The 288,358-nt window shown below is 39.6% G+C and overlaps 16 protein-coding genes and 1 pseudogene across 21 annotated transcripts; 10 read left to right on the top strand and 7 right to left on the bottom strand.

The window, feature by feature from the left end:
• The first annotated feature begins 1,335 nt into the window (after positions 1-1,335).
• On the top strand, positions 1,336-15,458 carry LOC308702721 (tripartite motif-containing protein 16-like). Its single transcript, XM_081385791.1, has 6 exons — positions 1,336-2,010; positions 5,126-5,221; positions 5,317-5,550; positions 12,754-12,913; positions 13,338-13,385; positions 13,614-15,458. Exons 1-6 carry the CDS (start codon positions 1,438-1,440, stop codon positions 14,132-14,134), a joined length of 1,632 nt encoding a protein of 543 aa, XP_081241917.1. The 5' UTR covers positions 1,336-1,437; the 3' UTR covers positions 14,135-15,458.
• Positions 15,459-54,059: 38,601 nt separating this feature from the next.
• LOC308702705 (tripartite motif-containing protein 16-like protein) lies at positions 54,060-66,473 on the top strand. The gene is made up of 6 exons (XM_081385767.1): positions 54,060-55,017; positions 57,196-57,291; positions 57,387-57,620; positions 59,681-59,840; positions 64,593-64,640; positions 64,888-66,473. Exons 1-6 carry the CDS (start codon positions 54,445-54,447, stop codon positions 65,406-65,408), a joined length of 1,632 nt encoding a protein of 543 aa, XP_081241893.1. The 5' UTR covers positions 54,060-54,444; the 3' UTR covers positions 65,409-66,473.
• Positions 66,474-68,476: 2,003 nt separating this feature from the next.
• On the top strand, positions 68,477-78,279 carry mcrip1 (MAPK regulated corepressor interacting protein 1). Its single transcript, XM_081376960.1, has 5 exons — positions 68,477-68,595; positions 69,025-69,107; positions 70,998-71,113; positions 71,870-71,974; positions 77,492-78,279. The coding sequence occupies exons 2-5, from the start codon at positions 69,100-69,102 to the stop codon at positions 77,554-77,556; spliced, it is 294 nt and encodes a 97-aa protein (XP_081233086.1). The 5' UTR covers positions 68,477-68,595; positions 69,025-69,099; the 3' UTR covers positions 77,557-78,279.
• A 2,413-nt stretch (positions 78,280-80,692) lies between these two features.
• alyref (Aly/REF export factor) lies at positions 80,693-85,014 on the top strand. The gene is made up of 6 exons (XM_081369976.1): positions 80,693-81,139; positions 82,941-83,102; positions 83,183-83,330; positions 83,952-84,018; positions 84,108-84,309; positions 84,707-85,014. The coding sequence occupies exons 1-6, from the start codon at positions 80,894-80,896 to the stop codon at positions 84,719-84,721; spliced, it is 840 nt and encodes a 279-aa protein (XP_081226102.1). The 5' UTR covers positions 80,693-80,893; the 3' UTR covers positions 84,722-85,014.
• A 1,003-nt stretch (positions 85,015-86,017) lies between these two features.
• On the top strand, positions 86,018-116,224 carry arhgdia (Rho GDP dissociation inhibitor (GDI) alpha). 2 transcript variants are annotated; one of them, XM_081368648.1, is made up of 6 exons: positions 86,018-86,485; positions 107,412-107,607; positions 111,861-111,944; positions 112,799-112,875; positions 113,251-113,314; positions 114,445-116,224. In XM_081368648.1, exons 2-6 carry the CDS (start codon positions 107,421-107,423, stop codon positions 114,642-114,644), a joined length of 612 nt encoding a protein of 203 aa, XP_081224774.1. In that variant the 5' UTR covers positions 86,018-86,485; positions 107,412-107,420; the 3' UTR covers positions 114,645-116,224. The 2 variants fall into 2 exon arrangements, with proteins under 2 accessions (XP_081224774.1, XP_081224775.1); XM_081368649.1 differs by lacking the exon at positions 86,018-86,485 and adding an exon at positions 101,330-101,544.
• Positions 116,225-117,606: 1,382 nt separating this feature from the next.
• Positions 117,607-137,786, bottom strand: cdr2l (cerebellar degeneration-related protein 2-like). The gene is made up of 6 exons (XM_081350970.1): positions 137,515-137,786; positions 137,165-137,283; positions 125,938-126,050; positions 123,765-123,913; positions 121,218-121,382; positions 117,607-119,464 (listed from the first exon to the last, which is right to left on the bottom strand). The coding sequence occupies exons 2-6, from the start codon at positions 137,241-137,243 to the stop codon at positions 118,555-118,557; spliced, it is 1,416 nt and encodes a 471-aa protein (XP_081207096.1). The 5' UTR covers positions 137,244-137,283; positions 137,515-137,786; the 3' UTR covers positions 117,607-118,554.
• A 750-nt stretch (positions 137,787-138,536) lies between these two features.
• Positions 138,537-172,210, bottom strand: recql5 (RecQ helicase-like 5). 2 transcript variants are annotated; one of them, XM_081350654.1, is made up of 19 exons: positions 172,030-172,210; positions 171,771-171,892; positions 170,070-170,585; positions 166,827-166,923; positions 166,423-166,534; positions 165,128-165,290; positions 164,957-165,039; positions 149,072-149,290; positions 148,872-148,965; positions 147,028-147,064; positions 146,848-146,906; positions 145,711-145,784; positions 145,439-145,532; positions 145,222-145,350; positions 143,583-144,097; positions 141,276-141,318; positions 140,226-140,447; positions 140,069-140,141; positions 138,537-139,986 (listed from the first exon to the last, which is right to left on the bottom strand). In XM_081350654.1, the coding sequence occupies exons 1-19, from the start codon at positions 172,121-172,123 to the stop codon at positions 139,886-139,888; spliced, it is 2,847 nt and encodes a 948-aa protein (XP_081206780.1). In that variant the 5' UTR covers positions 172,124-172,210; the 3' UTR covers positions 138,537-139,885. The 2 variants fall into 2 exon arrangements, with proteins under 2 accessions (XP_081206780.1, XP_081206779.1); XM_081350653.1 differs by having other exon boundaries at positions 138,795-139,986; positions 140,226-140,465.
• Positions 153,327-165,133, top strand: smim5 (small integral membrane protein 5). Its single transcript, XM_081350848.1, has 3 exons — positions 153,327-153,594; positions 161,730-161,853; positions 163,325-165,133. Exons 2-3 carry the CDS (start codon positions 161,736-161,738, stop codon positions 163,414-163,416), a joined length of 210 nt encoding a protein of 69 aa, XP_081206974.1. The 5' UTR covers positions 153,327-153,594; positions 161,730-161,735; the 3' UTR covers positions 163,417-165,133.
• A 4,735-nt stretch (positions 172,211-176,945) lies between the features above and the next one.
• LOC308681534 (zona pellucida sperm-binding protein 4-like) lies at positions 176,946-179,694 on the top strand. Its single transcript, XM_081350525.1, has 8 exons — positions 176,946-177,665; positions 177,745-177,932; positions 178,006-178,103; positions 178,172-178,329; positions 178,408-178,600; positions 178,691-178,838; positions 178,923-178,995; positions 179,080-179,694. The coding sequence occupies exons 1-8, from the start codon at positions 177,014-177,016 to the stop codon at positions 179,154-179,156; spliced, it is 1,587 nt and encodes a 528-aa protein (XP_081206651.1). The 5' UTR covers positions 176,946-177,013; the 3' UTR covers positions 179,157-179,694.
• Positions 179,695-187,128: 7,434 nt separating this feature from the next.
• On the top strand, positions 187,129-189,844 carry LOC308699785 (zona pellucida sperm-binding protein 4-like). The gene is made up of 8 exons (XM_081380800.1): positions 187,129-188,117; positions 188,197-188,384; positions 188,458-188,555; positions 188,624-188,781; positions 188,860-189,052; positions 189,143-189,290; positions 189,375-189,447; positions 189,532-189,844. Exons 1-8 carry the CDS (start codon positions 187,226-187,228, stop codon positions 189,606-189,608), a joined length of 1,827 nt encoding a protein of 608 aa, XP_081236926.1. The 5' UTR covers positions 187,129-187,225; the 3' UTR covers positions 189,609-189,844.
• Positions 189,845-199,817: 9,973 nt separating this feature from the next.
• On the top strand, positions 199,818-202,688 carry LOC308699784 (zona pellucida sperm-binding protein 4-like). The gene is made up of 8 exons (XM_081380799.1): positions 199,818-200,689; positions 200,769-200,956; positions 201,030-201,127; positions 201,196-201,353; positions 201,432-201,624; positions 201,689-201,836; positions 201,919-201,991; positions 202,074-202,688. Exons 1-8 carry the CDS (start codon positions 199,870-199,872, stop codon positions 202,148-202,150), a joined length of 1,755 nt encoding a protein of 584 aa, XP_081236925.1. The 5' UTR covers positions 199,818-199,869; the 3' UTR covers positions 202,151-202,688.
• A 4,564-nt stretch (positions 202,689-207,252) lies between these two features.
• Positions 207,253-210,144, top strand: LOC308681470 (zona pellucida sperm-binding protein 4-like). The gene is made up of 8 exons (XM_081350404.1): positions 207,253-208,067; positions 208,147-208,334; positions 208,408-208,505; positions 208,574-208,731; positions 208,810-209,002; positions 209,093-209,240; positions 209,323-209,395; positions 209,481-210,144. Exons 1-8 carry the CDS (start codon positions 207,380-207,382, stop codon positions 209,555-209,557), a joined length of 1,623 nt encoding a protein of 540 aa, XP_081206530.1. The 5' UTR covers positions 207,253-207,379; the 3' UTR covers positions 209,558-210,144.
• A 5,203-nt stretch (positions 210,145-215,347) lies between these two features.
• LOC308702863 (butyrophilin subfamily 1 member A1) lies at positions 215,348-232,422 on the bottom strand. Its single transcript, XM_081385997.1, has 10 exons — positions 232,264-232,422; positions 230,394-230,496; positions 225,838-225,936; positions 222,296-222,397; positions 222,080-222,196; positions 220,568-220,705; positions 220,418-220,469; positions 219,276-219,302; positions 219,131-219,157; positions 215,348-217,750 (listed from the first exon to the last, which is right to left on the bottom strand). The coding sequence occupies exons 2-10, from the start codon at positions 230,454-230,456 to the stop codon at positions 217,191-217,193; spliced, it is 1,185 nt and encodes a 394-aa protein (XP_081242123.1). The 5' UTR covers positions 230,457-230,496; positions 232,264-232,422; the 3' UTR covers positions 215,348-217,190.
• A 9,344-nt stretch (positions 232,423-241,766) lies between these two features.
• On the bottom strand, positions 241,767-248,180 carry LOC308702691 (tripartite motif-containing protein 16-like). Of its 2 annotated transcripts, none has more exons than XM_081385747.1 (6): positions 247,211-248,180; positions 245,946-246,041; positions 245,617-245,850; positions 244,414-244,573; positions 243,926-243,973; positions 241,767-243,678 (listed from the first exon to the last, which is right to left on the bottom strand). In XM_081385747.1, exons 1-6 carry the CDS (start codon positions 247,781-247,783, stop codon positions 243,158-243,160), a joined length of 1,632 nt encoding a protein of 543 aa, XP_081241873.1. In that variant the 5' UTR covers positions 247,784-248,180; the 3' UTR covers positions 241,767-243,157. The 2 variants fall into 2 exon arrangements, with proteins under 2 accessions (XP_081241873.1, XP_081241874.1); XM_081385748.1 differs by having other exon boundaries at positions 245,617-245,838; positions 247,211-247,851.
• A 7,400-nt stretch (positions 248,181-255,580) lies between these two features.
• On the bottom strand, positions 255,581-264,648 carry LOC308702847 (outer dynein arm-docking complex subunit 4). Its single transcript, XM_081385974.1, has 12 exons — positions 264,426-264,648; positions 262,398-262,529; positions 261,150-261,303; positions 260,983-261,038; positions 260,688-260,835; positions 260,365-260,589; positions 258,515-258,643; positions 258,340-258,418; positions 257,260-257,346; positions 256,954-257,150; positions 256,680-256,780; positions 255,581-255,700 (listed from the first exon to the last, which is right to left on the bottom strand). The coding sequence occupies exons 1-12, from the start codon at positions 264,543-264,545 to the stop codon at positions 255,665-255,667; spliced, it is 1,464 nt and encodes a 487-aa protein (XP_081242100.1). The 5' UTR covers positions 264,546-264,648; the 3' UTR covers positions 255,581-255,664.
• Positions 264,649-271,666: 7,018 nt separating this feature from the next.
• On the bottom strand, positions 271,667-277,255 carry LOC308702775 (tripartite motif-containing protein 16-like protein; annotated as a pseudogene). Its single transcript has 6 exons — positions 276,652-277,255; positions 275,355-275,450; positions 275,026-275,259; positions 273,948-274,107; positions 273,439-273,486; positions 271,667-273,192 (listed from the first exon to the last, which is right to left on the bottom strand). The product of its transcript is annotated as a tripartite motif-containing protein 16-like protein (transcript).
• A 397-nt stretch (positions 277,256-277,652) lies between these two features.
• On the bottom strand, positions 277,653-287,992 carry LOC308702889 (5-hydroxytryptamine receptor 3C-like). Of its 2 annotated transcripts, none has more exons than XM_081386045.1 (5): positions 287,683-287,992; positions 287,408-287,568; positions 279,902-280,112; positions 279,653-279,784; positions 277,653-278,515 (listed from the first exon to the last, which is right to left on the bottom strand). In XM_081386045.1, exons 1-5 carry the CDS (start codon positions 287,795-287,797, stop codon positions 278,274-278,276), a joined length of 861 nt encoding a protein of 286 aa, XP_081242171.1. In that variant the 5' UTR covers positions 287,798-287,992; the 3' UTR covers positions 277,653-278,273. The 2 variants fall into 2 exon arrangements, with proteins under 2 accessions (XP_081242171.1, XP_081242170.1); XM_081386044.1 differs by having other exon boundaries at positions 278,134-278,515; positions 287,693-287,925.
• Positions 287,993-288,358: the final 366 nt, after the last annotated feature.

Below are 288,358 nucleotides of genomic sequence, written 5' to 3'. Positions count from 1 at the left end.
ATTGCTGGCTGGCGCGTAAACTTGCTCGTCTTGAGGCCTGGCTTCGTCGGTAGTCCCCCGCACATGCGCAAAGAGCTGTCCTCCACTCAATCTCAACACGCCAAAGACTTGTACCCCACTCAATTTAAAATGGCAAGTTCATTCAAGCACCTGGAATTTGTGATTCATTGAAGTAACTTATGAACCTAAATTGGAAGATTGAAAACTCAAACAATTGAGTTGAAATTTCATAACACATCATTTTATGTCTGAGTTAATGACATATATAAGTTATCATAACTTTTTGATCAGATCATTTTTTACAGTGCTGTGGTTTTGGGCCATGATCTGCCAGTGCTCTGGGACTTGTTGCAGCCGGTTCCCTCATGTTATATGGTCGTCACACGAGCTAAAGCAAGCAAAGGGGAAGAAGGGGAACAGATGCTTAGAGCCGTACCTTTCTTTGACAATGAAGTAGAAACTCCGCTCCCAAATAAACAAGACATAAATCGCCACTCGTAATGTAGCGAGGGCAGGGAGGGACATGCAATTCAAACTGAATTGAGAAATAAAAAAAAAAATATATGATTGAGAAAATCAAACAATAAATAGACAGTGACAATTTCACACAGAGCTCTTGCTGAAGGCACAGAAGCTGACATTGTTTGGTTCAGGTGTGCTTTATATCTTCCTGGTCATGACGTCTCCTGCCTATGACATTCTGTCACACCATTGGACTGTGATCGCACACGTGCTTCAAGTCACAATCCAGCAGAGCTGTTCCCACAGAATCATTCTCCACGCAGAGCTTGTTCCCTTGAAAGAGAATGTTGCTTTTTAATGAAACTAACCAAAGAAAGCATGAAGCTAGAATAAAATTTGAATTTATGTTTCTGCTCAAATGAATACATTAATACATGATGTTAGCTACTAACTGCATGATCTATATTATAACTGTATATTCTGACATATGGACATTACTTTGGCACAGTAGAATCATTAATTTTCTATAAAGGTGTTTTGAAATGATATGCATTGTGAAAAGCACTATACAAATAAATGTATGTTTTAAAAAAAGGTAATTAAAAATGCTGTAGTCTAAAGGCGAATACACTACATGACTTTTGTCCAGATATTTGCCCCAATCTCCAGTTTGGAGAAGATTAACTAGAGTTTAGAATTCTGAGTTTGTCATTCATAAATAAAACTTTGCTCGGTTATTCATGAACTCGTAACTCGTAATTTAATTCAACTCCATTTGAAGAGCACATAAACACAGCAGTAAAGTGACTCTGCTTCACCAGGAATGAGGAAGCTGCTTTACAGACACTCCTGTTTTACACACGTCACTCAAACACAGAAGCAGGAAACTATTTCAACTCCTCAGTTCAGAGAAACAGAAACTGAAGTATTGTTGAGCTGTTGTGTGTTTGTGTCTCTCTGTATTCATGCAGTAAAATGGCAGAAGCCAGATTTTCTCAGGATGAGTTCACGTGTCCAGTGTGTCTGGATCTCCTAAAGGAACCAGTGGCCATTCCCTGTGGACACAGTTACTGTAAGATCTGTATTACAGACTGCTGGGATCAGGAGGATGAGAAGAGAGTCTACAGCTGCCCTCAGTGCAGACAGACCTTCAGTCCAAGACCTGCTTTAGCTAAAAACACCATTCTGGCTGAACTGGTGGAGAAACTGAAGAAGACTAAACTTCCTGCCAACTGTTACACTGGATCTGGAGACGTGGAGTGTGACGTCTGTACTGGAAGAAAATACAAAGCCGTCAAGTCCTGTCTGGTGTGTCAGGAATCTTACTGTCAAACTCATTTTGACCGTCATGAGGAATTTCACTCTCGTAAACCACACAAAGTGATTGATGCCACTGGACGACTGCAGGACATGATCTGCCGTAAACATGATAAAGAGCTAGAAATGTTCTGTATCACTGATCAACAGTGCATCTGTGTGTGGTGTAAGGAGAGTGAACATAAAAACCACAAAACTGTATCAACTGCAGCACAGAGGACAGAGACACAGGTATGAACTGAGAGGGATTGATCACACAGAAAGGAAAGTGTCTTTATTTACTCACTCATTTACTCATGTTGTTCCAACCCGGTTTGACTGAGTTTCTTCTGTGGAATATAAAAGATGACATTTTGAAGAATGTCTCGTCTATTTTAGTTCATACATTGAAAGTCAGTGAGAAAGTCATTGTAAGTCAATGGAGTAAAAAAGTTTCAAGCTCCAAAAAGGAGAAAAAGCATAAAAGTAATCTAAACAACTAGTGGTTAAAGAAAGGAGTACGCTTAAGTGTATTAACATGCACTTGTAGTGTACTTCAAATTAAAAGTGCATTTTAAAAAAAACTTTGTATTTTATATATGCAGATAATATAATATTAATGAAATGAAAGGCCACTTAAGTGCACTTAAAGAGAGTCAACTTTCATGACTGTTTCATAAGTACACTTTATAAAGTACACTTTTTTATAATGTAAAATGAAAAGTTTTACTTTGAAGTACATTTTAATCATATTTAATATTTCAATTTAACTCAAAATAATTATGAAATTACATTATATACTTCTTACTTAAGTGGGTCAAAAAGTCAGTCTTAAGTTCAGCTAATTGCTTTATATGTACATTTAAACTATAATACATTTTCATTTAATAGCATTTAAAGTAACAACATGTAACTTTTCAACCTTCATAATATATTTCCAAGACCCTTGTGATAGTACATCGACTTACAATAGGTTGAATGAGACGTCTGCCAGAGCCTGACGGGGTCTGTATCGCTTTTACTGGCACTATGTAACTTCGGGGTGCGGGTAGTAACCAGCGCTCAAAAAGAACTACAAAATTCGACTGCTTTACGGCATACGTCACTTCGCCCACCAGTTCCTCAAATGTGGCCAACCAGCGCGTTTGTTTACGTACGTCTGTTTTCGTCATGGCTGAAGCAGCAGCGAAACGTAAGAAGTCCAAGGTTTTGTCGGAGTAGAGTCGGAAGAGGAAAAGGGAGAGTGATAAACTGAAAGACAGGACGAGGATCAATATTGGTCGAGCGTTTGCTCGCTGGCGTTAGCTTATGGAGGAGGAGTGTTACCAGACCGATGCTGACTTGGCCGTCATGCTGTTGAACTAGTAAGTAACTGTAAATTGCTTGCATACTATCTTTAGTTTTTCTAATCTGTTGTCTGCCTGGCTACGTTACGGAAACTATCTGGTCCTCCATTTATCTTCATGAATCAGCTAGAAGATGAGCGAATTATCAATCTGGTAGCTAGTAAACACTAACATGGTAGTTTTAGATGGTTAGGATGCTATCGCTATCATCCTCGTTCAGATTTGAGCATTGCAATCGACATGCAAATCGCAAATGTTTGAGTTAAAATGTTTAGTCTACTAAACATGTATAAATTATGAAAGGGGGAAGATTAATAATATTATCATTGCCCATATGAAAAAAACCTGCATGCTTCATATACAGTAACCGTAAATCATTTTACGACAGCGGTAATCGACAATTCCGCTTCCAACCTGTAGGACGACCGCAGAGGAAAAGTTCCATGTTGTTGCTTTAACATGCAATTACGTGTCTGAAAACATTACGTTCAGTTCACACTTATTTCACAATTACAGACCCTTTCCAAAAAATTTGAATATCATGGAAAAGTTTATTTATTTCCATAATTCCATTAAAAACGTTAAACTTCCATAGATTATAGATTCAGGGCCCACAACTTAAACGATTTCAAGTATTTAGTTGTTTATTTGTACATAATTTGGGCTTCCAGCTCATACAACCCATGAAAACAGGATTTCAAAAAAATTGAATATTACATGAAATCACACAGTAATTACACAGTGATACCATGGTCATTGAACCAGGTTTGGGTTCTTTTGGCAGTGTGGGCAGGTGCAAATCCTGCAGGAAAATGAAGGAAGCATGAAGTGCTCTGGAAATGTCCTGGTAGACGGCTGCGTTGACTCTGGATTTAATAAAGCACAGTGGACCAAAGTCCTCTTTTTTGATGAGAGCAAATTTTGCATCTCATTTGGAAACCAAGGTCCCAGAGTCTGGAGGAAGAATGGAGAGGCACACAATCCAAGATGCTTGAAGTCCAGTGTGAAGTTTCCACAGTCTGTGTTGGTTTGGGGAGCCATGTCATCGGCTGGTGTTGGTCCACTGTGCTCTCCACTCAACGCAGCCGTCTACCAGGACATTTCCAGAGCACTTCATGCTTCCTTTAGCAGACAAGCTTTATGGAGATGCTGACTTCATTTTCCAGCAGGATTTGCACCTGCCCACACTGCCAAAAGAACCAAAACCTGGTTCAATGACCATGGTATCACTGTGTAATTACTGTGTGATTTCATGTAATATTCTAATTTTTTGAAATCCTGTTTTCATGTGTTTTATGAGCTGGAAGCCCAAATTATGTACAAATAAACAACCAAATACTTGAAATCTTGAAGTTGTGGGCCCTGAATCTATAATCTATGGAAGTTTAACGTTTTGAATGGAATTATGGAAATAAATAAACTTTTCCATGATATTCAAATTTTTTGGAAAGGGTCTGTATATTATTTTGAAGAATATAATTTCCAAAATATGTGCAGTCTTTAAAATATGCTACTTTTAAAAGAGCCAAACTTTTAATCACAAATCAAATCAAATCAAATCAAATCAAATCATTGATAAACTTATGTATGTGGAGCCCAAATCAAATATGATGACATCAAAAACATCAAACTTCACTGGTGTTTGTGTCATGACATCATGGTGTTTAGTCATGTGACTGTGACATGTTATTGACGTGTCACCATATTTTATTTGGCCTCTGTAAACCGCTGAGACATTCTTCTAAATATCTTCTGTTGTGTCTCACAATAGACAGAAAGTCATACAGGTTTGGAGTGACATGAGGGAGAGTAAATGATGATACTAATGATATAAAACTAGGTACTGATGAAATACTGCTGACATTCATTTCAGGAAACCATGAATCTGTGGTTTGAACCAGACAGTAAAAACTTACCATGCAAGATCTTTAACCACTTCACCAACTCTGGATTCATGTAACTTTAATGTTTGTTTGACAGTAGTTTTATGTGTCATTCCCTGTCATTGCTTTGTCCTCCAGAAACAGCTGAAGGAGACGCAGATGAAGATCCGTCAGAGAATCCAGCAGAGACAGAAAGATCTTCAGCATCTGAGAAAGGCTGTGAAGTCTCATAAGGTGAGTCTGGAGAAGAAGAGAAGTTTGAGACGTCTCAGTTTGGACTCTGTCAGTCGTGCTGAAGCCACTGTGTGATTGTGATGTGTGTGTAACAGCGCTCTGCACAGACAGCAGTGGAGGACAGTGAGAGGATCTTCACTGAGATCATCCGCTCCATTGAGAGAAGCCGCTCTGAGGTCACACAGCGGATCAGAGATCAGGAAAAGACTGCAGTGAGTCGAGCTGAAGGACGACTGGAGCGACTGGAGCAGGAGATCAATGATCTGAGGAGGAGAGACGCTGAGCTGGAGCAGCTTTCACACACACAAGATCACATCCAGTTCCTGCAGGTAACAGAGATCTAGAAGAACAGGATCATAGTGGACTTGAGCAAGATCCTGCTATGACAGAGAAACATTTACTGAGAGCAGAATGAGCCGTTGACAGGGATGTTGTCAGGAATTCAGTCAGATTCAGTCAAGTGTTGTGTTATCATATAATCATCAGTCAGACTCTCATCTGATCATCTTCTGTTTAAAGAGACACACTTACAAAGCCCTGGGAAATTCACCATTAAATATTAACAAATTTTTCCTTCTGGTTTCTTCTGTCTTGATGAAATCAGTGAACTTGATGGTATCAATATCCAGCCAACTAGATTTTTCATCCTCCTTTAATGAAATCTTTTATTTCTACTAAAATATTTTAGTCCCTACTCGACTTTCTACTCGTCCACACAGTCACTTGTGAAAAAGAAGTGTCATTAATTGAATGTGCTCTTGTAGTTAATTACTTCAAATCTTACAAATTTTTTTTTTTTAAACCCAACTTGCAGATAATATATTTGTTACGGAAGCAGACGGACAACAAGGTAAGTAGTGATGTAATGTTTATTTAAACAGCTGAGTGTCTGAGTGGCTCGGACACCACTCGAGATGAGATCTGGACAGACTGGAACAGACTGGAATCGTCGTAGAGAACTGGTAAGTAAACACAGGTAAGTTTAGTAGTGAAACTCGCAGAGAGAAGCACTATGAGTCCGCTTCGGATAAACGAGCCCGGACAATGAGAGGTGCGTGAGGTGTGCTTAAGAAGCAGTGGTGATTAATGGGGTGCAGGTGTGGCTTGTTAATACTCAGGTGACTGTGATTGCCGGGTGATTGTGGTGGATGAACCTGGCCAATCCGTGACACTACCCCCCTCCCCAGGGCCCGCTCCTGAGGGCCGAGATCTCCGACGCCGTGGTGGTCTTCCTCGTCCACGAGGTCCAGGATACTGAGGATGACTGGAATGGAACTCTTCCATGAGCGTGGGATCTAGGATGTCGACTCTTGGGATCCATGATCTCTCCTCTGGTCCGTATCCTTCCCAATCGACAAGATATTCCAACTGACCACCACGACGTCGGGACTGCAGGATTTCACGAACGGAGTAGATGGACCCTTCTTCCAGCATCAAGGGGGGAGGAGGTTCCTCTTCATGGCCAGGTTCTGTGGAGGGAACAAGAGGTTCTTGAAAGGGTTTGAGCAAGGAGACGTGAAATGTGGGATGAATTCTGTATTGTGGTGGTAACTGGAGTTTGTAAGTGATGGGATTGACCTGTTCCAAGATGGTGAAGGGGCCAACAAACCTGTGACTAAGTTTTTTGGAGGGCAGTCGCAGACGAATATCGCGAGTGGAGAGCCAAATCTTGTCTCCTGGAACGTAGACTGGACCCGGAATCCTCCTCCGATCAGCAACTGTCTTGGATCTGCGAACTGCCCTCTGCAGATGATGGTGAGCTTCGTCCCAGACTCTCTCGCTCTCCCGGAACCGGTAATCCACTGCGGGGACCTCAGATGGTTCACCATCCCAGGGAAATAGAGGAGGCTGGAATCCGAGAACACACTGGAATGGTGTGAGGCCTGTCGTGGGTTGCCGCAGTGAATTTTGGGCATACTCTGCCCATCCCAGAAACTGGTTCCAGGAGTTCTGGTGGCCGTTGCAGAAGGTCCTGAGGAACCGCCCCACTTCCTGGATCTTCCTCTCCGTCTGGCCGTTGGTCTGAGGGTGGTAGCCAGAAGAAAGGCTGACTGTCACACCTAGGAGCTTAAAAAAACGATTTCCATACTCGGGAAATGAACTGGGGTCCCCTGTCTGACACAATATCTTCTGGGATCCCATAATAGCGAAAGACATGATTGAAGAGGAGTTCGGCGGTTTCCAGGGCAGTGGGAAGACCTCTTAGTGGTAATAGTCTGCAGGACTTGGAGAATCGATCGACGATGACGAAGATGCAGGTGTTTCCATCCGATGATGGTAAATCGGTCATGAAGTCAACTCCTAGGTATGACCAGGGGCGGTTAGGAATTGGCAAGGGATGGAGCTTTCCTGCAGGAAGATGTCTGGGACTTTTGGACATGGCACACTCCTTACAGCCTTGGACATATCTCTTCACATCCCTTGCCATACCCGGCCACCAGAAGCGTTCGGATAGCAGCGAGAGAGTGTTGTTGGCCCCGGGATGTCCAGTGCCCAAAGAGGTGTGAGTTGTGTGGATGAGATCTACGCGTTGTGTCCTAGGGATGAACTGGCGATCAGGTGGACAGCCCGGTGGAGGACGAGGATTAGGAGTGGCGACGGCTGGAGGAGCAGACCATTCGATGGGACTGATGATGATATCTTCGGGTAGAATGTTGGTGGTTGTCTCGAAAGTCTCTGGAGTATCATGTAGTCTGGACAAAGCATCGGCACGGACATTCTTAGGACCAGGACGGTAGGTAATGGTGAAGTGGAATCTCGAGAAAAATAATGACCATCTGGCCTGACGGGGACAGAGACGTTTTGCATCACGGAGGTACTGGAGATTTTTATGGTCTGTGATGACTTGGAATGGGTGGATGGCGCCCTCCAGCCAATGTCGCCACTCCTCCAGGGCGAGCTTGATGGCCAGGAGTTCACGGTTGCCGATGTCGTAATTCCTCTCCGCTGGGCTGAGCTTCCGAGAGAAGTAGGCACATGGATGGAGTAATTTCGTTGTCCCATGAAGTTGAGAAAGGACGGCTCCAACACCGGAGGTTGAGGCATCCACCTCCACGACGAAAGGAAGCTCAGGATCAGGATGGGTCAGGAGAGGTGCTTGAGTGAAGGCAGACTTGAGGGATTGGAAGGCTGCGGCCGCTTCAGGAGTCCAGAGGAGACTTTTGGGTTTACCTTTGAGCAAGTTGGTGAGTGGAGTGGTGATGATGCTGTAGCCTCGTATGAATCGTCTGTAAAAGTTGGAAAAACCAAGGAATCTCTGGAGTTCTTTGATCATGGTGGGTTCTGGCCAGGTGGTTACAGCAGTGAACTTCCTCTCGTCCATGCGGACCCCCTGACGGTCAATGAGGTATCCTAGGAACTGGACTGATGGGAGATGAAAAGAACATTTCTCGGCCTTCAGGAAGAGATGATGAGCTCTGAGTGTATGAAGGACCTCCGCAACGTGGTGACGATGTTCGACTTCACTCCGGGAGTAGATGAGGATGTCATCTATATAGACGACCACGAAGCGATGCAGAAACTCCCGGAGGACCTCATGAATGAAGTTTTGAAACACGGAAGGGGCGTTGACCAGCCCATAGGGCATAACCAGATATTCATAGTGGCCAGTAGGGGTCACGAAAGCGGTCTTCCATTCATCCCCTTCTCATATTCTCACCAGGTTGTAGGCGCTGCGGAGGTCCAACTTCGTGAAGATGGTAGCTGCTCGGAGTTGTTCGAGGGCCGCAGGAACGAGAGGAAGGGGATACTTGAACTTGACAGTACCTTGGTTTAGGATCCAGTAATCAATACATGGCCGCAGCCCTCCATCTTTTTTGGCCACGAAGAAAAAGCTGGATGCTGCAGGGGATGTCGAATGCCGGATGTACCCTTGATCGAGAGCTTCCTGAATATACTCCTCCATGGCCTTGGTCTCTGGAAGTGACAACGGTAGATCTTACCTCTGGGCAAAGGAGCATCAGGAATCAGGTCTATGGCGCAGTCCCATGGCCGATGAGGTGGTAGCTGGGAAGCTCTCTTGGGGTAGAAGATGTCTTGGAAAGATGAGTAGATATCAGGAATCTTCGTGGACTGTTTCTCGAGTGGACTTTCGACTGATGTGACATAGACTGGAACAGGATTCAGAACAGGACGTGGAAGAAATGGAAAACATCTTGGTGAGCACACCTTGCCCCACTTCATCACTTACCCGGAGCCCCAAGAGATGATGGGATCATGCTTCACCAGCCTCGGTTGTCCCAGTATAATATCCGCATTGGCCCCCTCCAGAACCAGCAGCTGGATATCCTCTTTGTGTAGGGCTCCGACCTGAAGCGTAATGGGTTCACATTTCCGGTGAATACGTGGACGTGCAGTGATGAACTTGGATATGGGTTGAATCTGGTAAATTACTGACGAGGCTTTGGTACGGAGCTGGAGCTGGCGACAGAGGGTCCCCGAGATGAAATTTCCAGCTGACCTGGAGTCGATGAGGGCGTGAACTGAAACAGAGGATGCTTGGGTGGTTAACTGGACACAAGTAGTGAGTGGTTGCATTTTCTCTTCATCAATATGGAATACACTCACCGATGTTCGTATGGGACGAGTTGGGCAGTTAACCGAACATGCCCACTGGCTCCGCAATACAGGCAAAGACCCCGGGTCAGCCTCCTCTGTCGCTCAGCAGCGGTAAGTTTACCAGAGTCTATTATCATGGGTTCTGGTTCTGGAGGGCTGACGGTTTCAGATGGGCGGAGGAGTGCAGTAGAGTTGGAATGGGACTGATAAGATTGTATACGGTCAGAACACCTGATGGATTGTTGAATGAACTTTTCGAGCCCCATATTATCGTCCAAGGCGGCCAGCTGCAGACGGAGTTGAGGTGTGAGACCAAGCCGGTATGTGGTCAGTAAGGACCGCTCGTTCCATCCACTGGCTGCCGCTAGAGTGCGAAAGCGAAGGGCATATTCATGAGTAGACATCTTTCCTTGAGACAAATGATAGAGTTGCTCACCGGCTGATATCTTTCTGTCGGTTCGACCGAATACTTCTTTGAAGTGGGAAACAAAGGCTTGAATAGAACTAATGGCGGGACCAGCTTGCTTCCAAATCGTTTCGGCCCATTGGAGAGCTGGACCGGTGAGAAGAGATGTAATAAATGCAATTTTCGACTGGTCGGTTGGATATAATGTGGGCTGCATGGTGAATATGAGAGAACATTGAAGTAGAAATCCGTTGCACTCCTCCGCCCCGCCAGAGTAGGGCGCTGGTCGGGCCATGGGACTGGAAGATGCGGTGGTCGAAGAAGTGCTCGATGGTGATGGTGCTTGGTGGTGTGGAAGGCGTGATGGTAGGATAAATGTCAAAACCCTCTTCAATGAATCCACCAGCTCTTGAAAGGGATCTGGAACACTCATGCTGCCGCTGTCTTTTTTCGGTCCGGGCTTACTGTTACGGAAGCAGACGGACAACAAGGTAAGTAGTGATGTTATGTTTATTTAAACAGCTGAGTGTCAAGAAGATTCAACGTGCAGAATATAGGTGAGTATCAGAGTTCAGAAGTGCAGAGTTCTTGAGTGAAATTCGTGAATGAATGATCGTTGTATCTTTTGCAGGACCGGCAGGATGAGACTTCAGAGTGGATGTGATCTTCATATGAAGAGGATGACAGGTGACAGCACACACTCACGCACCACTTGATGGGACAGACAGGCTTACGGCTCGGACACGACTCGAGATGAGATCTGGACAGACTGGAACAGACTGGAATCGTCGTAGAGAACTGGTAAGTAAACACAGGTAAGTTTAGTAGTGAAACTCGCAGAGAGAAGCACTATGAGTCCGCTTCGGATAAACGAGCCCAGACAATGAGAGGTGCGTGAGGTGTGCTTAAGAAGCAGTGGTGATTAATGGGGTGCAGGTGTGGCTTGTTAATACTCAGGTGACTGTGATCGCTGGGTGATTGTGGTGGATGAACCTGGCCAATCCGTGACAACATTATTATTGAAATAAAAGTCCACTTAAAAAGAGACACTTTCATGATTATTGTCATGTCACAGTTTAGCAGTGTTAGATGGCAAGACAAAGAAGATAAATGCAAACAACTTTATTAACAAAGGATTAACCAACCAAGCACACAATGTTAACAAGAAACGTCAACAGGCTTACTATAGGAGCAAACAAAGATAAATGGATAAACACAGGTGAAGCAAAGAGGGAACTAATGAGTAAGGGCTAAGACGATACACAGATCTCCCGATTCGATATTATCACGATACTTGGGTGCGATTTTCAAATTCAAGCTTCGCGTTTTTACACTCAGTGGCACCGTGACGAATGCGAGGGGGAGATTACTCGAGACTGCCGGCAGATTTGAAATAATACGGCCACCGTAGGAGTTAAAACGTCCTCGGAATGGGAGGGGCTAGAAAGTAATATTCAGTTGGTAGTCATATACAATTTCACCGCAAGATGGGAGTAAAACCTACACAGTGTAGCTTTAACACTAGACCATGGGGAAAAGTTAAATCATACATTTATACAGACTGTACATGATGTATAAGATGAGTCATATTTACAAAAACAATTCATCACAATTGTCTGACTTATTTTAGAAGCATCATACTACATTCTCTTTAATAAATGATTCAATAACAAATAATTTTTTTAACAGTCACTTGGCTGGCGCCTTGTGGCGAAACAATGTAATCGATAAATGCGTTATTTTAAAGGGTAACTAAACCCCTAGTCAGAGCCTGACTCCACCCACTGGCAATATTTGAAAAATGCTGGAAAAGTGGGCAGAGCCCAGTGGAGAGGGGGCGTGCATCTGAGACGCAACTCTGTAGGCAAGGGCGTGGTTAGCTGGTGCCCTCTTACGTCACCGGCCACCACAACCTCCAATAGGAAAATTCAACTGCAGTAGCCACTGTTCAACCTGAAGAGGGCAGCACTCAAACTTTTTTACACCATATATTGTAGAATTAAAACACTTTAAACCCAAATGTCAAAAAAATTACTTGAATCAATGAACAGCATTAATAAAGCCCAGTCTTACAGATCATTAACAAAAAAAAAGTTGTTTTAGGGTTTAGTTACCCTTTAAGCGCCAAGTTTTTATCAAAAGCTGAGTTACTCTATCGCTATCGTAGACATCAGTGTTTATATTTGAACTTTTAAACTTTTATCCCAGTACTTCTGTCATAATTTTAACTATTGTATTACAGAAATAATGATACTATGTATGAGGAAAAGACTGCTGTTTCATGACAACTCGATCCGGTTCAGCTTCAGCGCCAACACAGATTTGAATGTTGCGATATGATTTAGTCAAAGGTTTAATAGACAGACGAAATGGAAGAAGATCGCGTGGGTGTTAAAGATGAATCGTACAGCTCTACTGTCCTCGCGAGGGCTTTTCAGTGCGTCTCACGACGCTTTCACGCGTCCACTTTTATTTCACTACTCAACACACAAAGATAACGATCAGATCTATAGTCCAGGTTATTGGCTGAAGTGTGGAGATGATGAGTTTTGATTTCTGTTTTCTGTAGAGTTTCCAGTCTCTCTCAGCACCTCCTGAATCTACAGACGAACCCGACGTTTCCTTCAGTTCTCTCTCCTCTTTTGATGGCGTGAGAGAATCTGTCCGTCAGCTGAGAGACAAACTGGAGGATTTCTGCAAAGAGGAGATCAAGAAGATCTCAGACGGAGGTAAAGTCCTGCGCCTCATTTATACAGACGTGTGGAGAAAGATCCCAAATCTGAACGTACAACCGTTTCTGAAATGTTCCTACGATTTATAAAACGTCAATTTTCACAAAATGTCCTTAAATGAAATCAATTCACAGTTCATCTTAAATTCAAATGCAATGTGAACAAGTGCATCAATTCAGAAATACGGACTCATCATCGTGGACAAGCGTTTATATACACATGACGGAGGATGAAATCCATGGAATTTAGGATCAATCCGATGTGTGTGTTTTATAAATGAAGCCCCTGGAGATTATTAATCTGCTCTCAGAAATTAAAACATAAAACTTCATATTAACTTCATATTAGAAATGTCTCAGAAATGAATTTATTTTATCTTGTCGTTTCTCTTCACACTGTTCATGTCTGTTTATTTCCACAGTCACTTTCACCAACATGAATCCCAAGACCAGGAACGACTTCCTACAATGTGAGTCACTAGAAAACAAGCAGAAAAACTCACTGAATGTGTTCATGTTCTTCCTGTAGAAGGAGAAATAAATCATGATAGAAGAGTTTTATAATTGATCATGTAAATGATGATTTGCACAGGATATTTGGTCAGCTGTACTGAGACACTGATGATACATTGTTCAGATACATTAAAAGATCAGACAGATTCATAATTCCTGTTTCTGATGTGTTTTCTCTCCATCAGATTCCCATCAGCTGACTCTGGATCTGAACACAGTGCATAAACGCCTCAGTCTGTCTGAGAGGAACAGAGTGATTACTTTCACTGACACACAACAGCCGTATCCTGATCATCCAGACAGATTTGATAATTATTATTATCAGGTGTTGTGTAGAGAGAGTGTGTGTGGACGCTGTTACTGGGAGATTGAGTGGACTGGGAGTCGTGTGTGTATATCAGTGTCATATAAGAGCATCAGCAGGAAGGGACGGGGTAATGAGTGTGTGTTTGGATATAATGATCAGTCCTGGAGTTTGTTCTGCTTTTCCTCCAGTTACAATTTCTGGCACAATAACAAATGCACTTCTCTCCCTGTAAAGTCCATCAGCAGAAGAATAGGAGTGTATGTGGATCACAGTGCAGGAACTCTGTCCTTCTACAGCGTCTCTGACACAATGAGCCTCATCCACACAGTCCAGACCACATTCACTCAGACGCTCTATCCTGGGTTTTGGGTTGGTTCTGGATCAGTGAAACTGTGTTGATGTTTCAGAACAGATTGTAGAGAGATTTTACCCATAATACTTTGAGCTGCACGATAAATCTGTAACAGAAACAGAATAAGTGTGTGTATCAAATCCTCATAGAGACAGTAAGAACAGTGTGTGTGTGTGTGTGTGTGTGTGTGTGTGTGTGTGTGAACTTTTCTCAAACCCTGTTTTGATTAAAATCTTATTATTATTTTTTTTTCATTTCATTTTTTTTTTTGTAGTGACACAAATTATTTGTATTATTACTATCAAAAAGTGGCCTATATTTCAGTTGAAACAATAAAACTGAAGGTTCATTACAATATGAACAGATTAAGGATAGTGTGGTTTTGAATAATTAAATAACATAAATGGTTGTGAACAATGTAAGGAGTGAAGATGTGGAAAATGACATTAGTAGTGGAGAAAATAGTGCTGGAAAACAATCACAGTTCAAAATGTGAGAAAAATTGTGATGCAGAAGATGAGGGATGAATAAGCACTTTCTGAGATTTCAGATATTGGGTCACAAGGGATGGAAATCATAAACTCTTTACAAGAAATAAATGACTTTCACAACGTTTGATAAAGTTGTTGATGAAATAATTCTTTCCAGCTGAAAAGGATGCTTGTGAAGAAAAGACCACAATATGGCGGCCGGTGCAGCAGCACGGCGTGCTGTGGGAGAGTTTACACAAGAGTTTTCTCGAATTAAACCGGAGATTTACCATACTGAAGACGGTATAGAGTCATAGTAAGTCGAGGATGAGCTGCTGAACTTTATTATGATCAAAATGCAAACACTAAGCCACAATGATATTGTGTCGATAGTAATGAGCAGTTTCAGCTCTGAGCGGATTGAGTCTTCAAAGGCAGTTTTGTCAGAGCTCCTTCCACACTACAAACGAAGGATCTCCCACAGGGGACAAAAGAAGGACATTAACAATGTCAAAATGTGCCTGCAAGCGCTTAATGAGTGCGGTGAAGAGATCCCAAGATTTGTATCGCACTTCCTGGATGAATTACCCCCCGTCTCATTTAAACACATCAATGTGTCTGTGCTCCTTGGGAAAATGCAGCAAATCAATGCTGACATTGACTACCTAAAAATAACTATGGGTAGGGTTGCCAACTTCAGAAAAGGGACAATCGTGGTTCTTTATAGGAAAATGAGGGACACTCAAAATATTTGTATTTTACTGTATCACACAGTGTACGTCATTTCAGTGTCTGCAGTTAAGTATGTGTTTAAAAGGTTATCAGACATAAACACATTTGTATTGCTTAACCTATTTATGTATTTAGGAGACAAAAACTACGATAAAACCTGTTGTAAAGCATATTTTGCAGCGATTTTTGTGTGAACATATCAGTGAACACCCCTGACCACTCGGTGAGTTTCACGTCTTTGTAAACGAAAGTTTAATGCGTAGGAAGGATTGTTCGAGTGCACCTATACACCCATTCTGGAGGTTTTGGGGAAAGCGAAAGAAACCTAAAATTCTCGGGACAGCAGCATCTGTCCAAATTTTAATCTTAACCGTTCTATTTCATCAGAAACAATCTGTAAACAGGGCTTTAAGTGTAAAATACCGAACTTGTCCTTTAATACAATGCCTATTTTTTTTTCAAGTAGTGCAATTCAACAGGCTTTTTGTTTCAAAAACATTTGACATTCTTTTACTTCCATATTCTCTCATCTACACACAGACGCAGCGGTTCTCATTTTTAGAAAATCATACATTATTACAAGGAAAAATATTCAAACTTGAGGGAAATCATTGTTGTGTCCAAAAAAATAGGCATAAATCTAGCTTACACATTTACCCAAATTTTTATACGCCTGTTTAACCGAAGCTGATTTGGGTGGGTTTCTCCATCCCCAATGTCACTTCTCTGTGTTTTACGAGAACGTTGGTCTCCTCGGCTGTGAACCGCTCCTGGTGTGCGCCTGGCAAATCCGCCATTATAATAGCAATCCGCCATGGCACAAGCACGCCCGCTCTTAAAGGGAATGTTTATACCTTAATAATAATCAGAATAATAATCAGAAATGTTTTTTGAGCATATGTGACCGATCACGGAAAAGTAGGGACACAAGTCGGTTCTGGGGCATTTTGAGTTATTCACAGATTCTGAAAGTGTAGTCTCCAAGCTTTCCAACGATATGTAACACATGGAAATCTGATAATATTTGGAGAAGTTGTGGCCATTTGACGGTAGGCACTCAAAAAAGCTCATAGGGAAGAAAACTGCCTCTAAAGATTGTGCAGTTTTCACCTCTCTCTCCTGCTAGGAGTGACAATAGGGCTCATTTACATCTCATTTAGATAAGCCATACCCCCATAAAGCTCCCCCCTGTAAAGCTGTTTAAAGCACAGGGGGGAGCAGAAAGGTCAGGAAAATGTGCCATCAAAGAAAAAAAAAAAAGTTTGCAAACAGGTAATATATAAATAAATGTCTCTTAGCATCTACCGATAAAACTGTATAGGCAACTTTTATGTACACTGAATAAAAAATAAGATAAACTCTAGACAATGTTCAAATCAAAAACAGGATGTGCTATGTGATATAGGCTATATATATATACAGTATATATACAGTATATATATATATATATATATATATATATATATATATATAAGCCAGACGGCAGAGGATTATGTTCGCAAATCAAACAATGATTTGTCTCAAAACAATGATTTAAAAAAGCTGTGACTGGATGATGACAGGTGTCGGTGATCATTCTCAAGTGTCGTGATCACTGCTGCTGTTGTATCAGTCAGTGGTTAGATCAGCGTAGTAGGCTAGTCAAAAAACGGGACATGGAAGGTCACGCACGGGACAAATAAATTAGTCCCAAAATACAGCTAATTCGGGAGAGTTGGCTACCCTAACTATGGGAACTCAGGTAGATGCCTGTGAAACATTGTGGGAGGTTTCTGTTAAACTTGACAGCCGGCTGACTGCTGTGGAGGGGCACTGTGGCCCGGATGCTACTCTTTTGCTGCCTTCCTCTCTGCTGTGGAGATACAACCGGGTCTTGTGCCCGGCGCAACAGGTCTTCCTTCGACTGTGATGGAGAAGCAGCTGGGCCCTGATCCTGCCTCCTGCACTCCTTCTAGGGTTAATGGATGGTTGACAGCAACGCACGGCGGGAATGACGGCAGTCAAACAGCCCAATCTGTAGATCCAGTCCTGGGACGAATGCAGACCCTCCCATGGAGCATGGTGGTAAAGGATGGGCGCCGACTGAAGCAGGTACGACTGAAGCAGGTACCTGAAAACCCTGCCCATCGAAGCCTTACACCTCGCACTGTAAAAACTCCAGTGAGGCATGTGAGAAAGAAAACTGGCATAATCGGGACTAGTAATATCATAATATACTGATATACTAGCTGTCGAAATAAAGATGGTAAAGATATTTGCTACAAAGTTTGATCTCAGTGTTGATGCCAATACTCTTGGTGAGTACTTAAAACCGAAGCTGGGTCGGGAAGTGACATGTAGAAAAATAGAGGCGACACAGAGTAGATTCAGCTCCTTCTGTATCTCCGCTGAATGTAATGATGTGGCGGAGTTGTACGATCTGCAGCTTTGGCCCGCTGGGTCTTTTGTCCGACGCTACTATTAGCCTCGTGGCCCTAGAGGAGCAGACAGAGGTCCGTCTGGTCCAGAGGATGCCCCCCGCTCTCGAGATGAGGGGCTGTTGCACGATAACGATGCTAGGGTGCCTGCTGCAGTTGTGGGCGAGGACGGGATGAAGGCCAGCCAATAGAGTCTGGCTGCAGACTTGCACTTGCACTCTCAGACCTGCATGCTCAGACACCAGCGCTTCCTCTGCCTGTGACGTCACTTGCAATCGACACAAATTAACCGGAAATATGTTTCCAGCAGTAAATATTATGTTATATTATTTATTTTTTCAGGAAATTAAAAAAAAAAACGGCATTTTTTTGAGTTATTAAACATTGTATTGTTTAAGTTGGTATTATACCTTATATTGCTATCATATACTGTTGTGTGCCAACATTTACACAACATTTCCAACATTTCGGAGATACTAGATTTATGACTTGGGAGCAGGGAGATACGAGGTTACGCTGTCATTGATAAGAATGTTACGGACACAGACTTTGCTGCTGTCAGCAGTGTTCATCAAAGTCTGCAGTTGCGTTGAGCCTTTTGACAAGAGAAAAGGCTTTAAGAGCTATTCAAATCTAATGATTGTGGTTACATACATCTTCCTAAACTCCATTTTAAACATTTAAGAGATATGAGTGATGCAATACCAAAATAGGCCTACTAGGCTGTCTATAATAGGCGGAAATTAGCCTAATCTAAAACTTACCTTCGTGGCTCACAGGCTTCCTTCTGCACCGAAGCATTACAGCTATCGATTTTTAACAAAACATGCCTATTCAAATGTGTTAGCTAACTATTTTCACTCGTTATTGTCTAAAAAAGATAGGCTTACTTGGCGCCAGTAACTTAGGCAGACCTTTTTTCTCCCATAAATTAAAACCTTGCTACTTGGGGTATTTTACATGCACAATGCCAACTTCGAGTCAGTAAAATAATAATAAAAACAATAATTTAATGCTGGTATCCAAAACATTTATTTCAAGTATTATATTAGATACCTTTTTAAAACTTCAATGCACACGTGTAATAAGTAGACATTTAAAATACATCAATAACTGATATCATAGTTTAACACAGATAAAACCAGAGTTAAGGCTTGCTTTACGTGTTGCTCGACGAGGATTTCTTAATCTTGAGGAGACAAAATGCCGTGGAGGCTCCCGCCGCGGAGTGAAGAAGAGGTGGAGTTACGAGGATTCTCAGACAGTTGAAGTGTCCAGTGGAGTTAAGAGATTTGCTCTCAAGCTATTTTCAACACTTTAGATTGGTTAATAATTTGTGAAAACAAAAGAACCACGTGGGGACTGACCAATAGCATCGATTTGTGAAAAAATATGAAATTGACAAACTTTGGACATACATAGGTTTCCGCCCAACAGCGATGATATATATTTATTTATATGTATATACTTACAGAAACAATTTTTTAACGATTGCAAGTGACGTCACTTGCAGAGGAAGCGCTGGTGTCTGAGTGTGCAAGTCTGAGAGTGCAAGTGCAGGTCTGCAGCCAGACCCTTCTCAGGCCAGCTGCTCCGCTGGGAGAGACAAAACATATTAAATGCGTGTTGTCTCATACAACACCTGCGGGTTGCGAGTAGGACATACTGCTACTGATAGATCAAAACGTCTGGTTGTGGACACAATGCTGGACGAGTGTGACATTCTGTGCCTGCAAGAAACCTGGCTGGCGAAACAAGATCTGGATAAGTTGAACACTATACACATGATTTTCCATGGGGCTGGAGAGTCCACTACCGATCTCAATACAAGGCTGGTTCGAATAGGATAGCTGGTGGTGTAGCTATACTGTGGAACATCAAATATGACTCAATGGTGAATGTGGTGTGTCTAAATGTTGACTGGGCCATAGGGCTAGAGTGTCATTTTAATGAAAAGAAATGTACTGTTTTAAATGTTTATACACCCTATGAATCATATGAGCATGAGGACGAATTTCTGAACAGGTTAGATTTTATTCAGTCATTCATAGAGGATAATAGCTCATCTTGTGTCTATGTTATGGGTATTTTAATGCTGAGATAGCAAATCGTTATTTACAGCACACCAGCAGCAGTTTTGTAATGAGTCTAAATTAATTCTATCAAGTATAGCTCTGTTGCCTGACACAAGTTTTACCTACGTTAGTGAAGCGTGGAACACAACATCTTCGTTAGACCATATTGTGACCACAGCTGATGCTCATGTCTCACTGGTAAATGTGGAGATTTGCTATGAACTTGCCACCTCTGATCACATACCTATTGCTGCTCTGTTAGATGTTGAGAATGTCCCCCTGCTGTCCAGAAATAATAATGCTGCTTCCTCAAGTAAACTGGTCAAAACTGAGTAAAGAGGTGGTGGCTGGATACTCATTGCGAACAGAAAGTCTTTTAGATACTGTAAAACCTAACAGTAATATGTACTAAATAGAATTGAGTTCACAGCACTCAAATATTACCGAAACTTGAATGACTGAAACAGAACTCAAACTGAATGAATTATAGAACATTTCTAGATCCCAGAATGATAATTGTATAAGTAAGTGATTAATTAAGTGATGATTGAGCATTAGTGATGAGCACCTGCTGTTAACAAGCAGAATCACTGAAGGAAAGAGAAACACAAGAACTACAACTAACTTCCAGCCACAGCAAAATCAACTGGAGATAAAAGAAGACATTAAATATCTCAAGATTTTGTCACGTAGCGACTAAAGAAACTCAGGGAGGACTCAATTGCAAAAGGAAAATAATGTTTATTTACAAAAGAGAAAACAAAACACAAAACAAAACCCACAAAGGGGAAAACATAACTAAATACAAAACAACAACTTCAAAAAGGAACATACCAAACGGGTCACGGGGGAACAGGAGAACATTACAAGACAACGAACCAGCACAAGACTACAAACACAAGGAGGCTAAATAGGGGAACAAACAAAGGAGGGTAACGAACACAACAGGTGGGGCAAATTAACCAATAACTGGATAACAAGATGGGAGGGGCTAAACGACAGACACGAGCACATGGCTCAAAACAATAAAACACCCATGTGCATGACAAGACAGGACAGGCATGGGACATAACCCCCTCCTTAAGGAGCGGCTACCAGACGCTCCACTAGGACGGGAGGGACGGACCAGGGCGGGACGGGAGGGACAGACCAGGGTGGGACGAGAGGGACAGACCAGGGTGGGACGAGAGGGACAGACCAGGGTGGGACGAGAGGAACAGACCAGAGTAGGACGGGAGGGACAGACCAGAGTAGGACGGGAGGGACAGACCAGGGCGGGACGGGAGGGACAGACCAGGGTGGGACGGGAGGGACAGACTGTCCATCGGGCGGCCAGGGAGGAACAGACCGTCCATCGGGCGGCCAGGGCGGAACAGACCGTCCATCGGGCGGCCAGGGTGGAGACTTTCCCTCGGGCGGCCAGGGCGGAGACTTTCCCTCGGGCGGCCAGGGCGGAGACTTTCCCTCGGGCGGCCAGGGCGGAGACCTTCCCTCGGGCGGCCAGGGCGGAGACTTTCCCTCGGGCGGCCAGGGCGGAGACTTTCCCTCGGGCGGCCAGGGCGGAGACCACCCCTCGGGCGGCCAGGGCGGAGACCACCCCTCGGGCGGCCAGGGCGGAGACCACCCCTCGGGCGGCCAGGGTTCAGGAACTGGAACTGGCACCACCGGCTCGGGCACTGGAACTGGCACCAACGGCTCGGGCACTGGAACTGGCACCAACGGCTCGGGCACTGGAACTGGCACCAACGGCTCGGGCACTGGAACTGGCCCTGGAACTGGCACCACCAACTCAGGCACTGGAACTGGCCCTGGAACTGGCACCACCGGCTCGGGCCCTGGAACTGGCACCACCGGCTCGGGCACTGGAACTGGCACCACCGGCTCGGGCACTGGAACCACCGGCTCGGGCACTGGAACTGGCACCAACGGCTCGGGCACTGGAACTGGCACCACCGGCTCGGGCACTGGAACTGGCACCACCGGCTCGGGCATTGGAACTGGCACCACCGGCTCGGGCACTGGAACCACCGGCTCGGGCACTGGAACTGGCACCACCGGCTCGGGCACTGGAACTGGCACCACCGGCTCGGGCACTGGAACCACCGGCTCGGGCACTGGAACTGGCACCACCGGCTCGGGCACTGGAACTGGCACCACCGGCTCCGGCTCAGGAACAGACACCGGCTCCGGCTCAGGAACAGACACCGGCTCCGGCTCAGGAACAGACACCGGCTCCGGCTCAGGAACAGACACCGGCTCCGGCTCAGGAACAGACACCGGCTCCGGCTCAGGAACAGACACCGGCTCCGGCTCAGGAACAGACACCGGCTCCGGCTCAGGAACAGACACTGGCTCCGGCTCAGGAACAGACACTGGCTCCGGCTCAGGAACAGACACTGGCTCCGGCTCAGGAACAGACACTGGCTCCGGCTCAGGAACAGACACTGGCTCCGGCTCAGGAACAGACACTGGCTCCGGCTCAGGAACAGACACTGGCTCCGGCTCAGGAACAGACACTGGCTCCGGCTCAGGAACAGACACTGGCTCCGGCTCAGGAACAGACACTGGCTCCGGCTCAGGAACAAACAACTGGCTCCGGCTCAGGAACAGACACTGGCTCCGGCTCAGGAACAGACACTGGCTCCGGCTCAGGAACAGACACTGGCTCCGGCTCAGGAACAAACAACTGGCTCCGGCTCAGGAACAGACACTGGCTCCGGCTCAGGAACAGACACTGGCTCCGGCTCAGGAACAGACACTGGCTCCGGCTCAGGAACAGACACTGGCTCCGGCTCAGGAACAGACACTGGCTCCGGCTCAGGAACAGACACTGGCTCCGGCTCAGGAACAGACACTGGCTCCGGCTCAGGAACAGACACTGGCTCCGGCTCAGGAACAGACACTGGCTCCGGCTCAGGAACAAACAACTGGCTCCGGCTCAGGAACAGACACTGGCTCCGGCTCAGGAACAGACACTGGCTCCGGCTCAGGAACAGACACTGGCTCCGGCTCAGGAACAGACACTGGCTCCGGCTCAGGAACAGACACTGGCTCCGGCTCAGGAACAGGCTCTGGCTGGGCAGACGTGACGTGAACAGGCTCTGGCTGGGCAGACGTGACGTGAACAGGCTCTGGCTGGGCAGACGTGACGTGAACAGGCTCTGGCTGGGCAGACTTGACCTTCCTCCTTCTCCGCCTACGATGGCAAGGCGGTAGCACCGAGCCCACCGCCTTAGGGGAAGTTCCACTCACCAGCTCAGGTGTGTTGGTAATCTTCTCAGGAGACCCAGACGTGACTGCTGTATCCCACTGACTCCGATGCTCAAGGTATCTGGAAAAACCCCAAAAGTCCAGGATTTCCAGACCCTTCATTTCCCACCCCGGCAATGGGTCATCAAGACAGGAATTAAAAATTTCTTTTAATGCTGCCTCATTGTATCCCATACCTCTTGATAGAGTCCAAAAAAATTGAGCTAGTCCACCCACCGACTGTCCCTGTTGGCGTAATGATGTTAGATTACTGAGTCGTCCCCTCCTCTCTTCATTGGTGGTAGGGGAACAGATTCGGAAACCCGTACTGCTGGATCTAAACATACTTCTTTTTGCTGAGTCCTCGAAATGGCTGGTTCGTTCTGTCACGTAGCGACTAAAGAAACTCAGGGAGGACTCAATTGCAAAAGGAAAATAATGTTTATTTACAAAAGAGAAAACAAAACACAAAACAAAACCCACAAAGGGGAAAACATAACTAAATACAAAACAACAACTTCAAAAAGGAACATACCAAACGGGTCACGGGGGAACAGGAGAACATTACAAGACAACGAACCAGCACAAGACTACAAACACAAGGAGGCTAAATAGGGGAACAAACAAAGGAGGGTAACGAACACAACAGGTGGGGCAAATTAACCAATAACTGGATAACAAGATGGGAGGGGCTAAACGACAGACACGAGCACATGGCTCAAAACAATAAAACACCCATGTGCATGACAAGACAGGACAGGCATGTGACAGATTTCAGCAGAGGAGGATTAAACAACTCCATGAACAGCATTACAAGCTTCACTTATTATTAACCACTTTGACTTTATTACTGCCATTCGTCTACAGAATTTCTTATGAGAATTAACAAAGGTTTAGAAGTTGATGAGTTTCATTTAAGGTCACCATGATGGAGATCAGCGTTTGCTTTAGTTGGGCTCTTGGCCCTTGACTTTTGCACTTAAGATTTTCTTTGGCTGCTATAATTGAGTGTTTATAAAACACATTTGTTTTGGCACATACGCCAAATGTAAATATGATATTAATATTTATATCTTAATATAATTTTTCTTAAAATAGCTTACTGATCTGGACTAAAATGTGGGGTATGTGCACTCTTTAACTTGTATCTCAAGGTGTGTTTTTGCTTTAGCTACTTAAGAAAATGAAAATCTCTCTCTCTCTAAACTTGAATAAAATATAAACACCCATTTCTTTTTACATTCTTTTTTTAACTGCATTCCAAACCAATAGCTTGTCTAGTAAATAAACGACTTACAGAGACATACATGGACATGTTTTTAATGTCATTTTCAATCTGCACAGTCCATCATCAGCGGCCAAAAGAAATCAAGGTGACGACACTTTTTCCAAAAGTGTTCCACCAACAAGTGCCAGTGCCGTTGTACTTTAAAGATCAGGAGCAAATTTATGCAATCCACACTCACCTGACATCAATTCTGGGCAGCACACACACACACACACACACACACACACACACACACATTCACAAGATCAAATTCACCATGGATGTCCTTTTTAATTTATTTAATGTTAAAAAAAAGTTTTTTATCAGTGAGCAGGAGCAACTGATAGGAGGATACAAAAACAGTTAAAGAAGAGTGGCAAGCCATAGGGGGTCTACGGGGGTCATCATCATAATTTAGAAATGGTGTTAATAAATAATTAGGGCCCGAGCACCGATGGTGTGAGGACCCTCTTGGAATTGCTCTGTTTATTAGGGCCCAAGCCCTGAAAGGGCGAAGGCCCTATTGTTTTCGTTAGGATTATTATTATTATTATTATTATTGTTCTTCAAGGGTTCGGGGGCTTTTGGGGCCTTTAACATGCTCGAAAACTCATGAAACTTTGCACACAGGTCAGAACCCGCGGCCATTAGGGCCGAGCTGAAGCTGGTACCCGGGCGTGGCAGGGGTGCTCAACAGCGCCACCTAGAATGCAATCTGAAATCTTGGACACATACAAGAACGTATTAGTTTGAAACTCAGTACACATATAGAGCTCATCAGGCTGAACAACTTCCGCACTCTATGTTATTAGCTCCGCCCAACAGGAAGTCAGCTATTATGGGTTGTTTGAAAAACGTACGCTCTGGAATTTGAAATACTCCTCCTAGAGAATTCATTCAATCCCCTCGAAACTCGGTGTGCATGAAGTCAAGACATTGAGGATGCTAAATTGCGGACGGATTTTTGATATCTCGAACGGTTTGGCCGTGGCGAGGAAACGAATTTATGGCAAGAAAAGAGAAACAGGAAATGTGTTATAACTTCTGCATACATTGACTGATCTTGATGAAACTTCAGCAGTGTGTTCGTGGTAAGAGGCCGGTCACATGGATGTGACTATTGTGAGTCAAAGTTATAGCGCCACCAACTGGCAGCAGGAAATGTGTTACTTTCAAAATGCTTTGAAATCACCCTCTTATTTTTAGCAGATTTGCTTCAAACTTTATGTGTATAATGTAAACACACGGCAGATGTAGACCTGTGAAAGGATTATTGATATCTTAGATACTGTTGCCGTGGCAACGCATCAAACTTTAATATTCTTTTCGGATGCGTTTGAGACTCTTAGCATGCTTGAAATTGGATGAAACTCGACAGACACATAACACTTATTAGCCAGTAGACATGTGAAAAGTTTCAGAAACGGGCGTGGCAGGGGGGCTCAACAGCGCCCCCTTGAACGGGGTCTGAAAACTTGGTCCATATATCAAACACGCTTGCATGAATTAATATGAAACTCGGTACACATATAGATGTCATCGGGCCGAACAACTTTCCCTCTGTCAAGTTTCACGCCAGCCCAACAGGAAGTCGGCTATTATGGGTTGTTTGGAAAACGCTTGCTGTGGAATGTGATGTACTCCTCCTAGAGAATTTATTCAATCACCTCCAAACTCAGTCAGCATGTAGTCAAGACTTTGAGGATGCTAAATTGCGGACGGATTTTTGATATCTCGAACGGTTTGGCCGTGGCGAGGAATCGAATTTATGGCGAGAAAAGAGAAACACGAAGTGGAATAACTTCTGCATACATTAACTGATCTTGATGAAACTTCAGCAGTGTGTTCGTGGTAAGAGGCTGATCAGATGGATGTAGCTATTGTGAGTCAAAGTTATAGCGCCACCAACTGGCAGCAGGAAGTGTGTCACTTTCAACATGCTTTTGACAAAAGTGGGGGGGGTTAGTTTCAACTACAGTAAAGAAAAAATTGTTTGTATATTGTTCTCATCAAGCCGGACAACTTTCTAATTTACATTCAATAGCTCTGGCCATCAGGAAGTCAGATATTTTGGTCTGAATGTGATTTTTTTTGCAAAATCAGCCTCTGAATTTTTAGCCACTCCTCTTAAACTATTTATTTTATTCGTACCAAACTTTTTCAACATGATGAAACTACATTAAATATGCTAAATTGTGAATGGATAATAAATATCTCAAACGGTTTTGCTATGGCGAGGGATTAAAGTAATGTCCAAAAAGGAAACACTAAAAATCTTCTAAAAATGTAATTATATACCATTTATTTCTATATAAAAGAATACAAATATCACAACTAAACCCATTTTATTCTGTTTTTGCAATTCAAGAAGAATGAAAAAGTTAAAACAGGCTATTTAGTGCTATTTGGTTCAACAAAAAAGCAAACATAGGGCTATACTGCCCTCTTGTGTCCAAAAGGACATCAAAATAGTATATAAAACTTTTTACCAGGTAGGCCAATATTGTATTTAAATATACATTTATTAGGTATGTGTCTGAGGATATTTTCCCACCGGTTAATCGACGTGTGACACGAGTGGGTGCTTTTAAATCGCTAATATAATTGTGAAAGAAAAATAATGATAATGTTGCACACACAAACCACACACATGTGGGAAAGAATAAACAACACTAAACCGCCATTAGGTGTCGCCAGGCATCCATCTTAATAAGCGAGTCATTGATTCATTCGTTCAAACGATTCGTTCGAATGAGTCGATCATGATTAAGACAGATGTTTATGGATTGATCATTCAATCTTTGAGTCAACCGATTCGTTAAAAATGCTGAATCGTTCAGTTATGAGAAAACACGTGATAAGTGATGGTTCTGCCGTGATCTTTGTTTAACTATTTTCGCTGCTGAAACAGAACAAAAACAGTCAACATTGCATCTAAAATGTAAGTGACTTAATTGTAACTGTTTATTTGTATGAAATCTAGGGGTGGGAGAAAAAAATTATTCTTAGATGCATCGCGATGCGGACGTGGACGATTCTGAATCGATTCACAAATGTCAAAAAATCGATTCTCTAAAAAAATATTTTTCTAATAACGTAATATTGACGGAAGGCAAAAGGCGGAACTCTAAGCGGACGTGCGTGCAGTCTGTGGCGCGCACATAACAGAGAAGTTTCTTCTGCTCACCAAGGCTGCATATATTTGATTAAAAATACAAACAAAAACAGTAATATTGTAAAATATTATTCCAATTTAAAACAGCTGCTTTCTATTTTAATATATTTTAAACTGTTATTTATTCCTGTGATCAAAGCTGAGTTTTCAGCATCATTACTCCAGTCGTCACTGTCACATGATCCTTCAGAAATTATTCTAATATGATGATTGATACTCAAGAAACATTCATTATTATTTTAAATGTCGAAAACAGTTGTGTACAGTCTTTGATGAATAGAAAGTTCAAAAGAACAGCATTTATCTGAAATCTAAAGCTTTTGTAACGTTAAACACTACCGCTCAAAAGTTTTGGGTTAGTAATAATTAAAATTTTATTTTTGGGGTAAATAAATAAAATAAATCAGTACTTTTATTTATGAAGGATGAGTTAAACTGATCAACAGTTACAGTAAAGACATTTATAATGTTAAAAATATATATATTTGAAATATATGCTGTTCTTTTGAACTAACATTCATCAAAGCATTTTGAAAAAAAAAAAATCTGTACACAACTGTTTTCAACATTGAAAATAATAATGAATATTTATTGAGCATCAATCATCATATTAGTATGATTTCTGAAGGATCATGTGACACTGAAGACTGGAGTAATGATGCTGAAAACTCAACTTTGATCACAGAAATGAATTACTATGTAAAATATTTAAAAATTGAAAACAGCTGTTTTAAATTGGAATAATATTTCACAATATTACTGTTTTTGTTTGTATTTTTAATCAATAAATGCAGCCTTGGTGAGCAGAAGAGACTTCTCCTAAAAACATTAAAAATCTTACTGACCCCAAACTTTTGAACAATAATATATATATATATATATATATATATATATATATATATATACACATATATGTATGTGTGTGTATGTATGTATATGTATATATATATATAAATATAGCTGCGAGCAGCGATGGAGGGCCCAAGCCGGCGGTGCCACCGGCTTGGGCCCGTAATCGCTGCTCGCAGCTATATTTATATTTATTAGGGCCCGAGCACCGATGGTGAGAGGACCCTATTGTTTTTGCTCCGTTTATTATTATTCTTCTTCTCCAAAGTGAATCGCTTTTTAGAGGGCCTAAACATGCTCGAAAACTCATGAAACTTTGCACACGCTTCAGAAGTGGTGAAAATTTACGTGTGATGTGGTTTTCAGAATTGTGGGGGGCAAATTCGGTAAATTATTGCCCCCACATTTTGCCCCGGCTCCTGGTTTCACGTACAGGTATGAAATTTGGTACATACATGTAATGACCCAATACCTACAGAAAAGTCTCTTGGAGCATAGCCCTAAACACAACAGGAAGTGAGCTATTTTGAACTTCCTCCTGGATTTTGGGCATTTTTCGTAATTTCCTGATGTTGTACTTTAACGAACTCCTCCTACAGATTTGATCTGATACTCTTCAAATTTGGTGAGTGTAATCTTAAGGCCTTTGTGACGTTAAATTGCGAAGATCTAGAGTTTTCGTCGAAGGGTGTGCCCTCGGCGGCCTGACAAACATCTATCTATAAATTACAGGAACGTCTGTCTGTCTGTCTGTCTGTGTGTGTGTGTGTCTGTTCCTCGCATATCTCTCGAACCGTTAGTCCGATTGATTTCAAACTCGACAGGTGTCTTGCCACGGGCACGAGTAAGTGCAGTGCCAAGTTTGACATTGTTTGAATGAGAAATGCAAAAGATATCGTTAAATATATCATTTTTAGAAGGTTGTGGTTTAAAAATAAACATTCTGACATTAGAGAGTTGTATCGGTCAAAGAAGCCCCAAGAAGGCTGTGGTTTAAAAATAAACATTCTGACATAAACACTCAGTCAGCTACACTGTTTACTTCTGAATATTATAGTTTGGTTCCCGAACGTGATAAATCCATCTATCTATAAATTACAGAAACGTCCGTCTGTCTGTCTGTGTGTTATTCGCATATCTCTCGAATGTGAGATAACCACTAAATGTGTGAAAACCACTATTTTCTGTTTCAAACTTTCACATAGCATCTTTAGGTTATAACAACATTGAAAATCAAAATCTGGATTTGAATTTTTTAAGATTTATTATAAAAACGGATTATTTTTTCCCAAAAATGCAATAAATTCATGACTTTTTTTTTTTTTTTTAAATGCTATTAATCCATTGAATCAATATAAAGTTATTTTTGATCATATTGCCATCGCAAGAAATATCTCCTGAACTTTTTTGACGGCGATCAGCTCACAAAAACTGATTTTGCACGGGCACTTTGCACTGCTCCCTGAATCGAGGTGCTTATTCATTTGTGGATGTAAACTGAATCTGTAAGTCAGCTATGCTGTTAGTGTTTACTTCTGAATATTATATTTCATTCTGGTGCGCTTAACGTTGTCGCTACTGTGTAATAGTAGCCTATGCTATTCACCAACTAAACATATCCTATTCAATGCGTTCACAGTCTCTTTCACGGGCATCATTTGTAGTTGCCTATTCACAAACTGTTTGCTCAAGCATAGCGTTTTCTCGGAGTTCACTGTGTGCTTTTTACCATGCACAAATAAAAATGTCACTGAACTTTTGCTGTGTAATTGTAACAATGAGCACACACCAAACCAACAATTACTAAAAACACACACAAAAACTGATTTTGCACGGGCATTTTTTGCACTAGTTCACCCAATTTCGGCCTTTTGGTGATATATGCATGATCAGATAAGTTCAATATTAATGTTGCTTGCAGTTCTGATGTTGCTAGGCAACCACAGACAGCCTGCAGTAACTCAGGCATACAATTTTCAATCTGCCACAAACTTCACATGTTTGATAAGAGTCCTGTCCTGAACACATGCCAATGCTCATTATGATTATAGCAATAGCACCACCTGCTGGTAGCAGGAAGTGTGGCAAATACAAAACGTGCTCGAAAAATCATGAAACTTTGCACACGCTTCAGAAGTGGTGACAATTTACGTGTGATGTGGTTTTAAAAATTGGGTGGGGCAAAATGGCTTACTTATTGCCCCTACATTTTGCCCCGGCTCGACGTTTCACGTACAGGTATGAAATTTGGTACACACATGTAAAGACCCAATACCTACAAAAAAGTCTCTTGGAGCATAGCCCTAAACACAACAGGAAGTCAGTTATTTTGAACTTCCTGTCAGATTTTGGGCAGTTTTTGCCATTTCCTGATGTTGTACTTTAACAAACTCCTACAGTTTTGATCTGATCCTCTTCAAATTTGGTGAGTGTAATCTTAAGGCCTTTCCTAAAGGTGCCGGGTGGCGGTGGCAGGGGTGCGAGGGCCCTTTTCATCGCTGCTTGCAGCTTTAATTAGGGCCCGAGCACCGATGGTGTGAGGACCCTCTTGGAATTGCTCTGTTTATTATTATTATTAGGGCCCGAGCACCGATGGTGTGAGGACCCTCTTGGAATTGCTCTGTTTATTATTATTATTATTATTATTATTATTCTTCTTCTCCGCATTGAATTGCATTTTTGAGGGCCTAAACATGCTCGAAAACTCACGAAACTTTGCACACGCGTCAAAACTGGTGAAAATTTACATCTGATATAGGTTTCAGAATTGGACGGGGCAAAACGGCTCGATAGCGCCACCTATAAAAGTTCAACGGAGTGCGCCTCCCGCAACGTTCCACGTACGTGCACGAAATTCGGTACATACATGTAATGACCTAATACCTACAAAAAAGTCTCTTGGAGCATAGCCCTAAACACAACAGGAAGTCAGCCATTTTGAACTTCCTCTCAGATTTTTGTGCAGTTTTTGCCATTTTCAGGCCTCGTACTTTAACGAACTCCTCCTACAGTTTTAATCTGATCATCTTCAAATTTGGTGAGTGTAATCTTAAGGCCTTTGCGACGTTAAATTGCGAAGATCTTGAGTTTTCGTCAAAGGGCGGGTCCTCGGCGGCCTGACAAATTTCGATGTTTCGCCATGAAACAGGAAGTTGCTGTAACTCAGGCATGGAATGTCCAATCTGCCCCAAACTTCACACTTTTGATAAGCGTTCTGTCCTGAACACATGACCATGCTCATATTCAGTTACAGTCATAGCGCCACCTGCTGGCAACAGGAAGTGACATGTTTAACACTGTTATGGACTCCTAATAACATATAAAAAAGTGCCAGCAAGTGCTAAACATGCTAACAACATACTAGAAGCATGCTAAAACATGCTAGCAAACACTTAGCTAAGTGCTAAAGCATGCTATTATTGCAATTAAATAGGAATTTGCTGTAACTCAGGCATGGAATGTCCAATCTGCCCCAAACTTCACACTTTTGATAAGCGTTCTGTCCTGAACACATCTACATGAGAACATTCAGTTATAGTAATAGCGCCACCTACTGGTAACAGGAAGTGTCATGTTTAACACGTTGATGCCATTCTAGCAACATGTTAAAAATGCCATTTACTTCTAAACATGCTAGAAACATGTTAAAACATGCTAGCAATACTTAGCTAAGTGCTAAAGCATGCTAATTCAATGAAACAGGATGTTGTTGTTACTCAAGAAGGCAATGTCCAATCTGCGACAAACTTCACACTTTTAATAAACGTTCTGTCCTGAACACATGACCATGCTCATATTCAGTTACAGTCATAGTGCCACCTGCTGGCAACAGGAAGTGACATGTTAAACACTGTTGTGGACATATAAAAACATATAAAAAAAGTGCCAGCAAGTGCTAAACATGCTAACAACATACTAGAAACATGCTAAAACATGCTAGCAAACACTTAGCTAAGTGCTAAAGCATGCTATTGCTGCAATTAAATAGGAATTTGCTGTAACACAGGCATGGAATGTCCAATCTGCCCCAAACTTCACACGTTTGATAAGAGTCATGGCCTGAACACATCTACATGAGAATATTCAGTTATAGTAATAGCGCCACCTGCTGTCAACAGGAAGTGACATGTTTAACACTGTTGTGGTCTCCTAATAACATATAAAAAAGAGCCAGCAAGTGCTAAACAGGTTAGCAACATACTAGAAACATGCTAGCAAATACTTAGCTAAGTGCTAAAGCATGCTATCACTGCAATTAAATAGGAATTTGCTGTAACCCAGGCATGGAATGTCCAATCTGCCCCAAACTTCACACGTTTGATAAGAATCATGGCCTGAACACATGTCTATGCTCAAATTCAGTTATAGTAATAGCGCCACCTACTGGCAACAGGAAGTGACATGTTTAACACGTTGATGCCGTTCTAGCAACATGTTAAAAATGCCATTGAGTTCTAAACATGCTAGAAACTTGTTAAAACATGCTAGCAATACTTAGCTAAGTGCTAAAGCATGCTAATTCAATGAAACAGGACTTTGTTGTTACTCAAGAAGGCAATGTACAATCTACCCCAAACTTCACACGTTTGATAAGAGTTATCTCTTGAACACATGACCATGCTCATATTTAGTTATAGTCATAGCGCCACCTGCTGGCAACAGGAAGTGACGTTTAACACTGTTCTTGACTCCTAATAACATATAAAAAAATGCCAGTAGGTGCTAAACATCCTACCAACATACTAGAGACATGCTAAAACATACTAGCAAACACTTAGCTAAGTGCTAAAGAATGATATTACTGCAATTAAATATGAATTTGCTGTAACTCAGGCATGGAATGTCCAATCTGCCCCAAACTTCACACTTTTGATAAGCGTTCTGTCCTGAACACATGACCATGCTTATATTCAGTTACAGTCATAGCGCCACCTGCTGGCAACAGGAAGTGACATGTTTAACACTGTTATGGACTCCTAATAACATATAAAAAAGTGCCAGCAAGTGTTAAACATGCTAACAACATACTAGAAACATGCTAAAACATGCTAGCAAACTCTTAGATAAGTGCTAAAGCATGCTATTATTGCAACTAAATAGGAATTTGCTGTAACTCAGGCATGGAATGTCCAATCTGCCCCAAACTTCACACGTTTGATAAGAGTCATGGCCTGAACACATCTACATGAAAATGTTCAGTTATAGTAATAGCGCCACCTACTGGCAACAGGAAGTGACATGTTTAACACGTTGATGCCGTTCTAGCAACATGTTAAAAATGCCATTGAGTTCTAAACATGCTAGAAACATGTTAAAACATGCTAACAATGCTTAGCTAAGTGCTAAAGAATGCTAATTCAATGAAACATGACTTTGTTGTTACTCAAGAAGGCAATGTCCAATTTGCACCAAACTTCACACGTTTGATAAGAGTTCTGTCCTGAACACACATCCATGCTCATATTCAGCTATAGTCATAACGCCACCTACTGGCAACAGAAACTGACATGGTTAACACAGTAATGCAGTACTAACCACATAATTATTGTGTACGAAGCATGCTAGAAACAGACTAAACATGCTAGCAACACTTAGCTGAGTCATGAAGCATGCTATTATCACCATTATACAAAACATTTTGTAACTGACTTTGACATACTCTTACTATACATACCTCCTTAAATGTACATTTCCCAACCATGCTCTGTCTTCCTAAAGCCCCCGAGTGTTGATGGCACGGGTGCGAGGGCCCTTTCATCGCTGCTTGCAGCTTTAATTATTAGGGCCCGAGCACCGATGGTGTGAGGACCCTCTTGGAATTGCTCTGTTTATTATTATTATTATTATTATTATTATTCTTCTTCTCCGCATTGAATTGCATTTTTGAGGGCCTAAACATGCTCGAAAACTCACGAAACTTTGCACACGCGTCAGAACTGGCGAAAATTTACATCTGACATAGGTTTCAGAATTGGACGGGGCAAAATGGCTCGATAGCGCCACCTATAAAAGTTCAACGGAGTGCGCCTCCCGCAACATTCCACGTACGTGCACGAAATTCGGTACATACATGTAATGACCTAATACCTACAAAAAAGTCTCTTGGAGCATAGCCCTAAACACAACAGGAAGTCAGCCATTTTGAACTTCCTCTCAGATTTTTGTGCAGTTTTTGCCATTTTCAGGCCTCGTACTTTAACGAACTCCTCCTACAGTTTTAATCTGATCATCTTCAAATTTGGTGAGTGTAATCTTAAGGCCTTTGCGACGTTAAATTGCGAAGATCTTGAGTTTTCGTCAAAGGGCGGGTCCTCGGCGGCCTTACAAATTTCGATGTTTCGCCATGAAACAGGAAGTTGCTGTAACTCAGGCATGGAATGTCCAATCTGCCCCAAACTTCACACGTTTGATAAGAGTTCTGCCCTGAACACATGGCCATGCTCATATTCAGTTATAGTCATAGCGCCACCTGCTGGCAACAGGAAGTGACATGTTTAACACTGTTATGGACTCCTAATAACATATAAAAAAGTGCCAGCAAGTGCTAAACATGCTAACAACATACTAGAAGCATGCTAAAACATGCTAGCAAACTCTTAGCTAAGTGCTAAAGCATGCATATTATTGCAATTAAATAGGAATTTGCTGTAACTCAGGAATGGAATATCCAATCTGCCCCAAACTTCACACTTTTGATAAGCGTTCTGTCCTGAACACATCTACATGAGAATATTCAGTTATAGTAATAGCGCCACCTACTGGCAACAGGAAGTGTCATGTTTAACACGTTGATGCCATTCTAGCAACATGTTAAAAATGCCATTGAGGTCTAAACATGCTAGAAACATGTTAAAACATGCTAGCTTATGTTAAAACATGCTAGCAATACTTAGCTAAGTGGTAAAGCATGCTAATTCAATGAAACAGGATGTTGTTGTTACTCAAGAAGGCAATGTCCAATCTGCGCCAAACTTCACACTTTTAATAAACGTTCTGTCCTGAACACATGACCATGCTCATATTCAGTTACAGTCATAGTGCCACCTGCTGGCAACAGGAAGTGACATGTTAAACACTGTTGTGGACATATAAAAACATATAAAAAAAGTGCCAGCAAGTGCTAAACATGCTAACAACATACTAGAAACATGCTAAAACATGCTAGCAAACTCTTAGCTAAGTGCTAAAGCAGGCTATTGCTGCAATTAAATAGGAATTTGCTGTTACACAGGCATGGAATGTCCAATCTGCCCCAAACTTCACACGTTTGATAAGAGTCATGGCCTGAACACATCTACATGAGAATATTCAGTTATAGTAATAGCGCCACCTGCTGTCAACAGGAAATGACATGTTTAACACTGTTGTGGTCTCCTAATAACATATAAAAAAGAGCCAGCAAGTGCTAAACAGGTTAGCAACATACTAGAAACATGCTAGCAAACACTTAGCTAAGTGCTAAAGCATGCTATTACTGCAATTAAATAGGAATTTGCTGTAACTCAGGCATGGAATGTCCAATCTGCCCCAAACTTCACACGTTTGATAAGAATCATGGCCTGAACACATGTCTATGCTCAAATTCAGTTATAGTTATAGCGCCACCTACTGGCAACAGGAAGTGACATGTTTAACACGTTGATGCCGTTCTAGCAACATGTTAAAAATGCCATTGAGTTCTAAACATGCTAGAAACATGTTAAAACATGCTAGCAATACTTAGCTAAGTGCTAAAGCATGCTAATTCAATGAAACAGGACTTTGTTGTTACTCAAGAAGGCAATGTACAATCTACCCCAAACTTCACACGTTTGATAAGAGTTATCTCTTGAACACATGTCCATGCTCAGATTTAGTTATAGTCATAGCGCCACCTGCTGGCAACAGGAAGTGACGTTTAACATTGTTCTTGACTCCTAATAACATATAAAAAAATGCCAGTAGGTGCTAAACATCCTACCAACATACTAGAGACATGCTAAAACATACTAGCAAACACTTAGCTAAGTGCTAAAGAATGATATTACTGTAATTAGGGCCCGAGCACCGATGGTGTGAGGACCCTCTTGGAATTGCTCTGTTTATTATTATTATTATTATTATTATTATTCTTCTCCGCATTGAATTGCATTTTTGAGGGCCTAAACATGCGCGAAAACTCACGAAACTTTGCACACGCGTCAGAACTGGCGAAAATTTACATCTGATATAGGTTTCAGAATTGGACGGGGCAAAACGGCTCGATAGCGCCACCTATAAAAGTTCAACGGAGTACGCCTCCCGCAACGTTCCACGTACGTGCACGAAATTCGGTACATACATGTAATGACCTAATGCCTACAAAAAAGTCTCTTGGAGCATAGCCCTAAACCCAACAGGAAGTCAGCCATTTTGAACTTCCTCCCAGATTTTTGTGCAGTTTTTGACATTTTCAGGCCTCATACTTTAACAAACTCCTCCTACAGTTTTAATCTGATCATCTTCAAATTTGGTGAGTGTAATCTTAAGGCCTTTGCGACGTTAAATTGCGAAGATCTTGAGTTTTCGTCGAAGGGCGGGTCCTCGGCGGCCTGACAAATTTTGATGTTTCGCCATGAAACAGGAAGTTGCTGTAACTCAGGCATGGAATGTCCAATCTGCCCCAAACTTCATACGTTTGATAAGAGTTCTGTCCTGAACACATGACCATGCTCATATTCAGTTATAGTCATAGCGCCACCTGCTGGCAACAGGAAGTGACATGTTTAACACTGTTATGGACTCCTAATAACATATAAAAAAGTGCCAGCAAGTGCTAAACATGCTAACAACATACTAGAAGCATGCTAAAACATGCTAGCAAACTCTTAGCTAAGTGCTAAAGCATGCTATTATTGCAATTAAATAGGAATTTGCTGTAACTCAGGCATGGAATGTCCAATCTGCCCCAAACTTCACACTTTTGATAAGCGTTCTGTCCTGAACATATCTACATGAGAATATTCAGTTATAGTAATAGCGCCACCTACTGGTAACAGGAAGTGTCATGTTTAACACGTTGATGCCATTCTAGCAACATGTTAAAAATGCCATTGACTTCTAAACATGCTAGAAACATGTTAAAACATACTAGCAATACTTAGCTAAGTGCTAAAGCATGCTAATTCAATGAAACAGGATGTTGTTGTTACTCAAGAAGGCAATGTCCAATCTGCGCCAAACTTCACACTTTTAATAAACGTTCTGTCCTGAACACATGACCATGCTCATATTCAGTTATAGTCATAGCGCCACCTGCTGGCAACAGGAAGTGACATGTTTAACACTGTTATGGACTCCTAATAACATATAAAAAAGTGCCAGCAAGTGCTAAACATGCTAACAACATACTAGAAGCATGCTAAAACATGCTAGCAAACTCTTAGCTAAGTGCTAAAGCATGCTATTATTGCAATTAAATAGGAATTTGCTGTAACTCAGGCATGGAATGTCCAATCTGCCCCAAACTTCACACTTTTGATAAGCGTTCTGTCCTGAACATATCTACATGAGAATATTCAGTTATAGTAATAGCGCCACCTACTGGTAACAGGAAGTGTCATGTTTAACACGTTGATGCCATTCTAGCAACATGTTAAAAATGCCATTGACTTCTAAACATGCTAGAAACATGTTAAAACATACTAGCAATACTTAGCTAAGTGCTAAAGCATGCTAATTCAATGAAACAGGACTTTGTTGTTACTCAAGAAGGCAATGTACAATCTACCCCAAACGTCACACGTTTGATAAGAGTTATCTCTTGAACACATGTCCATGCTCATATTTAGTTATAGTCATAGCGCCACCTGCTGGCAACAGGAAGTGACGTTTAACACTGTTCTTGACTCCTAATAACATATAAAAAAATGCCAGTAGGTGCTAAACATCCTACCAACATACTATAGACATGCTAAAACATACTAGCAAACACTTAGCTAAGTGCTAAAGAATGATATTACTGCAATTAAATATGAATTTGCTGTAACTCAGGCATGGAATGTCCAATCTGCCCCAAACTTCACACTTTTGATAAGCGTTCTGTCCTGAACACATGACCATGCTTATATTCAGTTACAGTCATAGCGCCACCTGCTGGCAACAGGAAGTGACATGTTTAACACTGTTATGGACTCCTAATAACATATAAAAAAGTGCCAGCAAGTGTTAAACATGCTAACAACATACTAGAAGCATGCTAAAACATGCTAGCAAACACTTAGCTAAGTGCTAAAGCATGCTATTATTGCAATTAAATAGGAATTTGCTGTAACTCAGGCATGGAATGTCCAATCTGCCCCAAACTTCACACTTTTGATAAGAGTCATGGCCTGAACACATCTACATGAGAATGTTCAATTATAGTAATAGCGCCACCAACTGGCAACAGGAAGTGACATGTTTAACACGTTGATGCCGTTCTAGCAACATGTTAAAAATGCCATTGAGTTCTAAACATGCTAGAAACATGTTAAAACATGCTAACAATGCTTAGCTAAGTGCTAAAGCATGCTAATTCAATGAAACATGACTTTGTTGTTACTCAAGAAGGCAATGTCCAATTTGCACCAAACTTCACACGTTTGATAAGAGTTCTGTCCTGAACACACATCCAAGCTCATATTCAGTTATAGTCATAACGCCACCTACTGGCAACAGAAACTGACATGGTTAACACAGTAATGCAGTACTAACCACATAATTATTGTGTACTAAGCATGCTAGAAACACACTAAACATGCTAGCAACACTTAGCTGAGTCATGAAGCATGCTATTATCACCATTATACAAAACATTTTGTAACTGACTTTGACATACTCTTACTATATATACCTCCTTAAATGTACATTTCCCAACCATGCTCTGTCTTCCTAAAGCCACCGAGTGTTGATGGCACGGGTGCGAGGGCCCTTTCATCGCTGCTTGCAGCTTTAATTATTATTCTTCTTCTTCTTCTTCTCCGCATTTAATTGCATTTTTGAGGGCCTAAACATGCTCGAAAACTCACGAAACTTTGCACACGCGTCAGAACTGGCGAAAATTTACATCTGATATAGGTTTCAGAATTGGACGGGGCAAAACGGCTCGATAGCGCCACCTATAAAAGTTCAACGGAGTGCGCCTCCCGCAACGTTCCACGTACGTGCACGAAATTCGGTACATACATGTAATGACCTAATACCTACAAAAAAGTCTCTTGGAGCATAGCCCTAAACACAACAGGAAGTCAGCCATTTTGAACTTCCTCTCAGATTTTTGTGCAGTTTTTGCCATTTTCAGGCCTCGTACTTTAACGAACTCCTCCTACAGTTTTAATCTGATCATCTTCAAATTTGGTGAGTGTAATCTTAAGGCCTTTGCGACGTTAAATTGCGAAGATCTTGAGTTTTCGTCAAAGGGCGGGTCCTCGGCGACCTGACAAATTTCGATGTTTCGCCATGAAACAGGAAGTTGCTGTAACTCAGGCATGGAATGTCCAATCTGCCCCAAACTTCACACTTTTGATAAGCGTTCTGTCCTGAACACATGACCATGCTCATATTCAGTTACAGTCATAGCGCCACCTGCTGGCAACAGGAAGTGACATGTTTAACACTGATATGGACTCCTAATAACATATAAAAAAGTGCCAGCAAGTGCTAAACATGCTAACAACATAATAGAAGCATGCTAAAACATGCTAGCAAACTCTTAGCTAAGTGCTAAAGCATGCTATTATTGCAATTAAATAGGAATTTGCTGTAACTCAGGCATGGAATGTCCAATCTGCCCCAAACTTCACACTTTTGATAAGCGTTCTGTCCTGAACACATTTACATGAGAAAATTCAGTTATAGTAATAGCGCCACCTACTGGTAACAGGAAGTGACATGTTTAACACTCTTGTGGTCTCCTAATAACATATAAAAAAGAGCCAGCAAGTGCTAAACAGGTTAGCAACATACTAGAAACATGTTAGCAAACACTTAGCTAAGTGCTAAAGCATGCTATTACTGCAATTAAATAGGAATTTGCTGTAACTCAGGCATGTAATGTCCAATCTGCCCCAAACTTCACACATTTGATAAGAATCATGGCCTGAACACATGTCTATGCTCAAATTCAGTTATAGTAATAGCGCCACCTACTGGCAACAGGAAGTGACATGTTTAACACTTTGATGCCGTTCTAGCAACATGTTAAAAATGCCATTGAGTTCTATACATGCTAGAAACATGTTAAAACATGCTAGCAGTACTTAGCTAAGTGCTAAACCATGCTAATTCAATGAAACAGGACTTTGTTGTTACTCAAGAAGGCAATGTACAATCTACCCCAAACTTCACACGTTTGATAAGAGTTATCTCTTGAACACATGTCCATGCTCATATTTAGTTATAGTCATAGCGCCACCTGCTGGCAACAGGAAGTGACGTTTAACACTGTTCTTGACTCCTAATAACATATAAAAAAATGCCAGTAGGTGCTAAACATCCTACCAACATACTAGAGACATGCTAAAACATACTAGCAAACACTTAGCTAAGTGCTAAAGAATGATATTACTGCAATTAAATATGAATTTGCTGTAACTCAGGCATGGAATGTCCAATCTGCCCCAAACTTCACACTTTTGATAAGCGTTCTGTCCTGAACACATGACCATGCTTATATTCAGTTACAGTCATAGCGCCACCTGCTGGCAACAGGAAGTGACGTTTAACACTGTTCTTGACTCCTAATAACATATAAAAAAATGCCAGTAGGTGCTAAACATCCTACCAACATACTAGAGACTTGCTAAAACATACTAGCAAACACTTAGCTAAGTGCTAAAGAATGATATTACTGCAATTAAATATGAATTTGCTGTAACTCAGGCAAGGAATGTCCAATCTGCCCCAAACTTCACACTTTTGATAAGCGTTCTGTCCTGAACACATGATCATGCTTACAGTCATAGCGCCACCTGCTGGCAGCAGGAAGTGACATGTTTAACACTGTTATGGACTCCTAATAACATATAAAAAAGTGCCAGCAAGTGCTAAACATGCTAACAACATACTAGAAACATGCTAAAACATGCTAGCAAACTCTTAGCTAAGTGCTAAAGCATGCTATTATTGCAATTAAATAGGAATTTGCTGTAATTCAGGCATGGAATGTCCAATCTGCCCCAAACTTCACACATTTGATAAGAATCATGGCCTGAACACATGTCTATGCTCAAATTCAGTTATAGTAATAGCGCCACCTACTGGCAAAAGGAAGTGACATGTTTAACACTTTGATGCCGTTCTAGCAACATGTTAAAAATGCCATTGAGTTCTAAACATGCTAGAAACATGTTAAAACATGCTAACAATGCTTAGCTAAGTGCTAAAGAATGTTAATTCAATGAAACATGACTTTGTTGTTACTCAAGAAGGCAATGTCCAATTTGCACCAAACTTCACACGTTTGATAAGAGTTCTGTCCTGAACACACATCCATGCTCATATTCAGTTATAGCCATAACGCCACCTACTGGCAACAGAAACTGACATGGTTAACACTGTAATGCAGTACTAACCACATAATTATTGTGTACTAAGCATGCTAGAAACAGACTAAACATGCTAGCAACACTTAGCTGAGTCATGAAGCATGCTATTATCACCATTATACAAAACATTTTGTAACTGACTTTGACATACTCTTACTATATATACCTCCTTGAATGTACATTTCCCAACCATGCTCTGTCTTCCTAAAGCCACCGAGTGTTGATGGCACGGGTGCGAGGGCCCTTTCATCGCTGCTTGCAGCTTTAATTAGGGCCCGAGCACCGATGGTGTGAGGACCCTCTTGGAATTGCTCTGTTTATTATTATTATTATTATTATTATTATTCTTCTTCTCCGCATTGAATTGCATTTTTGAGGGCCTAAACATGCTCGAAAACTCACGAAACTTTGCACACGCGTCAGAACTGGCGAAAATTTACATCTGATATAGGTTTCAGAATTGGACGGGGCAAAATGGCTCGATAGCGCCACCTATAAAAGTTCAACGGAGTGCGCCTCCCGCATCGTTCCACGTACGTGCACGAAATTCGGTACATATATGTAATTACCTAATACCTACAAAAAAGTCTCTTGGAGCGTAGCCCTAAACACAACAGGAAGTCAGCCATTTTGAACTTCCTCTCAGATTTTTGTGCAGTTTTTGCCATTTTCAGGCCTCGTACTTTAACGAACTCCTCCTACAGTTTTAATCTGATCATCTTCAAATTTGGTGAGTGTAAACTTCAGGCCTTTGCGACGTTAAATTGCGAAGATCTTGAGTTTTCGTCGAAGTGCGGGTCCTCGGCGGCCTGACAAATTTCGATGTTTCGCCATGAAACAGGAAGTTGCTGTAACTCAGGCATGGAATGTCCAATCTGCCCCAAACTTCACACTTTTGATAAGAGTTCTGTCCTGAACACATGACCATGCTCATATTCAGTTATAGTCATAGCGCCACCTGCTGGCAACAGGAAGTGACATGTTTAACACTGTTATGGACTCCTAATAACATATAAAAAGGTGCCAGCAAGTGCTAAACATGCTAACAACATACTAGAAGCATGCTAAAACATGCTAGCAAACTCTTAGCTAAGTGCTAAAGCATGCTATTATTGCAATTAAATAGGAATTTGCTGTAACTCAGGCATGGAATGTCCAATCTGCCCCAAACTTCACACTTTTGATAAGCGTTCTGTCCTGAACACATCTACATGAGAATATTCAGTTATAGTAATAGCGCCACCTACTGGTAACAGGAAGTGTCATGTTTAACACGTTGATGCCATTCTAGCAACATGTTAAAAATGCCATTGACTTCTAAACATGCTAGAAACATGTTAAAACATGTTAGCAATACTTAGCTAAGTGCTAAAGCATGCTAATTCAATGAAACAGGATGTTGTTGTTACTCAAGAAGGCAATGTCCAATCTGCACCAAACTTCACACGTTTGATAAGAATCATGGCCTGAACACATGTCTATGCTCAAATTTAGTTATAGTAATAGCGCCACCTACTGGCACCAGGAAGTGACATGTTTAACACGTTGATGCCGTTCTAGCAACATGTTAAAAATGCCATTGAGTTCTAAACATGCTAGAAACATGTTAAAACATGCTAGCAATACTTAGCTAAATGCTAAAGCATGCTAATTCAATGAAACAGGACTTTGTTGTTACTCAAAAAGGCAATGTACAATGTACCCCAAACTTCACACGTTTGATAAGAGTTATCTCTTGAACACATGTCCATGCTCATATTTAGTTATAGTCATAGCGCCACCTGCTGGCAACAGGAAGTGACGTTTAACACTGTTCTTGACTCCTAATAACATATAAAAAAATGCCAGTAGGTGCTAAACATCCTACCAACATACTAGAGACATGCTGAAACATACTAGCAAACACTTAGCTAAGTGCTAAAGAATGATATTACTGCAATTAAATATGAATTTGCTGTAACTCAGGCATGGAATGTCCAATCTGCCCCAAACTTCACACTTTTGATAAGCGTTCTGTCCTGAACACATGACCATGCTTATATTCAGTTACAGTCATAGCGCCACCTGCTGGCAACAGGAAGTGACATGTTTAACACTGTTATGGACTCCTAATAACATATAAAAAAGTGCCAGCAAGTGTTAAACATGCTAACAACATACTAGAAACATGCTAAAACATGCTAGCAAACACTTAGCTAAGTGCTAAAGAATGATATTACTGTAATTAAATATGAATTTGCTGTAACTCAGGCAAGGAATGTCCAATCTGCCCCAAACTTCACACTTTTGATAAGCGTTCTGTCCTGAACACATGATCATGCTTACAGTCATAGCGCCACCTGCTGGCAGCAGGAAGTGACATGTTTAACACTGTTATGGACTCCTAATAACATATAAAAAAGTGCCAGCAAGTGCTAAACATGCTAACAACATACTAGAAACATGCTAAAACATGCTAGCAAACTCTTAGCTAAGTGCTAAAGCATGCTATTATTGCAATTAAATAGGAATTTGCTGTAATTCAGGCATGGAATGTCCAATCTGCCCCAAACTTCACACATTTGATAAGAATCATGGCCTGAACACATGTCTATGCTCAAATTCAGTTATAGTAATAGCGCCACCTACTGGCAACAGGAAGTGACATGTTTAACACTTTTATGCCGTTCTAGCAACATGTTAAAAATGCCATTGAGTTCTAAACATGCTAGAAACATGTTAAAACATGCTAACAATGCTTAGCTAAGTGCTAAAGAATGTTAATTCAATGAAACATGACTTTGTTGTTACTCAAGAAGGCAATGTCCAATTTGCACCAAACTTCACACGTTTGATAAGAGTTCTGTCCTGAACACACATCCATGCTCATATTCAGTTATAGCCATAACGCCACCTACTGGCAACAGAAACTGACATGGTTAACACAGTAATGCAGTACTAACCACATAATTATTGTGTACTAAGCATGCTAGAAACAGACTAAACATGCTAGCAACACTTAGCTGAGTCATGAAGCATGCTATTATCACCATTATACAAAACATTTTGTAACTGACTTTGACATACTCTTACTATATATACCTCCTTAAATGTACATTTCCCAACCATGCTCTGTCTTCCTAAAGCCACCGAGTGTTGATGGCACGGGTGCGAGGGCCCTTTCATCGCTGCTTGCAGCTTTAATTATTATTATTATTCTTCTCCGCATTTAATTGCATTTTTGAGGGCCTAAACATGCTCGAAAACTCACGAAACTTTGCACACGCGTCAGAACTGGCGAAAATTTACATCTGATATAGGTTTCAGAATTGGGCGGGGCAAAATGGCTCGATAGCGCCACCTATAAAAGTTCAACGGAGTGCGCCTCCCGCTGTGTTCCACGTACGTGTACGAAATTCGGTACATATGTGTAAGGACCTAATACCTACAAAAAAGTCTCTTGGAGCGTAGCTCTAAACACAACAGGAAGTCAGCCATTTTCAACTTCCTCTCTGATTTTTGTGCACTTTTTGCCATTTTCAGGCCTCGTACTTTAACGAACTCCTCCTACAGTTTTAATCTGATCATCTTCAAATTTGGTGAGTGTAATCTTAAGGCCTTTGCGACGTTAAATTGCGAAGATCTTGAGTTTTCGTCGAAGGGCGGGCCCTCGGCGGCCTGACAAATTTTGATGTTTCGCCATGAAACAGGAAGTTGCTGTAACTCAGGCATGGAATGTCCAATCTGCCCCAAACTTCACACTTTTGATAAGCGTTCTGTCCTGAACACATGACCATGCTCATATTCAGTTACAGTCATAGCGCCATCTGCTGGCAACAGGAAGTGACATGTTTAACACTCTTGTGGACTCCTGATAACATATAAAAAAGTGCCAGCAAGTGCTAAACATGCTAACAACTTACTAGAAACATGCTAAAACATGCTAGCAAACACTTAGCTAAGTGCTAAAGCATGCTATTACTGCAATTAAATAGGAATTTGCTGTAACTCAGGCACGGAATGTCCAATCTGCCCCAAACTTCACACGTTTGATAAGAGTCATGGCCTGAACACATCTACATGAGAATATTCAGTTATAGTAATAGCGCCACCTACTGGTAACAGGAAGTGTCATGTTTAACACGTTGATGCCGTTCTAGCAACATGTTAAAAATGCCATTGACTTCTAAACATGCTAGAAACATGTTAAAACATGCTAGCAAAACTTAGCTAAGTGCTAAAGCATGCTAATTCAATGAAACAGGATGTTGTTGTCACTCAAGAAGGCAATGTCCAATCTGCGCCAAACTTCACACTTTTGATAAGCGTTCTGTCCTGAACACATGACCATGCTCATATTCAGTTACAGTCATAGCGCCACCTGCTGGCAACAGGAAGTGACATGTTAAACACTGTTGTGGACTCCTGATAACATATAAAAAAGTGCCAGCAAGTGCTAAACATGCTAACAACATACTAGAAACATGTTAGCAAACACTTAGCTAAGTGCTAAAGCATGCTATTGCTGCAAATAAATTGGAAGTTGCTGTAACTAAGGCATGGAATGTCCAATCTGCCCCAAACTTCACACTTTTGATAAGCGTTCTGTCCTGAACACATGACCATGCTCATATTCAGTTATAGTCATAGCGCCACCTGCTGGCAACAGGAAGTGACATGTTTAACACTCTTGTGGACTCCTGATAACATATAAAAAAGTGCCAGCAAGTGCTAAACATGCTAACAACATACTAGAAACATGCTAAAACATGCTAGCAAACACTTAGCTAAGTGCTAAAGCATGCTATTACTGCAATTAAATAGAAATTTGTTGTAACTCAGGCACAGAATGTCCAATCTGCCCCAGACTTCACACGTTTGATAAGAGTCATGGCCTGAACACATCTACATGAGAATATTCAGTTATAGTAATAGCGCCACCTACTGGTAACAGGAAGTGTAATGTTTAACACGTTGATGCCGTTCTAGCAACATGTTAAAAATGCCATTGACTTCTAAAAATGCTAGAAACATGTTAAAACATGCTAGCAATACTTAGCTAATTCAATGAAACAGGATGTTGTTGTTACTCAAGAAGGCAATGTCCAATCTGCGCCAAACTTCACACTTTTGATAAGCGTTCTGTCCTGAACACATGACCATGCTCATTCAGTTACAGTCATAGCACCGCCTGCTGGCAACAGGAAGTGACATGTTAAACACTGTTGTGGACTCCTGATAACATATAAAAAAGTGCCAGCAAGTGCTAAACATGCTAACAACATACTAGAAACATATTAGCAAACACTTAGCTAAGTGCTAAAGCATGCTATTGCTGCAATTAAATATGAATTTGCTGTAACACAGGCATGGAATGTCCAATCTGCCCCAAACTTAATATGTAACATGCAAGAAACATGCTAGCAACACATAGCTAAGTTCTAAAGCATGCTAGAAATGCTAAAGGAAGTTGTTGTAACTTAGGCATACAATGTCCAATCTACCCCAAACTTCACACGTTTGATAATAGTTATCTCCTGAACACAAGTCCATGCTCATATTCAGATATAGTCATAGCGCCGCCTGCTGGCAACAGGAAGTGACGTTTAACACTATTCTGGACTCCTAATAACATATAAAAAAGTGTCACCAACTGCTAAACATGTTAGCAACATACTAGAAACATGCAATCAAATACTTAGCTAAGTGTTAAAGCATCCTATTACTGCAATTAAATATGAATTTGCTGTAACTCAGGCATTCAATGTCCAGTCTACCCCAAAATTAATATGTAATATGCTAGAAACATCATAAAACATGCTAGAAATGCTAAAGGAAGTTGTTGTAACTCAAGCATACAATGTCCAATCTGCCCCAAACTCCACATGTTTGATAAAAGTCCTGCACTGAACACATCTACATAGCGATATTCAGATATAGACATAGCCCCACCTACTGGCAACAGAAACTGACATGGTTAACACAGTAATGCAGTACTAACCACATAACTATTGTGTACTAAGCATGCTAAAAACATACTAAACATGCTAGCAACTACTATATATACCTCCTTAAATGCACATTGTCCAACCATGCTCTGTCTTCCTAAAGCCACCGGGTGGCGGCGGCACGGGTGCGAGGGCCCTTTCATCGCTGCTTGCAGCTTTAATTATATATTATTTTCGTGAACAAAAATGGAGTTTAGAAAAGGGATAAATTGTGTTTGTTTTCATAAAATGCTATGTAGGACACTGTTTTAGCTGTATGGCGACCAATAGTGAATAGTACAGCAGATATTTAATCGAGGATCCATATGATTACACACTACTGTATGTTTAATGGGCTAAATATAGTTAATATCTAATTGTAACTTTATATAAATTCACAACAACATATTTCATTCAGTCTCCTGTATAACCTACAGTGAATATAACTATTCTACAGTAGGTCATATATCATTACTTATCATCTGATCCAACTATGTGTATTATTAATATTTTAATTCACAAAAACAAAGTCTTCTATAGGTTTAGTGAAGCCCAACTGAATATAGATATTTTAATCCGTAGTGCAGATCAACAATGTAACGTTTATATTTAAACAAAAAACACAAAATTGGTCAAAGTCTATGGACGTTTCGAGCGTCGATTTCATGATGTTTTTTCGCAGTATATACCCCTACTGGACGCATCAGGAACAACAGGGGCGTAAATCTGTCTGGGGTGTAAATCTACCTGGGCCGTATATCTACCAGCTCCAGGTCTGCAGCCTCCCTATAGCTGTATAGCTATACCTGTATGTTTTCTACAGTACATTACTGTTTTAATGGAAAATTATATGATCCTGTCAGAATTTGGCCTTTTTTTACAGCAAGGGTTAACAGTTTATGTGTATAAGAGGTGCTGAACGAGGAGGAAGAGGATGAAGACGAGAAAGAGTGGTGTGGAGAATGTGGTCAAGGCTGGATCTGGCTTTAGGGTTTTTCCCTTTGCCTGCAGAGATGACATTGTCTGTGATGTGGAGAGAGTCCTCTGGCCGAAGGAAAGCCAGTCCTGACAATTTGATTGGTCCAAATTGTCAGGACGGGCTTTCTACGATGATGGACAGATGATCAACAGTAACGTAATCATCCACGTCACCAAAGAGCGCTTGGGTTGAATTTGTTTACAACAAAGATGCCGCCATCGCGTCTGTTATAGAAGATATCGACAACGCATTAATTTTAAAAGAGGAACAGAGAACCGCGATCAAGGCATTTGTCGATCGGAAAGATGTTTTTGCCGTCCTTCCTACGTGATTCTGCAAAAGTTTAATTTATCAGCTGGCCCCGATGGTCGCTAAGAAGATGGGGCGCAATGAAAACCCTTTGGTCATTGTGGTTTCTCCACTGCTCTGATTGGTTGTATGTCTGTCCAGTTGAGTGCAGAGGCATTTTCCTTCCTGGTTCGGTTGAAACACGCCCCATAATCACAGCCCAATGGAGCAGTATCAGACTAGAAGCTGAGTATGACGACGTCAGGCTAACGAATTTGTACAATTTGTGTAAACCCCAGTGATGGGTAGGTTTAGGGGCGGGGTCAGGGGTAGGTCATTCGTAATAATTCATACGAATTGGGCAACTCGTAAAATATGTACGATTTAGCAAAAATCGTACAAATTCGTACGAGTTAGGTCGTATGAATTCGTAAGAATTAGCCACCTTGAAAAATACATACATTGTGATTTAAAAGACAAAATCATCCGTTTTGCCATTTCTTACATCGTGTCTACCCCGTGCGAGGCTGTCTACACTGGACAAAGCAAATGTGCAAATTATTTGTCCTCCGTGTAGTTGCGTGTAGTAGCCGCTACTTCAGAAGAAGAACGTACATCTGTTTACTGTCAATGAATCATCGTGTTGTGCCACGTCCAGTGTAGACACTATCACGAATTATGAATTTTCATGTAGCCATCAATAGTCAATAAGACAACAGACTGTCAGAAAACAGTAGCCTGGCAAGCCAGACCTACATCAAGATGTTAGGTCTGGCAACTCACCATAGACACGGCTCAATCCGAGGGGCGGGATAAACGGCTGTCTTTCAAATTCCCTCTGCACGCAATAGGACAGCGCTTCAACCAACCAGAGCGTTTTCCCAACAGTGGAGCTAACGATAGATTCAACTTTTGCCATATTTGGCCGGCAAAACTACGAACACATCTTCCTTTTTTTAAGAATGACTTACAATAAGTGCCGTTCTTTGCTCTTTTCTCAAAGAAAAACCTAACTCAAAGTCCCCCAGAGTCGCGGACAAAGCCGATTCGAAAGATGTTCTCCAGCAGCAGCAGCTCTTCTTTGTTTTCAAGTGGCAGGTAACCGTCGCAACTCTGTCGTCATATGTTAAGCCCGCCCCGCCTACTCTATAGACGACGTGATTGGCCTGACCCAATTTAGGTTTTTGCAGCTCGAAAGTCAATGGAGAGTTGCTAGACTGCCCTGGCTGCAAAATACATTTTGCTGCCGCTAGGGTGCGTCTAGATTTCTAGGCTAAGAAAACAGATGTCATGAGCAAAATGTGTTAACATTGCAAACATGTTAATTTTACATTATTTGAAACTGCTACGGCAGCAGGGAAGATAATAAGATAATAATTATGATCAAGCATTTGAGTGTAATCCTAAGTTTATCCTGATGGAAATATAAAGAAGCCTTAAACTCCAACAATCTTTTGGAAACAGGGTGTTTTAAACAAACAGTTCAATTTGAATGAAGCGCCCATAGATTACAGCTCCATTTCAAGGGTGCAAATATCTTCAAAATGAATCAGATTCAGTTACCGCCCATGAGTGTAAAGCCTAACGTGACTGGTTGTAGCGATAACGTGCTACGATTGGTCAGCTCAGTGTGGCTATTATCTGATTGGATTGAGTAAAGGGTAGGTGAAGTCCACTTATTTGTCACGATCTGCTCCGAGACGAGGGTTGAGATCCAAATGCAGCTTTATTGAATGGGGCAATCCAGAGGCGTAATCCAGTGTACAGGCAAGGGTCATACACAGACAGGCAGTCAAAACACAGAAACAAAGAAACAAACAAACAAACAAAACAGGCAGGGACCAGAGGCAATAGAGTAATCCAGGGACCAGAGGCAAGAGAGTAATCCAGGGAACAGGGCAAGATATCCAAAACCAAGAGACAAGAAAACCAGGAGAATGCTCAGAAATGCAGTGTAACACTTAAACAAGACTTCGCCGTGAGTGAATGAATGAACATGGTATAAATAGACTGAGACTAACAGGATGATGAGACACAGGTGAATGCAATCAGTGAATGAGGTACAGGTGAATGTGATCAGTGATAAGTGATGATGAGTCCGGGCAGTGAGTTATGGGAAATGTAGTTTGTGAGTGAGTGATAATAGTCTTATGTGGAGTGCCCTCTGCTGGCTCTCAAGGGCACTCCAGCTGGTGACCGTTACATAGCCCCCCCTTTAAGGAGCGGATTCCAGACGCTCCTAAAACTGTCCAGGAGGGAGGTGGACCGGAGGCGGACCCGGGGGCGGGATGGAGGGCCAGGCCCGTGCAGCGGAAGAGGACCTGAAGTCTCCGGCAGGGCAGAAGGCCAGGGCGGAGCAGGCTGTGCAGGCGACCAGGGTGGAGCAGGCTGTGCAGGCGACCAGGGCGGAGCAGGCTGTGCAGGCGACCAGGGCGGAGCAGGCTGTGCAGGCGGCAGGGCGGAGCAGGCGGAGCAGGCTGTGCAGGCGACCAGAACGGAGCAGGCTGTGCAGGCGACCAGGGCGGATCAGGCTGTGCAGGCGACCAGGGCGGAGCAGGCTGTGGCGGAGACGACCCTTCAGGCGGCCATGGCACAGGAACAGACACCGGCTCAGGAACAGGAACAGACACAGGGACAGGAACAGACACCGGCTCAAGGACAGGAACAGACACCGGCTCAGGGACAGGAACAGACACCGGCTCAGGGACTGGAACAGACAACGGCTCAGGGACAGACACCGGCTCAGGAACAGACAGCGTGACAGCGGCCATCTCTGTTGAGGGCTCAGGTTCAGGCGTGTCGGCGGCTATCTCTGCTGAGGGCTCAGTCGACGTGGCAGCAGCCATCTTGTCCGGAGACACTGGCTCGGCGGTGGCCATCTTGTCCGGAGACACTGGCTCGGCAGACGTGACTTGAACAGACACTGGATCGGTGGAGGCCATCTTGTCCGAAGACACAGGCGTGGAGTCGGCCATCTTGTCCGAAGACAAAGGCGTGGATTCGCCCATCTTGTCCGAAGACACAGGCGCAGAAAGAGGAAGAGGAACAGATTCAGGCTCAGGAACAGATTCAGTCTCGGCGGGACGAGACTCTTGATGGGCGGACGTGACGTGAAGCTCAGTCTCTGGATCGGCTGACGTGACGTGAAGCTCAGTCTCTGGATCGGCAGAAGTGACGTGAAGCTCAGTCTCTGGATCGGCAGAAGTGACGTGAAGCTCAGTCTCTGGATCAGGATCAGCGCGTTCTGAGCTTGACAGGACCAGCGTCAGCGAGGGCATTGAGCTGGGTAGGACCAGCGGCGAAGAGGACTCTGAGCTGGTTAGGACCAGCGATGAAGAGGGCTTTGAGCTGGACAGGACCAGCGATGAAGAGGGCTCTGAACTGGACGGAACCAGTGGCGAAGAGGGCTCTGAGCTGGGCAGGACCAGCGATGAAGAGGGCTTTGAGCTGGACAGGATCAGCGATGAAGAGGGCTCTGAGCTGGACGGAACCAGCGATGAAGACTCTAGCTTGGCGGGCATGTCGCTTGCTGTCTCAGGCGCGGCGGGCATGTCGCTTGCTGTCTCAGGCGCGGCGGGCATGACGCATACTGCCTTGGCTTCGGCAGATTTGGCGTGAAGTGCGGGCTCAGCTGAACTGGCGTGAAGTGCAGGCTCGGCAGGGCTGACGAGGAGAAGCTCGGGCTGAGGGGATACTGCGGGCTCACGGAGCTCCTCCTCTACCCCGCCCACAGTAAACGATGATCCGCTTAACAAAAGGGCCAGATCAATATAGCGCTCCAAACTCTCGTGAGGATCATGCAAGGGAATGAATGAACTGAGTGTTTCAGATAGCCCTCCCCGAAAAAAGATCTTAAGGCAATCTGTGTTCATTGAGGTGAGATGTGCCATTTCAATAAACTCCTCGACATACCTCTCAATCGGCCGACTCCCTTGACGGAGACGCAGGATTTGTACTGCTGTATCTGTTGGCATCGCTGCTGGATCTAGGTGGGGCGAAGTCTTCTGTCACGATCTGCTCCGAGACGAGGGTTGAGATCCAAATGCAGCTTTATTGTATGGGGCAATCCAGAGGCGTAATCCAGTGTACAGGCAAGGGTCATACACAAACAGGCAGTCAAAACAAAGAAACAAACAAACAAACAAACAAACAAAACAGGCAGGGACCAGAGGCAATAGAGTAATCCAGGGACCAGAGGCAAGAGAGTAATCCAGGGAACAGGGCAAGATATCCAAAACCAAGAGACAAGAAAACCAGGAGAATGCTCAGAACTGCAGTGTAACACTTAAACAAGACTTCGCCGTGAGTGAATGAATGAACATGGTATAAATAGACTGAGACTAACAGGATGATGAGACACAGGTGAATGCAATCAGTAAATGAGGTACAGGTGAATGTGATCAGTGATAAGTGATGATGAGTCCGGGCAGTGAGTTATGGGAAATGTAGTTTGTGAGTGATAATAGTCTTATGTGGAGTGCCCTCTGGTGGCTCTCAAGGGCACTCCAGCTGGTGACCGTTACATTATTTGTGGATTTGTCTGCATATGTATACTAGAACTGTTTCAAAATCCACAGATGCGTGCAGCGATTTACAAATGCACAGAAAGCGGTTCACAAATAAATGCCAGACAGAGTGTTTGTGACATAAAACACATTTTTAAATATATAAAAATTTTTATTTGCAAATCTCATTTTATTTGTGAGTTTTATAATTTTTTTGTGAAACTCTTTACATTTATTTCTGGATCTTAATGTATTTATTTGAGAATTAGATTTTTTTGGTGAATCTCTTTACATTTGTTTCTGAATCTCAATCTATTTATTTGGAATAATGCAACACTAACCCCATAGTCCATTGTAGAAGCTACATATGTACATTTTACTCCTCCAAACAATGCTAAAAATTAAACGTGCGTGTTATAGGCTATGACATGTTATAGCCAGTTACGACGCGCTTCTGCAACACGCATCACATGATCAGCTGAGAATCTCTTCATCAAGCCAGCCCGCAAACTACCGCAAATAAAACCGAAAGTAAAGATCAACACGGACGGAATTGAGTCAATTTACTGTATAACGCGGAATTTAACGGATTGAATGGTTCATGAGCTCGGATCTCGTAATTACGTTGTTTTTGACTCCACAAGAAGAGCACATAAACACAGCAGTAAAGTGACTCTCCTTCACCAGGAATGAGGAAGCTGCTTTACAGACACTCCTGTTTTACACACGTCACTCAAACACAGAACCAGGAAACTATTTCAACTCCTCAGTTCAGAGAAACAGAAACTGAAGTATTGTTGAGCTGCTGTGTGTTTGTATCTCTCTGTATTCATGCAGTAAAATGGCAGAAGCCAGAATTTCTCAGGATGAGTTCATGTGTCCAGTGTGTCTGGATCTCCTGAAGGATCCAGTGACTATCCACTGTGGACACAGTTACTGTAAGATCTGTATTACAGACTGCTGGGATCAGGAGGATGAGAAGAGAGTCTACAGCTGCCCTCAGTGCAGACAGACCTTCAGTCCAAGACCTGCTTTAGGCAAAAACACCATTCTGGCTGAACTGGTGGAGAAACTGAAGAAGACTAAACTTCCTGCTGACTGTTACGCTGGAGCTGGAGACGTGCAGTGTGACGTCTGTACTGGAAGAAAATACAAAGCCGTCAAGTCCTGTCTGGTGTGTCAGGAATCTTACTGTCAAACTCATTTAGACCGTCATGAGGAATATCACTCTCGTAAACCACACAAAGTGATTGATGCCACTGGACGACTGCAGGACATGATCTGCCGTAAACATGATAAAGAGCTAGAAATGTTCTGTGTCACTGATCAACAGTGCATCTGTGTGTGGTGTAAGGAGAGTGAACATAAAAACCACAACACTGTATCAACTGCAGCACAGAGGACAGAGACACAGGTATGAACTGAGAGGGATTGATCACACAGAAATGAAAGTGTCTTTATTTACTCACTCATTTACTCATGTTGTTCCAAACTGGTTTGACTGAGTTTCTTCTGTGGAATATAAAAGATGATATTTTGAAGAATGTCTCGTCTATTTTAGTTTATACACTGAAAGTCAATGAGAAAGTCAGTGTAAGTCAATGGAGTAAAAAAAGTTTCAAGCTACAAAAAGGAGAAAAAGCATAAAAGTAATCTAAACAACTAGTGGTTAAAGAAAGGAGTACGCTTAAGTGTATTGACATGCACTTGTAGTGTACTTCAAAATAAAAGTATACTTTAAAAAAAAAATTGTATTTTATATATGCAGATAATATAATATTAATGAAATGAAAGGCCACTTAAGTGCACTTAAAGAGAGTCAACTTTCATGACTGTTTCATAAGTACACTTTATAAAGTACACTTTTCTATAATGTAAAATGAAAAGGTTTACTTTGAAGTACATTTTAATAATATTTAATATTTCAATTTAACTCAAAATAATTATGAAATTACATTATATACTTAAATCTTACTTAAGTGGGTCAAAAAATCAGTCTTAAGTTCAGCTAATTGCTTTATATGTACATTTAAACTATAATACATTTTCATTTAATAGCATTTAACATGCAATTGCGTGTCTGAAAACATTACGTTCAGTTCACACTTATTTCACAATTACAGACCCTTTCCAAAAAATTAGAATATCATGGAAAAGTTTATTTATTTCCATAATTCCATTCAAAACGTTGAACTTCCATAGATTATAGATTCAGGGCCCACAACTTAAACGATTTCAAGTATTTTAGTTGTTTATTTGTACATAATTTGGGCTTCCAGCTCATAAAATCCACGAAAACAGGATTTGAACCAGGTTTTGGTTCTTTTGGCAGTGTGGGCAGGTGCAAATCCTGCTGGAAAATGAAGAAAGCATGAAGTGCTCTGAAAATGTCCTGGTAGATGGCTGCGTTGACTCTGGATTTAATAAAGCACAGTGGACCAAAGTCCTCTTTTTTGATGAGAGCAAAGTTTGCATCTCATTTGGAAACCAAGGTCCCAGAGTCTGGAGGAAGAATGGAGAGGCACACAATCCAAGATGCTTGAAGTCCAGTGTGAAGTTTCCACAGTCTGTGTTGGTTTGGGGAGCCATGTCATCGGCTGGTGTTGGTCCACTGTGCTGTCCACTCAACGCAGCCGTCTACCAGGACATTTCCAGAGCACTTCATGCTTCCTTCAGCAGACAAGCTTTATGGAGATGCTGACTTCATTTTCCAGCAGGATTTGCACCGGCCCACACTGCCAAAAGAACCCAAACCTGGTTCAATGACCATGGTATCACTGTGTAATTACTGTGTGATTTCATGTAATATTCTAATTTTTTGAAATCCTGTTTTCATGGGTTTTATGAGCTGGAAGCCCAAATTATGTACAAATAAACAACTAAATACTTGAAATCATTTAAGTTGTGGGCCCTGAATCTATAATCTATGGAAGTTTAACGTTTTGAATGGAATTATGGAAATAAATAAACTTTTCCATGATATTCTAATTTTTTGGAAAGGGTCTGTATATTATTTTTAAGAATATAATTTCCAAAATAAGTGCAGTCTTTAAAATATGCTACTTTTAAAAGAGCCAAACTTTTAATCACAAATCAAATCAAATCAAATCAAATCAAATCATTGATAAACTCATGTATGTGGAGCCCAAATCAAATATGATGACATCAAAAACATCAAACTTCACTGGTGTTTGTGTCATGACATCATGGTGTTTAGTCATGTGACTGTGACATGAAAGAACCAATGAGGTTTGATGTTACTGACGTGTCACCATATTTTATTTGGCCTCTGTAAACCGCTGAGACATTCTTCTAAATATCTTCTGTTGTGTCTCACAATAGACAGAAAGTCATACAGGTTTGGAGCAACATGAGGGAGAGTAAATGATGATACTAATGATATAAAACTAGGCACTGATGAAATACTGCTGACATTCATTTCAGTAAACCATGAATCTGTGGTTTGAACCAGACAGTAAAAACTGACCATGCAAGATCTTTAACCACTTCACCAACTCTGGATTCATGTAACTTTAATGTTTGTATGACAGTAGTTTTATGTGTCATTCCCTGTCATTGGTTTGTCCTCCAGAAACAGCTGAATGAGACGCAGATGAAGATCCGTCAGAGAATCCAGCAGAGACAGAAAGATCTTCAGCATCTGAGAGAGGCTGTGGAGTCTCATAAGGTGAGTCTGGAGAAGAAGAGAAGTTTGAGACGTCTCAGTTTGGACTCTGTCAGTCGTGCTGAAGCCACTGTGTGATTGTGATGTGTGTGTAACAGCGCTCTGCACAGACAGCAGTGGAGGACAGTGAGAGGATCTTCACTGAGATCATCCGCTCCATTGAGAGAAGCCGCTCTGAGGTCACACAGCGGATCAGAGATCAGGAAAAGACTACAGTGAGTCGAGCTGAAGGACGACTGGAGCGACTGGAGCAGGAGATCAATGATCTGAGGAGGAGAGACGCTGAGCTGGAGCAGCTTTCACACACACAAGATCACATCCAGTTCCTGCAGGTAACAGAGATCTAGAAGAACAGGGTCATAGTGGACTTGAGCAAGATCCTGCTATGACAGAGAAACATTTCATGAGAGCAGAATGAGCCGTTGACTGAGATGTTGTCAGGAATTCAGTCAGATTCAGTCAAGTGTTGTGTTATCATATAATCATCAGTCAGACTCTCATCTGATCATCTTCTGTTTAAAGAGACACACTGACAAAGCCCTGGGAAATTTACCATTAAATATGAACTCATTTTTCCTTCTGGTTTCTTCTGTCTTGATGAAATCAGTGAACTTGATGGTATCAATATCCAGCCAACTAGATTTTCTATCCTCATTTTAATGAAATCTTTTATTTCTACTAAAATAATTTCAGTAATTGGCACCAAAATTGTGTCAGGTGATCTTCAAAGTTGATAATATTGATTTTTATTTTCATAGCTGTTTACCTGTAACACATTGATAAATTTGTTCTCTAAGACTCCAGACAGGAAGTGAGGCTGTATATTAACAATGCTTATAAAAACCAAACAAAACCTGACCTTGGGATCCTTAAAGGGTTAGTTAACCCAAAAATAAAAATTCTGGCTCAATCTTAAGTTTATCAAGTGACGAGAATACTTTTTGTGCGCAAAAACAAACAAAAACAACGACTTTATTCCACTTTTCATTATCTTCTCTCTGGGCCTCGAGTCTTTTCACGTAGTGTAATAGCGCAGCGCGTCTGTGTTCCACGTCACCACGTAGGCTCACTATTGGGCGACGCTGGTCATGTGTGTGATACGTGGTGACGAGTATTCTCGTCGCTTTATAAACTTAAGATTGAGCCACTGGAGTCACTTGGACTATATTAACGATGTCTTTAATACATTTTCTGGGCCAGCAAGTTATAGTGTCCATAAGCCTGTGGAGGAGTGATCCTGCACTCAGATTTCATCAAAAATATCTTAATTTGTGTTCCGAAGATGAACGAAAGACTTACATGGTTGGAACAACATGAGGGTGAGCAATTTTACTGACAGAATTTTCATTTTTGGGGGAACTAACCCTTTAAGAGTCCTTGTGAAGTTTCAGTTTCACTAACCAGTCGAAAGTTACATAATGATCATCAATCTACTCGTAACCTTTGAACTGCTTTTCCTCAAATCTTATCAAAACGCAGATGTTTTATCAAATTTTTATAAAAAAAAAAGTTGAATAGATAATTATAAACACAAGTGAAGCAAAGAGGGAATTAATGAGTAACTATAATAACAAACAAGAGGGAAATGAGTGACCAAGGGGACAAATGAGAACAAAACAAGTGAAAATGAAACAAAAATTAACTAAACAGTGTCCATATAACATCTATATTTCTTAACACACTTTAAATAGACTTTTTAAAAATTGCAATTTGTAACAGTCAAATTAAAGTTTTAATTTGTACATTTGAAATCATTATGTTTTAATAATATTTTGTCATGCTTTAAAGAAGTGCAGTTATTTTGATTTTGACCAACATATTAAAGCACATGTAAAGTACTTGATTATAATTAAAACTCTAGTGTGTTATTCAATATTATATTTAAAATTGAACAAACAATTTTCAATAGAAATTACATTGAGTATATTTAAGTTTATCATAAATGTGTGTCAGTTCATTCAGCAGTAACTTTAACCATATTTCTGAAATTACATATACAGACACTTAAATCCTACTTAAGTTGGTCAAAAAGCTCTCTAAATATTAGATAATTGCATTTAATTTAAATTTAGACTATAAGACATTCATTTAATCAAATAAATATTTGAATTATAATTTAAAAAATAATTTTAAAATAATTAAATGTCTGAAAGCATTACATTCAATCTGCTCTTAACTATATATATTTTAAATGATATTATTAAGTGTCAAAGACTAGAGTTTGTAGCATTAAATGATGAATATGAGGAGAATGTGCTGATTGTGTGAAAGTGCTGGATTGAAGCGAGTCACTGAAGAGAAGTCAAGTCAACAAGAGCCGCTCAGATCTGATATAGTGCAGGTTATTGGCTGAAGTGTGGAGATGATGAGTTTTGATTTCTGTTTTCTGTAGAGTTTCCAGTCTCTCTCAGCACCTCCTGAATCTACAGACGAACCCGACGTTTCCTTCAGTTCTCTCTCCTCTTTTGATGGCATGAGAGAATCTGTCCGTCAGCTGAGAGACAAACTGGAGGATTTCTGCAAAGAGGAGATCAAGAAGATCTCAGACGGAGGTAAAGTCCTGCGCCTCGTTTATACAGACGTGTGGAGAAAGATCCAAAATCTGAACGTACAACCGTTTCTGAAATATTCTTACGATTTATAAAACGTCCATTTTCACAAAAATGTCCTAAAATGCATCCCAGTTTATAAATCATCTTAAATTCAAATGCAATGTGAACAAGTGCATCAAATCCACCTACAAATATCCCTTGATGATTCAGAAATACAGCAATCATCATCATGGACAAGGGTTTATATATGGGCCATTCTACAGAACTGGTGCAAAGTCAGAGTTTTTTCCCACAAATTTTGCATGTATGCAAATTGTATAATATCCAAGGTATGCTTTTCTAGTAATTGTGCTGTTAATTCTCATACTGTATTTTCAGAAAATGCTGGAATATTTTCCTTCTCCCCAAATGTGTCACTACCGAAACACAATATTAAATAATTTATTAAGAAGGCTTATAATGACCTATTAAGATTTAGTTTACATCTACCTTATAAATATATCTTTTTTAAAAATATTTTTACAGGTTAAATCAATAAAGATTATAATTTTAATAATATTTTAAGTGTAATTTATGAGATTTGTTGTATTTTGAACCCAATCTTTCTTTGTAGAAGGCATAAAGTTTATCGTACTGATTTCAAAGTTAAGGATTCATTAGTTTGAATATACATTGAACCAAACACTATCATAACATCTTAGTTGATAATTCAATATACTTTATTTTTGACAAAACATCCCATGTTACGTTAGTGACTGCACATTTTTGGTAGTGACAGTAATGTTTTGGTAGTGACTACGTTTGCCATGGCTGAATAAATAAATAACTATGATGCACATAAGCAGTCAGTACATATAGCAGACACACATCTGACAGTAAATATCTTATAAGAACACCTAGAGCTATTCTATACTTTGGGTCTTGAGGTGCAAGTGAGAAGAGAAGTTTGAGGAGAATTTGTGCGTCTCTGGGTATTTGAAACAACAAACATCTGAGATGATGACATCTTAGACAACGGAGGCTAATCTATAGCACGGTGATTTCAGTTTAAATTTGATTAATTGTGCAGCCTTTACTTATGTCTCAGATGTCATCATCTCAGATGTTTGTTGTTTCAAATACCCAACAGAGACTCACAAATAGGTCTCTGTTCAAGTTTTTAAAGCATTTTCTCTGATTTTCCAGCGTCAGCCAAGTGTTGATTTCGGAACTGTCACGTCCGTAACAATGTTTTTTCCTCATAAATTAAAAAATGAAAACTAAAATAAAATAAATAATTTATGTTCTATAGAGAGCCAACAGTCATCCCTTCGGTTGGTATTATTTCTTTTGGCTTGTGCATTTTAATTTGCAGAATTTCTACAAAGTATGTTGTCTCCCACAAACTCACGTCTTTTTTTGTCACGTCGTAACGCATGTGTATTTCCCTCATATTAAATATAAAACGCATGTGTAGACTGATATTGTTCTAATGTCTGGACTCCTTTATTAAGGGAGTATGGACATAAAAACAGACGTTTAAATATATTGGTATTAAATGCATTTTCTGAGAATTTATATTATATGTTTTGACTGCAAATGTCACGTCCATAACGCTGGAATTGCTCATTTATCCTGTATTTGGTGCATAAGCGTGTTGTGAAAAAGAAGAGTCTTTCTGACTTGTTTGGGAAGTCTGTGCTTCTTTACATCCTTCTGAGTGTTCGACCTTGGAGAACATTGGTCTGGTGTCAACTTCTGCCTCAACCTTTGATATCGCTTTCTATATTTGTCTTCTCTCCTCTGGATTTCTTTGATCTTCTGTTCTAACTTCTGACATTTTCTATAGTTACTGATTTTTGCTCGTTTTCTCCCTTTTCCCCCAGTGTGTATGTGCACTGGTGTCTGATCACCCTCACTGGAAGTGCTAGGTGGTGTGGCAGCCCTGCAAAATGTCTCCACCTCTTTTTGTCTTTTCACCATCATCCTGTGTCTTTTGTCTTTTCCTCCATGCTTTTCTGACATGTCTTTGCTCCCTGTCAGATAATTAACTGATACTCTTCAACTTTCCTTCTTTCTTTCCTTAAGTATTCCTCGTACTTCACTGGGTCTTCCCTCAACATTTGTTTGTATTCAGGGTTGCCAGATTGGGCGGTTTTGCAATCTATTTTGCAGGCAAAAATGGGATTGGGCGGGTGGATAAAAATTGGGCTGGTTTCGGATCAGTTCGGCGGGTTTTTGTTGCCGAAACACCGGCACTTCAGATCCTTTCTCCTGTGACCCAATGTTCAGCAGGCAGCAGTCTCTCTCACTCACTCACTCACACACACACACACACACACTACAACTCTGGCTGACGTGCCCCCTAACCTCACGACAGTCCTCCCACTACCTTAAAGTGACACATGCCAGCACCACCACGGGGTTTTCAAACTTAGCTAGCTGTCTGCGGTTTCATAACACTCTCTCTGGGTCAGCGGCAGTGCCAACACAGATTTGAATGTTGCGATATGATTTTGTCAAAGGTTTAATAGACGAAATGGATCGCGTGGGTGTTTGAATCGAGATCACAGTCTTTTAAAGATGAATGGTGCAGCTCTGTAACGACACATTTCACCCTCTATTGAAATGAAAGTGGCTAACTTCTGTCAACCTCATCTATAAGCAAGGGCAAAAATAAAACTATTTAATTTGAATTAATATCTGTAATATTCTGTATTTAAAAAATCGATTTTAAAATCATTTTTAAAAAAATCGCGATACCTATACATGTGAAGCGATTTTTTCTCCCAGCCCTAATATGCATGTTTCATGTTGCCATTTGAAAGTGGGTTATTTTTTATGTCCATATATCCACTCAATGTTTTTATGTTACTAAATGCTTTTGTTCCAAGCGACTTTTATTGACAATAAACAGACTCATCGATAGCTTAAGTTGATCGCATTATTTTCCGTAATAGTGGAATAGTCTGACTAAGGTCAGTATAGCTTTTGCGTTCATTTGATTGAATATTTTTTCTAAAATCGGATAGGCTAAGTCGAAAAATGGGTCATTTTAAAGCTTGTTAATGATTTCAATGTGTTTAAACGAGAAACAAGCCACAAAAAAATTTGGGCGTTTTTTTGTGCATTCTCGCAGTTTTTGACGAGGTTTTGGGCTGGAAAACCTTGCTGGCACCTGGCAACCCTGTTTGTATTCTCTCTGTCTCTCTGTTGTAGTTTTTCTATTTTTTTTTTAGGCATGTTGGTGTTTTATGTCATTCTCCCTGTCAAGTTAATCATAGAAATTAGCATTACTGACAACAACCTTACACCTAAGCTAGTATCATGGACTGCAACCTTAAGTTATTGTAACCTCATCACATTACAGAATTTTAACAGAATTTGCATGCTAAAACACTAAAACATTACTAAAACATACTACAGTAGTAATTATTTGCATAACTGTACTAAAATGTAGTTTATTCCTCCAAATAAAGGATTATGTGTTCCCTTTTGTCACTACCAAAACAATAATGTCACAACCGAAACTTCAAGACATGTTTCGGTTGTGACTGTTTTGGTAGTGACAATTTGAGATACTTTTGAGCCTAGCTCGAATATGCTAATCAGCACATGGTTAGCAATCACTGGTCAGAACAGTTGAACACATATAACAACTAAATTTTATGGAATAACATCCAAAAAAGTTTTCTCAATAGCAGAAAAAATTAGTTTGATAGTGATATTCCTTAAAGTTGCACACAGATTTTTAGACTTTAGAACACATTTACCTCAAAATGATGGGATCAATCTACTCACCATATAGCACATGAGAGAGAGGGACACAGGCATATTTCCTGATCAAAAATGTAGGGGTGTGGTGAAAATCAGTCTCAGCCAATGGACTACAACATTCACTGTTTTGGTAGTGACATGAAAATGCAGGACAAGTTTTTTTTTAGATAAAGTTTCATGATTTAAAAATAAAATATAATTTTTTTATTTATTTTTTTACTTTTTTTAAAACAAGAATAGAAATATTTGCAAAAATTTTTAAATTAAGTTGGAATTTAGGGGTTAGGGTTTGGGACAGCCACCTCCTAATTGAAAGTAGCCCATAAATGATGATTATATATATATAAAGCTTACTGATATCTTAAATATTATTGTGGGTTTCAATAGATAATTGAGGGATCTTAGTAAACATCTAAGATTTTAATAATTAAATGCTTTTCAAATGTGTTTTTTGGATGAGGGACAGCAGTTTGCATCAATTCTGTAGGATGGCCCATATATAAACATGATGATGACTGCTGTAACTTGAAGCTTGAAAGTTTAATTTAAAATTGTTTGTTTAATTGTAAATATATTATTGAATAACATTATAATATTATACATGATAATAATAATAAAGTACTTTACATGTGCTTTAGTATGTTAGTTAACACGTCAAAATAACTGCACTTCTTTGAAGCATGACAAAATATTATTAAAACATGATTAAAATTTACAAATTAAAACTTTTAATTCGACATTGTTACAAAGTGCACTTTTTAAACGTCTACTTAAAGTGTGTTAAGAAACATATACATGACGGAGGATAAAAGCATGGAATTTAGGATCAATCCGATGTGTGTTTTATAAATGAAGTGCCTGGATATTATTAATCTGCTCTCAGAAATGAGTCCATCATCTAATATTATAGAACATCATATTAGAAATGTCTCAGAAATGAATGTATTTTATCTTGTCATTTCTCTTCACACTGTTCATGTCTGTTTATTTCCACAGTCACATTCACCAACATGAATCCCAAGACCAGGAACGACTTCCTACAATGTGAGTCACTAGAAAACAAGCAGAAAAACTCACTGAATGTGTTCATGTTCTTCCTGTAGAAGGAGAAATAAATCATGATAGAAGAGTTTTATAATTGATCATGTAAATGATGATTTGCACAGGATATTTGGTCAGCTGTACTGAGACACTGATGATACACTGAACATTGATTCATGAAGAGTTCAGATACATTAAAAGATCAGACAGATTCATAATTCCTGATTCTGATGTGTTTTCTCTCCATCAGATTCCCATCAGCTGACTCTGGATCTGAACACAGTGTATAAACGCCTCAGTCTGTCTGAGAGGAACAGAGTGATTACTTACACTGACACAGAGCAGCCGTATCCTGATCATCCAGACAGATTTGATTATTGGTCTCAGGTGTTGTGTAGAGAGAGTGTGTGTGGACGTTGTTACTGGGAGATTGAGTGCAGTGGAGATTGTGTGTATATATCAGTGTCATATAAGAGCATCAGCAGGAAGGGATCGGATAATGAGTGTTTGTTTGGAGGTAATGATCGGTCCTGGAGTTTGGAGTACTCTTCCTCCAGTTACAGATTCAGACACAATAACATAGACACTGATCTCCCTGTAAAGCCCATCAGCAGAAGAATAGGAGTGTATGTGGATCACAGTGCAGGAACTCTGTCCTTCTACAGCGTCTCTGACACAATGAGCCTCATCCACACAGTCCAGACCACATTCACTCAGACGCTCTATCCTGGGTTTTGGGTTTATTCTGGATCATCAGTGAAACTGTGTTGATGTTTCAGAACAGATTGTAGAGAGTTTTTCCCCAGAATACTTTGAGCTGCACGATAAATCATAACAGCGAGATACAGAGACTCTTATTTTAATTTTCTTTAATATCTTAACTTCTGCAACAGAAATAACAGAATAAATGTGTGTATTAAATCCTTCATAGAGACAGTAAGAATGGTGTGTGTGTGTGTGTGTGTGTGTGTGTGTGTGTGTGTGTGTGTGTGTGTGTGTTTATCAAGCTATAATTTTATTGATGGAAATCATATTCATTTAGTTTTTATTGTAGTGACACATGATCATTTTAATATTACTATTAAAAGTATATTTCATTTGAAATTATGAAACACAAACAAAATGAAAAGATTAATGAATAATGAATAATGAAATAACAGAAATGGTTGTGAACAATGTAAGGAGTGAAGATGTGGAAAATGACATTAGTAGTGGAGAAAATAGTGCTGGAAAACAATCACAGTTCAAAATGTGAGGAAGATTGTGATGCAGAAGATGAGGGATGAAGAAGCACTTTCTGAGATTTCAGATATTGGGTCACAAGGGATGGAAATCATGAACTCTTTACAAGAAATAAATGACTTTCACAACGTTTGATAAAGTTGTTGATGAAATAATGCTTTCCAGCTGAAAAGGATGCTTATGAAATTAAGGAAAAGTAAAATATGAAAATAGTTACTCTGTGCTTTTTATTTTCTCTCTCGGTCTTCTTCTTCTTCACTGTGAGTGTGTGGAGAGTCTGATTATCATGAGAACATGATTAAACTTGTGTAAAATCAGGGCATTTTTGTGTAGAGTTTTGCAGAAATCATGAAGAAAATTGTAATGTGTGTGAAAACAGGAGAAATGTGTCTTTGTTTTAAGAACTGAATGAATGGTTTGGGAAATTGTGTCAACTGAATCATTTATAGAGTGTTAGCAAATGAGGAAACCTGTAATACGCACCCATACAACAGGACACAGTAATAAACATCAGTGGCCTAGGCTAAATTTATCAACATATATTTCACTAAAACACCCTAATAAATGCATTCAGTGCTTGGTGTTGAGTGATGCTGAATCAGAGCTTTCATTGTCTAAAGGCTCACTATACATAAACATATACATAAATGGTAACTGGACTGCATTTATATAGCGCTTTCACAGACCTATGGCCACCAAAGCACTTTACATAGCCTCACATTCACCCATTCACTCACTCATACACCGACGGCGGTGTCAGCCATGCAAGGCGCCATCCATCCATCTCGTCGGGAGCAGCTGGGGTTAGGAAATTTAAAAATAAATTTACTATAAACAGTTTTAACAGTTTGTGAGTGATAATTTAAAAAAAAAATCATTCACAATTCATATAGACAGAATCAAAACAAATTCTGCTAGGTAAGGGGTAGTTCATCCAAAAATATTTTTCTTACATGAATTTCACAAAAACTTTTTTTTGTATTTCACCTTCGCTTCAGAAGGCCTTTATTAATCAGCAGAGCCGTGTGGAGCACTTTTATGACGGAGAGATGCACTATTATGATGGAGAGATGCACTATTATGATGGAGAGATGCACTTTTATGATGGATAGATGCACTTTTATGATGGAGAGATGCACTTTTATGATGGAGAGATGCACTTTTATGATGGATAGATGCACTTTTATGATGGAGAGATGCACTTTTATGATGGAGAGATGCAGTTTTATGATTTAGAGTTGCACTTTTATGATGGAGAGATGCAGTTTTATGATGGAGAGATGCACTTTTATGATGGAGAGATGCACTTTTATGATGGAGAGATGCACTTTTATGATTTAGAGATGCACTTTTATGATGGATAGATGCACTTTTATGATGATAGATGCACTTTTATGATGGAGAGATGCACTTTTATGATGAGAGATGCACTTTTATGATGGAGAGATGCACTTTTATGATGGAGAGATGCACTTTTATGATGAGAGATGCACTTTTATGATGGAGAGATGCACTTTTATGATGGAGAGATGCACTTTTATGATGGAGAGATGTACTTTTATGATGGAGAGATGCACTTTTATGATGATAGATGCACTTTTATGATGGAGAGATGCAGTTTTATGATAGATAGATGCACTTTTATGATGGAGAGATGCAGTTTTATGATGGAGAGATGCACTTTTATGATGATAGATGCACTTTTATGATGGAGAGATGCACTTTTATGATGGAGTGATGCACTTTTATGATGAGAGATGCACTTTTATGATGGAGAGATGCACTTTTATGATGGAGAGATGCACTTTTATGATGGAGTGATGCACTTTTATGATGAGAGATGCACTTTTATGATGGATAAATGCACTTTTATGATGGAGAGATGCACTTTTATGATGGAGAGATGCACTTTTATGATTTAGAGTTGCACTTTTATGATGGAGAGATGAACTTTTATGATGGAGAGATGCACTTTTATGATGGATAGATGCAGTTTTATGATGGAGAGATGCAGTTTTATGATGGAGAGATGCACTTTTATGATGGAGAGATGCACTTTTATGATGGAGAGATGCACTTTTATGATGGAGAGATGCACTTTTATGATGAGAGATGCACTTTTATGATGGAGAGATGCACTTTTATGATGGAGAGATGCACTTTTATGATGAGAGATGCACTTTTATGATGGAGAGATGCACTTTTATGATGGATAGATGCACTTTTATGATGATAGATGCACTTTTATGATGGAGAGATGCAGTTTTATGATAGATAGATGCACTTTTATGATGGAGAGATGCAGTTTTATGATGGAGAGATGCACTTTTATGATGATAGATGCACTTTTATGATGGAGAGATGCACTTTTATGGACTTCAAAACAGAAAAAGCCATTCACTGCCATATTATATATTGTAAAGCTTGGAAAAACCAGGATCATTTTTTTATATATATAACTCCGATTGTATTCGTCTGAAATAAGAATGTCATGTACACCTAGGATGGCTTGAGGGTGAGTAAATCTTGAGGTAAGTTTCATTTTTGGGTGAACTATCCCTTTAACTAAAAAACACGTATTTTACCGCTGTTCGCGCATGCGCTTCTCGCTCGGCTTGTTCGGCTGACCCGGAAATAACTGGTTGGCATTAGCAACGTTTCGGCCGAGCCAGGCCAGAATACAGACATAGCAGAAGAAAGAGAAACAAACAGACAGGTTTGAAACTCTCAATTTGTGCGTTTTCCATTGTGTGAACATTAGTCTGAATGTTTGGCGATGCATTCGCTGTGTAAGTTATTCACTCAGATTGTGTGTGAAGTCCGCATCAGTTTAAAGATATGAAAACAATGCTAACACACACTAGCTGCCAGTGTCTCATAAACAATAACAAACACTGAGTCACTGAATTACCTTTTGATCGTACCAGAAATATAGTATCAACACAACTCATTCTTTTATATTGTATATTGTACATGTCACACATATATATATATAATTCATTGATGGTGCTGCTGCTCTGATCATATCAGTTAATAAACTCTGTGTGTCTTGATTTAGTGGATCTTTAACTCAAATGCAGTTTTGTGAACACTGATGTGTTTCGTCTGAATTACTTTAATCTGACTGAAGTGTCTTTCCCCTTAGAAAACACACTGACGAACAGGCAAACTTCCCTGTTAAGCCTCAAACTGAGATTGTGAGGCAAGAGACTATAACAGAATGACAAGGTAAAGTCATTAGTCCTTGCTCTGCTGATGAGACGCTTCACAACAAAGAGGGATGCATTTTAATATTAAGATATAATCACTGTTGACTTGACAGCAAACACAATTGGTAAACATTCATAGACTGTGATAGTATGTTTCCACAGGCATTTGTATTTTCATTTTTAATAATGTACATTTATAACAAAGTACTTTGTGTTTTATTATCTTGCCATTAAATTACACCACTGGTCCAAAGTTTGGGGTCAGTATGATTTTTTTAAAAATGTTTTTGTGAGCCTCGGTGAGCAGAAGAGACTTCTTTCAAAAACATTTTAAAAAATTATAATTATTCCAAACTTAAACGTGTAACATACAAAACAAACAAACAAACTAATGAACGCCGCTGCAAGTGTTTCTAATAAACGGCTCTGAGGTAATGATGGTAAACTGGACATTTCTCTTTCTGCTGTAATCAGTCCCTCTGTGTTTCTTTTCCTGTTTTGAAAAGTAGTGGAAACTTTGTCTTTTTTGCTATTGGAGCAAATGGGAACGCATTAATCATGTTATCTGTTGTCTCCCATTCACCTCTATGGACGTTTCTATCATGACTTCTGTGAACCCCATAAATGTGCAACTTAGGCTTCATATTCAAATGTCAAACTACTGTAAAAGCAGCTTCTGCTGAATTTAACTTTTCACAGTTTCAGGGAACAGGTTTCACTTTAACATCTTGACACGCTTTGCATTTTTTAGGGGCGCTTAACACGACAACGTTCTCAACTAAAAACTGAAAACTTTATATGCGTATTGGCCGTTCGTTCATTTACATTGTCATCGTTTTGACATTTGACAACATTGTCGTCTGTATGCAAAAAACCTTTCTGATTTTAGTGCATCGTTGTAATGTAAACGTACCCTAGACCTAGGGGGAAAAGTACTTTTTAATACTACACAAAATAAATGAGTGGAAGTGAAAAAACCCCACTTGTATATACACTACAGGCCAAAAGTTTGAAAACATTACTATTTTTAATGTTTTTGAAAGCAGTTTCTTCTGCTCATCAAGCCTGCATTTATTTTTACAATTTAAAATAATTGGTTTTCAATTTATTATACTTTAAATGATCATTTATTTCTGTGATGCAAAGCTGAATTTTCAGGATCATTACTCCAGTCTATCACATGATCCTTCAGAAATCTTTCTAATATGATGATTCATTATGAGTTTTGGAAACGGTTCTGCTGCTTAATATGTTTGATGAATAAAAGGTTAAAAAGAACTGCATTTATTCAAAATAAAAAATATTTTCTAAAAATATAAATCTTTACTATCACTTTTTATCAATTAACACATCCTTGCTGAATAAAAGTATTGATTTATTTCAAAAAAAGAAAGAAAAAGATGACTGACCCCAAATTACTGTATATTGTTGTTACAAAAGATTTCTATTTTTAAAACATTTGCTTCTTTTTTTTTTACTTTTTATTCATCAAAGTATCCTAAAAATTAGCACAGGTTATGAAAAAAAAAACATATTAAGCAGCAGAACTGTTTCCAACTTTGATAATGAATCATCATATTAGAAAGATTTCTGAAGGATCATGCTGAAGACTGGAGTAATAATCCTGAAAATTCAGCTTTGCATCGCAGAAATAAATGATCATTTAAAGTATAATAACTTGAAAACCAATTATTTTAAATTTTAATAATATATCACAATATTTGATCAAATAAATGCAGGCTTGATGAGCAGAAGAAACTTCTTTCAAAAACATTAAAAATAGTAATGTTTCCAAACTTTTGGCCTGTACTGTATGTGGCTAGATGCTAAAAGTACAGTTCCTCAGTTTCATAAATCATCTTGTCATAATTAAGCATCTTGTTCAATGTTTTTTGTGTGTGTTTTCCAGCTCCTCCACCCCTAGAATGCACACGTACAAGAGGACGTCCAGCCCTCGATCGCCAACGAATACAGGAGAGCTTTTCACACCAGCACATGAAGAAAATGTGCGCTTCATTCATGACAGTAAGACTGCTGACACATGACACACACACCTTCATAGCTGAGCACCATCTTCACCTTGAAAGCGTGTGATTCCCAGGCCTGAGAGCATCACTGAAACTACGAAATCTATCAAAAGCATGGGAATATGTCATATTTGTTGTAGTAAATGTCGTTCTTCGTCAAATTATCGTTCTTCGCCAAATATTAAAGATTAAGTGGACATGTGAATTAAATGTCGTTAAGCCAATATTAAACGAGGATTTGATCTGCTGTAATGTGTAATAACACCAGGCCGTTGGCGCCCTCTGCAGGCATTTGTTATAATACGTAATGATTGTTTATGTTATGTATATTATGTATTTTAACAGTGTTGTTCTATGAAATCATATGATTACTTGCTTACCTAATCGTCCGATTACTTGATTACCAAAATAATCGTTAGTGACAGCCCGTATAGCACTTTATACAATAGATTGCTTTAACACAAGCAGCTTTACACTTTTAAACATGAAAAACAGCGTCAGTGTCGCTTTCAATTAGAACTACAAGTTTCTATTGTATAGCAAAAAAATCTGTAACATATTTTTCTCTACAAAAAATAGAAAAAGTTTGGGAACCACTGATTTATTGATTAAACTTTACAAAATCATTTTTAAAAATCCTTTCCTGTAATCATGTGCAAGTTATGGAAATTCATTGGTCAAAAAGAGTAGGAGCTCTTGATTTCAAGACATAAATGTTGTTGTAATGCTTCTTTTTTGTGTGTTTTCTTTCCAGCATGGCTTTGTGTTTTGAGAGACATTAAATCCCCACAAAATAGTGAACGAAATGATCGTGGACCACAGGAGTATGTGGAGAAAAACCCAAATCCCAACCTACATTGTAAGTTTTTTCAGGAGCTTCCCCGATTTTTTCTAAAGAAAGACAAACATAAATATTGATGAAAGCCAAAATATTAAATATAATGGCTGTATATTTATTGAGTAATCCATTGTTTTGTCGAGGATGGTCAAAATGACGATTTGGAGCCAAATTACAAGAGGGTAAAAATGACTTTAGAAAGACGACAGCATCATTATTTTATTATTACATAGAGATTGTTTGGTCTGTTGGTAAAATCTGTTGACTTTAGCAATCTTTGTTTCATTTAATGCCAATGGAGACAGTTCAAAAAGGGGCAAAAGGCACGTCTTGTGTTTTTTGCCTCAAGTTTTCATTTTCATTTAATATAATTATAATGGCATAATAATGCAGGTACACCTTTTCAACGATCTATAAACTTTTATTTCTAAAGAATATTAAACATTGAAAACGGAAAACATTTTAAATATCCAAAAAAATGAAAAAAAAAACAACCAAAAACAATGAAAGCAATGGACTCTCAGTGTCTGTTAACAAAATAAATGTCTGTTAATAAATAAAATGGATGTAAACAAAATTGCACTTCAAAAAATATCCATTCATATCCATCCATATATACATTCCATAACAGGCAAAACTGACAGTTAGGACCTTTGTAAACAAATAAAAAAAAAGCCTCAACAAGCCATATCGCACAATTTTGCACTGTTACTCCTGTTACTTTGTCAAGTGATTGTGTACTGTCGGGAAGACGGAGACGCACTTTATTGCGTGTATGCTACGCAGTGAAAATACTTGGTTAGGATTAGGGGTGAGGAGTGCGTGCGTATTACACGCCATAAAGAGCGTATCATATGCACGCAAAAACTATTTTTGGCATATAAATGGCACGAGAAATAACATTCGTGGTATAGATATGCATTTTCATGTGATCGGGCTCGCTGTCGCAACTCACAACTAGCGTCTTCTCTCTCTCCCGGCAGTAGCCGCAAACAGTCCCGCCGGCGCTTTCCCATACAAAGACCATGTGACTGACAAGCGCCGCGGCGCCGCCTCCCCGCACAAAGTCAATGCAACTGACAAGAGGGTTCACTCCTCCTATAGAGACAGAGCGCATTTAGGCCACGCCCACACCCAGGGGGAAAACAAACCAACCGTCCCCATTGACTTTGCATTGCGAGAGGCTGCCTCCTTGTCATTTCTTGCTTCTAACAAGAGACAGAAAAATGCCTAAAAGCTGCTGTGTGACAAGGTGTAAAGCAAACAAGCTAAGGAACCCAGAAATAAGTTTTCATAAGCTGTCGACCCCAAAAAACGAGTGTTTAGGACATAAAAGTGGATACAGGCAGTTGAGACAGAGCGTCACGTGTCTCATTACTCTGAGAACTAACGTACACCCGCTGGTGGAGACCATAATCAGCAACACAGGATAGTTTATCTTACAGAAATATAATATATAAAACTGACATTTGGATATTTGACTCACCTGTCACCAAATGTTTAACTTACTGCACACGTAGTGTATTTTTAGTGCATACTGAGTGTCAGGATCCCACAATTTACCCATTTGTTCCAGCCTGTATCCACTTTTATGTCCTCAAACGCTCGTTTTTTGGGGTCGACAGCTTATGAAAACTTATTTCTGGGTTCCTTAGCTTGTTTGCTGTACACCTTGTCACACATCAGCTTTTAGGCATTTTTCTGTCTTTTGTTAGAAGCAAGAAATGACAAGGAGGCAGCCTCTCGCAATGCAAAGTCAATGGGGACGGTTGGTTTGTTTTCCCCCTGGGTGGGCGTGTTCTTCAGATTATGACGCGTTGCGCTCTGTCTCTATACGCTAAAGAACCGAGCGAGAGTGGTCATCCAGTCTCTTTGGTAGAGAGAGAGAGAGACGAGGAAAACAAACAAGCATGCAAATGGAATTATCGCGGCCGGAAAAATTATCGAGCTCATTTATTTTATCGTGCGATTAATCGACTTATCGACTATCGCGACAGGCCTAGTTTCAACTTTATTTGTTGTTCAGATATTCCTCTTTAAAAGAAAAAAGCGTCAGATCAAATATCAAAGTGACCCACATTTGGTTTTTGACCACTGAAAATGTGTATTATTGATCAATTTACTCATGGAGCCGCATTAACATCTCTGGGATTTTATCATATGGGGCCTTTAAAATGAAGATACCAAAAGGAACGTTTATTATGAATGAGAATATAAAAGGATATTAAGATATCTTTAATACTTCTTGAGTTACAGGCATGATTTTTGCTCTTTTTCAGGGTAGCCGCGGGGTCTTAAAAGTCTTAAAAAAGTCTTAAATGTCATGTTCCTAAATTAAGGCCTTAAAAAGTCTTAAATTCCGTTGTCCAAGTCTTAATTTTTTAAACGAAGGTCTTAAATTTCATAATACTAGCCTATTTATTCAAAGTCAACCAGACTGCAACGCAAGGTGAAATGGGCGAAAAAACAACAACGTAAAATTCAACAGGGTTTAGTGTAACGTCAGAGAACTTAATTTCTAGTATGCGCAAACAATAGTTTGGGTTTTCGCGCCGGCGGCAATGGATCAACATTCTAATCCAGGGATCACCAAACTAAGGCCCGCGGCCCGACTCAGGCCCGCCACCCCCCTTTGACTGGCCCCCCAGCCCCTCTGCCCCCCACTACTTGAACCGGCCCTATGAGGCAATCCCCAAAAGTCGTCATGGACGGTACGTCATGGTACGGGCGTCACAGTTTGGTGCATACATTTACACGGAGAATACACGGTATAAAAATAAATAAAACTTGCGTGCAATTTAATTAATGTAATGCGGAACTACTGTTAGATACACGGATTCTTAGGGACACCTAATCTGTAGCTCCGCCTTAGCTCTGAAGCTCTGAAGCAGGCTGCGGTGTAAAGATTGCAATGCTGGAATATGTTGAGAGAGAGGTGTGGGCGCGATCGAAAAGTCGTAAAGTGTTTACTTATATTTGTGTGTGTGTGTGTGTGTGTGTGTGTGTGTGTGTGTGTGTGGCACGGCCGCGATCGAACAGTGGAAACATAAACACTTTGCAGTTTGAATGATGTCCTGCATAAACTAAATGACGGAGTATGTTTTTAAGTTACTGTTAATTACATTTTTAAAGAAAACAAATATATTAATCTGAAATGTAGAAGATTAATTTTCAATTAATTCAGGTACAATTACTAAACATATCAAGGTATTTTTATTAATTGAATTAATGAACTAATTATATAAAACTATTGTCAGTGCACTACAAATAAACTGGTTCTATGCCTTTACTTAAATGTCTTAAGCCTTGTATTTTTTTTTTTTAAATAAGTTTTATTAATAATTTTTCTTTTGGTGGTCCAGCCTGAGACATGCACAAGCCTTCTGCATTTTTGTTTTGCTTTTCCCTTCACTGTACCCAACCGTGATGTCTGAACCGAGGTATGAACCGAACCGTGACTTCTGTGTACCGTTCCACCCCTAAAAGAGAGTGCAGAGTTTTCAAAGAACAGTGGACCAACGATTATTTGTGAAGAATAACTTTAAATAAAACAAAGCGTGAAGACTTGATTACAACTTTTGCAAACCACTAGTAAAGATAAACAAATATGTGCCAGGAATCAAGTGTTGATATAGTAGTGTGGATATAGTAGTGTTGATATAGTAGTGTGGATATAGTAGTGGGGATGGCTGTGCCAGGCTAGTAATCTCTACTACACAATGAGGCCTGCTGGTGGTCATTTTGGTCTGGGTCATACGATTCTATGTTATATAGCTGACCCGGCCCCGGCCCCCCATCACAGTCAGGAACGATAATGTGGCCCCCAGAGAAAAAAGTTTGGTGACCCCTGTTCTAATCCATCAGTTGAGAGGAGAGACATCATGGGGAAGTGTCGTTCGGTTCGGTGTACGCATTTTCAAACCGAACGGTTCGTTAATTATTTCAAATGTAGGCGCGTTGCACGTGGCAAGCGCGCTCATAATGGAAGAGACGCCGGCGCGACCACAACATTGTCCAACATCAGATGCAAACGCAATGTAAGCGGAACGAAACTGAGCTACTCATTATTGTGTGGTTGAAGGACAGTTTATCAGTTTGGACCAGTGCAGCGCGAGCCGATCTTGATCAAGCAACACTGTTACACAGCGGTAATAAGAGATCCAGTAAATACATCATTTGAATTCGCCACTGAAGTAATAACATCGCTGTGAGATCTAGTGAGAAACATTCACATTTCTCCGTTATTAACAGATCAAACAGCGCTGACGTGGAAGCCAAGAAGAAACATTGTGCCATGAATGAACTATTCAGTGTCCACAGATCAGCAACATTTACCATGGATTTACTGTAGTAAAACTAACTGCAACCACGGAAGTTTGGCAGGAATAGTGGCTATAATGCCTTCAAGTAACATTACATTGGTTTTATTTTGACATTATGAATACAATTGCTGCCCTCAAATGTTAATCTGAACTAAAAATAGACCTTTGTTTATAACTACTACAATATTAGGCTACATTTCATTTTTTCCAAGGAGCTGTTTTGTTTATGCTCCTATAGCTCCATCATTGGTCAAAGTAAAAAAAAAAAATATATATATATATATATATATATATATATATATATATATATATATATATATATATATATATATATATATATATATATATATATCATAGCCTACTTTATTATGTTAGTTTTAATAAAAAAAAAAAAAAAATTCTCTGGCATTTCTTTCTTTTTGCTGTATCGAAAACGTACCGGACCGTGACACAAGTGTATTGTGTATTGAACCGAACCGTGAATTTTGTGAACCGTTACACCCCTACTATCTATATCTCTCTTACCTATCTGTCTAGCCCTCTGAAGCAATGGTTGAAGCAATTTGAATGCTGAGAAACTTTACTATGATGATTTGAAAAGTTAGTTTATCTGTTTATTGTTATGAATGTTTGATATTTACCAAAAAAACATCACTTTGCCGTGTGTTGTTGAATGAGTTTTTTTTATAATAATGTATTTTTAATTAAAACATTTGTTAGTAATAGTCATTATTGGGATTTGATCTGGTGTTTTACGACTGCATAATGGGTGCGATGTAGGTCTTAATTTTCATTAAAGTGGTCTTAAAAAGGTCTTAAAAAAGTCTTAAATTTGGGGTGATCAAACCTGGGGAAACCCTGTTTTTTGAACAGTCTCCATTGGCATACAATAAAACAAAGATTGCTAAAGTCAACAGATTTTACTAATAGACCAACCAATCTCTGTGTGATAATAAAATAATGATGCTGTCATCTTTCTAAAGTCATTTTAACCCCCTGTAATTTGGCTCCAAAATTGTCATTTTGACCATCCTCGACAAAACAGTGGATTCCTCAGTAAATACACAGCCATTACATTTCATATTTTGGCTTTCTTCTTCATTTATGTATTTCTTTCGCCAGAAATGTTTTTTTTTCTTCCCATTTATGCAGACAAAGTTAATGGCTTGTTTTTAAATGGGTCAACTTCATTTCTTGTCTATCGTCTCTCTCTCAGCTTTTATCCCAGTGGACCTGAGTGACCTTAAGAAGAGGAACACACAAGACTCCAAGAAGTCTTAGACCATTCCCTCTCTTTCTGATCCAGCAGTTTTTTGTCCTCCCTTTTACATTCGGGACCTTTTTACTCTTTCAGTCTTCTGTCGGCCGACAAAGAGCCAGGAGCCGGGACATTGGGCCACCCTCCTCCAGAAAGCTTCTCTCTTCTCTGCCTCATGGACCCGTGTCTGGACTTACAGGCTGACGTCTATTTATGAGTCGCGGTTTGAGTGGCCATTCCCTGTTTTTCATGCTCATCCGGGCTCTCTGATCTTGCTTTTTTTTTTTTTTTTGCAGATGGGAAAATAACAGACTTGTTTCAGGATCTTTTTTCTTTCTCCATTGGTTTTGTCTAGATTCTTCTTCATTTGCATTTTTTTGATGGTGAGATGACGAACGGGAAAGACACGGAACAGTTAAACTGTTGGAGCGACTCTGCACGAACTTTCTCTAAATGGGATGCAGTCCTGGGATTTACTCCTTTTTTAAACCATCTTCATCTCCCGCAGAGGAGCGACTGACTGACTGACTGACTGTTGAGTTAGTAGATTCATAGATCGATCGATTAGAAGAGTTAGAAAGCTTTGTCAGATTGGACTGGTAAGTTTGGGTCGGCAAATATTTTTAGATGTATCGCCATTTTTAACTATATAATTCGATTCCTTCAAGAACTTTAAGTAGGCTTTTCCACATCTTTTCGTTCCCAGGCTTTAAAATAAAATGGAAATAAAAGTTACTTTTATGTTATCTCAGCCTCTCTGCATTGTGTTTATATCCTGGAGGTTTGTCTGTTGACTTTGAGGGTTTTTTTTGTGTGCTTTTCTGTAATGTAAAAGCATGAATGTTCAGCAGATATATGCGTTTGTAAATATCCAATCCTTCTTTTCTGGAATTGATTCGTAAATCCTCTCGCACACATCTTCTAAGAAAACACTCTTTAGGATTGCTTGTAAAAAATAATGGTTCATGTCTCTGACTAAAACATTTAAATTTCTTTAAGAAAAAAAGGATGAATCATTTTGAGATGAGTGAAATGAGGAAAAAATGAACTTTTATTGACAAATGTTTCAGTTGTCCTATCCATAAATCCAGCCATCTGCATTTGAGACTCATTTAGGGAGGATCTAGGTTTTATTAAGCCATAATGTTTGGTGGTTATATTATCTTTCTTTTTTTTGGAGGCTACTGTGAAAGTCAGAAAAGTTCAGGCAAGTGATGGTGATTCTGCAGATAATATGAACGTAAATCCTTCTCAAAAGCCCTGGTTAAACATATCACAAGTCCCTTATGTATGTTTTTCATATATACTATGCATTTTGTGGGGACACATTCCTTGTCAGTATTTGTTTATTAAAAAAACACTTGCGTTTTTAATATATGAAGTTAAATTAGTTTGTTATTTGGGTGTTTCAGACATGAATCATAAGGAGGATAAATCATTTCAGGGAAAATGAACAAAGGTTATTCAAACATCCCATTTTATGGCTTTTGTCCCCCCCCCCAAAAAAAAATCCAGCAAAATAAAAATATTGCAGAATCTACTAAATGTATGCCTTTAGAATGGGTCCTTGTCTAAATGTGATGCTGTGATTAAAAACATTAAGTGAATACTTTGAAAATAGAGCAAATATCAATGGTCGATTAAAATTGCATCTATATATAATATATTAATGTATATAGTGGTTATTCTCATTCATAAAAACTAATTTTAGTGAGGCTTACAATTAGTATATTTACTTTTATATATGAGAAGAGTTCATATTCAAGTGCCATCTGAAATTTTCTTCTAGAATGATCATTTTATCAAGCTTGTATATTTAAGTTCAGTAAATTTTCATTTCCATTTAAGTAAAATTACTGAACTGATTTCAGTAATTTTTACTGAAAAAAAATTATCAGTATAGAAGAACATTTCAGATGGTACTTAGAGGCTTTTGCATCCGAACTCTTCTCATACATATATGTATGCTTCTTCTATGTTTCATATATATATATATATATATATATATATATACTAGTTTGGAAAGGTCGAAAACCAATATGCCCAAATAGTCCAGTCATTTTAAGCCAAAATTGGGGTCAACCTAGGACAAATTGCAACAGAAGCAAACTCAACTGATTTTGTATCCTCAATATGTCCTGAGTAAGAAAAGAAAAAGTCCCGAAGAATCCCATTAGGGGAAAGTTTCAAAAAAGACCCAAATACACCCCATTCATACACCTATTCATTTTTTTCTCACAAACAGTGCATAATCTAATTACATATGTGCTAATTTGCATAAATACCACAACAGGTCTAAACATTGGTATAGCCAGGTGAAAATGTCTTGTTGAATCTTGTTGACACATAGTCTAACCGTAAAATACTGAATGTTAAGGTCTGAATGGAACCCATTTAGGCTACCCGTGAGCATTAATACATAGAGGCAGGAAGAAGTACTTTAGAAACCAGCCTTTATTAATTATTATTGCACTGTTGGACTGTTTCTGGGGGACGAGTCTGAGGGAAGAACAGGAGACAGGGGTAAGGGGAATGCAGAAGACAAAAGGTAGGTCAAATAAAAAGTGAATCCCCAGAAACAGTCCCAATTTTTTTTACCCTATTCACGTGATAAAAGAATGAATGGGGTATATTTGGGTCTTTTTCGAAACTTTCCCCTAATGGGATTCTTCGGGGCTTTTTTTTTTCCATACTCGGGAGGATACAAAATCAGTTGAGTTTGCTTCTGTTGCAATTTGTCCTACCTTTTTTCAAAAAATTACTGGACTAAAAAGTCAGTGTGAAAATCATAACTCTTCCACTAACTTATAATATTTTTGTAGAACTTAAAATCTACAACGTTTGAGTCTCGCGTTGCTATTAAATCACAATAAAAGATCAATGGTCTTGATTAAAATTGCATCTATGTATAACATCCATGTAAATATTGGTTATTCTCATTCATAAAAACTGTAATTTTGTTCGTGAGGTTTACTATTAGTATTTCGACGAGTTTGGAAAGCTCGAAAACCGAAAGTCAGTGAGACAATCAAAACCCTTACACTAACTTATAACATTTTTTAAAGAAAATCTACAGCATTGAGTCCATAGACTGTAAAAAATGAGTCTCGCGTTGCTTTTAAATCATAATAAATAAATAAACCGCTTTCCTTCGCGTGAGGAATTTAAACCGGAAGCGCTCGTCTTGCAGACGTCATCAGCGTTCCCACTATAAATGCGTCACCCGGCGCGAGCACGTCCGTGTTGTTTCTTTCCTCTCTTGTGAGCGAGCGGTAGCGCAGGGGCAGTGTAGTACACTTCAAACGTGCTGTTTTTTTGTTTTAGTTGATTTAAGTGTTTAGCATTAACAAAGGCCAGGCGATGGCAGACAAGATGGATATGTCCTTAGACGACATTATAAAGCAAAACCGGCAGCGCGGAGGCGGGCGCGGCGGGAGAGGAGGCCGCGGGGGCCGCGCAGGAACAGGCGCCCGAGGAGGAGGCGGCGCCGGCGGACGGCTCGGAAATACAGGCGGAGGCTTTGGAGGCCGCGGCGGGGGATCGGGCCCCATGAGGAGCCGCCAGAACCTGAGCCGCGGAAGAAGCAGACCTACGCCGTACAGCAGGGTAGGAGAAAGCGGAGAAAAATCACGGGCGCATCCACATGCCAGTGGATGAAGCCCCGTTTTTGTCTTTCTAGGCTGCCAGCAAACATGGCGGCGAGCTCGTGCCCCTGGAGCTTCTCTGGGAGTGTAGTTCGGGGAAGCTCGTTAGATGTATATTGTGCATAATGTGTTCTCTCCCTAAGTTCTCTTGCCCTTCGTGTGAGCCTCAAACCCCGTGGGTCGTGAAGAAGAAGCGTGTGTGTCTCTCCTCTTCATCCTCCCAGAGGCCGTCGACGCCATTTTGAGGACGGCGGATGCCTTTCATTGAGCCTAACCTTTCTTTGTGTTCGACAACATCAGTCTTCACGTGGTGAAACATCCTTCAGATGATTGAAGATTCTACCTTTTTTTTGTGCATTAAAGCCCAGCTTTAAGAAGGCCTTTCCTCCTCGGTGGAATTCGGCTTTGTTTGTTTTTTGGGAGGGGTTTCATGGTCCAGTATCATTTTAAAGCAGAAAGATAAGTTACATAGTGCTGGATCCGTACGGGATAAACGGACTTTGGCCATCTTTGTCCGGGAATTAAAGGAGGTTCACCTCTCCTAATTTATTAGTTTGAGCTTTTAGTGAGGGCTTTGTTTATTTAAGCACGCCAAAATGGCGTGGGCTCAAAATGGACGCTCCATCATGGACACTTTCGGTCGCCTCGTTTTCACCGTGTTTTGGACTTTACTGTGCCGCTCCTCACCGGAGACCAGTGGATCGTCCACATCCACCTCACGGAGGCCTGCTGGGATTCGCTTGGATGAACGGCAAGAGACTCTTGGGGATGCTGGTAGCTAGCTTGCTACCAAAGGGGTGGGAAGTTACTTAGGGCAATACTGGTGTTTGAAACAATAGGCTACCATGGGCTCATTTGTTGTTAACCTGCTCTTGTAAAACTGTTACTACATTTAAATTAACCCTCTGGTTTTACTTACTTTTGATGCTAAGCGGTCAACTATCAGCATAACTGTTTATATGAAATTACATTATGTGTGTTTTGAGTTGATGCTACACTATTCCTCTAAGTTATGCACAATTTATTTTCATCCCTTACAAAAAATAACCATGATTTTACCACAAATGGTTATTGGAATTCAACCATGATTATTAGTTGTTTGCTACACTAACCATAGTTTAAACATGGTATTTGTAATAAAACTGGCTGTATAGGTATACTACACTTACTATAATAAAACCATGGTTAACTTTAATGAGGGATATAAAATGCTACTATAAGTGGTTAAAAGTATAATGCTCTGTATTTCTTAGTTGCTTTATTTATTATTTAGGATTTGGATATCATTTTCAAAGAATATAGTCAGACCTTGTCAGACTACATTGTGGCTGATTTGCTGGTTTTACCCCCTCAATTTGTTAATAGTTTCCCATCATTTCCCATAATTTGATCACAAGCAATTTATTTTTGTCCTCCCCACATACCAAGGGTTTAATTTCTTAAACCATTTTTTGTTGTTTTTGGTCTAAAACAACCACAGAGCACCAGAGGGTTAAGCTTGCCTCCACTGAGATCGAGTGAATTGCACATCCATCCAGTAGAGTTAGAACATGATTTGAACTCTGTTTCCGGAGCTGGCATGGTTTACTTGTTTGTAGTGATGGGGTGGGCAGGGATTTCTGGAAATGGCAGTGAGCGCACTGGGTGTCCCTGGCCTTGTTGAAGCGGAGCCCCCTGCTTGCCCCAACACCCAGCCGAGTGGACTGTCAGTGACAGACTGGGGACCCGAAGTCAGCAGGTGCGTTCTCTCTCATCTGTTGCAGCCCAAGCAGCTCCCAGACAAGTGGCAGCATGACCTGTTCGACAACGGCTACAGTGCGAACGCTGGCGGAGGCGGCGGTGGAGGCGGAGGAGCGGGCGTGGAGACGGGAGGAAAACTCCTCGTGTCCAATCTTGACTTCGGCGTCTCTGATGCAGACATTCAGGTAGGTGTCGGTTTAGAAGTGTACGTCTTTGAGAAATTGCTATTTTTCGGCATCTTATGATTGGTTTGTTTTCGCTACAGGAGCTCTTCGCAGAATTCGGCACTCTAAAGAAAGCAGCGGTACACTACGATCGGTCGGGACGCAGCCTTGGCACTGCGGACGTTCACTTCGAGAGGAAAGCAGACGCCCTGAAAGCCATGAAGCAGTACAACGGTGTTCCCCTTGACGGTAAGTGTGCATCCTACAAGCTCCCATGGTACCTTTTTATACAGGCATTGATGTACTTGCTAAGTTATGTTCTTCGCTTTGGGTTTGAAATACCTCTGCTTATACTGTTAGCGAACACCCTGATGCCGTCCGCACTGCTGAGAGCGGCGTTCAAATGTATGTAAATGTGCGCAAATGTGCGCACTTTCCTCTCAATAACAAAATAAACATGCAGCAAAAGTGACAGTGGTGAGAAAACGGCAGTTTAAAGGGATAGTTGACCCAAAAATGATCCCATAATTCACTCGCCCTCAAGCCATCCTATGTGTATGACTTTATTCTCTCAGCCAAACAGAGGTATATTTAATAAATGTCCTGGCTATTCCAAGCTTTATAACGGGATTGAATGGTTCCTTAGATTTTGAAGCCCCAAAAAACTTTGCAAACCCTAATCACTTGGTAACTGTAAACCAACTTCGTTTTGGCCTGATTTTGCTCATTGGCGTCACATAAGTTTGTTCGATTTCGCTTTTAAGTGTATCGGAGCCTTTAGAAGGGATTTCTTATCCAATAATCTTGAGTCATGGGAAAGATTGTTTGTGAGTTTGGCAGCAGTTTTCAGTTGTGTATACTCTCTTTTAGGTCGCCCAATGAACATTCAGCTTGTTACATCACAGATTGATGCACAGAGGCGGACTCCGATGCAGGGGTAAGCATAAAAAAAAAATGGGTTTTGTCTTTTGCCTTGTATTTTCTAATGTTTCCCCATGACTGAATTTTTTATTTCCTTCCCAACAGTCTCAATCGTGGAGGAGGTGGCGGCATGAACAGAAACCGAATCGGAAGCTTTGGCACACAGAAAGGTCGTGGGGGACGTGGAGGTGGTGGTGGAGGCGGTGGAGGATCCAGAGGTCGTGGTCGAGGCGGTCGTGGCGGCAGCAGCAAACAGCAGCTCTCCGCGGAAGAGCTCGACGCCCAGCTAGATGCCTACAATGCCAGGGTGTGTTGATGCATTCAGAGAGGCTTTTAAAATCGGTTCCCACAGGTCCTTGAAAGTTTGTGCATTGTAAAAAAAAATTTATGGATTGGAAAGTGCTTGAATTTTGTTGTGCAAGAAGTTTTCTGAAAAAAAAAAAAAAAAAAATCACATTTCCTCCGGTCCGCTAATGTGTTATCTCGCCAACACTTGGTGGCATATGCATACTAGCTTACTTGATTTGCATTAGTTACGCGCGTGTTTCCCATGTGAGGTACTTTAAGTCCTTGAACTTGAGGGTATTGGGCTTGGAAAGTCCTTGAATTTGAAGTTAACCAAGGTTTGTGAACCCTGTAAACTGCTTTTTTTTTACGTCAAATCTGGTACTAATTTCCTTTTGCTTTCTTTGTTCTTCTAACAGATGGATACCAGCTAAATACCAACACATTAAGCTACGTTCCCTGCTGTTCCAACATGGGAAGAGTGGTCATCGTTGTAATAGCTTTGAACATGCCGGATGTTTTACACGTCTTCAGAAGTGATTTAAATTTGTGTAACAGACTTTCTCCTTTTAAAATGCTTGTTTTTTACCTACTTTGTTTTATTTCGTTTCAATTTTTTTTTTCTGAGAAAACCTGGTTGGACTGTAGGATTTTAAGGGATGTTCTTATCTTTAACCATCCTTGTGTAGATCATTGAAATAAAAACCTGCAGTATTTAGTAACCACATGATGGCTCTGCTTTTCTCCTCATGCACATTTTGCACTTAACATCTCAATAGAGAATTGCAAACACTAGTCAGTCATACGTTTATTCAGCATTTGAGGTGTACAAATGAATTGACAAAGCACACTACTCCTGCCTTCCACTAGATGTCTACATTTGTCTTTTGCCTTTATGATTGAATGTAACATGCTTTTGTGAGTTAAATGAGTTATATTGGGTATTGTAACCCCTTTAAAAGCTGCAATGTTTTGGTCTAAGTGTCAGTTGCTACACAAAATTAATGGCAAGAAGCTTTAAGAACATTTGTCTTACAAATGTGGTGAATATCATGTTATTGTACGTTTTGCAGTTACTTCTGTTTTTAAAGTCACATGCCCCTTTCCTGAAACTCAGCCATTTATGAAATGTAAGAAGGCACATTAATGAATAATACAGGTTTCTGATTGGCTAGCTAGGAGTTATGTATGAAATGCTACTAACAAATCATCTAATACAGTATGAAATGTGTATAATCTAATTAAATTATAGCTTGTTTTGGTCGTTTTATGGAGAGCTAATCAGGCAGATAAGAGACCATTAACTGCCGCTTTTTATTGAACAAATGTCATCGCATGTATACAAATTTATCAAACTGATTCGAGAACAGAAACACTGGTGGTTTACAGGTTTATCGAGATCGCCGATCGCGAATTTTCGATACTGCTGTGACGTAACGCCTCGTTAACTGAGATCACGTGACTGGCAGTTTGATTCGCGCTCCGGATCACAGGTTCAAAACAATGATTCGATCGCGCCACTAAGCAGATCAGTAATGTTTACGTTAGTATAATAGCGATGTATGACACGACACACATTTAAATGCACAAACTACAAAGTGACACCTTAGAAATCGAGAAAAAAAGTCTGCTATTGTATCATTCTCAGACATCCCAAGTCTCCCGGAAGTTCCGGGAGTCTCCCGCATATTGATAGCGGCTCCCTGATGCCCGCAAATCAGTTAAAATCTCCCGGAAGAAAGAGCGCGCAAGCGTAGCGCGCGCACGGCAGAGAGAGGGAGCGAGAGACCTTGCGTGTGTGCGCTAGTGTGCGTGTGTGCCTCGGGATTTTATCTCTACTTTCGAACCGAATTAATCAGAACCCCCCCCCCCCCCCCGTTGGAGATTTCTCGAACCGAACTAATCAGAACCGAATCCCCCCCCCCGTTGGAGATTTCTTGACTCCCGGAAATGACTTTGTGCAGGTTGGGATGTCTGCATTCTCCACGAATTAATTGAATTCCCACCACTTTGTCTCGTTTGAGCTCGACAAGAGGGAGGCGGGTGTTGTTGCGCATGCGCAGAAAGCGTCAGGCGCGTGACGATATTCCCGGAAGTGAGTCGCTCTGGCTGGCATCGCCGCCGCTCCCTCATCGCGCCATTGAGAAGTCAGGGAAGCTTTCTCTAACCTATAAACTCGCAGTACCCGCAGGTCCACGGTAAGTTTCCACAACAGAAACACCGCGAACATCTCATATAACACTCTCAGAGAGGGACACGACAGCGTTTTCGCTTGCGTTGACATTTTTTCCCGGTAGTTTTGCATCTTTCGTAGCTCGGTAGCAACGGCAGGTTGACACAAGACAGCAAGTTGAAACATGCATTTCCTTCCTGCTCCACAAACTGCTCGTACAGCCCTTTATAAAGATGGTCAAGGTGAAATTAAGCATGCATTTAATGCCACGGATCAGACTGGAGGGTTTCGTGTTCTCCAGTTTCGTTTTGATAACCCAGTTTTGTCGGAATTGGTCATCAGGCGTTGTCCGAAGCCTGTAGCGGAACATCAAAGTTAACGAGCATTTCCAAGCTCGAGATTTTGCCTTTTTCATGTAAAATAAGAGTAATCTAGAGATTAAACTCTGGGATTGGGTTTCCTAAGCGAGTCTGACAGCATGTTTTCTGATATTGTGCTCGGGAAAGTTGCAGTTTTTAATCTAGACATGTCCATCCATACAATGACCGGCGAGATGATGTAAAGTCGTGTTGTGACATTAGATATTGACAGAGAATAAAGGGCCAAGAAGTCGAAGGGAATTTTTTCAGAACTTCTGTTGCTGAGATAAACATTCACACAATTTTCTGTTTTATTGTATGAATTCGTGATTTTGTCAATGATGTTAGGAGTCTGATTGAAAGCATATTGAACTTTTTTTATATATAAAACTTCCTGCCGTTGGAAATAATGGTCTATTATAGTAGCATTAGCTTGCTAGCATGAGGAGGAACTTCCTGGATCTCAGCTGCAACTTGATATATATAAATAAATAGCTAATACGCCGTATCTATATAATTTTCCTTGGGCATAATCTGCAACTAAATTAATAGTGGTAGAAAAACGTGTATGATTTTCTTTTTTTGTTTTTCCTGTGTAAATCCCGATTTATTGAATCGCGCCTGGCAGCGGGTGTTAAACCGACCTGAATCTGACGCTAAGCGCGTGCGCTTAACGGAGAGCGAGCTGGAGATTAACGCAATCTTTGCCTGAGCACAGATTAAATGTTAAAGGAATCATTTGTACACACAACCCTGTCTTATGTTTCCAAAGAGACTCCTGACTTCATTAACAAAAGAAACCCAATGCTAAAACCCCCTGAATATATAATCAAAGCTAATTTCCTTCCTGTCTAGTTTGAGCGGCGCGATGCGTTTTCTAGTTCCTTCTTTTTTTTTCTGACGCGAATTTACGATTCTTACTATGGTGAAGAATTGGCGTATCATGAATATTAAGTACGCAAGGTGACGTCCGCCGCTGATTGGCAGAGGCAGCCGACGAATGAGCGAGTTCTACTGTAACGGAAGGCGTGGATTTTAAATATTAATGAGGTCACGTGACGCGCGTTTCAAGGAAACGTCGGCAGGATTAAATTAATATTCATGAGCCCAGCCTTCGCTGTAGTATCCGTAATTTTGGCAGGGCGGTGTCTGCAGGCCGCCTCAGTGTTTAAACTTTGTCCTTAAGTGTGTTGAGCAGCCATTTGGATTATTATACAGTGTTTGTCTCAAAGGTTACATTCGTACATCTGTGGATTTTGTTCACATACAATCTTTAAAAACGAAAGGACTGTTTAAAAGCGTTGAACATTGATAGTAATGCACATATTGCCTGAATAATGATGTATTTTGTCTATACTGAAATGCAGTTTACATTTAGTTTAAGGTTAAATTACAGACTGAAGAGATGTTTAATGTGTGCACCTGTCTACCAGCATTTTTATTGTCATAAAAATAGATTGGGAGTGAAATATTGACGTTAAACGAGGGGGTTTTCAGTGTCCTATATACGTGACCACAGTTTCAGCTCTGTCAGGGGAAATGAAAGAAAGTAGGTTGCAAATCAATTTATTATGTTTAACAGATTCACAACTTCTGTGCGTTTACCTTCTTTATGGTTTATTCCCCCCCCCCCCCCCCCCAAAGACAAGTGCATATACAGGAATATGTAAAGTAACAAACACACTTGATCTCTTAGTGTGTTTTGTAAATGTCATTGTCTGATTTTGTATAGTTCGGCTGATTTAATGAATAATAGATCTGCGTTTCCTTTATGAAGTCTTTCAGGCTGACAGAGCAGCAGCGAGCGACTGACATCAGAGAGATGTGTGAAGCCACATAAAGGTCTGGCCTGATGGGCCGTCTCTGATATGACCACCTCCCGTGGCTCTTCTGCCGTGGTTTACTGACCCCCGTAAAGCTGCTACAGCTGGGCAATAAAAAAGTTATAGCTTGATTTATTTATTTTTTCAGTGTTGTAGATACAGGGGTTGGAAAATGAAATGGAAACACCTGGTTTAGACCACAATCATTTATTATTATGGTGTTGGGCTTCCTTTCGTGGCCAATTCAGGATCCGTTTGTCTTGGGAATGACAGATACTTGTCCTTCAGTGGGATTTTGAGCCGTTACTCTTCCAGAACAGCGGCCAGGTCACCGTGTGTATGGTTGTGTGTGTGTATATATATATGAGGGAAATGTTTTCTGACTCGCTCTTCCGAAAATATTTTCCTCAAAATGTGCATTTCTAAGAGACAAACCATGTACCGGTAATATTAGATACACATCATCAAAGCCAGGCAACACACGCCTGTTTCAAACAATAATCACGCTGGCACATGAAGAAATTGATTTTTCCAGTAAGATTAATCTGTTTATTTAGTTTAAGTGTTTGTCATGTTCTGGCAATAAAGAAGAGTTAAAAAAAAAAAAAAAAAAATAACGGTCTGGTTTCTACAACTTTCACTTAGGAACACAAATCTGCCTTTAAATTTTAAAGAAATAAAGATTTGATGTTATTGTGATAATTATTGATATTGAATGATATTAAAAAAATATTATCATGATAATTTTTGGCCATATCACCACTATTATCAATAATAATTGAAGTTGGGCCACAAAAAATCACCCACTTTGGGTTTTCTCCACATCGTATATCACACGGATGAAGGAGAGACCGTGAAGGTGGACTCATCAGAGAACAATATGTTTCATATTGCCCAAAATTTGCACTGTTGACTCAAATGAAAGTTTGACATTGGCACGAGTGACCCAGAGGTTTGGCTATAGCAGTCTGACCATGAATATTGAGAGTCGAGGTGCGCAGTGAGTTGGGGAGCTGTGGTTTTATGTTTTTTGGAGACAATCCGGGTTAGTATCCAGACATCCCTTTCAGACCGCTTCCTCTTGTGTCGACAGTTGCTACTGTTGGATGTGATTCGTCCATGTGACGGTATGCTGACATTATTACCCTGGATAACATAACTCTCGATAAACCACAAAGACCTGCTGTCCTCTGGTCACAGATGATCACCAACCTGAACTCTGATATATCTCCCATTATGTTGTGTGGATTGCAGTATTTTATGACCCGCTGTGCTGTTGCTCTGCTAATTCCACCTTCACACTATCCTCTTACTGATGGAATGTAGAATCAGTCCAGATTGGCCGCACACATAAAGGCATGAATCCTCCAACACTATACTGGCCAGTGTTTCTGCTTCATTGTCCAACCCCTGAACGTAGGCCTAAAATATTAGAGCTGCACGTTTCTTGGTAAATTAGGAAAAACATTTTTTGTGTGTTTCAAATAGAGATCATGATTCTGATCAGACAACTAAACAAAATGGCATTTACTAGAGGTTCTGACAAATGATAATTGCTGCAGTGAATTTAAAATGTTTAATTTGAATGAATTATTTAAAAAAAAAAAATAGGATTGAAAGAATGATTCAATGACTCTCTCATGAAGACTTAATTTGTTTAATCACTGGATGAATCAGCGTTTCTGAATGAATCTCTTGAATTAATGATTCAGTCACGTTTTTAACAGTCACTTGTCGCCACCTACTGGTGTAACAATGTCATTCATATAATCGTTATTTGAAGTTACTTTTAAAAGTTAATTTGTTCTGTTTCGATCGTTGCCGTTAACTTTAGTGTTTATCCGAGCTATACGTTTATTTCGCAGTACTTATGTGATATGAATTATTGTACAGTATTTTAATAACAATACCCTGTGTCAGCGCCAACACACATCTGAATGTTCGCTGTGATCGTACTTGAAGGTTTAATAGACAGAGCCGAATCGGTGTCATTTACGAATAAGATCGTGTGGGTCTTTGAATTAAGAGAGCAGTTTTTGTGATTAATCGTGCAGCTCTGCTTAATATAGTTCTATACATTTGTTCTGAAACGGATTAAAAGGGTGTTTTTTATTTCTTTAATCTCAACCAAACAGCCATGTAGCCAATTAGATTTAATTATTTATTTAATGTTGGTCCTAAAAAAGTTGTTCACTTAAGTAACTCAAATAAAAATATTTAGTCATAGCACTGCACATGCTCATTCATTTACATACACGGCACATTAATTTATATGAATTAATATAACAATTCACAATACTAAACTGCAATATTTTTTCGTATGTAAAAAGTTGAAACAGACATTTCCAAAAATTAATGTGTGAAATGCAAGCTTGATTTCACAGAATATCAGAGTAAAATTCATAATGCAAACGGATGTGTTGCACTTTTAGCTTTGCTGTAAGAAGGGCTTGTATAGTGGGCAATAGCGTAAATGCTCTGACAGTCAGTTTACAGTTTGAAGAAAATCTTGAAAAGCAAGTTAGTTCCAGTTGGACAAAAACGTTAGGCATGTGGAAATGAGAATTGTTTATATATATATATATATATATATATATATATACGTATATTAAATAAACTGTTCATACCAGCTTGTCCATGTGATTTGTCATTCAGTCTGCAGTTGCAAAACAAAGACAAACACATTTAGGCTATATTTAATGTTGCGCTGCCAGAGAACATGAAACTACATTACCGGTGTGTGTGAAATGTGCTATACAATTAAACTTGACGTCCCTCACCAAGTCTAACAAGCACAAACAGTGTTAAATAGAGTTTGATGTGAAAGCAAAAAGGTACCTTGCCCTGCAGTGTTTTTCTACGTTTTACTACAGTAAAGGATGTGAATATAGTAGACCTATTTAAAAGTGAAAGAAAGGAAGAAATGTTTATAATCATTCGTCTGTAAAAAAAAAAAAGAGACATGAGTGAAGATTTGAGAAAATAAACTAGAGATTCCATGTCCAGTGGAACAACTCATGGAGTATTGTTAAATTTGTGGATAATCGTGTGACCCGATTGCAAAACAAAATACAAAGCCAACAAATGGATTTATTTATGGGCTCATGTAGCTTACCTCTCTATTTCAGCACAAATCCAAATGTTTCCATGGCTGCAACTTGCAATGTATCATTTATTAGCACTCGTGTCATAATATTCGTGTAAAACAGCATTTATCTACAAAAAAAAATAATAATAATGTTTTGGCACAGCTCTATTCATATAGTTTTTCCCTGTGGTATTAATAATTGTGGAATTTCACTGATATCAAAAATGTTGGTATCATAATAAACTACACAGTGCCGGGAGAACCAGTGAGAAAGCGGTTGAATTCGCCGCAGTATTAATAACATCGTTGCGAGATCAAGTGGGAAGCGTTCAAATTCAGCGCATAATTAACAAGTTATAGTATAATATAACAAGTTAAGAAGGCTTTTTCACCAACAAATCACCATGGATTTTATGTATTTTAAGTTTAAGGACTTTCAACTGCTTCACACTTTTTCCAGCTCTTCAAAGCTCTAAATATTATCCAATTTAAATGTTATTTTTTATGTGATGATCAAAACTAATTTTTACATTTTAGTGTCGTTAATAAATTAATTTAATCTGCACCTCAACTCAAGCTCAGTGCTTTACTGTCAAATGTGCATTTCTAAGAAATAAACGTAATATTAGTTACTGTGCTTATTATTAATGCAAAATAGTAGTAATTATCCCCCCACCCCCAGTTCTACCAAATCAGGTGCTGGTGCCACCTTATCTCAACACGTTAGCATCTGAGGAAACTCCATGTACAATACAATTATAAAAAAAAGTTCTGTTTGTTTCTTTGTTTTAATCCCCCCCCCCCCCCCCCCCCTGTGTTCAATTATTGTATTCATTAAAACTCACCAAAATGTCATATTTAAACTTTTTTTTTTTCCTTGAAACTAAAATGTCTTCATGCCTTAAAATAGCTTGAATGTAACTCTACACCTTTTCCTCATTAATTATACGAGGTTCTATGAATATGCAAATTAGCCCCGCCTCCGCTCACTCACACCAGCTCAGAGACACACTGGTTGACGATCACACGTTGATCTGATTGGTTAGTTTGTGACGTCAGAAACACCAGCGATTTCAAACCGTGTTTTTGAGACTGTCTTTGTTTCACTGCAGTTTTAAGGAGAAAATACTCAGCAATGGTGTCGACTTATGAATTTACACATGGTTTGTCTTAAAGTACATTAAAAACACCACATAGACATATAAACAATATTAAAAACTTGATTTTCTCCACAGGGGGACTTTATAGATAATGAATACTAACCTAAATTATTTGGAAGAGGCTCAGGATATTGAAGAAACTTGGCTTAGTTCATGTGTTGTGGCAGTTATTGTAGTTCTGAACATTGAACAGGGTTTCCACCACTACAGTGTGACCTAGCATGTTTATGACAAGAGCCAAAGCTGGGAGGGGCTTCTTGAAGTGTGATCTATTCCTGTCTCTATCCTCGTGTCTCTTTCTGTCTCCAAGGACCTCGGTTGCTTCTCAAGCTTTTTGCAGTATTAGGTCAATGACAATCGCACTGCTCTCCCCTGACATGTCTGACCTTCAACTTAACAAAAACACTTGGGGATCCCTAGGGATCGCTCCATGTTTGTTTTCAGTTGAGCCAATCCCGAACTAAAAATCAGCATTACCAACAGCACGGCTGACTCTCCTCTGATGCAGGCAGTGTTATTGATCGTGAGGTACGAGGCTCATGGCTGTTGCCAGGGAAATCTCTTCACAAGTTGGCCAAACCTAAATCACCCCCTCCCTTAGTGGTGCTGATGAACCTGCAACACACCATTGACCTGCTTTCACTCATGTTCTACTCTGCTCGACGCTCTACACTTCTCACTGCATCCTTTTAATAGGTCTCGTTTTAGTTTTATAAAACGGATTGTTCCGGTCCTTGATTCTGATTGGTTGAGCTATGTTCGAAGCCGTTGTAAATCACTCAACAAACACACGTGACCGCATTACATTAGTATTACTCCGCAACTGCCGTTTGTGATTGTTTGTTGCTGCATGTGTTGCTTAGCAACCTCTGTGGAACTACATTGCTTGGCGGAGGAATAAATGTGTTATAACGTTATATTATTTGTTGCTGGTGTTTATTTATTTATTTTTTTTTACTTTCTTTTTATTATAAGGATCTTTCACATTTCACAGTTTACATTGGAGGCAAAAAAAAAAAAAAAAGTGAATTATACTTATATTATTAGTTATGCACTTTTCCAAATGAGACATTTGGTTCGAAAACAAAAGATTATAATTGCCTCACATATATATATTGACCTTTTTGTGATTACATGTAAACCAAAACGTAAACAAACAAACAAACAAAAAAAAACCTATATACAAAAGGTGCAAGTGGATAAGGTTTTGTTTCATTTACACAAAACTACAAACAGACTACCTAACAGAACTACAGTTTATTTCAATCCTCTCTCTCCTGTTGACCACACCCTTCCCAACCCTGTGTCGTCTGCCCTCGCTGCTCAGACCTCAGACAAGATCCAGTCTTATTGCACTTATATATGCAATCCACTTAGACCATAAACCTATAAATTTCTCCTTTTCTAATCTCAAGGTCATAGTGAGTCTCTCCATTATATATATTTGGTTTATAATGTTGTACCATTCATCAGAACCTGGTAGGTCTGGTTGAAGCCATTTTCTTGTCACTGCCTTCCTGGCTGACAGTAAAAGAATCCTAAGCAGGTACTTATCTGCAGCCAAAGTCAGATTTGGGGTTTCCATACCTAGGTACATATGTAAGAAATCAAAAGGAATATTAATTTGAAAAATATTCTCCAAGCATCTATGTACCTCTTGCCAAAAGGGTACAGCCTTTGGGCAGGCCCAGAATATATGATAATGATTAGCGTCATTGACGCCACACAGTCTCCAGCATCCTGTTCCTATGTTTTGGTGAGATTTCTGGGCGGGGGTAATAAAAAATCTCATTTTTTTCCATCCAAATTCTCTCCAAGTTAACGAACAAGTTGTCTTCCACTGTATTTTACACATTACTTCCCAGTCATTCTCATCTATTGCTGTGCCAATTTCCTTTTCCCATTTCCTTTTGACGTATTGCGTGTTTATTGGTTTGCTTGCTTGGAGACCTTGGTACAGCCTTGATATGATTTTTGTAATGGTATTCACATTATAAGCTACTGGTGTTTATTTTATGAATAAAATAAATATTAAAATGAATATTTTTATGGAGTAACCGGTTTATAAAAGCAATAAGCACCTCAAAGCCGTGTTTTACAGTGGATTTAGAACAGCTAAAGGGGTTTTAGGCACTCCGCTTCGTGTCGTTGCTAACAACGCCCCTTAGATGTCCTAAATCAAGGGGCTTATTGCTTAAAAACATTTTTATTTCCAGTGCACGCTTATCAAATTGTCAGCATATGAAACCTTTGCTTTAAAGTCAGCATGAATTAGGCTAGAAGTTGTGATTGAAACGGCTTCTCAAAGGAGAAAAAACATGTAGGGAGAGACTTGATTTTGTCTATTGGGAATTGATTAGATCGTTGGTTTGTTGTTAATTGCACGTAGGCCTGTCACGATAACAAATTTTGCTGGACGATAAATTGTCCAAGAAATTATCGCGATAAACGATAATATTGTCGTACTGAGACCATTTTCATTTAATATAATTATAATGGCATAATAATGCAGGTACACCTTTTCAACGATCTATAAACTTTTATTTCTAAAGAATATTAAACATTGAAAACGGAAAACATTTTAAATATCCAAAAAAATGAACAAAACAACCAAAAACAATGAAAGCAATGGACTCTTAGTGTCTGTTAACAAAATAAATGTCTGTTAATAAAAAAAAATGAAACAAAATTGCACTTCAAAAAATATTAAATATTAGGCTTTAGACATTATTAAATAGTGATACATTCCATAACAGGCAAAACTGACAGTTAGGACCTTTGTAAACAAATAAAAAAAGCCTCAACAAGCCATATCACCCAAATTTTGCACTGTTACTCCTGTTACTTTGTCAAGTGATTGTGTACTGTCGGGAAGACAGAGACGCACTTTATTGCGTGCATGCTACGCACTGAAAATACTTGGTTAGGATTAGGGGTGAGGAGTGCGTGCGTATTACACGCCATAAAGAGTGTATCATATGCACGCAAAAACTATTTTTGGCATATAAATGGCACGAGAAATAACATTTGTGGTATAGATATGCATTTTCATGTGATTGGGCTCGCTGTCGCAACTCACAACTAGCGTCTTCTCTCTCTCCCGGCAGTAGCCGCAAACAGTCCCGCGGCCGCCGGCGCTTTCCCATACAAAGACCATGTGACTGACAAGCGCCGCCTTCCCACACAAAGACCATGCAACTGACAACAAGAGGGTTCACTCCTCCTATACGCTAAAGAACCGAGCGAGAGTGGTCATCCAGTCTCTTTGGTAGAGAGAGAGAGACGAGGAAAACAAACAAGCATGCAAATGGAATTATCGCGGCCGGAAAAATTATCGAGCTCATTTTTTTTATCGTGCGATTAATCGACTTATCGACTATCGCGACAGGCCTAATTGTACGTTGCATGTTGAGTCGCTGGAGGGGTAGGGGTTGAAACTTATCTGGCTACAATCAATAACTTTATTGTCCCACCCCTTATTGTCCCCAAATAAAGCCGTAACAGAACCATTGTGCATCTCTGAGCAACTCATAGGTAATTATGTCTTGAATGAATCAGCATTTCTTTTTTTCTTTTTTTTTTTTTTCACAAATAAATGATTCAATGAATCCATTTATAAAGATAGTCACTTGCTTCGTGTGAATTAACTAATTTGAAACGAATTATTTAGCCATTTGAATGAATCAGTTGATTGAATGATTCAATGATCCGCTCATTAAAACAGTGTCAGATTGGCACCAACTACTGGCAGTTTTAGTTTCATATTTAAAGTATCATTTCATTAAAACAAACACATGTATATATTCTATATTTTTTAAAACATTAATCTCAGCATTATTAGCTAATTCGTTTGTAAGTATATACGCATTTAAATGCTGCTTCAAATGCAGGTTCTGTGACACATACAGTACACAAATAGTTTTTTGGATTTTGTTGATAAAAGGGCTGTCACTTTACGTTCGAAAATCGATTGCACAATCGATCAGACCAACTAACACAAGTTTCGAAAACGAAAATAGGGAATCGATTTTAACAGCGTTCTCTCGGAGCGCGTCCAGCTCGTCACGATGCGAACGCGCGTCACACAGCAACTGCAGGCTCAGACAAACACGCATGGCAGCAAATTATCCTTCTGCATAATGTGTCTCTTTTTACTACAAAAAATGTGAATTCTGACGGTATTCAGACAGTCTCATGCATACAGATACAGATTCGTTCGGGTTACGGTCTTTGTTTGACATTTCTAATCTTAAACACAATGTTTTTCATTGTTATGGCAGTCCACTCTGCTTATTGTTTTTCGAGAATGTTGCACACCTGTTTGTCATTGTGCACGAAACTTCACGCCAATAAATCATCAGAAATATTGCTTGCTTGTGTGCGTCCTAATGCCTGTTAGTTGTCAGTGGATTTGCCTATATTTGGCATTTAAAATGGAAACGTCTTTAGACGTGGAAAATCGATTTTACAATCGATTCAATGAATACTTGTGTAAAAAATCCAATAGAATTTTTTTCACAAAAGTGACAGTCCTAGTTGATACTAATTTAATTTGAATGGTAGCAGTCTGTCTTAATATTGAAATATAATATTATGCCAAAATTGATGTAATATTTGACTAAAATGATGCTTACATCTAATAAGGCTGGAAGAAAATTGCCCTTATTAAAGGTGAAATGCCATTGGAAATCAATTTAAGGTGACATCACCCTTTAATGAAAAGGTTAATGTCTGTCACTGCTGTGAACTAACCACAGCACAGAATATGAAGAATTTCAAAAGCTTTGGGAGTCTAAACCCGTCCAAGCACATTATCGTTATCGACAAATCCCATTATCGCACACTGCTACATTAAAACATTTAGCTAGACTTGTCCATTTGGATTTCACGGTGACTTTAAGTTGGAGATTGTTTAAGGGAAGCTACCTTAAAATTGCATCTCTTTTGAGGTCACTTATGTTTCAGTAAGAATGCTGCCTTTTTAGAAGGCTGCGTGTGTAGGAATAGAGAGCCAAGGCCAATAGGAAAATAATGGATTGTTTATAGAAGTATTCCCTGAGTTCCAGGGTGAGGCAGGGATATGAACAATGTTCCTCTTGTTTACATTGGAATTTTCCAGACTATCCTCAGAATGTGTCACTTTCGACATGTGTTAAGACCCCATGCGGTCTAAATTAAGAGTTCGGTTGGCTTTCAGTTCTTCCTAAAAGTGAATTATAAATATAATCTTTAGCAGATAGCCATATTTAAAATTAAACTGTCTTTCTCTTCTAGGATAGATATATTGATGACTCATGTTGCACATTTGGGCGTATCCGTATCCCATCAAATCTTCCCTTTAATGACATTGAACCCCCATCTAAAACCACGTGACTAGCAGTAACAAGTACAAGTAGCATATCATGGTTCAATGCTACTGGCTACTTAAAGATGTGCCCCACCCCAGCTTCCTCTTTCAATAGGAAATACATCAGCGTAGGGAAGCAAATTGCACTTGAGCCTTTTCAGTGGGTTTTTATTCACGAGCTGATCTGTTCTGTGCATCTTCAACTTATCCTGCTGTCATTTTATAATTAAATGTTGAATTTAGTGGTTTATTATATGAAGTTCAAATAGTTTCAACTTGCCCAGGAACATTGTCATTCACCCCACGCTGGGGCCTGTGGTGTTTTGGCCTGTGTTCAGAGTGTTTCTTTACTGACTCAGCCACTCTAATTAAGTTTAGCCTTCGTGGGTTGGGGCCAAGTACTTGTGGTGCTCTGTTACCCACAATTCCTCCGTTGTGCTGAGCTACACATGACTCGACGGTGGGGATAATTGTTGTTCCTGCACACTGTGGCTGTTTGGGCTCAATTCATCTTACTTTAAGACTGATGGTTGAAAACGTCTGTTTCCCTTTTACTTGACCCCACTTTGTTTTGTGCTTGTCCCTGTGGATTTGGATTTTCTTCCCATATTGCCTTGTCATCTGTCCATGTGGCACAGATTTCAGTTCACTCTTTTACTCTTAAATATTTCACAATGGCTATGTTTACATGCAACCAAATAATCCATTAGTAATTGGACTGACGGCTCAATCAGCCTTCATGTAAACACCTTAAGCGATTTGATTGAGCTCGATCCGAATGAAATTGAGGGGTATTTTTACTGCGTGATCAATATAAGCAGCACGGCACAACGGTTCATACTCATTGTCTCCAAATTATGACCAGAAATTGATAAATATTAAGTCTGCTGTTTAAAACAATTAAAAAAAACAATGTAGGAGAATGGTTATTAAGCGCAAACATCGGGAAACTGTGTATTCTTTTGCATGTCAAAAAATAAATTCCGATTTGAAGCTTGAGACCTATAACCCGATCACTTGTTTAGCTTTCATGTAAACACTACGTTCAGATTCATCAATCAGAATGAATTCAGTCCGATTAAAGGTGCTCTAAGCGATGTCACGCGTTTTTTAGGCCAAAACATTTTTTTTTTGTCACATACAGCAAACATCTCCTCACTATCCGCTAGCTGCCTGTCCCCTGAACACACTGTAAACAAACGCGGTCTCTCTAGACACCACAGGCTCCACAAACGGCAAGATAAACAAACTGGCCCAGCCTGGAACACGAAACATAACAAACTGTGTTCCAGCTAATAATGTACAAGAATGATTTGGGGGTGGAGTTGGGGGGTTAGTGCGCGTGCACATGAAGGGGGGTGTGGGGAGTGGAGGAGAGAGAGATGAAGAGGGAAGTTAGCTAGAGAAGAGATGTCCTAACAACAACTAACGTTAAAATTGTATATTCTTGAGAATTTTTATATGGCCAACACACGACCAAAAAGACGACGTTACAATAAACAAATGACAAAGTATAGGGAGAAGGAACGCGAAGTCCAGAATTTACATCGGAAAAGCGTTGAAAAGGTGGCGAGAACTACGCCGGCAGAAGGGCTTCCAATCCGGCATTCAGGTGGCTCTGTTTTTGCTGGACAGGTGCGTAAATCCAGTTTGCCTTTTCTAAATGGTTCATGACTGTTTGAGGAAGCACGGGAGGGGGAGGGGACGGGACGGGATGAGGAGGAGGGAGGGTCGAGCTACCCTCCGTTTTGTTTGACAATACTTCGAACGTCAACAAGAAGTGACGTCACCCAACATCGCTTAGAGCATCTTTAAAACAAAAGTTGTGCATGTAAACACAGCCATTGTTGCGGCGGCCACGGGATGCGTTACCGTTGTGTTGAGGTTTGGGGTTAAGTGGGACAGAAACTTATTTTTCTGTGCTGTGTTGTGGTCTGTCGTTTGCTGGAGAAATGTTTCAAATGAAGTGCCAGTCTTTTTTTTTTTTTGTCTTGAGCCCTGTCAACAGAGTGAAAAATAGTTAGGCTATGTCTGGAAAACGAAGCAGCATCTAGTGAGAGTCTCACTTTCCCTTTCCCAGCGGATTAGACCTACTGTTTAATTAACACGAGTGCTCTCCATAGCTACAGTCTCCTGGCTGTAAGATCGCCTTACGTAACAATATTATTATCCAGAGCTAGAGGCTTCTGTTTTAAGCATTACAATAGTTTACTTTGACAATTCACATGTAACAATGTTTATTTGGCTGTATGATCAACACTATTTCTTTTTTTTTTCTTTTCTTTTTTGCCATACTTGCTGAACGTCGCATGCCAGCCAAGCTACTGCACTTGAGAAGAATGGGAATGTTTTCAATGGGTGTTGAAGCCCTATTGTTCAACAGCCTCATTTTCTTCCCCATCAAACTATTTATATCATCTGTTTCGAGTAGCTATATCAATGCAGAATTTATAGCCTAGAGTCACTTCAACTTAGACTTCACACGTCTTTGCTGTACTCAGTTTAAACCTGAGGACAACGGAGTCTCTTGAGGAAACTGATTGGGTTTGTCAGGTAAATCCTCTTTACCTGGCACCGTTTGACATCCCACCGCTCTTACCGACACTTCCCCCCTTTAATTAGCACTAATCTTGACTTCATAATCTTGTTAAGTTTAATGGTTGCTCAGTAACGAGCCTAATCTTGGGCTTTGTAACCCTTAGACTAACATGTTAGTCCTGCTCAGGCTTCCCTAGTGATGACACTTCTGGATAATCCCTAATTAGAGTGAATTAGACTCAGCTGGACAGAATCGGATGGAAAAGTGGGTGATGCCAACGTCAAATTCAAGCCGTCTCCACTGTCAAGAGCTTGAACTGGCCTTGACGGCTCACTTTGCCTTGTTTTCATCGACCAGATGCTTTATAAAGTCACCTGCCGTTGTTTCCCTGGGTTATGTAGCCTACTTGCTGCCTATGTTTAGAAAAGAACTGCTACACCCTTGTTAAACGATTTCGCCGTCATGCTCAGCTGTGTGAAATTACCCAGCACTCCTTTCTGCATTTTATTAACGTTGAGGCGGCTGCCAAATGGCTAAGGGTGTTTGTTACTCTGGCAGCTAAAGTGATGTCATCTGGACATAAATGCTTACAGGCTGAACTCGACCTTGTTTTCATGTTTTGCTGATTCTTCTGAAGAAATGGATTGTATTTCGTCAGTCTTAATCAACTTTTGCCCACTCCAGAAAGGGACATGAGCTGCTTTTTATTACTCACGGGTGTTTTTCTGTTCTGCTTCCCTCAGCCTGTTTAGCTTCTCGACTAGGGAGGTCAGTGTTCATTAAAACACTGTTGTCATAATAATTTACTATCACTGAATCTACAAATTGTAAATGTTAATAGCATTTCATGTAATACCATGTCAACCAGACTAGAGTTCAACAGAAAAGAAATAATTCTAACAGAAAATGTACTCGAGTTAAAGATCCCACTACTCTCAAAAGTGCACATTTTTCCCCCAAAATACTCAAGCAAATGTACTTTGTTACTACCCACCTCTGCATGTAGATATTTCTGCCTCGTACGATGATCAGAATCCCCATCGGATCACAATTGAGCTGAATTTCGTTTTAAATGTCTTTAACCCTTAAAGACTGATACAGTCGCCTGTGGCTGAAATAACTACTGTGCTTAAATGTTTAATAACTTTTGAACCGCTAATCCAATCTGTATGCTTTAAAAAGTCTTGTAAAGAGGAGATTCACTTTGCCGCATTTGGACATTCAGAGGCTCCGTAGTGAACGTGATTGCGTCATCAAGTTTTGATCAGCATTGAACGTCAAAGAAACCCATGCGGTTTGTTCCTCTGACACCGTGTCCTAAACGGATGCAATGTGATAAGATTCCAGCGATTGCGATTCCAGTGACGCGACTGCGAGATGCGTCGAAATCAATCAAAACCCACAGCCAATCAGAACAGCGTGTGGGCGGAGTCTCGCGGCAAGTGCACAGCACCAGAGAGTAATCTTGATGGCACTCGCAAGAAAATGGATAAGTAGGCTACATAATCAAATTCACAAATATTACACCATTTAAACATTACTAAAAATACATAGGCTGAGTTTCTAAAACAATATTTGTCACACTTGTTTGTTCACAGTTTGAACGTTCTTGTTTCCATTTGTTTAATTTCAAGATCTAAGGTGCATTATACATTGTTGCTTTTATAGTTACAAAGCTGGAGCACTAAATGATATTCAAAGTCACATTACATGCTTTTCACATTAAATAAAGCACATAAACAGTACCTGAGATTATCATTGCCACACTTTGTGTTAGTTGTTCCTGTCGCTGTCATGGCTGGTTAGGACAAAAACTCTGATTAATACGGAAAAGATACCTTTTATCGCGTGTCGCGGCGTCGTGTCACGTGTAGTTAGAACACGGTGTGAGCCAAACAGGAATGATTGTTGATGCTTAGTCCCACCCCGCCCCTAGATTAGTTGAAACTACCATCTACTCAACCAACAAACATGGTCCGACAGTGGAAACACGGCTAATCGTGTCAACTGCATCTGGGCCAAATTTTGTGTTGACATCTCAAAGCAATCAAAAGTTATGGGATTTAGAACCACGGTAGCCTTTTATCAAGTCCAACAACCTCTCCAAACAAGTGATCTGAGTGTTTAACTGAACATAAGAACTACTTGTATGTGTAAAATCATAAAAGTCTTTATAATCATAAGTATGTGGATGAGTTATGATCTTCCAGCGCTCTTTCAGCTTTGTGCTCCTATTCTGTGGCGCATGGTAAATCAAGACCTGTCGATCTAAACAATCCATCCAATCCAAGCACGCTCCATCTGTAAAACAGTGTCCGATTGGTCTCTACTAGGGCTGGAACTAACCATTATTATTTCTATCGATTATTTTCCGATTATTCCACCACCAAAATGGCTATTATTCAGAACCGTTGAACCCCTACATCAAGGACTCGTTTATTTCCAGAAATCAAGAAAAGCAGTTTTTCTCTATGTCCTCTTCAGCATGGCCACTTTTAGAGCTTCATACACACCTTAACCAGATAATCAAGCTCTTCAGGATCACTAGAAATGTCAAGTCAGATCAGTTGAAGCCAAACTGCGATGAAGGTGGCCCTCCAGGAGCAGGAATGGACACGCCTGGTTTAGGGCCAATGGGAACATGACGACAACCCATTATGTGCCTCTCGCTTCTGATCCTAAACTTGAAAAGCTAGCCGCTGGACCGGCGTGCCAGAGCCTGCTGATGGAGAACGGCCTCTTTCCCTGTCAGGAGTGTGAAGAGGCCCAGAATGGAAAAAGCTGTGCAGTGTTATCTGAATTCCTGTCTGACCGTGGCCAAAACCATCCACTGCCAACACTGAGACTGTTTTCACAAGGCAAAAGATGACTTTGAAGATTCTCCTTGAATGTTACGCTCTTTTATTGATTATTGTGTGCAATTTTCTTGTTGATAGACCTTCCATTATTAATGATAAGGGATAGAGCAGAAAACAGTGTTGTTGGGTTTCGTGGCTCCAGCACATTAACCGCTAACCACACTACATTGTGAGCACCAGTAATGCAGCCCGTTTGTGAGTCTCCCGAAGTGTTACGCAAACAACATCTGTCTTCGATATGCAGGACCTACAGACTGTACTAGTACACCATATGCCGAGAGGATGTTTTTTCTCTGTTCCCTGGCTCTCCCGGTTCAAATCTCATGGCGTTTGTTCATATGTGGTCCTCATTACAACTATTTGTCAGATAAGCTGGCAGATCTTTGCTCTTTGTTTGAAACAAGTTGTCTGGTTTATAGAAATTGTTGTGCTGTTGGCGGCCAAGTGAATTTCTCTTCTTGACGACTTTAAGGCCCTTTAAGATAACGCATGCATGTAGCTGCGGCTCTCAGTATAAATTCAGCAAATTGTTCATTTCTATTTTAATCATTATTTAATGTTCATTGCTTTGAAAATAACAGGTTTTAAAATGTTTAGATATGCCCCAACAATATAAAATAGATTATTCATCAAAGAATCCTGAAAGTATAAAGTATACTGTACACAGTATACTGAAATATCTGAAACGGTTCAAATACTCCGTAATAATAATAATAGTATCGATTCACTGATACCAGATGCGCTTTCTATCTCTCTTCTCTCCGATGGCGAAGTGACTCCCGCCTCCTGTCACTCGCTAGTCTCTGTTCTCTCCGGTTGAATAGTGCTTGTCATTCCCACAGGTTTCGCGCTCACACTAAAAACGTTCGCGCCACTGATCTATTGTCGTAAAAAGCCGCCTCTCAAACCAAATTGAGGTTTTTTTGTTTTTTTTTTGTCTTATTGCGCTTAAACGGTCAAAATACATGCAAAATTATGCCAAAATGCCAGTCTTGCTGAGTATTCAGGTAAATACTGTCAGGTTTGAAACATAAATAGTCGAGAGAAAACGCATGTTGTGTAACAGTATATTGGATCCGTGCTTAAGCTCTTAAAGTGACAGCAGCCTAATAAACCTGCTGCTATCTGTCACGTTAATCAAATAAAAGACAGAGATAATCACTCGCTGCTCATAACTGAATAACATTTGTAACTTTAGCCTAATTGTAAACATTAATCAGTATTTAATTTTTACATTAAAGACTATCAGTGTTATTTTGCCATTGATTTGCCTACTTTAATTTCTGTAATTCTCTTCTTACCTGAATACCACCGTTAGACCCACCTGAAAAACTTAAAGCCATATTTAATTTGTCTCTTTATTCTATTCTATTGTATTTATTTATTCGTTTCCAGTTTGTTTGTTGTTATTTTATTACTGATCATTTGTCTTTTTTATGTAAATTTAGTTTATTCAATTTATGATTCAAATTTAAGATATGACCCAGATAAAGCCTCCCTGTTCTGTGTGTAAGCTATTGCAACCGAATTACCCAAATGGTCAAAACATTTAGATAATAATAAATGATCTGTATGGTCGTATACAGTATATGGCAGTTTCCCCTGTGGTATGGAAAATGGTATCGAATATCGATATTTTTTCAAGGTATTGTATCGAAATTCCAGTATCGTGACAGTGCTAGTTTCCCCAAAACTATTAAGCAGCACAACTGTTTTTAACATCGATAATAATCAGAAATGTTTGAGCAGCAAATCAGCATATTAGAATGATTTCTGAAGGATCATGTGACACTGAAGACTAGAGTAATGATGCTGAAAATAAATTATTTTAAATTGTAATTTTTCACAATATTACAGATTTTTCCTGAATTCATCAAATAAAACAAAATCCTTAGTTTTAATAACCTTTTTTATTAATATCATGAATGTCACGCATGCTTGAGTTTGTGTAGTTGACAAAACCGCACCGTTCACTCACACACAGATATGTAGAAAATGCAGACTACATATTTAAATAGCATTTTTTTGTTGTTGTTTTTTTTTTGCGGTTTAATATCCACAGACTCTAGTCCATATCACCATTTATTTTGGCGTTCAGTCCTACTTTTGATTTATTCATTAAAAATTATGCCAATGACGTTCCACCTTGTACAGTAAATTAAAAAAATTATGTCTGGATTCTGTGGTTCACGTATTCAGCATCACTGAAACGCCCCTACAAAATTTAACTTCTTAATAAAAAACCTGCTGTAAAACTAGAACTTGGCCTGGATTAGTCAGCAACTTGCCAAAATCACAAGCGCAAAAGATCACAGCGAATCGTGATTGCTCTTTTGCAGATGCGTCTTCCAAGTGTCAAAGCACGTTGAAAGCGCTTCAGTTCTGTTATGAGTGTGATTGTGTGTGTCTAGCACGCCAACACCATGTAAGGAAAGGCCACAGTGAAGCAGAGTGAGCTGCAGCTCTGCAGAACAGAAACTACAGAAGCTGCGGTAAAGGTGAAGCAGTCGTATCAGTCGGACTTTAGTGCGCCAGGAGGGAGAGAACACAAGCACTTTCTGCTCCAAGCCCACTGCATTGCAGCACGAGTGTTTCTCTGCATTCACTTCTTCATTTAGCGTACGTCTTTGAAAGGCCTCGCTGGGTGAAGACATAAGGACGAGACATTGACAGGGGGATGTAAACATCCAGACGGCGAGCGAATCAGATGCTAATTCAGGAACTGGTTGTCAGAGTAATTTGTCATGAGTAAAGATAACAATCTTTAGAGTCATTAGTTTGTGAATCGGTTTACGACTGTATGTTTGTTGTGCACGGACTGAAGTAGATTACAGTGTTTACAACTACAGCAGTCGACATTCGAAGTGAATCAAAAACGTTAATCGAAGTTGTCCCAAGACAAGACCGGGTATTGTTCAAAATTCATGTATAACTTTGATGAAAGGGTTTGATCCACTTCAAATGTTGACTACTGTACATAAACTAAGAATATTCAAGGATGGTAAGATAGATATATGTATATATATATATATATATATGGAATTAGTACTTTAATACAATATATTGATCAAAAGTGACAGTACAGGCTTTTAATGTTTCAAAAGATTTATATTTCAAATAAATGTTGTTCTTTTGAACTTTTTTTAATCAAAGAATCATGAAAATGGTAACGTTTCCACAAAGATATGATGCAGCACATCTATTTTTAACATCGTATAATATTCAGAAATGTTTCTTGAGCATCAAATCAGCATATCAGACTGATTTCTGAAGGGTCATGTGACACTGAAGACTGAACAATCAGCTTTAATCACAGGAATGAAGTACACTTTGAAATATTACAATAGAAAACTTCTAAATTGTAAAATGTTTTTACTGTATTTGACATGAAATAGATGCAGCCTTGGTGAGCATAAATGAACTTAAACTCTAGTATATATTACACTTGTATACATTTGAAATAAATTGGGAAATTTTATATATATATAATTTTTAATCGTGAATCAGCCTAAAAATAGGCAGCACACACAGCGCTGTGTAGTGTATTTGAGCCCCTACAGTAATTGGCTTTGACCACTAATGCAATAGTGCTGAATACAGACGCCCACATTAGGCCGCTTCCGTTGGTGAATTCATTTCAAATCCATTAATAGTATTAAAAATTAACACGCTGGAGGAACTGATCACATGACGTTATGTGGGTCAGATCTCCATTGCTGTGGATATTTGTGGCACGTTTGTTTCCTCTCCCCTAACCCTGTTGCCGTTTCCCTCCAGCTGTGCATCATGGCCGAGCAGGAGCCCACACCAGAGCAGCTGGCCGCTATCGCAGCGGAGAACGAACAGAGCGAGTCTGTCAACTACAAGCCACCGGCACAGAAGAGCCTTCAGGAGATCCAGGAACTCGACCAGCATGACGAAAGCCTCCGCAAGTACAAGGAGGCGCTGCTGGGCAACTGCAGTGTCGCTGCAGGTGTGTGTCGCTTTCTCGTACTCACTCTCTCTCTGCTCTGGCCTAGTTTGATGAAGGTTTCTGCGCAACACACACACACACATACACCTCAGATTGTAGTGTAGCAGTCCCTTTCTCAGAATACATCACATGGACCTGCTCCTCTTTCAACACGCTTTCATTTTTAGCTTATATGATTAGTATGTCTTGGCATGCACTACAGGCCTGTGTGTGTGTGTGTGTGTGGGGTTCTGATAAACCGTGTGTTATAGGGACAAAATGCCCCCACAAAGATGGCAATATCCTTGTAGGGACAATTTTTTTTGTGTGTGATTTGTTTTGAAAATGTAAAAATGCAGAAGGTTTTCTGTGATGGGTAGGTTTAGGAGATGTTCAAACTTATACAGTTTATACAGTATAAAAATCGTTACGCCTATGGGACAATCCCCATGAAATATGGAAACATGTAAAACGTGTCTCAGACTCATTGGCGCATCACATGATGCTCCTTTTTCCCCCCTTTTTGTTGTATTAATGCATTCAAAAATAATTAAGTTACATTAAGGGATGCACCGATATGAATATTTTCAGCAAATACCGACAATTCTTTATACTTAAAGCTGCAGTCCGTAACTTTTTTGGGTTAAAAATTTAAATATTTGAAAAAATTAATTAGAGCAAGTACATAACCAGCCAGTGTTCAGAACTCTCTGCTTGCCGTAGCTCGATTCAAAATGGAAAGCTTGTAATAATGTTTTTAACTCCAGTGGTACTGGTGGATTTCCTTGGGAAATTCAAGCATGTCTTTGTGTCATTACGTCACATCTGTCCACATAAAGAAGAGTCTCGGCTAGTGGGCGATGAGTGTGAGGATGTTGGAGGTGGAGATTTACAACCTTTTCTCACAGCACTTGAATATGATTAAACTTAGCAATTTGATGGCGGATCCAGAACAACTTGACATTCACCCGTTGTAAAACGAGAAATACTTCGCACTTCGGAGTGGCTAGAGAAAAAAAGAGACTGCAACCGGCCCATGCGAAAACAAGGATAAATATCAGAAGGGCATTAAATGTAGTCACGAAATAATGATGTTGTTAACATTAATAATTTGAGGACAAAGTATAATTTGCACGGTTTGTCGTGATATGATTAGCGATCGCTAGATTTAATCAGCGCGATTTACTGCAATGCTTTTTCCTCTTAGTTGGTCAGAACAAAAGTGGATGTTACTTGTTCAGATTACATTTTCCAGTGAAAATTCTTCTGTTGGTCATACTTCCAAAAAGTAGAATCGGTGATTGCGAATGACAGTCTCCACACCACCAGCGCGGCGACTGACAGCCGCACATTCTCCTCAAAACTTTGGATTCATCCGCGCTGTGCCATGCCGAGGCACAACCCACGTAAAGTTGATAATTCCGCGAATCAAAATTTTTATATAATTTCTGAGAACCTGATTTCAAAAATAAGTCTCACCATTAAAAGCATTAAAATAATGTTCTCATCATTATCTTATGTAGCTTATATGACAGACTAATGGAGAAGAACCCTTGCAGCCCCTCATGACTGAGTTTGGTCAATAAAAACTTTCTATTTCTTTCTAAAATATCTCCTCAAACTTAAATTATTCATAACATTTGTGTAAAAAAAAACAACAAGTTTTACTTTTAGAAGAGATTTTTATCTCACGACACTGAAGACTGGATTCAGCTTTGCATTTATAAAATATATTAAAATCATTGAACTTAAATATTCTTTAAATATATTGTTTTAAATGGTAACATTTCAGAATATCACTGTTTTTACAGTATTTCTGATAAATGCAGCCTTTGTGAGCATGAGACTTCAAGAACATTTAAAAAAATGAATACCGACCTCAGACTTTTGACAATGTCAGGGAAATGTTATTGCCTTTTCTTTGATGATTATACAACATGACATTTTTAGAGGCACTGAATTGAAACTTTTTCAAAATCATATATAACAAACACAATTACAGAACATACATTTCTAAGCGCAAGTGTTTTAAACTCAATTTTTGAAGGATTATTTCTCTCTCACGATTGCTGAAGCTCCAATCGCAATCCACTTCTGATATTGTGTTGCATTGTTACGTATTGAACCGTAGCTTGATAAATATTCAGCTTGTGATTTCTCCTCCAGATACGCGTGTTGTTCCAGGACCATCAGATAATGTTGATCCAGGAATGTGTCCTCCTCGGGTAAATGATGTTGTTCTGGGCTAGAGCTGTAGACTCCTGGTTAGCGTCTGCTGTCCTCTGCGTCGTCTCTCAAAAACGAGGTCACGTCTCGAGAGTTCCTGCTCCTTTTGCTTTCATCAGCAGTCCGCCATTACAATAACCCTGTGTGTTACGGTTCATCCCTTCACCTGAAGAGCTTCTTGAATCTCATTTCCTACTGTAGAGTGACTAAAGCACCACACAGACGTCAGAGATGATGATGATGATGATGATGGATGATGATCTCCAGCTGTGTGTTTGTGTAGTTCCTGCGTTTACACGGACGTCAGTTGTTGGGCTATTGGTCGTACTCTAAACAAAATTCTGAAGTTGCTTATAGAACAAGCGGCAGCAAATGGATTTGCAAAAGTTTGTTTTCCCCAAATACACCCGCTCCTCGTCTTCAGCCGGCCGGCTGAACACCCGCCCCGATCTCACGACATTAGCGGAGGTTAAGCTGCTCAAACAAACAAAAGAGTTTTCTGGAAGTTCTCATCCTCTGGAAGTCAAGCTGTCTCTAATCTGGAATAGGATTCGTTATTTTAACATTTGAAGTGAAGGTCATTGTTTACTCAAAATTAGACTTCATTCTTTTGAAGGTGATAAGAAAATGCTGTTTATGTAACATTTTACTTGGTGTTGTTAATCGTATGCATCACAAGTGAGAAACATTCCAGTGAGACTTCTAGTGAATTCTTGGTTTAGTGTTTGCTGGGTAGTTCGCTCTGTGTTTGTTTACTGTTCTGACCTCCAAGTCTCTGATATCAGGGCCCGAATTTGGTGCGAGTGTTGTGGGAAATTCCTGCAAACATTTATTCTCTAGCATGCAAGTTTAGCGAGTATATTAGGGTGTGTTCACACTTGGCAAGTGTGGACGCTGATAATCAAACCCTGGTGCCTCCAAACAAGTGGACCGTGATGCTGAAAAGATGGGTCTTGATCTGCTTCCAAATGAACTCTGGTGCGGTTCGAATGAAATATGAACACAACACGGACCACAGACATGTAAACAAGCCAAAAACAGGATGTGATGTCACAAGATGTGACCCTAAAAGGGCTGAATGCTCAAGCACACCTGTTTTTTTCTCATCATAGTAATCACGATTCAGTACAGGCGTCTTCACACAGCAGATCTTTATTTGTGTGTGCAAACGTGGAGCTGTTTTGATTCCTTTACACTTTTTATAAGCTCTTTTTGAGTCCTCAGCTGGTCAGAATACCATCGTATGTACGCACATACAACGAGCCCGTTTAACCCAGAACATAGCATTGTTTTAGATGTTCGGTAAAAATGTGCGTCGTAAAATCTGTCCAATCAGGTTGTGAGCGTATCCTTGTTCCTTGTGTTTTGTGTCTTTAGGTTCGGTGTTAAAAAGTGTGAACGCTAAGCGAACCAGGACCAAATGTATCATTTTCTCTTTTTTCTTTGGTCCGGTTGCACAACATTCATCTTAACTGTGTAAAATATTAATACAATGATCAGCGTGTATGAATAGAGCCACATTTAGAAGTCAAGACCATAATCAGAATGAGCGCTCGATTGCCAAAAATCGGTTTGGCCTGTTGGTTGAGGTTTGGAGATCAACACACACGTGAATCTGACTGCACTGTTTTACCAGTTTCCAGAAGTGAATTCAAAGTTTGAAATCAAGTCCTCTTGTGCTGTGTGAATGCTTTTGCGCAGTGAAAATGACCACATAGTAACATCTTGAACACAAAGTGTGCACTTAAATATTATTCGGCAACATAATTGCATCAGTGACATAAATAAAAAGGAACATAATGTGTAGCATCACATGCATTGGGGTATTTGCAAGATGCTCTTAAAATATGTTGTAAAAACACAAATACATTGAGCATTTAGGTACATTAATACATTTGTCTAAAATATTACCCCCCTCAAATAAAATAAAAAATCCTTTCCATAAAGAGTCAGCCATTTTATGAAATAAAATTCAGGCCCTGGATGTAATAAAGTAAATCTACGGCTTTTCTTATGTCATTTTCTTGTGTCTTTTGTTCACTTTGCAGATCCCACCGCTCCCAACGTTCAGGTGACACGGCTAACTCTTGTGTGTGAGACGGCTCCCGCCCCGCTGACCCTTGACCTGCAAGGTGAGTAGAGAACACTTGTTCTTAAAGGGATATTTCACCCAAAAAAAAAAATTGTCATCTCACCCTTCCAACCCCGTAAGACTTTCGTTCAACCTCAGCATTTTTGTCCATCCGTGGAAAGGCAATATAAAAAATCAAGCTTCAAAAGTTCATTAAGACATCGGAAAAGTAATCGATATGAATCGAGTCTTACATTTTAATCTTATTCATCAGTGCATATCAAATATGGCAAGCGGAAGCTCAAACGTGGATACAAACCTCATTGTTTGAGCTTTTATTTAGTAATGAACATTACAAATATGTTTTGAAAATAAGACTTAGCATGAGACCTGTAATTTTGACAGTTTATAGCTTGTTATATATTCAAATACCCTATTTATATAATCACAACTCAACAGTGTATATGTTGTGATGTAATAGTCTGAGCTCATTTCTCTTGGATATATTCATGCTGTTATTAGGGAGTGTTATTTAAGTTATGACTAAGCCAAACCAAACCTGTGGTGCGAGGTAATCTTACGGTCACATGACCCAGATAAAGCACAGCAGCCTAAGAGCTCAAATCTGACAGAGAGAGAGAGAGAGATAGAGAGAAATGAGTGTGTGTGTCCTGCAGCCATCTGCTGGAAACATGATTCAACTGCAGTCTGTCTTCACATTCAGCCTCATACCACACCTGACAACGCCAGCTCAACCTTTAAACTTTCTTTGGCATGTTTTTTATTATCCAGGTCATTATTAGTGGTCATCGGATACAGGTTTTTTTTAATGGCCAATGTCAATATAAAAACGCTTGGCTGGTATTTCGACAGGTTCACTGTAGTATCTTGAGCGTGTGTTTGTCCCTCTCTCAGGTGATCTGGAGTCCTACAAGAAGCAGTCGTTCGTGCTGAAGGAGGCAGTGGAGTACAGGATAAAGATCAGCTTCAAGGTTAGATGATCACAACAGGACTCATTTAAACAGTGACTGCTAGGGATGAATGCTATCACACAACTTCTAGCATGGTACAACAATCGCACGGCACATTAACTGTGTACAGTAGAAGTTACATTATGACTGAATTTCCAGTAAAATAACTAAAGTTTATATTTCATAACCATGTATTAGTGTCTGGATAATTCAGTAAATTACTGGGAATTATTCTATCATCAAGCTTGGACGCCCTGTACTTCCACATTACGTCATAAACACCGGCACATTGTGTACTGACTGCATATGCAAACATGCTGCACTGAACTTGTTCCTGTTTATCAGTCAAATAACGTGACTTCACTGGTCCACATTTGTATTCACATCTGTTTACAGGTAAACAAAGAGATCGTCTCCGGGTTGAAGTATGTACAGCAGACCTTTAGGAAAGGGGTGAAGAGTAAGTGCTCTTTAAAAACTACACAATTTTGCATTCATGTTCATGCATGTCACCCGCAAATCAAAAAATAAAATAAAAGACGGTTCTCCTAGTATTCTCTCGTTTTATTGATTTATTTTGGATTCTGCTAAAAAATGCAGTGCTACAAATACTACTATGATGTATAAATACTGTAATACTTCGTTTACATAATTGTATTTATTTTACTCGTGACTTTTTCATGAGTATTTGGCAACACAAAGCTAAACATTTTGTAATGGGCTTCATTTTCTTTCAAGCAACAGCATATTCTTAAAAATTGATGCACATATTTTTTTAAAGGGGTTTGTGCATTATATTGTTTTGGTCAGGTGATTAGGTATTAGGGACTGGTTGTAATCCTGTTATGTAAGTCCTGTGGCGTGTCTGGTGGGATTTTGCTTTATTTAACAATAAAAGCCTTCAGTTCCTTGAGGAACTGGATGTTGGAAATCTACCTCTTTCTCCAACAAAGCAACCCATGTATGCTTGATAGAGAGGCCATGCAAATAATTATGCACAAACAAACAGGAAGTAGGAATGGACAGTAAAACTAAATGGGGAAAGTAAAACAGCCAGAATGTGTCGGAAAGTCACTGTATTAATGAGTGAATCGTTCATTTAACCAATTAAGTCAAATGGCGGATTCATTCAGGAACATGATTGAATCATTGACTCATTCTTTTACAAGTTTGTTTGTGTTTGCATGGATTCGTTCAGTAATAAAACACCCCTGTGTGTTTCTTAGAGACTAGTGCCTTTTCTTGGAACTCCTATTTTCGTGTCTGAGAAAAAGTAATCTGAAACTGAGAATTCAGTCTAAAACGTAACCCAGTATTAACAACTTGTTTATTGAACTGTTGTAGAAAATCAATATCTCGTTTGCAATCGTGCTGATATTTGGGAAGAGCATCACTCTTGCTTTATCATGTTTTAAATGTTAAATACATAAACTCGTACAAGGGCATTTTTGCCTCCATATCTTGAATTTTGGGGTCATTCAATCAATGTTTTTTTTTTTTTGGTGAAAAATGTGATTGCTCTAACCTCCACTGACAATGAATTAGTATAGTTAGTTAATTTCAACCTCTTCACCTGTTTCTTGTGTTCAGTTGACAAGTCTGACTACATGGTGGGCAGTTATGGGCCCCGGCCGAATGAATACGAGTTCCTGACACCCTTGGAGGAGGCACCCAAAGGCATGCTGGCCCGGGGCACTTACAACATTAAATCCAAGTTCACTGACGACGACAAGCACGACCACCTGTCCTGGGAATGGAACCTCAACATCAAGAAGGACTGGAAAGATTGAGTTGTTTCCAAACCCCCATTTTCCTTCTTGCCATCCTCCTACCTAATTCCTCACTCCCTTTCTTCCCCTCCAACCTCCTCCAGTTCCCTCAATCATCGTCGTCATCATCACCACCACCATCAACATCATAGTCCTGGATTAACTGAATCAAAGGAAAAGGATTTTTCTCTCTCCGTCCACTTTCCCCATCTTCAATCCCTTCCTCCATGTTCCTATCCCTTTCCCTCCCAAATGAGTATTGAGGCTTTTCATGAAATATATATGTGAAAACAAACAAAAACGTGCACAATCCATATTTTGTGTTTTGGTTTGTTTGTATATAAAAGTAAAACCAAGAGGAAAAAAAAAAATTCAAAAAACCTCATGGATACTTTTGACATGGATGTTATTAGTAATCTTCACTGCCCCTTCGCCTTCCTCGTGTGTCCCGAACCCTTCCCGATTATCCCACGTCATTCCTTTTTCTGACATTCCTCGTTTTCTTTTTTTAACCATGATCTGCCTTTATGAGTGTAATGGGAGAAGGTGCCATTTGCTGATATTTTTCCACTGGCATTCCCTCATAACTCAAGTTTGCCTTTGCCCAGAGGGAACGTGTCCGATGCCTTTGAGATGAGCCTAGGGTTAGTGTAGCATGGGTAACTGTTAGCGATTGTAGCGGCGCAGGTCTTTACTCGGCTCTCGGTATGAATGTGTGCGTGTCCGAATATGGTTTTAGCTACGTAGGGTTCGTCATCCTGTCCACTAGGGGAGCCGTACTAAGAATCAGCCTTGCCCTGCTCTAACGGCGTAGGGTTTTTGTTTAACCATTTCATCGCCATGTGGCCTTAAAAATGATTCCTGTAGCAAGACATTGAGTAGCTGCCTTTTAGCATCTTAAGTTTAAATTCACTCAAGTCTTTCGTCCTTAAGAGGCCAAGGTGCTTTACCGACTCTTGCTCCCTCAAGGGACTGGCGGTCACATCTTCTGCCTCGTTTCAATTGGCTCAATTCAGGATGGACTAACCTTGAAGGCCAGTAGAAGATCGTGAACCTTGATGCTGAGCAAGCATTTTCCCCAATTCAGTTATCAAATCCGTTCCAAAGACGACTGGTGCTTCATTTACAGAATGTGCCCTTTTGCTTGTGGTTTACGTGAGTTGCGAGGTTCTAAGAAGTCTGATTTCACTAACAGATCTCAAGTATTGAACTATTCTACAGAAAAATTACCAACACCATAGATTGTGCCTCCAGTATTGACGACCACAAGCTGCTCTCGATGCGAAAACCTAAGGGAAAGAAAGTCAGGACTCTAAAGGAGGTGCATTTGTAGTGGGACAGATCTGGAGTGAACCTAAATCTCAACTCTCAGTTCCAGTCCAGGTGTAGTCTGACCTCAGTGTTCAAACGAGAGAGGATGTGCTCATGCATCACTTGTACTGTTTTATACACGCTTCTTTCGTTTGTTTGTTTTCTTTGGTGACATTGCCTGCAAAGTAGTGGCTTGTTGTGCTGGTCTAGAATGCTGCTTCTGTCTTCACCTGTTTGTACTTATCTGGAGATTACTGTTCACCTGTGTCAACATTAAAGTGTTCAGAACAGACCGTTTCTTTTGTCTTCCATTCACCGACATGAATTCTGTACCATTGTTTTTTGTTTTACTTCATCAGGGTGATGTCTAGATGGGAAGCCTCATTCTGACTATTTGAACTTAGTGCCACCAAGGTTAGGAGTTGTCTTGTAGTCTTGCATAGCCAGTCCTGACTATCGGCATAAAGTCTGGTCTACATTAGAGCTAGGTATACTTCATTTTATGAGTACTACTCCATCTGAGCACACCAGCCATTCAAAGTACACTCCATTGATAGTAGCTACATTTACATGGGACACCGTTTGTTGAATGAATCTGAACGTAGTTTACATGAACACTAAATAAAGTGATGGGGTTGATGTGCACGCTATGTTACGAGCTTCAAATCAGAATTGATCTTTTGACATGCGCACACTAGAAGAATATATAGAGTTTCCCGCTGTTCAAACACGCTAACCATCCTCCTACATCTTTTCTTTGTTTTAAACCGCAGACTTAGAGGGTTAGTTCACCCAAAAATGAACATTACCCCATGATTTACTCACCCTCAAGCCATCCTAGGTGTATATGACTTTCTTATATAATTAGGAGGGTATAATGACTTATATTAATAAATACCATTGCTCTTCCAAGCTTTGTAATGGTAGTGAATGGCAGTCCTGATTTTGAAGCCCATAAAAGCACATCCATCCATCATAAAAGTAATTTATACGGCTCCAGGGGCTTAATAAAGTCCTTCTGAAGCAAAGCAATGGGTTTCTGTAAGAAAAAATATCAATATTTAAAACTTTATATACCAAAATGACTAGCTTTCGGCAGGCAGCCTATGCAAGTTGACATTTTTGGGTGAATTATCCCTTTAATATTTATCTATTTCGGGTTCCAATTTGGAGATGATGAGCACATGAACCACTGTGCCGTGCTGCTTATATCAAGCAGTAAAAACGCCCCTTCTCACGTCCAAAACAAGGCGTCTGAGGATGAGAGTCTGAAACGAGGACTGGTGGGACATTGTCCTGCTCCACTTCACAGAAGATGAGTGGAAGGAGACTTAAAATGACATAACAGTCATTTGATGCTTTATTCAACAGCTTGTTCCACGCATCATACGATCAAGTGTTTGCATGTCCTCTCGATCGGATTAAAAAAGGTTTAAACTACCACTTACAATCTGAATGAAATTTGAATAGGTTTTGGCGAATTCATTCCAACTGACGTGGTTGCATGCAACTTTTTTATTCTGACTGCTACTAATCCCATTATAAGCGTACATGAAAATACAGTTACTGCACACGGATGGATGGTCAGAGCAGAATGCTGACCAGGGGAGTATACTTTAGGTTTTATTCTAAAGAGGAGACTGACTGACTGACTGACTAACAAGAAAGTGTCCACATTTCATTTTGATTTTACTTTATTTTGAGGGATGGAGTTATTCAAAATGGTTAATTAACACCAGAAATTAGCAAACATACAGAAAAATGGATGGAGACTTTGCGATCAGAATTTGTGTTCATCCAGAAGTACCAATTGTTGTAGACTCTGTATAGTCATGGTTATGGGTATCTCTAACTACTAAGCGCCTCAAAAAAAAACTGAATATCATCTAAATAACACTTGATGGAACTAACCTAAAACTTTTGTAAGTCCAGTGATTATTGCTTCCTCATTGTAGTAATCTAGTACCTTGTGGGCACCTTTAGTTCCTGGTGGACAGGGTTATCCAAACTCCCAGCCAGCAAGATTAGAACTTGATTTTCTGCAATTGTTGGCCAGTTTTGTGTGAAATGTGCGTCAGATGGTCAGTCTGTGGACTGAGACTGTTGCATGTAAGATTTTTCACAGAACAAGGGTTTCCTTCTAGACACAACCCTACAGCAGATTCATCCTGATCACTCAACTCACTCACTCACTCGTTCATCCATATGCTCAAGGTAATAAATGTATCAAACACCCTTCTAAAGCAAAGTGTGATTTAATATTGAACAAAAGTGGTTACACAACGCTGTGGTTATTCATAACATGTAATACATGCGAGAAAGGAAATAATCAGCAATGATCATCTTCAGGGTGAATATGGTTAACATTTTAACCAATGGTGAGTAATATGGTCTACACTAAAAGGCCAACCCGGCAAAAGCACATTAGCACATCCTGTTAACATAAAATCCACCATTTATCTCTTGATATGTGGCACCAAATGATTCAGGGATGGGTTGTACTAAACAGCCCTCTCTAAACATCTTTCTGACTGTAGTTTCGGAAAAAAGAAAAGTAAGACGTTACATGAACGACTGAGGAAACAGAATCAGTGGCACGAATATTAAGAGCGAAAATCGGCTATTTTCCACCTTTCCTCCCTTTGGTGGAGTGTGTGTCACTTTTCCTCCCTTTGGTGGAGTTAATGTCGCTCTTGGTCCTCTGCAAGCGGGAAAAGATCTCTTTGAAGAGGGCTTTGTACTCGGGAGTGTTTTGGCTCAGCCGCTTGTCCACAGCCTCCACTTGCCGGCTGATTCCCTCCAGGGCCTCAGGAGTCGAGGGCGTCTGTGGAGGAGTGGGCGGCCGCTGGGGTTCTGCGATCCGGCACTCCTTCATGGACGGGTCCCGGGACACGGGTCGGGAGGTCTGCACCTCAGCGTGGCATAGGCTCTCCTCGTGGCGCCGGCACTTCCCTAGCAGCTCCTCGTACTTCTCCAGGAGGGCGTGATACTGCTCATCCACCTCCCGTAGGATGGACATGCCCCTCTTCCGGACGCCGTTAGCATGAAGCGCGTAGCTGCCTTTGCGTCTCCCTGAGGCATCGAGCGCAGAGATGGCGTCTAGAGCCGTGTCGCTGCAACTCTTCCGGACGGGCGCCGCATCCCCGTTCTGAGTTCCAGCCATGACGGCATCATCCGGCGTGTCCGTCTCGGGGGCGCTGTTGAGCAGCGTTTGCTCCAGGCCCTCGTCTCCACTTAGCAGGCAGGCTCGGGACTTGCGGAGCTGCTGCATCTCCTGTAGCTCCGCCTCCAGTTCGTACACGCGCCGCTGGCAATTCTCCGCCCCCGTGAGACGCTGCTCCAAGCGCTCGAACTCCTGTAGCACCGCGCCACATTCCCGCTCGGCCGCCTCACGCCGACCGCGCTCGGCCGCCACGGCTGCGCGCAAAGACGACACCATCACGCGCAGATGCTCCTTCTCTTCGTCAGTGGGTTGACATTCCTCTAGGTCACCACTGCCCGGGTAGGACACCATGAAACTATCCTCGTACCTGCAAAAGAAACACCAAACCATAGGCACAGAGAACACACCGTGATGGATACGGAGAACAGAAAATTCAGGTTTTAGAGACGACAATAATGCTGATAACACATTTTTTAAAGTCACAATGTAATGGAAGCATCACATTTTCTTGCATATAGTGACGTATAGAGTTGTCAAAAAGTACAGACTTGGCAAGTCGACACTGAAATTTTTAAATTGTGACTCTTTGAGCGCTGTTGAGCGTAATATCCTAAACACCTCTGATTGGCCGTTGTGTTCACGAGCTCATCGGATTTGTCTGTGATTGGCTTCAATGATCAACGCAAGGGAGCGTTTGAAAGTGTTTTTAAAAAACGGGAGCGGGAGCGTTTGAAAGCACAAGCAGGCGTCCATCAAACGCTCCCGTGTGTATCTGTGTAAGCGCTCGGTGAAGTGCGTCATTGATGTGTATTTACAACATGTTTTTGAAGCGCTGATCATTGTAGCCAATCACAGACATATTCGATGAGCGCGTGAACACAATAGCCAATCAGAGGGGTTTACGATTCCGCTCAGCGCGTCACATTTTTAAAATTTCGGTACTTTTTGACAACTCTAGAAATGTACATCTGGGAGTATGGAGAAAAGTAGGGTATGATTGGCTGATGTTGAGATGTGGGCCTTGCCCTCAAAAGTGTCGAACTTGGAATGGCGTGGACGTGCTGCATCCTAAATCACATACTGTATAATAGGTACTAAATTTGGTTTAAAACTTGCTTCACGAACATGATTACGTACGATATAGTATGTAACAAAATTACGAACTATATAGTACAAATGTGTGTAGTATGAATGGATGTACAGCATCCATGTTATCACGAGACCTATGGCATCAGTTGCGTCGCTTCACTACCATTCACAAATCCTCTCCCCTGGCCTCATGGGAAAAGTGTCCATTGAATGCACACCTCAGAATCTAACCGAAAGTAGTAGGTCATCTGGGGACTTTTTGCCTACTGTTTTATGAATACTACGAATTTGGATATACTACTTGGCTCACGTACTGTATATATGATATGATAGTATGCAATTTTGGACACAGGGTAAATGATTGGAGAAGTCCTGCATCAAAAGTCTGCCATTTTTCACCAGAGGACTGAGTTATGATATTTTTATAAAAAAATTATGAGGTAAAATAAAAAAATAAAAAACATGCATGGATTTGTTTGCAATAAAAAAGTTATCAGTGTTCCCAAGGATTTCTAAAAGACATTTTATTGAGCCTGCACTCAGAAACCTCAATTTCTAGACATATTTTAGAGCCGAATTTAGAATTGGATATTTCCAATTCTCTAAAACTGTGAGAACCTTATTTAAAATATTTTACTTTAAATATAAAACTAAAGCAAGCCCCATATTATTCAAAAGATATGTCAATTGAATTGTGAAAATGGTTCCAAACTAAAATGGTTCAAAACCATTTGGTGGAGTTCGTTTCTACTTAAAGGGTATTTTGGATAAAGGTATTTTGGGTATGTTGTTAAAGAACAGTACGATCTATTGAACGCACTGTTCTTCTGTCCCGCACAGCCTCGTTTTCATTCCTGTCACAAAGTAAATATGGCGCTACCCTGACCAAGGTCTATTTCATTCTGTTCTTCTCTTTCTTGTAAATTACTGTTTGCCCACGGTGAGATATTGTTTTCTGTGTCATTTTCCCCCGTGGACACATTTTTAATGACATGACGTCTCCGCTGCAGATGTAATAAATCGGGACGTACCTGGGAGCGGTGCAGAGCTCTTTGAGGCAGGGAAAAGAGTGCACTGTCTTTCTCCTCTCTTTCTTTTCTCTGTGAACCCTGAGCTCTTCCAAAGTGCGCAGTTCCTCCACGCGAGCCGTCAGCGTGTCGACCTGCCCCTGAAGCATCTCCATGGTACTTGTCAATCTGTATGAATATGTGTGCATATGATCACTCCATGCATGAGACAGCCAGACAACATAAACCATATCAGAAATGTAATGTTCTCTGGTATTGTCCATTGGATTGTCAGATAATACAGAAATTTACCATCAACCTTTGAATAATGTAAATGCCCTAATACAATTTCAGTAAAGGGACACAAAAAAGGGGGGGAGACTAGCCTGGAGAGGTCACAATATCAATACAGTAATCCTGATTTGATGGAAAGCAAACAATGGTAAGTGGGAACTAGTCAGATAATGAATCTGAAGGTTTAACTCATGAATATTAATTTATTGAGGCTCATGCAATGCAATATCAGCATGACCAAATTAATATTTATGAGCTGAACCTTTGCCAGAGTAAAGGCCTGTTCACACCAAGGGTGATAGCTGTGAAAAATATAGTTTTAAAATTTGTTCGAAATGTAAAAGAATAGTGATGTATATATAGAATATGGTTACACTTTATTTTAAGGTGTCCATGTTACAGTGTAATTATGCATGTATACATATAATTATGCATGTAAGAACTGAGTAATAATAATGAACTACATGTACTTACTATAGAGATTGGGGTTTGGTTCAGGGTTAGTTGCATGTAATTATGCATAATTTATGGATATTACTACAGTAACTACATGTAACATGTAACAAGGACACTATAAAATAAAGTGTTACCTAGAATATATAGAATATGTAATAGTCCACAATTGTAATTACACATGATGATTCCCAGACAGTAACATAGTGTTGGCCCAGATCCGGCCCACATCTGGGACACGTTGATCCACATGTGGGCCAGATCTGAGCCGACACCATGTTGCTGTCTAGGTTGGAATCACTTTCACAACGATTTTTTCCAGCTGATGAACAATACAAACAATTACAGCCAATCAGAATCCATCCTGCTTTAAAGAGCTTGAGCAGTTAAAGCAGCAGATGATAAAACTGCGGCACGCGCTTATATTAAACAGGGCTGCGTTTCCCTAAAGATTGTAAGCCTAAGTTGATCGGTATCAATTGTTCTACGATCAACTTGCAATGCTTTAAAGGGTCATTTCACCCATTTGAACATTGTTTTTTATTTAAAGTGGGTCATATATGTAGTCGAAATGTAAAATAATTTTTGAATTTGGTGCCTTCGTGACCGAGAAAAGACAAAAAATAACTTCAGAACGCATTTGTATGAAAGACAACAACTCCCACAATGCACCACATTGCACAGCTCTGCAAGCCACTCCCACTAATCCAGAAAGCGCATATCTGCCTATAAGAGAAATCACTCTTCCGTCTACAAGGCTAGCTACCACCAGAGCTTGAAATTCATTTCACATTCACACAAAATGTCTAGTTAGTTGGCGAACTCATATAGTGCATTACTCCTCGTTTGTATTTCTTTCGAAAAGGTGAATTATTGCATGGTACCTGGATGTTCAGTCAGAACATATGCGGTGCGAAACTAGGATAGTTCACAACACAAACGTCCGTGTCCTCGTCTGATTCAGAGATTTCGTCCAGGAGAAATTGTCATCGTTGAAATTCTTTGCCGCAGACGGACTCTATCTCTGTGTTCGTAGCGGTTCGTAGCTGCATTGTGAGATCACCGGCGCCACCAGTCCGCCCTAACTCGAGCCAGTCCGGGCTCCTCGTCCGCGGCAGGCAGGTCTTCTGCCTCGGCTGCTCTTCGCTATAATGCGGCTTGTAAAGGTAGCCACAAACACCTGATTCAAGCATCAGACTTCCGAAATCCTCTTCTTCTATATCATATTGAGCACTCTCCTCCGCTATTGTCATAACTTTACATCTGTCTCCACAGCGCCTGTTAGCTTAGCTTCAAACAAGATGGAGGATATTGCTTTCAGTTTCAGAGAGTAAAGTCCCACCCACTGATCTGTAATAGGTCTGTAGCGTGAGCGCGCCCCACCCTGGGAAAGATGAGAAACTAGTGTCTGTAGTCTTAACAGAAATCCCCCCCTCTAACACTTCCTCCTACAATGACGCAAAATGACGATTTTTGCGTCATTGTAGGAGGAAGTGTAAGAGGTAAATAACAGATTTCTCCCGTCTCAGGGGAAAATGAGAGAGTGTTGCACGACCATTCAATAGAATGACTGGGTTTCTAACAATGCAAAGCTTAATGCAAATGGGTGAAGTGTCCCTTTAAGGAAACGCGGCCAAACATTGACGTGGACGCTAATATAGTTATCGTTCTTTGTGTGAACGGGCCTTTAGACTCATAATGTCAGGAATATATCAGTTTTAGAGAGTACTGGTACTGACATTTTCGTTACCGAAGTACCAGTACTTGTGTCATCCCCGGTGTGCAGTGCATTTCCCATGATGCTCTGATAAGGTATGGGCTCACCTGTCAATCTTCTGCTGAGATGCTTTGCTTTCCAGCACCAGTTTCTCATTGGTTATCTCCAGCTCTCGGGCCGTCACATCCAGCTGCTCGTACACTTTAGCGTGCTGCTCGTTCATCTCGCGTAACATCTCCATCTGCTTGGTCAAGTACTGACACGAAGACACACATGCAGAGGATATATCACATCACTGTAAACAGGGCTATTGGTGAATGTTTTCTACAGAGCGTGTCAGACTAGTTGTGTGATTGTTCTTATGATTTACAGTATGAGAGTATTGAGGCGTTTTAAAAACCTTTAGGGTTGACAAGTTTCATTAAACGAATCAGTTTCAGTGAATCGATTCAATATGCTGATATTATGTGAACCTAATTAAGAAACCGTTCATAAAAGTGCCAAAAATAACGTGTCTCCCAATGATGATGAAATATCACAGTATCTTGTTTTGTTTTTCTTCTTCATATGGTGGAGCCATTGTTCACAACTACAGTAAAAATGGGATTGTTCCCATTGGTGGATTCTCACATCAGTAAGAATGTGTTCAAGCTATTATAAAATGGCATATTCTTGTGGAAAGTTTGGTAATCTCTTGTGAAATGAGTTTTTGTGTTAAATATCGCTCTGAACCTTCCTTCACTAAGCTTAAGACCATAAACCCCTTACATTTCTCATTTTTTTCTGTGCTTGGATTCATACGGCTGCAGCCCAAGCGGTCTCAGCATTAGAGGTCTGAGATATCTAAATGCTGTGCGATCCACACAGAGTGAGGCCAGTATCCGAGTATATCCGAGCAACAGCAGCTCATTGTTCTCAGATATGCAACGGAGTCTTTGTTCGGTGGGTCTGGCACACGTACAGGCGACTCCCACCGCATGTGCTCTCATCTGCAAACACGCTTCATGCGCTCCGTTAGCATCGTGCTGATATCTAATTGGCTCATCGACGGGAAATCTGGAGAAAATTATTCTTCGCTGAGACATGCACCATTCAGATATGCAATGAGAATCCCTCTAAATTCAATTCATTTCCTCAACGTTTTTAATAATATGAATTCAATATGAAAAATGAACAACATTTGGAATGTGTCCACAAACTGTAGATGATACTAATAATCAAAGTTTGAAATGCCAACTGTCATTTTTTTGTTGTTTGATTGTTTAATGCATATACACAGCATTTCATTACATTCCATACATTAACTTAATATATTCTAACACTGCAAATTTGATGGAAAAAAATGTATTCAGCCAATTTTATTGATTTCATGACGTTTTTGGAAAACAAAATGACTACGTTTACATGTGCGATTATAGTGAGATTTAGGCTATACTGCGATTAAACTTTACCTCATGTAAACACAATACTTCTGTCAAATTAATGCGAGTAATAATCGCAGTAATATATGTGGTGTACGCCGATTATAATGGCAATAAACAAGCATGTAAACTCTTTAATCGCATTATCTCACTCTGATCAGTGCGCATGTGCTTGTGACGGACACGGATGACGTTGTCATGCGCAGATTCGTGAACATAGCATATTTGGGGTGTTGAACAAGTCGTATGCTCGTGACATAACCATAATGCAGTATATTGATGGTCGAAAACATTGAAATCAAGATATTTTAGAAGATATTTATCACTGAAAAAAAACCAATATGTCCATAGAAATGTGTTTTGTATTTGACTGAAGCCTGCGATACACCTAGAAGAATGGCAGTGAGTAATCAGAATGATGAAAATTGCATGTAAACGAGTCAGCTCGTTAAGCTGCGAATAAGTCCTTACTCTGATCATTTAAATGAATAATCAAATTATTAGTGCACATGTAAACATGGTCAATGTGGTAGACATTATGTGGTGGTTTAGGGTGCACAATTAGGGCGCTTTCACATTTAGTTTGATAGGCTAGTCCGAACCAGAATTTGATTGCTCCCGCCGGATTGTATTCGCATTATATTATTTGGGTCCGAACCGTGGTACGCGTGCATCATCAAAGTAGCAGCTGTTCACCCATGTTTACCCAAGTTCTAGTATTGAACTTAGTTTAGAGAAACATGTCTAATTAGTTGTGAAATACAGTATTGTTGTCATCCATAATAAGCATAATTATGTGACGGCCAGTTCTGGGTCATGAGAGAATGTGTTCTGGAGCAGTGTTTGAGCAGGTCTGTACCTCGATCTCCTGCACCTGCTCCTCATTGTTGATGTACATCTGCTGCAGCGAGTCCTCCAGCTCTTTATTGCGCTCCAGCAGGGTTTTACCCAGCTCGGCTGCCAAGTGCAGATCTGAGACAAAAACACAGCACAATATCAAGGGGTCTGCGAGGAAGTCTTTTGTTTCTTTTCTTTTTTTTCTCCGTTAAGCAGCACATTGTGTACTGCAGGTGTTTCAGCATTAGGAATAACAAATTCTGGTTACCACAGTTTTCCATTCATTTCTATTGGGCAATTAAAGAGAACCCACCAAATTAGTTTTTTACTTCAAATACAGCGTGAATTTAAAAGGCCGCTTAAAGAAGGTAACTGTGAGATCAAGTAATTTAGTGACACGAAATTTGTGTGAAATCACACTGTTGGGGTCAGTAGGATTGAATTAATTAATTAATCAATTAATATTCAGCAAGGATAGTACAGACTTTTACATGGCTACCAAAATATTTCTATTTCAAATAAATGCTGATCTTTTGAACTTTCTATTTGTCAAAGTAGAAGAATTGTCATGGTTTCCACAAATATGAAGCAGCATAACCGTTTTAAACACTGATAATAATCAGAAATGTTTCTTGAGCATCAAATCATCATATTCAAATGATTTCTGAAGGATCATGTGACACTGAAGAGAAGACTGGAGTAATGATGCTGAAAATTCAGCTTTGCTCACAGGAAAAACATTACATCTTAATTATATAACACAATATAAATCAGTTATTTTCAAATGTAATAATGTTTCACAATATTACTGTTTTTTACTGCATTTCTGATCACATACATGATGCAGTCTTGGTGAGTATGAGAGATATATGCTATATCCTATAGCTAATCCTAGCATATACCCCAACATTTTGAACAGTAGTGTACATCTGAACATGTATATTTTATTACAGGTAAAATAAAGGTAAAAGTAAATTCAGTCTGATGGGCCTGTTTTTCCCCACACCAGTTTATGATGTTCTGCTTACTGTATCTGAGTCTAAGCAATTTTCTAACAGATAAAATACAGAATTACGCTGATAATATAACACCAGAGGAAAAAACGGCTGAAATGATTGAATGGTTCTGACATTTACTACTTACAAGGAGCTCTACCTCACACAAGCAGAGTGTGTTTCTCTGCGGTAGCTGGCATTAGTGGCGTCGGTGTGTTAAAACCTGAGAAAGGAGCGAAACGAGGGCAGAGAAAATCCTGCGGTTTAATTCCGCCTAAAGGAGGTGATTTTATTTAATCCTTCGTGTTTTCTGATGAACACGAGCCAGAGTGACGTCAGCCAAGACACGACTGAAGAAATCAAAGACAAAGAGAAGGAGCGGCAGGATCGTCTGAATATGAAGCGCGTGTTATAAAGGTTCTGAAGTCTGGCCTTCTGTCGCTCAGTAGAAAGAGAAGAATAGGATAGAGAATATGAAATGTCTACTTGAATGGATGAAGACCAGCATCTTCAATGAATAGTTTCCTTATAGTTGCATGTTTGGTTAGGATGAAACATATTTTAACATCAAATGACACACTAAACCTTGAAACCTTGACAACAGTAGCTATGTTTCCATCCACCTATTTTTAAGCAAATTTTGGGTTATTGCATTCTAAAAATGCAGATATGTATGGAAGCTCGTTTCCGCCACTGAATAATAAATAAATAATAATAATTGCGACTTTTTATCTCACAGTTCTGACGTTTTCTCTCAGAATTGCGAGATATGAAGTCAGAATTGTAAGAAATAAAGTTGCAATTGCGAGATATAAAGTCGCAATTCTGAGAAAGAGTCGCAATTGCGAGACATAAAGTCGCAATTCTGAGAAATAAAGTCGGAATTGCGAGATATAAAGTCGCAATTCTGAGAAATAAAGTCGGAATTCTGAGAAATAAAGTCGCAATTGCGAGATATAAAGTCGCAATTCTGAAAAAATAAAGTCGCAATTGCGGGATACAAAGTCGCAATTCTGAGAAATAAAGTCGCAATTCTGAGAAATAAAGTCGCAATTGCGAGATATAAAGTCGCAATTCTGAAAAAATAAAGTCGCAATTGCGGGATACAAAGTCGCAATTCTGAGAAATAAAGTCGTAATTCTGAGAAATAAAGTTGCAATTGCGAGATATAAAGTCGCAATTCTGAGAAATAAAGTCGCAATTGGGAGACATAAAGTCAGAATTGCATGATATAAGGTCGCAATTACGTGTTATAAAGTCAGAATTGTGAGATATAAACTATTCTGAGGTAAAAAATAAAAAGTCAGTATTTTTTTCCTTAGAATTGGACTTTATATCTCACAATTGTGAGTTTATGTCTCACAATTCTGAGAAAAGAAGTCAGAATTGCCAGATATAAATTATGTGTTGTAAAGTCAGAATTGCGTGATATAAAGTAGCAATTGCAAGAACAAAAGTTAGAATTCTGACTTTATAACACGCAATTGCAACTTTATTTCACACAATTCTGACTATATATCTCGCAATTGTCTCGCAATTATCCTTTAAAATGTTTTATTTTGTGGCGGAAACAAGCTTCCATAGAATGCGCTCAATTGAGGCGGATCATTTTTTATCTAATAAGACGACGTGCATAAATTATGATGGAAACACATGTGATGAATAAATCCCTCAGCGCACAACAAAAACTCAGGTGACTTTGCCTCAACAGTGATTGGATAACTGGAGTAACCAGTGGACCAATCACATCACAGCATCTCAAATGTTGGCTTGGTCGTTCTGAAATGCTTGAGCCAAAGTCTCATCGCAATGATTATTTGGTTTAATTCCCTCTCAGAAGCGTCTCACATGGTTGTGTTCCCAAACACCAGCATCCTAACACAAAAGAACATGACTGCATTTATTGAGATTCGTCTGTGCGCACTGAATTCATTCATGACGGAGGAATAAAAAGCCACAGTTTCAAAATAATTCCCTGTTTGCAGCAACTTCCATTTTTGATTCAGATATTATGCAGCAATATCCCAGGAAGTGACAGTTTTGTCCTTTTGAAACGCTGGTTTATTCGCAAATATTCCAATTTTGCACATGAAGTTAAATTGGCACGTTTGGATGGAAACAACTGATTTTTGGTTGTATTGAGGCTGTTGTCCTTCTGATTCTTTGTTTTTGTCCTCCATTCCTTGTTTTTCCTCCACAGCCGTATCTCCATAGAGAGTGCAGTGTGATTTGACACTAAATCCCCCATTCAGAGACACAAACACAGTCCTCCAGTCTCCTCAGATGGCGTTTTAATACCCAGCAGACACTGGGAACATGCTAGCGGAGACAGTGTCACACACAGGGGAGGAAGTGACATCGTGGGAGGTGCTGAAGTATTAAGATCTGAATCATTGACCTCCATTACACAGATATGAATGCAGAGATTTATCATGAGATGAGATGATGCCAGCGACGAGGCAAACATGCTATAATGAAGAAGCACAGAGCATCACACGCATAAATCACACAAGAGCGTTTGGGGCCGCGTTGCAACATACTTTCCTCCAGTGTCTGTGTGTGGAAACTGATCCCATGGGAGTCGAGAGAGAATAACACATAGATTGATAAACACATATACTGTAAGTGGGTATCAAAACTATTCGTTTACAGTTCATTTTCGGATCCATTGCGCTAGTGGTTTTCTTGCAGTGCATTATAGGGATGCACCGATATAAACCGCCATTGGCTAAGAATTATATCGTTATGGCTGAAATCTGATCTATCCTGTTTTACTATTGTCAATTAAAATGTCCTCTAATAAATGTCTAGAATTAAAAAAAAGTGAAATCTGACATGAAATTGATTATGAACAGGGACAAAAATTAGCCGATAAAACAGATGACTGTTTGTTTAGTGCTTTTGTAACTTCACTGTTTGAATTAAGTCCCGCGGCGAAGTCCTTTATCGATCTTCGTTTAGGGGTAAAAAGAAGTTGGAAATACCTTTGAAGTGATATTACTGTTAGCGAACATCCAGACGGCGTCCACGCTGCTGAGAGCGACGTTTAGATAAGGAAATTTCTGCTGCATGCTCTCCTCTCAATATTAAAACAAACACAACAAAAATGAGAGCGGTGAGAAAAGAGTTAAGAAAGCATCTGATCATAGCGATATGGAAATGTTTGCAACGGCTCTGCAAATTGGCACGCCAGTCAAGTCATGTCGCGTGTGTTATATATATATATATATATATATCACTTTATACAATAGATTGCTTTAACACAAGCAGCTTTACCATATTAAACATGAAAAACAGCATCAGTGTAGCTTTCAATTAGAATTACAACTTAAGTTCCTACTGTAAAGCGGCTCTCCAGTGTGTTCGTGGTTTTACTCACGGATGTCAGACTCGAGAAGAAATGAACCGGAGAAGATTTCCACGCCAAAGAAGGCGGAGCCTCAGAGCCACACCCACCTATTATGTCATTGTCATGGTTGATTTAGCAAACCTTTTCGATCTCCTGAAACTAACTTCTTTTTGGCCTGATTTTGTTCAAAATAACGTCACATCAGTTCGTTCTTTGATTTTGCTTGAAGTTTCCACCTTATTTTTAACATAAGAGCAGCGCGCCCATTTGTAACTTGAATGTGCAAGGCTTCCGGTGTCATTCGCTTCCAGTTTTTTATAGCTGTACAAAAACAGCTCGATATGTGCTCGAAATTGCAAACTGGTATTTCTTATCATAAACACACTGGTTTATAGCACAAATAGCTTTACCATTTACAGCAGCTCGTTATTCTTCTAGTTTACCTGTAGCGGTATAATAATCAGATAATGAATCTGATGTCTCGCACATTCACAGTCAATTTTAAAATAAGGTGCATATCGAGGCCTTTTTTAATCGAGGTGCGTTTCCGGTACAGTGACGTAACTCACTGCTAAACTCTCATAGTACGATGCATCGTTGGAGAAATGGACTACCTAGTTTGCCAAAACCGTAGTAAGTCTGTCGCACATTGATTCAACAAAAGAAAGAATTCCTAATATTATCCTTAACATTTGTGACCCTGGACCACAAAACCACAAAACCGTCTTATGTGACTTTTTTTTTATATATATACACATCACCTGAAAGTTGAATAAATAAGCTTTCCATTGATGTGTGGTTTGTTAGGATAGAACAATATTTGGTCGAGATACAACTATTTGAAAATCTGGAATCTGAGGGTGCAGAAAAATCTAAACATTGAGAAAATCGCCTTTAAAGTTGTTCATTTAAGTTGGCGATTGTGCAGCATTCACTCACAAAAATACATTTTTTATATATTCAAGGCAGGAAATTTACTAAATATCTTCATGGAACATGATCTTTACTTAATATCCTAATGATTTTTGGCATAAAAGAAAAATCTATAATTTTGACCCGTATAATGTATCGTTGGCTATTGCCGCAAATATACCCGTGCGACTTATGACTGGTTTTGTGATCCAGAGTCACATTTTATTGATATGGTTAAAATTGTGCATCCTCACTAGATTACTGTGAATGTTAACACTGGTTAACACAGCACTTCTTGGATAAGGTTGTTGCGTAACAACAGCAGAATGTGATATTCTGTACAGTCAGACATTTTTAGTAACAGCCTTGAAACAAGGTCAGCGGTTTCTCTGAGAAACCACATCCTAATTAAGCATTTTTCTTAATTAACATTCACAATGAGGATGTGTTCCTCTGAAGAGCCTTTCCAAGCTAACATGCACGTTACAGACACACCACGCCTCACTCGCCCGAGGACATATATAGGCCTCATGTGCACTGAGGTTTTCTGCACGTGTGGTTTCAGATCAACACACGACACGACAGCAAACCAAGAACAAGAGCAAAGCCCTTTACAACTACAGCTCAAGCTGAACCTTTACATCCTCCACCAGCCGAAACAGATTTACTACTCACTTTATCTAGAGTAGTGCTTGCCACCAAAACGCTGAAGTCATAATAATTCACTATAATTTACTGTATAATGTCATTGGATTTAGCAAAATATGGAAAGATAAATCTAAAGTAGGGTCGTACACTTAACCACATCGAGATGAGGACTAGTGTGAAGTGCAAAAAGCTTGCTATTGAAATATGAGGTCTGCATTTTTTTTTTTGCACATCTGTGTGTGAATGAATAGCGCAGGTTCAAACACGCGTGATGCTCACGGTGTTTTCAGCATCTGCCGTCTCACTACACATGGATATGAACGTATGAACTTCATCTCTAGAGCTTCACCAGCATTTCAACATTTCATTTCTGATAAAACTATCGTCAAACAGAAACAGAAACTCAAAGGTCTTCACGAAAACCCGACAAAATAAAAGTTTGGTTTAGGGATGTCAAAAGTACAACGTGTTTTTGCAGAGTTGAGCTTTGTAGCCAATCACAGACATGTTTGTTGAGCCAATAAGAGGCATTTATGTTAGTCAGAATCTGCTCAATAGAGGGCTGCAGTGATGATGTATTTTTGTAAGGCAAACCAGAAGTTAACATCACCCTTGTTCCCTCGACAAAACACACAACTGGATTTTTCCAGTGGCTTTAGGATTATTGCAGAAAATAAGGGACTGGTTTCATAGACTTAGATTAAGCCAGGATTAGACCTTAGTTCAATTAGGGCATTTAAGTAGCTTTTATAATCATAACCTAAAAAAACATTACTAGTGTGAATGTGACATATTTTCAGCGCAAGTTGCTTTCAGTTAAAAACTCAGACATGTATTTTTGTCTGGGACTAGGCTTAAGCCCTGTCTGTGACAAACAAAAGCTTATGATTCTTACATGTTTTGTTCATCCTGATAATCTTCACAAATTAACCATTTTTATGATTTTTTTTTTTTTTTTTTTTTTTTTTTTACAATCGGCAAAGGTCAAAAACTATATGGACTCCTCATACTTCCTATGCGGTGTCCTTTTGGTCTTTCCAAGCATCCTTTTTTGGAAAGACACCTAAATTTACCTTGAAAAAAACATACCGTTTTGGGAAAATCATCTTTCAATCTGATAGCTTTCTTTGCTGCATATAGCAAATAATGACTAAATGAATGTGTTAATGTGTTATCTACTCATAATTATTAACAGCATAAAATAAATGTATACATTTATTTAATAGTTTCTATAAAATAATAAAACAATCACTATAGCGTTTGCTATGGTGCCGAACCGTGAAATTTTACTGGTATTGTACCGTGACAACACTAGTTCGTTTAACGTACAATTTTTTTTAAACAATCACTTAAAAACAGCGATGACCACAGTAGTCATACAAAAGGGTCAATCAAAAGGGGCAAAAATATGAACTGGAACTCAAATTACTTTGGCTGACGATGACAACAGAATTACAATTTGTAAGCTCTGCAATGCTAGAACTTCACAATTTCAGAAAAAAAAAAATAATAATCTAACATTTCATATAACACTATTGTTAAAACTTCATTAAATTATTAATTGGATAAAGTTTCATTAATTACGATTATATTATCTTTTTTTGATTGTTCAAATATAAAATCATTAGCACATTTGCAGCACAAATGTGAAGGATGAGTTACGAGCCAGAGTTTAGTTATGACTAGAGGCTTGTTCAAATCCCTTAAGAATGAGCAACAACCATGTTTGCCTTATCAAATATCACTGTTTTAGGCTACGTTTACACGACAACGATATGCTTAAATTGGGAGAAGTTTTTCCTTCCACAGACAGTCAAAACGATCCCCACTCACACGGATCTGCTAAAACGACTAAAAACGCTGTATTCTGCTGCAAGGCCATTAGATGGCGATGAAACACTATAGACAACACGTTATACGTCACCGTTTTCCGAGATTCGCGTTTTTTTGTCGTTTACACGGAGACCGTTTTCAAAAACTTGCACTTGCACAAAGTTCACGTTTTCAGGCAGATGTCGAGTAAACAAACGGCCAAAACGCATAAAAAGTTTAAGTTTTTAGTTTAAAACGGTGTCGTGTAAACAGCCCCTCAGTGTCCAGCTCATTACACATAGTTATGCGTTATGTAACCAAATGTAAGTAAATAAGAGACTAAAACATCACATAATGCATGACTGAATAGATATTTGATCTGCCATAAAAGCTGATTATCTCCATGTACTGTGTGCTTAGTGCTGTGTGCATCTGAAGTGTCTCTCGTCTGAGTGATGTCGTCTTTCACCCTCGTTCTGCCCAGCTGTATCGTCCCCTTCAAAAGAGACAGCCGTGCCAGGAGTCCCAATCAGAGCATCCCAGCCAGCCTGAAAGGGTAACTCTCGCCAAAATGCTACCTAGGGTCTTTTTGTTAATCTACCCGAGGCAAACTTTCGTTTAAAAGCATAATTAGAATGGAAACGTCACTTTTAGATTTGACCGTATTTTCGTTTTTGGTCAAATTGACTTTTGAATTGCCTTGCTTGGGACACTTCTATGATCGCATCAAAAATCGCTATTTTTAAAACACTAAGAAGGCTCGACACAACATGAAACTTTGCTCGAAGTATCACCAGGGGCTCTACACATGAACTCCAGCATTGAGAACATTGTTTGTGTACACAGAGTTTACTAAAAAGAAAGGTTTTGTACAACTGTTGCTGTTTCCGTCCGCCGGCATTTTGACAGTCAAAAATAGTCGATCTCCGAATGCAACGTAACAGGGAGGAGAGTAAAGATGGAAAGCTCCTAAAGCTTAGTTCCATATAAATTCACGGATAATTTGTTGTTTTGTCGTTAGTGAAAATCAATATTGACCTTGTATATGAAAAAGGATCCTCATAAGAAGCAATACTAAAATATAAAGTCAGTTCATTGACATTCGGAGATCGACTATTTTTGACTGTCAAAATGCCGGCGGACGGAAACAGCAACAGCTACAGAGAGTTGTTCAAAATCTTTCTTTTTAGTAAACGCTGTGTACACAAACAATGTTCTCAATGCTGGAGTTAATGTGTAGAGCCCCTGGTGATACTTCCAGCAAAGTTTCATGTTGTGTCGAGCCTTCTTAGTGTTTTAAAAATAGCGATTTTTGATGCGATCAAAGTCGTGCCCCAAGCAAGGCAATTCAAAAGGCAATTTGACCAAAAACGAAAATACGGTCAAACTTAAAAGTGTCGCTTCCATTCTAATTATGCTTTTAAACGAAAGTTTGCCTCGGTTAGATTAACAACTTTAATGCCGCTCAAGTCACATACTGAACTCTTCTGTCCGCACTGAAGTCCTGTGGTTTTGGTTCAGCAGGGGAAATCACTCTTTATGGTGAAGTGATATCAAATCGTGGCCCTGAAACCACAAACTATTCCAGGTTCAAGAAATCCACTTCAAAACCAACGTGCCACTATGTTATTTATCAAAACGCCACTAGCTGAGCGAGGGTGACATTTCACTCTTTTGAGATCTGAGCGGGCACTTCCTAAAACGCCATTTCCTCTTGCTGATGGATTGCTTTAAGATCCTGAAACGGATCAATATGGAGTCTCTGCGAAAGAGATTGTGTGTTAGGGCCCTCCATTAGCACAAAGTGCATGAATATTAGACTACTTAGCTAATTTGATTGTGAAAAAATATGCCTCTAAACATGGTATCATTAGCAGTCTTCCTGTAGCTGGCGGTGCATTTCCGAAGCATGTCTAAACATGCAAATCAAGCTTACTGCGATAATGGTGGAAGTGAGCCAATGCGGTTGATGAGAAGATACACAACTGTGACTGTTCCCAGCGAATCGCCTCAGCCAAAGGATCGTTGTTCCGGATTCCATTTCAATCCCAATTCCTTAAATAGTCAGAATTCTCCATTTGCCTTCCTTCTCATTCCCACTGCACAGCTACAGTCAAACCAAAATTTATCCAGACATTTTACACATTATCACAGTTTATTTGCTATTTTACTAGTTTAGAAAATGGTAATAAAATATGACAAGAACTCAGAGTTATTAAATCAGTTGTGACTGTTAGACTGTCTCACAGATGAATAAGGTTGAATATCTGTCAGCTGTTAAATTTAACACCACAATTAGATGGACAACAATTTAGGTCAACAAATTACCATGCAATGCTTCATTTTGTTCAGTCTGTGGTGTAAAAATGCCACATTAATTAGCAATTAAAGAAAAAACACTTAAGAAAAACATGGTCAGGTCAAAGTGTCTGGATAATATTTGGTTCCAAATTTGTATAAATTTTACTGGTAGTCACTTTATGAAGAATTGTTGGGTATAATATGTCCCAGTTTACTTTATTTTTCTATCCTCACTTACATAAATGTCCTGCACCCATAGTTAAAAAATATAAAAAATGATATCTGGCGTCTGAATAATTTTTGGTTTGACTGTATAAGACACGTGCATCAGATCTAATTTAAGCATCCAGTTACTGGCTCATCATCAGTTCTAGAGTACAGTGCAACAAAGTGTCCTGAAATACATAAAGATCGGTCACAGGCTGTTCCACAGCTCAGCGTTTTCAGTGGGATTCAATCCAGAGGGCAGAGAGAGGGCAAAGACATCAGAGAAACACTTTGTGCCGTCCGTCCAGGTTTCCTCTCGTTCAAACACAGCATGATGATATTGAAATAACTGGACTGGGGGGAGTCAGAAAAACTCAAGATTGGAAAATAATCCAATCGGACATGTGAAACAGCTGTTGCATTGTACAGTCCAGAAACCAAATGGCTCCCATTTGACCAAGTTGAGTTGCCATTACTTTTCCAGTTGTTCCTGTTGACTGGATTGCATTTTTAAAATAAAAAACTCGTAACTAATAGCTGATGAAAACAAATCAAATCACATTTATACTTTTATCCAAGGCGGCTTACAAATGAGGAATACAACAAGCGATTTCTAAATGCAATGCACCATCTATTATCCAAAGCTGTTGGTAGATTGTGAAGGTTTAAGAAAAACAAATATCAGCTGATGTATATGATGCATCTCTGCTTACTACATTAATGCTTTGAGTCTGCAGACACACGGTTAGTGATGAGGAGGTTAAAGCAGACTGAGCTAATGCTGAGCATCTGGACTGACACAGATCCAGAGGAAGACGTCATCCATTTACAGTCATCATCATCACAGCTGGTCTCTAACCTTCAACCTCTAATGCATTTCCAAATATGACACGATCGAGACTCTATAAAGACAGGGGAAACCATTGTTTATACACACAATGAGCACTTTCTTTGTCCGCGGTTTGTCACTCACACACACCCGTCTTTGTTGTCAAACTGATGCGGTTTGTGGCGTTTAATCTCACCTTGCTCCAGGTCTCTCTGGTCGTACCACGGCTCATCCTCTTCCGTGACAAACTCGTCCATTCTGCCGGCTCGGAGCATCAGTGTGTCGCGGTAAACGGAGGCTCAAAGATGCGGAGATCTATCAAAGCGATACAAATGCATGAGGTTGCAACATCTGACTTGTCAAGGCGTTCATGCAATACATTTACAATCGCATTTAAAACACACAGACTTTCCTAGATGTCCATATTATGCATTAAAACACACTTTAACCAGCTATTTCTACGCTGAATAAATGTGTTTTTCGAGCAGCATCCGCGATGGAGATCCGCTCAACGCAACAATGACAGCGCGCGCTAACGTTACTTACTGCGAACAAACACGCGCTCCGTTCGCGTCAAATGTGTCCAGCATGCCAGGAGAAAATTTCCTAGGAATTAAAGGAAATGTCACGGTGTTGCCATTTAGTTCTGCCACGTTCAATCCCTCCCACTGCCGTGCTAAGCGCGGATATCTCTCCTCATCCGACTTCCCAACAACATCCCGTTGGTTTCGCCCGAATGGATGAAGTACCCGAAATCCTACTATTGGGAAGGTCAAGCTCTTAATATTCATGAGACAGATCTTCGCTATTGGTCGGCTGCAGGGCCACGTCAACACTCTCTATTAATATTCACAAAACAGGCGTCAGCCATTGGATGGTTTCAAGCAGCGAGCGAGTCTGTCAAAAATGGCCTAGTCATGTCCTCCAAAATATGAGGAAAATTATATTTTTCAATTTATTTTTCAACTTTTTATGTCAAAACGTGACCTGTGTCTGTTCAGACTAGTCTTAAAAAGGTAGTTTTTGTTTTGTTTTGAAGACTGGGTGTAACTTTTTAAAGTTAGTTAACGTTACATAAAAAGGTAGACTGGTCTAATTTAAAAAAGTAATTTTGTAAGTTTGTTTTAATTTTTAGTTATTTTTGGAAAAGTAAGAGATCACCTCTTTGGCCATAACTAGTTCTCAAAATAGACACAATCCAAGTTCATGCAACTGGCTGCAGATTTTTTTTTTTTTGCCAATGTTGATTCAACCTTTAGACAAACGTGAAAACATCTTCATGTTATATTTATTATGCACAAGCAAATATATCCTTGAAACTGAAAAGTGAACTGACACATCACACCGTTTATTAATATTCATGACTTACCGCACAAATCCTTCGCCGTAGTAGGGATCGTAATTTCTCCTCTTCCACCGAGAGAAACTGTCAAACACAATAATCCGTTTGTCCAGGAATCTGAGGGCTGTTTTCACTCTGAAGAGGGATAATTAGAGGGTCTCCATTCAGCAGTGACTGTGGGCTCAGTCGAGCGTTAAACTCGTTTATTTCGAGCAGTTTCCCGCAGAGAGGAAGACAATGACATGATTAAGGTGTAATTTTAGAGGTGCCTAATAATAGCACGAAGCCAGATTTAATGAATAAGTACTTTTTTTCTTATGTGCAGCAATAAAACTGAAGACAAATGTGAGTTCTAGGCGACCCATAATGCAGCATAAATGTGACAGCAAGAGCACAACAGTATCCTAACTCCCAGTAAAATTCCCATTCAGTTTCTCTATTAAGTAATTGATTTTCAGTAACAAACACTTCAAGACAGACCTCTGAGGTTAAGCGATGATTTATCCTTCTGTAGAAGTCAAGTGTGTGAACGCAAAGGTGTTTAAAAAGCCGAATTCCCAGTGAAGAACTACAATACCCATAATCCTGAAGCGAGATCCACCAATCAGAAAACTCCATTATTAGACTGCATTAGTGCCCGCCCACTTTCACAGTGGCATTGATTTCATAAGTGTTTTTTCCCCTTTTTGTGATTCTTCATTAAAGTATTATAAGCCATTAACCAAACCATCCAGCACTGCGAATGACAATCGAATTACAGAGTTATGTAAAATAACAAACTATTTATTTAAATTTGCTGATTATATCTATAAATCAATATATTTTAAGTTTATTGCTAATTGCATACAATATGTTTACGTATTTTGACAGAGTGGAAGCGCCTTGCAGGCTCTTCTGGTACGATTTGCTCACCGCAACTCTGATTGGTGGAATTTTCTGTAGAGCATCATGGGAAATGTAGTTTTTCACCATTAATTCAGCTGTTAATTAAAAGCATGTTGAAATAATGGGAACAAATTGTTTCAACAAAAGCATAAACCATAAGAACCATAGAGAAAATGTGATGGTCATTCCCAATGCTAATGAGCAGTTCATGCACTCATAAAAGATGGCAATGACATAAATATACTATACAAAATGATGTTTTGCAATCCCTGTGGAGAAAATAAATGAGAAAAATATATACACAACTGAGGCTACTGAAAAACCGGAGGTTTACCGCTCTATTGAAGACACACAAACTTCCCAATTATGCCATAAATTATTCAGCATGAAGTACTTCTCCATTTTCCATTTGTTCACTTTTAATGGAGTTTTCAATACAGTTCGCACTCCTTCGAGTGCATTATAAGCAACTAATGCTACATTACAGTTATTGCGGTCTGTTGCTCGTTCAGATTTCCAACATGAAAAAGCGCTTTTCATCAGTTCATATTCATGTGCAATGTATGCTTAGGCCCTCACGCTACACCTGAGATATACAGCAGCAGCTGCTAAACATGCGGCATCTCGGACATGACAGGGATTGGAGGATCTCCAGGGGTTTGGATTAAGGGATAATAAAGATGGAGATCGCTATCTGTCCTGGACTTTCAAGTGTCTCCAGTCTGCCTCGCTCTCACAGCGCTGAACCCTGCTGAAGAAACCCTTGATGAGGCTCTTCGCTTCCATCTTCACTGTGGGGAAAAATGAGACGTCAAAGCGCTAATTCAGCACTTGAAAAATGTTGGATTTTTATAAGGTTAAGGATAGTCTCACCTTGGCCTCGGCGTGCAGTTTTTCCCTCAGTGAGAAGATGGGAGAGGAAACGTGCAAAGGATTTGAACAAATCCTGTCGGGGAAAAGGAGCAAAATTGAAGCTTTCATTCTAACATCGTACTTTGTACGTGTTTTACATTTGAATGGAAATGATCACCTTGTTTGCGAATTTGCCCTTTTTGTAGAATGGATCCAGGCATCGGACCACAATATCAGCGGCCTCCTTCAGTGTCACGGGCTTTTGTGAAATCGCAGCCGCATCTCCGTTCATTGTGCCAAACTGCGTCTCCTGCACCACTGGGTCAAAGGTCACTCTCTTGCTGTCCTTCATCATGCGGTTGCGTTTCGCAGGAGGAGATGCCGCTCTCTCCTCACGTGACTGAGGAAAAGAAACAGACTACTGACATGACAATCAGCTCTCCATAAAGCTCTTGTTAAAGGGGTCATATACTATTTTTTAATCATACATTTTTTTCCCTAAGGTCAATGTTTCTCATAATTTTACGGAAGCCCTGAACCGTAAACGTATAACAAATATATATGTGTGTGTGTGTGTGTGTGTGTGTGTGTGTGTGTGTGTGTGTGTGTGTGTGTGTGTGTGTGTGTGTGTGTGTGTGTGTGTGTGTGTGTGTGTGTGTGTGTGTGTAAAAAAAATAATCAATTATGAGAATAACGTCTTAGCATTTCAAGAAAAAAGTTTCAATATTTTGAGAATAAAGTTTCAATATTTTGAGAATAAAGTTTCAATATTTTGAGAATAAAGTTTAAATCTTTTGAGAATATAGGTGAAATATTTTGAGAATAAAGTTTAAATCTTTTGAGAATATAGGTGAAATATTTTGAGAATAAAGTAAAAAACAAATATGTATTATGTTTAGATCCATGTCAGAGGCAGTTTGACTTTGTTTCTTCATGTCAGAGGCTTTTCTTCATACACACACACAAAAAAAAAATACTATGAAACTACGGAAAACTATTCTCGTAATTTTTATTTTATTCTCAAAATATTACAACTTCATTTTCAAAATATTATGACTTTAATCTCTAAATATAAAAAAAATTTAATCTTGAAATATTTCAACTTTAATCTTGAAATATTTCGGCTTTACTCTCGGATTAAAGAATTATGGATTTTCTTTTTTTACGTTGTGGTTCAGGGCTTCCTTATAATATGATTCCTTTGATGAAGAATAAATTGTGATATTACTTGTTTTGGCGATTCTTGTTGGCCGTCAGACTTCAGATTCCCTCTGTTTGGACAAAGAAACAGTGGTTCAGAACACATTGAGAACATTTAAGGCATTTCCTCCATGATGACTGAGGGTGTTCACACTAGTTCAGTTCGCTTGATCCGGACCCAAAAAACACACAAAAAGAAACCGCTACATTTGGTTCTGGTTCGCTTAGCGCTCATCATTTTTAACACTGAACCTAAAGATACAAAACAAAAACAAGGCCTTGTCCACACTAAAACATTTTCATTTGAAAACTTTTTCCCTTCTTTTTGGCTTTCCGTCCACACCGAGATAGCGTTTTAAGCAACAAAAAATGAAGCTTTCTGAAAACGCTCTCCTAAGTGGATACATTTAAAAACGCCATTTTCATGTTGTTGTGTGGACTGTGAAAACAGAGGCATTTGAAAACGAAGACACAAGTTTAGTCATGTGACGCATATTGAACCCATAGACATTCATCTTTATAAAACGGTTCGTTCCAGTCCTTGATTCTGATTGGTCAATAGCTGTGTTTTATTCACGGTAGACTCAAGCGAACACGCTTCACTCGACGGTTCTATGTATCACTACACAACACTCCTAGCAACCACATATGATCTCAATATTGTTCACTGAAGCTCATAGAGCAGAGTATTGTGAGAGATTGAGTAAGCGAGTGTACCTTCATTTACAGTAGATATAGCATTTTCCTTCAGGTCAGTTCTATATTCGTGATAAAAAAATCTATTTGAATGTCCGCTGCAATATCTTGTCCTTTTAACAGTTAAGGGTTTAACGGAGTACACAGACTTTTTGGGACTTTAGCTTATTCACTGTATCCGCACCGTATCTTATAGTTAGATAAGTCCATACATACTCATTTCATACTCCTTTATGTGTGCAGGTGTGACGTAATGACGCAAAGACATGCTCATATTTCCCGCGAAAATCCACCAGTACCACTGGAGTTAAAAACATTATTACCAGCTAACCATTTTGAATCGAGCTAAGACAAGCAGAGAGTTCTGAACACTGGCTGGTTATGTACTTGCTCAAAATTTTTATTTTGGGATAATTTTCAACCCAAAAAAGTTACGGATTGCAGCTTTAATAAAGTGATCCTGCCAGAAGAACTGTGTGGTGACTTTACGTCTATCTGTTCCGTCTGTATCATCTCAGTGAACTTTTATGAGGGTTTCCACATGCATGCACGGTCGGGTAAATTTAGCGTTTTCCAACATTCGAGGGTGGATGAGAAACTTTTGGAAAACGCTAGTGTGGACGGAGAGCATTTTGAAATGAAACCTCTACCTGGATTAATGTAGAAGTAGCCTGATTTTGCCAAACTGAACTTACGGAACATCCAAAACAATGCTTTTCTGGACTAAACACGCTCGTTGTATATGCGTACATACAGTATGATAGTATTTTTACCAGCTGAGAACTTGTGAAGAGCTTCGTTTGGAAGCGGACTCAAAACCATCTTTTCTGTGGTCTTGGTCCGCTTCTTCAGATGGCCACTTATTCAAATGAACCGCACTAACAGAGCAATCGCACCAGGATTCATTTTAAAGGGGTGGTATAATTACTTTTTCACAAGATGTAAAACAAGTCTTTGATGTCCACAGAGCCTATATGTGAAGTTTTAGCACAAAATACCCCACAGATATTTTTATATAGCATGTTAAAATTGTCACTTTTTGAGGGTGAGCAAAACGTTTTTGTGTCTGTTCCTTTAGATGCAAATGAGCTGCTGCTCCCAACACAGGGCGTGGAGCTTCATGAGCTCATATGTTATCAGCTCCTATTACCTTACACACGCACACACTGAAAATTTCAAAAACTTTTATTTTCAAACCGGCGTCAGAAAGATGGAGTGACAACATTTCTGAATGGTTAGTTGATGAATTTATGTAGCTTATGTGTAGTTATCTTCTTGTCAATGATTAGTATACTCTGTCTTGATAATCTATAATCGTGTTCCGGGGGCGGGGTTTATGTAAATTTTAGGGTTCGAGATGTCACTAACCTGGGAGGAAGCTCGTGTAGTCCCTACCAGCCGTTTGTTGTAGTCCTTAAAATGCGATTTCTGTAAAAGCAAATATCTCCCTTTGCTTTGAACTTTGAGCGTTGTGACTTTGCAGATGTTGTTTATGCTCAAACAGCAACATTACACACTAACTGAAGTTAGAAAAGTGAAATCATAATCAACCACCCCTTTAATCGAACCAAATCCGCCAAGTGTGAACACACCCTAGATATCAAACAGCTCTGAGAGAAAGTGTCTTCTCCCATCATACCGGTCCATGATCGCCTCATCCTCTTCTGCAGAGGGACTCGCGTGCGCAGCAGCGTCATTCTCTGAAATGCTTTCTACATCCATGGAGCTGTTATTCATCGTTATGAAGTCAGTCAGATCTGGTGATGGCGAGTGATGGGGAGATCCTTCCTCCTCAGGCTCTGATTTAACACTTCCTCCTTTCGTCTGAGGCACGTCTACTTGCTTTTTCCCGAAATACTGTGATATAGAGCGCATGTCTTTGGCTGCTTCTGCTAGTTTCTGCTGCTTCTTAGAGAGTTTTTTGCTCGGGCTGCTCAGGGAGGAAGTGGTGCTGGTTTTGGCTTTGATGGGGGACACGCCGGCGGGTGTTGTTTTAGTGCTTTTCATCTCCTGTGTCTTTCCGGTTTCCTCCTCCTCTTCCTCACAGATGGGGTCCGTGCCGAGCATCTCCTTCTGAGAGTTCAGAAGATCTCCAGCTGTCTGGAACAGGCTGGATGAGCCACGAAATCCAGCGCCCACACGCTTCCTCTTCAGCTGGAATGTGAAGGACAAGAGGAGTACTATTTCAGCGGGTTTCTGTGGATAAACTTCAATTTCTATTATTACTTTTTATGCTCAATCTGAATCCCAGGAAACAAAAACAATGTCCCGCCCCACCATTATTTCAAACTGAATAACCTGTTTTAGTTGTAATGATCTGCTATTACATAAGATAAATGTGACCCTGGATCACACAACCGTCACAAGTCGCACGGGTATATTTGTGGCAATAGCCAACAATACATTGTATGGGTCAAAATTATCGATTTTTCTTTCATGCCAAAAATTATTGCATTTTTTGAGTGAACTGAGTGCATTGTAAATGCAGCATAATCGTGAACATAAATGGACAACTTTAAAGGGGATTTTCTCAAATTTTTTGCACCCTCAGATTCCAGATTTGTAGTTTTATCTCGGCCAAATATTGTCCTATCCTAACAAACCATACATCAATGGAAAGCTTATTTATTCAGCTTTCACGTGATGCACATATCTCAATTTTCTAAAAAAAAAACTACCCATGTGACTGGCTTTGTGGTCCAGGGTCACAAATGTATTGTAAGTGGAGATACATGTTAATTGATTAAAGTAAGTTGCCATTTGTTAACATTAGTTAATTATTTAGTTAACATGAACTAACAGACAGACAGACAGACAGACAGAAGACAGCCTTCATTCTTAGTACTTAGTAAAAAGATGTCATTAAACATATTATTACGGTTCTGTTCTGTTTTCTTATCTTTTAGGTAACACTTTATTTTACAATGTACTTACCATAGTAATAACAGTAAATGATGCATGATTACATAATTACTATACCTCAACCAAACCTTAGTCCTGCCCTAATCCTTTAGTAAGTACATTTTGTTAATTAATATTACTCAGTACTTAAATATATAATTACACTGTAACAATGACATCTTAAAATAAAGTGTAACCATCTTTTATTTTGACATTCAGTTCCTGTTTCCCCGCTGTGTTTAGTTTCGTTTGGTTACCGACTATCCCCAGCTGTGACTCGTTTAGATCTCAGTGCATTTATACTCCCCGATACACCCTAATAAACACACTTTTAAATATGCATGTGCATCTGTAAGGACAAACTGTGACTGTCTCACCGAGTAGACTTGAGAAGCTGAAGTGAAGCCGTCTAGATGTTGAGTCTGAGATGATGAAGAGCAGGTCGCAGTGGCTTCAGCAGATTCACACCGTTTCTCCTCAGCTGCGCTTTTCTTCATCTCTGACACCTGGAGAGGAGTTTATATGTGTGAACTCCAACTGTTACTGAGAAAGGCTGTAAATATGAAGAGCTGAAGATGAATGATTAGCACTCACTCTCTTGAGGACCGCTGCCTTGTACAGGTTTGCTGATTTACTGGCCTTGAATATCTCATGCTCTATTTCGACAGCCTGATCAAGAGCTTCGAAGCTACACCAGGAGAAAACAGTCCAGATCACGGAAATGACAATAAATATCACACATGATGGTATTACATATATTATTGCGTTTATAAACACACAAAAAAACACAACAATAGGTAAAAAATGAATAGCTGCATCTCAGGAATATATTAGAATAGACAGTGATGGTGAAATCGTGACGTTACCTGTGTGAAAGCTCTGCTGCCCCCCTGTGGCTGGACACACACTCCTGCAGCAGAGACAGGCAGTGCTCTCTGCTCTAAAACACACACACACACACACACACATCAAGGTTTGAGACACAGTCTGGGCCTCCAGTGCACATGTGTGCCAGAAGAGGGCAGCATTACTCATCTCTCACCGTCTGGGAAACTCATGATGGTAAACCACAGATTTACACCCATTTATTTTGACACAGTGTTCTATTGCTTTGTCTATGAATGATTAAATCCACTAATATTAAAAAATGTAGCACACAAGCAATAAAACAAGAGCAATACATGACTAATATTAGTGGATGACTGATATAGATTTCTCAATGCTGAATGACAATACTGATATCTTGATGATATAGATGCTGTATATAAGACAGTTTAGAGATGTCACATGTACACAGAATTACTGAACCACTGACGTATATTTCCATCATCATAACTTATGAGTCTGTGAATAGGTGATCAAATGATTTGAAAATATAACCTTATTTACATTAGTTAACATCGACTAACAATGAACAATACTTCTACAGCACTAAGTGTAATAAATGTTTGTTAGTTTATGCATTAAAATGTTCTATCTATCTATCTATCTATCTATCTATCTATCTATCTATCTATCTATCTATCTATCTATCTATCTATCTATCTATCTATCTATCTATCGTCTGTCTATATCCATCTATCATCCATCCATCTATAGTATGTATATCTCTCTATCCATCCATCTCTCTCTATCTATCTATCTCTCTATCCATCCATCTATCTATCTATCTACCCAACTATCTATCTATCCATCCATCCATCCATCCGTCTATCCATCCATCCGTCTATCTACCCAACTATCCATCCATCCATCCATCCATCCATCCATCCATCCATCCGTCTATATATCCGTCTATCTATCCATCCATCCATCCATCCATCCATCCATCCATCCATCCATCCATCCGTCTATCTATCCATCCATCCATCCATCCATCCATCTATCTATCTATCTTTGTCTTGTCTGTCTATCTTTAATCTATCTGTCTGTATATCTATTCTCTCTCTCTCTCTCTCTCAGTTAAATATAGGCTGTGATGATTTTTTTTTTTTTATAAATACCTTCACCGTGAGTCTGGGTATCCTCTGACTAGCAGCATCCTTCAACACGCAATCATCATCTGAGAAAACACCAACAATGTGATGCTTTACACTGACACACTGTCACATTTATTAAATAATAATTTAAAAAAAAATCCTTAAAATGTCCTTAGCATGGAAAATTACAACTCAAGCACTGACCTGGTGGAACAAATGTCTCCTTTGCCATATCTGAACCCTATAAACATGCAAACAAAAGAGAAGTTGATGACATGATCAAACCTCTTTATTTCCCTCACAATAACTATAGTTTCCACCTTAACACCAAAGTTACTGTTAGTACTGTAAAATCATAGTAAATGACTACATTTTTATAGAAATATGAGTGGTGCTTGCCTGTGCAAAACCCACTGCCTATGATTCTGTAATATGACAAAGAACTTGTAAATGATTTCATGTTCTCCAAAAAAGAAATGCCTTCAGTACAGCTGCAGATTGCTCAACTTTATGGGAGAGGCCTCAAACACACAGCTGGAAAACAGATGTGGAGAGAGAGAGAGAGAGAGAGAGAGAGAGAGAGAGAGAGAGAGAGAGAGAGAGAGAGAGAGAGAGAGAGAGAGAGAGAGAGAGAGAGAGAGAGAGAGAGAGAGAGAAAGAAAGAGAGAGAGACAGAGATAGAGAGAGTGAGGTGGGGGGATGTTCTGGCACAGACTCAGACTGAGAGGGTGAAGCGAAGCAAGACTGTGGTTAAGCTGTTTCTCATGACAATGTATCACTGTACTTGCGTGACATTAAATGTGAGCACATTTACACTAATTGTCATTGCTGTAGGGCAAAAAAAAAAAATGCCATTCTTTAATGTGAAAAATACATAATTTAAAGGATAGTTTCCATACATCGGGCCCTATCATACACTCGGTGCAATGTAGCGCCAGGCGCAACCCAAGTGTTTTTGGCTAGTTTCAGCCCGACACAGTTATCATTTTCACGTCCTGCGCCACGTTGTTTAAATAGCAAATGCATTTGCGCCCATTTGTGCGCTCATGGGTGTGCTGGTCTGAAAACGAGGTGTGTTCTGGCGCATTGTTGGACCGTTGCTATTTTGAGGGCAACTGAAATAGACTGAGCCATTGACCAACTGAAACCTGGTCTAAAGTCAATGGTGCATTATTTTATTTTGTTATTTAAAGAGCGCATTAGTAATATGCACCTATAGACGGGTCCACAACGCTTACTACACTATTAATTAATATTTCATTAAGAGAATAGTGACAACCCTTTTAGACCATGCGCCGGGCGCACCGACCATTTTTCCCGCCGTTAAACTAGCAAAAGTGGATTTGGACACGACCTAAGTGACCATAGCCTTAGATGGTTAAAATAGAGCCCATCATGTTAGTATTCTACTCCACTGCCATTTTTATTACATTTATTTGAATTGATTTCTGAAGGATCATGTGACACTGAAGACAGCAGTAATGATGCTGAAAATTCAGATTTGATCACAGGAATAAATTACAATATATTCACATTGAAAACAGTGATATTAAATTGTAATAATATTTCACAATATTACTGTTTTACTGTATTTTTGCTCAAATAAATGCAGTCTTGGTGAGCAGAAGAGACATTTTCAAAAACATTAAAAGATCTTACTGAGCCCAAACTTTTGAACGGAAGTGTATATCAGTATTTACTGAGAATCGCTACTGAGAATACTAGGAATTTCAAAAACCCTGTAAAATTAAAATAACTGGACTCGTTACACTGCATCCTCACCATCTGCGATCCAATAAGATTCCAGCCTTTTTGTCAACGCTGAAACCAATAACGCTGCACGACGACACAAAGTATAACAACCAATGGAGTTTGTACTGTTATTACTTCTATGACAAACTCTTGTGAAACTTCTTATACTGTATAATATTCAATGTTTTTCAATCTTCCACATGTTTGATGACTCATGATTTTTTGGGGGTGAAATGTGAAATATTCATGAGATTCCCTGATTTTGCAAGTAGTGTTTCTGCTGGCCATGTGTTCACCTTTCTCAGGTTCATCTGCTTCTTGAAGAGGTTTCCGAACTCTTTCTTTCTCTTTTCTGAGTCATCTTCCTCATCGCCCCATTCCTCATCACATCTGAACACACACACACACACACACACACACACACAGAAAAGCGCTCTCAGTCTCCACAAAATAACTGCCCTGACTCGTACTGCTGTTTAGTGACGGATCAGCTGACCTCTCAAACCCGTAGCCCTTCCTGCCTCCGGCGTAGAGTTCGGGATCGAAGCCGAACGGTCCCCTGGGCACGCTCTGGGCCGGGCCGGTGCTGGTGCTGAGGGCGGCTGCTCTCGCCAGCTGAGCGCGCACCAGTTTGGGGTCACGGCAGAAGTCACACGACCCAGCGCAGTTGGGCTTCTGATTGCCAAAAAACTGTGAGATGGTGGCGTGTCTGCACCTGGAAATCAAGAATGATGGAACGATTACAAGGAACCAAACAATGTATGTCATTATCCTAATTTTGGGGATTTTTTTTTCTGAATGAAAATTAAATTCCACTCTCTGCCAGTAGGTGGCGCTTATGGAGCAGCAGAAATATAGCGGTTAATCTGGTAAACTGTATACATTCAGTCGGTTGTTACCTCAGAATAAAAAGCAACAGGACGAAATTATACCGATTACTTATCCGGCTACTTGCCACACAAGTAAATAATTAGACACAAAATATTGATCTGAGTCAATATATTTCATTAGCTCTTTAAACGCAAAGCTTCCGCGGAGAGAGCAGTTGCTAGCTAGCGACATTTAAGGGATACGGTATACAGTCATACCACTTATTACACAGCATTTTGCCACATAAATAGTTATAGGGATAAGAGATATTGATTTGAGATGAAACTGTTTTAAAATCATTCCTGTTTCTAATAATCGAACAGTGTACAAAACAATAGTCGCAAAATGGCAGCATCTGTATTTGAGAGAGAGCGAGTCCACGGTACTGGATGACATAATTAAATAATTGTACTCAAAATATTGATTTGACTGAGTTAATATTTTATTAGCTCACCAAACGTAAAACTTCCACGAAGAAAAAACGCTCTTAGCAGGCGTATAGCGCTGATGACTGTGGTATCCCGGATGAGCCTGCGTTATCTGTTTTCAGCGGTTGTTATCTGGGAAGTACATACCACTGGATGGCGTTTATGACCAATCACAAACAAGTATTCCACAGAGCCGTCTAATAACAAACAATATTTTACACTATGGTTGATGCGCTGGGCAGCCATTTTGGATTCTGAAGTTGGGGTTCTTGCAGTTCCTTGAGTTTCCCAGTCGCAACTCTGACTAAAAGTTGTTAAAAGCATTCCAGTTAAAAGTTTGAACTAGGAATGTCCTACTTCTGAGGACAAACAGAACACACTATAAGCAATCGCTTGGCATAAATGTGCCGTATTCATTGACTGCGAAATGCTCTAAAATGCATCAGTACACTACTGATAAAACACAATGGAAAAACACAGAATTTCACCAAAATGTCACTAATGGGACCATAGAATGTCCTCGCAGAATTTTTATTTCAACAAACTTTGCGCACCAATTAACAGCCAACAGGCTCCTTCTGACTGACTGAAAGTGTTTAGTTCAGTATTACTTTAGAAAAACCAATGCTATTATATCTTACTCCATATTCGTTTGTTTTATCTTTGTACTGCCCGTTTCGTTTTCTCTTCATATTTCTCTTGCCTCCTAAAGGACTACAGGCAACTGAACTGTCAACTGTTGGACATACTCAATCAGTCCGACTAGCAGAAAAATGGGTCAAGCCGCAAAATTTCAAGCTCAATGACATTGACCAACCATCGGCTTGGCTTATCAGGGCCTTTAGACAAAACACCCAAGTTGGTCACTAGCTGTTTACATCCAAAGTTGCAAATTTAACTTAATAAAGCACCGTTTCCATCCAGTCAGTCAAAGAGAACAAAATCGTCACTTCCTGATAAACTGGCGCTAAAAGTCCGAAAAATGGAAGATGCTGCAAATGGAGAATAATAATTTTGTATAAATTACTTGCGCCTCAGAACGCGCAGACGAAACGCAATCAAGTTGTCTTGCTTTCCCGAGGTGATGCTGCTGTTTGGGAACGCAGTCGTGTGAGACAGTGCTGGGAGGAAATTACTGAACCTCTTTGACGACAGACTTTGCTCAGGCATTTCAGAACAACCAAAACAGCATTTCAGTGAGACTGGTCCACTGGTTGGTCCAGTAATGCCACCCCATCACGCAAAGTCACATGACTTTTTGGATGCACATTGAGGAATTTATTCGTTGAATGTGTTTCCATCGTAGTTTATGTGTATGTTTTCTTAATTCTTAAGTTTATCCGACTCAATCGAGCGCATACGCATTTTTAGAATTGATGCGCATCTTGGCGTTTCCATCCAGTGTTTTTGTTTATGCGATATCCCAAAATGTGCATAAAAATAAGTGGATGGAAACATAGCTACTGTATGATTTCACTGTACGTCACACGGGAGAGTAAATGATAACTTCTGTTTGAAAATGTTCAAGTTTTTGGTGAACTACCCTTAGAAAGAAGAACAGTGGATGTTTTCTGCATGTGTAACAGCCGCACACACACTAACACTCTAAAATAGAGACTGTACTTCTCACTTCTCTGAGGTTAGGGTTTCAGGTTTCAGAGTCTGAAATAGCTGGTCTGAACCACCCCCCCCCCCACAAAGACCACTGCCACCCATAACCAGAGTGTTCACTACAACTCACACTGACCACGCTTTTCCCATTAGTGACTTCCTCTGAAGACACATAGCAGTGCTGTCCTCCTCCTTTCTCAATGTAGACACTAGATGTCTGAAAGCATATGCAACTTATGGAAACAAATGCAGAGAAATGTAAACAAATGCAGAAAAATCCCCGACAGTAAACCGATGCCTCGTTCAATTTATGACAAGTTCCAAGCACTCGCGACACTTCCTCTTTTTTTTTCTTTTTTTTTTTTATAAAAGTGTTGCTTTGAAACATCACATTGTTTCACACTTAAAAGGTGTGAAAGTTTCCTCAGCTGTCTAAAAGAGAGAGCAAATAAACTAACTATAAATAAAGTGAACATATCTGGGTCATGTTTTATCCCAAAATCAAATAGATTGTGTTTTTCCATAGGGAAAAAAGGTTACACTCTGTTTTACGGTGACACTGACACAGTGTAATTATACAAACAAGTATGGAGTAATATTAATTAAACAAGTACTTATATAATTAGGGTTAGGATTTAGTTTAGAGTTAAGCATAATTTACAGTGATTAATATAGTAAATATATGTAAGATGTGTAATAGGGACACTGGAAGATAAAGTGTTACTGGAAAATGAAGTCTATTTTTAGGATCATGAAGATTTTTTCATGACGATAAGGCACAGCACCCAATTCTCAAGAAAAAAAATAAATAAATATAATAATTTAACTAGGGCATATTATTTCAATCGTAAATTATTTTGTCTTAAATGTATGCTGATTTCAATAACTGTAAAAAGATAAATAAATAATAATTAAAATACAATACAAATAACTATTAATGTAAAAAAGTGTATGGTCCTAAAACAGGCTTCATTGTCTTTAGGCAAAATATTTGTATATAATTATTATTAATTATTATTAAATATTAAAATACTTATTTTTTTCTGAATATGTGGTGAGACACATGACATTGAAAACAAACCTCTGCATAGTGCGGTTCAGTCATTTTTTGACAAAATATATTTATTAGTTTTTTATTTTTTTTATTTGTACTTCATCTAAGTGGTATGAAACAAAGGTTTTGTGTTCACACTTGTGTTCTTCATGATAAAAAATTATGCACTGAAAATGAATGGGAGACGAATTTTTTTAGATATCAAGCACATAATTAGACCACAACTTGCTTAGATTTATGGCTTTCTCATAATTTAAGATTAAAGCATGATTTGGAAAATATATATTAAACTTTTTTTTATGTTTTCATAGCAATAAACAAACTTCTATAATAATCTAAAATAATCTGCCACATGTTGTCTTTAAAAAGAGACCAAACTAAAGTCTGTGCTCCAAAGCATTCAAAATTTAAAAAAAGTGAATAAATGGATCATAACTACTACATAAATATAATTTAGCACCATCAAAAAATGTTAAACAAACATTATCGAAGTAAAAAATAGTACATTATTTTCATTCAACAAATAACAATATCTGTTTTTTTTTTTTACCTCCACAAGAGCACCACCAGAGGGTTAACAACATATTATATAAGATATATTGATGAGTGATATACTGAAAAACAAGTGTCCTACTTTTTAGGTCATTTGTTTTCCTAAATTCAGAGCACGCACACACACAAACAAACACACACAGTCAGTTTCAAAAGCACTTTAAGACTTTGTTTGACAAAAGGAGGAGGAAAAACTGTTTCCACAGTGATTTGAGGGGAGGAGAAAAGACGGGGCCAGACAAAAAGGGGGTGGCGATGGATCTGGTAAACAGAGAGAGAGAGAGAGAGAGAGAGAGAGAGAGAGAGAGAGAGAGAGAGAGAGAGAGCCAGAGCGCTACACAGCCCAGCCCAAAAGACTCGTTAAACTGGAAAACTGCAGGCCAAACACATCTGAGAGACACTGAGCAGCTCACAACAACTGTATGACGGGACAGAGAGCGCTCTAACGGACCAAGTTCATAAACAACGAGATACAGGGGACGTGAACTACAAACTGGATCAAAGGTGAGTGTGTGTGTTTGGAGTGACTGTGAGCATTAAAATAAAAACTTGGTCTTAGCTTGTGCATCTACAACTTCCAAAAACATGAGAGACATGTACAAGAAGAAATGAAGGGGAAACATGAGTCTGCACAGCGTCCAGCAAAAGAATCTGGACACACAAACCCCACGTTGAGTTTTATGAGGTAAAATATAAATTATTATAAGTAAAGCTGGGCTGTATATCCAATATAATCACTATTTTTGCTCAAAGTTCTCAACATTGTGAATAATGTGATGATTTTAATGCACTTTTTATTTACACTTTCTGAAGAATTCGACTTTCTCCATCCGCCTCGTGACTCACAATTCACAGGAACAGCGACTGATTCACTTCCAACAATTAACTTGTCATCATAGTTAGTAATGTGGTTAAAAAAATGCAGCCGTTCATAGTTTGTTCATGTCAGTTCAGGTCCATTAAATAACATGATACAACTCTTGATTTAAACAATGTATTAGAAATCTTGAAATGAACACCACGTTTATCAAATGCTTTAGAAGTATTTCTCATTGTTAGTTGGTTAATGTAGTTTTTACTCATGTTAAAAGCATTATTGTAAAGTGTTGCCAAAATATTGCTGTTATATAACTATGCATTGTTATATAGGAGCATATAAATAAAAAATCTTCGTTGGACTGTGTGGAGAACATCTCTTGATTTTACTTTTTTTCTCTTACAAAATCCAAGCAAAACATTTCCTAAAACGATGAATGCTAGTTCATAACCCTAAAATTATTGCACTTGATATATTGTCAAAACATACTGTGACACTCATGAACTATCCTCATGAACTCGAGGGGAAATGACAAAAAATATCATCAAAACATCACCATCTGATTCCAAAGACATAGAGCAGAAATGATGAAGACAAGACTAATATTCACAAAGTATGATTTGCAAATGAGCAACCGAATTAAAACTCACAAATGCAAAACATCATTCACAATATTAGATTTAATGACTGTTTTTGCACATTCCTGATGCTTCGTATGTTATGCATGTTATTAAACGGACACTCTCTTTAGCCAATCAGATGCGAGTTTTCAGTCCAACCCATTAAAATGTGCTTTGACTCAAGAGGCATAACTTAACATGTGCAAAATTACATTTTATTATGAAAACAATTGCCTATAAACATGGATTCTGGTTATCAGCCACCAGCTAATCGATTCAGCGGTTAACATTTACAACACTACATGTAAGCTGTGTAAAATGACTTGAATTCACTTTTATGCCAGTAGATGGCGTTTCCGAAACTGCAGGGGCCAGTTTCACAAAGATAGACTTTGACTATGGCTTATAGTAGATAGTCAGACTTCAGATAGACGTCTAAATCAGACCGTTATACTTAAGACTCTGACTATCTTAAGTAGGACTACACTGCAATGCATCCTGGGTAAAATAAGACACTTTTCAAAACAAAAAACATGGCGGATCGAGTAAACGCATTCAACCGCTCAGTGCAGTTTACCCAAGCAGAAAATGTGTGTTTGTTGGAGGAGTATAACAGTTACAAGGACATTTTACTTGGGAAATTTAGCGGAGAATGTAGTAACAAGAAGAAATGTTTAAATTATGAGCCATTTTCCCTTTTCTTTTGGCTGTTTGTAACGTAACTGATTGTTACTGCTGGTTGCCAAGCCCTAAGTTAGCCTGGGGGTAAGGCGTCTAATTTTTTTGGTCTTAAAGTAACAACATGTAACTTTTCAACCTTCATAATATATTTCCAAGACCCTTGTGATAGTACATCGACTTACAATAGGTTGAATGAGACGTCTGCCAGAGCCTGACGGGGTCTGTATCGCTTTTACTGGCACTATGTAAATTCGGGGTGCGGGTAGTAACCAGCGCTCAAAAAGAACTACAAAATTCGACTGCTTTACGGCATACGTCACTTCGCCCACCACTTCCTCAAATGTGGCCAACCAGCGCGTTTGTTTTCGTACATCTGTTTTCGTCATGGCTGAAGCAGCAGCAAAACGTAAGAAGTCCAAGGTTTTGTCGGAGTAGAGTCGGAAGAGGAAAAGGGAGAGTGATAAACTGAAAGGCAGGACGAGGATCAATATTGGTCGAGCGTTTGCTCGCTGGCGTTAGCTTATGGAGGAGGAGAGTTACCAGACCGATGCTGACTTGGCCGTCATGCTGTTGAACTAGTAAGTAACTGTAAATTGCTTGCATACTATCTTTCGTTTTTCTAATCTGTTGTCTGCCTGGCTACGTTACGGAAACTATCTGGTCCTCCATTTATCTTCATGAATCAGCTAGTAGATGAGCGAATTATCAATCTGGTAGCTAGTAAACACTAACATGGTAGTTTTAGATGGTTAGGATGCTATCGCTATTATTCTCGTTCAGATTTGAGCATTGCAATCGACATGCAAATCGCAAATGTTTGAGTTAAAATGTTTAGTCTACTAAACATGTATAAATTATGAAAAGGGGGAAGATTAATAATATTGTCATTGCCCATTTGAAAAAAACCTGCATGCTTCATATACAGTAACCGTAAATCATTTTACGACAGCGGTAATGGACAATTCCTCTTCCAACCTGTAGGGCGACCGCAGAGGAAAAGTTCCATGTTGTTGCTTTAATTAAGTCAGTCTTTATTTTTGTTAAACAGACAGACTGATCTCATGAAATGGCGTATGTATGACACGCCAATTCGTATTTCCATTTTTGCCGTGTTAACACGCATAATCGCTTTTCAGCGTGTTTATCAACGCCGTTGATTTACGTTACATTACTGTATATAAATATATATGACCTACCCCAACCGCGTCCCTAAACCTACCCATCACTCGGGTTAATACCATTTATGAGTGTTCCCCTACCATCCTAGGAAAAAAAATATTGCTCCCCAGATGTAGATATAGATTTTCCTCCGTTTCGCTCGGACATTTAACGGCGTACGTACACATACACGCGGAATCACTCTGACGTTTAACGGCGTACACATACACGCGGAATCACTCGGCCGTTTAACGGCGTACACATACACGCGCGTGGACATACACGCGGAGAGCTCAAAATGCGTATAAATAACACGCCACTTCACTTGAAAGTGGCGTGTATGTTTACGCAAAGTCATGATGTCATGTTGACAGTCTAACTTGCATTAGACTAGTCTATGAACACATTTTAGACTTGTCTAACACTATAGACTGGTCTAAAATAGCTTTGTGAAACCGGCCCCAGAAATATAGCGGTTGCATTTATAAACGTTATTACACATTGCACGGAGGAACGTTTTTGAAGGCAGTCAGTTCCCTTTAGAAATGCAGAATATAAAACCTTCCACACAAAACTCATCGGGTGTGCACAAATCACATGAATGATATTTCCGTGTCAGAACGTCGATTTTCTAATACACCAATCAATAATACATCATAAATGTATTTGATCGTGAACCACTCTGAATCCCCTACGTGTTTTAACTTTGAAAAGCACAGCGCTCACAATTAAATCCCTTCCAAGCTCGAAGTATCACATTAAAACATATCATAACTCCTGTTTTATGTCCCAACATTTAAATAATTAAGACTTTTTGATATTCCACTTCATATATTCAAGACTTTGTACGGCCTTAAATTTGATAAAACTGCATGTAAGACTTTTAAGGTAAAACCATCCAGAAATGTGTGAAACTGTGTGTTAATTATAAAAGTATTTATGAAATAAGTTTTGCGTTTCTTCATCTTTATGCATATACATTTGGTTGTGCAATTGTCTTTTGTGAATATGAATAGGTTATGAGATGGTGAATTGTTGTTTACAAGCTATTCTTAAGATACACAGTTTAGAAAAATGCATATACTGTATAACACTTTACTGGCATAGTAAAAGCGATTATGGATGCATCTGAAATAGCATACTCTCTCGAGTATTGAGTAGGCACTTAATTTGAATAAGTAATTACTTCACAACTGCTAAAAAAGTATGTTCTATATAGTATGGATGTAATCTGGACCATTCGCCATGTTGTTATTATCATGTGGCCTACAGCCGTCAGTTAGAGTGCTTAACTGCCATTAACAAATCCTCTCCAGTGGCCTCATGGGACAGTAAAGTGTCATTTTTTAAAATACTTTTTTGGTGAACTTGGACATACTTGTCACATACTGTGTTTCGCCTACTATATAGTTTGGAAGTATGCAATTTTGGACACAGACAATAAATAATGCAATATTTTTGAGTTTTTCATAATACAACCATGTCATAATTATTCAATATTGCGGTTTTTAAATCACTAGAAAGGTAGGGTACAAAACTTGACTTTAGGGGGTTGAATAATTTATATATATTTTTATATATATATATATATATATATATATATACACACAGCAAAAAGCAAAAACTCCAGTGTTAAATGATATATGTCAAAATGATGTATGATAAATGATATGTCAAATATATGTTATATATGTTAAATGATATGTCAAAATATGATTGTCAAAACATAACCAACACCACCTGATCAACTTTCTCTTTGTTCATCTGAGAGTTATAACACAGATATAACAGCCAAACTAAATCTAAATTTAATGATTTAAGGGTCAAGAGCTCAACTAAAGCAAACACTGATCACCATAATGGTGTCTTAAAAATTATATTTGTTCCTTCAGTGGTTCTGCTTGTTAACATCAGGTATCTTCAATATTGGTCAATCATCACTCAATGAATCACTTAATGAGCTCATTAACTTTAACACTCATATTTTAACACTCTTGAGTCTGGAGCCATATAAACTACAAGGAGAGTTCATTTAACACTGGAGTTTTTGCTGTGTATATAATGTTTAGAGGCAATTTTATTTATTTTTCTTCAGAAACTCAACTTCAAGTTCTCAGATATAAATTAATTCTCAGACTGTGATGTCGTATAGAATTAGATTCAGGTATAATTCTAGAAGGAACAGAATAACGTTCCTGAGACCAGACAGTCAACACATTCAATACAGGACAATCCAAACTCAACTTAACCGAGGAAACGGTGTTGAAAGGTGTGAATAAAAGTAAGGAATGATTCTCTCATCAGCGGGGTTAGTTTCATACAGTGACGGCACACCCAACAGCGTCTCTCATGTGGAAACACACCCACGACGCAGCAGAAATTTAATGACAAGCTCAACTAGCAGGTTCTGTTTTTCCTAGTGTTATCACATTCTTCAGCAAAACCACAGGAAACATTCTGCAAGGCCTCGGTTCTGAACTACTGCCTCTCATTTGACTAATAACTGCCAACACAAATAGGACAAACTTATAAAAACACAATAATGTGCTTAAAGCAGCCATTTGTCATTTCAGGGTTTGCATGATGCCTCGGAGAAATGCTAATCTATCAGCCAACAATCATGAGTCCAACCTGAGTCTTCTTGACTCCAAATGTCCACAGGAATAATTGTACTAATTCAAAAAACTTATTTTAATCTAATCTACGGACACTCTAGCCTGACTTCGTCATACTCATATTCTAGTCAGAATGTGAGTCTGATACCGCTCCATAGAGATTTGATTATGGGGTGTGTCTCAACCGAACTAGGAAAAAAACAAAACCTCTGCACTCAATTGGATAGACCTACAACCAATCAGAGCAACGGAGTAAATGACGCATGTTCTTCATTCATATTTTCAACCAACAAAATGTCGCGGCTCTCCGTTCCTCTTTTAAAATGAATGCGCTGTGGATATCTTCTATAACAGTCGCGATGGCGGAATCTACACATGATGTTTCATAAACAAAGTTCGGAAGGAGCACGTACAAATAATCCAATATCAACTTGTCATCAAACAATACCATGTCTAACGTTACCCTATCTATCAGCATGAGGAAGCATATTCACTCTGTCAACTTACCTAACAGTCCTTGACAGTTTTTCAGCATCCCTCCACCACCCCGAATCCTCACTCTTGTCTTGTTCTCTCACAACCAGGAACACGGGGGGAGTATGGCTACCGAGCCCACAGCCCTCTCCTCGGACAGCACATCATATAAGCATTTATTCTATCGACTTATTTGTGTGAAATCTTATATACGCATTTATTCTATCTGACTTATTTGTAAATGTGAACTCGTGAAATCTCAATTCTCCAGCTGCAGTCGTCTTTGTTGTAAACTAATTCAAATCAAGCGCTCTTTGGTGACGTGGATGATTACGTTACCGTTGCTCATCTGTCCATCATCGTATAAAGCCCGCCCTGACAATTTGATTGGTCCGAACAATTTTTGTTCGGGCATAATAGCTCAACGGAGCGAGTCCAGACCGAACTTCCCGACCAAAAAATGTTGTGGCCGGGGTTCGGGCTGGCACCCAGGCTACGGACACACATTGTAAATTAGACTAGGAACTGGGTGCCGTTTACACGACACCATTTTCAACTAAAAACAGAAAACTTAGAATCCGGTTTTGGCCGTTCGAGTTTTGGGGCCTGAAAACGCAAACTTTTGAAAACAGGTTTCGAAGTGCAAGTTTGCACACTAGCTAAGTTTCCATCCACTTGTCAATCGAATTATCGGAAGTTCGAGAAAAAAAAGCTCATGCAAATAAAGCTGGTGAAAGTGTGTTTCCATCCAACGGCTTTAAAGCGAATACAAACCTGTGCGTAATGATGTCACATGCTGTTTTGCGATCAAATTGGTGTATCGAATTGATTTGAGACATTTTAAGGTGTTTCCATTCATTTTCGCACTGAATCGCACAACATTCAAGCAAACATTTGCGAACAAAGTTTTGCTAGACAAAATGGATCGCGGCAAATAACGTTTCCATCAGCGTTTATCGCATAAGCCGTATATCGATCAAGATAAAATCCGATGAGACCGAACGTATTTCATTTGAGTCGATATTCATGAAATTCAATCGAATTTTACTGTTTCCATAAGGCATTTTTCATTCGACTTAATTTAGATAAAAATGTGTGGATGGAAACATAGCTACTGTTATCGTCTCTGCGTAAACGACTAAAACGCGTATCTGTGAAAAACGCATAATGTATTACGTGTTCACTCTATATGCGAGTAGCGTTTCTTTACAAAGTGGCATCGCCAACTACTGGCCTGACATGAAAAATACAGTGGTTTTACTCGTTTTCATGGATCGGTGTGAACGGGGATCATTTTGACAAATTTGTCGTCTGTATGCTAAAAACAGAAAGGAAAAACGTTTCCCTTTTTAGTGCAGTGCAAACATGCCCTGAAACAGTCATAACACAATTACAATAATTAAATTTCACGATTCCACAAGTTAACGTTAGCTGAATGTTCTTCAGGGATGCCACTCTTTTTAACCCATGATTTTACATATGGATTATTACAAATATTTTTAATCACAATCTGATAAAATAATTTTAGAGCTTGACATAATTAGGAAAAACTTATATTCATTATAAAAATGCCCGTGGAACTTTAAGATTTAAGATTAGTTTACACTTTTTTGTTTTTCAAGTCAGATATCACTTTTAAATTCAGGCTTCCTCATACAGTATATCCAGGTTTTCCAAGACCATGGGAATGCTGGTTCTTCAAATAAAAAAATAAATAAAAAAAGTTGTTGAGGGAGAGAGGGGAATTAAAATGAGAAATGTTTTTATTTATTTATGTATTTTAAAGCTAGTTTTGTCTTATTTTAAGTCATTTTTAGGTCCGGCACCATGCTATAGATCAAATATGTGCTATCATATCATATAATAATCAACATAATTACTGAGTTTACCTGTATGAAGGGTCTTTTTTGACTCTTAAACTGTACACTGTTATAAATAATTATTTAAAAAATGTAATAAAAATGTAAATAACCTTACAGAACAGCCTTACAGTTTGAAACTGTTATTATTTAAAAAATAACAACAACAGCAACAGCACTTTTCAGTTGAATTAGCAAGACCACACACAACAGCTTTCCACTGTAAATTATAAGGTGATTTGTCTTTTTATATTTACAAAAACGGTATATTTAACCATACTATTTTACTGTAACACTACAGGAAATGTAAGGTTAGATCCTTACTTGCCTTTAACCAATTAACAGATTTTTACAGTCGCATTTGTACAGTTAAAATTGCGATAGTGTACAATGTGGTCTTTGTGCTTGTGTTTAGGCCAGAATGGGCGCTTCAGAGGACGTGATGGGAATCCTCCAGAGCGTCTGGACCAAACTGCAGGCTCTTCCCCAGGAGCACCCGCTCACACAGACGGCGTTCGTCATCATCCTGCTGTTCTTCTGTAAGCACAGTCTTCTCTCTAACTTACACTGGGCTGTCATTACGTCTCTGCACTGCGGCCACATTTATCTGAACGCGAGGCGGAGAGGCTATAAGAGGCTCTAGTGTGATTAAAGGCCTCCACCAAGCACACGTCCATATTTATCCTGCTATTTTAGTGAGCGCACTGCACTTAAACTCTAACTAGACTCTAATTGTGGGACTGTAAAGTTAGGGTTTCTCACAGCAGAAATCCAAAGATTTGAGTCGTTCTGAAGCGTGGTTTGCATAAATGCTGGGGTTTTTTTTAACTGCAAAGGAAGTTTTAAGTTCTCAAAGTTGCAGTTTCATAGTATTGAACTTAATTTTACGATACAATGACCTCACTTTAGATTCCTTAAAAGCTCTGTTATTATAAATCACCATGGTCTGTCTGATTGCTCGATTCTGATTGGCTGGAAGGTGTGCATTAAAACCAATCCAATCAATTCCCCACAGACAAAATCAAGCCCCGCCCTACATCTGTTCTTGTTCCAGAAGCCGTTTCACTCAGATATACGTCACAACAGAGAAGAAAAGACTGTCACAGCTTCTGTTTCATGCCAACTTTCAGTTTGAGTAAACAGTTTTAGGGCTTTTCACACTTGAACTAGTTAACCCTGGGTCATTTTAAACCCAGAGTAAATTGAATCCTGGGTTATCTTGATTCACGTTTCACATTGTTCATAATTTACTCAAGGTTAACACTTAATCCTTTGCTAAACCCTGGGTGAATGTCCTCATTTGCATATTTGCGGCATCAGTGTCACCGATTGGACGAACGCAGCACGTGACCTGTTTACATAAAGGCTCTGTCATTGGACATACTCAGATTTTATATTGCCTTAGTCTACTATCAGCTTTATAATGGACCTTTCAGATAAAGGTAAGAGTGAAACAGTCTCTAAATACACCAATTGTCACGTTTTCTTTCTTTGGCCGCTACAATGAACGAGTTAGACTTGGCTTTTTATCTAAAAGAGGAACAGAAGACGGCACTCGAATCGATCCTTTGCAATGACGTTTTAGCTGTTTTGCCGACCGGATACGGTAAGACTCTAATCTACCAGATAGCGCCGCTGGTAGCTGGGGTTTATTGTTGTGATTGGTCATAGTGTTATCCAATTGCGTGCAGTGAGATTTTCAAATGCACGCTTGGTGCCGCCCCTCCAGCTGGCCAATTTTCATTAGTCGATGCCAGACCATTAATCTTTCAGATTTAGGTCTGGATTTCCAGGCTAGTTTGGCACCGCAATGCGGGGTTAACATCCTAGAGCAGTGTTTCATAACCCTGGGTAAAAAAACGGTGCTAACCCTCTTCTAAATTACAAGTGTGAAACACTCAGGGTTAAAAGCAGGCTTAAGAATGACGATAACCCGGGGTTGAGCGTAGTGTGAAAAGCCGTTTTGACTACGACGTGTGACTAAATCTCCATGTTTTCTTCTTCTTCCAGTGACATTCATCGTTCTGATCGTGACCGGATGCGTTTACGGCTGCTGCGGCTGCTGCACTGGCGGGTCCAGGAACAAAGTCTCTGCCGTCTGAAACACGGCCAGCGAGAAGATACCAAACAGACCACAATGGGCCAAAATAAAATCTGGTGGAGTTTGACCGTTTTGTTTGTGACCGCTGCGATATCACACATTACAGCGATAAAATTCAGCCACTGTAAAGCTGCATGAACACACATCAGCTACAGTCACGAAGCAGATCTTCAGATGCAGAAACAAGCATCTGGCTGAGGATTACGGTCCCCCTTAATTATGGAAGTCACAAATAAACACTAAATTCCCAACCTCTGTCATTATATGAACAGTGAACCACTGTGAAACCAGTGGCTGCCCTCTGCTGGTCGCTCGCACCACTGCCGTAACGGAGCAGAGGCGAAGAAACAAGAGGGAAAGCCTAGGGCAGATCTCAGGTGCAATGCCATTCAAAAGTGTAAGATTAGCCAGTGAGGAATTAGTATTTTCATTTAGCAAGGGGATTAAATTGATTGAAGGGTCATTTAGGCCCCGTTTACACGTACATGGTTATTTTAAAAAACGGAGACATTTCCCTTCGTTTACACACAAACGAAGAATTCGCCTCTGAAACCGATTCTTTCTAAAAACTCCGGCCAGAGTGGAGATTTTGGAAAACTTCGTTTGCATGTAAACTGAAAAAAACTGAGTTTTAGGCAGCAGACGTCACAGTGTTCGTTGCTGTTGTTGCTATTTCCGGGATTCTGATTGGCGAACGTGGGCTTGAGCTTCTCGTTACTCTGCCACCTACAGGTTTGGCATGCTCTTGACGGCATATATACACAGGTTCGTGTAAACGAACACTTTTCTGAAAGCTGACAGGTGTGCACGATGTTATTTTAGAAAACGGAGAGGGCGAAATGTTATGAAAATAGCTGGCCATGTGTAAATGTAGCCTTATAATGTTTTAAAAGATTTCTTATAAATGCTGTTCTTTTGAACTTTCTATTCATCAAGGAATCCTGAAAACTGTATCTTAGTTTTCGCAAAAATATAGGCTAAAGCAGCACAAAATTGATAATCATAAATGTTTCTTGAGCAGCAAATCAATGATTTCTGAAGGATCATGTGACACTGAAGACTGGAGTAATGATGCTGAAAATTCACAGGAATAAATCCCATTTTTCAATATTCACACAGAAAAGAGCTATTTTAAATTGTCATAATATTCCGCAATATTGCTGTTTTAACTTGGCCAAATAAACACAGCCTTGGTGAGCAGAAGAGACTTCTTTAAAAAACATGAAAAAACCTTACAGACCCCAAACCTGTGAAAGATGGTATCTGATATAACAAAATACTACTACTACTTTCACGTTGTATTAAGATCATGTGATATACAGAGGAAAATGGAGCTTAGACATAAAATAAAATGGAAATAATCAAATATGCTTAAAAAAAAAAAACTTGTGTATTGTGGATTCAAATCAAATGCATTTTATGGATATAAAGTGATAAAAATATTCATGCATGTTTTGTTTTTGAAACATACCAATTCTGTTTTATTAAACATATATTGTACCCTCAATCCAGGATTATCAGTTGTCTGTGTTTAAACTCACCCTTCTTGCTCACAAAAAGCAACCATTGCCTCGAAGTCTAGAATGGGCGCCTTGTCCTGCTCTTTCTGTGATCCTCGCTTCTCCTGAATTCAAAACACAAAACACACAAGGAATGTCTACCTGTGACTGCTCAGAAGTATGAAGACATCCAGATCGGATGTTGTTCCCGACCTGTTTGCGCGTGATTTCCTTGCGGATGAGGAAGCCGAGCTGGTCTCTGTCTTTGGGAGAGTAGTAAATCCTGCAGGACGATGGCAGTCCGTCACGGCCGGCTCGTCCCGACTCCTGATAGTAACTGGCCAAAGATTTCGCCACATTCCAGTGAACGACAAACCTGAAAACATACGGACACTTACACGCAACATCAAACACGGTAAAGCACAGATGCAAGACGTCTGAAATGTCTACAGATTCATCAACCCTCTGGTGCTCTTCGAAACAATTTTTATTTTTTTTTACCTTTTGGCACTTGCTATGTGAACACAAAAAAAATCATGGACATGATTCGAAAAGGTTTCAAAAAGAGTAAAACATGATCTGGAAAATATCTATTTAATTTTTTTTCCTAGCAATAAACAAACTTCTACAACATTTTTTTAAAGTTTAAAAAAAAAAAAAAACTTCATTTAACAAAATCTGACTAAAAGCTCATTTTTGAAACACAACTTGTTTAGATTTATGGCTTTAATTTTCTTGCAGTTTTAGAGTAAACATTTCATATAAAAATTTAAAATAGTATTTTTGTGCATTTTTCATAAACTTAAACTTTACTTTAAAAAAAAAAAACTCATTTTGAGTTGCATCACAAAAAAAAAGCAATAAAGCAGATTTGTTTCCTCCATTAAGTCAGTGGCTGGCCGAGACTTTTTTAAAGGATTTATAAAAAAAGGCACCAAATAAATGGCAGAAATAAATGGAATAAATCAAAGTAAATGAGAATGATTGATTCACGACTGAAACACCACAATTTTTTATGTTCTTTTTTTTTCAAAGAAATTAGTATTTGTTTAAAGAAAAAACAGTAAAACATTTATAATTAAATTTAAAAAATATCGTTCTTTTGAACTTTCTATTCATCAAAGAATTCTGCAAAAAAAAATGTATCACAGTTTTTCACAAACCTATGAAACAGTTTTCAACATTGATGATAATAATAAATGTTTCTTGAGCATCAAATCATCATATTATCATGATTTCTAAAGGATCATGTGACACTGAAGACTGGAGTAATGATGCAGAAAATTCAGCTTTGATCACAGGAATAACTTACATTTTAACAGATATTCAAATAGAAAACAGCTTTATTAAATTGTAATAATATTTCACAATAGTACATTTTTTGCTGTGTTTCTAATCAAATAAATGCAGTTTTGGTGAGCAGAAGAGACTTCTTTCAAAAACATAAATAGATTCTACAGACTCCAGACTTTTGAACATTAGTGCACACTTAGGTGAGAGAAACTCACCTGACATTGGCCTTGTCCACTCCCATACCAAAACTGATGGTGGCCACAATGACAGGCACTTTATCAGCCATCCAGTCAGCCTGACTCTCTGTGCGATCGCCCGCCTTCAGCCCTAGAGAGAGAGAGAGAGAGAGAGAGAGAGAGAGAGAGAGAGAGAGAGAGAGAGAGAGAGAGAGAGAGAGAGAGAGAGAGAGAGAGAGAGAGAGAGAGAGAGAGAGAGAGAGAGAGAGAGAGAGAGAGAGAGAGAGAGAGAGAGAGAGAGAGAGAGAGAGAGAGAGAGAGAGAGAGAGAGAGAGAGAGAGAGAGAGAGAGAGAGAGAGAGAGAGAATGAGCTTCCCATGCAAACATGCACAACAACATTATACTATTAAAGTCCATTAGGCGTGAAAAGGCAGCGGGATCACCTGCATGGTAGGGCTTGGCTGAAATTCCCAATTTAGTCAACTTATGAGCCACTTCCTCACAACTCTCTCGGGTTCGACAGTAAACAATCCCACATCCCTGCAAACCAAAAATCATCTTGGTTTATATATATAAATATATAATATATAACATAAATAATATATAACATAAAGGAATAGTTTAGCCTAAAATGAAAATTCATAATTTTCTCACGCTCATGTTGTTCCAAACCTGAATGACTTTATTAGTCCCAAAAGGAGACGTTTCACAGAATGTCCAAGTTGCACTTTTCCATACAATGAAAATTAAAAGTGACTGACACTGTTGAGATCCAGAAAAGCTTGTTCACCCCCTGTGGTGAAAATCAAGCTTTTAATGTTGTGGTGTTTTTAATCTGCTTTAAGACAAATCATGTGCAAATTCATAAGTGAACACCATTGCTGAGTATTTTCTCCTTAAAACTGCAGTGAACCAAAGACAGTGTTGTTTTTGAGACTGTGTCTGGTGTTTCTGACGTCACAAACTACCTTGTAACCAATCAGATGTATCGTCAACAAGTGGATCTCTGAGCTGGTGTAAGTGAGTGGAGGCGGGGCTCATTTGCATATGCATTTGTATAGAACCGTGTATATTAAATGAGGCAAGGGCGTAGAGTTACAATTAAATTTAAACTTGCATGACTTGAGATACTTCCAAGACTTCCCCTTCGCTTCATATTTCAAATCTCACTTAAGTTCACGTACATTCAATTATAGCACGTCAAGATGTATTTTCTTCCCAGGTTTGACGATGACTTTAAACATCGGTGAATCTTGTGCCTTGACACTGATGACACACTTTGACACACTATATCAGAATGTGTGGCTCAATGACACTGTAAAAAAAGTGTCCATGGCTTTTCAGTAAACGACCATTGATTGGCTAACGTCATTGCATAGGAAACAGTATCAACAGCCACTCGCTATTGAACGTGAGTAAGTGTTTTTAAAACATTATTTATATAAAACTGTCATTTACAGAGAAAGCATTATGAAATCATTTACTTACGGCACTGTGCCTCGTTTACAAATAAAATACTCCAAACCAACATAATCTTTCGATCACACGATCCAGGACGCCAATAAAACCATCCACTTGTTTCCGAGATGCAAACAAGCTGTTTAAACTGGAGGCGTCAAAGCGAACGTTCTTTCACTCGTCCATTTGTCCTGTTGAACGTGCCTCTATCTATCAGTTAAACTATCAGTGTAGACAGCGTCAGTGATTATAATGGGCTCTATTTGCTTTTGACGTAGCGTGACACTCAGATTCAGATGTCAGCCGTTAAGCGACTAACGAAAGTGGGCGGGGCCTATGGTGCGATGATGTAAACTATTGGTTGATGTCTTGCTCAGGAGGCGGTCATGTGCAAATGTATTTGCCCATGTGACTTCACAGAACCCAACAGTATCAAAACAAGCTGTTTTTGGAGCTTGCTTACATAAATGCTTTGTTTAAATTGAGTTGGAAATTTGAAGGTATGAAACTTGCAGGATGTTTTAATGATACAAAGACCTCTTATATGTGACCCTGGATCACAAAACCAGTCACAAGTCGCACGGGTATATTCGTGGCAATAACCAACAATAGATTGTATGGGTCAAAATTATAGATTTTTGTTTTACGCCAAAAATCATTAGGATATTAAAGGGATACTTCACCTCTGGGAAGATGAATGTGTATTTAAAATAGGTCATTTAAGTAGAAGAAATGTGAAGAAATTTTTGAATTTGGAGCTTTCTAGACTGAGAAAAGCCAGAAAATGTATTTTTGGCTTATGTGGATGAAAGACAACAACTCCCAGAATGCACTTGCTTCGCTGCCTTAGGAGGCCACGCCTACCGGTTAGAGAGCACAGTTGAAAACAACAAGGCTAGCCTAAGTAAGTGATGGGTTTGCCAGGGATTTAGAGATCGCCCAAAATGTCCGGGATTCGGCTTTTGCGTTCTACAGTCGCCATTCATCATGTTTACTGTGGCGAGCAGGACGAGGCTGACGGCCGCGGGAGAACGGCGCGAGGCCGGTGGCGTGATTACTGAGACGCGCCGGGTCTCGCATCTCTCACGGAGGTGCGGGAATTTTCTTAGCAATGTTAAAACGCACATCAACCTATCACTTGTTTTGCATTCATGTAAACACTACAGTCAGATTCACCGATCAGAATTAATTCAGCTAGATTGAAACGAGAGGTGTGCATGTAAACAATGAATGGCGACCGCAGAACGCAAAAGCCGAATTCCGGACATTTTTAACAGTCTCGCCCGCCGGACAAGTCCGGGAAAAGGAAGATGGTAACCCCTACTTACTCAGCTTTCTCCTATTATTCAGCTTTCTCCACAGAACAAGAGCCTGCTAGCTTAGCTTCCAAAGAAAGACGGCTGATACTGTGTGCATTCTGTGAGTGAGATCCCACCCTCTATGGGCGTGCTGAAAACATGCGGGACAACGCCTTCTACTGGCTGTAGTCTTTTGCCTCTGGACAGAAAATCCTCCGATGACGCAAAATGACGATTTTTGCGTCATCGGAGGATTTTTTCCAGACAAAAAATACATAAATCTCTCCTCTCAGGGGGATATGAGGGGGGAAAGCATGGTAATTAGAAAATACTACAGGTTTTCTACTAATACAAAGCTTAATGCTAAATCCTGAAGTAACCCTTTAAGTAAAGATCATGTTCCATTAAGATATTTTGTACATTTCCTGCCGTAAATATATAAAACATGTATTTTTGTGAGTGAATGCAGCACAATCGCCAACATAAATGAACAACTTTAAAGGAGATTTTCTCAATATTTTCGATTTTTTTTGCACCCTCAGATTCCAGATTTTCAAATAGTTAAATCTCGGCCAAATATTGTCCTATCCTAACAAATCATACATCAATGGAAAGCTTATTTATTCAACTTTCAGATGCTGTATGGATCCCATGTGACTGGTTTTGTGGTCCAGGGTCACATATGGCAAATTTGATTTCTCATCATGTCATGACCCCTTTAAGTCACTGTATGATTGAACTTCATTTCAGCGTCATGTCATTAACTAGTATGTGCAAACATACATTTTATTTGTATAATTTGTTCCACTTTTATTGAATGGATAAAATGAAGCTTCATTGTTGTGTTAAACTTCTGTGTTCAGCAGATGAAAGAAAGCCGTACTGGCTGAGAACAACATGAGGGCGAGTAACACATAAATAGTGACTGACCTTTTGAGCAGTATTTCCGCCCAGCGCCTCTTTAGCAAACGCAAGCAAGTGGACGTAAGGGTCCGGCAGCAGATCCCGGAAGATCACGTCATACTTCAAGTTCTTCCGGAAAACAGGCGTGGCGAAGAGGAGTGGCGAGCGCAGTTTGAGCGAGCGCTCGATGTCTTCCTGCACTCTCTTGGGCGCCGTGGCTGTGAGCGCTACGCAGGGAACGTCCTGCAGACGGGAGCGCAGGTCGCCCAGCTTCAGATAGTCCGGTCGGAAGTCATGCCCCCACTGGGAGACGCAGTGAGCTTCATCCACCGCCAGATACGCCAGGAGACCCCGCGAGCACAGCGAGCTCAAGCAGGGCTGGAAGGACGGAGACGCCACCATCTCGGGAGTGATGTAGAGCAGCTTGAGCCGAGGACTCTCGCTCTCCAGATCCGCCAGGATCTGCCGCCGCTCGGCCGAGGGAAGTTTGGAGTTGATGGATCGTGCGGGAACATTGAGAGCCTTCAGGTGCTCCACTTGATCCTGGAGCGGCACAAACATGATGAATCAGCACACGCTTAAAAAGATCAGTTCTCACTCTTGTAAACTAGTGATTGACTGGTATATAGCTTAAGGCCAGACAGGCAAAAACAGTGTTTTCTCATGCATCTGTCAATGTTGAGCTTTTTGGCTTTTCATAAAGGGTTTTTTCAGACTAGTGGACAGAAAACATCCTAAATACACTTTTAACTGCATCTTTTAGAGCACTTTATCTATTTGCGTCTGTAGATTTCAATTACAGTGTATATCTTAAATGGCCGTTTTCTTAAAGCTACACTGTGTAGGAATTTTCTCCCATCTGGCGGTGAAATTGTTTATGACTACCATATGAATAATAATTTCTAGCCCCTCCCATTCCGAGGGCGTTTTAAGTCCTACAGTGACCGTATTATTTCAAATCTGCCGGCAGTCGCGAGTAATCTCCCCCTCGCATTCGTCACGGCGCCACTGAGTGTAAACCCAAAAGGCGAAGTTTGAAATTCCAGGTATGTCCCTCTTTGGCTAATGTATTTTCAAGATGGAGGCGCAACATGGCTGCTACCATTCGAGCAACTCGCTCGTATGTATTCTAAATGGCAGATTATACACTTATGAGAATACTTGATTAGTTGGTTGAAGTGATCACACATTAATGAGAACGTATACTTTTGAAAGAGCAAAGTGTGTTTTGCTAAAAATCAACTTTAAAATTAGTTTTTCCTCCTACACTGAGCCAGAAATCTCCACTTCAGTATCGCTTACATATACCAAACTTAGTTTTTTTTTTTTTTTTTTATGTAATCTTGATGTACTACATTCGCCATGTTGTCATTATCATGTGACCTGTCAGCGTCAGTTGATATGAGCCTCTTTTATGAGTACTGTGAATTAGGACGTACTTTTGTCACATACTGTTTTTCACCTACTATACGGTAGGGAAGTATGCGATTTCGGATGCAACCAGAATTTACTTTTATGATAATTATTCCTTTATATCACACTGTATCAACTGATGCCAATTGTCTCAAAACTGTCAAATATTGTCTGGCCAATAACACTAATGCAAACCATAGTTTGCTTATGAAGCAGCAGCTTCCTGCTCAAAGGCTATTGTGTGCCTGCAGCTTATCCATGCTGACAGATATGGCTTTTATGTGTGTGGATGGGGTAGTTTTGATGAGTTTTCACCTGTATGAGTGCGATGAGAGGAGAAATAACCAGAGTGATGCCGCTGGACAGAAGAGCTGGGAGCTGATAGACCAGAGACTTGCCAGCTCCAGTGGGCATACATACAAACACATCCCTGTCACCTGCAAGACACACACACACACGCACGCACGCACGCACGCACGCACACACACAAACGTCAGGACAACAACAACACTAGCATTCAGCGAGCTCCTGCCTTTTATCCCATAATAACCCAGTGTAAATGTGTCATTGTCACCCTTCAGCACTGCTTTCACGGCATCTTCCTGCTGCTGAGAGCGAAAACTGTCGAATCCGAAGTGCTTCTTTAGCGCCCGGTGAATGGCACTCATAATAACTACATCAACAAGCTCAACAATTCACTCAACTTTGCTTCATTGAGCTCTCGGTCGCGCACAGATGACGTCACTAAATGACGCAAATATACTGAGTTCGTTTGAGTTTTGTCTTGTACTTTTCTTCTTCTTTTTTTCGCATACCATCATAAATCGCATTTTCAGTTTTTTTTATGTTGTTGTTCAACGAGTATTTTAAAAAATGCTTTTTTTTCCGTATCTGAAAACAAATAAGAAATATTTTTTTGATGATGCCCGCTAACAATATTTAGAAATGAAAGGAATTGTTCACTTAAAAATGAAAGTTCTTTCATCGTTTACTCGAATTTATTTCTTCTGCTGAACACAAAGAAAGATAATTTCCCTATATATATGAATGATCAATATATTAAATGGTTTAACAGCATTTGAAAATATAAAGAATAATATATTCTAATATAATAATATATTACATCAGTAATACACTTCATAATATATAGATGTATGTGATCAGATATGGCACTGCATGTGTAATATATTGCAGATACATTCACTCATGCAGCATAAACATGCATACTGTATGTGAACATACATTCACATTTATGTGGGAACATGTATGTGCATTTTATGCACATAATAAAGGATAAAACTTTGTGAATATTACATGTAATGCTATTTTTGTCTTAATTTATAAATATTTTATATGTATTAATATATAGCCATACATGGTCAACGCATATATTGCAGTATATTGAAAAATTTAAGCACTAGTTCCCCTATACATGGAAACTTATTATGTAATATTCAACATTATATGTTGCAGTATATTCCATTATATTTTTGTTCCATAAGGGTAGTCTGCATGTTAAACTCTTGAGTCAGTCTGAGAAGCCTGGGCCGCAGTTGCCAACAAATGGCCTCAGACGGAGACTATGCATAAAGATTATTAAAGAACATTTTGGTAATGAATTCTAGGTATTTACTGCCTATCTGGAGAAAGCCTTGGGCAGGCCCGCTTTAAAGGCAGAGGATGTGCAGGGATTACAGGCTTATGCTTAACTTAACATGCCTAGCATAAAGATTGTTGTAACAAAGCTACCTTACAAGCTGAGAGAGCAATGGAGGGCTCAGGCTTGTGAGAGTATGGAGTTCAGTCAAGGCAGAGCAAAGTTCTCACACATTGCCGAGTTTGTTGAAAAACAGGTTAAGGTGGCATTTGATCCTGTGTTTGGAGATATCCGGGACAAACAGGGCACAGGTAAATTCAAAACCCTAGTGCACAAGACATTTAGAGGGAATAGTTTTGCCACTGATGTTGCTGTTTCAGTTCCATCTAAGAAGACTGACATTGTGTCATCAAGGATACAGCTCTGTATCTCAGTCTAATGGAAACTGTTTGTTCTGTGCAAATCAACATCCATAGGAAAGATTATTTGCTTTGAAGAAGAAGACTCAACGAGACCAGATTGAATTCCTGAAAGCCAAGGGAATTTGTTTTGGTTGTCTAAAGAAAGGACATATGAGTAAGGAATGTGACAATCGTTTGATTTGTGATGTTTGTGGAGAAGCACATCCAACTATCCTGCACATATATTGCAAGGAAGTAACTGTGAAAGAGTTAGAGGATAGGTGTAAAGTAGTGTCTGCTCAAACTTGTGGTCATACAGGGGCCAGTAACGAGAGGAGTATAATGCCAATCATACCGATTCAAGTGAAAGCTATTAAAGGTAACAAGGTAATGCAGACCTATGATTTTCTGGACCCGGGAAGCTCAGCCACTTTTTGTTCAGAGCATCTAATGAACGAGCTGAATCTGAGTGGAAAGAGGGTCAACATTCTTCTTCGTACCATGAGTCAGGAACAATCTGTGTCCTGCAATGTTATTGATGGACTGGAAATCAGTGGAATAAATACCTGTTTCTTCCCACTTCCTGCCGTATATATGCAGCAGAAGATGCCTGTTGACTCTGAAAACATCATTACTCAGGAGGAGTAAGGGAATCTAGGTAGTTTGTGGAAATTTCACCATTCATATAAGCTGCCATTGGACGCGTAGGCACTCGGAGTGCCAATTTGCCGCTTAAGTTAATGGTGAAATGGACACTTTACCTTTTTGAGGGGTAATGCGTGGTAATTTACCATAGGGGCCACCTTTAGGGGCGACCTTGAGCTACTGGGGAGTCCACAGATCGTCCTCGGACCCCCTGTGTCCACGTTTTGCCTATACCATCCTCCTGACAGCCTGTTCTTCATCCCATTGTCCACAAAGCACCTCTGATGTCATCTGCCTTCCTATCCGTACCATAGTCTTCCTCTTGTCCACAAAGTGCCTTTGGTGTCCCCTGATTGCCTATTCTTCATCCTTTTGTCCACAAAGTGCCTTTGGTGTCCCCTGACTGCCTATTCTTCATCCTTTTGTCCACAAAGTGCCTTTGGTGTCCCCTGACTGCCTATTCTTCATTCCTTTGTCCACGAAGTGCCTATGGTGCCCCCTGAAATATAACAAAGTCGAAAACATCATCCCACCTGCAACTTATCTGACAAGGCCCCTGTAAGCAGTCCATGGACAATTAAATTTTAGGTTAATAATACATAATTATACATAATTAAAAACTGTAACGTACATCATTGTGTTGTTTTGTGTCCTCTGTGTGGCATAGAGTAGTTTTTTACCTCATAAAACCACTGTAATTATGAAATATGACCCATTAATGTATTGTCCACAGACAGCCTACAGGGACCAATAAGTTACAGACGGGACTTCACCAACTATGGTGATAATCCCGAAGGTTTACGATTCAACAGCTGAAAATTTCTAAGTCGAAAACAGTATCCCACCTGTAACTTATCTGACTGGGCCTTTGACCAAGTGTATTTCGGGAACCAAGACTTGGAGCTCCAAATTCCGGGCGTGAGGAGGTAACTGTGGGATCCCCATAACCTTAGAGTATGGAGCCCCAAGTTGGCTTGGCTTTGGAGTTATGCCCGGTCAAAGACGGGATTTTGACTGAGTGTATTTCAGGAACCAAGCTGAGTTGGAGTTTCAAACCCCGGGTGCGGGGAGGTACCTGTGGACCCCCCACACACCAGGAGTATGGAGCCCAAAGTCGGCTTGGCTCTGGAGTTATGCCTAGTCAAAGATGGGACTTTGATTGAGTGTATCTCAAGAACCAAGTTGTTGGAGCTCCAAACTCCGGGTGTGTGGAGGTACCTGTGGGACACCCATAACCCCAGAGTATGGAGCCCCAAGTCGGCTTGGCTTTGGATATATGCCCGGTTAAATATGTAACTTTGACCTGGTGTATCTCGGAAACCAAGCCGACTTGGAGCTCCATACTCCGGGCATGGGGAGGTACCCATGGGACCCCCATGACCCCAGAGTATGAAGCTCCAAGTCGGTTTCGTTCCCGGGGTACATCCGGTCAAAGTTACATCTTTGACCAACTGTGATGCATCCCACCTGTGATCTATTTGACAGGGCCCCTTTAAACGGTCTGTGGACAGTTCAATTGTAAGCTAATGATGCATAATTAATAGCTGTAATGTACATCATTGTGTTGTATTGTGGCCCTTGTGTGGTGTACAGTAGGTCTTACCTAATAAAACCTCTGTAATTATGAAATATGACCCATTAATGTATTTTCAGGATCACTAAGGCCCTGTTTACAAGAGAACGCTCACGGGTGAAAATGTAAAAATATAGTTTATCAGATGTGCCTTTCGTTTAGACGGCGACTGCGTTTTTGGGGCTTAAAAACGCAAAAAAGTGAAACCACCCTCCAGAGTGGAAATCTTAAAAATGCTCCACCATCGCGTTCCTGTCTAAAGGGTAAAAACGCAAAAGTCTGCTAAACAGTGAAGGCACCGGTGGCTCTCGTCGCGTACACGTTTACGTCACGGGCATGCGCTACATCGAATTTCACACACTTTTGCGTCACTATATGCACGCAGATTCCCCCCCCCCATAACGCTCGTCTAAACGCAGAATAAAAAGTAATAACACAACCCCACTTTTGCGTTTTCTCTTCAGATCGTTTCCGTGTAAACATAGCCTAAGGCAACAGGCAGGTGAGTTTTTATTAGGGTGGGAGCTTAACTCCTTAGGACAGTGGCCCTCCAGGACCGACGTTCCCCATACCTGCTTTAAATCGTTAATTTGGGGAAATTTGGGCAGCTTTGAGCAGCTCTTGAGGTTCTTATCCAGTATGTGAAATGAATTCCTTGCTGATATAGCTGTGCTTACCGACTTTGATGAGGCCGGCACTTATTTCTTTGCGCTGTCCATTTAGTGGGAAAACCTCTCTCTACTATTGCGTTGGTTGGTTGTTTATTTTCATAGCTAGAACATGACTGCTACACAAATAGATTTTTGAATGCCAGTCACAGTTTTAATTATATTTCTTACAGTGATATTGCAATTTCAGGGATAAAATAAAAATTATAATACAAACATAACTGAAATGTAGGACAGTAGCCTACAGTATGTCTTGCGTGACATGCCAATTTCGGGACTGTCACCCTATGTTAATCGTTGTTGTGTAAACATATCATGAATATACAGGACTTTTATCATGAAAACTCCAAGATGTTTTACAGAAAAAACAATCCAGAATAGCCAAAACATCAAATATAATATTCAGCTAATGAAGGATAAAACAAAGAATAGCATACTATTCTGAATTCAGCTCAATATGTGCTTTTGTGTATGTTCAAAAAAGGTGAAAAAAAAAAAAAAAAAAACTTTAAGAAACCAATAGAATCACCCGGTTGCATAAACTCCCACTCATGCGAGTCTGGAGAATCATGACTGTTAATGAAGAGGGAGGTATTATCATTAATTAGCCAAAGTCTGTATTGTACAAAAAGACCATAGGGCAGCACCTCAATAGTGTGACTAACTGTTAAACAATGGCAGGAAGTTGGTGTGTTCTTCAGTCTCTGGCACTTTGTGTTTGGTTCTGTGCTTTCTGTCATGCTGTTCCACAGTGGAGTAATCTGCCCCAGAGTCCTCAAACTCTGATGTTCCAGCAAACTGACCAGCGGTTTCAACAGCAAGCTAGTCAACAGTTTCCTCTGCCAGTTCAACAGCAAGCTAGTCAACATTTTCCTCAGTCAGTTCAACAGCAAGCTAATCAACAGTTTCCTCGGCCAGTTCAACAGCAAGCTAGTCAACAGTTTCCTCAGTTAGTTCAACAGCAAGCTAATCAACAGTTTCCTCAGCAAGCTAATCAACAGTTTCTTCGGCCGGTTCAACAGCAAGCTAGTCAACAGTTTCCTCAGTCAGTTCAACAACAAGCTAATCAACAGTTTCCTCAGTCAGTTCAACAGCAAACTGGTCAACAGTTTCCTCAGCAAGCTAGTCAGTTTCCTCAGCAAGCTAGTCAACAGTTTTCTCAGCAGTTTCAGCCTAAGCAGCCATTGGCACAGGCAGAGCCCCTTGACAAATGTGCTGTAGCTGATTATGAGCAGGTCCAATGTGGACCCCCTGGTATCAGTGGTGCTGAGTGTGCAGCTATCAACTGCTGCTTTAACGGACAGCAGTGTTACTATGGGAAGGCAGGTAAGAGTGTTGATCCAATGCAAAGGTGTTCATGTTAAACTGATCTTCAGCAATAACCTGCTCTTGTAACTCGTTCCAGTGACTGTCCAGTGTATAAGAGATGGTCAGTTTGTGGTAGTGGTGGCTAGAGATGTTACGCTGCCTCGATTGAGCCTGGATTCAGTTCGGCTCCAGGATGGAAGTGACCCATCTTGCAGTCCTGTGGGATCCACACCTTTCTTTGTTATATACCAGTTCCCTGTCACTGCATGTGGCACGAGCATGATGGTGAGTAGCTGCTTGTGCTTTTCTTTTGCATGGCTTAGAATGGACTGGATGCCAACAGTGTTACTATTTGCAGGAGGACAGTGGATATGTGGTGTATGAAAACAGAATGATCTCCTCGTATGAAGTTGGTATCGGACCACTTGGTTCCATCACAAGGGACAGCCATTTTGAGTAGGTGACGTATGCTTTATCATAAATGTTAATCATTGACACATGCTACATGCTCATGGTTTGTCCAGGCTTCTCTTCCAGTGTAGGTACTCTGGTACTTCAGTGGAAGCTCTGGTTGTGGAGGTCAACACTGTTCCTCCACCTCCACCAGTAGCTGCTCCTGGACCCCTCAGGGTGGAGCTTAGACTAGCAAATGGTCAATGTGTCACTAAAGGCTGTGCAGAAGGTAAGTGTTTGGCCCAAGTATGCCTAAAGCCTCAAATTCCAGGTTGCATCAGTTTCTAGTTAAACACTGTATCCTCAGGGGATGAGGCGTACACCTCCTACTACAGTGACGCTGATTATCCAGTTACGAAAGTCCTGCGAGAACCCGTGTATGTTGAGGTGCGCATTTTGGAGAGGACCGACCCCAACATTGTCCTGATGCTGGGACATTGCTGGGCAACACAAACCCCCAATCCACTCAGTCTACCCCAATGGGACCTTCTGGTTGATGGGTGAGTAAGGCCAGTCTTTATCCATGTGCTGTAAGGCCAGTCTTTATCCATATACTGTAAGTCATTTCTGACTGCCTCTTTGCCTTTCAGATGCCCTTACCAGGATGATCGTTACCTGACCACATTGGTTCCAGTGGCTGGATCTTCTGGTCTTCAGTTTCCCACCCACTACAAGCGCTTTGTTGTGAAGATGTTCACATTTGTAGATTCAGCATCGCTGGCTCCTCTGCAGGAAACCGTATGCTCTGCAGCCTTACCTCAAGCCTTAATATTGGTGCTTTTTATAGTGAATTCTATGGTTTAACCCTTTCCCCTCTGTTAGATCTTCATCCACTGTAGTACAGCGGTGTGCCATCCCTCTTTTGGCTCCTGTGAGCAAAGCTGCACTAGGAAAAGTGAGTGCTTGCTGTAAATTGACTTCAGGAACTGAATTTCTTTTTGTTTTTAAAATCCCCTCATGCTTCTACCACTTTTTACAGGAAGAGACACACACGTCAAGACCATCTCTAGTGGGCAAACTGTGGTGTCTAGTGGAGAAGTCATCCTGGTCAAGTGACTTTAGTTTAATAAACTTCATGAAACTCAACATTAGTTTCTCTTTGGTGTTTTCTGACTGGAGTTTGTTTCATAACTGTTCTCAGTTTGAGTTGTAGGGCAGCACTACTAAACGATTTTCTTTTGTGCATTGAGGTTATATGCTTGAACTAAATGGGCCAAGCTTCTGCCCAATCAATTCAACTTAACTATTTGCCAAGCTCTAGTTGCTAACTTGGGGCCCCTGTTCATGTTTTACATGGTATCAAATTAAGGGTTGTTTAACTTCTGTTTGTCTTTACATTTGACTTTATGGCTGGACACAACTGCACATTGATACTCAGGCATGCCCAAGGCCCTTTAAGGTCACTTGTTGGCTTTTTATTTTTCAGGATAGTACCAGTAATGTTTGAGAAGTAGACTGCTTATTAAGCATTAATTCCTTAACGGTTAGATCCCACTTAGGTTGCTGTCCAAGGTCTTTTTTTTTTTACACCTGGTACTAAGCATTTTTGTAAATCCAATCACAAGTGGACTGAAATGAATAAAGGGTTTAATATAAATCTTTAGCTTTATTTTGATTACTTCCAGAGGTAGTAAAACACATTTTAGGCAGATTGCTTTCATAACGTAGATGCTCATGTGTTTTTGAACATCTACAAAACACGGCCTATTCTACTGCCCTAATAATAAACATTATAGGAAGTGCGCTAGCAGACATGATTTAAACTCTGTCGGCTGAAGACCTAAGTTTGGTTTGAAAACAAATGTACCAAGTGTAACACAGGCCAGCTAGTAGTTGCTAAAACTTCACTTTCCTGAACTCAAGAGGCGCTCTAGCGACTGATGCTAGAGACTGCAGTCTTTAGCCTCCTTGCTCGAGTGCATAACTCCCACGCCGGAGACCCGCACAGAAGAGGATGAATAGGACCTGGATGAGGGGTTACATGAGTTTCTCACCATTCCTGATTTTTAACATGCATTGTGTTCGGTGTGGCATTGCCACTGTCACAGGTCGGGGTGGGCCACGCCAGACTGCACCCACCCCTGGGGGACCGGGCACCGCCTCGAGGAGCGTGTCAAGGAGCCAGACAGAAACAGAGGATAAAGGAATAACAATTTCTTTATTCAGTTAAAAACAGGTAAATTTGAAAAGTCTTAATTAAAATCTCTTCTTTCGCCAGAAGCAATTCGATGGGCCCCTGGACCGGGGCGGGACGGACGGTCGTGGACACCCTGCGGCTTGTCAGAGAGGAATCAGAGGATGGACGCACACCACTCAGGTAAGCCACTGGGTAAGTACTCTTGACAAGGCTCTCAAGGACGTCTTGGCTACACGGACCCCATTCAGACTAGAACCAGGTAGGTATTCGCAGTGGGGATGGAATGAATGCCGGAGGCTGCCCAGAGGTAAGTACCCGGAGGACGGGGATCCTCGACTCGGACGGATCACAAGGACGCAGGTGGCGAGCGGGCCGGGCCAGGAGGGGACCATGAACAGCAGAACAACACTTTAATCGAGACACGTGCCGTAGTTACTCTCCTTCCTTCTGAACAGTAGCAATGCTTTGCAGCACGGGCACAGAGGGCCACCCGGCAAGAGAACACTTCACTTTGGCTGTGCCCTGCAACGATACGACAGGGTTCAATGGTTCAACAAGATGCGACGTTCAACAGTGATACCTTCTCTCCTTCTGAACAGACAGAGGCTTCCAGTGGGGACCACCAGGCGGAGAAGATGCTTTGAGGGAGACACTCCACTTGACTGCACACTGTATCCAGGTAACAGGATTTAACTTCCCAACAGCATATGGAACGTTCAATTGAAATACCTTCTCTCTTCTGAACAGGGCGGAGACCTTCACTAGGGCATGCGGAGACCACCAAGCGGAGAGGACACTTGAGCAGGACACTCCAATTCGGCTGTGCACTGTAACCAGGTAACAGGATTTAACTTCCCAACAGCATATGGAACGTTCAATTGAAATACCTTCTCTATTCTGAACAGGGCAGAGACCTTCACTAGGGCATGCGGAGACCACCAAGCGGAGAGGACACTTGAGCAGGACACTCCACTTCGGCTGTGCACTGTAACCAGGTAACAGGATTTAACTTCCCAACAGCATATGGAACGTTCAATTGAAATACCTTCTCTCTTTCTGAACAGGGCGGAGACCTTCACTAGGGCATGTGGAGACCACCAAGCGGAGAGGACACTTGAGCGGGACACTCCACTTCGGCTGTGCACTGTAACCAGGTAACAGGATTTAACTTCCCAACAGCATATGGAACGTTCAATTGAAATACCTTCTCTCTTTCTGAACAGGGCGGAGACCTTCACTAGGGCATGCGGAGACCACCAAGCGGAGAGGACACTTGAGCGGGACACTCCACTTCGGCTGTGCACTGTAGCCAGGTAACAGGGTTTAACCATTCAACAGCGTATCAAACGTTCATTTCAAATACCTTTTCCTTTTCCGAACAGGACAGCGACTTTCGATGGAGCATGTGGAGACCACCGAACGGGAAGGATGCTCTAAGCAAAACACTCCACTTCAGCTGTACACTGTAACAATGCAACGTGAGTTTGACCATTCAGCAGTAATGAAACATTCAGCTGTAATACCTTCTCTCGTTCCAACCGGACAGCGGCTTTTGATAAGGACGTGTGGAGACCACCAGACAGGAAGGATGCTTTAAGCAAGATGCTCCAATTCAGCTATGCGCTGTAACAATGCAACGTGGGTTTGACCATTCAGCAGTAATGAAACATTCAGCTGTACTACCTTCTCTCGTTCCAACCGGACAGCGGCTTTTGATAAGGACATGTGGAGACCACCAGACAGGAAGGATGCTTTAAGCAAGATGCTCCAATTCAGCTATGCGCTGTAATAATGCAACAGGATTCCACCATTCAACAGTAAATGAAACCTTCAACGGCAATACCTTCTCTCGTTCGAACCAGGGCAGTGGCTGTTGATAGGGACGTGTGGAGACCACCAGACAGGAAGGATACTCAAGCAAGACGCTCCAGTTCAGCTGTCCGCTGCAACAATGTAACAGGAATCAATGGATCAACAGCATTAATAGAGCGAGGCTGCCTCAAATGGTAAGTTGGGCGCTTAATGTGACAAACCCTGTTCAGGAACAGCGGGTGAAAGACTATAGAGGAGAGTGCACAGCAGACTATTAATACTTCTCCACACGATAAACTTCACTCCATAACACCAACCGTGTGAATCGTCACTTCAGGCACTGCATTCCACTCGCACACCGTGCATTCGGGCCAGCACTCACCCACCGGTCTTTCTCCCACCGGATTGACTCTCGTCTCTCACACGGCTCAACTTCTCCAGAGACAGCCAGAACGGATGTAGCAATCGTCACATTCAGTGAAGGGAGAACAAAGGTTGAAGACAGATCATTAATTCACTCGGTGTAATAATCCACTCGTGCCACACGTTTTCCAAACGCTCCACACCACTTCAATGTCAGTGCATATAAACCACAGATCAAATACTCATCACTTTGCGTCTCTTCCACATTTTTTCGTTGACAAAACTTCACTCTCTCCTTTCCATTCCTCGGCTTCAATCTTCGCCCCGCTGTACAGTCCAGCTTCAAATATAAGCAACCCGCCGTCAAACACAGTATCTCACGGGAGGAGAACCACCCTGACCGTCTGTTTCCTCTCTTTTTTAAAGCCCCATCTTAATGCGCGTTCCTCACAACACTCTCTGTAATTCTCCTCACCTGCTGTCAATCAGGCAATTGGCCTCGCTGCCATGGCAACAGATTTCGCGGTGTAATGAGAGGACCATCCACAAGAGGTCTCCAAATAATACTGCCTTCACGAGGATTTACTCTCTCTCCTTATCCGGCTTTTGTCACACCGTGACACGACTGTCAGAGCAGAAATGAAAGCTGCTGCTGCTCTGTATGTTTTTTTTCAAAAACGTCACAATAGCAAAATGTAGACCCTCCCCTTGAAGAAATTAGGACAGAAGTGAACAAAGGAGACCAATTAAAACAGGTGTAAACAGGAATGTCTAATTGTGATCCAATCTACCAAAATTAATAACATCTTAACACCAGTGGCGTATCCAGGACATTTTTACTGGGGTGGCCAAGATGGGACACAAAACTAGAGTGGGGTGGCCATATATACTATAAAGTAATGTTATGTAAACCTTCAAACTCTTATGAACAATAGAGGATTTTAATAATAGTAACAAAGTGCAAACTTTATTTTTAAATAATGGTACTATTTCATAAAATGTAAGATACAGTCACAGGCCTATTTAGGAAATGTGTTTACTATAGTCTGTTATTAATTACCGTAGTGGGGATATGATTTACTCAATTAACTTGTCCATTAACTTGTCCGAAAATGCATTTGTGTTTAGGCTATCTGCAAAAAGGTTTACATACACTAGATTGCAGTCTAGGCTACTGTTAATGTAAATATAATGTTAGTGGATTGTTTTTATAGTCTACATTAGAGACCTGCGCGGGACGGATTTCTCATTTAATAATTCCTAAAAAGCTGACATCTCAGTTCATCGCCATCTCACAAATCTCTGTTATTATCAATGAAACTGGCTGCATAATTAATCTTTCATAATATCTACACTTTGTTTGCTATAACCAGATGATTTGCCAGTATGCAGAATTCAGCACTGAACAAAAAGTTAATTTTGAGTGGTGAGGGGATTCTATCTTAAATGCATCTGATTGGCCATTGCGTTCAAGAAATCAACACAAATGTCTGTGATTGCTTACATTGTTCAACGTTGCAAACATGTTATAAATAGAGACTCTGGCCTGTAAATCGTTTCTATTTTGTTTTAGTTTTTCTTGTTGCTTTTGTGCAACAGATGAATGACAATTTATTCGTTTTTATTTGTTCAATTTATAGATAATTCTATTTTGCGGGAGTCCCGACTCCCGCGAATCGACACGCATAAACCGCCCGCGCCCGCACTCGGCCATCAGATCTATATTCCCGTGCCGCACTCTGTTGCGTTGGGTCCCGACCATACCTCTCAATCGACTGATTCCAGCGTTTTTATCGTTGTTGTATTGTTGCAACTGTGTGACCGTCCTCTTGTTTCACGGACCAGCAGCGCGCGTGCTCTTATCTCATGGGTCATCTGACCTGCATGGCCAAACGTCCGCTGAGCAGAAATCAGCTCTCACAGTCTCAGTACGAACGTTACTGTGTTAGTTAAAAATGTGAAACTGGCCTTAAATCAGTTGATCAGCTGTCATCATTGATTGACAACCTTTCTAGTTTCTTGTGTTGACGAACTTGACCTACCTATCAGATCTGGGGTGGCCACAGGGGTGGCCAATGAGCTTTCAGGGGTGGCCCCGGCCACCCCAGGCCACCCCCTAGAATCGCCATTGCTTAACACCGAACAGTGCTGGAGAGCTTTAAATATGTGGCCATGCAAGAACTGCCCTCATGAGTTCTTGAAGAGTGTGCACTTTCACATGACCAGTTATTTGGTCTTGAAGTCCCCCTGTAGTCAATTTTATCCCTTAAAACTCATCTTTGATCAATAAAATGACGTTTAAACTTTTTTTTTTCGCTTGAAAAGTTCTTCATGCCTTAAAATTGCTTGAATGTAACTCTCCACCGTTGCCTCATTTAGTACTTGTGGTTCTATGAATATTCAAAAATTAGCCCTGCCTCAAATTGCTCACACCAGTTCAGAGATCCACTCGGTGATGTGTTTTAACAGTTTAGAGAAATAATGCTTTTGAGTGCTTTCATTGTGAAATCTGTTATTTGTATTTGTCCCACTGGAGACAAAGGTGATGGCAGCAGGTAAAATAGTTCCATAACATGTTTAGGTGAAGAGAAAAACTTTGGATGGAGACCATCCTCCTCTGACAAGACAATAAATGTGTATTTCAATAAATTTGGGGTATATTATCGCCTTATAATTTCAGGGCTAGCCTGCACCCTGCAACATAAAATGATAGGCTATACTGAAGGATCTTACGGTGCCTGTGGGATATTAAAAGCCTTTATTATAAAAATTACTGTACTTTATAATGAAAAATTTAAGAATAGAGAAGCTATGGCTGAGACAGGCTTACAATATGTGGCGTGGGGTGGTGTGGCGCAATGGATAAGACACATGCCTTTGGTGTGAGAGACCCGGGTTCGAATCCACTGTGAGACAACAATGTGTCCCTGAGCAAGACACTTAACCCCTAGTTGCTCCAGAGGCATGCGACCTCTGACATATATAGCAATTGTAAGTCGCTTTGGATAAAAGCGTCAGCTAAATGTAAAATGTAAATGTACAATATCATAGTAACATTACCCTTATGAAAAGAAAATAATTTTGAATGTCGGTAACCAAACCTTTGATGCACCCCATTGACTTCCATAGTATTTTTTTTATTCTACCATGGAAGTCAATGGGAAATTAACGGTCTTAAAAATTTTTTTTTTTTCTGAATTACATTTTTTTAAGTGAACTTTTCCTTTAAAGTTACAGCTATTTTAAGAAGCCATGGACACAATGAGAAAAAAAAACAAAACAAAAAAACACTTAAGTTGTTTGATGTAAAATAGTCTGTAATTTGTTGTAGAAGTAATTGAGAATTTTGCTCTTTTTTTTTTCTTTATTAAAATTCAATTATGCCCTTTTTTTACCAATTCCTAAATAATAACAACTCTAAACACACTTTTAACTAAATTCATCACTATTACAAATGACACTCATTTGCACTATTGTACGTTTCTTACAATGCATACATAAAGTACAATGAGTAATATCTGCCAGATAAATAAGAGTGAACACACAGGGCTGAAGTTATTTCTTTTTATTATTCACATAAAGTGCATTTTTCATGATTTGAGTTAGTCAGATGAATGTGAAAGTGCAGACAGGGCAAGTGAACACTATTATAATAAGGTTCAGATAGACGCAGGTTCAAAAGTACCACAGAAGCAGCAGCTGAAAGACATCGTACTACCTTGATGAAATTACTGGTCTGGATCGCTGTCAGTCATAAGGACTGACCATCTAATATGGCCCAGTGGTTTATCTAATGCTAATGAGGTCTAGAATACTGGTTCTCAACTGGTTTTGCTTCAGGACTATACACTTTTTTTACATCAGACGACCCAACACAGTGTGTGTTTACTGTCAAAAAAATAGTCCTTAACATCAAACACTCATCTTGCTATGAACTGCATATGCTCAACAATACACAAAACGCTTAACATATATTGGCTGAAGAAGACAATTCTCTTCAAAGCTTGAGGGGTTTCTAATTGTCTTTGAATTTCAATTGTTTCTCACCAGCCACATTATGGTTGTCACAAACCATTAAAAGTGAAAAGTGACAGTGGCCCTCCAGGACCGACGTTCCCCATACCTGCTTTAAATCGTTAATTTGGGGAAATTTGGGCAGCTTTGAGCAGCTCTTGAGGTTCTTATCCAGTATGTGATATGAATTCCTTGCTGATATAGCTGTGTTTACCGACATTGATGAGGCCGGCACTTATTCCTTTGCGCTGTCCATTTAGTGGGAAAACCTCTCTCTACTATTGCGTTGGTTGGTTGTTTATTTTCATAGCTAGAACATGACTGCTACACAAATAGATTTTGAATGCCAGTCACAATAAAAATTATAATACAAACATAACTGAAATGTGGGACAGTATGTCTTGCGGGACATGCCAATTTCGGGACTGTCACCCTATGTTAATTTTGACTTTTGTCATGAAAACTCCAAGATGTTTTACAGAAAAAAAATCCAGAATACCCAAAACATCAAATATAATATTTAGCTAATGAAGGATAAAACAAAGAATAGCACACTATTCTGAATTCAGCTCAATATGTGCTTTTGTGTATGTTCAAAAAAGGTAAAAAAAAAAAAAAAAAAAAAAAAAAACTTTAAGAAACCAATAGAATCACCCGTTTGCATAAACTCCCACTCATGCAAGTCTGGAGAATCATGACTGTTAATGAAGAGGGAGGGATTATCATTAATTAGCCAAAGTCTGTATTGTACAAAAAGACCATAGGGCAGCACCTCAATCGTGTGACTAACTGTTAAACAATGGCAGGAAGTTGGTGTGTTCTTCAGTCTCTGGCACTTTGTGTTTGGTTCTGTGCTTTCTGTCATGCTGTTCCACAGTGGAGTAATCTGCCCCAGAGTCCTCAAACTCTGATGTTCCAGCAAACTGACCAGCGGTTTCAACAGCAAGTTAGTCAACAGTTTCCTCGGCCAGTTCAACAGCAAGCTAGTCAACAGTTTCCTTGGCCGGTTCAACAGCAAGCTAGTCAACAGTTTCCTCGGCCGGTTCAACAGCAAGCTAGTCAACATTTTCCTCAGTCAGTTCAACAGCAAGCTAGTCAACAGTTTCCTCAGTCAGTTCAACAGCAAGCTAGTCAACAGTTTCCTCAGTCAGTTCAACAGCAAGCTAATCAACAGTTTCCTCAGTTAGTTCAACAGCAAGCTAATCAACAGTTTCCTCAGCAAGCTAATCAACAGTTTCTTCGGCCGGTTCAACAGCAAGCTAGTCAACCGTTTCCTCAGTCAGTTCAACAGCAAGCTAATCAACAGTTTCCTCAGCAAGCTAGTCAACAGTTTCCTCAGTCAGTTCAACAACAAGCTAATCAACAGTTTTCTCAGTCAGTTCAACAGCAAACTGGTCAACAGTTTCCTCAGTCAGTTCAACAACAAGCTAGTCAACAGTTTCCTCAGTCAGTTCAACAGCAAACTGGTCAACAGTTTCCTCAGCAAGCTAGTCAGTTTCCTCAGCAAGCTAGTCAACAGTTTTCTCAGCAGTTTCAGCCTAAGCAGCCATTGGCACAGGCAGAGCCCCTTGACAAATGTGCTGTAGCTGATTATGAGCAGGTCCAATGTGGACCCCCTGGTATCAGTGGTGCTGAGTGTGCAGCTATCAACTGCTGCTTTAACGGACAGCAGTGTTACTATGGGAAGGCAGGTAAGAGTGTTGATCCAATGCAGAGGTGTTCATGTTAAACTGATCTTCAGCAATAACCTGCTCTTGTAACTCGTTCCAGTGACTGTCCAGTGTATAAGAGATGGTCAGTTTGTGGTAGTGGTGGCTAGGGATGTTACGCTGCCTCGATTGAGCCTGGATTCAGTTCGGCTCCAGGATGGAAGTGACCCATCTTGCAGTCCTGTGGGATCCACACCTTTCTTTGTTATATACCAGTTCCCTGTCACTGCATGTGGCACGAGCATGATGGTGAGTAGCTGCTTGTGCTTTTCTTTTGCATGGCTTAGAATGGACTGGATGCCAACAATGTTACTATTTGCAGGAGGACAGTGGATATGTGGTGTATGAAAACAGAATGATCTCCTCATATGAAGTTGGTATCGGACCACTTGGTTCCATCACAAGGGACAGCCATTTTGAGTAGGTGACGTATGCTTTATCATAAATGTTAATCATTGACACATGCTACATGCTCATGGTTTGTCCAGGCTTCTCTTCCAGTGTAGGTACTCTGGTACTTCAGTGGAAGCTCTGGTTGTGGAGGTCAACACTGTTCCTCCACCTCCACCAGTGGCTGCTCCTGGACCCCTCAGGGTGGAGCTTAGACTAGCAAATGGTCAATGTGTCACTAAAGGCTGTGCAGAAGGTAAGTGTTTGGCCCAAGTATGCCTAAAGCCTCAAACTCCAGGTTGCATCAGTTTCTAGTTAAACACTGTATCCTCAGGGGATGAGGCGTACACCTCCTACTACAGTGACGCTGATTATCCAGTTACGAAAGTCCTGCGAGAACCCGTGTATGTTGAGGTGCGCATTTTGGAGAGGACCGACCCCAACATTGTCCTGATGCTGGGACATTGCTGGGCAACACAAACCCCCAATCCACTCAGTCTACCCCAATGGGACCTTCTGGTTGATGGGTGAGTAAGGCCAGTCTTTATCCATGTGCTGTAAGGCCAGTCTTTATCCATATACTGTAAGTCATTTCTGACTGCCTCTTTGCCTTTCAGATGCCCTTACCAGGATGATCGTTACCTGACCACATTGGTTCCAGTGGCTGGATCTTCTGGTCTTCAGTTTCCCACCCACTACAAGCGCTTTGTTGTGAAGATGTTCACATTTGTAGATTCAGCATCGCTGGCTCCTCTGCAGGAAACCGTATGCTCTGCAGCCTTACCTCAAGCTTTAATATTGGTGCTTTTTATAGTGAATTCTATGGTTTAACACTTTCCCCTCTGTTAGATCTTCATCCACTGTAGTACAGCGGTGTGCCATCCCTCTTTTGGCTCCTGTGAGCAAAGCTGCACTAGGAAAAGTGAGTGCTTGCTGTAAATTGACTTCAGGAACTGAATTTATTTTTGTTTTTAAATGCCCCTTACGCTTCTACCACTTTTTACAGGAAGAGACACGCACGTCAAGACCATCTCTAGTGGGCAAACTGTGGTGTCTAGTGGAGAAGTCATCCTGGTCAAGTGACTTTAGTTTAATAAACTTCATGAAACTCAACATTAGTTTCTCTTTGGTGTTTTCTGATTGGAGTTTGTTTCATAACTGTTCTCAGTTTGAGTTGTAGGGCAGCACTACTAAACGCTTTTCTTTTGTGCATTGAGGTTATAGGCTTGAACTAAATGGTCCAAGCTTCTGCCCAATCAATTCAACTTAACTATTTGCCAAGCTCTAGTTGCTAAATTGGGGCCCTGTTCATGTTTTACATGGTATCAAATGAATCCCTTAACGGTTACATCCCACTTAGGTTGCTGTCCAAGGCCTTTTTTTTACACCTGGTACTAAGCATTTTTGTAAATCCAATCACAAGTGGACTGATAAATGCATAAAGGGTTTAATATAAATCTTTAGCTTTATTTTGATTACTTCCAGAGGTAGTAAAACACATTTTAGGCAGATTGCTTTCATAACGTAGATGCTCATGTGTTTTGAACATCTACAAAACACGGCCTATTCTACTGCCTACTGACCTAATAAACATTATAGGAAGTGCGCTAGCAGACATGATTTAAACTCTGTTGGCTGAAGACCTAAGTTTGGTTTGAAAACAAATGTACCAAGTGTAACACAGGCCAGCTAGTAGTTGCTAAAACTTCACTTTCCTGAACTCAAGAGGCGCTCTAGCGACTGATGCTAGAGACTGCAGTCTTTAGTCTCCTTGCTCGAGTGCATAACTCCCACGCCGGAGACCCGCACAGAAGAGGGCAAATAGGACCTGGATGAGGGGTTACACGAGTTTCTCACCATTCCTGATTTTTAACATGCAATGTGTTCGGTGTGGTATTGCGACTGTCAGAGCAGAAATGAAAGCTGCTGCTCTCTGTATGTTTTTTTTTAAAAACGTCACAATAGCAAAACGTAGACCCTCCCCTTGAAGAAATTAGGACAGAAGTGAACAAAGGAGACCAATGTAAACAGGAATGTCTAATTGTGATCCAATCTACCAAAATTAATACCATCTTAACACCGAACAGTGCTTGAGAGCTTTAAATATGTGGCCATGCAAGAACTGCCCTCATGAGTTCTTGAAGAGTGTGCACTTTCACATGACCAGTTATTTGGTCTTGAAGTCCCCCTGTAGTCAATTTTATCCCTTAAAACTCATCTTTGATCAACAAAATGACATGTTTAAACTTTTTTTTTTCGCTTGAAAAGTTCTTCATGCCTTAAAATTGCTTGAATGTAACTCTCAATTGCTTGAATTTGTCTCCAATATGCAAAAATTAGCCCTGCCTCAAATTACTCACACCAGTTCAGAGATCCACTCGTTGATGTGTTTTAACAGTTTAGAGAAATAATGCTTTTGAGTGCTTTCATTGTGAAATCTGTTATTTGTATTTGTCCCACTGGAGACAAAGTTGATGGCAGCAGGTAAAATAGTTCCATAACATGTTTAGGTGAAGAGAAAAACTTTGGATGGAGACCATCCTCCTCTGACAAGATAATAAATGTGTATTTCAATAAATTTGGGGTATATTATCGCCTTATAATTTCAGGGCTAGCCTGCACCCTGCAACATAAAATGATAGGCTATATTGAAGGATCTTACGGTGCCTGCAGGATATTAAAAGCCTTTATTATAAAAATTACTGTATTTTATAATGAAAAATGTAAGAATAGAGAAGCTATGGCTGAGACAGGCTTACAATATCATAGTAACATTACCCTTATGAAAAGAAAATAATTTTGAATGTCGGTAACCAAACCTTTGATGCGCCCCATTGATTTCCATATTTTTTTTTTTCTACCATGGAAGTCAATGGGAAAATATAGCTGCGAGCAGCGATTGCGGGCCCAAGCCGGTGGCACCGCCAACCTGGTGCCTTTAGTTACACTAAAGGCACCGGGGTGGCGGTGTCACCGGCTTGGGCCCTCCATCGCTGCTCGCAGCTATATTTATATATATATATATATATATATATATATATATATATATATATATATATATATATATATATATATATATATATATATATATATATATCAGACAAGTAATATTCTTTGTCTTGTCACTTAAAAAAAAAATATATATATATATATATATATATATATAATTACCTTTTTTTGGATGCTAAACTATTGTTTATTATATGCTTTGTACTTCACTCACGTTCCAATATCGAAGGGAAAAATGATCCTCTTCACATGCGCAAAAATGTCCTTGGAAAATTCACAGTGGAGCGGTGCTTACTGTGATTGTACGAATTGTACTACTGACTATTTAGAGCAGTGTAATCTTTATATGTTAGGTTGACCATTTTATTATTATATTTTATTAAGTCTATAATGAACAGGCTGCAATGTCAAGATTGCAATGCTAGTGTGTGTGTGTGTGCGTGTGTGTGTGTGTGTGTGTGTGTGTGTGTGTGTGTGTGTGTGTGTGTGTGTGTGTGTGTGTGTGTGTGTGTGTGTGTGTGTGTGTGTGTGTGTTCATGTTTTTCTGTCCCGGTGGGGACTTTAACCTGAATGCACACAGACTCATGGGGACTCGTATCACAGTGGGGACCTAAATAGAGGTCCCCATGGGTAAACAAGCTTCATACAGAATGAGTTTTTTTGGAAATGTAAAAATGCAGAAAGTTTTCAGTGATGGGTAGGTTTAGGGGTAGGGTTAGTGTAAGGAGATAAAATATACAGTTTGTACAGTATAAAAATCATTAAATCTATGGAGAGTCCCCACACAGATAGTAAACCGTGTGTGTGTGGGTGGGTGTGTGTGTGTGGCGTGGGCGCGTTTGAACAGTGGACACATAAAAACATACTCCGTCATTATACAGGACGACATTCGAACTGCAAAGTGTTAACTTATATTTGTGTACAGTCGCAATAAAACACAACATTGTGCTTTTGTAAAATAATTTCAAGCAATCAACCCCCGAAAGGCGCTAATTTTAAAATTAAACTAAAATGCTCATGGCTGCACGGGCATTCATAACGGTGCACATCCACGGCGAGGAACGAGCAGAACAGAGTGAACGTTTTTCAGTTAATTCCTACTTCCATAGGAATTAATTTGAAACGCTCGCTCAACCACTATCAATGTCAGTGTGGACGAACATATTTTACTTTCGTTTTTAAGTTGGCGATTCAAAAGCCCCCAGCGGTGTCACATGTCGATTAACCGGTGGTAAAATATTCTCACCGTCACATACCTAGTATATTTTTAAGTAGATACAATAGGCCTACCTGATTTTGAACACAAGAGGGCAGTATAGCCCTATGTATGACTTGACTTTTATGGGACTAAATAGTACAATTACTATTTTTAAACTTATAAATATTTATTAAATTAAAAAAAAAAAGAATAAAATGGGTTTAGTTGTGATATTTTTATACTTTTATATAGAAATAAATGGTGTTTAATTACATTTTTAGAAGATGAGGCTTTAAGTGTTACTTTACTTTAGCCCCTCACTATAGCAAAACCGTTTGAGATGTTTAATATCCGTTCACAATTTAGCATCTTTAATGTATCTTTATCATTTTGAAAAAGTTTGGTGTGAATAAAATAAACCAGTTAGGAAGAGTAGCTAAAAACTCAGAGTCTGAAATATCCAAAAAATCCACATTCAAACCAAAATATCTGACTTCCTTTTGCTCTGAGCTAATAACTGTAAATTAGAAAGTTGTCCGGCTCGGTGAGACCAATATATATACTGATTTTTGTAACTGTTGGTAAAACTAACCCACCCACTTTTGTCAAACGCATGTTGAAAGTGACACACTTCCTGCTGCCAGTTGGTGGCGCTATAACTTTGACTCACGATAGTTACATCCATCTGATCTGCCTCTTACCACGAACACACTGCTAAAGTTTCATCAAGATCAGTTAATGTATGCAGAAGTTATAACACTTCGTCTCCTCTCTTTTCTCGCCATAAATTTGTTTCCTCGCCACGGCCAAACCGTTCGAGATATCAAAAATCCGTCCGCAATTTAGCATTCTCAATGTCTTGACTTCATACTGACTGAGTTTGGAGGTGATTGAATGAATTCTCTAGGAGGAGTACATCACATTCCACAGCAAGCGTTTTCCAAACAACCCATAATAGCCGACTTCCTGTTGGGCTGGCGTGAAACTTGACAGAGGGAAAGTTGTTCAGCCCGATGAAATCTATATGTGTACCGAGTTTCATATTAATTCATGCAAGCGTGTTTGATATATGAACCAAGTTTTCAGACCCTGTTCAAGAGGGCGCTGTTGAGCCCCCCTGCCACGCCCGTTTCTGAAACTTTTCACGTCTACTGGCTAATAAGTGTTATGTGTCTGTCGAGTTTCATCCAATTTCAAGCATGCTAAGAGTTTCAAACGCATCCGAAAAGAATATTAAAATTTGATGCGTTGCCACGGCAACAGTATCTAAGATATCAATAATCCTTTCACAGGTCTACATCTGCCGTGTGTTTACATTATACACATAAAGTTTGAAGCAAATCGGGTAAAAGAAAGAGGGTGACTTCAAAGCATTTTGAAAGTGACACACTTCCTGCTGCCAGTTGGTGGCGCTATAACTTTGACTCACAATAGTCACATCCATGTGATCGGCCTCTTACAACGAATACACTGCTGAAGTTTCATCAAGATCTGTCAATGTATGCAGAAGTTATAACACACTTCCTGTGTCCCATTATTCGCCATAAATTAGTTTCCTCGCCACGGCCAAACCGTTCGAGATATCAAAAATCTGTTCGCAAGAATTCATCCTCAATGTCTTGACTTTATTCTCACCGAGTTTGGTGGCGATCGGATGAAATCCCTAGGAGGAGTATTTCACATTCCATTGTATGCGTTTTCCAAACAACGTATAATAACCGACTTCCTGTTGGGCTTTTGTAAAACTTAGAGCACGAAAGTTGTTCGGCCCGATGAGATCTATATGTGTACTGAGTTTCATATTATTACATGCAAGCGTGTTTGATTTATGGACCAAGTTTTCGGACCCCATTCCAGGGGGCGCCGTCGAGCCCCCCTGCCACGCACCGGTACCAGCTTCAGCCCGGCCCTGATGGCCGCGGGTTCTGACGTGTGTGCAAAATTTCAAGAGTTTTTGAGCATGTTAAGGGCCCCAAAAGTGTCAAAAAGGCAAAAAAAAAATAATGAAGAAAAAAAAAAATAATGCTTACGGAAACAATAGGGCCTTCGCCCTTTCAGGGCTTGGGCCCTAATTAACTGTCTTAAAATATCTTTTTTTTTTCTGAATTACATTTTTTTAAGTGAACTATTCCTTTAAAGTTACAGCTATTTTAAGAAGCCATGGACACAATTAGAGAAAAACAAAACAAAAATATAGCTGCGAGCAGCGATTACGGGCCCAAGCCGGTGGCACCGCAACCCCGGTGCCTTTAGGGTGGCGGTGCCGCCGGCTTTGGCCCTTTATCGCTGCTCGCAGCTATATATATATATATATATATATATATATATATATATATATATACACATACATATATATATTTATTTATTTATTCATTCATTCATTCATTTTTTTTTTTTTATTATTCTTATTATTTTTTTATTCAGATTTTATGATACACTCAAAATATTCCACAACAAATCCTTTAAATTTAATGTAAAAGTAAAAATGAAAGTAAGCAGTGTTGGGCTCACGTAACCCTCTCATCAGAATCAAAATGTTTCAACATTTGCGATGTATTTGGATGCTAAACTATTCTTTATTATAGGCTTTGTTCTTCACTCGTGTTCCAATATTGATGGAAAAAATCATCCTCTTCACATGCGCAAAAATTTGCTTGGAAACATCACAGTGGAGCGAGCGGTGCTTACTGTGAATGTACGAATTGTACTACTGACTATTTAGAGCAGTGTAATTTTTATATGTTAGGTTGACTATTTTATTATTATATTTTATTAAGGCTATAATGAACAGGCTGCGATGTCAAGATTGTAATGCTGGTGTGTGTGTGTGTGTGTGTGTGTGTGTGTTCATGTTTTTCTATCCCGGTGGGGACTTTAACCTGAATGCACACAGACTCATGGGGACTCGTGTCACAGTGGGGACCTAAATAGAGGTCCCCATGGGTAAACAAGATTATAAATCATACAGAATGAGTTTTTTTGGAAATGTAAAAATGCAGAAAGTTTTATGGGATAGGTAGGTTTAGGGGTAGGGTTAGTGTGAGGAGATAGAATATACAGTTTGTTCAGTATAAAAACCATTAAGTCCATGGAGAGTACCCACAAAGATAGTAAACCGTGTGTGTGTGTGTGTGTGTGTGTGTGTGGCGTGGGCGCGATTGAACAGTAGACACATAAAAACATACTCCATCATTATACAGGACGACATTCAAACTGCAAAGTGTTAACTTATATTTGTGTACAGTTGCAATAAAACACAAAATTGTGCTTTTGTAAAATAATTTCAAGCAATCCACCCCCCGAAAGGCGCTAATTTTAAAATGAAACTAAAATGCTCATGGCTGCACGGGCATTCATAACGGTGCACATCCACGGCGAGGAACGAGCAGAACAGAGTGAACGTTTTTCAGTTAATTCCTACTTCCATAGGAATTCATTTGAAACGCTCGCTCAACCAATATAAATGTCAGTGCGGACGAACATATTTTACTTTAGTTTTTAAGTTAGCGATTAAAAAGCCCCCAGCGGTGTCACACGTCAGCTAACCGGTGGTAAAATATTCTCACCGTCACATACCTAGTATATTTATATATAGATATAATAGGCCTACCTGATTTTGAACACAAGAGGGCAGTATAGCACTATGTTTGACTTTATTTATGTATTGTTTAGACTAAACAACCATTCTGGCAGTTTTTAAACTTAAAATTCATTCTTAAATTGAAAAAAAAGAATAAAATGTTTAGTTGTGATGTTTGTATACTTTTATATAGAAATAAATGGTATATAATTACATTTTTAGAAAATTTGAGGCTTTTAGTTTTTCCTTTTTGGACATTACTTTAATCCCTCGCCATAGCAAAACCGTTTGAGATATTTATTATCCGTTCACAATTTAGCATATTTAATGTATTTTCATCATGTTGAAAAAGTTTGGTGGGAATAAAATAAATAGTTTAAGAGGAGTGGCTAAAAATTCATAGGCTGATTTTGCAAAAAAATCCACATTCAGACCAAAATATCTGACTTCCTTTTGCTCTGAGCTAATGAATGTAAATTAGAAAGTTGTCCGGCTTGATGAGAACAATATAAAAACATTTTTTTTTTACTGTATTTAAAACTAACCCCCCCACTTTTGTCAAAAGCATGTTGAAAGTGACACACTTCCTGCTGCCAGTTGGTGGCGCTATAACTTTGACTCACAATAGTCACATCCATCTGATCGGCCTCTTACCACGAACACACTGCTGAAGTTTCATCAAGATCAGTTGATGTATGCAGAAGTTATAACACTTCGTGTCTCTCTTTTCTCGCCATAAATTCGTTTCCTCACCACGGCCAAACCGTTCAAGATATCAAAAATCCGTCCGCAATTTAGCATCCTCAATGTCTTTACTTCATGCTGACTGAGTTTGGAGGTGATTGAATGAATTCTCTAGGAGGAGTACATCACATTCCACAGCAAGCGTTTTCCAAACAACCCATAATAGCTGACTTCCTGTTGGGCTGGCGTGAAACTTGTCAGAGGGAAAGTTGTTCGGCCCGACGAAATCTATATGTGTACCGAGTTTCATATTATTTCATGCAAGCGTGTTTGATATATGGACCAAGTTTTCAGACCCTGTTCAAGAGGGCGCTGTTGAGCCCCCCTGCCACGCCCGTTTCTGAAACTTTTCACATGTCTACTGGCTAATAAGTGTTATGTGTCTGTCGAGTTTCATCCAATTTCAAGCATGTTAAGAGTCTCAAACGCATCCGAAAAGAATATTAAAACTTGATGCGTTGCCACGGCAACAGTATCTAAGATATCAATAATCCTTTCACAGGTCTACATCTGCCCTGTGTTTACATTATACACATAAAGTTTGAAGCAAATCGGGTCAAATTAAGAGGGTGACTTCAAAGCATTTTGAAAGTGACACACTTCCTGCTGCCAGTTGGTGGCGCTATAACTTTGACTCACAATAGTCACATCCATGTGATCGGCCTCTTACAACGAACACACTGCTGAAGTTTCATCAAGATCAGTTAATGTATGCAGAAGTTATAACACACTTCCTGTGTCCCATTATTCGCCATAAATTCGTTTCCTCGCCACGGCCAAACCGTTCGAGATATCAAAAATCCGTTCGCAAGAATTCATCCTCAATGTCTTGACTTTATTCTCACCGAGTTTGGTGGCGATCGGATGAAATCCCTAGGAGGAGTATTTCACATTCCATTGTATGCGTTTTCCAAACAACGTATAATAACCGACTTCCTGTTGGGCTTTTGTAAAACTTAGAGCACGAAAGTTGTTCGGCCCGATGAGATCTATATGTGTACTGATTTTCATATTATTACATGCAAGCGTGTTTGATTTATGGACCAAGTTTTCGGACCCCATTCCAGGGGGCGCTGTCGAGCCCCCCTGCCACGCACCAGTACCAGCTTCAGCCCGGCCCTGATGGCCGCAGATTCTGACGTGTGTGCAAAATTTCAAGAGTTTTTGAGCATGTTAAGGGCCCCAAAAGTGGCAAAAAGGCAAAAAAAAAATAATGAAGAAAAAAAAGAAAAAAAAAATAATAATCCTTACGGAAACAATAGGGCCTTCGCCCTTTCAGGGCTTGGGCCCTAAAAACACTTAAGTTGTTTGATTAGATTGTAAAATAGTCTGTAATTTGTTGTAGAAGTAATTGAGAATTTTGCTCTTTTTTTTTCTTTATTAAAATTCAATTATGCCCTTTTTTTACCAATTCCTAAATAATAACAACTCTAAACACACTTTTAACTAAATTCATCACTATTACAAATGACACTCATTTGCACTATTGTACGTTCCTTACAATGCATACATAAAGTACAATGAGTAATATCTGCCAGATAAATAAGAGTGAACACACAGGGCTGAAGTTATTTCTTTTTATTATTCACATAAAGTGCATTTTTCATGATTTGAGTTAGTCAGATGAATGTGAAAGTGCAGACAGGGCAGGTGAACACTATTATAATAAGGTTCAGATAGACGCAGGTTCAAAAGTACCACAGAAGCAGCAGCTGAAAGACATCGTACTACCTTGATGAAATTACTGGTCTGGATCGCTGTCAGTCATAAGGACTGACCATCTAATATGGCCCAGTGGTTTATCTAATGCTAATGAGGTCTAGAATACTGGTTCTCAACTGGTTTTGCTTCAGGACTATACACTTTTTTTACATCAGACGACCCAACACAGTGTGTGTTTACTGTCAAAAAAATAGTCCTTAGCATCAAACACTCATCTTGCTATGAACTGCATATGCTCAACAATACACAAAACGATTAACATATATTGCCTGAAGAAGACAATTCTCTTCAAAGCTTGAGGGGTTTCTAATTGTCTTTGAATTTCAATTGTTTCTCACCAGCCACATTATGGTTGTCACAAACCATTAAAAGTGAAAAGTGACAGTGGCCCTCCAGGACCGACGTTCCCCATACCTGCTTTAAATTGTTCATTTGGGCAGCTTTGAGCAGCTCTTGAGGTTCTTATCCAGTATGTGATATGAATTCCTTGCTGATATAGCTGTGTTTACCGACTTTGATGAGGCCGGCACTTATTCCTTTGCGCTGTCCATTTAGTGGGAAAACCTCTCTCTACTATTGCGTTGGTTGGTTGTTTATTTTCATAGCTAGAACATGACTGCTACACAAATAGATTTTGAATGCCAGTCACAATAAAAATTATAATACAAACATAACTGAAATGTGGGACAGTATGTCTTGCGGGACATGCCAATTTCGGGACTGTCACCCTATGTTAATTTTGACTTTTGTCATGAAAACTCCAGATGTTTTACAGAAAAAAAATCCAGAATACCCAAAACATCAAATATAATATTTAGCTAATGAAGGATAAAACAAAGAATAGCACACTATTCTGAATTCAGCTCAATATGTGCTTTTGTGTATGTTCAAAAAAGGTGGAAAGAACAAAAAAAAAAAAAAAACTTTAAGAAACCAATAGAATCACCCGGTTGCATAAACTCCCACTCATGCGAGTCCGGAGAATCATGACTGTTAATGAAGAGGGAGGGATTATCATTAATTAGCCAAAGTCTGTATTGTACAAAAAGACCAAAGGGCAGCACCTCAATAGTGTGACTAACTGTTAAACAATGGCAGGAAGTTGGTGTGTTCTTCTGTCTCTGGCACTTTGTGTTTGGTTCTGTGCTTTCTGTCATGCTGTTCCACAGTGGAGTAATCTGCCCCAGAGTCCTCAAACTCTGATGTTCCAGCAAACTGACCAGCGGTTTCAACAGCAAGCTAGTCAACAGTTTCCTCTGCCAGTTCAACAGAAAGCTAGTCAACAGTTTCCTCGGCCGGTTCAACAGCAAGCTAGTCAACAGTTTCCTCTGCCAGTTCAACAGCAAGCTAATCAACAGTTTCTTCGGCCGGTTCAACAGCAAGCTGGTCAACAGTTTCCTCAGTTAGTTCAACAGCAAGCTAATCAACAGTTTCCTCAGCAAGCTAATCAACAGTTTCATCAGTCAGTTCAACAGCAAGCTAATCAACAGTTTCCTCAGCAAGCTAGTCAACAGTTTCCTCAGTCAGTTCAACAACAAGCTAATCAACAGTTTCCTCAGTCAGTTCAACAACAAGCTAATCAACAGTTTCCTCAGTCAGTTCAACAACAAGCTAATCAACAGTTTCCTCAGTCAGTTCAACAGCAAGCTAGTCAACAGTTTCCTCAGTCAGTTCAACAGCAAACTGGTCAACAGTTTCCTCAGCAAGCTAGTCAGTTTCCTCAGCAAGCTAGTCAACAGTTTTCTCAGCAGTTTCAGCCTAAGCAGCCATTGGCACAGGCAGAGCCCCTTGACAAATGTGCTGTAGCTGATTATGAGCAGGTCCAATGTGGACCCCCTGGTATCAGTGGTGCTGAGTGTGCAGCTATCAACTGCTGCTTTAACGGACAGCAGTGTTACTATGGGAAGGCAGGTAAGAGTGTTGATCCAATGCAAAGGTGTTCATGTTAAACTGATCTTCAGCAATAACCTGCTCTTGTAACTCGTTCCAGTGACTGTTCAGTGTATAAGAGATGGTCAGTTTGTGGTAGTGGTGGCTAGAGATGTTACACTGCCTCGATTGAGCCTGGATTCAGTTCGGCTCCAGGATGGAAGTGACCCATCTTGCAGTCCTGTGGGATCCACACCTTTCTTTGTTATATACCAGTTCCCTGTCACTGCATGTGGCACGAGCATGATGGTGAGTAGCTGCTTGTGCTTTTCTTTTGCATGGCTTAGAATGGACTGAATGCCAACAGTGTTACTATTTGCAGGAGGACAGTGGATATGTGGTGTATGAAAACAGAATGATCTCCTCGTATGAAGTTGGTATCGGACCACTTGGTTCCATCACAAGGGACAGCCATTTTGAGTAGGTGACGTATGCTTTATCATAAATATTAATCATTGACACATGCTACATGCTCATGGTTTGTCCAGGCTTCTCTTCCAGTGTAGGTACTCTGGTACTTCAGTGGAAGCTCTGGTTGTGGAGGTCAACACTGTTCCTCCACCTCCACCAGTAGCTGCTCCTGGACCCCTCAGGGTGGAGCTTAGACTAGCAAATGGTCAATGTGTCACTAAAGGCTGTGCAGAAGGTAAGTGTTTGGCCCAAGTATGCCTAAAGCCTCAAATTCCAGGTTGCATCAGTTTCTAGTTAAACACTGTATCCTCAGGGGATGAGGCGTACACCTCCTACTACAGTGACACTGATTATCCAGTTACGAAAGTCCTGCGAGAACCCGTGTATGTTGAGGTGCGCATTTTGGAGAGGACCGACCCCAACATTGTCCTGATGCTGGGACATTGCTGGGCAACACAAACCCCCAATCCACTCAGTCTACCCCAATGGGACCTTCTGGTTGATGGGTGAGTAAGGCCAGTCTTTATCCATATACTGTAAGTCATTTCTGACTGCCTCTTTGCCTTTCAGATGCCCTTACCAGGATGATCGTTACCTGACCACATTGGTTCCAGTGGCTGGATCTTCTGGTCTTCAGTTTCCCACCCACTACAAGCGCTTTGTTGTGAAGATGTTCACATTTGTAGATTCAGCATCGCTGGCTCCTCTGCAGGAAACCGTATGCTCTGCAGCCGTACCTCAAGCCTTAATATTGGTGCTTTATAGTGAATTCTATGGTTTAACCCTTTCCCCTCTGTTAGATCTTCATCCACTGTAGTACAGCGGTGTGCCATCCCTCTTTTGGCTCCTGTGAGCAAAGCTGCACTAGGAAAAGTGAGTGCTTGCTGTAAATTGACTTCAGGAACTGAATTTATTTTTTTTTAAATGCCCCTTACGCTTCTACCACTTTTTACAGGAAGAGACACACACGTCAAGACCATCTCTAGTGGGCAAACTGTGGTGTCTAGTGGAGAAGTCATCCTGGTCAAGTGACTTTAGTTTAATAAACTTCATGAAACTCAACATTAGTTTCTCTTTGGTGTTTTCTGACTGGAGTTTGTTTCATAACTGTTCTCAGTTTGAGTTGTAGGGCAGCACTACTAAACCCTTTTCTTTTGTGCATTGAGGTTATAGGCTTGAACTAAATGGGCCACGCTTCTGCCCAATCAATTCAACTTAACTATTTGCCAAGCTCTAGTTGCTAACTTGGGGCCCCTGTTCATGTTTTACATGGTATCAAATTAAGGGTTGTGTAACTTCTGTTTGTCTTTACATTTGACTTTATGGCTGGACACAACTGCACATTGATACTCAGGCATGCCCAAGGCCCTTTAAGGTCACTTGTTGGCTTTTTATTTTTCAAGATAGTCCCAGTAATGTTGAAGTAGACTGCTTATTAAGCATTAATCCCTTAACGGTTACATCCCACTTAGGTTGCTGTCCAAGGCTTTTTTTTTTTTTACACCTGGTACGAAGCATTTTTGTAAATCCAATCACAAGTGGACTGATACATGCATAAAGGGTTTAATATAAATCTTTAGCTTTATTTTGATTACTTCCAGAGGTAGTAAAACACATTTTAGGCAGATTGCTTTCATAACGTAGATGCTCATGTGTTTTGAACATCTACAAAACACGGCCTATTCTACTGCCTACTGACCTAATAATAAACATAGGAAGTGTGCTAGCAGACATGATTTAAACTCTGTCGGCTGAAGACCTAAGTTTGGTTTGAAAACAAATGTACCAAGTGTAACACAGGCCAGCTAGTAGTTGCTAAAACTTCACTTTCCTGAACTCAAGAGGCGCTCTAGCGACTGATGCTAGAGACTGCAGTCTTTAGCCTCCTTGCTCGAGTGCATAACTCCCACGCCGGAGACCCGCACAGAAGAGGATGAATAGGACCTGGATGAGGGGTTACATGAGTTTCTCACCATTCCTGATTTTTAACATGCATTGTGTTCGGTGTGGTATTGCGACTGTCAGAGCAGAAATGAAAGCTGCTGCTCTCTGTATGTTTTTTTTCAGAAACGTCACAATAGCAAAACGTCGACCCTCCCCTTGAAGAAATTAGGACAGAAGTGAACAAAGGAGACCAATTAAAACAGGTGTAAACAGGAATGTCTAATTGTGATCCAATCTACCAAAATTAATACCATCTTAACACCGAACAGTGCTGGAGAGCTTTACATATGTGGCCATGCAAGAACTGCCCTCATGAGTTCTTGAAGAGTGTGCACTTTCACATGACCAGTTATTTGGTCTTGAAGTCCCCCTGTAGTCAATTTTATCCCTTAAAACTCATCTTTGATCAATAAAATGACATGTTTAAACTTTTTTTTTTCGCTTAAAGTTCTTCATGCCTTAAAATTGCTTAAATGTAACTCTCCACCGTTGCCTCATTTAGTATTTGTGGTTCTATGAATATGCAAAAATTAGCCCTGCCTCAAATTACTCACACCAGTTCAGAGATCCACTCGTTGATGTGTTTTAACAGTTTAGAGAAATAATGCTTTTGAGTGCTTTCATTGTGAAATCTGTTATTTGTATTTGTCCCAATGGAGACAAAGGTGATGGCAGCAGGTAAAATAGTTCCATAACATGTTTAGGTGAAGAGAAAAACTTTGGATGGAGACCATCCTCCTCTGACAAGACAATAAATGTGTATTTCAATAAATTTGGGCTATATTATCGCCTTATAATTTCAGGGCTAGCCTGCACCCTGCAACATAAAATGATAGGCTATATTGAAGGATCTTATGGTGCCTGCAGGATATTAAAAGCCTTTATTATAAAAATTACTGTATTTTATAATGAAAAATTTAAGAATAGAGAAGCTATGGCTGAGACAGGCTTACAATATTATAGTAACATTACCCTTATGAAAAGAAAATAATTTTGAATGTCGGTAACCAAACCTTTGATGCGCCCCATTGACTTCCATAGTATTTTTTTTTTTATTCTACCATGGAAGTCAATGGGAAATTAACTGTCTTAAAATATCTTTTTTTCTGAATTACATTTTTTTAAGTGAACTATTCCTTTAAAGTTACAGCTATTTTAAGAAGCCATGGACACAATGAGAAAAAAACAAAACAAAAAAACACTTAAGTTGTTTGATTAGATTGTAAAATAGGCTGTAATTTGTTGTAGAAGTAATTGAGAATTTTGCTCTTCTTTCTTTCTTTATTAAAATTCAATTCAAATTAGAATTAAAATTCTATGTTCTAATTAATTCACTCAATTTAATTATGCCTTTTTTTAACAATTCCTAAATAATAACAACTCTAAACACACTTTTTACTAAATTCATCACTATTACAAATGACACTCATTTGCACTATTGTACGTTCCTTACAATGCATACATAAAGTACAATGAGTAATATCTGCCAGATAAATAAGAGTGAACACACAGGGCTGAAGTTATTTCTTTTTATTATTCACATAAAGTGCATTTTTCATGATTTGAGTTAGTCAGATGAATGTGAAAGTGCAGACAGGGCAAGTGAACACTATTATAATAAGGTTCAGATAGACGCAGGTTCAAAAGTACCACAGAAGCAGCAGCTGAAAGACATCGTACTACCTTGATGAAATTACTGGTCTGGATCGCTGTCAGTCATAAGGACTGACCATCTAATATGGCCCAGTGGTTTATCTAATGCTAATGAGGTCTAGAATACTGGTTCTCAACTGGTTTTGCTTCAGGACTATACACTTATTTTACATCAGACGACCAAACACAGTGTGTGTTTACTGTCAAAATAATAGTCCTTAGCATCAAACACTCATCTTGCTATGAACTGCATATGCTCAACAATACACAAAACGATCAATATATTTTCCTGAAGAAGACAATTCTCTTCAAAGCTTGAGGGGTTTGTAATTGTCTTTGAATTTCAATTGTTTCTCACCAGCCACATTATGGTTGTCACAAACCATTAAAAGTGAAAAGTGACAGTGGCCCTCCAGGACCGACGTTCCCAGTGCCGGCCCGAGCCTTTTGGGGGCCCTAAGCAGAATTAGATTTGGGGGCCCCCTCCAAACACGCGGAGTCACCTGTGCTTGACGATTATTGACACAATGTTACTCTATAATGCAGTGCCGCTGCTAGCCATTTTGGTGCCCTAAGCATAATTCCTTTATGATGCCCCCCACCCCGACCCCAAGAAAAAAAAAGTTTGTTTTTGCCAGTTTAACTTTTTTATTACCAAACATAAAACTCAATACCAATAACACAATAGCAGCATCACAGCATAAAACTTAAGAACACTAAAAAGAGAAAGTAAAATCTTCACAGCTTTACTGACTTTGTAAACATATATAGAATAGCCAACACACACTACACATTTGAAAGTGCAAACTTTTCTTCAGTAAACAGAATAGCAAAATAAAAAAATTCTCAAAATAATCCAGACATGTTTTTCCCAAATTCAATGTCACTTTGAATAAATTACATTTATTAGACAAAATATTCAAACAAAGAATCTCATACTGGAAAAAATTATAAACATTTAAAACTGAAAGCATGGCAGGCAGCCAAGGAGTTCTCCCCCTTTATTCCTTATGTATCAACTATTTGATAAAATTTAATCTAATATAATATAAAAGCAAAATAGAATGAGGTGCAATAATGCACACAATTAAAGAGTAGCCTACTGTTTGCTTTATATCATTCATAATGACATTTTATATTTTTTATATATTTAACAGGAATTGTTAGCCTACCATGTGCACTGCACTGACTGCTAATGTTAACTGTTACTGAGAAAGTATTAACCACCGTCACGTCAAAATAAACCATAAACTACTGCTCAATATCTAAAGAAAGATAGTAAAGAAAGTAACAGCTAGCTGGCGTCAGTTAGGCTATTTGTATTGCTTAATACAAATATGTATTGCTTTGTATTAGGTAATGTTTAACAGTAAAATCTCAATTTAGCTTGCACCGAAGTTATAAGTTATAATAACAGTTTGCTAACATTAACGTCAGCAAGTTCGAGGCGCGTTACGATTAGCAGCAGCACAGCACATTTCCCATATAAGAATGATTAAACATGGACTTACCTGCAAGTGATGTACGGGCATCATCTCGCAGTTTCTATTTATTATTTCTTTTCTCAGATCCTAACTCCTGCTGTCTTTTAGGGGCCATTTCCAAAAAAGTTGCCTACTGTCTGTCTGTCAAACTTCGTCCGCGCGAGCGCGATCCCGAACGCGTCCTTCGCAAAGGCACCCGCGCGAACAACCGGCACGGACCATCCAACGCGGGGGGGCGGTACTTTCTAGACTAGAGCAATTAAATTATCTTGTTCCCCCTTTTTTGTTACATATACATGGCTAAAATGTGCCTAATAATATTTCTATTGACTAATGAAATAATATCGGCATTATAATTTTTTTTTTTCATTAGGCTATTTTTGGTGCCCTCTCAGCACTTGGTGCCCTACGCACAGCGCGTGATGCGCGTGGTGGGAGCGGCGGCGCTGGACGTTCCCCATACCTGCTTTAAATCGTTAATTTGGGGAAATTTGGGCAGCTTTGAGCAGCTCTTGAGGTTCTTATCCAGTATGTGATATGAATTCCTTGCTGATATAGCTGTGTTTACCAACTTTGATGAGGCCGGCACTTATTCCTTTGCGCTGTCCATTTAGTGGGAAAACCTCTCTCTACTATTGCGTTGGTTGGTTGTTTATTTTCATAGCTAGAACATGACTGCTACACAAATAGATTTTGAATGCCAGTCACAATAAAAATTATAATACAAACATAACTGAAATGTGGGACAGTATGTCTTGCGGGACATGCCAATTTCGGGACTGTCACCCTATGTTAATTGTTGTTGTGTAAACATATCATGAATATACAGGACTTTTGTCATGAAAACTCCAAGATGTTTTACAGAAAAAACAATCCAGAATAGCCAAAACATCAAATATAATATTCAGCTAATGAAGGATAAAACAAAGAATAGCACACTATTCTGAATTCAGCTCAATATGTGCTTTTGTGTATGTTCAAAAAAGGTGAAAAAAAAAAAAAAAAAAAAAAACTTTAAGAAACCAATAGAATCACCCGGTTGCATAAACTCCCACTCATGCGAGTCTGGAGAATCATGACTGTTAATGAAGAGGGAGGGATTATCATTAATTAGCCAAAGTCTGTATTGTACAAAAAGACCATAGGGCAGCACCTCAATAGTGTGACTAACTGTTAAACAATGGCAGGAAGTTGGTGTGTTCTTCAGTCTCTGGCACTTTGTGTTTGGTTCTGTGCTTTCTGTCATGCTGTTCCACAGTGGAGTAATCTGCCCCAGAGTCCTCAAACTCTGATGTTCCAGCAAACTGACCAGCGGTTTCAACAGCAAGCTAGTCAACAGTTTCCTCTGCCAGTTCAACAGCAAGCTAGTCAACATTTTCCTCAGTCAGTTCAACAGCAAGCTAATCAACAGTTTCCTCGGCCGGTTCAACAGCAAGCTAGTCAACAGTTTCCTCAGTCAGTTCAACAGCAAGCTAGTCAACCGTTTCCTCGGCCAGTTCAACAGCAAGCTAGTCAACAGTTTCCTCAGTTAGTTCAACAGCAAGCTAATCAACAGTTTCCTCAGCAAGCTAATCAACAGTTTCTTCGGCCGGTTCAACAGCAAGCTAGTCAACAGTTTCCTCAGTCAGTTCAACAGCAAACTGGTCAACAGTTTCCTCAGCAAGCTAGTCAGTTTCCTCAGCAAGCTAGTCAACAGTTTTCTCAGCAGTTTCAGCCTAAGCAGCCATTGGCACAGGCAGAGCCCCTTGACAAATGTGCTGTAGCTGATTATGAGCAGGTCCAATGTGGACCCCCTGGTATCAGTGGTGCTGAGTGTGCAGCTATCAACTGCTGCTTTAACGGACAGCAGTGTTACTATGGGAAGGCAGGTAAGAGTGTTGATCCAATGCAAAGGTGTTCATGTTGAACTGATCTTCAGCAATAACCTGCTCTTGTAACTCGTTCCAGTGACTGTCCAGTGTATAAGAGATGGTCAGTTTGTGGTAGTGGTGGCTAGGGATGTTACGCTGCCTCGATTGAGCCTGGATTCAGTTCGGCTCCAGGATGGAAGTGACCCATCTTGCAGTCCTGTGGGATCCACACCTTTCTTTGTTATATACCAGTTCCCTGTCACTGCATGTGGCACGAGCATGATGGTGAGTAGCTGCTTGTGCTTTTCTTTTGCATGGCTTAGAATGGACTGGATGCCAACAGTGTTACTATTTGCAGGAGGACAGTGGATATGTGGTGTATGAAAACAGAATGATCTCCTCATATGAAGTTGGTATCGGACCACTTGGTTCCATCACAAGGGACAGCCATTTTGAGTAGGTGACGTATGCTTTATCATAAATGTTAATCATTGACACATGCTACATGCTCATGGTTTGTCCAGGCTTCTCTTCCAGTGTAGGTACTCTGGTACTTCAGTGGAAGCTCTGGTTGTGGAGGTCAACACTGTTCCTCCACCTCCACCAGTAGCTGCTCCTGGACCCCTCAGGGTGGAGCTTAGACTAGCAAATGGTCAATGTGTCACTAAAGGCTGTGCAGAAGGTAAGTGTTTGGCCCAAGTATGCCTAAAGCCTCAAATTCCAGGTTGCATCAGTTTCTAGTTAAACACTGTATCCTCAGGGGATGAGGCGTACACCTCCTACTACAGTGACGCTGATTATCCAGTTACGAAAGTCCTGCGAGAACCCGTGTATGTTGAGGTGCGCATTTTGGAGAGGACCGACCCCAACATTGTCCTGATGCTGGGACATTGCTGGGCAACACAAACCCCCAATCCACTCAGTCTACCCCAATGGGACCTTCTGGTTGATGGGTGAGTAAGGCCAGTCTTTATCCATGTGCTGTAAGGCCAGTCTTTATCCATATACTGTAAGTCATTTCTGACTGCCTCTTTGCCTTTCAGATGCCCTTACCAGGATGATCGTTACCTGACCACATTGGTTCCAGTGGCTGGATCTTCTGGTCTTCAGTTTCCCACCCACTACAAGCGCTTTGTTGTGAAGATGTTCACATTTGTAGATTCAGCATCGCTGGCTCCTCTGCAGGAAACCGTATGCTCTGCAGCCTTACCTCAAGCCTTAATATTGGTGCTTTATAGTGAATTCTATGGTTTAACCCTTTCCCCTCTGTTAGATCTTCATCCACTGTAGTACAGCGGTGTGCCATCCCTCTTTTGGCTCCTGTGAGCAAAGCTGCACTAGGAAAAGTGAGTGCTTGCTGTAAACTGACTTCAGGAACTGAATTTATTTTTGTTTTTATAATGCCCCTTACGCTTCTACCACTTTTTACAGGAAGAGACACACACGTCAAGACCATCTCTAGTGGGCAAACCGTGGTGTCTAGTGGAGAAGTCATCCTGGTCAAGTGACTTTAGTTTATTAAACTTCATGAAACTCAACATTAGTTTCTCTTTGGTGTTTTCTGACTGGAGTTTGTTTCATAACTGTTCTCAGTTTGAGTTGTAGGGCAGCACTACTAAACCCTTTTCTTTTGTGCATTGAGGTTATAGGCTTGAACTAAATGGGCCACGCTTCTGCCCAATCAATTCAACTTAACTATTTGCCAAGCTCTAGTTGCTAACTTGGGGCCCCTGTTCATGTTTTACATGGTATCAAATTAAGGGTTGTGTAACTTCTGTTTGTCTTTACATTTGACTTTATGGCTGGACACAACTGCACATTGATACTCAGGCATGCCCAAGGCCCTTTAAGGTCACTTGTTGGCTTTTTTTTTTTTTTTCAGGATAGTCCCAGTAATGTTGAAGTAGACTGCTTATTAAGCATTAATCCCTTAACGGTTACATCCCACTTAGGTTGCTGTCCAAGGCCTTTTTTTTTTTTTTTTTTTACACCTGGTACTAAGCATTTTTGTAAATCCAATCACAAGTGGACTGATACATGCATAAAGGGTTTAATATAAATCTTTAGCTTTATTTTGATTACTTCCAGAGGTAGTAAAACACATTTTAGGCAGATTGCTTTCATAACGTAGATGCTCATGTGTTTTGAACATCTACAAAACACGGCCTATTCTACTGCCTACTGACCTAATAATAAACATTATAGGAAGTGCGCTAGCAGACATGATTTAAACTCTGTCGGCTGAAGACCTAAGTTTGGTGTGAAGACAAATGTACCAAGTGTAACACACAGAGGTGGGTAGAGTACCCAAAAACTGTACTCAAGTACAAGTACTTATAGAAACATTTACTCAAAGTAAAAGTAATAATCTTAATAGTTACTTGAGTAAGAGTAAAAGTATCCAATGAAAAAACTACTCAAGTAGCGAGTAACTTACTTCGGATTATATATATGAAGACTTCAGATGCAAAAGCTTCTGAGTGCCATCTGAAACTTTCTTCTAAAACAAGCATTTTTATAAAGCTTGTATATTTAAGTACAGTAATTTCACTTTAATGACAATTAATAGGTACTTTTCATTGCCTTTTAAGTGAAATAACTGAACAAATGTACAAGCTTGATAAAAATGCTCTTTTAGAAGAAAATTTCAGATGGTACTTAGAGGCTTTTGCAGCTGAAGTTGTCATATATATAAAATTATATTATTTCAATTTTTTATTTTTATTTAAATGACTATTATTTTCATAAGTAGACTGTCATGGCTCTCTTTGCAACAAAAAGCATTTTCTCCCATCTGAAGCCCGAAAAAGAAAATCATTGCCTGTCCTTTGGTTTGTATAATAGTAATATAACTTATACAACTACATTTGGATTATTAGACAATGTTGAAATAAAGTGAATCTGTAGAGTGTTGCATTCAAAGGCATGCAATTGACACAGAGAAGAAAGAGTTAACGTTAAACTCTTCACATGTGCTCGCGCTCATGACTGCTACTGAATATCTGAACACACACACAAAAAAAAAGTACATCGACGAATCTTCTTCTGTCGGTTCTCCAAAATATAATCAAATGTATATTTCTGCAAGCATGTTTAAACTGGTTAACTGTGTCTACGGCAGGCAATTAAAGGCAATTGTTTTCAAGTCGAGTTCGCACGCCACTGCGCAACAATACACACTACCGCGGGATGGCGGGTGTTCATAAACTGTGGGCAATGGTAGATTATTTAATGTATAAATTAATGTATATGTCCAAAAAAACGGGTAATGTCATACTTTCTAGAAGTGCTATCATGGCGTAATAATCTGTTTGGTTGTAAAATGTATTACCTGAGTGAAATGAAATCGAATATATCGTCCTGTGGATTCATTCACAGACAGCTTACGAAGATGTTCAACTAATAAAGATCTTCATCGCTGGCAAATATATGATGCATTTGCAGATTTGCTCTCACTTGACTGTACTGTAGGTCCACGTCCACTTCATCTAACACTCTTGATGTCCTTAAATCTTCCTGTTACGACTCCGAGTCGAGTGTGAATTGAAATCGCTTCAGACGATTCAGTGCGTGCAGGAACTGAACAGTTCATTCAAACTGATTCGCGAACCGATTTAGACAGATCTGCCAACTTGTTTGATGAAGTCTTTGAACAGAATCGACTCAAAAGAGTGATTCATTTGTGAATTGAGCATCGCTCAAGCCCAGAAAAAAGATACATCGCACTTACGCATTTAACAACACATATTGCATTAAAATAAAGTAACGAGAGGAACGTCGCCCAACGTAACGAAGTAAAAGTACCGTTTTTTCATTAGAAATGTACTCGAGTAAAAGTAATACGTAGCCTACCCACATTCAAATCTACTCTTAAAAGTACAATTTTTCCAAAAAACTACTCAAGTAAATGTAACGAAGTAAATGTACTTCGTTACTACCCACCTCTGGTAACACAGGCCAGCTAGTAGTTGCTAAAACTTCACTTTCCTGAACTCAAGAGGCGCTCTAGCGACTGATGCTAGAGACCGCAGTCTTTAGTCTCCTTGCTCGAGTGCATAACTTCCATGCTGGAGACCCGCACAGAAGAGGGCGAATAGGACCTGGATGAGGGGTTACACGAGTTTCTCACCATTCCTGATTTTTAACATGCATTGTGTTCGGTGTGGTATTGCGACTGTCAGAGCAGAAATGAAAGCTGCTGCTCTCTGTATGTTTTTTCAAAAACGTCACAATAGCAAAACGCAGACCCTCCCCTTGAAGAAATTAGGACAGAAGTGAACAAAGGAGACCAATTAAAACAGGTGTAAACAGGAATGTCTAATTGTGATCCAATCTACCAAAATTAATACCATCTGAACACCGAACAGTGCTGGAGAGCTTTAAATATGTGGCCATGCAAGAACTGCCCTCATGAGTTCTTGAAGAGTGTGCACTTTCACATGACCAGTTATTTGGTCTTGAAGTCCCCCTGTAGTCAATTTTATCCCTTAAAACTCATCTTTGATCAACAAAATGACATGTTTAAACTTTTTTTTTTTGCTTGAAAAGTTCTTCATGCCTTAAAATTGCTTGAATGTAACTCTCCACCGTTGCCTCATTTAGTATTCGTGGTTCTATGAATATGCAAAAATTAGCCCTGCCTCAAATTACTCACACCAGTTCAGAGATCCACTCGTTGATGTGTTTTAACAGTTTAGAGAAATAATGCTTTTGAGTGCTTTCATTGTGAAATCTGTTATTTGTATTTGTCCCACTGGAGACAAAGGTGATGGCAGCAGGTAAAATAGTTCCATAACATGTTTAGGTGAAGAGAAAAACTTTGGATGGAGACCATCCTCCTCTGACAAGACAATAAATGTGTATTTCAATAAATTTGGGCTATATTATCGCCTTATAATTTCAGGGCTAGCCTGCACCCTGCAACATAAAATGATAGGCTATACTGAAGGATCTTATGGTGCCTGCAGGATATTAAAAGCCTTTATTATAAAAATTACTGTATTTTATAATGAAAAATTTAAGAATAGAGAAGCTATGGCTGAGACAGGCTTACAATATTATAGTAACATTACCCTTATGAAAAGAAAATAATTTTGAATGTCGGTAACCAAACCTTTGATGCGCCCCATTGACTTCCATAGTATTTTTTTTTTTTTATTCTACCATGGAAGTCAATGGGAAATTAACTGTCTTAAAATATCTTTTTTTTTTCTGAATTTAATTTTTTTAAGTGAACTATTCCTTTAACCCTTTCAGGCTCAAATTAAGTTTTAGTAACAGGAAAAATCTGATATTTGGGGGAAATTATCATATGGGGTAGTACAATAGAATCCTGACTTTTTTTTTAGAGAGACCTTCACATGCAAGGCGTTCTGGGATGTTGCAGATTTGCAACATTGGCCCAGTGTGGTAATTAGACACTGACAACTGAATATGATATGAACAATAACTTTTTATATACAACTTTTCAAACAAAGTGCTTTTCAGTGGCAGAACAACAACAAAAACAATATGGGATCCAAATCCAATATCTCAAATCCTCATTGAGTAGGGCATGTTTCCAAGTCACTTTGTCGTGTGGTACTCCAAGAAACAGTTTTTGTCTTTTGTAAAGCACAGAAGTACTTTGCACTTCAGGCAGGCCATTTGCGTGTAGCCACTCTTGCACAGTCTGCATCGTCCACGTTTCTCAGCATGGATGGGGAAATGATCGCATCGGTCTAATCTGACATCAACCGATGGTGCAGAGATCCTCTGAAGTGGAGGTGGAGGTGGGGCAGCCTGATGGGCGGTTGGATCATCTTCCAATGACGGTCGTCCTCTTTTCCTACTGTTCAAGTCAGCCTGTTTGCCAACCTTGATGAGGGCATCTGCAACTTGAACACGGAAGTCAAGAAGTGGCATATACTTCTTCTCCTGCTTCTGGGTGAGATGACGGCGATAGAGGAGCCAACCATTGACCAGTGATGGCTGGCTAAGGTTCATTGTCATCTGGGACCTCAGTGTCACTGTCTGCATGTATGTTATGAATTTCAACATCAAGGTGGTTGAGATTAGCGTTTGCCAGTGGCTCATCATCATCAAAGCTGGAGTCAGACTCGTATGCTTCAGGAGATTCCTCAAAATCTGGATCAGCAATTTTATCATCTGGAATGGATTCTGTGTCAGATAAAGCACCATCAGGAAGGCAAACGTACTCAATGACTTCCTTGACTGAGTAAATCTTTCGTCTGGCTGCCATAACACACTGGAAATCCTGCATAGAGAGTATTCTGTAAGGTAGTTTGCCAAAAAATGCTTTGACACAATGATCTGTACTAATAAAAGTGCCATGGAATTTAGGCTACATCAGTTTTCCTCACTGCACAGTCAAATGAACATGGTATTGTGCCATTGCTTTTGATCAAATCTGCCTCTGATTGTTTGTAACTTCACTCCAAATTATAACATTTTCCATATAGGAAAATAACCCTAGTATAAACTGTTGCTCAAAATATAGGCAAACTAGTAGATAAAGCATGTGGTATCCAGTGGTACCTATCTGGCCACACGTTGCAAATCTGCAACGTTGAAATAGAGCTGCACCAGGTGAAAAATCCAGAAGAGATCAAATCTACTAATTGGCATTTACTGTGTCTATATACACTTATGACTCTTCTTATGCAGTTTTAGTTTCAAATTAATGGAGGTTGATAGTGATACTTACACGAAATTGATGCCAAGAAAATCAGTTTCAGGGAATCCATGGAAACAAACATGCTGGAAGTGAGACTACACTGCCATCTGGTGAGCAAGTGGGAAACTGTTTGTTGCTAATGGACAACCAAGTCCTGCAGTGGTACTTCTGAGTAAAAAAAACTCATTAAATATGTATCTGGAAAAATAAGGTAGTTAATTTTTAACTGTTGCAAATTAGCAACGCCTGCCTTGAGAGGGTTAAAGTTACAGCTATTTTAAGAAGCCATGGACATAATGAAAAAAAAAACACTTAAGTTGTTTGATTAGATTGTAAAATAGGCTGTAATTTGTTGTAGAAGTAATTGAGAATTTTGCTCTTTCTTTCTTTATTAAAATTCAATTAAAATTAGAATTAAAATTCTATGTTCTAATTAATTCACTCAATTTAATTATGCCTTTTTTTAACAATTCCTAAATAATAACAACTCTAAACACACTTTTAACTAAATTCATCACTATTACAAATGACACTCATTTGCACTATTGTACGTTCCTTACAATGCATACATAAAGTACAATGAGTAATATCTGCCAGATAAATAAGAGTGAACACACAGGGCTGAAGTTATTTCTTTTTATTATTCACATAAAGTGCATTTTTCATGATTTGAGTTAGTCAGATGAATGTGAAAGTGCAGACAGGGCAGGTGAACACTATTATAATAAGGTTCAGATAGACGCAGGTTCAAAAGTACCACAGAAGCAGCAGCTGAAAGACATCGTACTACCTTGATGAAATTACTGGTCTGGATCGCTGTCAGTCATAAGGACTGACCATCTAATATGGCCCAGTGGTTTATCTAATGCTAATGAGGTCTAGAATACTGGTTCTCAACTGGTTTTGCTTCAGGACTATACACTTTATTTACATCCGACGACCAAACACAGTGTGTGTTTACTGTCAAAAAAATAGTCCTTAGCATCGAACACTCATCTTGCTATGAACTGCATATGCTCAACAATACACAAAACGATTAACATAATGGCTGAAGAAGACAATTCTCTCCAAAGCTTGAGGGGTTTCTAATTGTCTCTGAATTTCAATTGTTTCTCACCAGCCACATTATGGTTGTCACAAACCAAGTGAACCTGGGTTTAATGTAGTCTGCGTGACATTTTATTTTACGTTGCTTTATTTTGTTCATGGTTTCCGAGAATGAGGGGATGTCTGTCGACCAAGGGACGAATGTATTTGTGCCAAAATACCACTAGTGTTGTCTTCCCTTTTTAAAGGGGCTTTATGTAGAAACCCTTGTTTTTAGCGACACCGGTGGCCGTTAAGTGAACTGCAGCCAGCAACTTATTGCTTGTGCTTGCACTCGTGAACACGTAACGTACAAGAGACTGAATGTGATTCAAGGCAAAGTTTTTTTTTCCGTTCTTCGCTTAGAAGTAAAAAGACGTTGGAAACACCTCTGCAGTGATATACTGTTAGCGAACATCCCAACGCCGTCCACGCGTGCGAGAGCAACAGTTAGATGAATCTGTAAATATGTGCTGCACGCTTTCCTCTTAATAACACAATAAACACAACGAAAAATGATAGCAGTGAGAAAACAGCCGTTCAGAAAGCATCTGATCATAGAGATGTGGATGTTTGCACCAGCTCTGCGATTCACCGGCATCATGTCGACAGAGGAGGTCATTAAAATCACACTGTTATGATAGTTTGATTATCAGGCTATGTGAGACTATAGTTTGAATCAGAATCCCTTTTCTTTGCATGACATGTTGACTTTACAGTACAGAATGGCTCCTTCGGCATTATCCTGAACATAAGCATCATGTGTCATTGAACGGAAGAGAGGCTTTCGGGAGTGCGCATCTTTCGGATTTTAACAGGAAAAACGACCCGAGTCCTTCGCATAAATTCTAGGAAAGCTAGGAAGTCGGGCAAGATCTTGTTTTTTCATTTTCGTTACACGCTGGTCAGACATAGGCAATAAAAAAGCTAATAATACATGAAAATTCGTACATATAGCCCCTTTAAAAGTTGACAATCCCACTATCCCTCTTTTTTTCAATGTAAGAGGCTTGAATGTGCGAGGAGTCCGGTCTCGTCCGCGTCCAGTTATTTTACTTGTTCAAAAACAGTCCGTTATGCTGCTTAATATTGAACTTTCTTAATTTATTATCCTAATACTAAACTCATGGTTTGTATCGCAAATAGTTTTTACCTTATTTTCTAGTTATTTACCAATAGCGACTAATGAAGAGTCTCATTCACATTTGCTATGAGTGGGAAGCCCAAAGTATACTTCATAAAAACATATTTGTTGCACTTTTTTTGCATGTTTCTCCTGCTATCTCTCTGAACAAAACGTAACTTTTTCAGGCTGCGACCGGTTGAGAACCACTGCTCTAGAGATTAAGCACTGGGCTCTGGTTGGAGTCGATGGGACCTCAACCCCACAGGCACATCCCGGGACACAGGCAGTGGCTCCTGTTCCCCGGAGATCTGATCACCAGGTCCTTCACGATCTCCACCGTTCCGAAGAGCGGGAAGAGCTTCTCGTCAAATGTCTCGTTGTAGGTGTAGATGTGGGAGCGGTTCTCCACGTCATAGAAGGACAGCTGGCCCTGGCCGAAGTCAAGGTAGACGCCGACCTTTCGAGGAATTAAGGAGGCCGGCAGGCCGGTGAAGGGAACGGTGAGGGCCTTCAGCTCCGTGCCGCGCTCCAGCCGAAGGCTCAGGTATCCCGTGTCGGTGTTCAGGGACTTGAAGCCCTTACGCAAGGCCGACTCTTTCGCCACTCCGATTCGCCAGTCCATTTCTCCAACATCCACCTCCCAGTAATGGCGGCCAGAGGCGAAGCCTTCGGATCCGACCGCGCACCACCAACCGTCGAAGCGCTGGTGATAGTTGGGCACGTCTTTGCGCTTGAAACCACAGCGCATGCGCCTCTCATCCTCGGAGATCAGCAGGTCGGGATTGGCCGTGTCCAGGTCAAGGGTCACCTCCACTATGAAGGAATGAATGGAGGGTCAAGACAAATGAATCAAATTATAAACTATGAATCGTTCAAAATGGCTAAAGAGCAGCAAATGTAGGCCGCATTTTAAGACATCAAAGCCTTGCTTTCGATACAAAGTATGGTTTAAAGGATACCATTTTTAAGCCCGGGACACACCAAGCCAATGTCAAATAACTAGAGGTGATGAAAGCTGATACGTCAGTTGCGTCTCGGCCGAAAAGCTGCGCTTGAACACACTAAAAGGACTAAAGGTGACTGTCAGCTAGCACATGCGTTCTGCACCTACATGTAAGGAAAGAACTGTCTATATCAAAAGTCTATTTTTGTCATTCAAAAAGAAAAAACAAAACCAGGCCTGCTGATTTACAAACCGTAAAACAAAGCAGCTCTTGCTTACCATTTTGAATATCAATCATGCTGATCACTTTCTTCATTCCAGGCGGCTCATGTTATTATGAAAATATACATGAATGCTCAGGTAAGATGAACTAAAATTATACCGTCTTGACTTCTTTGCTTTGCTTTCATCACTTACGCTTTTGTTCTCATGCACTGACTCGTTACTAAGCTGAACAGCCAATCAGAGAACAGCTCTCGTTGAATCGGCCTAAAATCTCCCGCCGGTTTACGACTAGTGCCGACGGTGTGGAACACGCCACAAAAACTGGGCCGCTGACACTGGTCGACGGTCGGCCTGGTGTGTGAGGGCCTTTATACAAAATTACAATTCTAGAATACGTTTCAGACTCTGTTTATAAAATAATCAGTATACCAATATGTATATTTGTATGTGATGCTGTACTTGTAATCCCATAATGCTTTGCGACAAGATGGCAGATTACTTTTTGATATTAAATCGTATTTTATTATCTTTCGGTATAATTAAAAGTAAATAGCTCAAGAAATCTGAATTTTACTCAGTATTTGTCTGTGATGTGTATTTTTTTTAAAACACATTTAAAAGCAATATTTAAAAAACTGGAAGTTTTGAACATTCAGAAACAATGTTTTCATAACTTAATGGTAACATTTGCAAAATGATTTTAGAAAGTTTTCTGTTAGTTGCTTAAAAAATTAGCTCTGCCATCACAGGAATAAATGACATTTTAAACTATATTTAAATAATATTACTGATTTTTTGGTCAACATAGGATACTTCTTTTTTCTAAAACATAAAAAAAATCTTAACAACCCCAAACTTTTGAACGGTAGTGTATCTATTGAAGGCTCAAACTTGTCAAATGTGAGTTGAATCTCATATGAGAAACACTATTTGTGTGATGCTGGCCAATTATGTGGTTCTGTTACAGTAAGGATGATGCTTTAGAAGGGCAGCTGTCTTTGTAGTCATCAGAGCACATGTCTTACCTCCTGCATCACAGATCCAGTCCCACACTAAATACAACAAAAGCAACAATCAGCTCAAGTTCATACTTAATCTTAATAATCAGTCCACACTATAATTGCAAACTTCTTTCTGGAATATATTCAGAAGCACTAACATGTGACTCACCTATGTGAGGAATATATGGGGTGGCACCTAGTGAGTGAAAAACAACAACAAAAAAGAGAATTGAGCGCGAAAAATATTAAAAATAAAAGATTTGTTAATACCATGCATGACATATACCACATTAATATATTTTCATCAAAATAAATACACTGCAAGTGTTATATGGATGCTAAACTCTTGAATCCAATGACAATATTGTGTTTACATGTGCGTCACATGTCAGGGGAGCAGCACATTTTAGCCAATCAGAAACGCTCTCTGCCTTTAACCTTCATCCTTCCCTCGCACTTTGTAACAAATCTTTCCCTCGCAGGTCAAAATGACCAGAAGCCCTAAAATTATACTTTATTTATTTATTTATTTATTTATTTGTCCAGAAAGCTAATTTTATTTCATTTTAATAATATTTGTTCTATTTTTAATCTATTTGCTTTTTTTTTGTGTAGATTTTTTATTTTGTTATTTTATTTACCTTTAAATTACTAGATGCTATCAATAAATAATAAATAAATAATAATTTAAGTACATTCCTTTTAACTTAAATTCAAAATAACTCACAATTTCATGCATAAACCTTTTAATTCAGCTCAAAATATCTTACATTGGGTGTCTTTGCCGACCTCTTGTGGGAAAAAATTATATAACATATCTCTTTATAGCTCTATTTAGAGCAAATGAGTTTCTTTTGAGTTTCATTTCTCTTTCAATATGCATTCAGATACACATGTAGAAATTATAAAATATATTTTTTTTTGGTAAAGTTTTAGCATTTGTTTGTTTGAATTTTGAGCATTTTTAGGTTTTTCTATGATAACTGAAGCATTACATTCATTCCTAAGGGGATCAAATTGACCCGCGAGGGAAGGATTTGTTCCTTTTTAAAATTTAAACCACAAAACTCCTTGAATCCATTAAAAAAAATTGTGTGTGTGTGTGTGTATTCGTGGTTCAAGTGCAACAAAAGTCCTAGGGTCTTGGACCCCTAACATTTTTTTTAAAAATGAGTTTCGGGCCAAAATGACCAGAGGGAGGGATGAGAACAGATCCAGGTTTGTTGACAATGGCTAAAGTCGTTTATTGCACCTTTAACATCTTTTGTTTTTAGATTCATGATATTCAAGACACTGAAGAGAAGATCTGACCTATTTTCTGGCTCCTCTGTTTCCACATGAGCCACTTTTGGGGAATGTTTTCCTGAACACACAGATAAATCAGAAAGGTTTTGTGTTACTATGAAGCTGTTTGTCGGCTGAATTCCCTCTGAAGTTCCTGTGATGTGACTTGCTTCAAACCTTGTCTAGTTCTTTGTTGATGAGTGTCCAGAACACCAGCTCCACGGCCGACTGCAGGGTGGACATCCGCCCTCTTTTCCAGTGAGTCTCAAAGTCATCCAAAACCGCCACCACCTGCTCTCCAGGCCAGACACTTTGCTGCACAAGGAATGTTGCAAAGATGCACATGGATGCAATATGTCCATTTTTGTGAAATTGAACAGTTTATTGAACATTTAAAAAACATGTAAGTTTCTATATGTGTTTTATATCATATTTGATCCATTAGGCTTTTATGGAACATATACAGTGTAAACCCTAACTAAAAAAATCCTTAATTAATAGTTTTGAGAAGAGCCAACTAAAATTAAACAAGTTAGTTCAATCAAATTAACTTTTTTGAGTATTCAGAAATTTCACAAAACTGACACATTTTAAGTAATCTGAATTGTTTCACTGTTTTGTGTTTTGAACTTGAACTTTTTCATTTAGACAAATTTAAATTTAACTGAGACTGAGCTGGGACTTCTATTTCCCAGCATGCTTTGCCATGACACTCAAAAGGGAAAGTAAATGCTAAAATTAAGTGTTATATACTGTTTTTTTTTTTGTGCAAAATTAATGTTAAGTATGTTTAATGTTTTGTTATGCTAGTTTAGAAGAGTTTCTGTTGAAGTTTCTTGTTCAGCATGAGCTTAGTTTGTGAACAGATATATGTTAAATGTTTTATTTTGCTGTACTCATTCAGCAACTGCTATGCTACTGCTATCAAAGCATGGTGTTACCAATTAGCAAGGTAGCATTTATTGAATGTTTCCAATACTAAAAATATTTAAGTTGAGATTACATGACAATTTTAAGTATGTGTTGTGTATGTAATGTGTATGAATTAGCTGAAGTTCTGCTTGATAAATGTTTTAATTTATTAACTTAAAATTTTTGATGTAACTGATTACCTCAATTTTTTTGAGTTTTGCCAACTTATTCGGGTTTACAGTATGATATAGTGACAATATGGAGCTCATATTTAAAAGGGGGGCCAATTTCAGAGGCCCAAACTGAGCAAATATATGCAATTTGGTGCAGATGCTGATATTTTTATAGCCAAAAGGCAAGATAAAATTCTGATAGTTTGTATATTAAAAAAAAACATTTGTAATGTATGGATAATCACATAATCCTAAAAAAGTGTTCATCTTGAAATATTACCAACAATATAAAAGTTATTCTGAGGTTTACTGTATAAAAATCAGTAAATATTTCACAGCAGAAAAACACGTGAACTAAAGTTTGGCATTTTTACAATTATACTAAAAAGTTTTTACATGCTAAAAAACTATAAACTATCTATCAGATGACAGAAGGCATGTGGTAGATTGTGTGTTTTCCAGCAAAGTTTTGATCATGTCGATCATTTACTTTAGAGGCCTTAGAAACTTGCATATCAAATACCATACAGTAGGAGTTCTAGGGTTACACAGAAAGCCATGGATAAGGTATTTTTCAGGCAGATCCAGTGTGATGTGTGAGTACCTCAGGTTGGGCCCTCAGGTCTTTGGTCCAGGTGAGGATGAGTCTCTTGGCGTTCTCCATGTCCTGATCCTTCCAGTCGCTGCTCTCTGGCCAGCCGTCCGTCTGCATTGGTCTTTTCTGTTATAACAATATTTGGTGACAAAACCTAGTGATTTGCAGCATTTGGTTTCAGTGAGTGCAGAAAAATGTCAGTAAAGGTATAAATGTGTATCTCACCTTGCTCTCTAGCAGAGATGCCCACTCCAGAATGAAGGCCCTGCAGGTGAGAGTCGGCCAAACATCCTCACTATTTGAGACGTGATCCAAAACCTCAGACCTCTGTGACCAGCAGGAGAGAAGACACACACACACAACACACACATACACACGTGACACACATGAGCTCATCTCTGCATGACCAACATCATACTGAAAAATGTGAAACGACCCGGCCATATATATATATATATATACACACAGTATATATATATTTTTTGTGTAAATATGTCATTGAATTTGTCTTCCTGTCATTTAAATTCTACATTTCAAAATGGAAGCCAATTAAAAGATCATGACATGGATTTTTATTTTTATTTTAATATGTTCCTTGAGGTTCACTTATAATATTAATCAATTATATTGCGAACAAAAAATTACTTGTGTGGAAAAAAAAATTATTTTCAACCCTCATTCTGTCCCTCTGTCTGAAATTATGGGTTTTTAAGGTGCGGCTCCTTTAAGGCTTGTCAGCAAACGGCCACTGTTATGATTGGCTAACGTCTTTGCATAGGAAACAGTATCAACATAGCCTGGGAAAACCCAGACAACTTCCGGCAAATTTAGATTTGCTCTGCAAGTAGTCTGGCAAAGAGCTCATTCAAGCCCATTTCTAATCCGTCGAAATCGCGGCACCAATCAGAAACGTTGGGGCGGGCTTTACACAGTGACGATCGCTCTGATTGGTTTTAGGTCTATCCAATTGCGCCCAGAGGCATTTGAGCAACGTCTGTTGGTGAAGCGCAGCAACTTTTAAATGCATTATTATTATATTCAAATTGCAAACCCATGAGGACAGCCTCCATGAAAGACCCACTGGCAGATGAACGTGCTACTACATTTCTCTCCGAAACGGTAGGAAATTAAATTAGATTTAATAGAGGATTTTAACTGTGACAAGATGATTGACAGGGCAGTTTACATGACAGGATGCACGTGACAGATCCGTCCGATAAAGATGACGAAGTAGTATGTCCCAAAGTTTGCCTACTTTTTTGCGACACATTCAAAAGTAAATACCTTTTCTTCACAAAAAGAGTACATACTTTTATGGCGTAGTATAACTTAGGCGAATTGGGACGCAGCATATGGCTTTACACGATGACGATCGCTCTGATTGGTTTTAGGTCTATCCAATTGCGCCCATAGGCATTTGAGCGACGTCCGTTGGTGACGCCCCTTTGGAAATGAGTTATTAATGAAGCTTTGCCAGACCATAACTCAGTTAATACTGAGAATGGTCTGGTTTTAACCAGGCTAGTATCAACAGCCACTCGCTATTGAACGCGAGTATTGTTTTGAAAACACTATTAATATAAAATGTAATTTACAGACAAAGCATTATGAAATCATTTACTTGCGTTTTGTGATGCAGCTGTCAGATTAAATACATCTGACCACTTCATCTGTCAACAAAAGTTTCTTTGCGAACTCTCCATTTCACTGTGCCTCGTTTACAAAACAAAATGCTCCGAACAAACATATATTCCTCCAATGCGATTCAGGACGCCATTGTACAGAGACAAAATCCAGCTGTTGGACGTTCTTTCACTCTTCCATTTGTCCTGTTGTCAGCGGAGTCAGGCAATGTCGTAAGATAAACGCGCATCTGTAATCTGTGCACTGTCTATCAGTGTAGACAGCGTCAGTGATTATAATATCATCTAAGATGGCGGCGCGCAAGTGCATTGCCTATCCGCACTGTGGCAGAGAGAAAAGCTCTGCAGAGAGTCAGAGAATCGTCGGCTCAAGCTGCCTTCGAGGATATTTACAGCACCAGATGCCTACGGCGTGCCAGAAATATAATAAAGGATTCCTCTCATCCTTGCAATCATCTCTTCACTCTTCTGCCATCCGGAGAGCGCTGTCAGTCTCTTAGGACACGCACCTCCAGACTCCTGAACAGTTTTACCCACATGCCGTCAAGGAACTGAATTCTACTTAAAGGGGTCATATAATGCCATTTTTGTACAAGCTAATATGATTATTTAGGGTCTAAATTAAAAGTTTGTAATATACTTTAATTAAAAATTCTCATTCGTATTGTAAGAAAACACTAATTTTACCTGGTCAAAAACAGCTCTGTTTTCAGCACGCCGTTTCAGTGCATGTGTCTTTAAATGATAATGAGCTTTGCTCACCCCGCCCCTCTGTTCTGTGGGTACACCGTATTAGACATTCTCTGACCGTATCTAACACAATAACCACGTGTTATTCGTTATAAACGTGGGATTATGAATTATATTGAGAACGTCGTACATAGAAAACATGCCGTAATGTACCCTGAGTGTAAACCTTAGACGCATTCATTGTGAAGCCTGCAGCAAGGTTTGCAAATTTCGCAAAGATTAATATAAATACTAATATAAAGGTTAATAAAACATTGCACTCACATCTTCTGGAGGTTCAGCAGGAACACGTTGGTACCGATCCGTTTTTTCTCGTTTGTGAAGCTGTCTGGTGTGAAATGATTCGCGCAAACATGAAAGCACAGACGATCGTGGGGAATCCCCGTGAGGGAATCCCCGCGTCAATCCTTTGGGCATATCGCTTCAAAAACAAAACTCAGCCACTGCTTCTTCAACGGCTCGGATTTAGGAACAGGACTGCTGTGTTCCTTATTACATCTAAGAACTGAACACCACAATCGCTTAGACGCCATTCTACTCCAGCATATCAACAATGGCGGACCACTATGACGATGGCTGTCACAGCTTGCTCAGGGCGGGTCTTGTGTTGAAACACGGCTGTCAATCACAATAGCGGGAGTGCGTACGATCTTATGACGTCACAATATCGAACGGCTTGATTTCAGAGATGGTCAAACATATAAGGAGATTAAAACAAAACCACTGGATGGATTTTTATCATGATAGGATGGTTGTGTACAGGCACTGCCAACAGACATTTCAGTGCAATCAACTTGTAAAAGTGCATGTACCATTATATGACCCCTTTAAAAACGAGGACTGTACATTATAAGCTGCGGGGTTTTGCAATAATAATGTTTTATTTAATACATTTTTCTTATTGACTATATTTTACTATTTATACTTTTTTATGTTCTTCTTGTCTATATTTGTCTGTATACATGTTCTTATGTGAATGTACCACTGAGGAGAAGCACAAAACTTCATTGCAGTTGTGCAGTGACAATAAATCTATTCTATTCTATTCCATTCTATTCTATTCTATTCTATTCTATTCTATTCTATTCTATTCTATTCCATTCTATTCTATAATGGGCTCTATTCACTTGTGGGGATCACCTATGGTGCGATGAACATTGATGTCTTGCTCTGGAGGCGGTCATATGCAAATGTATTTGCCTGTGTGACATCACAGATCCCGTAATATCAAAACGAGCTGTTTTTGGAGCTTGATTAAATCAATTCTTTGTTTTATATGTCAAAAGATCAAGGTAAATTTGATTTCTCATGTCACGACCCCTTTAAATTCGGATTTTGCACAACCTTTTTCTGGTCATGTATCTGTGGCTGTACCTGACAGACCCGTCCCAGATCCTTGGCGAGGTCCACAATGAACTGCTGGCTCTCGTCCAGCGGTTCTCTCTTTTCATTCTTCGCCTTCTTACGAAACTCCTGTACACACACACACACACACACACACAAAAAAAACAACATTATTAAAGCTATTTAATTTCCAGTCTCAGTGACGGACTGTCCACAGGCACTGTCAGATTACTCAATCTGTGCATTTTCCTTATGATGAACAGAAATCCCCTTCCCCTAAACGACACATTAAAACAAAGCAAACTGTGACTGGCCTCTTTTCATGTCAGTCATATGGTCCATTCCTGTCGTGTGTGCGGTTCAGCGACACATGTTTGAAAACACACGTGTCGCTGTCCTACTCCATGTTCGTGGCCTCCTGGGATAGAAAAGTGTCCACCACACTTCAGAATCTGGACGGAGCCATCCGGGGATTCTCGCCTACTCTTTTATGAATACTGAGGATTCGGAAATACTACTCCTATCACATACTGTTTTCTCCTACTATAAAGTAGGGAAGTATGTGGTTTCAGACGCAGCCATGTTGTCATTTCAGACAGTTAATGTTGTTCATAAAGGCTACAGCAAACAATCAAGGACAGTGATTAAAATGCCGCTCATGCGTGATCTACTTCCTCTGTCTTAAGTCTCATGAGCAGCAAAAGACTCACCGTTATTGAAATCAGTTACAATGACCAGCCAAACGGGGCTTTTATCTCACTTTTGGACTTCAGGATAGACAAAAGGACGACAAACTTTAAGTTTGTTATTTTGTATTTGTATTTATTAGATTAATTTCAGACATGTTAACAAGTTCATACACTTTGTTTCTATCATATATAGCCAGTCTTTAACTCACACAAGAAATTGAGCACATATACACCTATGTGCATAGAAACCCACATCCATATCCATATGTACCTACATATATATATCCACACCTACCCCCACATACGTGCATACATACATACCCATATACATACACCCATATACAGGTACATAAACATACCTACATATACAAACGCTTACATATATACACAAATGCATACATATAAACACAACCACATATACACTCTGTAACATGTCTGAAAAGGGGTTGGAAGAAGTAAAACCTTATTTAATCCTACCCCTTCTCCAGTATTAAAAACTTACATTTCGTTAGCCTCATAGCATAATTGCCTAAGTCAAGTTATTTTAAATATAACTTAGGCAATTATGCTATGAGGCTAACGATTTGCTATAATCATCCTGTTTCCAAAGTCTTCTAATCTACGGGAAAAAAATAATAATAAATAAATAAAGGAAAAAAGAAAAGAAAAGAAAATGAATATAACCGTATATCAATAGAGAAGTAATCTAATATTATTCTTGTAGTAAATTCTAGAGCCTTGACTTCAAATCCTTATTCACATTCCCCTACCATACCCACATACATCGTACGAGACATCAATTCACCTCTGGCTTTCATCTCGGTACTTCACAAAAATCATCAGTCTAAACCTCTTTTTAAACAAACTCATGCTTGGACATTGCTTCAGTTCTTGGCTGAGTTTATTCCAAACCCTAACACCACAGACTGAAGTGCACATCCTCTTCATGGTTGTTCGAACACTCTTTATCCTGAAGTTGCACCTACCCCTGTAATCATAACCCCCTTTCCTATCCGTAAAAAGTTTCTGTATATTATCTGGTAGTTGTTTGTTTCTGGCTTTAAACATTAACTGAGCTGTTTGAAATTCTACCAGATCTGAAAGTTTTAGTAGGCAGGAGTTTCTGAATAAATCATTAGTGTGATCCTGGACACCTGCCTTATGTATTATCCGGATGGCTCTTTTCTGGAGTGTGCACAACGGTCGAAGTGAGGATTTGTAGGTGTTGCCCCAGACTTCCACGCAGTAATTTAAATAAGGCAGAATTAGTGAAAAGTATAATATATGTAATGCTTTTATATTCAAGAACTGTTTGGCTTTACCAAGGATGGAGATACTTCTGGATAATTTTGACTGAACATGATGAATGTGTGGCTTCCAGCTGATCTTGTGGTCGATCATCACCCCCAGAAACTTAATTTCTTTAACTCTATCTATATTTATACCATCTATGACCATTTTTACATCGCTGTTCCCCTTACGCTTCCCAAACAACATAAATTTAGTTTTATCCAAATTCAAAGACAGTTTATTTAAGTCACACCATTTCTTTACTTTGATCAGTTCTGAGGTGATGTCCTCCATAAGCTGTTGCAGGTTTTCCCCAGTACACAAAATATTTGTATCGTCAGCAAACAGAAAATATTGCAGTATTTTTGAGACCTTACATATATCATTTATGTATAAGATGAAGAGTTTAGGACCCAGCACTGACCCCTGGGGTACACCACAAACAATGTCCAAGCATGATGACTGAAAATCACTTATTTTCACAAATTGTTGCCTGTTACTTAAATAACTTTTCATCCATTGTAAAACAACACCCCTGATCCCATAACGCTCCAGTTTCTTAAATAATATTTCATGATTTATTGTGTCAAATGCTTTTTTAAGATCAATGAAGACTCCAACTGCAAATTTCTTTTGGTCTATGGAACTGGTGATTTCTTCTATTAATTCCAGAACTGCCAATGAAGTGGATCTTTGTGATCTGAATCCATATTGACTTTTAGCAAGTAATTTGTGTTTGTCAATAAATTTGTCTAATCTGTTAACAAACAGTTTTTCTAAGATTTTGGAAAACTGTGGTAGTAGGGAAACAGGCCTATAATTGGTGAAATGGTGTCTGTCCCCAGTTTTGTATAATGGGATGACTTTTGCGGTTTTCATGCTATTTGGAAATTTACCAGTTTGGAAAGAAAGATTACAGATATGTGTCAATGGTCGAACAATTGCTTCAATAACCTTTTTAACTATTGTCATATCAGTACCATCACAGTCAGTTGACATCTTGTTTTTACATTTAAGTACAGTATCAATGATTTCTTTCTGCTCCACTGCAGTGAGAAACATTGAATTTGGATTTCTACATATTAGTTTCTCGTTCCAATCATCTGCTGATCCAGGATCAATGATTTTTCCTGCCAGTTTAGGTCCAACACTTACAAAATACCTGTTGAAGTTATTAACCACATCGTTCAAATCATTTATGATTTCATCATTATCAATAAAATACTGTGGATAATTATTTTTTTCTAGAATGTTTCCTAATTACATTGTTTAATATATTCCAAATACTTTTAATGTTACTTTTATTCCTATCTAATAATTCGCTATAGTATTCCTGTTTTGAGATCCGTAATATAGTTGTCAATTTATTTTTATATTTTTTATATTTATTCTCAGCTTGTTCAGTTCTATTTTTTAGGAATTCTCTGTAGAGTGTATTCTTTTTTTTACAGGCATTTTTCAATCCTTTTGTGATCCATGGTGTATCTAAGTATTTATTTCTTTTGGTGATTTTCTTTATTGGACAATTTCTATCATATAATAATTTAAAGGTGTACAAAAAAGTTTCATATGCTTTATCAATGTTATCTTCATTTAATACCAACTCCCAGTTCTGATTCAATAACTCTTCTTTAAGTGAATTTATTGTCTCCTCAGTTCTTATTCTTTTAAATAGCTGTCCAGCATCCTGTTTATTTCTTGTATAGCAGCTGTCATATACTAAAAAAACAGGTAGATGGTCAGTGATATCATTAATTAATAGTCCGCTTATCATTTTGTTATCCAATAAGTTTGTAAAAATATTATCTATTAACGTGGCACTGTGAGATGTAATTCTACTGGGTTTGGTAATGGTAGGGTACAGAGTCAAACTGTACATTGTATCGATGAACTCTTTTGTTGGTCTGTGATTATTTGGGTTGAGTAAATCAACATTAAAGTCCCCACAGATAAATAAGGCCTTCTGAGTTGAAGCTGTGTATGTTTCCTCAAACCATTCCTTAAAGATTTCTAAGTTAGAACCTGGAGTTCTATAGATGCAGCTAACAATTACATTCTTTTTCTTTTCCATAAAAATTTCCACTGTTATACATTCAAATATATCATTCATCACCCTTGTCATGCTTTCCAACACTTTATACTGCAGGTATTTATTTACATACAAAGCTACACCTCCACCAGTCTTCCCCTCTCTGTTTATATAGCTGAATTCATAACCATCCAGTTCAAAGTCAGCTCCCTTCTCAGTGCTGATCCATGTCTCAGAGATGGCAATAATACTGAATGGTTGTTCGAACTGGTTTAAATAATGCTTGATTTTATTAAAGTTTGCATATAAACTTCTGCTATTGAAATGTATAATAGAAAGTTTATTTTCTGCTTTAATAATCCTGTTGTACTGATCCTCAGAGTGGTAGCAGCAATTATCAATGACGTCAGAGTAGAAGTTATTATCCGGGTCAACATCGATCTCCATATCCTGACATTTGTACTCTGTTATGCCAGCTAATGTCAAAGCTTTTAAAGTAACAGGTTCCCCTGATGTCCCTCTTTTATTCATCATTGTTTGTAAGCCACTCAGACTACCGAGATATTTTTGCAAGGTACCTTAAACTTCTCTGCAACATTCTTGGTGGGTTCGACCAAAAACTGAAGACACTGCATCATCATGGCTGGTGCTCACAGAAATCCCCCAAGAGAGCAAATAACACTGCAAAAAATAAAAAATAAAAATAAAAACAGGAAATTACAAAATTACTTCATAGCACAGAAAAGACAAGTGCTGATCTAGCAGACTGTGTGTTGACTTTCACAACAGATCAATGTTTAAACACTAAGCAGATTTATATGACTAACTTTTATGACCAAAACAGTCAGACCTTGCCCTTGACCTAAATAAAGCAAAGCTTCAGGAGTTCAGTGTTGATACGACCCTTGTGAAAAAGGAGTGCGCTTAATTGTACTCAGTGTGCACTTGTGGTGTACTTCAAATCCTAAAAGTATATTGTTTAAAAAACATTTAATTTGAAATACAACACTTAAGTACACTTAAAGAGAGACACTTTCATGACTGTATCTTAACACACTTAAGTAGACTTTTAAAAAGCGCACTTTGTAATAATGTCAAATTAATGATGTTAATGTTAATATGTTAAAAATATTTTGTCATGCTTTAAAGAAGTGCACTTATTTTGATGTGTTGACTAACATACTAAAGCACACGTAAAGTACTTGATTATGATTTTAACTGTAGTGTGTTGTTCGATATTACGTTTAAAGTTCAAATATTTTAAATGTACTAAATTTCAACTTAATCATTTTAAATGTAATCACAAATCTATTTAAATACATGACAAAGAAGTTTCAATAGAAATGACATTAAAGTGTCTTTTAGTTTATCATTTAAATGCTTGTCAGTTAATTAAGCAGTAACTTTAATTGTATTTCAAAGACAATAGTAGTGATTGTGAAATGTACTTCAATCCTACTTAAGTGGAACTGCTTTTAATATAAATGTAACTATATTATATTCTTTTAAAGTACATTATTTCCATAAAAATAACTCTTTTTATGATATTTTATCATTTTCTGAAAATAAAAAGTGTGCAAAATTCTCCAACATGATGCCAGTGTTGTTTAAAATTTAAAACAATGCATAATCAGCCTATTTTAGACCATTATGAAAAATAACTATCTATGCAAAAGCTACTTGTCCATCATTTGAATAGACTATAAATATCTGGGGATGAACGCACACGTGACGCAAAGCAGTCTGTAATTCAGTCTGGTGGAGGATTATCCGAACAAATCCTGTTGAAGACCTAACAGCCTGACTTATATTAATAAAACAAGGAAGAATATAGTTGCTAATTAACTGTTAACTAAATGAGCCATTAAATATAGCATAGATTCAGGAATTAATATCTCAGTGGCAGAGTATTATACAAAGCAATCCTAAATGTATTGTGAAATATGACTAAATACCAATTATAATTATTTGTAGTTTCATTCCTGAAGACAGAAAAACAAAAGAGCATTTGCAGCTTATAATCAAAGGGCTCCTATACTGTAGCCTACATGCAATAATTTTGTCATGAGTTAAATATCTGGACTTCAAAAGGATTGTGAATATCATCAAGCATTTAACATAATGAACATCTTTGACTGCACTGTAACGCTGACGAGCGGTCTAGACCTGCTGAGTAAATGCTGGAAGAGACACATGACTTTGCTGCACTGCACAAGATCTTCCGTGTATATTGATGAGGTAATGCCCTTGAATGACATTCTCAAATCAGTCCGACACAACAGCATCTGCAGGAGATTCACTGCGAGAGTATGTAAACAACGCCATGCTATCGTTTCGTGACGTATATGAGAAAACAACATGCTGCAAAATATGAGCGAGAAATAACGAGACATGCAGAAAATAAATCAGCATGCGTAGCTGCATATGTCTATGCGTTCATCGCTGTACCTGCAGGAGGTGTGCTGTGTCGCTGGATGGGTCCTTCGCAGGAGAAAGTGTCAGAAAGTGTCTAGCGAGTGAAGTGGAGAATGAAGACTGCAGCGAACGCTTGACCTTGTTTACATACAGGCTTCCGAAGAGCCGAACACGAGCCGAACGTCCTTCGGGGGTTTCCGGAAACATCGATGCGGAATGAAAGCGACTCCATTATTGTGGTCCAAGGGAAGTGAGTTTTACTGTACTATGATTTAACATTTCCTTTTTTTTTATTTTTTTTTTACTTCGAATTTATAAAAAGCAGAACATATGTAACGAGATAAATATTGTAAATTGAGGTCCCTTTAAGTAAATCCTGCAATAATGGGATTGCGTTTCCTATTGGCTGCACCAGTGGCGCTATAGGACACTGTGTTCGAGTAATCTGCAGCAGAGCTAGAGAAAACTGCTGTGGGTGAGTCGGGTTTTGTGTTTGCTCCACACTAAAAGTAAAAAATATGTAATTTCATATAAGATGTTTGACACTGTATGCAAGGATTGCTCGCAGTAGATACTGATTGATATATAGAGCATGTTTTCTGTTCATATTTTTGAGTATTTTGATCGTTTCATGTCTGTTTGTATGCATTATACGATCTTTCTATCTGCGCCATTCTCCATGTGCTTTCTAATGAGGTGAAACGTATTTTGATTAGGTGGAGCTTGAACTGCATAAACGACTGCCTGTCTTTTCTCTTTGACTGCTCTGTATGCAGGTAAATGTTTATCATAGTGTTTAAAAATGTACTCTGTTAACTTAGTTGTATTCTTTGTGTTAAGAAATATTGACATTTAAAATATTGAGTAATGTTTACCGTGATATTAAGTGCAGCAGAGCTAGAGAAAACTGCTGTGGGTGGAGCTTGAACTGCATAACGACTGCCTGTCTTTTCTCTTTGACTGCTCTGTATGCAGAAAATAAAGAATCCTGATTTCATCTAAATTCTGAGTGTGTGTGCTGATGAGGGGTGAGACAAACCGGGTCACAGAGAGAAATAACCAAAGGTCACATTGGTGCCGTGACTCAGGACTTCAGTCGAGGTGGTCGAAGATCATCTGAACATCGGCCCGGCGGGCTTGTCTTCATTCTTCTCTACACAGGACTTTCAGCTAAGCTTTAAAGTTATCACGGGACAAAGAAAAAAAATGAAAAGAGACTTTTGAATGGACACTTTGAAGTGATTTTATTTTATTATTGAGTTCAGGAATATTTGCTATTATAGAATATATTTTGCATTTTTTTTCCCTTTCTTTTCTTACTTTTATGCTCTAATTGATTATGGAGAACGCAAGGTTAACTGAATCTCGCTACATGGGCACTCCAGTTAGTGTTGGTCGAGGGAGAGGTTTATTAACAACACCAATTCCCTTCCCAAACATTAGCAATGGTATGGGGTTAGAAGCTAATGTGAGTCCCGCTCCAAATGGTAATGAGAACCCTATTAGTGTAAATGGCAGCAGTTCTGAAACGTTGCAGCCAATTAGCACATCAACTCCAGTCCTTACCAGTGACATGATGAGTCAGATGGATATCATAGTGCAGCAAGTAGGCCTACAATTGGCGGACAGTATCCTTGAACGTTTGAATTTGCACAGTCAGACAGAAGTTACACCTAAGCATACTCAAAATAGCCACCATAGTAGATACATGCCTGAGCAGAGTTCCACGTCAAGTGCATCGCAGATTCAAGTAGTGCGTCAGAGGGAAGTTAAAGATCCTCCAATTTTCAGAGGCAACGCATCAGACACTGTTACACTTGATGAGTGGGTGGAGCTCATGAAAAACTTCATAAGAAAGGGATTTCTGCCTACTGAAGAGCGGGTGAAGAAATTTTAATCCACCTGAGAGGCAAAGCCAAAGATGTTGTTAAAGTGGGTATGCTGTCTAGCGGATTGAATATCAGAACAGATCCTGATGCAATCTACACCATTTTACGGAAGCATTTCAGTTGCCAACAGTATTCTCCTATCCCACTGCAAGATTTCTATACAACTCTTCCAGATCCTCAGGAGGATCCCTTTGATTACTGGTTGCGCCTGAACCATACTGCTGACATTACGGCTGAGTGTTTAAAACAGCAAGGCAAGGTTCTAGATAATCAACTGATTGAGGTTACACGTATGTTCATTAGAAATTGTCCAGATTCAGATCTAGCACTGACATTTCGTTCAAAAACCATTGAGAAATGGACGGCTTATGAAGTGCAAGAGATCCTGAACGAGTATCATTCAGAGAAAAGTCTCAGAGCCACGGGAAAAGGAAATAGGCCGAATGAATGTGGAAAAATTTCTATGAATGAGATGCGTGTAAGTCCTGGCCCATGCACGGTAAAAGATGAACAGGATTCTCTTCAGTCAAAACAGTCAGAAAATATGGCTTTGGAAAAGGTGATCGATATGCTGGAACGGGTTCTGATGAATAATAGTGGTAAAGCACTAGCAAGAAAGGAGTACAGGAAGAGAAGCAGCATGTCTAGAATACCAGGCTTGAATGAGGCGCCATGCTTGGTGTGCAAGGACACCTCACATTCTGCTTTTATTCACTGTAAAGACAACAGGCTCTGTTTCCAGTGTTTTTCACCTGACCATCCCAGAAGCCGGTGTCCAAAGGAAAGGAAGAGTGCTCCCTTGGCCAATCAGCAGTCAAACTGAGTGATCTACGTGTGAGGGAGGATCACGTAGATCTTGAGAGTGAAGCTCCCCTATCCAGTTTTGGTGAGATGAGAGATTATGAGTCCTTATGTGAAATGTTCAGTAATGTAACTTCAGACAAAACAGTCATCGTTCAGAGTGTTCAGAGAGTTCAAAAAGCTGATAGCTTGTTTTACACATCCGTTTCAGTTGAGACTGATCTCGTTTTCAAAGCTTTAATTGATAGTGGATCAATGGCATGTACTCTTAGTGAGTCTGCGGAAGAACGATTGTTGAAAAGTAACCCAGATATGACGAGACAGTCAGCACAAGATATTGTCATTGTTGGTTGTGGTGGCCATCATGTTTCCCCTACTGCAATCTATGATCTTAATGCTACAGTGTACGGCTGCTACATGACAATTCCTGTTTTGGTTGTGCCTGGACAGACTGAAGAGATGATTTTGGGCACGAACGTCATAAAGAGAGTCCTGATGCAATTAAGAGAAACTGACGGTTACTGGAGGCTCATGTCTAAGTCAAGTAACAATGAGAGTGATGAGTGCTGTATGTTTCTATCCCTTTTCTCAAATGCCGAGAGGTGGAGAGGTGAATCCATACCTGAGAAAGTCGGTACTGTAAAGTTGCAGAGGAGTGTGACGTTAGAGCCACAAACTGAACATCTAGTTTGGGGTAAGCTACCTCGGTCTTCTGTCTTGTCAGTTGGCAGCACTGTCATCGTGGAACCAACAGAGTCTAGATCGAGACCAAGGCAAATATTGGTCGGGAGGGTCATAACACCACTATGGGGAGATGGTTCTATCCCCTTGAAAGTCATCAACCCCACTAATCACAGAGTTGTGTTGAAGAGAAATGCAAAAATAGCTGACGTGTCACCTTGTATTGCTGTGCAAGATTTGCCGCTACCAAAACAGATTCAGTCAAATCTACAGTGTATTGAGGAACCCTTACCACCTAGATCCGGTGAAGAGATGAAGCGTGTTTTGAGTGAATTGAACCTTGGTGAACTTGATTTGGAGTCATGCGAAGTATCTGCCCACTGGAAAGACAAGTTGTTGCAGCTTATTGAGAAGCATGAGTCCGTTTTGTCAAGAGACAAAATGGACTGTGGAGAGGCCAAAGGCGTTGTCCATCGAATTAACCTCACAGATGACAGACCTTTCCGTTTTCCTTACAGACGCATACCACCGAGCCAATATGCTAAACTGAGGACAGCATTAAATGAGATGGAGGAAAAAGGTATCATCCGCAAGTCACATAGTGACTATGCGTCCCCTCTTGTACTAGTCTGGAAGAAGAATGGCGATCTCAGGATCTGCACTGACTTCAGGTGGTTAAATGCGAGGACTGTCAGAGATGCCTACCCGTTACCACATCAGTCCGATGTGTTGGCGGCATTGGGTGGCAACACATTCTTTTCCACCATGGATCTTACCTCAGGGTATTATAATGTCCCCTTAGAGGAAGAACACAAAAAGTACACTGCTTTCTCTTCGCCATTTGGTCTCCATGAGTACAATAGGCTTCCTCAGGGTCTCTCTAATAGCCCAGCCACTTTCATGAGAATGATGATGTCTATTTTCGGAGATGAGAATTTCAGTAGTGTTCTCTGTTACCTTGATGATTTGATGGTGTTTGCTCCTTCTGAGTCAGTAGCCCTTCAACGCCTTGAGATGGTCCTTTTGCGGTTGGCACATCACAATCTAAAGCTGGCTCCGAAAAAATGTTTTTTCTTGAGACGATCTGTGAAATTCCTTGGACACATTGTATGTGAAGAAGGGATTAAGACTGATCCTGGTAAAGTTGAGGCAATTAACGACATACAAGCTTCTGATTTGATGGAACCCGATGGAAAAACACCATGTCAGAAAAAGATCAGGTCCTTTCTTGGAATGGTTCTATATTATCAACATTTTATTGAAGGATGTTCAGCAAAAGCTAAGCCTCTTTTCAAGTTAACATCAGGTTCAATCAAACAGACTCCTATCACGAAAGGACGCAAACCAAGAAAGAAAATAAGTTACCTCAAACTTTCCCCAGCTGATTGGACAACTGATTGTGAGGAAGCTTTGCACACCCTAAAACTAGAACTGACAAGAAATGTGATATTGGCTCATCCAGACTTTGACCAACATTTCATTCTGGCTGTAGATGCATCTTTTGATGGAGTGGGAGCTGTTTTGTCGCAAGTTCTGCCAGGTGAAGAGATTGCCAGACCTGTAGCCTTTGCAAGTAGAACTCTGTCTCGCTCACAAATGAACTATCCAGCTCACAGATTAGAGTTCTTTGCCTTAAAGTGGGCTATCTGTGAGAAGTTTAGCCATTGGCTAAGAGGACGACACTTTACGGCATGGACCGATAATAACCCTCTTACATATATTCTGACTAAGCCACGGCTAGATGCATGTGAGCAGAGGTGGGTAGCAAAACTTGCCTCTTACAGTTTTGACCTGAAGTATGTCCCAGGAGCGAAAAATGTTGTTGCGGATGCTCTGAGTTCGTGAGCCATTTGTCCAGTCTTGTATAGGACATCGCCTTATCACTGAACCATACCTGTCTCTCTTGAAGGATGTCAGTGGTGTTGTTGACAACTCTGTCCAAAATGCTTTCAAGTGTACAAGTAATCATCAGGTGGTGCATAAGGGTGACAAAGCTTCTTGTGACCCAAACAGTGATGGACTGTTGCCTTCAGGTTCTTCCGGGAGCCAGGAAGTTTCTGCGGTGTTGGCAGCTCATTCTACTGGCGGCTTGAGTGAAGTCATGGGGACTGTACCAGTCATCTCACAACCGCAACAGTTAAGCCCTCCGCTACAGCACAGCAACATTGTTAACGAGCAGGAGCAGGACAGCACCTTGTGTCGGATTCGGTACTACATTGAAAGATGTTGGAAACCATCTAAGAAAGAACAAGCAAGAGAATCCAAAAGTGTGCGTAGATTGTTGAAACACCACGATAAACTTGTCATCTGCGATGGTGTACTGTACAAGGTGAAAAGAGATCCGAAGCTGAACAAGAAACTGTACCTGTTTGTTGTACCTGCTTCCTTAAAAGCACAAGTTATCCATGGAATCCATGATGCAGCAGGACATCAAGGACGTAGTAGAACACTGTCACTAGCAAGACAACGATTCTTCTGGATTGGAATGAGAAAAGATATTGATGATTACGTGAAGAATTGCTGCCGCTGTGTGGTTGGTAAAACCTCAGAACCCAATGCTTGTGCTCCGTTAGAAAGTATCCGAACATCAGAGCCACTGGAGCTGGTCTGCATCGACTTTTGGTCTGCAGAGCTCCGAGAAGGAAAGTCTGTGGACGTGCTAGTTGTAACAGATCATTTTACAAAAATGGCTCATGCTTTTCCATGCCAGAATCAGTCAGCCAAACAAGTTGCAAAAAGACTCTGGAATGACTTCTTTCTAGTTTATGGATTCCCCAAGAGAATTCACTCTGACCAGGGGGCTAATTTCGAAAGCAAGCTTATCAGGGAACTATTGACCATGGCGGGTGTTGACAAGTCACACACAACACCATACCACCCCATGGGTAATGGTATTGCTGAGAGGTTCAATAGGACTCTTGGAAGCATGATCAGAACATTGCCTCCTAAAGCAAAATCAAAATGGCCACAGATGCTACAGCAACTTACCTTCTGTTACAACTGCACAGAACATGAGACGACAGGTTTTGCACCATTCTTTCTTATGTTTGGCAGAGTTCCTCGTCTCCCAATTGACGTTCTGTTTCAGAATGTGCTTTTAAATGAGGATGTGGTGGATTTAAAGGATTTTGTGTCCAAGTTGAAGAATGACTTGCGTGAAGCAGCGCGTATAGCACAGGTACAGACCTTGAAAGAACAGGAACGACATGGCAGACTTTACAACAGAAAGGTGAAAGGATGTCCACTGGCTGTTGGTGATCGAGTGCTGGTTGCGAACAGAGGTGAAAAAGGGAGAAGAAAAGTTGCGAGTCATCTCCTTATGAAGTCATGATTGTGTACCCTGACATCAATGTTTACAGGATTAAGTCAATCAACTCCGACAAAGTGAGGGTAGTCCATAGGAATCTTTTGTTACCTGTGAATTTCCTACCGATTGATGAACCTCAGGAACAGGATCAAAGGAACGATGATGTGAATGAAATTGCTCAAAGGGATCCAGTTGACCATGATGATGAAATTGTTCAAGGAGATCTTGACCATGATGACAGAACTGCAAACTGGGTATTGAGTAATCCTGATGAACTTGTTGAGGAAGATGGTCATACCAACCGTACAGACTTACCTGATGTGTCGGATTGTGTGTCGGAAATCTTGGACTCCGTGAGTGTTGACACTGGGAACCTGAATGAAAGGAGTGAAGTCAAAGTGTTAAGTGATGTCAAAAGAAGTGATGAAAATGTAACAAGTGGTGTCAATTTACCTGAAGTGATTGGTCAAGACTCTGATTCGACTCAAGGAGGACAGTTCATGCATGAGGTTGAAATGGGACCTGTGGTGTACACGCAGCCAAGACATGTTGATGCTGCAGTAACTCAAACAAGACTTGGCAGAGTCATTAAGCCTCCTAAAAGACTGATTCATAAAATGAACAATCAATTCATACACAGTTCAGACTCTACAGTGAGTTCTTTTGTTTATTTCGTTAAAAGTATTTTCACATAAACAGTGACATTTGATTTCATACATAGCTGAGAACACAAAGGAAACATAGTGATACAGAGATTTGAAATCAAATTTGGAGTTAGTATATAATGAACCTTTGAGGTGTAACAGGCATCTCTTTAGTCTACTGTAAGATTGGGAGTCGGCGCCTTCCTTGTCTTTATGTACTCCTTATGGGAGAATCAATTGATTGACAGTTAATCATACTCCGTGTACATTTTCTTCTCTTCTTTATTGATTGAAAACATGAAGTGGGAGTTCAATACCCCGTTTTTTTTTTTTTTCTCTTTCCCTTTATTTGCTGTTGGTTTTTCTTCTTATTGTGTGTCCCCATTAAGCAGGATTTAAGGGGGGTGTATGTAACGAGATAAATATTGTAAATTGAGGTCCCTTTAAGTAAATCCTGCAATAATGGGATTGCGTTTCCTATTGGCTGCACCAGTGGCGCTATAGGACACTGTGTTCGAGTAATCTGCAGCAGAGCTAGAGAAAACTGCTGTGGGTGAGTCGGGTTTTGTGTTTGCTCCACACTAAAAGTAAAAAATATGTAATTTCATATAAGATGTTTGACACTGTATGCAAGGATTGCTCGCAGTAGATACTGATTGATTTATAGAGCATGTTTTCTGTTCATATTTTTGAGTATTTTGATCGTTTCATGTCTGTTTGTATGCATTATACGATCTTTCTATCTGCGTCATTCTCCATGTGCTTTCTAATGAAGTGAAACGTATTTTGATTAGGTGGAGCTTGAACTGCATAACGACTGCCTGTCTTTTCTCTTTGACTGCTCTGTATGCAGGTAAATGTTTATCATAGTGTTTAAAAATGTACTCTGTTAACTTAGTTGTATTCTTTGTGTTAAGAAATATTGACATTTAAAATATTGAGTAATGTTTACCGTGATATTAAGTGCAGCAGAGCTAGAGAAAACTGCTGTGGGTGGAGCTTGAACTGCATAACGACTTTCTTTTCTCTTTGACTGCTCTGTATGCAGAAAATAAAGAATCCTTATTTCATCTAAATTCTGAGTGTGTGTGCTGATGAGGGGTGAGACAAACCGGGTCACAGAGAGAAATAACCAAAGGTCACACATATATCTAAATAAAAATTAAAATAAATGTTAATAAAATCTAAATATACATTTGAGAATGTCAACAGACATTCCCAAAGTGCAGACTATTTTTTCAACTTTATGCATGCATGGTATTTGGATTTCATATATTCGTTTCTTATTCAAACAAAATCCTGCAATCCAGCCATCTCCTCCCTTCCTCTTTCATCCTCATCCTTTTCACCGAAAATGTGTTTTAGTACAAAGAACATAAAAAAATGTAGAACGTTGGAAAATAACATTGTCTTTTATGTTAGCCAAATGCTTTTTAATCTTAATCTCAGATTTAATAAATAAAAATAAGTTAATTTGTGTTCCGACGATGAACAAACGTCTTAAGGGGTTGGAACAACATAATTACTGACAGAATTTTTGGGTGAACTAACCCTTAAACATAAACTGAACATACTAAGGTTGATTAAACTGACTCTTAGCTGCTCAAGAAATGAAATGCTTGTTTTGTCTGTATACAGTAAAGCAAGCTGCAATCTAAATTAGAGCCTGGGTACTAATAATGTATTGCAAGAAACCATATTGCAATGTATTGTTTTATCAATTATTCGTCCCACCTCAACTAGAGTGTGGAGCAAGCACTAATATATCCTTTTGGAATTGAACTTTATTTCTATTTTTTTCTTTAATTAATAATTTTAAACATCTTTTGATGTACGCCTGATTTGCTGATGATTAAAAATGCTGACTGATATCAACAGCACTAATGAACAGCTAAACGCACTGTTCTTTTAATTGAAAGGCAACACAATGAGGGTTTATGCAAACCCATTCTAATATGTTCTGGCACTAATATTGTCTGTTCTGGGCCACTGCTGCAACATTATATCCAATAGAACATCAGATCTCAGAAAGGATCTAATCCTTGTAGTTTTCCCCTCTGTCCACATCCCCTGTATTTCACAGTCTTTGTAGAAAGAACTGCATTGAATGCAACAGGAGATTAAATACGGAGCTCTGTAGGTCCTTCGATGCTCCTCTGAAAATGTGTTCCAGTTTACCACACCTGATGACAAAAGAAGAGAAGCGTTCATGTGTAAAACATGTTCAGATTTTTATTTATTTTTTTATACGAAATTTTCTGGTAGCAGTGTTTCCTTAGTATTCATTTTAGTAGTGGTGTGCCAATTAAAATGTGAAATTAAAAGAAACACTTATTGTCTAACACAAAACATTAGTCTATTGTAGAAGTAATTATTATATTATGATGATTAAAATAATATTAGCACTAGAACCTGGACTTGAATCATAACTTAGGCCCAAACATGGACAGATAAAGGAAAATGAGGAATCGTCACTCAAAAGCTCCACAGCTGCACAAAAATCAAAGAGGAAACAGTCGTAAACTGGTATAGAAAACACTAAATTAGGCAACATCTATGCATTTACATCTATTAGGTGACATCTAACCCATGCATTTACATTTTAATCATGGCAAGTGATCACTCCAGGGCGATCTACTACTGTGAGTGCATCTCTCCATCATAAAAGTGCATCTATCCATCATAAAAGTGCATCTATCCATCATAAAAGTGCATCTATCCATCATAAAAGTGCATCTCTCCATCATAAAGTGCTCCACACGGCTCTGGTTAATAAAGGAAGCGAAACGATGCATTCATGTATGGAAATATTTACTAACCCTTTAACTAGCAGAATTTGTTTTCATATGAATTGTGAATGATTCATCATTTTTGAATTATCACACACACACTGTTAAAACTGTTTATAGTAATTTTATGAATAGCCTATATGTTTATGTATATGTTTATGTATAGTGTGCCTTTAGACAATGAAAGCTCTGATTTAATGATTCTTTTGCAGCATCACTCAACACTGACAACAACTTTATCAAACGTTGTGAAAGTCATTTATTTCTTGTAAAGAGTTCATGATCTCCATCCCTTGTGACCCAATATCTGAAATCTCAGAAAGTGCTTCTTCATCCCTCATCTTCTGCATCACAATCTTCCTCACATTTTGAACTGTGATTGTTTTCCAGCACTATTTTCTCCACTACTAATGTCATTTTCCACATCTTCACTCCTTACATTGTTCACTACCAGTTCTGTTATTTCATTATTCATTATTCCTTAATCTTTTCATTTTGTAATTCATTATTTCAACTGAAAGATACTTTTAATAGTAATATTAAAATGATTGTGTCACTACAATAACAACTAAATGAATATGATTTCCATTAATACAATTATAGCTTGATAAACACACACACACACACACACACACACACACCATTCTTATTGTCTCTATAAAGATTTTAATACACACATTTATTCTGTTCTTTCTGTGGCAGAAGTTAAGATATTAAAGAAAATTAAAATAAGAGTCTCTGTATCTCACTGTTACTGATTTATCGTGCAGCTCAAAGTATTATGGGTAAAATCTCTCTACAATCTGTTCTGAAACATCAACACAGTTTCACTGATGATCCACAACCAAACCAAAACCCAGGATAGAGCGTCTGAGTGAATGTGGTCTGGACTGTGTGGATGAGGCTCATTGTGTCAGAGACGCTGTAGAAGGACAGAGTTCCTGCACTGTGATCCACATACACTCCTATTCTTCTGCTGATGGACTTTACAGGGAGATCAGTGTGTGTGTTATTGTGCATGAATAAGTAACTGGAGGAAGAGCAGTACAAACTCCAGGACTGATCATTACGTCCAAATCCACACTCATTACCCCGTCCCTTCCTGCTGATGCTCTTATATGACACTGATATAAACACAACATTCCCAGTCCACTCAATCTCCCAGTAACAGCGTCCATACACACTCTCTCTACACAACACCTGACACCACTGATCAAATCTGTCTGGATGATCAGGATACGGCTGTTGTGTGTTAGTGTTAGTAATCACTCTGTTCCTCTCAGACAGACTGAGGTGTTTATTCACTGTGTTCAGATCCAGAGTCAGCTGATGGGAATCTGATGGAGAGAAAACACATCAGAAACAGGAATTATGAATCTGTCTGATCTTTTAATGTATCTGAACTCTTCATGAATCAATGTTCAGTGTATCATCAGTGTCTCAGTACAGCTGACCAAATATCCTGTGCAAATCATCATTTACATGATCAATTATAAAACTCTTCTATCATGATTTATTTCTCCTTCTACAGGAAGAACATGAACACATTCAGTGAGTTTTTCTGCTTGTTTTCTAGTGACTCACATTGTAGGAAGTCGTTCCTGGTCTTGGGATTCATGTTGGTGAAAGTGACTGTGGAAATAAACAGACGTGAACAGTGTGAAGAGAAATGACAAGATAAACTACATTCATTTCTGAGAAATTTATAATATGATGCTCTATAATATTAGATGGACTCATTTCTGAGAGCAGATTAATAATCTCCAGGGGCTTCATTTATAAAACACACACATCGGATTGATCCTAAATTCTATGGATTTCATCCTCCGTCATGTGTGTATAAACGCTTGTCCACGATGATGAGTCCGTATTTCTGAATCATCAAGAGATATTTGTGGCCGTTCTGTAGGAGGATTCGATGGACTTGAATTTAATTTATTAATAACTGTGATTTAAAACTGGGATGCATTTAAGGAGATTTTATGGATCGTAGGAACATTTCAGAAACGGATGTACGTTCAGATTTGGGATCTTTCTCCACACGTCTGTATAAACGAGGCGCAGGACTTTACCTCCGTCTGAGATCTTCTTGATCTCCTCTTTGCAGAAATCCTCCAGTTTGTCTCTCAGCTGACGGACAGATTCTCTCACGCCATCAAAAGAGGAGAGAGAACTGAAGGAAACGTCGGGTTCGTCTGTAGATTCAGGAGGTGCTGAGAGAGACTGGAAACTCTACAGAAAACAGAAATCAAAACTCATCATCTCCACACTTCAGCCAATAACCTGCACTATATCAGATCTGAGCGGCTCTTGTTGACTTGACTTCTCTTCAGTGACTCGCTTCAATCCAGCACTTTCACACAATCAGCACATTCTCCTCATATTCATCATTTAATGCTACAAACTCTAGTATTTCACACTTAATAATAATAAAAACTAAATATATGAAGAGTTCAGATGCAAAAGCCTCTAAGCATCTGAGATTTTCATTTTTATCAAGCTCGGAAATTTAAGTTCAGTTACAATAGGTAATTTTTATTGCCATTTAAGTGAACTCTTTTTATATATATATATATACTTAAGAGCAGATTGAATGTAATGCTTTCAGACACTTAATTTTTTTAATTAAATTAATGTCTTATAGATTAAATTTATATTAAATGCAATTAGCTAATATTTAGAGAGCTTTTTGGCCAACTTAAGTAGGATTTAAGTATCTTTATATGTAATTTAATAATTATTTCTATTGTCTTTGAAATATGGTTAAAGTTACTGCTGAATGAACTGACACACATTTATGATAAACTAAAATATACTCAATGTAATATCTATTGAAAATTGTTTGTTTAATTTTATCAACATCATCAATATGATCAACTTTGAAGATCACCTGATCCAATTTTGGTGCCAATTACTGAAAATATTTTAGTAGAAATAAAATATTTAATTAAAAGAGGATGAAAAAATCTAGTTGGCTGGATATTGATACCATCAAGTTCACTGATTTCATCAAGACAGAAGAAACCAGAAGGAAAAATGAGTTCATATTTAATGGTAAATTTCCCAGGGCTTTGTAAGTGTGTCTCTTTAAACAGAAGATGATCAGATGAGAGTCTGACTGATGATTATATGATAACACAACACTTGACTGAATCTGACTGAATTCCTGACAACATCTCAGTCAACGGCTCATTCTGCTCTCATGAAATGTTTCTCTGTCATAGCAGGATCTTGCTCAAGTCCACTATGATCCTGTTCTTCTAGATCTCTGTTACCTGCAGGAACTGGATGTGATCTTGTGTGTGTGAAAGCTGCTCCAGCTCAGCGTCTCTCCTCCTCAGATCATTGATCTCCTGCTCCAGTCGCTCCAGTCGTCCTTCAGCTCGACTCACTGCAGTCTTTTCCTGATCTCTGATCCGCTGTGTGACCTCAGAGCGGCTTCTCTCAATGGAGCGGATGATCTCAGTGAAGATCCTCTCACTGTCCTCCACTGCTGTCTGTGCAGAGCGCTGTTACACACACATCACAATCACACAGTGGCTTCAGCACGACTGACAGAGTCCAAACTGAGACGTCTCAAACTTCTCTTCTTCTCCAGACTCACCTTATGAGACTCCACAGCCTCTCTCAGATGCTGAAGATCTTTCTGTCTCTGCTGGATTCTCTGACGGATCTTCATCTGCGTCTCCTTCAGCTGTTTCTGGAGGACAAACCAATGACAGGGAATGACACATAAAACTACTGTCATACAAACATTAAAGTTACATGAATCCAGAGTTGGTGAAGTGGTTAAAGATCTTGCATGGTAAGTTTTTACTGTCTGGTTCAAACCACAGATTCATGGTTTCCTGAAATGAATGTCAGCAGTATTTCATCAGTGCCTAGTTTTATATCATTAGTATCATCATTTACTCTCCCTCATGTCGCTCCAAACCTGTATGACTTTCTGTCTATTGTGAGACACAACAGAAGATATTTAGAAGAATGTCTCAGCGGTTTACAGAGGCCAAATAAAATATGGTGACACATCAATAACATCAAACCTCATTGGTTCTTTCATGTCACAGTCACATGACTAAACACCATGATGTCATGACACAAACACCAGTGAAGTTTGATGTTCCTGATGTCATCATGTTTGATTTGGGCTCCACATACATGAGTTTATCAGGGATTTGATGTGATTTGATTTGTGAATAAAAATTTGGTTCTTTTGATAGTAACATATTTTAAAGACTGCACTTTTTTAGGAAATTATAAAAGAATATAATTGTTAATATAATTGCTGTTAAATGAAAATGTATTATAGTTTAAATGTAAATATAAAGCAATTAGCTGAACTTAAGAGTGACTTTTTGACCCACTTAAGATTTAAGTATGTAATGTAATTTCATAATTCTATTGAGTTCAATTGAAATATTAAATATTATTAAAATGTACTTTAAAGTAAAACTTTATTTTACACTATAAAAAAAGTGTACTTTATAAAGTGTACTTATGAAACACTCATGAAAGTTGACTCTCTTTAAGTGCACTTAAGTGGCCTTTCATTTCATTAATATTATATTATCTGCAAGTACAGTTTTATTTTATTTTTTATGTACTTGTAATTTGAAATACACTACAAGTGTTCTTTAACCACTAGTTGTTTAGATTACTTTTGTACTTTTCTCCTTTTTGGAGCTTGAAACTTTTTTACTCCATTGACTTTCAATGTATAAACTAAAATATATGAGACATTCTTCAAAATGTCATCTTTTATATTCCACAGAAGAAACTCAGTCAAACTGGTTTGGGACAACATGAGTAAATGAGTGAGTAAATAAAGACACTTTCATTTCTGTGTGATCAATCTCTCTCAGTTCATACCTGTTTCTCTGTCCTCTGTGCTGCAGTTGATACAGTGTTGTGGTTTTTATGTTCACTCTCCTTACACCACACACAGATGCACTGTTGATCAGTGATACAGAACATTTCTAGCTCTTTATCATGTTTACGGCAGATCATGTCCTGCAGTCGTCCAGTGGCATCAATCACTTTGTGTGGCTTACGAGAGTGAAATTCCTCATGACGGTCAAGATGAGTTTGACAGTAAGATTCCTGACACACCAGACAGGACTTGACGGCTTTGTATTTTCTTCCAGTACAGACGTCACACTCCACGTCTCCAGCTCCAGCGTAACAGTCAGCAGGAAGTTTAGTCTTCTTCAGTTTCTCCACCAGTTCAGCCAGAATGGTGTTTTTAGCTAAAGCAGGTCTTGGACTGAAGGTCTGTCTGCACTGAGGGCAGCTGTAGACTCTCTTCTCATCCTCCTGATCCCAGCAGTCTGTAATACAGATCTTACAGTAACTGTGACCACAGTGGATAGTCACTGGATCCTTCAGGAGATCCAGACACACTGGACACGTGAACTCATCCTGAGAAAATCTGGCTTCTGCCATTTTACTGCATGAATACAGAGAGACACAAACACACAACAGCTCAACAATACTTCAGTTTCTGTTTCTCTGAACTGAGGAGTTGAAATAGTTCCTGCTTCTGTGTTTGAGTGACGTGTGTAAAACAGGAGTGTCTGTAAAGCAGCTTCCTCATTCCTGGTGAAGGAGAGTCACTTCTGTGTTTATGTGCTCTTCTTGTGGAGTCAAAAACAACGTAATTACGAGATCCGAGCTCATGAACCATTCAATCCGTTAAATTCTGCGTTACAGTAAATTGACTCAACTCCGTCCGTGTTGGGCTTTACTTTCGGTTTTATTTGCGGTAGTTTGCGCGTTGGCTTGATGAAGAGATTCTCAGCTGATCTGATGTGATGCGTGTTGCAGAAGCGCGTCTGGCTATAACATGTCATAGCCTATAACACGTAGCCTACGTTCAATTTTTAGCATTGTTAGGGGAGGAGTAAAATGTACATAGCCTATGTAACTTTTACTATGGGGTTAGAATTGTTGCATTATTCCAAATAAATAGATTGAGATTCACAATCATGTATTGAGATTCACAAACAAATGTAAAGAGATTCACAAAAATGTATCAAATTCACAAATAAATAGATTAAGATCCACAAATAAATGTAAAGAGTTTCATAAAAAAATTATAAAACTCACAAATAAATAAAACGAGATTTGCAAATAAAATAAAAATATATTTAAAAATGTTTTTTTTTTTTTTTTATGTAACAAACACAACTCTGTTTGGCATTTATTTGTGAACCACATTCTGTGCATTTGTAAATAATTGCACGCATTTGTGAATTGCTTCTTGTGCATTTGTAAATCCCTTCATGTATCTGTGCATTTTGAAACAGTTCTAGCGTGCATGGCTGTTTTCCAGTCCACCTTTAGACGCACTTGCGAACTAAGCACTTCCCCTCGGGGGAATCCCTGCCGCCATTTTGAAGTGCAACGATGTAAGTTTATATGGACAGACCCTCGTTCCTTCAATTTTGTCAGAGGGAGCGAGTCTACTTCATATGTACACTTTAGGCACATATATGTCCCACAATGCAGTACGATTGTGACGTCACCATATATCTCATCTAATCACTGTTGTATATTGTGTTAACGTTGTTTATGTGACTACATTTCCTATAATGCACTTTGTACATGTGTTTCCAGATGTTCTGGTGTTATGTCAGTAATGTATGGGAGAGTTGTCACGGGCACACATGGGAAAATAGGAAGATCCAAGAGCAGTATGAAAGTGGTTGTTTATTAAAGGGTAATCCAACTCATAGTCGTCCAGGCAAGGTTCAAAATCCATGTTAGCAATCCAATACAAATAAACAAACAAGAAACATGCAAGAAAGACAGACCTCGGAAGTGTGGTGACAATATACAACGACTCCGTGACATGGACTGAAACAGACAGGGTATATATACACAGATACTAACAAGGTGGCGGGAAACAGCTGTGTGCAATGATCAATGATTAGGCAGAACAGGATGATGGGAAATGTAGTGCATGAGAGAATGACACTGTGGGGGACAATGACCTCTAGTGGACACCCGGGAAAACACAAACCAGACACTGTGACAAGAGTAAACAGAGCAGTCACGCTAAGCTTGTGTGTGTGTATGTGTGTGTGTGTGTGTGTCAAATTTGCCTGCATACGCCCTTTATACTCTTCTAAAAGATGGCGACGAGGATCTTGTTAATCCGCGTGTGTGGTGTAAATGTGAAAATGAAGCGGCTTGACGGCGAGATCGCTGGAAATGATAAATAATACGAGCCTGCTGCTAATCCACATCTTGACTGAAGAGGGGGAAGAAAGACGATTCAGATAAGTGACTTAATTGATTGAAAATGACAGAGAACGGCACAAAATAGCAGCAGTTTTTGGCAACATTGGTCCCTTTGATGAAAGTAGTGAGCAGTGGAGCTCTTACACAGAAAGATTTGAGTACTTTGTAGCAGCGAATGCTATTGAGAAAGTTGTACCCACTTTTTTAAGTGTGATGGGTCAAAAGACATATACACTACTGCGTAACCTCCTGCAGCCAGAAAAACCGGGAGAGAAAACGTATGATCAAAATAGTGGGCACTCTCAAAGCGCATTTCTCTCCAAAGCCCTTAGTAATTGCAGAGCGATTTCGATTTCACTGACGAAATCAGCTGGAAGGAGAAACTGTGACAATGTTTGTAGCAGTGCTAAAACAATTAGCTGAACACTGTGAATTTGGTGAAGTGCTAAATGACACACTTCGGGACAGATTAGTCTGCGGACTCCGCTGTGAAGGCATAAAAAAAGACTGTTAACGGAGAGCAACCTGACACTACAAAGAGCAACTGAGCTGAGTGTGTCTATGGAATTGGCTGAAGGAAGCACAGCAACTGAGCTCAAACATTAAAGTGTATAAGATGGAGACCGAAAAACAAACTGAAAATAAAGGCCCATGTTTTCGCTGTGGTAAGACGGGACACTCACCTGTTTCATGCTGGTTTAAAGATGTGGAGTGCCGCAGCTGCAAGAAAAAAAGGACACATTGAGCATGCATGTAAAAATAAAACAGAAAAGAGAAAAACGAAGCAGAAACCAGTATACAGAAGGAAGCAAAAGCAACGCGTGTTTGCAGTTGGGCAGGAAAACAAGGAGGTTACTGACACATCTGATGAGGAATTTCCTTTGCATGTGCTCACTGTCGCAGGTGAAAACAAGGCTTATAAGGTCACCGCGCTGCTGGAAGGACAGCCTGTAAAAATGGAGATTGACACTGGTGCTGCTGTGTCGCTCATGACGGATGCGGTATACAGCGAAATACTGAGCCACCTGCCACTCACACAACCTGATGTGGTTCTTAAGACTTACACTGGGGAAGCAGTGACCATGAAAGGACTCACTCAGGTAACAGTTGAACTGAATGGACAAACAAAAAAACTACCATTTTATGTGGTCTTGGGTGGTTACCCCTCGTTGATGGGACGTTCTTGGCTGGAGCAACTCAAGGTGGACTGGACAGTGTTGTCAGCAGAACAATACCCCTTGCCTCACATTAATGATATTTTTGCTGGGCTGACAGGAGGGCAAAAATTCAGCAAAATCGACTTTCAATCGGCGTTTCATTCCAAACATTGCTACGCTGCTGAAACCTCTGCACAAACTGTTATGTCATGACAGAAAAATGTCAGAAAAATTGGAGGTGGACCTCTGAATGCAATGAGGCATTCAAAAGAGCAAAGGAGACACTTTTAAGGTCAAATGCCCTCACTTATCTTGACCCTTCTCTTCTCATCCAGCTGGCCTGCGACGCTTCCCCATATGGTGTGGGAGCTGTCTTGTCCCACATCATGCCAAATGGTCAAGAGAGTCCGATCGCATTTGCTTCCAGGAGTCTGAGTAAAGCAGAAGCAAACTATGCTCAGATCGAGCGAGAAGCGTTGGTGTTTGGCGTTCACAAGTTTTATCAGTTCACGTTGCTGACCAAACATCGCCCACTCATTGCAATTTTTGGTCCACACCATGGCATTCCCTCTCTTGCCGCCAGTAGGATGCAAAGATGGGCTTTGTTGTTATCCACTCATACCTATGACATCAAATATCGGAAGTCAGAATTGCATGGGAATACGGACGGTCTGTCCAGATTGCCTCTTGCTGACAGGATAAAAGATGCACAGGTTGCGGAAATTTGTGGAATGGTCCGAATGAAAGAAATTGCCAAGAGTTACTCTGGTGGCCAGGAGTGGACGACCAAATTGAGGAAAAGGCAAGAACATGTACATCATGCCAACACATACGTAATACGTAAACTGGCACCGCTGCACCCATGGGAATATCCAGAGAAACCATGGCATCGCATTCATGTTGATTTTGCAGGCCCAGTCGAGGACAAAATGCTGCTGGTTGTCGTGGATGCACACAATAAGTGGCCTGAGGTGGCTATCATGAAATCTACCTCAGCTGAAAAGACAATTTAGAAACTGGGAGAAATTGTCTGTAGATTTGGACCTCCAGTGCAGCTTGTCTCAGATAATGGCCACAATTTACATCTCACATGATGGCCACATTTCTACAAGCAAACGGGGTGCAGCATATCACGCCATCACCTTACCATCCTGCAACAAATGGGTTAGCAGAAAGGTTTGTCCAAACCATGAAACATGTGTTGAAAGCTTCACTCGGGCAGGGGACATTTTATCAACGCCTTCTTAGCTTCTTGCTGTGCTATCGCAGTACTCCGCATGCAACTACCAAAGTGTCACCAGCGTCTTTGTTGTTCCACAGAGAGCTCAGGACAAGCTTTGAGCTGCTTAAACCAGCAACACTCAAAGAAACTGTGTTACGACAGCAAAAGAATCAGGTACAGCGACAGAACCTGTGAGCCAAGGACATGCTGAACCTTTTCGATAGGCTCACCAGTGCTGGCCCAGAACTATGGTAGTCGTCCGAAATGGGTTCCGGCTACTGTGGAGGCCCAGACGGGTCCAGTCTCGTATAAAGTCAAAACTGCTGGGAATTTTTCTTAGAGGAGACACACTGATCAGTTGCTTAATGGAGCAAACGCATTTACAGATCTTCCCGAAGTCGCGGATGTCACTGACCAAATTAGTGACAGTACGCCAGCTCCTGAAGTAACCATCACTGAGCCTACCAAGACCTCAAATTGTCCATCTGTAAAGGAACAGGCATTACCTGTTGTACCGACAGAAAATGGTAACCAAATAGGCCGCCGATACCCAGTTAGGGAGCGGCACCCACCTCAGTGTTTCTTGGATTATACTTAGTTAGGAGCTAGCCTTATTGCTTCGGGGCAGAATAATCCCCAAAAGGGTCAGCTAGGGTTTGAGGTAGTCTACCCTCACTCCCAGGGAATTAGTTGTGTTCATATACATAAGGAAATCACCAAGAAGACTGAATGATCTGAGTAAAAAAAAAAAAAAAAAAAAAAAAAATCACATGTGACAACTTGCCCCTGTACAAATAAACACATAGTGATATTGTAATTTATTTGCAATTGAAATGAGGTTTTTAAAGGAAGGAAAGAAAGGCAGGAATTAATGAAGGGAAGGAAGGAAGGAAGGAAGGAAGGAAGGAAGGAAGGAAGGAAGGAAGGAAGGAAGGAAGGAATTAATGAAGGGAAGGAAGGAAGAAAGAAAGAAAGAAAGAAAGAAAGAAAGAAAGAAAGAAAGAAAGAAAGAAAGAAAGAAAGAAAGAAAGAAAGAAAAGAAAGATGGTTAAAAATTATCAACGAAAGAAGAGCATGACAGTACACCACCTGACATGATATTAAAAGGCAGTCAGGCAGGTAAAGCTGCAGAACAAATCATCAGAAGTACAGTGAAGGATTTTGACATAAATTACTGTACTCTGACTCTGTATTGTCAAAAGATTAGCAGAGAAGAAATTGAAAGTCAGACAGCCATGCCATCAACAATGGTTGGTTATACAACGCCATGGAATATTTTTTCACCTGATTTGGAAAAGCAGCTTGTTGAGTATATTACTGGGTCAGCTGACATTTATTTTGGTCTCTCGCCAAGTTAGGTCAGAAAGCTTGTCTACCAGTTTGCTGTGGCACACCAGCTGAAGTTCGCGCCTTTGTGGCCAGAAAAAGAAAAAGCGAGCAAAGAGTGGTTTACAGGCTTCTTAAAGCGGCATACAATGCTGTCAATGAGAAAGCCAGAGGCAAATAGCCTTGCCAGGGCAAGTAGCTTCAACAGAGAGAATGTTAATGCTTTCTTTGACAACTTAGAGAAAGTGTTACACAAATATGAGTTTGGACCAGGAGACATTTGTAATGTTGATGAAACTGGGGTCACCACTGTAGATAAACCAGACAAAGTGGTGGCCAGACGTGGATTCAAACAAGTATGGTCACTGACCTCTGCTGAAAGGGGAACCCTTGTCACACTGGCCTGAGCTGTCTCAGCCACAGGGAATAGTATACCTCCATACTTTATTTTGCCCCGTGTCAACTTCTGCGATCATTTCCTAATCAACGGGCCACCTGGCAGCAAAGGAGAGGCAAATTCCTCTGGATGGATGAAAGACACACACTTTGTTGACTTCCTGAAACATTTCAGTGAACATACAAAGTACTCATAGGAGAAGCCCTGTTTACTACTTTTGGACAACCACGAGTCTCATCTGTCCATTGATGGACTCAATTATGCCAAAGAAAATGACATAATCATGCTGTCATTCCCACCCCACTGCTCACATCGGCTCCAACCAACAGGTCTGTCTACGGGCCACTAAAGAGGCACATCAACATTGTGTGATGCCTGGATGAGGAACAACCCCAGAAAGACAATGTTAAATTATGACAAATCTGGACCTACGAAGAACAAGGCAGCTAAAAGTAGAAAAATCATACAAGAGTCATCATAAGATGATGAAGAGTGTTTCTGCCTCGTCTGTATAGAGCTATTTTTAAACGGTCGTCCAAAGGAGACCAGGGTAAAATGTGTAAAATGCAACAATTGGGCCCATCATGCTTGCACCTCAGGCCAGGCAATTTATGTGTGTCAGAATTGTGAATCTGAAGATGAGTCTGATTAGTCAGATACAGGGCATCTGTTTTGTTCAGAGGTTAAACATGTTAAGTTAAGTGAGTTATCTGCAGCATTCCATTCAGTTATCATGGATCTATGTGCAAGCCAGAGAAGGATTGAGTTTAAAGTTCAAAGTAAAGTGGTCTTGCCACTGAAGGGTTAATGTGTTTGGATTGAAATAATTGTTTTTCCAGATTCTCTAGGCACGATTGTTTATATTTCCAGTTCTGTTTTGAATTTAAAAATTAAAATCAATATTCACAAATAAGTAGATGTGTTCTTATTTTTATATAATCTAGTGTGACAACTTACCTGCCAATGGGGCAACTTGTCACAAGTGCACACTCTCTATTCAACAGTCTACAACTCCATAATGAGATATTAAGATGTTATGAATACAACACGTGCCCAAGACTTCCTTCTTTCATTTGGTATGACATTTATACCATTGTGATGTATGGTGCTCAGTAAATGTTAGACAGTGTGAAAAGTGTGACAACATACCCCGCTCTCCCCCATTCAGTTTTTAGGACTCAATGCCGTCCGTGTTGGGCTTTACTTTCAGTTTTATTTGCTGTAGTTTGCGCGTTGGCTTGATGAAGAGATTCTCAGCTGATCATCTGATGTGATGCGTGTTGCAGACGCCGTCATATCTGGCTATAACATGTCATATAACACGCTATTACACATTTATTTTTAAGAATTGTTGGGAGGAGTAAAATTTACATATTTAGTTTCAACAACCAGATGCACAGAGGCAGTTTAGTCTGGAATGCGGCCCAGATCACCTCCTGATGTGGTTTGAGCGATCGGATTCAAATCTAAAACGTACTCTCTCACACAAACAAATTGGCAGCAATTCGTATACGCAATCTGTCAGGGCATATACTTGTGTTCATATTTGTTGAGCACATACGGAAAGTCAATATCGACTCAATAGATGGAGTGTAACCTTAATTAGAGGTCAAACCTAAACTCATTTGAATGATTTTCAATTCAGACATGTTTGGATTATGAGTATTTCTCTTTATCAACAGAAGGTAACAGCACAAGTGTGTGTCTATAGCAAAACATTAACAGTATCTGGGCAACATCGCTTGGACATGATTTGTTATAACTCTGAAACTGTGACAGTCTGTTTATGTAATACTATGCAAAACATATTTTTACCATATGCAAACAAGCACAGAGAAGGCAGTCATAAAGTAATCCTTAACCAATGACACCCGAATGCAATCCAACACAATGTTCCTCAGGCAGATTTTATTCCACTAGTAAGGATGCATTAGTTCTGACTTTGATTGCAGACATTTTATTCAGATGGGTTCCTCGTCTTACTGGGTCACTCTGTGTCTTGCCTCACGAAGAGCCTGCAGGGCGAGAAATTGAGGAGTTGATTAAAGTAAGTCAAATAATAGCAGAGCAACATGAAGAAATATGATATTAGAGCAACGGGATAGTTAAAAATTAAAATGTAAATATTACAATTATCAGTTCATATTATGACAACACAACTAGTATTGATGAGTATTCTGTCACCATGTACTAACTACGCATAACACAACAAGATTCCCAGTGACGTAATGAATGAATGTAACACCAGAACAGCTGTTTCCCTGGCATAACATTAAGACGTTTTTGTAACTTTTTATTTTCATGACTTCTAAAATGCTTCTCCAAGCATAATCTTTGCCATTGCTTTCCTTACGGAAGTCACGGTGGTTTTGTCATATAATATAAGCTAATATTTCTTAGCTTCCATAGTCAATCTCCTTATCTCCACTTTTAATGTTCAATATGCACAAGCCCCACAGGGTGATGCCATAGAAGTAGAAACTAAGCGAAAGACAAAATGTAGTGTGGCTTGACGGAGTTGCCTGACCATTTAAATGAGTGACTAACAGTGAGTAACAGTTTCAAGGGAATTCTACAGGATAGACATTGCAGAATATTACTACCCAGACTCTCAAGGTGTGAGGCTTTAGGTGTGCTCACATTAGTGAGATTTCGGCAAAATTTTGCTGGCAAAAAAGGTCCATTGTCAGTAGCAATGTATGAAGCATAGGCTCACACTTTCAAACCAAGCGTGACCAATATAAACCCAATGCAAAATCTGCATAGGGGAAATCATTTGCCTGCAAACATTTGCCGAACAATGGTAAATGTGACCGCACCTTTAGTCAAACTGACAATAACTTCCATATTGGTCCTCTGTGACATACACAGAAACAATAGCGCTCATCCTGTGTGATTCAGAATCTCAGTCTCAGTTTTAATGTTTGAAGGGGACTATAGAAAAGGCCGCGAGCGAGATGGATGGTGAGAGGGATGAGGGAGAGAGAGTGAGACCTTCTGGATGGCTTCGCTGGCGGAGTCGTCCTGCAGCAGTTTTGCCCGGTCCAGTGCTCTCTCAAAGTGTAACACACTGGCCTTGTAGTTACCCAGCTTCACTATGTAAGAGAGAAAGAGGATTTAAAGTGATGTAATCGCACAGCATGGCGTAGATCAAATATACATAACGACCACATTAACGTCCTATTGATTCTGAGCATTGTGGGAAATCAGATTATTCATGGTCACAGAGTGCATTCCTGGGATTCTGGGCGATGTAGTTTGGACTCACATTCGGCCTGCGCCATGAGAACACTGGCATTGAGCTGCCATTTCTCATCAGTGATGTCATCCGCTGCCGTGAGCGAGCGGGAGCCATAGTCTCGTGCTTCGCCATAGCGCTTCAGCTCAAGGTAACAGCGGCCGATCTCATGGAACAACCAGGCTTTCTCTAACCCGCCACATGCTAGAGGCACCTTCTCCTCCCAGCTATGCAAACACACACATAAACACACACAGAACAAAATCACTATTACAATAGACTTGTGTGTGTACATCAACACCAAAGTAAACATTAATTAAAGGCAAATGCACTTACACTTCTATAGCTTGTTGGAACTTGCCAATCCGTGCGTACACACGGCCAATGTTGTCCAGAGCCCTGGATTTACTGTCCGTCAGGTCGCTATGACACGAAGCACAAACCAAACACACCTGATGAATAGTAGTTTATTAAGTCAAGTCACCTTCATTTATATAGCGCTTTAACAATATGGATTGTTTCAAAGCAGCTTTACAGTGATAATAGGAAATTACCGTAACAGATTGTTTAGGCTCTACAACAGCTCTAGGATAAAGTTATAGTCCGGCTAAAGTTAGTTTTGATTGATTGATTCACTTCTCGAGATTGATTGATTGATTCACTTCTTCGTCTCGAGAACGCACTCCCTGAAATAGGTTCAAAGGTGCAAACGATTATCTATTATCTCTGCGCAAACCTCAAAAACGCAAACCCGCGAAAACGCAGACGTCGCGCACATGCACATTAAATATTCAGTCCAAAGGTATGCGCGTTTGAATATATATGTGCGCAGGCGTGCAGGCCTTCTTTACAAATCAACCCTCAATAAACTAATTGTCTACCTTAAACATTTATAATACAGACATTTTTTGTCGTGTCTGCGTAGCCACACGAACCGGAATTATCCCGACAACATTTTATCTGTACTGAGGAAAGAGAAGGGAAGGAGGCCTTCACAGGGAGGGACTGGTTGACACTTCAGGACTGCGTTGTCGTCGTGTCCAGGCGCAGGTCCTTCATCAGATCTAGATACGGGCTGGAACCGGCGGACTGCGGTAAACCTCGGATAAACTGAGAGACTAATATTGGCGTAGACGCCAGGATTTATGGGGAGTGTTCCCGGTTCTGTAGCTCAAACAGTAGAGCGTTGGTGCTTGCAACTCCAAGGTCATGGGTTCGATTCCCAGGGAAAGCAAGAACTGATAAGAATGTAAATGTGTATTTTGAAATGCAATGTAAGTTGCTTTGGATAAAAGCGTCTACCAAATGCATAAATGAAAATTAAATTAAATGAGAAGTCAATAATGTGTTATGTGTATGCTAGGCCAATTTAACCAACCAAGAAAAACAAAAGGTAGTTTTCCTGAGGTAGCTCACCCTTTCTTGGCCAGCTCCAGATCTTTCTCATGATGATGCAGAGCCTTGTCCATATTCCCAAGATCCATCAATGCATTGCCTACACAGGACATAAAAGAAAATGTTGTATCTCTGATTCTTGTGCTATTGATATTATATATTTAAGTATTGGGCCGATGAGATTCCCAGACTCTACCAATGCAGCTGTGCAGGTTCCCAAGCACTTCTCTCTTATTGGGCAGCGCCTGCTCAGACCATTCCTTCACCGCCTTCATGAGCTCACGGGCCTTCTTCAGGCCGCTTTCTGCATCGCCGGCACTCAAGGCTGCCAATTAAACAAATAACTCTCAATAAACCCAAAAACACACAGAACATTTTCTGAAAATGTTTGCCAATCCAAATGCGATACCAGAGTGTTGCTAAGATTGTTTCTATGAGTCTATAGGATTTTTTGGCCTGTTTTATTGTCCACCAGGAAAAAATCATGTGTCACCTAAAAATCTCTTAAGTTTTGGTAATTTTGGTAATATTTAACAGAAGTCATTTTCAAATCAAGCAGTTTTCTGTTGGTCAACTTGATGAACCCACGTGACAAATGTGAATCTCCTGTGAAATTTGTTTCGCCCTCATGTGAAATTCCAGAATGTGTGGACTGGATTCCCATTGAAAAGACTGGATTTCACCCACGAAAATCCATTGAACAACAGTAAATCTGCAGCAGCTTTATAAAAGTAATAACACTTCTCAACAAGTAGCAGAATTTGATGTATTGTTCATGTCCATGGCTAGCCTGGTTAAAACCAGACCCTTCTCAGTTGAAACTGAGTATAGGGTCTGGGGAAGCTATATATACAAATCATTTCCAAAGGGGCGTCACCAACTGACGTAGCTCAAATTCATCTGGGCGCAATTGTATAGTCTTAAAACCAATCAGATCTATGAAGGGGATGACGTATGCTTCGAGTGTTGTTCTTTGCTCCGGTTTTAACGAAAACGGTAAGTTTAAATCGCTCAAAACAGACGCGATAATTGATTCGTTTATATACTGTCTATGATTCAAACGAGTGATGTTTCACGGCGGCAACCGGCGTCACATGTTGACGCTAAAGGGTGCCCTTTGCGTCGGATATTAAAGAAATTTCAAAAGCGTCAGTATTATGACGCCCTAGGATGAGAATGCGTTGCATGTAAATCCCTCCCCAAACGTTTCTGATTGGTGCCGCGATTTCAGCGGCAGAGTAATGAGTTTGAATGGGCTCTTCTCCAGACTATCCTGAAGAGAGAATTAAAATTCGCCAGAAGTAGTCTGGGTTTTCCCAGGCTAGTCCATGGCACAAATGGTACACAGTTATGTGCCAAAGTTTCATAGTTATATTTAGGGGTTTGTTCAAATGTCCTTAACAAGCACTATTAACTTACATTTATAAAATGTAAATAATCAGCTGGGTGTGTTATATGTATCTGGTCTGCTAACACACACATTGTGGAGTGACCTAGAGAATAATTAGGATCATAATTCCAACATTATCTCCAAGTTGTCGTAGGTCAGTCACTCATCAGTTAGCTAATAATCATAGGCATACACTGCAGTTCAAAAGTTTGGGGTCGGTAAGATTTTTTATAGATAAGATAAATAAATGAATCTTTTATTCAGCAAGGATGCATTAAATTGATCAAAAGAGACATTTATAATGCCACAAAAATATTAAGCAGTCCAACTGTTTACAACATTGATAACAATAAGAAAAATTTCTTGAGCATCAAATTAGCATATCATAATGATTTCTGAAGGATCATGTGACACTGAAGACTGGGGTAATGATGCTGAAATTATTTTAAACCATAATAATATTTCCCAATATGATCAAACAAATGCAGCCTTGATGAGCATCAAATATTTATTTCAAAAACATTTAAAAAATCTTACTGACCCCCAACTCTGACAGTAGTTTATGATTTTGCATGTGCAACATGATTATGCAACTAATGCTAAACTTTGTTGTTATGAACCTAATGCTGTGAACTTTGAACTCTGCAGAGGTTCACCTTTGTCAATATCCTCCAGACTGGCGAGGACATATCGGGTCGGGTCTGAGGGTGGCTTGTGTTGAACCCGGCTCCACCGCTGCTGCACTAGTGTTCGGTCTCGTTGACGAGCATAGATGGGCTTCTGCTGCTGCCAGAATGCTGTCCGCGTGTCCAGATAGGAGATACAGCCCACGATCAGATCTTGCACACGCTCTCCAGTTCCAATCTTACCTTTTATAAGATCTGTATGGGAGCCGATTGCCATACTTTATATAGAATATACACCATCATAGATGCAAACTAACATCAAACAAGGCCTAAAAATACATGAAAACACACACCTTCATCTTGCAGAAGTTTATCTAAGAATTCTCTGTCACTGTACAGTTCTCCCAGAAGTTGCTTGGCCGCTTTGTCATATTTGCTCTTCTTCTGGCCATGCTTTTTGGATTCCTTCTTATGAGAATGATTCAAATGCTTGGGACGAACCTTTGGGAACGCATCAAACAAAAAATATCATTACTAACTGCTAAAATGAACATAAACGTACATTATAAACAATGGTGTGACGGTGTGGTATGAGTGACGGGGTAGGTGGCATAACGGAAGAGAGAGAACGAGCAAGAGATAGCTCACCCCGTTGTAGAAGAAAGACAGGTCTCCTTTACTTTCCAACTTCACAGAGGAAGGAGCTTTTAGGTCGGGGAGAGAGAGGCAGATGAGGGTTACTAACTTAAGTCACTTTGTTGTGGAACCAAAACATGAACTCTTCATTTCTCATCATGTTGTGTCTAAGGACTCACTGCCCACTGAGTTCTCGATTGCCTCTTGAGATTTCTGGATTCCCAGTCTGAACTCCTGTAGCTCTGGACGTAGCTTATGGCCTCTGTGATAGTAGACCAATGCAAACTCAAAATCCCCCATAGTGTAGAGGGCTTCAGCCTTCTGATACAGACCCTGCAGGACACAGGATGGAGAACCAGAGAGAATCAGGTGACTTGTTAAAACATCAGAAATACAGTAAAAACAGGAATATTGTGAACTATTATAAAAAAAATTGAATAGAATTGTCTTATATTTTAATAATTTTTGAAATGTAATTTTCAGCATCATTACTCCAGTCTTCATTCATTGTCACATGATCCTTCAGAAATCATTCTGATATTCTGAGATGCTGCTTTGGTGCTCAAGCATTTTTTTTATGATCAATGTTGAAAACAGTTGTGCTGCTTTAAGTCCCCCTGTAGTCAATCATTTTATCGCTTAAAACTCATCTCTGATCACCAAAATGACAAGTTTTTTTTTAACTCGACATCCTTGCTTCATTTAGTATACGCGTATTCATAAATATTTCATATTAGCCCCGCCTCCAGTCACTCACACCAGCTCAGAGACCCACTCAGTCAACTTACTGAGGGTAAACGCTACACAATGATATCGCTCTTGACTTTACAACATTTTTTATTTTATTATGTGAAAATTATGTATTTACTATCACTTTTGATCAATTTAATGCATCCTTTGTGAATGAATAGTGACCCCAAACCTTTGATAAACATCAGATCATTCAGATGTGCTTTTACTGTGCTTTTTAGAGAGCTTATATAGTGGATCCAAAAAAGCCACAGTTAAAGATTTATGAATTTAATTGGATTACATACAAAATACCAATCTAAGTGTCATGTGAAAAGCTAACGGTACACTTTCCACAGAACGAACCTCTCTTTTCAAGGCTATTTAGCATTTTAGTGGATGTTCCCCTCACAGGTAGAGTCATGTTTCACCAAGTGTCATTTTTGCCTTAAAATTGTTAGTGTTAATCCTAAACAGTATATTCATTCACAAAAGTTATATTTGTAATATTCTGTGTTATATATAAAGCTTGTGATATAAAGGTCACTTTTTCTGTAGTATCAGTAAATTCGCCCCCTTCAGGACAAGAGTCTTACTACAGGTACACATACAGTGACTCAGAGCTGTGGCTGCTGGGAACTTTTGGAACAAACAATGAGAGACAAAAGGAAAAAAGGTAAGCTAGGACGGATGAACACCTTGAAGTAGTTTTTGTTGTCTTTGAGGGAGGTCTCGGCGTCTTTCAGCGCGCTCTCTGCATCACCTAATTTCACATAACACCTGGATCTGGCGACCAGACAGCTCTTATCATCCGGCTGTAAACTTAAAGCCTGTTGGATAGCAGAGAAAACGCTTATTAAATGTAAAATATAATTAAATAACATGTAAATAATATTTATTAATATCATAAAAGCAAACTCACAACATATAAAGTTACCTGAATATTTTGTGTACAATGAAACTGTTATGAACAATAGCATTGATGTGGCCAATGAATTTAACTCATTTTTTATTAATATTGGGGAAAATATTGCCAAATCAATTGATATATCAAACCAAACTCAAAATGCTACGTGTAGAATGGAAAGTAGAATAATGCAGTCCATGTTCCTGTGTGAGGTTCAGGAAAATGAAATTGCGTCTATTGTTAGCAAATGTGAAACTTGACATGACCATTGTAAAAAGGACCATTGACTGTATTGTTAATCCACTGACTTTTATTTTTAATTTGTCTATACATTCGGGTGTCTTTCCTGAGAAGATGAAGGTCGCTAAAGTCTGAGAACTGAGAATAAGCAACACACAGTGGGGGTCTTCATCGACTTAAGCAAAGCATTCGACACCACAAATCACAGTCTGCTATTGTCAAAATCATACAACTATGGCATTAGGGGTCCAGCTCATCAATGGCTCAAAAGTTATCTCAACAATCGACAGCAGTTTGTTCAAATTAATGGTCAAAGATCTGAGTTAAAATATATAATATGTGGAGTTCCACAAGGGTCCGTTTTAGGCCCATTACTTTTTATTTTGTTCATTAATGACCTCTGCGAAGTGTCTAAAGTATTACAGTTTTAGTGTTTGCCGATGATACCAACATTTTTTATTCTGGAAATAATCTGTCAGGAATTACAGAAAATATAAATTCAGAACTGGGAAAAATTAAGAAATGGTTTGACAGAAACAAATTATGTTTAAATTGGGAGAAAACAAAATACATGATTTTTGGGAATTGTAAAAAGAAAGATAATGTAAGAATAGCAATTGAAGGAACTGATATTGAAAGAGTTAATGAGATAACATTTTTAGGTGTTATTTTGGATGATAAACTGAATTGGAAAGATCACAGTTTATATTAAGAGTAAAGTTTGTAAAAGTATTGGGGTCTTGTATAAAGTTAAAGATGTTTTAGACTATTCTTCATTGCATATGTTGTACAATTCCCTAATACTCCCATATTTTGGACACTGCACAGAAGTCTGGGGTAACACAAGATCTCTGTTTTTGTTACAGAAAAAAGCATTAAGGATTATCAACAAGACAGGCTACAGAGAACACACTAATAATTTATTTGTAAATTCTGGACTTCTAAAATTCAAAGATTTGGTTGATTTGAAGATTTAGATTTTTATGTTGAAAGCTAAGCAGAGAGTTCTGCCTATGGTTTTACAAAATGTATTCACTCTTGTATCAGAGGAAGATGGCCATAGAAGGCAATATCATTTAAAACTCTTTTCGCACGTACTACACAAACACAGATGTGTTTGTCTATTTACGGAGTTAAACTGTGGATCACCTTGGACTATGAACTGAAGTGATGCAAAAGTGTTTGTAAATTTGAGAATTTGTATAAGGAAAAAATACAGGATGTTACAAGAAAAATGATGACTAACACGCTTAAAAAAATGATAATTAGGCTAAGTGTAAAGATAGGTATTACTGAAAATGTTTGGTGTTTGGGGTGAGGATTGTAGGGGTTGATCCGTTCATAAAGCAGCTGTTTTTTTGTTTGTTTGTTTTTTTCTTTTGATGTGCACAAATAAGCGACAGGTTCCATAAGATTTTCTTCTTCCTGTTTCTTCTTCCTTCTTCCTTTTTTTTTTGAATGAATGAATAAACATGTATGTATGATTTGTGCAATAAATAAATAAAATAAAGCAATCAATTCAATTTCGTCTGAACGTAAGCAATGCAATGTGTGTGTGTTCGCATAGTTATTAGCTCACCGTGGAAAAGCACTCGATAGCTTTGACATACTCGCCCTTCTGAAACAGCTGGTCACCTTCAGACATATAGGTGGTAAAGGTACTCTTTGGCCCGGCTTGTTCTCCCTCGTTATCAGACATTTTAATCGTATTCTAAGCAGTATTAACGTTATATCATCAAAATCTTTCAGTACACATCAATAAGAGCGACAGTTCCGTCCGCTCGTATCCTAGAAACGCTCCTAACAAAACCCAGTGGAGCCAATGAACTGCGTTAGGAGCTTTGATTGACATGCCAACACATACTACGACATTCAATCCGAAACGTTTAGGTATAATGTAAATACATTATATATCGTTTATAAAACGTAAAAATATTATCTAAAATAATATTTAGTCCAACAAACGTTTCTTAAAAAATAAATAAATAAAAATGATATCTATATATAATAAAATGAGATTGAGAACATGCCTGGTGACAAAATAATCTGAAAAAAAAAAAAGTATTAATAGAGACAGAGAAGTTGAGTATTTGGTGAAGGGGAAAACAGAAAAGTAAGATTGCCGAGTACACTCTCCATCTGCTGTTAGTCAATCTCACCAGCAGGAGGTGCAGAAGCGCGTGTTGTTGACGAAGACCAGAGCAAGCCATTACTAATGGTAATATAATTCATAAAAAGTCATTGAAGTCATGGAGAATTGGGTTCGGCACAACATTTTAATTGTAAACCAGCTTATTGACAAGAATTTGCAATTTACACGTACCCTAATTTTATTTCAAAATATGATTTATTTGTAAATGAAAAAGAATTGAATAAAGTAATTAAGGCTATCCCTAATGGCATAATAATCTGAACCAAATTCCCGGATTTAGATATTAATAATACAACCTTACAAAATCCTCAACTTTTTGTAAATGGTCTCTCCTTATTTGATAAAGGTTTTAATAACAATTTTATAAGAAATTCCTTTAATGCCGGATCCAGTCCTCCATGTAAATCAAAATGGCTTAAACCTTATTGTATATCTTGGCACAGCATTTGGACATTACCCTATAAATATGCTATTTCTAATAAAGTAAAAGAAGTAATGAACAAAATGATTCATATCCTGTAAATGCAGCCATTAGTAGATATATTCATACTGTTTGTGATAAATGCACTTTTTGTAACACATCACTTGAAGATATCAAACATTTATTTTTGCCCTTTTTCTATTTCTTTCTGGACTGACTTTAAAATAGAAATGACAAAAAAATTAAACACAAATCTTAATTTAAAACCTCATGACATTTTACTTTGTTTTCAAAACCCATATTTTTCTGAAAAACAAAATTATATTATCAATCTTTTAATTATTTTGATGAAGTTTTATATTCATAAGACAAAAAATAACTCAAAAGAAACCCTCGTATATTACCTTTTATAACACCGATCTCACAATATACTTTGAAACTCTTTCAAACATTAGATCACAAAACACAAAGCTTATTAAAAACAAAACAAATGTTAAAGCTTTTCAAATTCATATAACTGCCCTGATAATATAAAGCACTTTTATTTCTGTATTTTATTACTATCATTTTTTTTATTATTATTATTTTACATACATGTTCATTTTATACTTTAGTTGTTGTTGTTATTCTTTGTTTTATACATTGTGAACTGTATTTACAATATTTGTCTTGTTTTTTGTTACAATTTACTAAATAAAATAAAAATAAAAAATACAAAAACGTTTTTTTAACCCTTGGGCTGCATTATATATTTGACACCGTTGAGTGCGTTAAGGGACAAAAATGTCCACTCTAAACACTGCCATAAAACTATTATATATTATTATTTTTTTCCACTTTGACTGAGTTCAATATTTTAACCAGCATCAGTCCTCATCATACATACCACATATTTATTCAATTTCAGGATTTTAACCCTTTAAATTCCAGTTTTGGTGACGGTACCCTCAATTTTATAAGAGGAAAAAACACAAAAATCTAATTATTTTCCATATAGTAAATGCAAATTTGTGTTGCCGCAAGATGAAAGTTGTTATGTCCAAGGACTGACTGCATGGCTGTGCTTGTGCCTACATTGTCCTATGTGAGAAATTATTAGTTACCTTTGAAACATAGACTGCTAAAAAACGAAGCCGTGTCAAAGGTTCATTGTCTGTGCGTAAATTACGCATGAATCAAACCGAAAGAAAACAATGCCGTGAGAAGCGCTTTCTCTCTCTCGTGCGCGAGCGCGCGCTCACACACACACACACACACACAGAGAGAGAGAGAGAGAGAGAGAGAGAGAGAGAGAGAGAGAGAGAGAGAGAGAGAGAGAGAGAGAGAGAGAGAGAGAGAGAGAGTAAAACATGACTTTCAGGATATTGTGATTTTTGTCACTCGCCTAAACACCATGCATTACGGCCCTACACACACACACACACACACACACACACACACACACACACACACACACACAGAGAGAGAGAGAGAGAGAGAGAGAGAGAGAGAGAGAGAGAGAGAGAGAGAGAGAGAGAGAGAGAGAGAGAGAGTAAAACATGACTTTCAGGATATTGTGATTTTTGTCACTCGCCTAAACACCATGCATTACGGCCCTACACACACACACACACACACACACACACACACACACACACACACACACACACACACAGAGAGAGAGAGAGAGAGAGAGAGAGAGAGAGAGAGAGAGAGAGAGAGAGAGAGAGAGAGTAAAACATGACTTTCAGGATATTGTGATTTTTGTCACTCGCCTAAACACCATGCATTACGGCCCTACACACACACACACACACACACACACACACACACACACACACACACAGAGAGAGAGAGAGAGAGAGAGAGAGAGAGAGAGAGAGAGAGAGAGAGAGAGAGAGAGAGAGAGAGAGAGAGAGAGAGAGAGAGAGAGAGAGAGAGTAAAAACATGACTTTCAGGATATTGTGATTTTTGTCACTCGCCTAAACACCATGCATTACGGCCCTACACACACACACACACACACACACACACACACACACACACACACAGAGAGAGAGAGAGAGAGAGAGAGAGAGAGAGAGAGAGAGAGAGAGAGAGAGAGAGAGAGAGAGAGAGAGAGAGAGAGAGAGAGAGAGAGAGTAAAACATGACTTTCAGGATATTGTGATTTTTGTCACTCGCCTAAACACCATGCATTACGGCCCTACACTGTAAAAACTAAAGGAGCCTCAAATATCCTGTCGGATACTCAAGGAACTTCAAAATGTAATTTAAGTGCCTCAAAGCTCTTTCTCATAGTAGGATTACTGGAGGAGCATTGACAATATTTGAGGTTCTTGCTGGAACTTATGGGATCCTTTAAGCACTTTGTATTTACTTCAGAGGTTCTGGAGTCACCTTTTCATTACTATGAGACCTCAAAGTGCTTTGGGGGAAAATAGAGGAACTTAAATGTGATAAAAGGGTTATTGGAAGATCTTTTAACATTTAAGTGGTTCCTGGAGGATCTCTTATGTTAAAGCCAGCATCTGGAGGAACCCAATGGTTCAGTGAGGCCAGAATGATATTATTATTATCCTATTATTACTTAAATTTGATTCAGTATACCCAGGTGAAAAATACGTAGGCTACTATTAAAAATGAACTTGAGTGTGTTGTTAGTAGGCCTTCAATACAAATATAACCTACTTTAATGCATTTTAATACATTTAACAGTAACTATAGTCTTTTTCACTTGGGTAGCTTACATTTATTTAGTATAGGCCTATTTTATTGATTAATTTAAACCTTAAACAACAACACTAAATAATAATAATATTAATAATAAAAATTAATTAATTATTATTGAATAAATAATAGTAATAAAATAATATTTTTTACTTCTTCATAAATTATTATTTGAAGAAGAAGAACCAGGAGGATAAAGGTTTTATTCAGTCACGAAACTACTGCTATTCCTCTGCTGTCGTCACTTCAGTGATGCTCGCGCTGCTCGCGCGCAACAAAGCTCAGCTGATCGACGTCATCGACTTTGAAAGTAACGGCTCTCCTCATCAAAGCCTGCCGCATCTTCCGCCGTTTGTTCGGCTTTCCGTTACAAGGTTTGTAAACTCACCAAAGAAATATAAATACTCACTATATATTCAAACACACACATATATAAACTAAATTTATTATACATTACTACGTTTTTACAGTGTTTACCACTCGTTTATTGACATGTACAGTATCTGGTATGACGTTTTAGCCGCGATGCTAACTACGTTGATCTAATGAACAAATGGAAATTATTGACTTATTGTCTTAGATTGATTTAAAGTTAGTCATTCAATTAAATATATTCTGTACAACTGTGTCTTCAAATTGCTGATATACAGCCTAACTAATTTAGCTGATTCCTGCTGTCGTCATTGGCGTTTGTTGTGAATAACAAAAGCAGGTTAATATAGTTTGGTCTGTTTTTGTTTAGCCTAACTTTACTTACTACAGGTGCCCTCATTCTCTCAAATACCATTTTAAAGCCATTTACTGGTCAATAAATACTATGTTGTGAATAATCAGCTTTGTTATTTTGTTTCCCCAGAACAACCATTACATTTCAATGTTTCAGTGGCAACATTGAATTACAGTAAGTACCTGCACCACATGCAAGTACTTTATTACTATGAACTTTCTCTGTGTGCAATTGTATTGTTTGACTGTGTACTTGTGTTTTTTAATCAGTTATTCTCTGAAAATCTTCTTCCCTCATGCTCTCAAATCTCATTCATGTTACATTCATGTAATATTACAGGTTTGGAGCCAATAATGCTATGCATTTTTTATAGGCTATACCTTAATCATATGCATTTGAATATAAGACATTTGAACCCTGAATTATAACTTCAAGTTTGGTCTTTTTCGACAAAAAAAAGAAAAAAGCTATTAAATGGCTTCATAAAACTTACAACACAAACCATAACACATGAGTTGTGAATTCATTGATTATTTTTAGGATCTTTTCTGGGACATTTTTGGAGCTTAACCATTTTTACATAAATTGTTGCATTGAATTGAACTAGACAAGTGTGCATAAGAATGGTTTCATGAATGATTTACACAATTTTTTTCTGCTTGTGATTCATGCAGTGAAAGCGGACGGTGACAGGGGTGGCATTATGCCTGAGATCTGCTTTGGGTTCCACAGACAGGAAGTCAAACAGGTTTGGAACGTCACAAGGCTGAGGAAATTATTTAAATTTCACAACTATCACTTTAATAACCTTACTAACAGTAAATTTTGTACTTTGCAGGGATCTCGGTAAGCTGAAATACAAGTTTGAACAGGAATAAAAATCCTCCTGTAGACCTGAAAATCACTGAAGTGCCTGGACCATCCACCAGAAAAGAGGAAAAACAAACGGAAAATGAAGCTGATGCACCTTTTCACTTTTCTAACTCGTTAAGTACCTCACATGTCCCTTGTGAAGATTTTATAATTGATTGCATTTTATGTTGCAGTGAGTAAAGGTGCGTCACATTTGTGAATTTTGTGAAATTACACTGGCAAAAAGGTCCATTGACCACTGTCAGCAGTGTAGCAATGTAATGTATGAAGCACCACACAAAATTGCTGATCGTGGATTCTTATTGAATTGACTGAATTCACCAGTGAACATTCACAGAACAACAGATAATTTTACTGCACCTTAACTCTGTTCAAATGGAAAATGTTTTCTGCTTGTTGTGACATAAGGAATACTGTTTCCGGGTCGAAGCCTCTACTCTACTTCCTTTATCTTGTTTCTAGATATTGAGAATACTCAACAACCATTTATGAACACTGTTGATTCAAGTCACACATTTAAGCTTTTCAAAAGCCATAGTGTACATTACAGTCTCCAGTCTCACGGCATCCCAGACTTCAACATTTTATGATTCAAAATATCTGAATAACTAAACCATCTGAGATTTCGGAATAGAGATAAAGGTTATAGGATCATAATTTTCAGGAATATTACAGAACAATGAGTGCATATTAGCACTTTTTGTTGTTTGTTTTTGGCATCTGAGAGAGCTTTTGGACTTGGAAACAGTTGCGTCAGACTTGAGCGAACTGAAACACGTTTTAAAATTAAGTGAACATGGACATTTTTAATTTGTTAATTTTAATTTTTTACATTGATTTATTACATGGAACATGTGTTTTCTATGCATTTTGTTGAGATGTCTTTTCTTGTGTAGCCTATTGTATACACATGATTGATTATTCATGTTACTTATGTATTATACAATTTTTTTTGTGTGTATTCATTGATATTAATCTATTACTAGCTTTTTTTCCCCAAGTGCATTGAAGTGTATGTATTAAAATGGATCTAAAATATGTAATAAACAATTCTTATTTTGTATTTGGTTCAGTTTGTTTATTATAATAGAAGTTAATGGTAACCGTAGTAACAAATGAAGTTCATTTAATACAAATAATAAAAAATAATAAAAAAAATGAAATTTGGTTCCTGGAGGCACCCACAGTGGTTCCACACAGTGCTTCATATAAGAGTTCCTCAGGAAACCTGTGTGGTTCCTCAGAGAACCGCCCCTTTTTAAAGGCAGAGGATCTACAGACGGTTCCGCCGGTGTGGCAAAGTGAAGAACCCCAAAAGGTTCCTCCAGGCACCTTTAATTTTTACAGTGTACACACACACACACACACACACACAATTTTTGTCAACGCAGACACACATCGCTCTCAGACATCCACACATACTCGGAAACATAATTTTTAGATCTTTGAACCATTCAAATCCTTCATGCACAGTCAAGTGCCCCTATAGTGGAAACCAGGAAAATAGCGTGCATTTCCCCCTATAGGGAAAACACATGTAGTGACGTCATCTGGTAAAATAGACTATATAATGCAAATATAATGCCTTTGCTTCAAAATGAAAGAATGTTTCAACATAAATCATGATTTATGTATTAATGACGGCCCCGGCTTTAAACGATGTTTTAATGGGTGTCAATGGGACATTTTTGTCCCTTATGGTACTGAATGGTGCTATTTGTTCTACACCGTGTGTGTTATACATATTTTAATTTTTTTTTTTTCAAAATTTGTAAATTTATGCAAAAAGTCACAACTTTGCCAAATTACATACCATTGGCATTAAAACAGCCAAAATGGTCAAAGAAATAAAAATGAAAAGGACAAAAATGTCCCTAATGCAGCCTAAGGGTTAAAAAAACAACAACAAAAAAAACAATGTCAGCAAGAGCTCTGTGTGAAATTGTCTCTGTCTATTTATTTGTTTGTGTCAAGCATATATATATATATATATATCAAGACAGGAGTATACTGGCGACCAAACAGCAGTTTGAATCATGTGTCTCTCGCTGCCCTCGCTACATCTACACAAAAATGCCCTGATTTTACACAGGTTTAATCATGTTCTCATGATGATCAGACTCTCCACACACTCATATAGAGAAGTAAGAAGAAGACAGAGAGAGAAAAGAAAAAGCACAGAGTAAAATATTTTCATGAATCTGCACTTTTCTTTACCTTTATTTCATTAGCAACTTTTCCAGCAGGAATCTTTTCTTTTTATCCAGAACTAGAGCTCACTGCTTTTTACAACAACACTGATATATTTCTCCATATCTGGAAAGAACTATTTTACATCAACAACTTTATCAAACGTTGTGAAAGTCATTTATTTCTTGTAAAGAGTTCATGATTTCCATCCCTTGTGACCCAATATCTGAAATCTCAGAAAGTGCTTCTTCATCCCTCATCTTCTGCATCACAATTTTCCTCACATTTTGAACTGATTGTTTTCCAGCACTATTTTCTCCACTACTAATGTCATTTTCCACATCTTCACTCCTTACATTGTTCACAACCATTTCTGTTAGTTCATTATTCATTATTCCTTAATCTTTTCATTTGGTTTGTGTTTAATAATTTCAAATGAAAGGTAATTTTAATAGTTATATTAAAATAATTATGTGTCACTACAATAACAACTAAAGGAATATGATTTCCATCAATACAATTATTGATAAACACAAACACACACACACATTCACACACACATACACACACACACACTGTTCTTACTGTCTCTGAGGATTTGGTACACACATTTATTCTGTTTAATTTCAGTGAAGTTCATCAGTAATAATGTAATGAAGAGGAAATAAGAGTCTCTGTATCTCACTGTTACTGATTTATCGTGCAGCTCAAAGTATTATGGGTAAAATCTCTCTACAATCTGTTCTGAAACATCAACACAGTTTCACTGATGATCCAGTGCAAACCCAAAACCCAGGATAGAGCGTCTGAGTGAATGTGGTCTGGACTGTGTGGATGAGGCTCATTGTGTCAGAGACGCTGTAGAAGGACAGAGTTCCTGCACTGTGATCCACACACACTCCTATTCTTCTGCTGATGGGCTTTACAGGGAGAACAGTGTGTGTGTTATTGTGCCAGAATGAGTAACTGGAGGAAAAGCAGTCCAACCTCCAGGACTGATCATTACCTCCAAATCCACACTCATGACCCCGATCCCTTCCTGCTGATGCTCTTATATGACACTGATATATACACACCATTCCCAGTCCACTCAATCTCCCAGTAACAGCGTCCACACACACTGTCTCTACACAACACTTGAGAATAATGATCAAATCTGTCTGGATGATCAGGATACGGCTGCTCTGTGTCAGTGACAGTAATCACTCTGTTCCTCTCAGACAGACTGAGGCGTTTATTCACTGTGTTCAGATCCAGAGTGATCTGATGGGAATCTGATGGAGAGAAAACACATCAGAATCAGGAATTATGAATCTGTCTGATCTTTTAATGTATCTGAACTCTTCATGAATCAATGTTCAGTGTATCATCAGTGTCTCAGTACAGCTGACCAAATATCCTGTGCAAATCATCATTTACATGATCAATTATAAAACTCTTCTATCATGTTTATTTCTCCTTCTACAGGAAGAACAGGAACACATTCAGTGAGTTTTTCTGCTTGTTTCTCAGTGACTTACATTGTAGGAAGTCGTTCCTGGTCTTGGGATTCATGTTGGTGAAAGTGACTGTGGAAATAAACAGACATGAACAGTGTGAAGAGAAATGACAAGATAAAATACATTCATTTCTGAGACATTTCTAATAAGACGTTCTATAATATTAGATGATGGACTCATTTCTGGGAGCAGATTAATAATCTCCAGAGGCTTCATTTATAAAACACACACATCAGATTGATCCTAAATTCCATGGATTTCATCCTCCGTCATGTGTGTATAAACGCTTGTCCACGATGATGAATCCGTATTTCTGAATCATCAATAGATATTTGTGGCCGTTCTGTAGGAGGATTTGATGGACTTGAATTTAATTTATTAATAACTGGGATTTAAAACTGGGATGCATTTAAGGACATTTTTGTGCAAATGGATGTTTTATAAATCATAGGAACATTTCAGAAACGGTTGTACGTTCAGATTTGGGATCTTTCTCCACACGTCTGTATAAACGAGGCGCAGGACTTTACCTCCGTCTGAGATCTTCTTGATCTCCTCTTTGCAGAAATCCTCCAGTTTGTCTCTCAGCTGACGGACAGATTCTCTCACGCCATCAAAAGAGGAGAGAGAACTGAAGGAAACGTCGGGTTCGTCTGTAGATTCAGGAGGTGCTGAGAGAGACTGGAAACTCTACAGAAAACAGAAATCAAAACTCATCATCTCCACACTTCAGCCAATAACCTGCACTATATCAGATCTGAGCGGCTCTTGTTGACTTGACTTCTCTTCAGTGACTCGCTTCAATCCAGCACTTTCACACAATCAGCACATTCTCCTCATATTCATCATTTAATGCTACAAACTCTAGTATTTCACACTTAATTATAATAATCATTTAAAATATATAAACTTCAGAGCAGATTGAATGTAATGCTTTCAGACACTTAATTATTTTTAAAATTATAATTAAAATACTTATATATAGACTTATAGTCTTAATTTATATTAAATGCAATTAGCTAATATTTAAAGAGCTTTTTGACCAACAATTTCATAATTACATAATTTCATAATTGACTATTGTCTTTGAAATATGGTTAAAGTTACTGCTGAATGAACTGACACACATTTATGATAAACTAAAATATTGTCAATGTAATTTCTATTGAAAATTGTTTGTTTAATTTCATCAACATAATCAATATTGTCAACTTTGAAGATCACCTGACCCAATTTTGGTGCCAATTACTGAAATTATTTTAGTAGAAATAAAAGATTTCATAAAAAGAGGATGAAAAATCTAGTTGGCTGGATATTGATACCATCAAGTTCACTGATTTCATCAAGACAGAAGAAACCAGAAGGAAAAATGAGTTCATATTTAATGGTAAATTTCCCAGGGCTTTGTAAGTGTGTCTCTTTAAACAGAAGATGATCATATGAGAGTCTGACTGATGATTATATGATAACACAACACTTGACTGAATCTGACTGAATTCCTGACAACATCTCAGTCAACGGCTCATTCTGCTCTCATGAAATGTTTCTCTGTCATAGCAGGATCTTGCTCAAGTCCACTATGATCCTGTTGTTCTAGATCTCTGTTACCTGCAGGAACTGGATGTGATCTTGTGTGTGTGAAAGCTGCTCCAGCTCAGCGTCTCTCCTCCTCAGATCATTGATCTCCTGCTCCAGTCGCTCCAGTCGTCCTTCAGCTCGACTCACTGCAGTCTTTTCCTGATCTCTGATCCGCTGTGTGACCTCAGAGCGGCTTCTCTCAATGGAGCGGATGATCTCAGTGAAGATCCTCTCACTGTCCTCCACTGCTGTCTGTGCAGAGCGCTGTTACACACACATCACAATCACACAGTGGCTTCAGCACGACTGACAGAGTCCAAACTGAGACGTCTCAAACTTCTCTTCTTCTCCAGACTCACCTTATGAGACTTCACAGCCTCTCTCAGATGCTGAAGATCTTTCTGTCTCTGCTGGATTCTCTGACGGATCTTCATCTGCGTCTCCTTCAGCTGTTTCTGGAGGACAAACCAATGACAGGGAATGACACATAAAACTACTGTCATACAAACATTAAAGTTACATGAATCCAGAGTTGGTGAAGTGGTTAAAGATCTTGCATGGTAAGTTTTTACTGTCTGGTTCAAACCACAGATTCATGGTTTCCTGAAATGAATGTCAGCAGTATTTCATCAGTGCCTAGTTTTATATCATTAGTATCATCATTTACTCTCCCTCATGTCGCTCCAAACCTGTATGACTTTCTGTCTATTGTGAGACACAACAGAAGATATTTAGAAGAATGTCTCAGCGGTTTACAGAGGCCAAATAAAATATGGTGACACGTCAATAACATCAAACCTCATTGGTTCTTTCATGTCACAGTCACATGACTAAACACCATGATGTCATGACACAAACACCAGTGAAGTTTGATGTTTTTGATGTCATCATATTTGATTTTTACATGAGTTTATCAATGATTTGATTTGATTTGTGAATAAAAATTTGGCTCTTTTAAAAGTATCATATTTTAAAGACTGCACTTATTTAGGAAATTATATACTTTAAAAGAATATAATTGTGAAATAAGTGTGAACTGAATGCAATGTTTTCAGACACGACGTAATTGCATGTTAATTGCTATTAAATGAAAATGTATTATAGTTTAAATGTAAATATAAAGCAATTAGCTGAACTTAAGAGTGACTTTTTGACCCACTTAAGTAAGATTTAAGTATATAATGTCATTTCATAATTCTATTGAGTTCAATTGAAATATTAAATATTATTAAAATGTACTTTAAAGTAAAACTTTATTTTACACTATAAAAAAAGTGTACTAACAGTCATGAAAGTTGACTCTCTTTAAGCGCACCTTTCATTTCATTAATATTATATCTGCAAGTACAGTGTTTTTTTTTTTAAATATACTTTTAATTTGAAGTACACTAGTGCATGTCAATACACTTAAGCGTACTTCTTTCTTTAACCACTAGTTGTTTAGATTACTTTTATGCTTTTTCTCCTTTTTGGAGCTTGAAACTTTTTTACTGACTTTCAATGAATAAACTAAAATAGTCGAGACATTCTTCAAAATATCATCTTTTATATTCCACAGAAGAAACTCAGTCAAACCGGTTTGGGACAACATGAGTAAATGAGTGAGTAAATAAAGACACTTTCATTTCTGTGTGATCAATCCCTCTCAGTTCATACCTGTGTCTCTGTCCTCTGTGCTGCAGTTGATACAGTGTTGTGGTTTTTATGTTCATATTCCTTACACCACACACAGATGCACTGTTGATCAGTGACACAGAACATTTCTAGCTCTTTATCATGTTTACGGCAGATCATGTCCTGCAGTCGTCCAGTGGCATCAATCACTTTGTGTGGCTTACGAGAGTGAAATTCCTCATGACGGTCAAAATGAGTTTGACAGTAAGATTCCTGACACACCAGACAGGACTTGACGGCTTTGTATTTTCTTCCAGTACAGACGTCACACTGCACGTCTCCAGCTCCAGCGTAACAGTCAGCAGGAAGTTTAGTCTTCTTCAGTTTCTCCACCAGTTCAGCCAGAATGGTGTTTTTAGCTAAAGCAGGTCTTGGACTGAAGGTCTGTCTGCACTGAGGGCAGCTGTAGACTCTCTTCTCATCCTCCTGATCCCAGCAGTCTGTAATACAGATCTTACAGTAACTGTGTCCACAGTGGATAGCCACTGGTTCCTTCAGGAGATCCAGACACACTGGACACGTGAACTCATCCTGAGAAAATCTGGCTTCTGCCATTTTACTGCATGAATACAGAGAGACACGAACAAACAACAGCTCAACAATACTTCAGTTTCAGTTTCTGTTTCTCTGAACTGAGGAGTTGAAATAGTTCCTGCTTCTGTGTTTGGGTGACGTGTGTACAGTAAAACAGGAGTGTCTGTAAAGCAGCTTCCTCATTCCTGGCCAATGAGAGTCACTTTACTGCTGTGTTTACAGTATGTGCTCTTCAAGTGGAGTCGAAAACATTGAATTACGAGTTCAAAGCACATGAATAACAGAGAGAAGTTTTATTTATGAATGACAAACTCAAAATTCATGACTCTAGATGATGATCTTCTCCAGACTGGAAATTAGGGGTAAATATCTGGACAGAATTCATATATTGTATTTGCCTTTAGACTACAGCATTTTTAATTATTTTTAAAAAATGTATAGTTATTTATATAGCGCTTTTAACAATGGATATCTTTTCAAAGCACCTTTATAGAAAATGAATGATTCTACTCTGTATTACATTTATAAATGATACATGCACATATTTCTTAAATACATACACGAGTGTGTATTTATATATACAAAATAATTATGCACAGTACACACACGTAAACACAAACTTTTATTTTGGATGTGATTAACTGTTGCCCAGCCCTAAAAAAATGCAACAAATGTTTTAAGAAACTTGGTGATAAAGAATGGAATATTTTCATCCATTTTCTATTTTTAATGTCAAAATAGTATTAGTATTATCTTGTTTAAATGTGACATAAAAAAGTGCAATTGGTAAAAATAAACCTAAATAAAAGTCAGATAAATTTACCAAAAATGTGTTGTCAAAGATATTATATTACTATAAGTTTTATCATGTACTTAATATTTGCATTTAGCAATGGATTGCAATTTATGTTGTATTTGAATTTTTATTTTCACAAATTACATATCACAGTTCTTACACTCTTGCTCCTGTGGGTCCATGAAGAACCTTTAACATCCATGGAATCTTTCCATCTCATGTACAAGCATAGGCGTAATTTATGTACAGTACAAGCCTATAAGAGGATATTTACTCATGTGAACCAAGCCATGGACAGTAATATCAGAAACACAATAACAGTGGTTACGTACAGAAAAAAGAAGATAACATGTATTATTGTTGCCACTCTGGTCCAGCACAGGGGTTTCCTCTCCTGATGGTTTTGATGAGCCTGAAACTCCATGAGGATCTGCTTCAGAACGTTAAGAGTGTACAGCCGCTCTTCTCTGCTGTCTGCAACTGAGTCTGAAGGGTCCGTTGTGTCCTTTATGCTCTCTGTGAGAGGAATTATACATGTATTTATTTGAAATATAAGATGTTTGATCATGGATCAATTTCTTTTGAAGAACTCATAAAAGAGTTAAATTAATTTTAATTTATCCCTGCCTGCAGCAAAAAGTTCAGATATAGAAAGCTCAGATAGCATTTACAGCTCATGAACAATAAGTTCATGGAGCAAAGATGCCAACATCCAAATCACATTAAAGGGGGGGTGAAATGCTATTTCATGCATACTGAGTTTTTTACACTGTTAAAGAGTTGGATTCCCATGCTAAACATGGACAAAGTTTCAAAAACTAAGTTGTACGTTTCAAGGAGTATTTTTGTTCCAAAAATACTCCTTCCGGTTTGTCACAAGTTTCGGAAAGTTTTTTTTCGAGTATGGCTCTGTCTTACGTAAGATTGGGCGGAATTTCCTTATACGGGTCGTAAGGGCACTTTTTCGGTAAGATCGCGGCCGCGCGCGCACTCGTAGACCAGAGCAAGAGAGTGAAAGCAGTTCGCCATCAAAGCGCCCTGCCCGGCTTTTGGAAGTCAATGTAGCCAAAGAAGTGTGTTTTTGGTTGCCAGGGCAAGACAACCTTGCACAGATTCCCAAAGAACCCAGCGTTAAGGTACCAGTGGATGTAGTTTGTTTTTCCTGAGCATAAACGGAGTTGTGTAGACTGTTTGTTCCCTGCATTTCGACGATGATTGTTTTATAAACAAAGCCCAGATCTACGGATTTGCAGATCGTCTAATGCTTAAGGATCGAGCAGTCACAATGATAAAGGTTCGCGGTCGTGCGTTGGAACCGGACGGTGAGTAAAACTGTTGAACAAATGTCTCTGTGTGTTGTCACTAGCTCGGCGCGTTAGCACAGCTAAGCTTCGCCCACACGGCCCGCCCCCAGACGCTCGTTTTTTTCCGGAAAGACTCGGTACAGCCTATCTTTCTTTTAAAAATATAATAAAACAAAAGACTTTTTGGAGATATGAAGGATGCAATATTACTCTATAGGTACTCAAGATTAACAGGAGATTGAGTGAAAATGAGCATTTCACCCCCCCCTTTAAGATGAGTAATGGGAATGTGCATGGATAACTAACTAATAAAATGCTGCTCGTTATTAGATGTTGGGTGAATATTTACCAGAAAGAGCAGATGTGCTTTCCATTGCTGCTACTGAAACGGTCTGATTTCCTTTAGCCATCAGAAAATTCACAAAAATAGTCTCCAGAACACTGATGCCCATGAGAGTGAAGATGACAACACAATAAATCCCTGTAAAAACATTTTTTTTTTAAATAATTATAATAAAAAGTCAAATATTTTTGAAAGCAGTGTCTTATGCTCACCAAGGCTGCGTTTGCAATAAAAAGCAGTAATATATAAACTCACCAATCAGAGGGATATTACTGGCGGTCGAGGGCAGCATGTCTTTAAGAAGCAGCAGTAACACAGAAATAGACAGAAGCAAAGTTACTTTAAAAATAAGCTTCTCTCCTCCACTTGAATCGATGAAGAAGGAGGCCAAATCCAGCACAAGGAAGTACAATACTGGCATCAGAAAGATAATGACATACAGTACAGGTCTCCTCTGCATGGTGATCTGCAAGAACAGAAACTTCGTTAAATGCTTTATCAGAGCAGCTTTACATTAACATCGAAGACCGGAGCTAGTTGTTACAAGGTCTGTGTCTTATCTGTAAGGTATTAAGTCAAAAGTTCTATTACTGAAAACTTGTTTTCTCTAGCAGTGTTTTTTGTATTTTGTAATGGCTGTTAAATTAATGCTGTGAAGTTACACTGAGACTTCATAGACTTCACACAATTTTTATCTGAAAGGTGAAAAAGTATACTTTAGCATACTTTTAAAAATGATTATGGAAATAATATACTTTGAAAGAATAGACTTAAGTGTGATCTGAATGTAATGATTTTGGACACTTAACTGCGTGTTATTTAACAGTTAAATGACAATGTTGTCAGGGAATGTTCTGTCCCTCTATGTTCTATAGTATTGCATTAATTCGCTAGTGCATTTCTTTATTTTTCCCACTAGGGGTCAGTATCTCTTTTAGAGTTTTGGGGTTCTTCTTCTGTTTTACATTGCGTGCACGAGACGGCGCTCAGTGTTGAGGGAGCAGGCAAAAAGTTTGTCACACGCGGTGAGAATATCCAGAGGTGTTGATATGCCATAATCTGTAAGTAATTTAGTTGTCGATATTGTTCTCATTCTTTAAGAGGTTATTTTAACTCTTACTAACAAAAAAAGTCAGAAAAGAGAGAGGTCTTCAGTAAAGACACTTTAGAGGAAAACTGTGTCTTGTCGTTCCTGGAACCACCTTCTTTACTGCATGTTTAGCTCGCTGCATAGGCTGAGTAGACACACACTCAACCGAAGGCAGAAGAGTAAAAAGATTATCTACCTATCAAGCACCCAAGATGTCTCAGCCTGAAGCTACACCGCCTTTATCACAGATGGTGGCCCGGTCGGAGTGCTACTCGCGTTCTTCACGCCGTTCGTCCACCAGCCAAGCTGCAGCACAAGCCCGAGCAGAAGCAGAAGCCGCCCGCACCAGAGCACAGTACGCCAAACGCCAGATCGACATGGAGGTTGAGAAGGCTCGCATTGAGGCAACGCTTAACGCTCTGAAGAACGAGGGTGAGGCTGAAGCAGCGCTTGCTGCAGCTCATGTCCTGGAAGCGGCAGCTGACGAGGAGCACCACCCCATCGCCCTGATTGAGCAAGGCATCTCCCCAAAGACGCCTCCTTCCATCAGACGTGCTCAAGATTATGTAAATGCTCACTTCGCCAACTCCAGTTTGCAAGTGAAAGAAGAGAAGCCTGACACAGGACAACGGGTCAGTCATGACGACTCTTGCCATCTACAACCGAGCCAAACACCAGTCGCTTCCTCTCCAGGTGAACATCTCACTGATTTTGTAGACAGGGAACGGCTGACGTCCCCTCCTACACACATAAAAAATGACTTTTCACCCCAGCATAGACCCTCAGCGACTCCACGGACTGAACTGTCGGATCTAGCATCCTATCTAGCACGCCGTGATATGCTGACAGCGGGATTCAAGGTTTTCGACAACCTGAGTCCTACCTGTCCTGGAAGTCCATCTTCTTCAACGCCATAGGAGGCCTCAACCTCAAGCCTAGCGAAGAGCTTGACCTTCTTACCAAGTGGCTCAGCGGGGAGTCACTTCAACACGCTCTGAGGATCAGGGCGGTCCATGTCAACAACCCACAAGCAGGCCTCCAACGTTTGTGGCAACGCCTAGATAAGAGTTATGGCTCTCCCGAGGTTGTCGAAGCATCACTCTTCCAACGCTTACAGACTTTTCCAAAGGTATCCAATAAAGATACTCAACTGCTGCAAGAGCTTGTAGATCTTCTGTTAGAGTTAGAGTATGCACAAAGTGAAGGTTATCTGCCAGGCCTTAGCTTTCTTGACACCCCAAGGGGGATAAACCCGATAGTGGAAAAGCTCCCTTTCGGACTCCAGGAGTCATGGGTGAAACAAGGGACAAAATACAAAAGGGAAACTGGTGCAGTTTACCCACCTTTTTCATATTTTGTTCAGTTTGTAAATGACTATGCTGAAATGAAAACAGACCCTAGCTTTATGTTACAAAGTTCAAACATAGTAGCTCCAAGAGTTGACAAGACAGTGGTAAAACCAGCCAGATACAGAGTTCCTGTTGCAGTGAATAAAACAGATATCAGTCAAACAAACAGCACAGCTCAAACATCCGTTTTCAATCCAGACAAGCAATGTCCTATTCACCACAAGCCCCATTCACTTGCAAAGTGCAGGGGATTCAGGTCAAAAACACTGGACGAAAGAAAAGGTATTCTCAAAGAACACTCTATTTGTTATAAATGTTGTTCCTCCACAAGTCACAGAGCTAAGGACTGCAGAGCCATTATCCAATGCTCAGAATGTAATAGTGATGTGCACGTGTCCGCCATGCATGCTGGTCCACCTCCGTGGACACCTAAAGACTCTATCCATCTGCCTCAGAGCCACGGCGGGGAGTCCATTTCCCCAAGCTCTGTAACTACAACCAGTTGTACAGAAGTGTGTGGCCAAGGCCTCAAAGGTAAATCCTGCGCTAAGATTCGCTTAGTCAACGTTTACCCCCGCACATCCCCTGAAGAGAAAAGGAGGATGTACGCCATGTTAGATGATCAAAGCAATTCATCCTTAGCCAGGTCTGCCTTCTTTGACATGTTCAATGTAAAAGGTACCATACTTCCATACACCATGAAAACATGTGCTGGTTTATCAGAGACTGGTGGTCGCAGAGCGAGTGACTTTGTGATTGAGGATGTAAATGGAAAAGTGTCCATGCTGCTGCCCATACTGACAGAATGTGATCAGATTCCAGATAACAGGGACGAGATTCCCACCTCTGAGGCGGCGTCGGCTCACCCTCATCTACAGGCAATTGCTTCGCAGATTCCTCCTCTGGACCCATCAGCAGAAATTCTTCTCCTCTTGGGCAGGGACATCATTCAAGCTCACAAGGTCCGCACTCAGGTGAATGGTCCAAACAGTGCGCCTTATGCTCAACGCCTTGATTTGGGATGGGTAGTTATAGGTGAGGTCTGCCTCTCAAGTGCCCACAAACCCACAGTGAACGCTTGTAAGGCAAACATTCTTAGCAACGGCCGCCCCACTTTCCTCAGCCCCTGTGAAAACAAAATATATATCAAAGGCAAATACACAGAAAGCTGTCATACACTTGATAAGACACAAGTTGGATTAGGCAGACACATTTTCCAGCAAACAGCAAATGATGACAAAGTGGCACTTTCAGTAGAAGATGCTTTGTTCTTGGATATTATGCACAAAAACTTTGCAAAAGATGATGTGAATAATTGGGTAGCTCCACTTCCATTTCGCACCCCCAGACAGCGCTTGCCCAACAACAGGGACCAGGCCCTTAGTCGTTTAATGTCACTCTGCAAAATGCTGAAAAGGAAACCTGAAATGAGGGAGCATTATGTTGAGTTTATGGACAAAATCTTCAGTAAGGGCCACGCCGAACCAGCTCCTGCTCTTACGCCAGACCAAGAGTGCTGGTATCTCCCTAGTTTTGGAGTTTACCACCATCAAAAGCCAGGGAAAATCAGGGTAGTCTTTGATTCGAGCGCTCAGTGCAGCAATGTTTCTCTCAATGACGTTCTACTAAAAGGGCCAGATCTCAATAACACTCTTGTGGGAGTTCTGATGCGTTTCAGGTCCGACCCATACGCAGTCATGGCAGATGTGGAGCAAATGTTTCACAACTTTCTAGTCAGAGAGGACCACCGCAACTACCTCCGCTTTTTGTGGTTCAAAAACCATGATCTGGATGGAGAAGTGCAGGAATTCAGAATGAGAGTACATGTATTTGGGAACTGCCCCTCCCCATCAGTGGCCATCTATGGACTGAAACGTTCAGCGATGGAGGGAGAAAGGGAATACGGCAGTGATGCAAGAGAGTTCATTGAACGTCACTTTTATGTAGATGATGGACTAAAATCATTCTCTTCTACAGATGAGGCCATTGACATTCTCTGTAGAGCTCAGAAGATGCTGGCTCAGTGTAACATACGCTTGCACAAAATCTCATCCAACTGTCCTATCATCACAAGTGCTTTTCCATGTGAAGACCTTGCAACAGACATGCAGGGCCTTAACCTCGGTCAGACTACCCCACCCATACAACGCAGCTTAGGCTTGGGTTGGGACCTGTCCACAGACCTGTTCAAGTTTCAGGTAACAGTCAATGAAAAGCCCTTCACTAAACGGGGAGTGTTGTCAGTCATTAATAGTGTGTACGACCCGCTTGGCTTTGCTGTCCCAGTTATTGTAGAAGGCAGAATCATACTGAGAGACATTTCCACTGACATTTGCGAATGGGACACCGAACTGCCTAAAGACAAATTAGAACAGTGGCGACAATGAAAAGACTCCCTCAATTATCTACAACAACTTGAAATCCCCAGAATGTACACCTCAATACCACTATCAGCAGCCCTAACTAAGGAGATCCATGTCTTTTGTGATGCCTCCACTAAGGCAGTGGGCGCTGTTGCTTACCTCAAACTCACAGATAGAGATGGACACAGTGAAGTGGGTTTCCTTCTCGGCAAAGCACGGCTAGCTCCAAAACCAGATATCACTATACCCAGACTTGAACTTTGCGCAGCAGTCCTGGCTGTTGAGGTAGCTGAGTTAGTCCTGGAGGAGCTAGACATCGGAGTCGAACAAGTGAGCTTCTACACGGACTCCAAAGTAGTGCTCGGTTACATCTTTAACAAAAAGAGACGCTTTCATGTTTATGTGCACAACAGAGTGGAACGTATTAGGCGCTTTACACAAACTCATCAGTGGCATTACGTGCCCACTCATTTAAATCCTGCTGATCATGCCACACGAGGACTACCCGCTGAGCAGCTCTCTAACTCCACATGGATCAGTGGACCCGCTTTCTTTTCCAATTTAGGAAAAAGTCAAGCGCAGGCAGAGTTGTTTCATCTTGTAGATCCAGAGACTGACAAGGAACTGCGACTTGAGGTCACTACTTGTGCTGCCACTCTCTCAAAGGATAGACTCGGTAGTGTCAGATTTGAGAGGTTTTCGAGTTGGAATGTACTACTGAAAGCTATATCCAAACTTCAACACATTGCCCAGTCATTTAAGTTGAATGCAGAGAGCTGCTGTCATGGCTGGCACAGCTGTAATGAACATTTAACTGAAAAACAGCTCGACCTAGCCAAGAGCACTATCATTCACACTGTTCAAAGAGAAGTTTATGCAGAGGACATAAGACAACTTGAAAAAGGTCTCCCTCTAAAAAACTCAAGCCCACTTAGCAAGCTAAGCCCTATGGTCGACGATAATGGGATCCTCAGAGTGGGTGGGAGACTAAAACGTGCACAGTTAACATCGGACGAAACAAATCCCATAATCATCCCTGGAAAGCACCACCTTGCCCAGCTCATTATAAAACACTTCCACGAGAAAGTATGTCATCAGGGTAGACATTTTACTGAAGGAGCGGTCAGGTCTGCAGGTTTTTGGATTGTGGGAGGCAAAAGAGCTATAAGCAGAGTGATATTCAACTGCGTCACATGCCGTAAACTAAGGGGTAGACAACAGGAACAGATCATGGCTGAGCTACCAGAGGACAGGTTGTCCACGGACCCTCCGTTTACTCATGTAGGCCTCGATGTGTTTGGCCCCTGGCCTGTCATGGTCAGAAAAACACGTGGGGGGCAGTCGGATGCTAAGCGATGGGCAGTCATATTTACCTGTATGAGCACACGCGCCATTCATATTGAAACAATAGAATCAATGGAAACGTCATCATTCATCAATGCCCTGCGTCGTTTCTTTGCCATCAGGGGTGCAGTCAAACTTCTTAGATCCGATTGTGGGACGAATTTTGTGAGCGCCTGCAAAGAACTCCAAATAGACAAACAGGGCTGTCACAATGACAAACTTCACAGCTTTCTCAAAGACTCAGGCTGCAAATGGCATTTTAACCCCCCACATGCATCGCATATGGGTGGCTCCTGGGAGCGCATGATTGGGGTCACACGCAAAATCCTCGATGCAATGCTCCTGGAACATAAAAATGCAAAACTTACTCATGAGATTTTAGTGACATTAATGGCTGAAGTCACTGCTATAGTGAATGCACGTCCGCTCACAGCAGTTTCCACAGATCCAGAAAATCCAGCCATTCTTACCCCTGCCATGCTACTTACACAAAAGGTGGCAACCCCACCAGTCCCTCCAGGTCAGTTTGAAAGCAGGGATCTTTTCAAAGCACAATGGAGACGCGTACAATACCTTGCCGATGTTTTCTGGAGCCGATGGCGAAGGGAATATATCTCAGGACTTCAGAACCGCCGAAAATGGAAAACTGTAAAACCAAATCTACAAACAGGAGATGTTGTTCTGCTAAAGGAGGCACTTGAACATAGGAACAACTGGCCACTTGGACTCATAACCAAAATCTTCCCAAGCGAGGATGGACTTGTCAGGAAAATAGAGGTTAAGATTTTCCGCAAGGGTGAACTCCGATGTTACGTAAGACCTATAAGTGAGGTTGTATTATTGGTGTCTAAGGACAGTGCTTAGAATCGGGTACTTTGCTATGCTAGTTATGGATGACATTCTACAGATGTCAGGCGGGGAGTGTTCTGTCCCTCTATGTTCTATAGTATTGCATTAATTCGCTAGTGCATTTCTTTATTTTTCCCACTAGGGGTCAGTATCTCTTTTAGAGTTTTGGGGTTCTTCTTCTGTTTTACATTGCGTGCACGAGACGGCGCTCAGTGTTGAGGGAGCAGGCAAAAAGTTTGTCACACGCGGTGAGAATGTCCAGAGGTGTTGATATGCCATAATCTGTAAGTAATTTAGTTGTCGATATTGTTCTCATTCTTTAAGAGGTTATTTTAACTCTTACTAACAAAAAAAGTCAGAAAAGAGAGAGGTCTTCAGTAAAGACACTTAAGAGGAAAACTGTGTCTTGTCGTTCCTGGAACCACCTTCTTTACTGCATGTTTAGCTCGCTGCATAGGCTGAGTAGACACACACTCAACCGAAGGCAGAAGAGGGAATATACCAGACTCAGGTATCAGGTGAGAAGACAACACATATTGAACAGTGCAAGTGTCATTGTGTCCAAGCCTAATCGTCACAGTTACTTCATTGTTTTACTGTTGAGATTTAGCTGAAACCCCTATAGGCTGTTCAATGACAGGGTTCGGCTGTGACAACTTGCCCCATATACAGTATTGTGACTGCATGAGTCTTATTCTTACTGAAGTGCACCATTCACATTAATGATAATCTATAATTATGTGATTCTTATCGTTCTGCTCTGTACCGTATATATCAGCTGATCCTGTTCTTGTCCTAGAGGATTGGCACTGCCTTTAGAAATATTTATACTGAGGAGTTCCCACTCTCCCTGAGTCTGAAAGGCCTTCTTGGAGCTGAGGGTCAGGAATGATGCATCAGAGAAAGGGTTAATTAGGAGCTCCTTGCCTGAGAGAAAATCAACAACAGACATTACAATGACTTTCATTTCAAATATGCATTGGATGGGGTTTGTTTGTTTGCCTCACTACCACATGAATGCATAAAGGGGGTCAAACTGACCCGTATTCACCAGTTGACCTTCTGTTTCTGCCATGATTCTGATGGTCACATACAATGGACACTTTACTATCCATAGACCATGGGAGAGGAGTGGTGAAAGGCATGGAAGTGACATAAATCACTTTAGCTCACATGACAATGCTAACATGGTGGCGGATGATGTACAGTCAGACTGCATTCATACCACACACATTCATGCTTGATAATATTCACACTATGTATATTTTGTAACAGTTCTTCATCAAATGTAGGACCTACTCAGACAGTATATGAGTTGACTAGAGCAGTGGTTCCCAAACCTGTCAAACACACCTGATTCAACTCATTAGCTCATTAACCCATGTGATAATGAGCTGATGAGTTAAATCCGGTGTGTTTGATTAGGGAGACAAAGAAAACGTGCAGTGTTGGGGGTCCTTCAGGACAGGTTTGGGAACCACTGGACTAGAGAAAGGCTACAGAAAAGGCTATAAAAAACTTCCCAAAGGTTTTCTTAAAATATGCAAAGTTTGCTTAGAAATGTGCAAATTTTATTTAAAATGTTCTGTCTCTCTGAAAAGATCATTTTCACATGGTCTGTGGGAAACGTGGGGAGAAAAGTTTAAATGTTTGTAAAGTTAAATCTAAATGAGTTTGTTAAGAAAAAGTACAACTGCATTTTATAAAGAATACATTT

This window comes from Scardinius erythrophthalmus (genome assembly GCF_964197995.2).
Source record: "Scardinius erythrophthalmus genome assembly, chromosome: 1".
Lineage (NCBI taxonomy): Eukaryota > Metazoa > Chordata > Actinopteri > Cypriniformes > Leuciscidae > Scardinius > Scardinius erythrophthalmus.
This window is presented reverse-complemented; position numbering and strand designations above follow the sequence as displayed.

Excerpts from the sequence above, each read along its gene's own strand:
- LOC308699785 (XM_081380800.1), top strand. The coding sequence starts at position 187,226 with ATGGCAGGAAGTTGGTGTGTTCTTCAGTCTCTGGCACTTTGTGTTTGG. Across the intron at positions 188,385-188,457 it reads CATGTGGCACGAGCATGATG|GAGGACAGTGGATATGTGGT; the intron begins GTGAGTAGCTGC and ends TACTATTTGCAG. Across the intron at positions 188,782-188,859 it reads CACTAAAGGCTGTGCAGAAG|GGGATGAGGCGTACACCTCC; the intron begins GTAAGTGTTTGG and ends CTGTATCCTCAG.
- LOC308699784 (XM_081380799.1), top strand. The coding sequence starts at position 199,870 with ATGGCAGGAAGTTGGTGTGTTCTTCTGTCTCTGGCACTTTGTGTTTGG. Across the intron at positions 201,128-201,195 it reads ACAAGGGACAGCCATTTTGA|GCTTCTCTTCCAGTGTAGGT; the intron begins GTAGGTGACGTA and ends TGGTTTGTCCAG. Across the intron at positions 201,625-201,688 it reads TGGGACCTTCTGGTTGATGG|ATGCCCTTACCAGGATGATC; the intron begins GTGAGTAAGGCC and ends TTTGCCTTTCAG.
- LOC308681470 (XM_081350404.1), top strand. The coding sequence starts at position 207,380 with ATGGCAGGAAGTTGGTGTGTTCTTCAGTCTCTGGCACTTTGTGTTTGG. Across the intron at positions 208,068-208,146 it reads GTGTTACTATGGGAAGGCAG|TGACTGTCCAGTGTATAAGA; the intron begins GTAAGAGTGTTG and ends AACTCGTTCCAG. Across the intron at positions 208,506-208,573 it reads ACAAGGGACAGCCATTTTGA|GCTTCTCTTCCAGTGTAGGT; the intron begins GTAGGTGACGTA and ends TGGTTTGTCCAG.
- smim5 (XM_081350848.1), top strand. The coding sequence starts at position 161,736 with ATGGGCGCTTCAGAGGACGTGATGGGAATCCTCCAGAGCGTCTGGACC. Across the intron at positions 161,854-163,324 it reads CATCATCCTGCTGTTCTTCT|TGACATTCATCGTTCTGATC; the intron begins GTAAGCACAGTC and ends TTCTTCTTCCAG.
- cdr2l (XM_081350970.1), bottom strand. The coding sequence starts at position 137,243 with ATGCTCCGAGCCGGCAGAATGGACGAGTTTGTCACGGAAGAGGATGAG. Across the intron at positions 126,051-137,164 it reads CCAGAGAGACCTGGAGCAAG|ATCTGCACTTGGCAGCCGAG; the intron begins GTGAGATTAAAC and ends TTTTTGTCTCAG. Across the intron at positions 119,465-121,217 it reads GAGCTCTGCACCGCTCCCAG|GTACGAGGATAGTTTCATGG; the intron begins GTACGTCCCGAT and ends TTTCTTTTGCAG.
- LOC308702863 (XM_081385997.1), bottom strand. The coding sequence starts at position 230,456 with ATGATGATGCAGTGTCTTCAGTTTTTGGTCGAACCCACCAAGAATGTT. Across the intron at positions 220,470-220,567 it reads TCAACAAAGAACTAGACAAG|GAAAACATTCCCCAAAAGTG; the intron begins GTTTGAAGCAAG and ends CTGTGTGTTCAG. Across the intron at positions 219,158-219,275 it reads CCCATATATTCCTCACATAG|TGTGGGACTGGATCTGTGAT; the intron begins GTGAGTCACATG and ends TGTTGTATTTAG.
- arhgdia (XM_081368648.1), top strand. The coding sequence starts at position 107,421 with ATGGCCGAGCAGGAGCCCACACCAGAGCAGCTGGCCGCTATCGCAGCG. Across the intron at positions 111,945-112,798 it reads GCTGACCCTTGACCTGCAAG|GTGATCTGGAGTCCTACAAG; the intron begins GTGAGTAGAGAA and ends TCCCTCTCTCAG. Across the intron at positions 113,315-114,444 it reads CTTTAGGAAAGGGGTGAAGA|TTGACAAGTCTGACTACATG; the intron begins GTAAGTGCTCTT and ends TCTTGTGTTCAG.
- LOC308702847 (XM_081385974.1), bottom strand. The coding sequence starts at position 264,545 with ATGTCTGATAACGAGGGAGAACAAGCCGGGCCAAAGAGTACCTTTACC. Across the intron at positions 261,039-261,149 it reads AATCGAGAACTCAGTGGGCA|CTCCTTCCTCTGTGAAGTTG; the intron begins GTGAGTCCTTAG and ends CCGACCTAAAAG. Across the intron at positions 260,836-260,982 it reads TGTCTTTCTTCTACAACGGG|GTTCGTCCCAAGCATTTGAA; the intron begins GTGAGCTATCTC and ends GCGTTCCCAAAG.
- recql5 (XM_081350653.1), bottom strand. The coding sequence starts at position 172,123 with ATGAGTGCCATTCACCGGGCGCTAAAGAAGCACTTCGGATTCGACAGT. Across the intron at positions 146,907-147,027 it reads GGAGACATTTGTTCCACCAG|ATGATGATTGCGTGTTGAAG; the intron begins GTCAGTGCTTGA and ends GTGTTTTCTCAG. Across the intron at positions 145,785-146,847 it reads TACCCAGACTCACGGTGAAG|AGCAGAGAGCACTGCCTGTC; the intron begins GTATTTATAAAA and ends TGTGTGTTTTAG.
- mcrip1 (XM_081376960.1), top strand. Across the intron at positions 71,114-71,869 it reads TGTGCGCTTCATTCATGACA|CATGGCTTTGTGTTTTGAGA; the intron begins GTAAGACTGCTG and ends TTTTCTTTCCAG. Across the intron at positions 71,975-77,491 it reads CCCAAATCCCAACCTACATT|CTTTTATCCCAGTGGACCTG; the intron begins GTAAGTTTTTTC and ends TCTCTCTCTCAG.
- LOC308702705 (XM_081385767.1), top strand. The coding sequence starts at position 54,445 with ATGGCAGAAGCCAGAATTTCTCAGGATGAGTTCATGTGTCCAGTGTGT. Across the intron at positions 57,292-57,386 it reads AGGCTGTGGAGTCTCATAAG|CGCTCTGCACAGACAGCAGT; the intron begins GTGAGTCTGGAG and ends TGTGTGTAACAG. Across the intron at positions 59,841-64,592 it reads CAAGAAGATCTCAGACGGAG|TCACATTCACCAACATGAAT; the intron begins GTAAAGTCCTGC and ends TTATTTCCACAG.
- LOC308681534 (XM_081350525.1), top strand. The coding sequence starts at position 177,014 with ATGGCAGGAAGTTGGTGTGTTCTTCAGTCTCTGGCACTTTGTGTTTGG. Across the intron at positions 178,104-178,171 it reads ACAAGGGACAGCCATTTTGA|GCTTCTCTTCCAGTGTAGGT; the intron begins GTAGGTGACGTA and ends TGGTTTGTCCAG. Across the intron at positions 178,839-178,922 it reads TGGCTCCTCTGCAGGAAACC|ATCTTCATCCACTGTAGTAC; the intron begins GTATGCTCTGCA and ends CCCCTCTGTTAG.
- LOC308702721 (XM_081385791.1), top strand. The coding sequence starts at position 1,438 with ATGGCAGAAGCCAGATTTTCTCAGGATGAGTTCACGTGTCCAGTGTGT. Across the intron at positions 5,222-5,316 it reads AGGCTGTGAAGTCTCATAAG|CGCTCTGCACAGACAGCAGT; the intron begins GTGAGTCTGGAG and ends TGTGTGTAACAG. Across the intron at positions 5,551-12,753 it reads ATCACATCCAGTTCCTGCAG|AGTTTCCAGTCTCTCTCAGC; the intron begins GTAACAGAGATC and ends TGTTTTCTGTAG.
- alyref (XM_081369976.1), top strand. The coding sequence starts at position 80,894 with ATGGCAGACAAGATGGATATGTCCTTAGACGACATTATAAAGCAAAAC. Across the intron at positions 83,103-83,182 it reads TCTCTGATGCAGACATTCAG|GAGCTCTTCGCAGAATTCGG; the intron begins GTAGGTGTCGGT and ends TTTTCGCTACAG. Across the intron at positions 84,019-84,107 it reads AGGCGGACTCCGATGCAGGG|TCTCAATCGTGGAGGAGGTG; the intron begins GTAAGCATAAAA and ends CCTTCCCAACAG.
- LOC308702691 (XM_081385747.1), bottom strand. The coding sequence starts at position 247,783 with ATGGCAGAAGCCAGATTTTCTCAGGATGAGTTCACGTGTCCAGTGTGT. Across the intron at positions 246,042-247,210 it reads CACAGAGGACAGAGAAACAG|AAACAGCTGAAGGAGACGCA; the intron begins GTATGAACTGAG and ends TTTGTCCTCCAG. Across the intron at positions 244,574-245,616 it reads ATCACATCCAGTTCCTGCAG|AGTTTCCAGTCTCTCTCAGC; the intron begins GTAACAGAGATC and ends TGTTTTCTGTAG.
- LOC308702889 (XM_081386045.1), bottom strand. The coding sequence starts at position 287,797 with ATGTCACTTCCATGCCTTTCACCACTCCTCTCCCATGGTCTATGGATA. Across the intron at positions 280,113-287,407 it reads AGGATCAGCTGATATATACG|ATCACCATGCAGAGGAGACC; the intron begins GTACAGAGCAGA and ends CTGTTCTTGCAG. Across the intron at positions 278,516-279,652 it reads AAGCACATCTGCTCTTTCTG|AGAGCATAAAGGACACAACG; the intron begins GTAAATATTCAC and ends TTCCTCTCACAG.